Source organism: Cavia porcellus, unplaced genomic scaffold (assembly GCF_034190915.1).
Source record: "Cavia porcellus strain 051 isolate PalLab524CR breed Dunkin Hartley unplaced genomic scaffold, mCavPor4.1 scaffold_14, whole genome shotgun sequence".
Lineage (NCBI taxonomy): Eukaryota > Metazoa > Chordata > Mammalia > Rodentia > Caviidae > Cavia > Cavia porcellus.
This window is the reverse complement of record NW_026947497.1, coordinates 64,779,543-65,063,317: the sequence shown is the minus strand read 5'-3', so window position 1 is coordinate 65,063,317 and position 283,775 is coordinate 64,779,543. Positions and strand designations below refer to the sequence as shown.

Below are 283,775 nucleotides of genomic sequence, written 5' to 3'. Positions count from 1 at the left end.
GGAGCCTCTGTCCCAGTCTGTGTCCCCAGAGGGACCTGTAACTCTCCTCAGGTAGTGCAGAAAGTAAAGGCCACTGAGGTGACCGTACCACACAGGCCAGGACACAGTCAAGCAAAGGGCACTCAGGAAGCAAGAGCAGCAGTGTTCAGAGTACTCCACCATACCAAGTCCCCTCGGGCCCTACAGGACGGGGGGGCAGAAGCTAGATGAGAAGCAGGAGGACGAGGCTGGGCTTGGAATGGACATCAGTCTCCACAACACACTTGGCCAGGTGTGCTGGCACGCATCTGTAATGCCAACATTCAGGAGGCTGAGGCAGGAGGATCTCTGTGAATTCAAGGCCAGCCTAGATTACACACCAAGGCCTTGTCTCACAAAACAAAAAGAATTTATCTTTTACTTTTTTTTTTTTCTTTGTCATTTTGAGACAGGGTCTTTCTGTGCAGTTCAGGCTGGCCTTGAACTTACTTTGTAGCCCAGGCTGGCCTCAGACTTACAGCAATCTTCCTGCTTCAGCCTCCCAAGTGCTGGGATTGCAGGTGTTCACCACCACACTCAGCTACCACATTTTAAAAGGGAAATACAGTAAATTTAATTTGGTATAAATTTATACCAACTTAATTTGGGTTAATAACAACTTAATTGCAAATGTATCCCAAGCTGTTGTATATTCTACATTGTATATGTGAGATAAGTGTGTGTGTCTGTATCTGCTCTCCACCCCTGAGTTGTTATTGCTGGGTAAGTTAAACCTGTACACTTCATATGCTACTCACCACACATTTATAATTACTACCTATGTGTTTGTCCTTAAAATCAAGAGAAGTATAAACAGAAAAGGCTTTCATACTGTTTTTTTTTTTAATTTTATTTTCTTACATAGTTATATCTAGTGGCTCTTTATCCCTTTATGTGAATTCAAGTTTCTGGTTCTTGTCCTTTTTTTTTCTTTTTCCTGAGACAGGGTCTCATTATGTAATTCAGGCTGGCCTTGAACTGGTACCAGTCCTTCCGATTCAGCCTAAAAGATGCCCATGAAGACGTTGTAGCTCTGCTACCAGTAAATTCGGTCCATTTTGATCTGATAATGTCTCAGTTTCACCTTTACTTTTGAAGAATGGTTTTGCTGGATAAGATACAGAATTCTTGAGTGACAGTCATTTTCTTTTAGCATTTTCTATCATTCTCTTGCTTTTCCCCTGTTTTTCTGTTCTTTCTTTCCTTTGGTGGTTACTGGACATTGAACCAGGGTCTCTCACGTGCTCGGCAAGCACTTTGCCACTGAGCTACATCTCAGTCCTCTATTTGATTTTGGTTGTTGTCTCGGCTGGCCTTCAACTTGTGATTCTCCTGTCTCAGCCTCCCTTCTCAGTCTAGAATTAGAAGATGCACCACTTAGGGCAGGCGTATTGTCATTCTAACAATACGAATTATTCCAGACCATGAGCAGAGCAGAGCTTTTTTTTTTTTTTTTTCAGAGCAGAGCTTTTATTCAGGTCTTTAATTTCCTTCAACAGTGTTTTAGTTTTCAACATACAAACCTACTGGTTAAATTTATTAAAGAAAAAAATTAAAGATTTCTTTTTGGATGCTACTCTAAGTAGGATTATGGTCTCCACTGTATTTTCATATCATTTGTTGTTTATATATAGAAACAAAACTGATTTGGGGCTATTATGGGGGTTTGGGGTTTTTTTGTTGTTGTTGTACTGGGGACTAAACCCAAGATCTTTACATTGAGGCCTTTTATTAATTATTTCAAGAGATGGTCTCCCAAGCTGGGCATGATGGCATATGCATGTAGTCCCAGCACTTGGGAGGCTGAGGCAGGAGGATCATTGCAAGTTCAAGACCCGCCTGGGCTACAAAGTGAACTAAAGGCCAGCCTGAATTGCATAGTGAGACCCTGTCTCAAAAAGACAGAGAGAGAAAGAGACAGAGACTGAGACAGAGACAGAGAGACAGAGAGAAGAGAGTTCCTGAGTTACCCAGGCTGGGTTTGAATTTAAAATTGACCTGCCTCAGCCTCCCAGAAGTCATAGTTTCGATATTAATTCTTTAGCATTCTCTATGCAGGGTTATGTCCTCTTTGAATATAATTTACTTCCTGCTGGTGTAGATGTCTTGTTTCTTTTTCTTGCCTAATTGCTATGTCTAGAATCTCCTGTACAACCGAATATCCGCAATGACAGCAGATGTCTTTGCCTTGCTCCTGATCTTAGAAGTCTTTCTGTCTTTCACCACCAAGTATGCAATTAGCTGTGGAGGTTTTTTCATTTCATTTTTTCATTTTCATTTTTATCGGTACCGGGGATCGAACTCACGACCGCCTGCTTGCAAGGCAGGTACTTATGCTGCTGAGCTAAATCCCCAGCCCCAGCTATGGAGGTTTTTTAAGTTTTCTTTATCACATTGAGGGCGGTCCCTCAAAATTTTGTTTTTCTGGCAGTTTTTGTTACGAAAGGTGTTGGATTTGACTACAGTGTCTGCATTTTTGCATCGGTGGAGATCCTCCTCCTCCTCCTTCTCCTCCTCCTCCGCTCCTTCTTCTTGAAGAGTAGGAAAATTTATTGAGGAATAGGGATGGGGGAACGGCACTAGGAATAGCTTCTGAGAGACAGGAGGGACTCCAATGGGTTGCTAATGAGCCTATCTCCTGAAGTTTTACAAAGCAAAATCATGAAGCAAGTACAATGTGGGTCAAATTTATGATCAATAAGATTACAAATACAGTTGCTTAGGTAATACTGATCTGCTGGTAGCAGAGGTGCATGGGTGACATCTCTAACCTTGGTGGATAATCTGTAGTCTTGGTCTTGGGGGTTTTAGTTGTGGTCTCCGTAGATGGGGAGGATGGCCCGCCCTGAATGTGAGAGATAATGGGGAATCTCAAAAGGGAACTGAGATTTTCTTGTTTCTTCTTCTTCTTTTTTGCAATGGAGATTTTCATGTGAGTTTCTCCTTCATTCTATTAATATGATGCTATTACACTGTTCTGTTTTAGATTAAACCACTCTGAATTCCTGGGACATATCCCATGATCATGGTGTGTGATCCTCTTAATATGACCTTGTTTTTGGTTTGCTAGTATTTTGTTCAAATTTTGCATCTATATTCATAAGGGATATATTGGTACATAATTTTCCTTCTCCCTCTGTCTCTGTCTCTCCCCACGATGTCTTGCTATCATAGGTAAAGTTTTGCTAGATTTGCAGAAATCTAACAAAACTTGTTCCTCCTTTCCCATCATTTGGAAGAGTCTGAGAAAGCCAAGAATGGAATCCTTTAAAATATTTGATAGAATTCACTAGTGAAGCCATCTGGTCAACTTTCCTTTGGTGGGAGGTTTTTTGGCGTGTTGCTGCTGTTGTTTTGAGACAGGATCTTGCTACGTGTTGAACTCATCTTTTAGCCCAACATGGCCTCCAACTCATGGTGATCCTCCTGCCTCAGCTTCCTGAGTGCTGGGATGATGCGTATACAACCACCATGTCCAGCAGATCACATTCTCCATTTCTACTTGAATCTTCATAGGTTATTTTGAGTTTGTGTTTTATTTCATCTGACTATATTTTATTTATTTAATCGTTCACAAATAATCACATAGTAGATTTTCAAATATTTGTTAAGTAGGAATTGACTAGTAGATTTCCTTCTCAAACCTAGCCAAAGATTATCAAGTAAAATTTAGTCATAATTTATGATAAATTGTAAACCAAAAGTAATCATGGGATGTAGCTCAGAGGCACAGTGCCTGCTGGCAAACGCAAGGTCCTGAGTTCAATTTCCATACCAAAAAAAAAAAAACCTCATTTCAAAATATCATTTCTTTCATCAAAATAAAAAAAATATCATTTCTTTCAGATACGAAGGGCTGAACATAACTAAACTATATGATGGACCATGTGTAAGTAGAGTCATTTATTTTTATTTTTATATTTTTAGGAGTAAACCAGACATACTTAAGAGCCCATTGCTATTGATGACTTTAAATGTTTTATTATGAAAATTTTCAAGCACAAGTGAAAGTCAAGATAATAGCAGAATGAATCCTACATATCTATGGTATAGTCAGTATTTGTGAAGTTTTTCCCATTTTGGTTTTCAGTTTTGTGTTTGTTTAAGCAGGGTCTCACTATGTAGATCAGGGCTAGTCTCAAACTCATGGTGATCCTCCTGCCTCAGCCTCCCAAATGTTGGGATCACAGGCCTGTGCCGCCACGCCCCACCTTGCCATTAGGCCTGACAGCTCTTTGTCATCCTGTCCAGAGTTTCCCACCTCCAAAGTAGCATCTTCCAGGGAGACAGCATCCTTAGCCTTACCCTCGGCTGCTATCCCTGAAGCCCACGAGTGACAGGAGACCCCAGTGCACATGGAGGGCCAGGTGTAGTGGTCCTGTTCTTGAATTTAGGGTCCCTGGACCAACACGAGAACACAACTGACGCCCTGGAGCCTGCTGGATGGGGCGCAGCAGCCGGACTGGGACGAATCATCAGCCAAGAGCAAACAGGTAAAATACAGCAGTTACATAATTTATAATAATCTTATGACAGTATTTCTGACACAGTCTCCAGACAAGTCACAAGGCCCGTGTGAGTTTTGGGGTTGTTTGTTTGTTTGTTTATGAGACCGGATCTGGCTGTGCAGCCAAACTGTCAAACTCATGGTGATCCTCCTGCCTCAGCCTCCCGAATGCTGGGATGACAAGCGGACACTGCCGCACCCAGCTTCACAGGGAGTGGGTGTGCGGTCCTAACACACCTTCATTCTTCTCACTTTCCCTGCTCCTCCACAACAGCTTCTGTTTATCATTTTTTTCATTCAGTTTGCTTTAAAAGAGAGAGAGAATGTTAGTTCTAGCTCTCCTAGGGGAGCCTCCTTCCCAGTACTGTGTTGGGACCTCGACAGTCTAGGTAAGACAAGGTACATTTTGCGCATTTATTTCAAATGCAAACATGAGCTCCACCCATGGGTGGAAAACTAAGTATAGGGGATCACCCCAAAATTGTATTGCAGAGTACATTTCTACCTTTCTACCAAGGCACCAATGAAACTTGGGGGAAGAAAAAAATTTTTTGAGTCAGGGTCTCACTATGTAAGTCAGGCTGGCCCAAAACACACGGCAGTCTTCCTGCCTCAGCCTCCCCAGTACTGGGATTACTAGCGGGCACCATCATGTCCAGCAACTATTGGTAAATTTATGTTGCTTTTATAAAGTGATGCAGGAAATTCTAATGCCAAGGATTTATAGAGGTTAATAATGTAGACCAACCTCAATGTGGCGACAATGGCCTGTGAGCCAACATTCTAGGAGGCTGAGGCAGGAGAATTGCAAGTTCTAAACTCTGCCTGGGCAACTTAGCAATTTGGCAAGCTCCTATCTCAAAATTTTTTGAAAGAATAATTTTTTAAGGGATTGGGGTTGTATCTCAGAGCAGAGACCCTGGATACAATTCTCACACTCACACACACACACACACACACACACACACACATACAAACAAGCTTGTTATCAGGCTTTTTGGGGTGCTCACTTCTTGCAAGGTTCCTAATGTTTCATCTCAGAGGATGAGACAAGCAAATATAGTGACAAAGTTTATCTGAAAAAGTACAAGTGAAGGGTAAGGGAAGAACTGGCTTTAGAGAGCAAACTTGGGCCAAATAAAAGAAGGAAAAGAACACCCTGGGGACCACAGGTTGGGCTGCTGCGAAGGAAGCCCCGTAGGGAGCTTTTCACGGAGTCTCTGTCCTTCTATGTCATCCACACCTCCAAGGACAGCCTCTACATATGGGGCCTGAGAGGCGTTAGTGAGTAGATTCTAGGACCCCACTGTGCCTCCTTTCCTAGCCCAGCTAAGCTATACCCCATATCCTGTCTCCAGCCTGGGCTGGTGCCACGTGCCTGACATCCCAGCACCAGAGAGGCTGAAGCAGGAGGATTGCTGGAAGTTATCGGGCAGACTGGCCTACAAAATGAGTTCAAGGGCAACCTGAACTAAGCAGTGAGACGCTGTCTCAAACAAACAAGCAAAAAACAAAAAACCCTAAAGCTAAGTGTATTGGCTCACACCTGTGCTCCCAGCATTCCAGGAGGCCGAGGCTGAGGCAGGAGGATTACAGTGAGCCCAGTGTTGGCAAATTGGTGATGTAGCAAGACCTTGTCTCAAAATGAAATTAAAACAGTACCACAAAACAAAACAAGACAACAAAAACCAATGATGCACACCACCAACTCATGAAAATGCTTGGCTATGCCGGGCGTGGTGGCTCACACCTGTAATACCAACAACACTCGGCAGGCTGAGGTGGGAGGACCTTTGCAAGTTCGAGACCAGCCTGGGCTACAAAGTGAGCTCAAGGCCAGCCCGAACTGCATAGTGAGACCCTGTCTCAAAAAAGACAAAAAAGAAAAGAAAATGCTTGGCTGTGGTGTGCAGAGAAAGCGAATGAATGAGTGAGTGGGCAGGGGCTTCTCCCCAAGGCCTGGTACCAAAGCAGCACAGAAAATGCTTTTTATAAGATCAGAAAGCAAAGAGCAGGCTGGGTTGCAGGAATAACCAGGACTGCCGCTGGCTGCCTCAGTGCCCTGCCTGTGTCACCTCCCCAGGTCCCTCTGGCCCCACATGGGGCCGAGCCAGGACCTTGACAAGGACCACAGATTCTCACCTTGGCCTGGGCAGCCGCTCTGTGTCTCCGCCTCCCACCTGGCCCCCCAGCCTCATCTAACCCAGGGTCCCCTCAGCACCCATCCCTGCCCCATTCTTTACCCCTCTCAAAGCCTTCATGCAGAGAACAGCTGCCTGGCACCCACACACACACAGCCGGGCCCCTCAACCGTCCCCAGCTGGTCTTCTCTGGATGCTTTTCTAGGAGGAAACTACCTGAACCTGGCATGAAGAACCCAAGAACTCAGATCCCCAGCGGCTGCAGGAAAATTAGGCTTCCTGCTCCAGCACCAGGATTTCTCCCTCAATAAACAGATCTTAGCAAAAAGCCTGGCTGGGAACTTGTCACTTGTGTTGCAGCTCATTGGGACCTTAAACAAGCCCCCAGAGGGAACTAAGGGGATGGAGTTGCGCTTTGGAGCCTAAGGCAGGAGGATCCTTGAAAGTTCGACACCAGCCTGGGCTACAAAGTGACTCAAGAACCAGCCCTGTCTCAAAAAGACAAAAAATAAAGGGACTGAGCGCCAGGAATTTAGCTCAGTGGCATAAGCGCCTGCGTGGCAAGCGCAAGGTCGTGAGTTCAATCCCCAGTACCAAAAAAATAAAGGGACTGAGTTGAAGGGCAGGCAGACACTTTATTTGAAAGGAGACGCTAGCTGCTCCCACCCCTGGGGAAAGGGGCCCCCGGAAAGATAGGGCTCCGTGGCCCTGGCTGCTTCCATGGGGGTCAGGGCCCTTCCTCCACCCGGACCTCGCCCTGCATGATGGACTTCCGGGCACCGCAGAGTGAGCGCCATCACCACCACCGCCTCCTGCTGGAGGCGAAGCGCTGTGGCGCATGCGCATGGCCTTTCTGCTGCATCCTGCCTCTGCTCTCTGCTCTCCTGGTGCGAGGTCAAGGCCACCGGGTCCCTTCTCTGATTTCTCTCCGTTTCTTTACTCGATCCTTGACCTGCATCCTAGTGGAAATTTCTAGTGAAGTTTGTTTCTAACTCCTTCCAATCAAGGTTAGCTCCAAGACATAACGAGGTCCCTATTCTGTATTTTCCCGTCTGCAGAGCGCAGGCCCTACTAGGAACTTCCCCTGGCCCAACTGCTCCCCTGGACTGTCCTTGGCTAGGCTGGGTCTCTTATCCACCAGCGCACTTATTTTGGTGGCTTTGTGAAACTATTTTGTACTCATTTGTCCTTGATAGGGCCTGATCTCTGGGATGAGGTGGCCGGCTCCGAGGAGCCTCATAGAAGGTCAGCTTCTTATAAGCAAAAGGCTGCGCGGATAAAATGTGACCCTGGAGTGATAGAGTGCTATAGGTCTACAGCACAGATAGATGTGTGTATGTTTGTGCGCAGGAGTGAGCATACACTGGGTAAGAGTCACCCTTACCCCTCGGCTTCCTGTCTTCTGCAGCTGGGGTGGGACAGCTGCTGTGGTGTTGGAGCCTTGAAGCTGAGTACACGTGCAGAGCTGCAGCGTGGTCTGGGCAGGATTGAATTGAGAAGAGACGCCCCGGGGTGAGATAGGCCACAGCTGACACCACCTGGGGACTTTCTGGGTAGTTTCCCTTACTTAGCATCTCTTGCTCTGAGGGGTCCTTGAACCCCTCCTAAGATCCTACTCAGGTTTCCTGCACTCAACTCCTTGTTTTGATTCAATACAGGCTGCCTATTGTCAGTCAGCCAGCCGGCTAGCAGAGTTACAAACTCTGCAGAAGATATCACTCCTCCCTAAAGACCATGCAGCCTGTCTCATTCTTCTGGGCCGTTGCCATGCACCCATTTGGGGGGTTGGGGTCTAGGCACAGGGCCCAACACTGTGGCTTCCAGCTTCATTGCCTTGGGCTGTCTCTGCATTGTGTATTAGCTCTGTCTCTATCGCTCGTAAGTCCCAATGCCATCTTTTCTCTATCCTTGTCCTTGAGACCATTCCCAAGGGTATTTCTCTAGCAGAGTTTTGACTTCTAGTCAAGAAACCCCAGAAACCCCAGCGAGGCCCTTTTCCTGTTTTCTCCTTGCCTCCGGACCCTCTTTCCCTGCCCTTTTCTACTTAAATAGTAGGAAATCTTGTCTGGGTCATTTGCCATTTTAGGGGTCCGATGTTTACTTCTATCTCTGGGCTTCACGGTGTGTTAGCTCCATTGTTTGACAGATTCAAACCAAGCCTTTTGGCTTTGAACTCACCACAGAGCCTATGACTGGCCTTGAACCTGTGGAACCTGAGAGCCTCCTGCCTCAGCCTCTTGAGTGCTGGGATAACAGATGTGCACCTTCATACTCCCCAAACACTTTTAAACAAGAATCTTTTTTTTAAAAATACCAGATAGTTTATGTGTTCATCCCCAAATTACATGAATCACACTTTAGGTTGAGTTCTTAGATTATGACCAAATGACCACAGAAATCTCAAACAACAAGCCTGAGAGCTTTGGTCTTAATGTGCTCACTTAAACGTTCCCAAGGTGGCAGAGCTTTCAGTATGTCAGGACCTAGTTTTGAAACTTCCAGCCACACCATAAAAGGGATTCAGTTTCACTCAAAGAAAACTTAACTGAGCATAATACTTGGGTAGTGCCAGCCATGGCAAGGTTTCTAAAAATACTTCCCTGGCAGCAACTCAAATATCAAAACAAGCTTAAGTAGTACAGTATATACAAACAGGTCACAAAACAGCATATATGGCATCACCAATCTTTTATTTTCAAAAGATGTGTTAATGTACACAACTATCCAAAAATTCATCTAGAATGGTGTTCATTAAATGTTGTAATCTGTTCTGAGAACTAAGCTTATTTTTCTTTCTGTTCAAGAGTATTTTGTTATTGCTGTTTCTTGACACAGGGTCTCGTTACATAGTTCAGGCTGATCTTGAATCACTATGGAGACCAGGCTGGCCTCCAACTCAAGGGGAACCGTTTCAGCCTCTGGAGGGCTGGAATGACAGGCGTGCGCCACCAAGCCCAACAGTTCACTTCCTCTATTTCTGCTTGGATCTTCAAAGGTTATTTTGAATTTTTAGAATGCCATCACGCTTTGCTTTGCTAAGCTTCGCTTTAAGACGGTCTCACTATGCAGTTTAGGCTGGCCTTTAACTATGTAGCTCAAACTGGCTTCGAAATTGTGGCGATCCTCCTGACTCAGCCTCCCAAGTGCTAGCATTTCAGGCGTGCGCCACCACGGCCGGCAAGAAAACTTTTTCATCACACCTAACCTGTCACCAGTTTTCTGACCACACCTGCTACAACCGGCTCCCCTCTTCCTAGAGACACCATCGTCTCCATGCACCACACTAAGCACCAGAGACCCCCGACTTCTCAGCTCCTCACCCAGGACTGCCTCAGGGAACCAATCCACACCCTACAGACCTCGGCCCTGACCACAGCCACAGGCAGCCCAGAACACACCCACTCCTTTTCCGCTTTCTTCTGCGGCCCCACGCTTGCTAGGCAACCGCGCGAGGCCCCTTAGCAGGGCTGCCCGACAGAACGCCTGAAGGACCCCTAGAGGCCACGCAGGCTGACAGCGCGGTGCCTGCTGGCTGGAGTGGTGGTCCTACCAGCGAGCGTCCAACCGGCTTTGACCCCGAATATAGGAGCGGAGAGTCGCAAGGCTGAAGCTTCAGAAGAAGGCGGGGCGGGGCAGGAGCCTGGGCGTGCAGGCGTGGCCGCAGGTGGAGCGGGAAGGCCCGGGTACTTGCGGCGCGCGGGGGTGGGGGTGGGGGTGGGGGTGGGGGGCCCGGGTGGTGGCCTCCCTGGGGACGCGGGGTCGGGAGCTGAGGCAGTGCAATCCAGGCTGGCCTTGCACTCACTATGTAGCTCAGACTGCCTTCGAACTCATAGCTATCCTCCTGTCTCAGCCTCCCAAGTGCTGGGATTGCAGACGTGCGCCACCTCTCCCAGCCTCCGCGAATTTTTAAATGTGTAATTTTATGATGAGAGATCTTTACATTGAGCATCTTTCTCGACTTGATAACATTTGTTTTAAACCAAGAACTAGGACAAACAACGCTTAGGCAGGGGAACGGAACTAAGTCCCTGCCCCAGGAAAGCAAAGGCCCAGGAGGCGGAGCGGAAAAAAAGTTGAGGATCGAGGGGTCGGGTCGGGGTCGGGACCCCGGCGCAGCCTGCTGGGCTGTGAAGCAAGGCTCTGGGATTTTGTCGTTAGATCAGGGAGAGCTTCCAAGGCTTGAACCAGGGACTGAAGCGATGGGCTTCGCATTAACGATCCTTCTCTCCGGCCGAGGGACAGCAGATTCTGAGGATGCCAAGAGCGAAAGCCAAGGAGCAGATCCTGAGGACGGCCAGAGAGAAAGCCAGGGAAGAGGCTGGCGGGGAGGCCGCCGCTGAGGGCGTGGCGTGAGGCTCTGAGCCCTTGGAGGGGCCAGGATCCGAGCTCCGCTACAGGCAGGGGCCGAAGTGGGAGGGCCTGGGCTGACCCCTGCGGCATAGGTGGGGCCTGGGGTCGAGGTTTCACCCAGACATCCACAAGAGCGAAAGAGGCCTTAGCAGTTTCTTCCTTTGGGTCGAACCCTAGCACCGACACAGAGATGACCGTCAGGCCGTCTTCAGGCAAAGAAGACAGGATGTTGGTCAGGCTTTGTGCCTGGTGCAATGGTGGAAGCCTCCTTGGCAGTTTTTGGCAAATTGGAGATTTATTGAGATAATATTTTGAGACCAAGTCTTTTTTTTTGAGATAGGGTTTTGCTATGCAGGTCAGGCTGATCTTGTAGCCCAGGCTGGTCTTGAGCTCACAGCTATCCTCCTGTCTCAGCCTTCCAAGTGCTGGGGTTACAGGTGTGTTCTACTTTGGCTAGTCAAGAGACCTAGTTTTTTTGTTTTTTGTTTTTTTTTTTTCCCCTTGGTACCGGGAATCGAACTCACAACCTGGCACTTACTAGGCACGGACTGTGCCGCTGAGCTGTATCTCTGGCCTGATACCTAGTCTTTACCCCTACAGAGATGATCAGTTTATTCACATGTGGATAGAGCTTCACAGTTGGAACAGACCTCAAATTCTTTTTTTTTTTTTTTTTTGTCTTTTTCCTTTTTATTGGTACCGTGGATTGAACTCATGACTGCCTGCTTGCAAGGCAGGTGCTTATGCCGCTGAGCTAAATCCCCAGCCCCAGACCTCAAATTATTAGTTCAGTCATGATTGCATGGTGGCAGGCAGAATCCTAACAGGCTAGGAGGATGAGGCAGGAAGATACAAAGTCTGAGCTCAGCGTGGGCAGTTTAAACAATTTAGGAAGACACTGCCTCAAAATAAAAAAAAAATTTTTTTTTTTTTTTTAATTTTTAAGGGCTGGAGATGCAGCTCCATGCAAAAACCCTGGGGTTCAATCCCCAGTTACATTTTTTAAAATGTTAGTCAAGTTTATAGGGTTGCTAATCTAGTTTTTATGCTTGCTAATCTGTCCACAAGTATTTAGTGAGCTGTTACACGATGTCAGATGCCAGGACAGGCTAGAAGACTACGTGGTACCTAGGTTTACTGCTCAGTGAAACTGGTTGTGCTCCGGAGTACCAGGCACTGTTTTAGTTGCTACACATGGAAAAGATCCAAACCAGGCCCTGACCAGGGGTCGTGGTGCTGGCCCCAAAGGGCAGCTGAATATATTAATTTTTTTTAAATTTTATTTAAGGATAAAAGAAAAAAGAAAAAGCAGAGAAAGGGTACAAGTTATACAGATTTACAGAAAAAAAAGATAAACAGTAGGAAATCACTAGTTAATGGATTACATATTGTCATCTTAGAAATAAATCTTAGAAATTGTTCAAGTCACAAAATTAAAGCTTGTAAAGTGGACATTCCAACAATGATACTGCAAACAGTTCTGTTCAATGATCCAATAAAACTCTGTGATATCATTTTCTATCTTATACACTTAAATATACATGCAGTTATATAGTTTAGAGCACTTTCTTTTCCTCTCTTTTGTACAATGACTATTACACATTTTGGGTTTCATTGCTCCCACGGTTCTTATTACTTTTTTGGAAGAGAGTAAAACCAAATGTGACATAACAGAACAGAATCGGTCAAGTCAAAAGGGTGGACATAATAGATAATGTAAAAACATAATACAAGGTGATCAACAATGGTTACCGTAATGCCTCCCGCTATCTCTAATAGAATTGCCTATATCATTAGTTATAATAAAATTGAACAAAACAGTAAAGAATAAAATCGACAAAACCAAAACATTGGAGACATTGTAGGTCTTCAAAAGTAGATAAAAGTCAACGAGAATGGGCGTTATAATGAATCTCATTATCTTCACAGCTGATGCCTACACTTTCGAGCCTGATACTATCCAGCAAAACAGAATAGGGGAACATCAGTCAAAAACAAGATGGTGAGAGTAATACAGGGCTTTAAATCAAGATAATGGAAAGTCTAAGTGGGTTACTATAATATATCCTATTTTTTTTCCTTTAATTAAAAGGATAAAAATAAAAAAGTAAATAATGGAATGGAGATTGAGATAAAAGAGGGCATAACAGCGAAACAGCGCAGATCAAAACATAACCTTTTAAGCAGAATAGTGTTTCACCACCAGATAATCCTGACCTAAAAGTAGTTACCATATTGTCTCTTTCCTTGAAATCCTTGAGTACAACTTCGTATACTGTAGCAGTAAGTATATCAAAACAATGTAAAACTATTTAAGAGAATGACAGCATTACAGAGTATTTAGAATCGACTAACAGAAAATGAACAATGGTTTCTGTATAATCTCCTTGTCTTTAAAAGGTTTTTGCTTATACTATCGTACATAATAAAATCCAGTAAGATACAACCTATTAAGGCCATTGGAGACAGAAGAACAAAAGCTTGATGAGACTTCAAAACAAGATGATACTAAATCAGTATCACCTATTAAGATGTCATTTTCTCCAAAATAGCTGTTCCTATCATCCAATCTTCTCTGCCTCATTTCTGTTGAGCTCTTTTTCTGTCAGTAGCTGTCAGTTTGTCTTCTTCATTTTGTTCTCTGCTCCATTCGTTGTGGCCTCCCTGCCACTATTTCTGGATTCTTTGTATTTTTCTTTTTTTAGAATATCCTGCAATACTCTCTGTAGAGTTGAATTGGTGGTTGCAAATTCCCCCAGTTCCTCTTTATCCTGGAAGCACCTTGTTTTTCCATCAATTTCCAGGGACAGTTGTGCAGGATATCTCAATCTTGGCTGGAGATTATTATCTTTCAAAGCTTGAATTATTTCCCCCCACGCTCTTCATGATTTGATGGTTTGTGCAGAGAAATCTGCTGTAATTCTGATGGGTGTTCCCTTGTAAGTGGTCTGTTTCTTGTCTCTGACAGCTTTTAATATTCTGTTCTTGTATTGAATTTCTGGAATTTTTATTATTATATGCCTGGGTGTTGCTCTGTTTGGGTTGTAGGTAGCTGGGGTCCTGTATGCCTCATACATCTGAGTATCTTTACCTTTTGCTAAATTAGGAAAATTCTCCTGGATTATTTCTGTGAGTAGCTTTTGTAGTTCACTTGTTTGTGTCCCTACTTCTTCTTTTATGTTCTTAATCCTTAAGTTATGGATCCTCTTATCATCTTCTTGTCTTTGTATTATTGCTGTTTGTTTCTTTGTTATTTTTAAGAAGTTTTTCATTTCATTCTCCCATATTACAAGTCTGCCCTCCAGTTCAGATAGTCTGTCCTTAGTTTCTTTCAAGCTGTTATGCCAGTCTTCGATAGACTTCTTAGTTTCTTGGTAGTCCCTTTGAACCTGCTTCACATATTCTATGCTTTCTCTGTTTTCTCCATCAAACAATTCTCCCCTCTTTTTCTGTTCTTCCATTCCACCATCTGTTTTTTCTTGGGTGGTGCTTAGCATTTCTCTAACTATTCTGCATACTTCTAGCTTCAGGTCATTGATAACTTCATTCCTGAATTGATCTATGAGGCTCTCTATATGGCGCTTTACGTCTATTGGTGCGGTGTCCGCTATTGCCTGTTTCTCAGAATTGGGGGCCAAGGAGCCTTTCTTGTTGCTGCCTCTTCCCATATGCTCTGTTCCTTATATATGCAAGCTTATATAGGAGACCCAGCTTCTCTCCCTGTCAGCCACAGCCTGATTGAATTGCGCCGGTTAGGTGTTCCCGCCCAGCGCAGCTCACCAGGGAGTTACAGACCAGGCAGCCTACGCGGGGCCCGCCCCTCCCGGCCACCATCAGGCTCTGGGATCTGGGTTGGGCCAGCCTACCGGGTCCAACAGCAGCGTCACGCAGGCCAGGCACTTTTCACCAATCCTGCCCGAGAGGGGGATGTGTGGCTGGAGTCGCCACCGTGCCCTGCTCCCGCAGGACTGCCCAGGCCCAGAAAGTCCTCCGCTGGAGTCAAACTGTGGTAGAGTGTCAGTTTCTATCACTCACCTCACCACAAGTCAGTGCACGCCTCCCTGCCTGTCCTGTTTTCGACTCCGTTCGCAGATTCCCGCTCTCAGAGCTTCCCCGTGTCTCTCTCCTTGCCGAGCCACTGTAGAGGCAGTCGCCGCGCGGCGGGAAGCCCAAATCGCGGCTTCCAATGGCGTGGGGTCCAGCCTCCACACTGAGGCTTTTCTGTTCTGTTTTAGCACCAGGACTGCATTCCAAGTTGGTTTCTCTCAGCCCAGTTCGTTCCTGAGTCAGGAGAGCATATCTCCACCTGCTTATGTCTCCTTATTCCACACCCTTCCTGACTTCTGAACCAAGCCTTTCAGAGAGCCTCTGTAGTATCTGTTATCTGTCCGCCATGTTCTCCCGGAAGTGTCGAATATATTAATTGATAGAACTGTGGGGGACTGGCGTCAGCTGAAAAGATAAGAAGTATGAAATATAAATGACCTTTATTTTGAGAATGCGGGGAGAGACACCCCCAATCCCCTGGGACGCGACATCTCCCCCCAGGGTCGGCGATCTCTCCGTGGAACACGTGGAGTGGAGGCATATAAGTAGCCAAGGTTTGGGGTGGAACCTAAGGGGGCATTAGGGATGCACAGGTAGCCCATTGGTCTTTGGCGCCATAGGTAAATTCCTAGGGGTGGGGGAGATGGAGCTCCTTGGTTCCACCTGAGGCTTTACCAGCTACAGTGTCTTGTCTGGGCCAAAACTCTTTCATATCCCGTCTTATGATTATTATTATTAAAAGGGGCAAAGATTTCTCTCTTTAACTGCTTCCTGCTAGAAGAGGGTGTTGTACTGGGGTCTAGGAGAGTCCACCGGATGACAGTTGATGCCAGGTGTTTTAGCCAGGACTTCACTGGTGAATGCACATATGTTAGACTGAAAAAACAAAGAGACAAGATGTTATGAGGAGGCATGGCACTATCATATTTAAGGACCCAGGTGAGGTAGAAGGAAAGGTGCCTTTGATTTAGACATGTCATTCTATCAGGATGATGTTGAGGTAGGATCATTGCCACAGTAAGGTAGAATTCTGAAAAATAAATGTGGGGTTAGGAGGAATGAAGTTATGAGAGGTGATTACTCCCCCATCTGAAAGGATAAAAGTTAAAAGGATAGGTGGGTAAAACTTGTCTCTGGTCCAGGAATTGAACTGGAAAAAATAGGGGGAGCAGGGAAGGCGGTGGCTGTACCCATATAGGGAAGGTAAGGGCCTAGGCTTTCAGGGATGTCACGTTTAACCAGACAGCTGAGGGTAGAAAGAACTAAGATAGTTGTCACATAGAATATTATGAAGATGATCTTACGCATGATATGGGAGTTTTTAGGAAAGACTGTCAGGAGTCATGCTGTAAGAATGATCATTAATAGAACGTAAGAAATTAGGAACCAAAGTGGATAACAAAACATGACTTAGCCTGAGAGTCATGGCTGTGAGGCCTTGGTAAGGCAGAGATGAGTAGGAAAAGGATGGTTAGATCTAAGGCCTGAGTAATACGAAACCAGAATGGCAGTCTAGCAACTTTGATCACTGTTGAGATTGCCAAGAATATCAGGTATGGGTCGCTGTAACCTGGTTGTAGTCCTTGGAATGATTTGCTGTAACAGAACTTTAGTAAGTATATCAGCAGTCTCCCTGGTTGTGTGAAAGTATAAACAAAGGAGGTCCTGAAAAAGTATAAACAAAGTGAGAAGACAAAATTTATCTGCCAGTATTGACCAGGGTTGCCTGAGAAATTGGTGAATAAGAAAGGAAGGAGGTGGTCTTATATCACTGAGGAGAAGCCCTGGCATAGGTTGACCCTCAATGTCTCCTAGAGATTGAGGACTTAATATAGCAGCCTGAAAACTCAGGAAGAACTCCATATATATGGCCTCTATGTCCACAAATATAGAGAATGTCTTACCTGAGACTTTTAGTGGGACTTGGACTCTGAGACAGACACCCATAAAGTGGGCTATTGTTGGCCCTGAGCCCTGTCAATCTTCAGCAGCAAGTTTAAGCAGATCTGTCAGCAGTGAATCTGGCAGTGTTGGCATTTCCTGTGAGGGCTAGAAGTTAGGATGGCTTACCCATTCTCTGGTGGCTAGGACAGTCCAGTAGCCCTGGGGTAAGGTCTCAAAGAACGCCAGGATGGGGCACTGTCTTGCCCAGTGTCTTCTGCTGCATTTAAGGCATGGTCCATGGGTGGCCTGGGCAGCTCCACCTTGTGTCGGTTTACCTGTCTCAGAACTTCAAGTGTCACAAGTGTTATTGTTATCTCTGTTGTTAAAAACATGAAAAACCATATTAAGGTCATATTAAGGTTTAAAGGTCAAGTTTTGCCTTTTTGTTGTGGGATCTAGACTATAGTAGAAGGTATCTGTAGAATTAAGTAAGTATGCAGGAGTTGAATATAATCAACAGGGTATTTATAACTTTAGTAATGGCTTCCCATAAGGAGGACAGGTTCAGAGAATTTTAGGAACTGACATGTTATTTATATCATATATATAAGTATCTCTTTATGTTATTAAAATGTCTAATGCCATCTGATTTTTAGAGGATGGCCTGTTCAATTAATTTTTACCATTTTATTTAGGAGAGAAATCAGCTACAGTGTTTTTAATATCAGTTGAATATAGTTAATTATGGCTCAGTGGAGGGCTGAGCCAGGGCAGGCAGATAGGCTGGGAAAAGGTTTAAGTTTGGCTTCTGGGGCTGGGGATTTAGCTCAGCAGCATAAGCGCCTGCCTTGCAAGCAGGCAGTCGTGAGTTTGATCCCTGGTACCGATAAAAACGAAAAAGACAAAAAAAAAAGTTTGGCTTCTGCCACAGTGATATCACTAATGATATATGCTATTTTGCATATATCATTAGTGACTTCAATTTGGGTAAGGGAGAGCCTGCCCCTTCCAGAATATTAGCTCAGAGATGGAATCCTGGTATCCTGCTTGTTTGGATTGTTTTGGTTTGTTTTTTGGTTTGATCTGGATTTTTTTTTTTTTTTTGAGGCAATGTCTATGTAGCCCAAGCTGGCCTCATATTCACAGTGATCTACCTGCCTCAGCCTCCCAGAATCACGGATGTGTGCTTCCACACCTGGCCGTTCACACCTAGATTTCTCTTGAGCAGATAACTTTCATGGCCTTACAGTGGCACCAGCCCATACCCTAGGGCTCCCTGCGATCCCAGGAAACACCTGTGTGGGCCACCCTGTGCTGTAACCCCGGTGTGCCATATGCTGCGTGGCTGGCCGGCAGGGGGCGCTGTGTGGCTCACGCAGCTGCAGAGCTTCCAGGGGCCTTACCTCCGCTGTCCTCCTCCCAGGTCACAGGGGTGACATGGCCTCTGCATTGCGAAGTCCCCAGGTCCTCCAGCTCACCCTTGCCCTGATCAAGCCTGATGCGGTCGCCCACCCTCTGATTATGGAGGTAAGAGGAGTTCCAGCCTGTGATGCGTGGCCACTGTCAAAGAGGCTCCAGGGCCACTGGTGATTACGGCCCTGCTTGTACCCTCCGTAGCAGCACGGGGCCTGGACTGTGACTAAGGGACTGGAAGTCCCTCGGAGACCTGAGCAGATCTCAGATCTAAGGCCCTGGTATAGTCAAAGCCAGTGTCTGTGCATTCACGGTCCCCAACTTCAGGCGGCCTGGCGACCTCCTCAGGCTTGCAACTGCGGTGTCCAGGAAGATTCCGCTTCCGGCTTGGGGCCAATCTTCTAAGGTTTGGGCCGCTTCCTGTAATGACAGGGCCCGTCCCTGTTTGCTCAGCCAGCCTCCCACGTGCATCCTGGAGACCTCACATGTTCCTCATTACTCTGTCCTTACCATGGTGACAGCATACCGAGTCCTTCCCTTGCTTTGTCCCCAGCCACAGATGCATTCAGGGGAAGGCCCCCAATTCATGAACCTCACCTTGCTACGCTCCTATTTGATCCTGATCAACCGATGAGGAGCCTTGTTTACACCTGCCCAGTTCCCTTTGTTATATGTGTAACTTCACGTAATCGAATCTACTGCGTTTGCACACCTGGGCTTCAGGGCCAAAAATCAGGGCTGGCTGGTGAAGGCTTGGAAATCTCTAGTGGCATAAGAAAGAAAAATGAGTGACCCTGAGGTAGACTAGACACTGACATTGAATTAGACAAGAGGAGAAAGACTGACAGAACCTCAGTGAACATTTAATGTTTAGGAAATAAAGCCAGGCATAGTGACAGTAAGGAGGCTGAGGCAGGAGAATCACCAAGATTTTTGAGGCAACCTGGGCTACATAGTAAGTTCAAGGCCAGCTTGGATGTCAGTGAGACCCTGACTTAAAAAGGGGGGGGGGCAGAAAGAAAGAAGAGAGAGAGACAGAAGAAAAAAGAAAAGAAGGATTCTAACAGAAATTAAGAAAGGGAAGGATGGTGTTAGGGCCCAGCCTGCTGTAGGTTGATAAGTACAGCTGAGCACCAGTCTGCTCTGTAATGGTGGCCTGGATGGGGCAAAACTCCGGCCATAGAAGGCAGACTGAGGCAGGTGGGTTTCACAGACAGGAGTCCAGGCTTGCTGGATCTGGGGAAGTAGAAGGAAGGGCAGCCTTGATGCTGCATTAAAGTGTGATACATACCTACTTTTGTTTTGTTTTGCTTTGCTTTGCTTTGTTTTGTTTTTTGAGAAAAGTCTTGCTATTAGTTCAGCCAAGCCTTGGACTCATTGTGTATCCCAAGCTGGCCTCGAACTCACAGCAATCTTCCTGCCTCAGCCTGCCAAGTGCTGGGATTTACAGGGGTGCACAAGCACACTCAGCTTGTACAGCGTTTCTAATTGATCAGATGTGACAGTTGAGAAAGAGCGAGGAGTTCTAGGCAGGGCCACCCCTAAGTCCCCTGTAGTGGCCCACATGCCCGAGGGGCTGCAGGATGGAGGGATGCAAACAGCCATAGCCTATTCCTGAGGTTCCTGCACTGTTGTGAGGACTGGGACCCCTGCATCCCCCTGACGTGCAGGAGACCTTCCCATGGTTGTGCCCCAGGGCTCCGGGCTGACCCGACCCCCACCACTGTGTGTGTCCCCCCCCCCAGGCCATCCACCAGCAGATCCTGAGCCACAGGTTCCTGATCGTGCGCACTCGGGAGCTGTGGTGGCGGAAGGAGGATTGTTGCCGCTTCTACCAGGAGCACGAGGGTAGGACGGGCTGATGCCAGGCGCTGGGTCTGGGTTTATACTGGGCTCCACGTGGTGACTTGGTTCATGGATTCATGAGTCGGGGTGCACAGAGATCAGGGTGTCAGACCCCAGCCCTGACCAGTTCCTCTGACACGGGGCTCCCTGCTCCCCTTTCTTTACAGGGCGCTTTTTCTACCAGCGTCTGGTGGAGTTCATGGCCAGGTACATGTCATTCTGGGTCACCGCTCTGCCCCATGTACAAAGCTGTTCCTCTTTCCCCGGGTATGGTCCCCCTCGGTGTCCATTCTAAAGAAACAGGGCCCAGGCTCTGACTGAGCTGGCAGGGACCTGTGAGGCCCCTGTTATGCTCACCATGCCAGTGACTGAAGAAGAAGGTGCCACAGTGTTGCCTGGCAACCCTGCTGATCTCCGGCCCTTGTTTTTGTCAGTGGCCCTCTGTCACCTACTCTGGAATGCAGGCAGGCAGGGCCCGCTGTCCCAGGCCAGCGGCCAGCCCCTAACAAGCCCCTCTTCCTCACAGCGGGCCCATCCGAGCCTATATCCTGGCCCACGAGGACGCTGTCCAGCTCTGGCGGACGCTGATGGGACCCACTAGAGTGTTCCGAGCTCGCCACGTGGCCCCTGACTCCATCCGTGGGCGCTTTGGGCTCACTGACACCCGCAACACCACCCACGGCTCAGGTGAGTCTCCCTCCCTCCACACCAGGAACGGGGCCAGGCGGTGGAGCAGTCTTTCCATCCCAGCCCTCTGGGAGGATGAGGCAGGAGGATTTGAACGCTACCTAGATGACTTACTGACTTAATGAAACTCTGTTTCAGAATTAAAAAATAAAATAAGAATTGGGGATGTAGTTTAGTGCAGAGGCCCTGGGTTCAGTCCCCACGGCTGCAAAACAAAAAGAAAAAGCCTTGGGTTTGGGGCTGGGCTGCCCAGTAAGGTGAACAGCCAGGTCCCTTCATCAGGCATTTCTGGCCCTCGAGCGCCACCCCGGCCGGTAGGGACCTGGGCTCTGTCTGCCCGGCCCAGGCAGGAAGGAGGCCATTCCCTGACCCTACACCCCATCCAACCTCCCCAGACTCCGCAGCGTCAGCCAGCAGGGAGATCGCAGCCTTCTTTCCCGAGTTCAGCCAGCAGCGCTGGTACGAGGAGGAGGAGCCCCGGCTGCGCCTCGGCCCTGTGCTCTACAGTCCCGAGGGCGGCGTCCACTGTGCGGCCGGACTGGACCTGGGTCAGCCCGGGAGCCCCGACTGTGCGCAGTGACAGCTGCGACACCGGCCTTCACTCCTCAGCCTCAGGCCTGGTGATTTCTCACAGGAGTAGGAAGCCCGGGCTGTGGCGCCATCTCTGCCTCATGCCACCACCCCTGGGGACTCAGCTCTTCGTCTACCTCTTCTCTGGAACATTCCTGGTGCCTAAAATGGAGGGTTTCTCTTGTGCAGAGAGCCACTCCTCCCTCAAGGACTTGGAGACACAGTGAGTCTAGAAGCACCACCTGGCCTGTCTTCCTTAGTAGCATTGGCCAGGCATTGGGGTGCACCCCTGTTATCCCAGCATTCAGGTGGCTGAGGCAGGAGGATCATTGAGAGTTCGAGGCCAGCCTGGGCTACATAGCGAGACCTCTCCAAAAGCAAAAAAAAAAAAAAAAAAATGCCGTTGCTTAAAACAACAGCGATTTTTTTTTTCTCCTCATCTGTGAGCAGCACATCCACCAGAGTCTCATGCAGCCTTTTGTCCTGAGCTAGGCGACAGCTCGTGGATTCAGGGCTACAGGTGGGCAGCCCCTGTCAGTGCATGATGCCTGTGTTGTGTCCAAAAGCATCTTGTGGCCAAGCCCAGGTCCCTGTGCAGCGGACACAGGGCAACGTGGATGCTGGGAGGTGTCACTGCGCTCCTGGGTCAGGGAGGTGACCTGTGCAAGGCCTCCCCAAATGTCACAGGCTGCAGTGCACATCTGTGCTCCCTGCAAGGACTCAGGCGCCATCTGCTGGACTCCGGAGGCCTCTGCTGGACCCTCAGCACCCACTTCGTCCCACAGTTCCCCCTCGGTGGCCTCCTGCCTCTCCTAGTCGCTGTAGCCCTCAGTCTCTGCCCAGCCCATCCTCCTCCAAATCCTCCTCCTCAGAACTTAGATCTGTGTGGCACCTGGTATCTTTGGAAATGTTCATCACACCCTCTTCTCCCCGTGTCTCACATCCTCGTCTCTGCACAGCCAGACCCACATGGGCGCCTGCCCAGTGGGCTCACCCCATATTCAGAGCCAGGTCACCCCACTTCCTTGGGATCTCGTGCAGATGCCCAAGTGCAGATGCCCAAGACCCAAGCTGAGGCCCAATCCTCAGTCCGGATGTTAAATTATCCCAAGGTCCAGATTAAATCCATGTCTTGAGTCCAGGTTCAGTACCTAGCACTAAGCAAGGAATGGTGGGGCTCAGCTATAATCCCAGCACTGAGGAGGCTGAGACAGGAGGATCGCCACAAGTTCAAGGCCAGCCTGGATGATGCCAAGACCCTGTCTCAAAAATATCCACAACTAAACATCTAGTACTAAACTGAATTCCAACACTAAGATCCCAGAGCCAGTTCCAAGCCTGTGAGCTGAAACCTTCTTTTCACACTGACTCTCTCAGTTGTATGTTACAGTACTGGGAAACTGACTGACACACATTGTGTTGTCAGTACCTACTTTGTGGTACTTAGTTACAGTAACTTGCAAACTAATACTGTGTATTAAACATAAGCTCTAGTTTGAGGACCAAGGTTTGTATCCAAGTTCCAGAAGTGAGGTCAGGTCCATGATCCTGGAAAATACAAGTGAGGACTGACTTTCTAAGATTGGATTCAAATCCTCAGATAAATACCCAAGGCCAAAGCTTCTCACATCCCCTTCCACCCGGATCCACACCATTATCTAGTCGGGGCTGAGGGAACTCAGCGAATCCACATCTGAGCTGCAGGTGTCACCTCCAGGAGCAAACACCAGGGTCCCCAACAGTGACCCAGATCAGGCCTAGGTACGTGTATGTGGTGTTAGATGAAGGGCAGTGCCACGGTACCCTTCAGTAAGCAGATGCCAGTCTGTATGCGAGGCCAAGGCTCAAAGGCTGCGTTCCTGTGTTTTCATTTTGTTTTTCAGAAAGGGAAGAACCAAGCTCTTTTCCTTGCTTTGGTGGTACTGGGATTGAACCCAAAGACATTCTACCACCAAGCCTCAACTCCAGCCATATATACGTGGTGGGGAGACTGGGGTTTGTTTTTTTTTTTGTTTGTTTTTTTGTTTTTTGTTTTTTGTTTGTTTGTTTTTTGTCTTTTTCCTTTTTATCAGTACTGGGGATCAAACTCAGGACTGCCTGCTTGCAAGGCAGGCGCTTATGCCGCTGAGCTAAATCCCCAGCTCCAGGTTTTTTGTTTTTGAGACAGTGTCTCAATATGGTTTAGGCTGCCCTTGAACTCACTATGTGGTCTAGGCTAGTCTTCAGCTCATGACAACCCTCCTGCCTTAGCCTCTTAAATGCTGAGATTACAGGCATGCACTACACCTCCAGTTTTATATTTTATTTTGAGGCCAGTTTTCACGAAGTTACCCACACTGGCCTCCTGCTTTAGCCTGCCAAGTAGCCAGGAGTCCTGGTGTGCAGCGAGCCACTGGCTGAAAAGCCACTCTTTTAATTTGTGTGGAACTGCAGAGGGTCCCAAAGAGCCAGAACAATGTTGAAAAAGGAGAAAGTTGGAGCACTCACACTTGCCCATTTGGAAGCCTGCTACAGAGCCACAGTGATCAAAACAGGTGGTACCGGCCTAAAGACAGACGTGTGAGCCCATGAGATAAAGCTAAGAGTTCAGAAACAGACGACTGCCATAATCCCAGCAGGCTGGGGGGCAGGTGGGAGACTGCAAGTTTGGGTCCTGCCTGCTGAAAGAAAAGAAAAAGAGGAAGCACAAAATAAACATGCATGGCCAAGTGATTTTTTTAAAGAGGTTTTCTAGACCATTCGATAGGGCAAAAAACCATTACTTTAATAAATGGCAGTGGGACACCCGGATAACCACTCACAAAAGAAAAGCTGAACCCCGGCCTCACACCATATAAATAACTAACTGAAAATAGAGTTGGGTGAGGTAGCACGTATCTGTAACCCCAGCACCCCAGAGTTTGAGGCAAGAAAATGTCATACATGTTCAGGGCCAGCCTGGGCTACACAGTGAGAGCCTCTCTTACAAATAAATAAATTTTTAAAACAATTACTGAAAGTGGAAACCGAGTGTAAGAGCTGACACGGTAAAGCCACTGGAAGAAACTTGGGGTAAAGCTTCATGGCCTTGATTTGGCAACAGATTTTTAGATTTGACCCGTAAACCAAGAGGCACAAAGGAAAGAAAACAGATAAACTGATTTTCAAAATTAAAAGTTTTCACTCATTGAGATAAATTATCCAGAGGGTGAGACTACAGCCAGAAAATGGAATAAATGTTTGTAAGTCGTGTGTCTGACTGAATCTGATTTAAAGTTCAGACTAAGGATCAGCACCAGCTCAAGGCCAGCCTGGGCTACGGGGTGAGACCACATCTCAGAAAACCAAATTGAGCTGAGGATTTAGCTCAGCTGCAAAGAGCCTACCTGGCAAGCACAAGTCCCTGAGTTCAATCCCTGGTACCAAAAAAAGAGAAAACGAAAACCAAACCAAACCAACTACCTGAAGTCACCTGAGTCACCTCAAGGTCTCATCCCCATTAAGGAGCATTCCTGTTCCTCATGGGCCTGTGGCTCCCAGGACTACACTGTGGCCAGGACAAGCCACCACCCTCCTTTGAAAGTGGCTGTTATATTAGACTAGCAGAAAGGGAAACTGATTCATTAAACCCACAAATAAAAGAGGAGTTTATTTGTTTTTTGTTTTCTCTTGTTGTAGATAGGGTCTTATTATATAGTTCAAACTGGCCTTGAACTCACAGTGATTCTCCTGCCTCAGCCTCCCGAGAGCTGGGATTTACAGGCGTGCGCCACTGAAGTTGTACTTTGGCAAAAGAGAGCAGTTTTTTCTTTGCCAGACAAAGTCAGCCTTGTACACCCACCCACACTGTTTCAAGACATTTGAAACTTTGTTGGGGTTTGCCAGTCACTGCCGCTAACACAGAAAGCAGTCTTAAACACATTAAGATTCCCCAATCTTTAGCTCAGCAGTGTAAGTGCCTCCCTGGCAAGCGCAAAGTCACAAGTTCAATCCCCAGTACCAAAAAGCAAAACAAAAAGACTGAAACTTGAGCTGGACAGAGCAGCACATACCTGCAGTCCTAGTGCTGTGGGAGGCTGAGGCAAGAGGATCACAAGTTCCAGGGCCAGGGTCATAGCTAGGGGGGAAGGTCCTGGGTGCAATCCCCAGTACAGAAAGAAAGAAAGAAAGAAAGAAAGAAAGAAAGAAAGAAAGAAAGAAAGAAAGAACTCTCAGTATCATTATGCAAATAAGGTGACCCATGGCCCACTGGAAGCACCTCAGGGTGTCTTTAGGGTTTCCCTAGACCACATCTGGAGAACAGCTGCTCTATGCGGTAGACCAACAGGCAGAATGGCTTGTTTACAAGTGTGCAAATTGCCAGATGTGGTGGTACTGACCTGTGATCCCAGCACTCAGGAGGGATGTGAGTTCAAGGCCAGCTTGGGCTACATAGCCAGACCCTGTCTCAAAAAAAAAAAGTACAAGTTAAAAACATAGACCTATGAAAAGAAGTGAGCCCTGCAAATAGCATAAATGAAGAAGATAATGTTCCCTTTTTCCTCTCTTTGCAAGGCAAGGAGGGAACCCAGGGCCTCAAGCATGCAAGGCAAGCACTGTGCCATGGAGCTACACCCTGTCCCATAAACTGACTGAAGAAAAATAGTAGCAGCCAGGCATGGTGGTGCACACCCAGCAAGTGGGAGGCTGAGGCAGGAGGATTGCTGCGAGTTCAAAGTTAGAGCAGGCTACACAGTGAGTTCGAGGCCATTTTAGACTGCATAGTTGAGAATTTAAGAAAAGAAACAAAAATCATAGCAATTGAGCATGTGGTTATAGAACGTACAAGAGAAAATGTTTGAAATATTAGGAAAAATGCACGAGCACCAAAAGATGGCAAAGCAAGAGGAAGACACTTTCGGGGTACACTGCGGTCAGTACCCACTGAAGTGATGGATGCAATTAATGATACTGGAAACCCCATGGTAGCCACTTAAACATGTTTTAAACGGAAGTATAAACAATAAGCCAAAAGCAGACACAAAAAACACAATCACAAATGCATTTAGTCCAGCTGGGCGTGGCAGCCTAGCACACTAAGAGGCTGAAGCAGGCAGATCCCTAGCTCAAGCCCAGCAGTGATTTAGGGAGTTGCTGTCCAAAGCATAAAGGAGCGGGCTGGGGATGTGGTTCAGTGTGAAGACCCTGGGTTCCATCTGCAGCACTGGGTGGGGGGGGGGGATCCAATGGAAGCCAGGAAAGGAAGAGAAAGTTCACACTGAATTGATAGGAGATAGCTACAAGGTTACAAGGTGCCAGGGAACAATTCACTCATGCTGGTCATGCTGTTAAATGCAAATGATCTCCGGTAAACCACATCTTCTAGTTTCTGCAGCTGGTATTTTCACACTGGGGCCTATTTCCAGGGAGGGACACCTCATGACTCCTAGAAACAGCCAGGACTCCCCTAAACCTGGCTTTCCCAGGCAAAGAAACCAATTCAGAGCCAGCCTCTCCAGCCCCAGTTCACCCCAAGCTGATATTTGAAAGCCAGTAACTCCTCCCCTAACCCCTAGGGCCAGGCCTCAGAAGACTCCCAGCCTATAAGCCCAGCGCTGGGAGGCTGAGGCAGGAAGACTGCTGCGAGCTTGAGACCAACCTAAACTACACTGTGAGAAAGCCTATCTTAGAAAGAAAAACACTGGCCCTGAATCAAGGCCGGCAGCTTCCTGACACTGTTGGTTTCAAGCAGGAACCTAAAGAGATGTCTTTCTGCAGTCTGCTGGCCATTGCAGAACTTGGGCAGTAAGTGGTCAATTCATTAGAAAGAAATAGCTTGAAGCAAGCCCTTGCCCCACTGTGAGCGGCTGTGAGCATGGCAGGCTCTGGGGGGCCCAGGATGGGAGCCACTGGCTTTTACTGGGACCCATGCCATGCTGGGACATGGAGGGCCAGGACACCAAGCAACCCCTCCCGCCCTGCCTGTTTTATTGTTGAACTTCAATATACATGAAAGTATGGACAGCTATTTTGAAGAGAATGAAAGCCTCTACAACAGCCATTAGTGACTTTCCTGTTGTCTGGTTTTGAAGACCTAAAACGCCTTCCTCATTCTGTTTAGACCAGTTTTATACTATGTTGTTTTGTATAATTCTCTGCATGCGAAGACATGAACAACTATTTGGAAGAAAACAAGAGACAATATGATAGACAATGAATATCTCAGGTCGTCTAGCTTTGAAATTTACATCTCTTACATTGCTTTCTTATGTCCTGTTTTGTTGTGTCTAATTTTGCTCCCTTTAAAATAAATTAAAAAAGAAAGAAAGAAAAACAGGGCTAGGAGTTTAGCTCAGTGGCACAACTACCTGCCTGGCAAGCATGATGGTAGGAGTTCAATCCCCAGTACCAAAGAAAAAAGAAAGGAAAAGAAAAACAGCTGGACATGATGGTGCACACCTGTAATCCCAGCACTGAGGCAGGAGGGTCATGGTGAGTTTGAGACCAGCCTGGGCTACAAAGTGAGCTCAAGTCCAACCTGAACTGCAAAAGCGAGACCCTATCTCAAAAAGACCAAAAAAAACAGAAAGAGAAAGAAGAAAGAATGAAAGGAAGGAAGGAAGGAAGGAAGGAAGGAAGGAAGGAAGGAAGGAAGAAAAAAAGAAAGAAGGAACAACAGCAACACACACAAACTCAGATCACCTATATGCTGGGCCATCTGAAATTACTCGAACTGGCCAGCCCTTTACCCAGCCTCAACCACTGCTCAGGAAAACCACCATCAAGGGTTTCCAAAGTCCCACACGTGCCCTCTGCCCGTGACTGAGCTCTGGGTGGCCAAGTGGCGTGGCAGGAAACTGGGAGGAAAAAAGTCTGGGGTTTTCTGTGTTTGTTTGTTTATTATTTTTCCTTTTTGGTTTTTTGAGACTGGGTCTCACTACATAGTTGAAGAAGGCCTTAAATTCACTGTGTAGCCCAAACTGGCCTTGAACACGCAGTGATCCTCCTGCCTCAGCCTCCAGAGTGCTGGGATTACAGATGTGCGCCACCATGCACTGCTTGGTCAGTTCTTTGTTCAGGACAAGAACCTAGAGACAATCTCTGGAAAGGTCCCACAGCTCCCCAGAGCTCAGTGACAGAGAAACAGAGGCTAAAGCTAATGGAACAGAAAACTCATGGAAGTGACTGTGGATAGAAAGAATACAGGAAAAGCCCAGGCATAGGGGCACGGGCTCATGCCTAGCACTTGGGAGGCTGAGGCAGAAGGATCACTCTAAATTCAAGGCCAGCCTGGGCTACAAAGTGAGTTCAAGGCCAGCCTGAACTGCATAGCAAAACTTTGTCTTAAAAAAGACATTATATATATATATATATATATATATGATCAGAATTGGACAAAAGAAGAAAGAATGTGGCCATTGTGAATACTTTTCTTGCTATTTTTGGTGTGTTTGAAATTATTGCCAAATACAAAAACATTTTCTTCCCAGCATGGTAAGGCCCAACTGTAACCCTCAGAAGGCTGAGATAAAGGGGTCAACCTGAGTTCCTAGCCCGCTGCGCTACATAGCGAGCCCCTGTCCCAAAATACAAATGCAAAAACACTTTTTTTTTTGTCTTTTTCATTTTTCTCAGTACTGGGGATCGATCTCATGACCGCCTGCTTGCAAGGCAGGTGCTTATACCGCTGAGCTAAACCCCCAGCCCCGCAAAAACATTTTTAAAGATATGTTAGGCATCAGGTTGGTCCATAACCACAATTCTAGCTACTCGAGAGGCTGAGGCAGAAGAATAACAAGTCCAGGCCAGCCTGGGCAATTTAGCAAGATCATGTCACAAAACAAACGTTTTATTGTTTTATGTTTCTTACAGACATTTTCCTATGCGTTTTTCTGACTAATGTCCTGGTTTTTTTTTTTTCAATTCATTTGACTCATAGATAAAAAGAAAGAAAAAACTACAACAAAAGTTTGAAGCACGTCAATTGGGGGCAACAATGGTACCCATACTGCCCACTGGCCCCCAGATCACTCACCCAGAGCACAGGACGCCTGCACTCAGCTGTCCAAGCACAGGTCTTTCTCTGCAGTGAACTCAGAGAAGTCAGCAGTATAACGGTATTAATTATTTTTATACACATATACATACACATGCAAATTTTTTTTCTTTCAGCTTCTCACACTAATGAAACAGTATGACGCAAAACAAAAATCTTACAAAGGCTATGGGTGTAGCTCAGTGCCAAGACCCCTGATCTGGTCCCCAGTAGTCAAAAGGAAAATTACATAAATACATGAATAGCTGGGCAGCGTGATGTGCAGGTCCTAATGGACCAAGAGCCCTGGCAACACCTGGGCTGTGAAAGTGGCTTGTACACCCCACTTCCCCAACCGGGGCCCAAACGTGCAATCAGCAGCTTCATCCAGGGCTCAACCACACAGGTGTCCTGTGAGGCCCAGGCCTGTCCCCCGCCACAGGCTGCCAGTCCTGCAGCTGCTCACACACAAGCAGGACCAGAATGGCCTTGCTCAGGAAGCCAGAAACCCACCATTCCTTTCTGTTGTTGTTTGGAGACAGGGTCTCCAACTCACTGGGATCCTCCTGCCTCAGCTTCCCAAGGGTATGGGCGCATGCACCACCACACCCAGATGAGAGCCCCTGGTTCCTCAGGCCTATTCATCTCCCACTGTGCCCTTCCCCTGTCCCCAGCACAGCCACCTCAACTTGGGTCTCAGTGAGGGCCAGCAGGGGACACTTTCTGCAGCCTGAGGAAGCATAGGCACCACACAGGCATAAGAAATCTCACAGGAGGCAGCAGCAGCCAGGCAGCACCCCAGGAGGTACAGGGAGCCACCTGAGCCCAGGGTGACAATGACATCTAGCAAGGCCACAGGCCAAGGCCACGCCCCAGGGACATCTGGGGGCTAAGGTTGGGCTGGGTCCCCTGGAGAGAAGGAATAGGGACCGAAAAGCTGGGGATCCTGAGGTGAGGTCCTCAGGACCTACGGGGCCTGGGATCCAGGCCCATGCAGGGGACCCCAACACAGGGTGGGGACAGCCACACCCTCACAGGATCAAGATGTCAGACACAGAGGAGGTGCTGTCCAGGGAGGGGTGGCCGGCCCTTGGCCTTTATTAACCCTGCATTTTGTTGCCAGCCTGTGTTTGTAGGATACAAGGACTGCATTCATCATGGGAGAGCACACGTGCCCGATGCTGGTCTCCATTATCCCTCCCCCAGAGGGTCTCTCTGTGTGGTACAGGCTGCATTTGAACCCCCTTAGGTGGCCAGGCTGGCCTCCAACTCCTCCTGACTCAGCCTCCCCAGTGCCACCAACCCCTCCAGACAGAGGACACAGGAGAGGGGACAGATGGATCCCACAGTCCACTGGCTGCGACCCTAAATCTGCGCCTGAGTCCTGGTGGATGAGGCAGGAAGGCCCCTTGAGCAACCCTGGCCAAAACCTTCCCCTGCAGGGCCTTTGGGGTCCCAGGGAGCTGGTGAAATCCTCTTCCTGTTGCAGCACAGCCGCCTGAGGCAATGCTGGCTGAGAACAGGGGGTGGTGGGTTGGGCCGGGCATAAAGGAGGCGCCCACAGCCCTGGACCCACTGAGGACCAGGGGTACCCCAAGGGACACTGCCTCATGGGGGCGACTGTCACTGCCCCTGCTGCTGCTGCTGCTGCTGCTGCTGCTGTTGACCCCAGCCATGGCCCGGGTCCTCAGCCACCAGCAGGCATCGCAGCGGGCCTTGGGTCATGTCAACCAGTGCTCAGCCAACGCCAATCTCTTCTGCCTCCTCAGCCTGGACTTGCAGCCCCCGGGGGTGAGCACTGGGCCTCCCTGAGCTGCTCCCCAGCCCTCAGGTTGCAAGACAGGCTCTCCCTAAGTCACCAGTCCGCCCAGGCTGGGCTCAGGCTTGCAGTCTTACTGCCTCAGCCTCCCCAGGGCTGGGATACAGGCGGGCTCACATGGGAGCCTGGGCGAGGGGACACCTGTATGCCCTCAGGAAGCTGAGGCAGGAGGATTCCAAGTTCTATTTAGGCCAGCCTGGGCTACATAGGGAGACCCTACAGAAGGAGTAGGGGCGACAAGCATGGGCCTGAGCCAGCTCTCCCCCTTCATCCTGACCAGGATGTATGTGGACCCACATGGCCCAAAGCCTGTGAGCTTCACCGTGAAGTCCCAAGGAAACCGTGTGTCCCAAGGAGACACCACTGCCACTGGAGCAGTGTGACTTCAAGGAGGATGGGGTGAGGCTGGGCTCTGGGTGCTGGGGGATCTCTCCCGGAGGTGGGCATGAGACCCAGAGGTGAGGCTGGGCCAATGGAAAGGGGTTCCCACCTGACCTGGAGCTTCCCCTCCCCAGCTGGTGAAGCAGTGCATGGGGACGGTCACCCTGGATACAGCCAGCAGCGCCTCTGATATCAGCTGTCACAGGGTGAGCAGGGTGTCCCCAGCTGCAGGGTGTCAGGCAGGCTGAGGGGCTCCCCTGTGGGTCAGTTAGAAAAGCCCTCTACTCTGGGGCTCTCCTTGAGCAGTGTCCTCACGGTCTGCTCCTCCCTGGTCTGGTTTCACTCCCCTGTGATCCCAGCACTTATGAGGCTGAGGCAGGAGGATCCCAGGTTTCAGGCCAGCCTGGTCTACATATCTAGACCCTGACTTGCTGTCCACAGGCCTGGTTTTTTCTTCTGCTTAGGGGTGCAGGGATTGAGTCCCCAGGGTAGCCCCAGATGGTGAGCTGTTACAACCCTGCATGCAGCCTCCAAAACCCCACTTCTCCTGCCACACAGGTGGACCACACCCCACATGTGGCAACTCTGGGGGAGCACCTCCATGAAGGGGCAAAGAAACTGGGTGAAAAGGTGGAGAAAATCGGACAGTGAATCAAATAGGGAATTAAGGACTTTTTTCACAAGTTCAGAGAGGCCTCTGAACTAGACGGGGGGGGGATAAAGCATGAACCGAGTTCCCAGGGCCTCCGAGCTGCCTTGCTTTCTCCCACTGTCTGCGGTGGAGTCCTCTCCTTCAGAGCTGTGTGTGTGTGTGCCCGAGATTGGAAGGCTGTGCGTGTCTGTGTGTGCACGCATGTTGCATGTGACATAAGGGCGGGCGGGCGCAGCCCATGCTTCTGATCTTTGTTTTATTGGGGCGGGGGGCAGGAACCGAACTCACCACCTCCCACTGGCCAGGCAGGTGGTGCACACTGAGCTCCCTCCCCGGACAGCTCTAGCCCACACCTCTAAAGAGAGCCCTGAGGACTGGCACAGACCTGTCCTGGCGGGTGACATATCTGACAAAGCAAGACTAAGAGGCCCCAAACCTAATACCTGAGGACACTGAATCGACCCTGAGACATCACAAAGGATGATCCACCGCACTCTACTTGAACTTGGCCATAAACTCGCAGCAGCAAAAGGGCACAGCCAGAGAGACATAAATAATAACCACGCGGGGTAAAGGGAAGAGAGGCTCCCAATCACTGCCAGCTGTGCTGTGGCCTGGTCCAGCAGCCACTGGCTCCGGTTGCTGTTCCAGTCCCTGGAGGACCTGGTATAGGGCAGCTCTGGCCCATCCACCTTCCCAGACTGCTGCTCAGGCTTCAGGGATGCAGGCTTTCATCTCCCCGTCCTGCTGCTCCTGGCTTGGAGGCTGCAGATGGGGCTCAGGGAGGGCAGAGGGGCCAGACCCCCTGCTGAAGCCCTTATCCACTGCCCACAACAGCGACCGCCCCCAGCTACAGAGAAGCTAGAGGGATGGTCACCTCCTTTCCCCAACAGAGCTCAGATGGGGGGGGGGGGTCCCAGAGCTAGAGCTAGGGAAAGGAGAAAAATCCATTAGGGGCCTCCACAGGGCTTCGAGCTAATCCTGCTAGAAAGAGTTAAAAACCAATTTACTAAAGAGATACCTCTAGAAAATAAGCCAAAAAATGGTAAAAACAACAGAAAACAAAAAGATTTAAAGAAGAAAAGTTCCAAATGGTCTTGGGATTTACACCAAGAAAATAAAAAGAGCTGACCACCAAGACATGGAAAAAGCCAGGCCCGCAAACGCAATTAAAGGCCAGGGAGGGAGCACAGGGCCCTAAGCCCCTACCTGGCAAGCACAAGGGCCCAAGTTCCATCCCTGCCCTAGAACAAAACAAACAAACAGAAAACGTGCAAACAGGTGAACACAAAGCTACACAAAGACCATCGAAAAGACCACCTTAGGTGGAGGGACCGGAAGCCGATCCACTCATGGCCAGCTCCGGGTGTGGGAGAGCACTCAGTACAAACACAGAGAGACCAAGGGACAGAGGAGGGACAGCCCCCGCTGGCTGCAGCGCCCTGGGAGCTGAGCTGCCCTTCCTGGCCTCGCTCTTCCGGTTTGAGTACTGGGGACGCAACCCGCTAAGAGGGCGCAAAGGGGGCTGGGGATTTAGCTCAGCGGCATAAGCCACCTGGCTTGCAAGCAGGCGGTCGTGAGTTCGATCCCCGGTCCCGATAAAAAAAGAAAAAGACAAAAAAAAAAAAAAAGGGCGCAAAAGGAAGCCTAGGGCCACGCAGGATGATTCACAGCGTTCGATCCTCGAGCGCTTCTGACCGCGGGTCTGAGAAAGTGCGCCCCGCGCGTCCTCCCCAAGGGCCGCTCTGTCCCCTGCCTAGAAGGCCCGGCCCAGACCTGCCCGGCCGCGCGGGGCACAGCGCCCTCTGCCGCCAGCAATGCGAACCGCATCTCGCGCTCCCAGCCAGCCCCAGCCGGGCGCCCAGACCTCAGAACACCCGTCAGTGCTGGGGTGGCTCTCGCCCCCGCGCTTCCTCGGCAGCTCCACACTTCACAGAAACGTGGCTTCCGCCGATCCAGTCTGCACGCACCTTGTGTCCCAAGAGCCCCACTTCTCCGTTCTCTGCAGTAAGGGCCAGGAACCCCTCTGCTCATTGGAGAGCCCCCCAAGTCAGCCGGTCCCAGCAGGAGGGGTCACTCTAGGATTGATCCGATGTTTTGGTGAGATGGGGAAGGTCAGGGACCCTCAAAGAGGCTGCAACAAGCCACGTGAGTGGGTGCACACCTGTGATACAGTACCCTGGGAAGCTGAGGCAGGAAGATTGCAAGCCTTGGCCATTTAGCAAGAGCCTGCCTGAAAATGTTTCAGATGCCAAGACCTGGGTACGTGCGAAGTCCCTGAGTTCAAACCCTAGCACCACAAGAGAAAGAAAGGAAGCAAAACTAAAGGCAGGAGGCTGGGCCAGGCAGTCTTTCAGGTTGAGGGGTCACCTGCCCCATATGGATGCACACAGGTTATGGGGAGCTGTAGACCACGGGAGGGGTGAGTCACTCTGCAGGATCCTGAGGTGCAAGAGTGAGACAGTCACTTAACCCATGTAGACACAATCTCTCCTCTGTCCCAGGCAATATGTGCATTGATTGACACAGGGTTTGGCTGTGTAGTCCAGGCTGGGTTTAAATTCTCAGCAACCCTCCTGCCTCAGCCTCCCAAGCACTAGGGTCACATGTGTGCACCACCACGCCCGCCAGGGGACACATTTAGACTGAGGAAGGCAGTGGCAGAGGACACTGGAGAGGGGACAGATGCAGCCCACAGCCTGGTGGCTGTGGCCCTAAATCTTCGCCTGGAGTCCGAGTTGGAAGAGGCAGGATGGTCTCTTAAGCAATGCTGGCTGCAACCTTCCCCTGGGGGACTCTTGGGGTCCTGGGGAAGCCGGGCCCAAGGGAGCTGGTGAAATCCCCTTCCTCTTGCAACATGGCCACCTGAGGCAATGAGGGCTGAAGACAGTGGGTGATGGGCTGGACCAGGCATAAAGGAGGTGCCCGCAGCCCAGGACCCAGTGAGGACCATGGGCACCCCGAGGGACGCCGCCTCAGGGGGACCCCGACTGCTGCTGCCCCTGCTTCTGCTGCTGCTGCTGACCCCGGCCACCGCCTGGGTCCTCAGCTACCAGCAGGCAGTGCAGCGGGCCGTGGATGGCATCAACAAGAACTTGGCTGACAACGAAAACCTCTTCCGCCTCCTCAGCCTGGACACGCAGCCCCCAGGGGTGAGCACTGGGCCTCCCTGAGCTGCGCCCCAGCCCTCAGACTGCAAGACAGGCTCTCCCTAAGTCACCAGTCCGCCCAGGCTGGGCTGCAGTCTTCCTGCCTCAGCCTCCCCAGGGCTGGGATACAGGCGAGGTCACATGGGAGCCTGGGTGGGGGGAATACCTGTATACCCTCAGGAAGCTGAGGCAGGAGAATCCCAAGTTCTAGGCCAGCCTGGGCTACATAGGGAGACCCTACAGGAGGATGGGGGCGGTAAGTATGGGCCTGAGCCAGCTCTCCGTTTCCCCCCAACCAGGACAACGACCCGTATAGTCCGAAGCCAGTGAGCTTCACTATAAAGGAGACCGTGTGTACCAAGATGTTGCAAAGGCCTTTGGAGCAGTGTGACTTCAAGGAGAATGGGGTAGGCCGGGCTTGGGGTGCTCGGGGACGCCTCCTAGGGGTGAGCACGGGGCCCAGAGGCGGGGCGGGGCCAAGGGGAAAAGGGTTCCTGGCCGACCTTGAGCCTCCTCTCCTCAGCTGGTGCAGCGGTGCACAGGGACGGTTACCCTGGACTCGGCATTCAACGTCTCCTCCCTCAGCTGTCTTGGGGTGAGCAGCGAGAGCCCGGCTACAGGGTGTCGGGAGAGACCCGAATGGTGGGGCCGCTTCTCATCTTAAGGGTGCAGGGAGTTAGTCCCTCATTCCTGAGATCACCCCAGAGGGTCACCTGGAGCTCCGGGCGCCTGGTGGTGGGGCTGAGCCCTGGAGGGACCTGGGACACAGCCTGAGGCCTTAGCCTGTCCCTCCCCACAGGGGCGGCGTTTCCGGCGCATGGTGGGGCTGCGCAAGAAGTTTAGAAAAACACGGAAAAGGATCCAGAAATTAGGCCGGAAAATCGGGAAAACTGGCCGGAAAGTCTGGAAAGCTTGGCGCGAGTACGGGCAGATCCCGTATCCGTGCAGGATTTAGCATCCAAAATAAAGCAGGAAGGCAGCCATGGTAGTGACGCCTGTGATCTCAGCACTCAGGAGGCTGATGCAGGAGCATCCCTACGAGTTCAAGGGTAACCTGGACTACCTAGTGTGTTCTTGCCCCAAAAAGATTTAAAAGTAGAGAAATTAAAAAGAAATAAAGCATGAGTGAAGCTCCCAAAGCCTCTGCTCTCTCCTTGCTTTCTCCCACTGGCCACAGTGAAGTCCTCACCCTCAGAGCTGTGTGTGTGCGTACGTGTGCACGTGTGTGTCCATGTGACACAGAGCAGGGTGGGCACAGTTGTTCCATCCAGGATGTGCAGGCCATGGTGACACAGACAGCCTCCAAGGGCTGGAGGATCGGGCCCAGCAGGTTCAGTCGGTCAGGACAGCTCTGGGAAAAGCACAGCTCTCTAAACTGGCAGCAGACACATGGCTGCTGCAATGTGGGTTGCTGACTTAAAATGGGGCTTTATGGCAAGGGTTCTGAGGATACGATCACTTTATACTATTAAAAAAAAAAAAAAAAAAAGAGGGGCTGGGGATTTAGCTCAGCGGCATAAGCGCCTGCCTTGCAAGCAGGCAGTCGTGAGTTCGATCCCTGGTACCGATAAAAACGAAAAAGACAAAAAAAAGAAAGAAACAGCAGGCCACAGTGTTTCGTGCCCATGATCCCAACACTCAGGAGGCTGAGGCAGGAAGATTGCAAGTTCGTTGGAGGCCAGCCTGGGCTACATGGAGAGAGCATCTCAAAAAAAAATGTGGAGAGGGTTGGGGATTTAGCTCAGTGCATAAGCACCTGCCTGGAAAGCGTGAGGTTGTGAGTTCAATCCCTAGTACCACCAAAAACAAAAAAAAGGGGGGAAGTCTTCGCCCAAGGAAGTGTGCAAATCCCCCATGCTGCTTCTTGGTGTCTTACAATGCACAATCTTTCTTCTCTTTTTCTTCTAGTATTGATTGAATTAAGGGCATTCACAGAGAACTACACCCTCTTTTTTTTTTTTTTTTTTTTTTGTCTTTTTCATTTTATCGGTTCCAGGGATCGAACTCACGACTGCCTGCTTGCAAGGCAGCTGCTTATGCTGCTGAGCTAAACCCCCAGCCCCAGAACTACAGAAATTTCCTTTTTAAATTTTCCTTATGGAACTGGGTATCGCTAAACTGCCATGGTTGGGCTTGAATTTGTGATCCTCCTACCTCAGCCTCCCATACCAGTGGTATGGTCACAGGCATGCACCACCTGGCCTGGTGAGACACACCTTATTACAGCCTCTGACAACTGAACAGAAAAGCAGCCCTTCACTCCTCTGAGCCCTCCGTCTGCCCGCCATGAAGGCCAAAGCCCCTTGAGTGTGGACCTTGGGCTCTAAGCCTGTACCAGGTTGAGCCCCAACAGCCTCAAGCAGGCTGTACTGAGGCCCAACCCCTCCTCAGCTGCTTCCTCCCGCCACTCCTAGCCATGCCTTGCCTCATGGGGCTGTTTGTCAACAGTTCCAGATGGCACAAGAGGCTTTGCCTCACTGGGGCAGGAGGGAGTCCCGGGAACAAGGATTGAGAAAGCCAGAGACAGCAACACCACCGGGGGCCCTCCCTGCCCAGCTCCAGCTGCTCCCTGCCCAGCCTTTTCCGCCCTGCCCAGTTCATGGGGTGTCGAGAGTTGTAGCACGGAAGCATGAGCTGTGAGGAGACCTCAGCTGCTGCCCATATCCCCCAGTCCCAGGGGAGACCCCAGGAACTCACAAGAAACCTCCTCCCTGTATGAGGAAGTGCTGTCCCCACTCCAGAACCCGCTGTGGCTCCCTTCTGCCCTCCACCAAGCCACACTGTCTCTCTTTGCCAGAGCCAGCTCCTCAGGCCGCCTGCACAGGATGGTCACTTATAGCAGGGTACACAGTGCCATGTCTGTGTCACATCTTCCAGATTGCTACGTTTCAGGGTGAACATAGCCACGGCAGCAGCCCTCACCTCTGGGAGTTGTGCCACTTTAGCTTTTGAAAATCAACTACAGGGAGCTGGGGATTTAGCTCAGTGGCATAAGCACCTGCCTTGCAAGCAGGTGGTCGTAAGTTGGATCCCCGGTACCGATAAAAATGAAAAAGACAAAAAAGAAAGAAAGAAAGAAAGAAAATCAACTACAGCGCACTCTCTGTCTCCCCTCTAAAATGCCCTGGGTCAGACTGACCTGCAGTCAGTCCTTCCATTTCCTTGAGGGAAATAACAGAGACCAACAACAGCACTCTGGGAAGCTGAGGCAGGAAGATGGCTAAGTGTGAGCCCAGCCTGGGCTACACAGCAAGACCCTGTCTCAAAAGAAAAAGTGAAAATGGCCAGGGTGTAGCTCAGTACTAAGGTCTTGGGTTCAATCCTTCAATCCCTGGGAGAGGGACAGACAGCGGCAGAGACAAAGAGACAGATGGGGAGGGGGAAGCACGTGGTCATCAGGGAAGCCGCAGACTTGGGGCTTTTGGTTCCAATCTGCCAAAGGCAGACAAGGTCTCCAGAACCTGGAGTGCGTTTTCAGCTTTCAACCCCACCCCCCACCCCCATCGCAGGAATCTCTCAGTTCTGGCTCAGAGAATATTCCCACGGGAGGAGCGCCCACAGCACACTGAGGTCTGCCCAGGCAGTGGGAGGGAGGTGACCCTGAGCCAAGAGCTCAGTTTCCAGCATCCACCACCCCACACGGTTCGCATCCCCACCTGAACTCCACCTGGGGTCAAGTCGGTGGCAGGAGGTCCCAGAGGAGCACGGACCCTGCTTTTGAAGCAACTCCAACCATCCTCCACCCCGCACCCCATGGAGAAATTGTGTCAAAAAGGTCGTTCCCGTGCGTGGTGGCACATGCTATAATCCCAGCTCTTGAGAGGCTGAGGCAGGAGGATCACAGCATGTTTGAGGCCAACCCGGGCTATGTAGTGGGTTCAAGGTCAATCTGAACTACCTAGCAAAATCGTCTCAAAACAAAAAAGCCTAAAACAAAGCAATGAAACCAGGGGTGCTTTGCTGAGCTACACCTGCAGGCCTCGTTTTTTCTTTTTAAAACGTGATCTCTCTCAAAAAAACAAAAACAAAACAAAAAACATGATCTCTCGGGGCTGAGCACCTACTTGGCAAGCACAAGGTTCTGAGTTCAATCCCTGGTACCAACCCCCCCTCCAAAAAAAAAAAAAAAAAAAAACTAAAACATATCTTCTAAATTGCTCAAATCAGCCTAGAATTTGCAGTCCTCCTGCCTCAGCCTCGGACCTGGAGCAGCAAGATCACTGGCATGTACCCACACCCCGTGCTAAGAGACCTTTTTTAAACCCATCACCCTGGAGATAACATTCAAATGCTTGGATTTCTTTCACTGCACAGACCCAGATTTTCGGTAAGCCAGGCTGCAGGCCACAGCCTGGCCAAGACTGCTCTGTTCCCCACTTGCCAGGTCAGTGGGGAAGCTGAGGTAGCTCTGCCCTGCCTGGCTTTCATCCCGCCCCAACAAGCGCTGCAGTAGCTCCAGCCCACACTTGGAAGAACCTGAGAATGAAGTCCTGAAGGCCAAGACACGCACCTCCTATCCTCCTCCTTTCTCCAGTACTAAGGGCCCGCCCCCACTGATTTATGTCCCAGGCCCTTTTGTTGTTTGTTTGGTTTGGTTTTTGGAGATAGGGCCTCTCTGTGTAGCCCAGGCTGGCCTTAACTCATGGCTGTCCCCTGCCTCAGCCTGGGGTCACAGGTGTGCAAGCTGCCATCAGCCCTGTGGTGCAGCTGTGAAGCATGCTGTCCCGTTCTGTAGCTGCCCCCTCCCCCAGTGTGACTTCCCTGGTGGCCAGTGCCCTCTCCACCACTGCCCCTCTGGTTTCTTCCCCAGCTGCAGCTTTTTGGGGGCCTTCTCAGTGCTGGTATCCCCCCGGACCCAGGTTCCTGCACCCCTCTGCATAGCCTTGGTCTGCTCACTCACTAACTCTTCTACTCAGACATTGCCCATCTGGTCCCTCCTGAGCGGGGCCACTTCTGGGGGAGGCTGAGGCAGGAGGATTGCGGTTTCAAGGCCAGCCTGGGTACACAGTGAGTCTGAGGTCAGCTTGTTTCAAAACAAAACATCAAAAAAAAAAAAAAAACTGTCCAAGGAAGAGACAAGAGAGTCTGTGGTTTTTTTGTTTTTGTTTTTGTTTTTTGTACTGGGAATCAAACTCACGACCTCACACTTGCCAGGCAGGCACTTGTGCCCCTGAACTAAATCCCCAGCCCTACTAGTTCTTTATTTTCAAAAAACACCCCCTGATTCAGAGGCCTCACTTGGTGGCAGAATGTATATATAGCATGCATGAAGGACTGAGTTCAGGCCCGGTGCACATACACACACAGAACTACCTGGGAGACAGACTGACAGACAGACAGACAGACTTATCTGCTGATATGAACCATTCCAAAACATGCGATATAAAAACAATTAAAGTTCACCATACTGACTCTGGTGGTAGAAAATAAATAAATAAATAAGTTTAAAACTGGGTGTGGTGGTCCACACCTGTAATCTCAGCACTCTGGAAATTGAGGTAGGAGAATAGTTTCCAGTTCAAGACCAGCCTGGGCTACAAAGTTCATAGTCGAGGCTGGGGATTTAGCTCAGCGGCATAAGCACCTGCCTTGCAAGCAGGCAGTCGTGAGTCGCGAGTTCGATCCCTGGTACCAATAAAAACAAAAAAGACGAAAAAAAAAAAAACAAAGTTCATAGTCATCCTGGACTACATAGTGAGACCCTCTCTCAAAAAAAAAAAAAAAAAAAAAGCAGGACTCAGCAGCGCCTTAAGCATCTGCCTGGCAAGCCCAAGGTGCTGAGTTCAATTTCCAGTACTAAAAAAAAAAAACTAAGGGGCTGGAGATTTAGCTCAGCGGCATAAGCACCTGCCTTGCAAGCAGGCGGTTGTGAGTTCGATCTCTGGTACCAGAAAAAAGAAAAAAAATAAATAAAAACTAAATACAAGCAGGCATGGTAGCACCCTTGAAATCACTGATCCCAGCACTCGGGGAGGCTGAAACAGAAAGAAGTTTGAAGTCAGCCTGGACTACATAGTAAGTTCACAGCCAGTCTGAACTACACAGTGAGCTCCTGTCTCAAAAGGACAGTATCTAAGATGAACTATTTTGTGAAAAAAAAAGTGTGCATAGGAGAATCTGTACATGGGTCCTAGCATCCTATAGTTAGTGCCTCTAGGAGAAACCAAAAGACCAGCCATCACTTTCAGAGAGGAAAGCAAGGTATCTGGGGGTGAGGAGGAAAAAGAGAGCTTTTTTTGTGTGTTCCTAACACAAACCTTCTGACTTTTTTTTTTTTTTTGCTGGTACCGTAAATTGAACTCACAACCTCAAACTTGCCATGCAGATGCTTGTGCTGCTGAGCTCAATCCCCAGTCTTTTTGATCTTTTATTACTCAGAAAGGTTCATTTTTATTTAGCTTTTTTTTTTTTTTTTGATAGGTTCTCACTATGCAGTTCAGGCTGGTCTTCAGCTCATGGTGATCCTCCTGCCTCAGCCTCCAGAGTGCTGGGATTACAGCACACCAGGACTTTTAGCTTTCTCACTCTGTGCTTGTGCTTTCAACACTTTCACAATGCTTTTTTAGTGCTTTCCCAGGCTTCTCAGTACAAAGGGTAACAGTTCTGTCTCCTTTGGCTCCTACAGCCTAGTTAGGTTAAAGGTTGTGAGGGACTAGAAGAGCAAAAAAGAAGTTGTTTGTTTTGTTTTTTCCTATTTTAGGCCATTTTTAGTTTCACTTAATTTTTTTTTTTTTTTTTTGTACTGGGGATTGCTTATGACCTTGTACTTGCCAGGCAGACGCTTACACCACTGAGCTAGATCCCCGGCCCAGTTTCACTTGAATTTGTACAGAAGAAGAAAGGAGGAGGAGGAGGAGGCAGGAGGAGGAGAAGAAGAAGAAGAAGAAGAAGAAGAAGAAGAAGAAGAAGAAGAAGAAGAAGAAAGAAGAAGAAGAAGAAGAACAAGAAGAACAAGAAGAAGAAGAACAAGAAGCAGCAGCAGCAGCAGCAGCAGCAGCAACGTGACCAAGCTTGGTGGTGCACGCCTGTAATCCCAGCACTCGGGAGGCTGAGACAAGAGGATTGTCGCTGAGTTAGATGCCAGCTGAGTCCACAAAATAAGTTTGAAGGCCAGCATGAACTGCATAGTGAAACTATGTCTCAGAGAAGGGGAAAAAGAGGAGGAGGAGGAGGAGGAGGAAGAAGAGGAAGAAGAAGAAGAAGAAGAAGAAGAAGAAGAAGAAGAAGAAGAAGAAGAAGAAGCAACAAAGATCCTCACAAAAGTCCAGGCTCCAGGATGAGCATGGGGTAGAGTAGAGTCTGGGCCCCTTCTAATCTAGAACAGTGGCCACACAGCCCCAGGGCAGCTCCTGCCCTGTGCAAAAGCTCTGCTCTTCTGGCTTCCCGCGTGGGTCACATTGAGCCCCTGCAGCTGCCTCCCCAACCACGCAGAATAAACCCAACCCGCTGCATGCGGCTGAGGGGAGAAGCACAAACTTTGGATCAGAAGAGGAACATTTCTTTCCTTAGAGAAAACAAGACTTACACCTTGAGAGGATCCAGGGACAGAAAGGGCTTTTTTTTTTTGTCTTTTTCATTTTTATCAGTACTGGGGATCGAACTCACGACTGCCTGCTAGCAAGGCAGGTGCTTATGCCGCTGAGCTAAATCCCCAGCCCCCAGAAAGGGGGTTTTGACCTTTTTATTTAAGCAGACGGTATTTCTTGCCAGGAATGGTGGCCCTCACCTGTGATCCTGGCATTTGATGATCCTGAATTCTAGCGGACATAAATCAATTTAGTGAGCCACTAAATAAAACAAAACAGGGTTGGGGGTGTAGCTCAGGCAAAGGCTCTGGGTTCAGTCTCTACTTCTGCAGAGAGAAAGGAACACAGAGACAGAGAGAACATGAGAATCAGTCTGAGCTGGTATGTTAGGAAATCTCCCAGGAAGTGGCCAGGAGGATGCTTTGGGAGGCAGTAAAGATGGGCAGAGCCTGGAGGTGGGGCCTTTCTCCCTAAACCAAAGGCCAAGACACAGTTGCATCTCCAAGTCCCTTATTTTATTATTTTTTCAAATTTTTTTTTTCTTTTGTCTTTTTGCCTTTTTATCAGTACCCGGGATTGAACTCACGACTGCCTTCTTGCAAGGCAGGTGCTTATGCCGCTGAGCTAAATCCCCAGCCCCCATTTTTTTTTTTTTTAAAGACAGGGCCTTACTGTGCAATTCAGGCTGGACATGAACTCACTTTGTAGCCCAGGCTGGCCTGAAGCTCCAAGTAATCCTCCTGCCTCAGCCTCCTGAGTGCTGGGACTATAGGTGTATGCCACAATGCCTGATTCTTTGAGACAAAGTCTTTCTAAATTGCCCAGGTAGGATTCAGATTTGTGCTGGAAAGAGGAAAAGGCACGATGCCTACCCTTCTGAGGTAGGTAGGGACTTGCCCTGACTTGTCCATAGCTTCATAAGTCACAAAGACAGCTCTAAACCTGTGGCAACCAGAGGGCAAATGAGAACAGGGATTCCTATATCAGCCAGGGTGAGAGAGCAATGCTTCCCTGGGAAGGGGAAGAAGGGAGCAGGGGTGAAGTTGGCTGGATGGGGTGAGCTGGGCTCCTCACGAACCCTCTGGCAAGTCGTTAGGCTTAGTAGAAACAGAATGAACTTGCCCTAAAGCAGATCATGACCACATCTCACAGTCCAGGGCTCTTTCCTCTCCTATGTGGCTGCAGCTTGCAGGGCTCTGAAGAGGCCTAATTAGGGGGACAAGCACTTGGTTAAAGTACTACATTTCTTTTACTTCCTCTTGGCAGCTAAAGACAGTCCTGGAACCAAAGGTCACCACCCTTGACCCTTCAGTAGACAGCGGCGCAAATGCAGCTGGGGGCTGAGCTTGTTGGGGTCTACCTGATCCCCAGCACTAAAACAAGAACAGGTCAAAACCCACTTTTCTGCTCAGGGGTTCAAACCCTTGGGGGTCTCGCACACTAAGGGACACTCTTAACGCTAGCCTCTGCTCCCAGCTCCAGCCAAGCCTTAAAACAAAACAAAACTGATTGTCTGACCCTGATTTTTATTCTAATCCTTGGATTTGGGAAACAGTTCTGTTTGGTAATCATGTGGGTGAAGGTGAGGGCCTTCAGGGTTTGGGTTGGTCAGCCTTATTGTTTGCGTTTCCTCATGGCTACTCTGTTTTCCCCAGGAATGGGAATTGAACCCAGGGCTTCCCCACTGACCTACAGCCCGCCCCAGGCCTGTTTTGAGACAGGGGCTAGCCAAATTAACTGCCCACACTGGTCTCAGACATTCCATAGCTACACTGCTATCTGTTTCCCAGAGTGTTGAGATTACAAGTAAGCACCACACCCAGCTTTTGTGGTGTTTTTTGTTTTTGCTCTTGAAAAAGAGAAAAAGCAGGATTTTGCTATGCAGTAGAAACTGATTCTGAATTACAGATATTAAGCTTCCTGACTTTGGAGATAGCAGGTGTTATTCCACATGGCTAGCATCAATGTGGTATTTTCATAAATGTACATGACATACTTTGATCATATCCATCCCCCTATTCCCCTCCCTTACACCCTCTTCTATCCTAATTCCCTTCCTCTTTTCTTTCTTTCTGAGACTGTGTAGTTCAGGCTAGCCTCAAAAGCACTATCTAGTCCAGACTGCCCTTGATTTCTGGATCTGCTCACTTCAGCCTCCTGAGTGCTGGGATTACATGTGTGTGCCTAGACTGATTATATTTCCTAAAGCTGCATTTATTTTATATTACTTATATAATACAAAGTTTAAAAGCAAAGTTCTTGAAAGAAACATTTCATGGTAACCCTTAGGAGAGATAATGATCTTAACTCTACAGATATATATATATATTTTTTAACTCTACAGATACTTGAAACTTCCTAAAATAAATATCTATTCTTTCAGTACTCTGGGAGGCTGACAGGGGAGGATCAGAAGTTCCAGCTCAGTCTGCACAATTTATGGACTTAGTGAGACCCTGTCTCAAATAAAAAATAAAAGGATGAGTATGTAGCTCAGTGCAAAGGCCCTGGTTTCAGCCCGCAGTACTGGGGTAGACTACACTCTGAGAAGTGTATGTTTGCTCTAAAAATGCTGCCCATAGTCAAGTCCTTACACAGGCTGGTTACTGAACCTGCACTTTTCTTCCACAATTATTCTAAGAGCCACTGCTAGTCTGCTAGTGCAGGAGCTATAGAAAATAACCTCTAAAACAGGGATGAGACCCTTTTTTGAATTGTAAGGATGAAATGAATTAACACCGATAACTAACTTACTTGGAACACTAGATCCTAAGAGCCCTAGGAGTGTCCGGGGGTGAAAAGGAACAGAAAAGATGGAAAAGAAGGAAAAGAGCCTGCTATTTATTTATTTATTTTTGAGACAGGGTAACACTCAAGGTTCAGGCTGGCCTTGAGCTATGTAGTGAACTAATGAAAATCCTCCTATCTCAGGCTCTGGAGTGCTAGGGCTACAGGTATGCACCACCAAACCTGGCTTCTGGGAGCATACAGTAAACAGCAAAGAACGCTGAGACTCCTGGCACAGGCCACATTGTAGGACTCAAGGCTACCTCTGGCAGATGGCAGAGCCTGCAGGGCAGGGTGTAGTAAAAACTCCAGAATTAGCAGAATGCAGGGGTGCATGCCGTATTCCCAGCATTTCCGGAGGCCGAAATAGGAGAATCGTTAAATTCAAGTCCTGCCTGGGCAATTTCGTAAGACTCTGACTCAAAATTACAAAAATTAAAATTAAAAAAAGGGACTGGTAATGTAACTCAGTGGTGGGACTGCGCCCATGGGTTTGATCCCCCGCACTATCAAAAACCTAAAAAAAAAACCTTCAGAAATGGGCCGGGGAGGTCATGATTCACAGTACTGCAACGGCTAGCGTCAGAGCCCAGGCTATATCCCACTATCTCCTCTAAGATCCATGTCGCGAGAAAGTTGCAGCGGACTAACGGCGGTGGAAACTACATTTCCCAGACTGCAACTGGGCACGCCACATTCCGCCTTGCCCTGCGCCGCGCCAAGTCCTGCTGGAAGTCTCATTGACTTCGGGGCCCCTCTCAAATCCGCCCCTTCCCCTCTTTCTTGTAGGTCCTGCCCCTTTGCTGGGCGGATGACCTAGCTGAGGCCCAGGAGCTGCTTCCTTCTTCTCTCTCATTGGCCTAGTCTAGCTGTCATTCGACAGAGAGGCAGAGAAGTTGCTTTCTGATTGGTGAATGCCGTTTGGCGCCAACTAGGATAGGGGGGCGGGCAGCGGCGGACCCTTGGAAGCAGCTAATACCGCGAAAAGCCACTTGGGCTGCAGAGTAGGAAGGTGAAGGTCGGCAAGTTTCCCTCCGATTCGGCACAGGAGCAAAAGAGTGAGAAACGTGGAGAGAGTGAGGGGGTCGCTTCGGGGGTCTCTCCCGCTCCCCTTCTGCACCAGCCACACTTGTTTAGATTTAGTCTTCGGGTTCCTGCCGCCCGCCCACCTGGCCTCGCGGGGTGAGAGCCGCGCCCTGAGCTTGCGGCTGGATCCCCGCCCGCGCCGCCTGCCCGCGGCCGCTGCGTCCCGGAACCGCGGGGTCGCGTTGAACTTTGAGCCACAGACGCGGAGGACGGAGCGGGAACCTGGGAGGCCGGCGCCGCCATGGAGCTGGGCCCAGAGCCCCCGCACCGCCGCCGCCTGCTTTTCGCTGGCAGCCCCTCTCCTGTGTCGCCCGGGGCCGCCCGGCCGCTGTTGAGCGCGCCAGCGGCCGGGGGGCTGTCGCCTGTCACCACCCTGGCGGTCACCATCGACAGGCTGCAGGCCCTGGGCAGGTAATGGGTCCGGGGAGCCGCGGCGGGATGGCGAGGTCGCCCTGGGCACCGTGCTGACCGAGGTGGGGGCTTCCGCTTGAGTCAGGCCCAGGGAGGACTCCGTGTGTCGCCTTGTCCCCTCTCCGCTCGTTTGTGCCCTCGTCCCTGTCCAGGCAGCTCCTGGCCATTGCCGCACTTTCCCCCGCTGAGCCACGCAGGACCGTGGTTTCCCGGAGTTTTGTTCCTGCCCAACAGAGGGGCCGGCGTTTTCTCTCCCGGATCTTTGTGGCTCCTCGTGTTTCCGATGTCCACTTCTCCATGACCCGAAGTCTAGAGCCCACCCCCGCCCCATGCTGGAAATCTCCCTGGACTGCTTGCAGCCTAAAAGGGCACCCCACAGTGTGTCCAAGGGCGTTATCAGCATAAGCGCCTGCCTTGCAAGGGCGCTGCTTTCTTGCGATCTTGGGCATCTTATTTTCTGACACCAAGTGTGGTCTGTTTCCCAACCTCTGAAAAGTGAGGCATCCCATCTTGTATGCCTTCTGCTCCTTCCAGCTCTGCACCTCGAGTGTGGGCTCTCAAAGAGCACCCCAACAATGGACATCTTCACTGCGTCCCTGTGGCCACCCACACCTTTCTTGACTTGAGGGCCAGCTAGGTGTTGGGGTGGCAAATTGGGGTCAGTGGCCTGGCAGGAAGGTTAGGGTGGTTCTGACTGCCTGGCTGTTCTACGGCTCACCTCCTGCGTATGATCTTTACTTGTGTCCTGGTGATCACTCACATGGCGATATTCCTCTTGGTTTCAGTGAGTGTGAGCAGCCGCTGGAGGTGAAAAACAGCAGCAGTCTGCAGAGAATGGGCTCCTCTGAATCAACTGACTCAGGTATTTTTGGTTTTTAGAGATAGGGTCTTGCTGTGTAGTCACTAGCCCAGGCTGGCCTCCATCCTCCTGCCTTTGCTTCCTGAGTGCTTGGATTACTGGATTGTGACATTACCTGGTTTCAGGTATCCTTTTAGTCTAAACCCACGTGTCTGCCATGCGGACAGCAGTACCAGGAACTTTTCTTGTAACGTTCCTTCACCCAAGAACTATAAGTGGTGCTCAGAATCTTAATGGGGTAAAATGAGGATCAGATCATCAGAAGTGTAATAAAATCATTTCAGTGATCCTGGCATGCAGGAAATGTGCTCACTCTGCTTTATGAGTTCATGTGCACGGGTGCAGCGTTTAGAACACAAGTTGGGGAACTGCCAAAAACAGAAGTCCTAAAATGTAGTTAGTATGTACAGGGCTTTCTCTAGGGGTATAATAGGGATGGACTGAACCCAGGGATGCTATCACTGAGCTACATTCTCAACCCTTTCTGTGTTTTTATTTTTTCCCTTTGTCTTTTTGAGACAGGGTTTTACACTCTGCACTTCAGGCTGACCTTGAAGTCACTTTGTAGGCCATACTGATCTTCCTGCCTCGGCCTCCTGGGTAGCTAGGATTACAGACATGTGCCATCACCCTAGTTAATGATTGCTTTTTTGTTGTTGATACCAGGAATTGAACTTGGGCCCTTTATACTGAGCTATATCCCATCCCTTCAGAGTGACTGAATCTCACTAAGTTGGCCCACTAGGCTCAAATTTGAGATCTTCCTGCCTCAGCTTCCCAGAGTGCTGGGGTCACAGCCATGAGCCACCACACCCAGCTAATTTGTATTTGTTAACAAAGAAATAGCACTGAGCCATGGTTTTTCTTTTCCCATACAGGTTTCTGTCTGGACTCTCCTGGGCCCTTGGACAGTAAAGAAAAGTATGTGTTCACTGCTTTGGGACGTTTGTACTTCCAAGCCTTCCTTAATGTTTAAGTGAATTGTTGATGTTGTGGAGCAGAGCCCTAGTTAGCTGTTCTTAGATCCTAGAAATGTCTTGTGAATGAGTAGTTTATATTAGCAGTTTTGAGAACTTTTTCTCCTTCATGTAAGCTTTAGTTCTGGTGTTTTGGGGTCTGACCTGAACTCTACCTTCTGACATTAAAACCCTTAAGAGAATGTGTGTTTTGGATTTTTCTAAATAGGGTCTCACTATGTAGTTCAGGCCAGTGGCAATTGCCTTGCTTCAGCCTCCCAGGTGCTTTGATTACACTAAACCTGGTAAGAGAATGTATATATTTTAAGAGAACACTGGGGGGCTGGGGATTTAGCTCAGCGGCATAAGTGCCTGCCTTGCAAGCAGGCAGTCGTGAGTTCGATCCCTGTTGCCGATAAAAAAGGAAAAAGACCAAAAAAAAAAAAGAGAGAGAACACTGGGCTGGGATTGTAGCTCAGCCTCATGAGCACCTGCCTGGAAAGTGGTGAGGTCATGAGTTCTATTCCTGGTACCAAAAAAAAAAAAAGAGAGACAGAGAAAAGACTCCAAGTTTGCTTGGGTTTTTTTTGGAGACAGAATCTCATTAAATTGCCATGTTGCCTATGTTGGGCTCAAGAAATGATGTTTAGTGTTGTTAGATCTCAAAGTTTTTTGTTTTTCTTGGTTCTGGGGATTGAAGCCAATATCTTTACAATGAGCTATATACTCAGCATTTTTGGAAAAAAAAATTTTTAAGATGGGGGTCTCGGGCTGGGGATTTAGCTCAGCGGCATAAGCTCCTGCCTTGCAAGCAGGCAGTCGTGAGTTTGAGCCCTGGTACCGATGAAAAGGAAAAAGACAAAAATAAAAAAATAAGAAAAAAAAAAAAGATGGAGGTCTCACTATTTAGTTCAGGCTGGCCTTGAATTAGCAGTGATCTCCGCACTGGGATTACAGGCCTATGCCACAATCTCTCCCACCTAGGCTCCCCTTCTTTTAATTTTAAGACAGACGCTAAATTGCTCTGGCTGAGCTGAACCTCGATCGCCCCTTCAGTCTCAAGAGTGCTGGGATTCCAGGTGTGTGCCACCATGCCCCGCTCCAAGTTGGCTGTTTTACTTAGAGCCTCCCAGTTGGGTGCTTCAGGAAATCTTTTTTTCCATCCCTTGTTAAAAGGGATTTGAATCTGTTTGACTGGTCCCCAGCTTCTGAATAAACCATGTGTCTGCTAATATGAATACCTCTTGGGATGCTTTATTCTAATTATTTACCTTCTGATCTTATTCCAGCCTTGGGAATCCCCTGAGGAGAATACACTCCCTGCCTGTAAGTTAGTTCTTGGTTATTTTGAGCTAATGCCTGTTGTTTCCTGCCGAAGTTAGGAAGAGAAAGCTACTCTTATGCAGTCTTCAAAGCGCTCAGGATACTGCCTAGAGCGCTGAATAATGGCCACCTCTCTGAAGGACTTTGTCCTCTGTCAGTTTTAGCAACCAGGAAGCTTTGTACAAATGTCACTGGGGGTGGAGGCAGCAGTAACTGGCCCCTGGCTGGGAAGGGCTTGGGCCTTGTGAGATTGGGTGTCTTCCTGCCCTGCCCCGTCATGTAGGAACCTGGTGTTCGGTCCCTGTTCCCTTATGTGCTCTTCCCTTCTTTCACATCAGCAGAAGCTCCTGGGATGCAGCCCAGCTCTGAAGAGAAGCCATTCTGACTCGCTTGACCATGACATCTTTCAGCTCATTGACCAGGACGAAAACAAGGAGAATGTGAGTGGTGGCTGTGTGCTGCCCTGGGGCAGAAGAAGCCTGTGGAGAGCTTTCTGGAAGAGGTGGCCTCACAGCTTCCTTTCCTATTTAATTTTATTTTGGTTTTTGGTACCAGGGAGCAGCTCCAGGACCTTTGTGCTCAGTTACATTCTCAGCCTTTTGTTTAATGTTTTATTTTGAGACAGAGTCTCACCAAGTTGCCCAGGCTAGGTGTACATTTATAAATCCTTCTGCCCCAGGCTCCCAGAGCATTGGAACTATAGGCATGTGCCACTATGGCTGGTTTCCTTTTTATTTTTTGCAGTCCTGAGGAGTGAACCAAGGGCTTTCGCACTGAGCTACCCCTCTAGCCCTTTATTTTTCATGAGATAGGGTCTTGTTAAGTTGCTACATTATGCAGGCAGGGCTCAAACTCCAGGTCTTCTCTGAAGACCTAATATGGATGACTTTGCACCCGATAGGCGTCCAAAAAAACCAGGAAGTAAAGTGAAGTTTTCCTGTATTCCATGTTTTGTTTTGCTTTTGGAAGATATATTGTGGTACTGTGAATCTTTTTCAGGATATTTGCAATGAGTCACATCCCTGTCTGGCCCTTTTTAAAATTTTAAAACAGTCTTCCTAACTTGCCAAGGCTGGGCTCAAACCTATAAACCCTCCTGCTTCAGCCTTCCAGAGTGCTAAGATTACAGGTGTTTGCTACCGTGTCCAGTGCATATGTTTATTTTTTCCCTTCCCTATTAAAATGCTACAGTTCTCTATCCTCACAATCTTCTAATTGAGCATAAAGCCATCCTCCTCCACGGACTCTGCTGGCTGTTTAGCACCCTGGCAGAGTGAGAGTATGGTGTCTAGCCTCTGTGTACCCTCTGTGTGGAGCTAGACCGAGCCAAGGCTGATCTCTCTTTCCCAGCCTTGCCTGTCTGAGTCTGTTCTGGAGGGAGAACCAGCCACAGGTGGCCAAGAAGGAGCCTCTGCTGTCGTCCTGTCTTCTTGGGGACCTTGGGCACACTAGCCCGAAGGCCCCTTTCTTCTGTAAAGTGGGGTAGTCAGGGTGTGTTTGGTGGCTAAATACAGGCATGGTGTTTGTGGTACAGGTAACTGATATAGCTGTAGCTTCATTGAGGAACAGATTCTGAGTTGGGCATGATGGTACACACCTGTAATCCCAGCTCTTGGGAGGCCGAGGCAGGAGGATCACTGTGAGTTCAAGGCCAGCCTGGGCTCCATATTGAGTCCCTGTCTCAAAAAAAGGGAACAAATTCTTAAGCGCATAAGCGCTTCTGAACTTGAAGCAGAGTCATATCCTGTGTGTTTTGTCACACATGGTTTTGATTCAACATTGTGAGAGAATCAGCCATACTGAGTAAATCTGTAGGCTCATTGTTTGGGGGAGCACAGTCTCACCCAGTTGTTAGTTGCCTACTCAGGATTCAACCTTCCAGAGCACTGGGATTGCAGGTGTGCACTAACACTGCCACAGTGACATTTCGAGTAGGAAAACTTGTTCCCCGTGGTAGGAAACATGGAGATGTTGCCCTCAAGCAGCTGTAAATGAAGGTTGAAAGTTTTGGCAGCTCAGACACCACTGGGGAGTTCAGGGAGCCTGTGATTTATTTTATCATTCACAGTGTTTTACATTCGTGGCAGATATATGCCATGGAGAAGATGCTGCTTAGTTATTGTCACTGTCACCTCCGTGCTGGGGGGTGAAGCTGGCTCCTCAGGGGAGCTGGGCGTGCACGATGAGCTCTGACCCCAGCCCTGAGGTTGCCTTAGTGCTTCCGCGTGGACAGTGCCACAGGAGTTCTGGTGACACAGGCCCAGTGCTGAGGGCCATCAGAAACCAGCCAGTGCCTGGGGCAGCAGTGACAGGTGATCAGCACCTGTCCCCTCACTTGCCTCCCCAAGTCAGAGCTGAGACCCTCGAGTTGGTGTCGTGAACTGTGGGTGTCTCAACCGCGCTGTCTTGCAGGAAGCCTTTGAGTTTAAGAAGCCAGTGAGACCCTTGGCCCGAGGCTGCCTGCACGCCCATGGATGTGAAGAGGGCAGAGAGTTCTTCACACAGAGGCAGAACTCTGCCCCGGCTCGGATGGTACGTGCGCTGGCTTTCGCAGGGGCGCTTTCTGGTAGAGGACCAAAAAGCTTTTTTGTATTTGGTTTTTGTTTTGTTTTTTTTGTTTTTTAATTTTTTTGCTTTTGTTTGTTGGGGTTTTTTGTTTTGTTTTTGTCTTTTAGATAAGAGTCTCACTGTGTAGTTCAGTCTGGCCTCTTATAGGAATCTTCCTGCCTCAGCATCTTTAGTACAGTCATGGGCCACCACACCCAGCAAAAAAGCAGGCTTTTAACCCCAGGCTGAAGACAAGATAGTAATTCTACTCACCTTATCTAGGTTCTATATGTTTGGAAAGGAGACTCAAAACATTCTTGGCATTTTCGCAGAGAGAATCTGGAGATTCTCATCCATGGGCGTGCAGAATCTGGAGAGCACAGAGGCCAGAAGCAAGAGTGGGACCGGTTGTTAGACCTGGTCCCTATGGGAGGATGACCCACAGTGGCCCTGGGTGACACTCCCGGGGTATGTGATAGGACCCTGTCTCCTGATGAAAGTGTGCTCTTCGCAGTGCTTCTGTGTGCTGAGGTGCTTCTCAAAGCTTGATTCTACTTGGAGAGAAAACTTAGCTTTTTTAAAGGTGGTTTATTATGAACTGGTATCTCACACCTGGAATCTAAGCCCTCTGGGAGACTCAGGCAAGAGAACTGCATGCAGATTTGAGCCTCCCTGGGCCACTTAGCAATTTTAGGAGATTTTTTTATTTTTTGTTTTTGGTACCAGGAATCAAACTAGGAACCCTGGGATTGGCAGGCAGGTGCTTGTGCTGCTGAGCTACATCTCTAGCCCCACTTACCAATTTAGTACAATCCTGTCTCAAATGTTTGATTAGAAAGTATTGAAGAGTTGGGTGCTAATTCCAGCACTCTGGAGGCTGAGGCAGGAGGATTGCTGTGAGTTCAAGACCATCCTGAACTGCATAGTAAGACCCTGTCTCAAGAAGACCAAAAAAAAAAAAAAAGTATTGAAGACATGGCTTAGTCTGAAGATCCTGGACTTAACAGCCAGTACTGCAAAAAAAAGTTGTAGGCTGTTTGGCAGTTTTAAGAGTCACTTGTTTCAGCTATTTTTTTTTATTTTGTTTTTTTGTTCTCTTTTTTTTGGTACCGGAGATCAAGCTCACAACCTCGAGCTTGCCAGGTAGGCGCTTATGCCACTGAGTTAAATCCCTGGCCCTGTTTCAGCTATCTACATCCCATATTGTTCTTCTAGTTTCCTACTGCTGGTCTGCACTGGGTCAGCTGACTGTGTCTGTTTACACTGGGGAGGCCCAGCTCCAGCAAAATGACCACATTTGGTTTCTAGGTTTCACTGAGTGCTTGCATATGAAAATACACACTTCCAGGGCTGGGGATTTAACTCAGCTGCATAAGCACCTGCCTTGTGAGCAGGCGGTTGTGAGTTCGATCCCTGATACCGTAAAAAAAATATATACACTTCCAGGCCGGCTCTTGGATGGAGAACCAGGTTTATCCAGTGTTGCCATCGTGACCAGCTGTTCAGCCTCGCTGGTCTGACTTTCAGTCGAGTTAGAGGGCGTTTCTGTGTCCTTGCTTTTAGACCCCAGATTCTATCTTCTTGTAAGGGCTGCTGGCTATAGGAAGGGATGAGGTCCCACAAGACCTGGCTGTCTCCTGCTGGCCTGCAGTGAAGTCACCCACCCCTTTGCTTAGGAAGTCCCCTGGAAGGAGCAGGTGCGGCCCAGGGTGTGTTCCAGAGTCTGAAGCCAAGCTGATGGCTCCCAGGGTGGCCAGGCTCTGGGCAGGGGTTCGTGAGTAATCTGTCCAGACAGCTGGAGACATAAAGGACTGGCCTTTGTGCCACAAAGTGACAAGGACTTAAGGGTTAGTTTTAGGACTTAGAACAAAGATCACCTTGTCACTGTTTTTAGAAAAGTGTGTATTTTTAAATTTATTCTGACTTTAAAAATCTGAAATTTTTAGTGGTGTTTAGATATATATTTATGAGCGGGTTTGCGGGGAGGATTCTTCTCCCCTAAATTTTATAGACTTAAGCCAGCTGTGGTGGTGCACATCTGTAATCTCAGCACTCCGGAGGCTGAGACAAGAGGATCACCTTGAGTTTGAGGCCAGCCTGAACTGTAAAGTGAGACCCTGTCACTCCCTGCCACAAAGTTTTTTTTAGACTTTATATTACATTAGTCTTATTGAGGATTTCCCCCCAAAAAAACATAGTTTGGCATTTGTATTTCGGGAACGAGTCTCCGTCCTAGCAGATGGTATAGGGTGGAGAAGGGCTTCAGACAAGTTAGACAAGTTAGGTGTCAGACAAGTTAGGTTTGTGATTTTGGTAACTTTAAGTGTCAGTTTTCCAGAAGAAAAGGACTTGCTAGGCACAATGATGCTTTTGTGTGGTCCTGGCTACCAAGATAACCTGGAGCAGAAGGATAGGTTAAGTCCAGGAGTTCGAGGCCAGCCTGGGCAATGTGAGACCTTACCTGGAGAAAAACAAAACTGGGCATGATGGTATGCACCTCTAATCCAGTATTGTACTCTGAAGGCTGAGGCAGAGGATCACAGTGAATCCAGGTCATCTAGAATTAGAGTTGAGACCCTGTCTCAAAAAAGGGGGGGGGGGGGATATGGCCAGGGATTTATCTTAGTAGCACAAGCCACCTGCCTGGCAAGTGTGAGATCATGAATTCAATCCGCAGTACCAAAAAAAAAGTAAAGGATTAACTAAACCAGACTAAGTGGTGCATGCCAGAAACCCTACCTCTTGGGAGACTGAGGCAGAAGGATTGTTGCAACTTCAAGACCAGCCTAGGCTACAAAGTGAGTTCGAGGCAAGGAAAGAAGGTTTGGTGGCACAGCCCTGTAATTCCAGCACTGTGGGAGGCTGAGGCATTGCCCAAGTTCAAGCCCAGCCTGAGCAAGACTGCTTCAAAATAAAGGATTGGATATAACTCAGTGCAGAGGCCCTAGGTTCAGTCCTCAGGACCACAAAGAAAGATAAACTACCCTCAGCATGTTGAGGCTGAAACACAGTTAAAAGCTGAGCAGCTGTCTGTTTTGTTGTCTTTTAGCTTTCCTCAAATGAAAGAGACAGCAGTGAGCCAGGAAGTTTGGTTCCTCTTTATCTGCCCCAGTCACCCGTGACGGCCACTCTGTCTGATGAGGATGATGGCTTCATGGACCTTCTTGATGGAGAGAATCTGAAGGTACCGTGACTGTGTGTGTGTGTGTTGTGTGTTGTGTGTTGTGTGTTGTGTGTGTCTGGCCACCCCACACTGAGAGGCAGCTCCAACCCCATGGGCCTGGAGGAGTCAGGAGATCCCCATGTGCTACTTCTTACCTCGAAGCAGTGGCAGCAGATGGAAGGGCCTATGGAGACCTCGTCAGTCTTCATGGGGGACTGTCAGCTATGTCCCCTCTGGCTGTCATCTGCCTTGAGCTTTGGGAAGTGGAGGCGGGGGAGACTTTGGCCCAGTGTGTGATGCTGGGTCTCAAAGCCATTTTCCCCCCGCTCTGCAGAATGATGAGGAAACCCCATCGTGCATGGCCAGTCTCTGGACTGCTCCCCTGGTCACAAGAAGAGCCACGAATCTTGTAAGTTCCCTGCCGAGCTGAGGCTGAAGCAGCAGCAGGGCCTGGGCACCTGGGTCTGAGATCCGCCTCAGCTTCCTGCTAACTCCAGAGCCTGCATCTGCTGAGTGCCTTTCGGGTCTGTGAGCCTGGGGCTGCGGATTAGGGGTGACAGTGTATTCCTAGCTTGTGAAATCTAGGGGATTGAGAAAAAAAAACAATCTGAAGCCTTAAGCCTGAAGACCTCTTGCTTTTCTTAGATCTTTGTCGTTGTGTTCCACAGCTTAATACCTGACAGGTTCCAATAACTCACAGAATATTTACATTTTCAACTGCAAACCGTTTCCAGTCAGTATGTCCATCCCTGGGAACAAATGCTATGTACAGACACCTAGAGCTGGAGTGCTGGGATCATATTACAAATTCAGAGTACGTACTTGAGTGTACATGCAAATACAAATTGGCAGCCTTTGGGGGGTGGGTTGAGACAGGGATTCCCTGTGGTTCAAATGGACCTTACACTAACTCACTGTGTGGCCCAGATGGGCCTTGAGCTCACATCAGTCCTCCCACCTCAGTTTCCCAAGCACTGGGATTATAGAGCTACACCCAGCTGTTGGTACCTGTTAAATTGTAAACACAGAATAAATGAACTATAGTTTTAAGGGTCCTTATGGGTTTTAGTCTCGTGCATAGTTCTTAAGGAAATGAGTTGAGCCAGTACAGGTACTATTGGAGGGACTGGAGGTTTATGCTCAGTGGCACAGCACCTGCCTGGTAAGTTTGATTCCCAGTACCCCCCAACAAAAAATATTCAACCCTCTCCCTTGGGAGGCTGAGGCAGGATTGCAAATTTGAGTCCAGCCCTGCAGCTTAGGAAGTTGGTGAGACCATGTCTCTTGGTGAAGAGACTGGAGATATAATTCAACGCAAAGGTCCTGTGCTCGGTGCCCAGGACCACAAAGACTAAACAGCACTACGGGAAAGGGGGTGGCCCCTCACTTAGCATGGCATCTCTTTGCCCATGCTGCCTGCCACCATGGGTGGGTTGAGGTGGGAATTAAAGCTGCCGAGCTGCTCCAGCAGGTGCAGGGGGCACCAGAAAGCTGTGTCTTTGCCCTGCCCTCTGGCAGCCCCTCACGGCTCAGGGCTCTCGGCAGGCAGCTGAGGGGAGTAGGGAATGTGCTCCTGGGCTCAGTGCCTGTGCTGTGGCCACCAGAAGGCTGAGGTTTGCAGGCTGGGTGACATGAGAAGCAGGTACCCAGTGACCATGGACCCCTCTCTGGAGCTCTCTGCTGGCCATTCCTCCTGCATATTTTCCTGACCGCTGGTACTGTCTTTCTCTCCCAAAGGGCACTCGAGGCCAGCACTGTGATGCCTCCTCCCCATGTAGCCCCAGCATACGGCCTGTGCTGAAGAGACCAGAGCGGTGGCAGGAGGACTCGCCTCGGGGAAACATGAAGCGGAGAAGGAGTGCAGCAGGGGCCAGCCCACAGGAGACCCCAGAGGTGAGGAGAGGGCCACTTGTGATTGCCTGTGTGTGTGTATACACACATGTGTGTATTTGTTTGCTTTTGAGACAAGGTCATTATGTAGTTCAGGCTGCCTTTGAGCTCATTATGTAGCCCAGGCTGGCCTCAAGCTCAAGGCAACCCTCCTAGTCTCAGCCTCCCAAGTGCTGCGATTATATAGGCATGCACCATCACATCCAGCTAGGATGATTGTATTTCAGTGGTGGAGCACTTGCTGGTATTCTGAGCCTGAGAGTTCAGTGCCCAGCACCATAAATGTATGTATGTATGTATGTATGTATTTAAATGAGAAAAGAGGGCTGAGGCTATAGCTCAATTCAGCCTGAGACAAGGCCCTCAATTTGATTCATGATACTAAAAAAAAAATTTCACCTGTACTCAGTTGTCAAGTTCAGCATATCTAATTCTAATTTTTCCAGTTACTTAACTGCATTTGTTTTTACATACGAGCCTAGGTATTTTCTATCATGAACATCCCTGCAGAACCACAAATCTAAATCTAAACCTGGTTTCCAGATTTGTGTTTTGTTTTGTTTTTAAGACAGGGTTTTGGGGGCTGGGGATTTAGCTCAGCGGCATAAGCACCTGCCTTGCAAGCAGGTGGTCGTGAGTTCGATCCCCAGTACCGATAAAAATGAAAAAGACAAAAAAAAAAAAAAAAAAAAAAAGACAGGGTCTTACTATATACTCCAGACTGGCCTTGAACTTGCGGTGATCCTCCTGCTTCAGCTTCCCTGGTACTGGATTTACAAGCGTGGGTTACCACACCGGCCTGGTTTCTAGTTCTTATTTTTGGGGAAGTACAAGGTGTTTCAGGGCATATGTCCTGAACCCATGTTCATGGCTTGGGACTCCAGGACAAGTTGTTGGAAAGGAAGATTTGTGAGGGGCTAGAAACATGGCGTTCTACCATGGTTGTAGAGAAGTGTCAGATAAGTGTCAGTTGTACCAGGGTTGTAGGGAAGTGTCAGATAGGTGGGCACCAGGGTGACTGTACATTTTAGGTGGTTGATAGGCATTGCCATGTTAGTCCATAATCCCAGCACATGGGAGGCTGAAGCAGGAGGGTCGCTGTGAGTTGACGCCAGTATGAACTGCAAAGTAAAACCCTGTCTCAAAAAGACCAACCTGACCTATGTAATCAGATCCTGGCTCAAAAAAAATGTTAGGTACTTTGTTTTTCGCACTTCCCGGCCCCTGGAGGTTGTGAGTTCTACAAAGCCAAAGGAAAGCTGCTGATTGAAAACCTCTCCTGTCTTTTTAGTTCCTTTCCCCAGGAGCAGTCCTGTCGCTGTTAGGCATCTTTTATCCAGGGACCTGAGGATACCAAAAGACTACTTTTCCTCTTTTCCCGGGGAGAGTGAGGGCCCCAAACCCCAGGACAGGAGAGAGAACCTTTGCTAATGGCTTCACTTAGTCTTGTTGGCTACAGCAAAGCTTCTGAGGCACTAATGCATTACTGAGCTCTGCAACTTTCAAAGTTAGTGATTTGGGGCCTGGCTTGGTGTCACACTCTTGGAATCCCAGCACTCGGGAGGCTGAGGCAGGAGGATTGCCGTGAGTTCAAGGTCACCCTGGGCTATATAGTGAGAGCCTTTCTTTTTTTAAAAAAAAAAACAAAAACAAAAACTTAGATTTCTTCCTTTTCTTTTTGTCGTAAGGATTGAACCCATGGCCTTTTTCCCTGAACTACATCCCCAGCTCTTTTTATTTTGAGGGAGGGTCTTGCTCCGTTGCTTGACCCTGCAGTCTACCTTCCTTTGTCTCCCAGATTGCTAGGCTTATGGGCTGGCACCCCTGCACCTGGCTGGCATGTGCAAAAGAGGGTTCTGGGGATCGAGCCCAAGCTCTCACGCATCCTAGGCAAGCCTTGTCTACATGGCCCACATCCCCAGCCTCATGTCACTCTTTGGAAACCCTCATTAAATGAAGTGATGAATCTGGGCACCAGACAGCAGCTGCCCAACTCTGTTCCCTGATCAAAGTGGACACTGTCCCCAGGAGACAGCTGGATCTAACCGAGCCCCTCTAGAGTACAGGCTCACAGGTCCTGGGGGGCGAGAGACAGCAGTAGATGCCACCAGCACCTGCAGAGGACAGAGGCTCAGTTCTTCCATGTCCCACCTACCCTACCCAGCAACCTGCTGCAGGGTACCGGCCTTCCTAAGAAGGGACATCAGACATGCAGGCCTGCACCCAGTGTGTGGGCTGCCGCGGGAGGAGGATCGTGCATTTGAGCCCAGCCTGGGCAGCCTAGGGTTGACCCCAGGTCCTTTGCACTGAGCTGCTGCTTTTCCACACTGATTCCTCTCCCTGCCCCCGCCCCTGTCCACCCCCTTCAGCCAGATAAGGAAAACTGACCTGCTGGGTTCAGCCACAGTCTGGCGTCTTAGGAAGTTCTACCCAGAACCCTGGCCTCACTGTCTCTACCTTTGATTTATTCCAGATTCTGCGGCATTCTTTAGCCCTGGTGCCCTCCCCCAAAGGAACCATTGAGAACATCCTGGACAGTGACCCCCGGGACCTCATAGGTGACTTCTCCAAGGTACCTGCATGCCAGTACTCACTTTGGCTGAGTGACAGGCAGCCAAAGGCCCGTCGGGGCCTGCAGGCCACCTGGCCTCCAGGATCCTGCTGGCCTGGCGCACTCGGCTTCATTTTATTCTGTTTTGGTTTCTTAGGGTTATCTCTTTCATACAGTGGCAGGGAAGCATCAGGACCTGAAGTACATTTCTCCGGAGATCGTAAGTGAGCCTTTGGGGAACCTGCCCCACACAGGCTCCCAGTGTCCTTCTGCCGGCAGCACTGTCACTTCCTTCTGTCCCCCACAGATGGCATCTGTCCTGAATGGCAAGTTCGCCAGCCTCATCAAGGAGTTTGTCATCATCGACTGCCGATACCCATATGAGTATGAGGGAGGCCACATCAAGGTGGGCTTCCGGGCGCATTAGGCGGGGCACGGGTGGCAGCTATGGTCCAGGGAGACCCTGTCTCAAAACAAAGACCGCATGGTAGGGGTGACAGCCTCAGCTGCAGGACCCAAGAGGAGTGAGCATTCCTCTGCGGCGCCCGGGCTGTAGACCTCCCAGCCCGGTCTCCAAGGTCTCAATGCCACCAGGCCACCAACTTGGGGGTGGGGCCATGCGTTTCTGGGAGGAGGAGCTGGCTGTGCCGTGAATCTGCACCCAGTGAGTGTGTGAGCTTGCTAAGCGCTGTGTGTGTTTGCTGCTTGTGAAAGCCCTGGGAGTGACAGGCTCTGCCCTTGAGGGAACAGATTCAGAGGCCGGTCCTGGCTCAAGCGTGTCACATAGGGCCGCAGCACTATGAATCAGGGCCCCCAGTCACAGTGCCCTGCGTGCAGCCTGCCGGCCACGGGGCACTCAGAGACTCGGCCTTCCTGCAGGGTGCTGTGAACCTGCACATGGAGGAGGAGGTGGAGGACTTCCTGCTGAAGAAGCCCATCGTGCCCACTGACGGCCGGCGTGTCATCGTCGTGTTCCACTGCGAGTTTTCTTCTGAGAGGGGCCCTCGTATGTGAGTCCACAGCCACCTCTGATGCCCCACCACTCGGAGGCTGAGGCAGGAAGGTCATGAGCTCCCACCCACCCTGGGCAATGTAGTTGTGAGACTCCATCTCAAATAAATGAAAACAAGGCTGAGGAATGGGTGATTCCCCAACTCTTACGCACTCACCAACCAGCTCCCTTGGTGGCTGCCAACTCCCATGTAGTTTGTGGGCTGCACTTGGCCCAGTCTGGTCCTGTGGTGACAGTGGTGCCAGGCAGCTATAGGTCTGGCCTCTGCTGTGAGTCCTGCAGGTCGCACTTTAGTCCCTGCCATTGCTGCCGGCCGGGGAAGTTGGAGGGAGTGCGGGGACAGTGACAGGTTGGAGGGCCCCAGAGGACTTGGTGTCACGCAAGGCTGGGCAGCAAGGAGCCACGCACAGGGGCCAGGGCTGGTCCCTTGGAGGAGGGGCGGCCCTGCACTACCTGCTGCAGCCCTGTAGATGGGTGACCGCTGCCTCTCCCCTAGGTGCCGCTATGTGAGGGAGCGAGATCGACTAGGCAACGAGTACCCCAAGCTGCACTACCCCGAGCTGTACGTCCTCAAGGGTGGCTACAAGGAGTTCTTCCTCAAGTGCCAGGTGAGTGCACGGCCTGCCCTGCAGTGGCCTTGGCCCCAGGCCACCGCGGGGCCTGACCATGTCCCCTTCCCAGGCATACTGTGAGCCGCCCAGCTACCGGCCCATGCACCACGAGGACTTCAAGGAGGACCTGAAGAAGTTCCGCACCAAGAGTCGCACCTGGGCAGGCGAGCGCAGCAAGCGGGAGATGTACAGCCGGCTGAAGAAGCTCTGAGCCCCTTCGGTGGCCTGATGTCCCTGTGCCACCGACACCCCAGCACGTGGCCTGGAAGAGACAGCCTGGCCCATCTCAGACCCACTCTCCCGAGGGCCCAGGGCATCTGACCGGCGGTGCCCCAGCCGTTCCCCCTGAGCCATCTGCCAGGGCCTTGAAGGGCTGTGCCTGCCTGAGCAGCAGGAACCTGGCCCGGACCACTGCCTCCAGCTGACACCAAAGACACCTGAGGAGCATGCAGGGGTTTAATTTATTCAACTTCATCAATTATTTTATTTTATTTTAATTTTTTAACTCCTGGGGACTTTTACTTTATTGCTCGTTAAGTCACAGTACTGCCATTCCGGGAAGGGGTTCGGTATTAGGGGGGCCTCTGCTTTTCATTAAAGAGGAAGGGTTAGTGTGGAGCCCTGTCGGGAGGCGCTGGCCTGGGGCACCAGGGCACAAGCTAATGGCCAGGATCTCCTGGACACTTGGCCTGGGCTGTGTCTGAGTAGTGACCCTCTGAGCAGACAATGCCTCAGGTTTCAGGGCCCCAAGGGAAGGAGTGTCTTGTGTGGATCGTGTTGGGTGGGTCCCCTGTGGGTAGGATGGCTCTCCCAGACTGTGTCTCAAAGTGACACTTGGGTTTATCATGTTTCAATTGGAGGGGGAGGGATGGATTGGCACCAGTTCCCCCTCGTCTAGCCCTGTGGAAGCGAGGTGTCCACTGCTGCCCGCCTCGACAGGTCCCCACAGCATCGCACCCCAGCCTCCTATCACTGTCCTGAAGTGGTGACACTGGAGGTGGTGGCAGCGGCGACGGGTTTCCTTCAGATCTGGCTGTAAAAGAATCTTGTTGAGAAATAGGTGGGGGGTGGGAGGGAAAGGGCCTGTCCCTGTCCCCGCCATAGCCTGGGGGGCTCTAGTCTCCCTGGCAGGGACTCCGTTGGTTGCACTCAGCCTCTCTTAGCTGTTGTGACCAACTGTCAGGCTCTGAAAATAAATGTGACCTTGAACCCATGCCCTCTGCCTGCTTCTTGGTGAGCTCAGGGATTGTTTCCCTTAAACTTCTGGGACTCCACTAAGAGCGTGTGCATGCCTGGCATCTCCACACCTAGCTCAGGGCCCATTTTAATCATAACAAAATGCTTAGCAAGACTTTCCAAAAAAAAAGGAAAGCCAGGGATTTTTCTCAGCAGCATAATGCCTGCTTGGCAAGTGCAATCCCTGGTGAGTTCAATCCCTGGTACAAAAGTAAAGTGGTGTTCTGCTGTTACCAAAGCACTTGGGAGTCTGAGGCAGAAAGCTTGTTGATAGCTAGCCTGGGCTACACCATGAGACCCTAAGTAGGTGTACCGACCGTTTCTGCTGATGCACAGCATTCTGGCTGATATCCCTGCTTCCCAGGGTGGCTGGGCAGGTGTGGGCCCTGTGCTGTCCTGGGGGCCTCAGTAGGATTGTTCCCTAGGACAGCTGCTGCCTCCACCTCAGAAGCGGTGCCTTGCATGTAGTCAGTTGGCCTCCCCAGAAAGGCACCCTCCTGGTTCTGGGGCCTTTGCTGCCCACAGCCTGGCTTGTCACAGCCGGAGGCCTTCAGTGCGGCTGCCTCACTGTAGAGAAACACTTGAACGCCCAGGGAGGTGTCTACCATGTTACTGTGGTCATGCAAAGTGGGGTCCTCTGGCTCTGGGAAAACAAATTACAAGCATGAGAACAACAGCTCTCTGTAGCCCAAGTAAGAACAGGTGCCATAGGGCTGGGTATTTAGCTTGGCATAAGCACCTCCCTAGTGAGCACAAGGTTGTGAGCTCTATCCCTGGTGCCAAAAAAAAAAAGTGCCAGGCTCTCCCTGACTCATTTTTTTCTTTTCCAACTCATTCTAAGCTCGTCTTCCCTGTTCCCATCAACTAGTCCTTCCTAGGCACTCTGGTTGTTTGGGTTGTTGGATTGGGTTTTTCTTTTTTAACTTTTTGAGGCAAGTATAAGGCCTCTCTTGTTTTCAGACTACATAAATCCCAGTATAGGGGGCTGAGGCAGGAGGAATGTGGTGAGTTTGAGGGCAGCCTGGGTTCCACAGTGAGAAGGTATCAAAAAACATCTCTGCGAGCACGCCTGTTATCCCAGCACTCAGGAGGCTGAGGTGGGAGGATTCCTGTTTGTTCGAGGCCAGCCTGGGTTACAAAGTGAGTTCTGGCCAGTGGAAGGTCCTGAGTTCAACTCCTGATACCAAATGAAAAAAAAAAAAAATCCTGAACTGCATAGTGAGACCCTGTTTCAAAAAGACAAAAACAAGTCCATTTGTGTCTGCGCACCTGCAACGCTGATGCTGATCCTAACCTTTTCTCGGGAGGGCAGAGGGGAAGCAGAGACGGCAGTGCAGGGCGCCCCAGCAGAGATGCCTGCAGGTGTCCCCCCGCCCTCCGGGTGACAGGCAGACAACTGAACTCTGCAGCTGGCCCTGCCCAGCTTGCTTCCGGTGCCGGGCTGAACCCAGATCCCTCACGGGGGCGGGGGGTTACATCCCCACGCCCTGAGCAGTGAGAATAAGATGCACGGAAGATGCAGGCTTCCCCTGGAGGAGTTTACCAAGTAGGGAGAGCTCAAAAATGAGGCGTCCTTAGCTCCTACAGTAAAAAAAAAAGTGCAAGGAGGTTTTAGGAACAATTCACAAATTTGAACTATGAAGCCAGGTGTGGTAGCACACACCTGGAATCACAGCAGTCAGGAGGCTGAAGCAGGAGGATCACAAATTCTAGCCCAGCCTGGGCAACTTGGCTTGACCCTGCCTCAGGAGTTGAGGGTGTAGCTCGATGGAAAACCCCGGCTTCAATCCCCGGGACTACGGAAAACAAAAAAGACCTTGTTCATTCCGATTCCCAATGTCTCCCCGGCCGACAGGAGGACAAAGGGTCCAGCTGTGCTGGGAGCCAAGGCCCCCAACCGCCCGCAGGCGTCCTGCGGCCCCCTGATTTTCTCCACGGTGCACGGCTGTCTCCCGCCACCAGATGGCAGTAGTGCCCAGGGTGTGTCTGGCATCGGTCTTCCCGGATCCCGCGCCTGGTGAGGTGGGCTCATAGCACGTCCCGGCTCCCGGCAGTGAGTCGTGGGCTGGATTTGGGTGCTGGGGATGGCGCTCGGGCCCCCTGCACGAACGCAGCCAAGCGTGCTGCCCCTAAGCTACACCTGGGCCCCTCGGGCTTCATCCGGAGCGGCATGGTCCTGACTCTGGTGAGTCACAAAATAAGGCTGGTGCCCTTGCATGCCCCTGACCAAATGCCCAGGAGGCCGAAGCAGGATTGTTGTGAATTCACGGCCAACGTGGGCTACGTAGCAGGACGCTGTCAAATTAAAAAAAAAAAAAAATGGATTCTAGGGACACCTGAATCAAACGTTTGTGCCTTGGCTTGGTTTGATCTTGGTTTCCTTGTGGATTTGCAGCACTCGGTCCTCTGTGTGACTAATGTCCTTTGATTCTCACCAGTTGAAATGTACCCCATTTTAGGATTGGGATACCCATGCTCAGGCACATGGCATCTTGGCTGACTAGTCCAGTGTCCTACGAAGGCCTGTTATGGTCTGTTTCCTTTTGTTTTTTGAGACACGCTCTTGCTGTGTACTTGGCTGGCCTAGAACTTGCCTCAGCCTCCCAAATGTTGGTAATACAAGCGTGCCCACCTCCCAACAGGCAGTTTTGAATAAAGAGAGGTGTAATGCCACTTGGTCCAACTTTGAGAAGGGAAAGAAACTGTCCTGCACCTGGGAGGAGCCACCTGCTGGTGACTCATGCTCTCTGGCAGCTGGGGCTCCTTTCCTGGAGCGTTTTTGGTCTGGAGCAGATCTAGACCAGTTCCTGCCCTGACTCAGCTGCAGGGTTTGGGAGACACCTTGCTCCCTGCCCCACACCTGCCCTGCACCTGGAGAGCAGGAGGAGCGGGCGGGTGGAAACTCAGGCCTCACCAGCCTGGCATTTGCCGGTCCCCAAACAGCTGGGTGTGCAGGGTGAGGAAGGTGAGTCCTAGCAGCTGCCTTGCCACCCAGCTTGGTAGGGGAGCCAGCAGGACAGGGCTAGGACAGGGTGTGGCCACTGCTCTCCAAGCTCTGAGGCTTGTGCAGACATCTGGCTGACTCAGGACAGCCAGATGCACTGACAGATGTGGACTGACCCACAGCACAGGTGGCTGAGCCTCTCGGACCAGAGGATTTCAGGAGCAATTGAGCAGATGAGAGAGTGGGTGGCTGGAAACTTGGGATTCATTACCCCTAACATGCAGGTAAGTAGGGAGCTGGTTGCGGAATTACAGTGTGACCAAAAACCATAGGGAATACTTAAAAAGTTATACAGTAAGAGACACAGTGCCTTGAACTCCTTTCAGATCTCACACACTCATCCCACCTCCCCACCTGCCACTCTGCAGCCACTCTGGAGGCCTCTTTCCTCCGGGTCTGGAGTTGCACACTGGCCTGGCTGCCTCAGTGACCTGAATCAGAGCATTGACCTTTCAGGGTCACACTGACTGGGAAGAGGGAGAGATCACATGGTGCCCATGCAGTCAGTAAGGAGGACAAGGACCCAGCATCACAGTTTTCTGAGCTGTCTTCCCATGGATGACACTGGGCGGCGGCAGTCACTGTATTTTTGGTCACACTTTATGAGGACCCTCAGGAAACAGCACTCTAGAGCTGCTGGGGAAGGCAGCGGGGATGATGGGGTGAGGGTGCTCTCAAAGTGAGGGGCAAGATTTTGAGGTGTCTTTTTACTGTAATATACTTGCTGTAGGTGAGCAAAAAGCATTTTTATAGACACATTCCATGTCTGTATTTTAGTCATCCATATAAGTGACCTAATACATAGAAGTACTTGACCCAATTCACTAAGTACTGAAAGGTAAGTGTGATTATTAGGAGTCCAGACCGGGGTGGGGCAGGGCAGGTTCAGTTTCTGATTCACCTGTTACCCCATTCCTGAGCCCATTTTGGGGGCAGACTTGCAAGCCGGAGGTGCCGGCTGCCCAGCCAGGGTCTGGTCCACTCGGGGCTTCCCCAGGGCCAGGAACTGACATCTGTCCCTGCAAGCGACCTTCCCAGTGGCTGCCCCCAGACCCTGTTCTTGTCCTGCAGCCAGCCATCCCTCCCTGATTCAAGCACCCAGGCCTCTGTCTGCTCAGCCAGCATCCCCAAGCGCTCTCTGAGCTGGGGGTGGTATCACTGTGGAAGGGGACAGGGACTTTCATGAACCAGGGACAGGTGCTGGCTGAAGTGAAAGCCAGCCTGGAGAACCCCGAGGGAACACCGCCTCCCGGCCAGCTGTTTACCAGGCACCACCCCAGCCTCCAGCACCAGCAGAGACCACCCTGGAGGGGTGGCTTCCTCTGTGGGGATTTCCTTGAGGCACTAGGTGTTCTGACTGTTCTGACCCTCTGACCCGGGGCGGGAAGCCTGTGGCCACATTGCAGATCCAGGTGTTGGATTAAGATCTGAAGAGAGGCTGGATGTAGTGGTGCACACACTACTATAAACCCAATGCCCTGGAGGCTGAAGCAGGAAGATCCCATTGCCACCAGCTGTAGGCTACCTAGTAGTCAGCTCAAGGCCAGCCTGAACTGCATCAAGGGACCCTGTCTGGGAAACAAAAACAAAAACAAAATCAGCAGAGAGAACTCCTTAATTCCATTCCCTGTTCCCCAGCTCTGAGTCCCTCCTCCCTAGGGGAAGGGCTAGCTTTCTGTCTGAAGGTCATAGCAAGGGCTCAGTTCCTCTCAGTGGCCTGCTGCTGGCCTTTCCTGCTCACTTCCGGCCTCAGGTCATCCTCCCATCCTGCCACATTCCTCAGCAAGCTGCCTGGAGACAGTGACAGAGTCCTGGACATGCCTTCTAGAAGCACCTTTTCCTCCCTGTCACAGTTGAATTCCACCTGTCTCCAGTGTCAAGCTGGCTCCTCTCCAAAACTCTTCAGGCTCTGCAAAGGGCAAGAAGCCCTCCCTCTGTTCTCTCCAGCTTTTCTGTGCAGGGTGCTACTGTGAGAAACTGAGGCTGGTAGAGGAGTTATGCACATTTTAGGGGGGACAGGACTATCCCTAGCCCCTGCAGCTCAGCTTAAATTGTCTGTGGTTATGTCCACAACCTGCCCAAGGCTGATGGTTCTGCAGGAGCCACTTCCTAACTCCAAACCCACAGTGCCTCCAAACCCACAGGTGGAGGATCTAGGGCTGCCTGGGGGTCCTAGTCAGGGTGGGGAGAGGCATCCTAAACACCTCCAGCCACCTTCAGGCTGAGGTCCCCACAGGGACACTGAGCCATGCTCAAAGGACTTCTCACTAGTGCCTTTAATTTTTTTTTTTTTTTTTGCTACTAGGAATTGAACTAGTGCCTCTAATTACAAATGGCTGTGTCACCATGCACTGGGGTTAGGCCAGGACCAGCACATCTGGCACCATGGAACACACACTTACGTTGGGCACCCTCCTGCCCTGAGTCCTGCCTCTTCAAACAGAAGCCAGATCTCACTCCTCTGGAGGCCAAGGCAGAAGGATTATCAGGAATTCTAGACCAGTCTGAGCTATAAACAGTGAGTTCAGGGCCAGCTTGCACTACATGGTAAGACCCTCCCAATGTGTAGCTATTGAGTCCCCAAAATGAATATAATTATTAGATTTAAATTTTTTTAATTTTTATTTTAATCGGTACCAGAGATCAAACTCACGACCATGTGCTTGCAAAGCAGGCGCTTATGCCACTGAGCTAAATCCCCAGCCCCTAATTATTAGATTGTATTTTGTTTTGTTTCATTTTGTTTGAGACAGGGTCTTGCCATCCAGGCTGGTCTCAGACTCACCCAAATCCACCTGCCTCAGCCTCCCAAGTGTGTGGATTACAGGTGTACACCACCAAGCGCAGCTCAGTTTGCAAACCTAGTAATAAAAAGAATAAAACATGCGCTTCTCTAGCAACACTGGTCTGTGAGTTGAGCCCAGAAACTGCCTGGAAGTAGAGAGCTGTCTGCACCAAGCTGGGGAGAGGAATCCCCCTACGGGGAGCTTGACGAGTTGCCCAGCACTGTCTGTTCCCTCAGGCCTTTCCCAGGGATGAAGTGTGCACAGCATACAGCTTTGGTGGCCTTGGGATGTGGCCTTCTTGAGCCATCATGGATGTTCTCAGAAATGGTGCTGGATGTGGTGGCGCACCCTGTAATCTTGGAAGGCTGAGGTAGGAGGATCAAAGTGAGTTTCATGACAGTCTGGGGTACACAGTGGAGACCTAATCTCAAAAACCAAATGAATGCCGGGTGTGGTGGCTCATCCCAGCACTTGGGAGGCTGAGGCAGGAGGATCCTTGCAAGTTCGAGACCAGCCTGGGCTACAAAGTGAGCTCAAGGCCAGCCTGAACTGCACAGCGAGACCCTGTCTCAAAAAGACAAAAAAAAAAAAAGAACATGAACAACGAGTAGGAGACTGAGGCAGGAGGATCATTGCGAGTTCCAGACAGCAGCTCACTGCTATCCTGAACTGCATAGCTACACACTGTTCCAAACAGACAAAAACCAAAAACAAACAAACAACCAAATGTACAAACAAAAAAAGGAAGTTCTGAAAAATAGAAGAGAAGAAATCCTCTCCCAAATCACCCCTGAGCTCTGTGAACAGCTCCAGGTATTTCAGAAGTGAAGTCAGCCAACAAGTCGGCATCCAGGTCCGGGCTGGCCTGCAGCCCCAGTGCCAGGTCAGAGCCTGACTGAGAAGGGCCATGGAGGCCTGGTGATGTTGCAGGCTGAGAAGCCCCAGGATTTTCAAAAGATCTGGGTCAATCCTGCTTTTATTCTCTTTGCTGCTTTGAGAAATAATTTAACTGAAAAGCAAAATCCTCTAATCACCAGCTCCAATTCAAAATGTAACATTTGGGGTAACAATGGGGTGGGGAAAGTGGGGAGTCCCCGCTGGGCCCTGGGAGGGCTCTAGGTTTGATCTCAACTGATTAGCAGCTGATGGGAGAGGTAGGGGCCTACCAGTTGCTCTGGGGGATTGAACTTTTTTTTTGAGAGAGGATCTCACTCCAGGCTACTCTTTTTTTTTTTTTTGGTCTTTTTTGTTTTTATCGGTACCAGAGATTGAACTCACCACTGCCTGCTTGCAAGACAGGCACTTATGCCGCTGAGCTAAATCCCCAGCCCCCTCCAGGCTACTCTTAAACTCACTGTATAGCCCAGGGTGGCCTCTACCTCACAGGAATCCTCCTGCCTCAGCCTCCTGAGCCTGGGATTCCTCCTGAGCCTGGGATTCCTGGGCCACCGCACCCAGCCACAGACTGACTTGGCCTCACTACAATTCTCCCAATAGCAGGAAAATGTAACTCCCAACCTGCTAGGTGCCAGATACACTGAGTTTGTGCTCCCTGAAATCAAAGAATTAATTCTAAGGAACAGCAGAGTTTACGAGTTGGAAACATTTATTGAGAGAGACAGCGCCTGAGAGACAGGGAGCGACCCAAAAGTGTGTTGCCAAAAGGAGCCTGCTCAGAGGAAGTGTCACAGAACAAAGGCGGGTACAAAAATCATGAGTGGGTACAATGTGGGATAAAACAATGATCAGCCAATGTGAGAGCACACAGGGAGCACTGAGCCTTGGGAAGCAGGTCACCAGCAAGTGTGCGTGGCAATAACAGGGAGCTTTTTAGAAAGGGCTGGAGTGAGAGGTCCTGGTCACCACCAGGTGACTTTATCTAGACTTTACTGGGCCCAGTGAGTATAACCTTCACTTCATGGCTTACCTCTGGGGAAGGTCTAGTCATTCCATCCGTATCTTAAAGCCTAGCCTCCGGCCACAGTGTCCCCACCCCCAAGGGTCTCCTAGACTGCCTAGAATATTTCTACCTAACTTAGCTGCCTATAATTCTCCTGCCTTAGCCTCCTGAGTGCTGAGATTACAGGAGCATGCCACCACACTCCACTCTGGGGCATTCATTTTATTGACTCCATTTTGTAGAGGAGGAAATTGAGGTTCAGAGAGGCTCAGAGACTCACTGGATAACAAAGCAGCAGAGCTAGAATCAAACCCCAAATATCTGAGGAGGAGCACGCTGATTTTGTTGCCTATCTGCAAATCCTACCAGGCATGGTGGTGCACCTTTGTAACCCTGGCACTCGGGAGGCTGAGGCAGGTGAGTCCCTGTGTTGGAGGCCAGCCTGGGCCACATATGGAGATCTTGTCTCAAAAATAACAAAAAAAAAAAAAAAAAAAAAAAAAAAAAAATGAGCACCTCTCTCGGGACCTTGGTGCTCAAGAGAGGGACAGAAGACTGACAACAAACACAAACTGTCTCAAGTTCTTGCTTGTTTTGTTTTTTGACACAATATAGCCCGGGCTGGCCTTGCACTCACAAGAGATCCTCCTGCCTCAGCCTCTGGCCTGCTGAGATTACAGGCTTGCGCCTCCAGGCACAACACCTCAGGTTCTTGCTTGGAACAGTGGTGGGATAAAGAAATAAACAATAGGGGCTGGGGATTTAGCTCAGCGGCATAAGCACCTGCCTTGCAAGCAGGCAGTCGTCGTGAGTTTGATCCCTGGTACTGATAAAAAGGAAAAAGACCAAAAAAAAAAAAAAAAAAAGAAAGAAAGAAAGAAACAAACAAACAATAAGCACCGCCTTGCACTCGGTCGGATTTTGGGGTTTCGCCTGAGCTGAGGCGGCGCGGCTTTCCGGTGAGCGTGGACTGTTTACTCCCGAGGGACTGGACCGATCTGAATCGCCTTGGCTAGAAGCCCACAGGGCACAGCTCCTTCCTCGGCCGGAAGGGAGGGCGGCACCCAGGGCACCGGGGGCGGTGCTGCGGCTCGCGACGGATGACGTAATGTCTGCCGGGCTCCCGGCTCCTGCAGTCCTGCGCGGTGGCCCTCCGTGCTGCCCCAGCCTTGCCGGCTGCTCAGGAGACTGAGTGAGGCTGGAAGCGAGGGCTTCCTGCTTGAGACCAGCACCGCCTGGAGTGAGGTCACTGCCTGTCATCACGAGAGCCCCTGTAACTGTCTCTCTGTCTTGCCTGCCCTGCGCCCCAGAAGCTCACATCACTGCTGTTCTATCATGGTCACGATTTTTTTTTCCCTTCTTTTGGTTGAGACGGGGGTCTCACTAGGTAGTTCGGGCTGGCCTGGAACTCAAGGAGATCCTCCTGGCTCCGCCTCCTGTGTGCACCATCCACCTGCCTTCCATGATCACTGTTGACTGCCAACTTGGTCCAAGAGGGGAAGCTCTGCTAGCAGAGCACGCAGGGTGAGGCTCTTCCCAGGGGAAGGCCAGATCAAGGACCTCCTGGGGCCATGACACCCTTTCCTAATAATAGTCTCTCCCATCTCTGTACACTGTTCAGTGTGTTGTTTCTCCTATTCCTGTGAGGTGGGCAGAGCCAGCAATTTGTGGATTCCAGTTATAACTGACAGCTCATTTTTCCTTCTGTCTTAGAGATGGAGTTTTGCTGTATTGTCCAGGCTGGCTTTGAACTCAGTGTGTACCCCAAGCTGGCCTCAAACTCACAGCAGTTTTCCTGCCTCAGCCTCTGGGTACTGAAATTACAGGCATGCTCTACCATGGCCAGCCTGACAGCTTTTTTATTTTTAGGATCTCTTAAATTGATCAGGTTGGGCTGGAATTTGAGATCCTCCTGCCTCGGAGCTCCCGAGTGCTAGGATTGCAGACATGTGCCTCCACACTGGACTTCACTTGCTTTTTGCTTTTGTTTTTGTGTTATTTTGTTCCACAGTTCTGGGGATCCAAGCTAGGGCCTTGCTCAGCCTAGGAGGATATCCCCAGCCCTGTCCTGCTTTTTAGCATGCAAAGCCTTGGGCCTGGGCTGAAGAGAGGCAGGTCCAAACTTGGCTGCAGGTGGGTGGGACCCCACCCAGGTTCTCTGGGGCAGGGGTTTGGGCTCAGGAAACTGGCACCATGACCCTGGGAAGTTTTTCTCACCTGCATGCCCTGAAGAGCCCAGCCTGTCACATTCTCTCCCATATGGATCCTGGGTATAAGTGCCAGGGATCCCCTAATATCAGTGCTGGCTTCGAGGGGAAGAGGGCATGAGTCCCTTCCTGGAGGGGCCACCTAGCCGGTGTGGGTAGGCAGGGATGCCACTTTGCTGACACAGGGGTCAGGTGTGTGCTCCTGACCACTGGCCTTGCTTCCTGAGCTCCCCACTGCATCCTGCATCGCCCTCAGTTTGGGTTTCTTGGGCAGAGCAGGGGTGAGGCCCTGAGGAGATAACCCTTGTTTGTGCAGAGAGCAGGGTGCCCCTTCAGGGAAGTCACAGCTCTTGGACCCCTTTGACCTTTCACTATAATGAGAAACTGAGGCACTGAAGGAAGGTGGATTTCGAATGTCAAGGGTGAGACAGAAAAGTCAAATTATAGCTGGGCTTAGTGGTTTATGCCTACAATCCCAGCTCTCAGATGCTGAAGCAGGAGGATCACTGTTGAGCTCAAAGTCAGTCTGGACTACATAATGAGACTCTGTTTCAAAAAAGGAAAATGTCAAATTTTGTTCTTTACTGTTCAATTTTATTATAACTGATGATATAGGCAATTCTTTTTAAGATAGCAAGAGGCATTATGGTAACCATTGTTGATCACCTTGTATTTTATTTTTACATTATGTGTTATGTCCATCCTTTTGATTTGACTGACTCTTTCCTGCTATGTCACATTTGGTTTTACTCTCTTCAAAAAAAATAATAAGAACTGTGGGAGTAATAAAACCCAAAATGTGTAATTGTCATTGTACAAAAGAGAGGAAAAGAAAGTGCTCTAAAGGACATAACTGCATGTATATTTAAGTGTATAAGATAGATAACCATATTACTGAGTTTTGTTGGATCATTGAACAGAACTGTTTACAGTCTCACTGTTTGAATGTCCACTCTATATGCTTTAATTTTTTTTTTTTTGGTCTTTTTCGTTTTTATTGGTACCAGGGATCGAACTCACGACTGCCTGCTTGCAAGGCAGGCGCATATGCCGCTGAGCTAAATCCCCAGCCCCTATATGCTTTAATTTTGTAACTTGAACAACTATTTCTAAGATAACAATATGTAATCTATTAACTAGTGATCTCCTACTGTTTATTTTTTCTGAAATTCTGTATAACTTGTACCCTTTTTCTGCTTTTTTTCTTTTTTCTCCTTAAGTAAAATTTAAAAAAAAAATTATGCCCAATGCAGAGGTGCACATAACACAAGGTTACTAAATTAGTTTCTACAATTAAACAAGAATGCCAGTACAACACACTGGAACTTACGGGACACAATGAAAGCAGCCCAACAAGAGAAATTTATAGCGGTGAATTCTCATATCAGAAAAACTGTGAGCGTAGTGGTGAACCACAAGCTTCTAGAAAAGAAGCAAGTCTAGCCCAAAGCTCTCATGAGGGAGGAAATTATAAAGATCAGAGAGGAAGTTAAAGTGCAACAGAAACTAAGAAAACAGTGCCAAAAAAATCAATGAATGGAAGAGTTGATCCTTTGGAAGATTAAATAAATTTGACAAACCCTTAGGCAACATTATCCAAAAAAGGAGTCAAATCCCTGCAGTTAGGAATGAAAAAGATAAATCGCTGCAGATCCTGCAGAGATCCAGATCATCAATACCTACTTTGAGAACCTGTATTCTCTCTCTCTCTCTCTCTCTCTCTACCTGTGTGTGTGTGTGTGTGTGTGTGTGTGTGTGTGTGTGTGTCTCATTATGTAGTTCAGCTGGCCTTGAACTCACTTTGTAGCCCAGGCTGGTCTTGAACTCCCAATGATCCTCATGCCTCAGCCTTCTGAGTACTGAGATTACAGGTGTTGGCTGCCATAACTGATTATTTGTTTTTTGTTTGTTTGTTTGTTTGTTTGTTTTAGAGACAGGGGCTCACTATAGTGCATGGCAATCCTCCCTTCTCAGCCTCCCTAGTGCGGGGATTACTGGCATGGAATACCACACCTGGTTAGAGACCCTGTATTCTAAAAAGATGGAAAATGCAGAACAAATGGACAGATTCCTAGATACACATGAATTACCAATGCTGAATCAAGAAGATACAAAAATCCAGGGCTGGGGGTTTAGCTCAGCGGCATAAGCACCTGCCTTGCAAGCAGGCAGTCGTGAGTTCGATCCCTGGTACCCATAAAAAGACAAAAAAAAAAAAAAAAAAAAAAAAAAAAGAAGATACAAAAATCCTAAATAAACCAATATCAGTCAATGAAATTGAAGATGTAATTAAAAACCTACCAACAAAGAAAAGCCAAGGCTGATGGATTCACTGCTGAATTCTACAAAAACTTGACAGAAGGCTGGTCCGATGGCAGTGGGTTATCAGAACTTATTAACATTAGTGTCACCAAAGTTGGTATATCACCCCTCCCCACTGCTAAATTTGACTGGCTTTAAAAAAAAATTAAAAAAAAAAAAACTTGACAGAAGACCTAATGCTGGTATTACTCAAACTGTAATGAAATTGAAAAAGAAGCAGTACTCTCGAATTAAATTCTGGAAGCAAGCATTACCCTGAAACCAAAACCAACCAAAAAAGAAAACTATAGGCCAATCTCCCTAAGAGACACAGACACGAAAAGTCTCAATAAGATGCTGGCACACTGTAGCAAACAAAGAAGGTAATAGACCATCACAAAGTAGGATTCATCCCAGGGATGCAAGGAGGTTCAACATATGCAAATCAATAAATGCCACACACCGTACTAACAGAGCCAAGGATAAAAACTATATGATTATCTCAGATGCAGAAAAAGTGTTTGACAAAGCCCAACACCCATTCATGATAAAAACCATACAGAAAATTGAAATAAATGGTCTTTATCTCAGTCTGATAAAAGCCACCTATGACAAACCAACACTTAACATTATTTTTTTTATTTTTTTTCCAACACTTAACATTATATGAGATGGAAAAAAACTGAAAGCTTTCACTCTAAAATCAGGAACAAGCCAGGGGTGTGGTGGCACATGCACCCTGTAATCTCAGCACTGGAGGATCCATGCTAGTTTGAGGCCAGCCTAGGTTACAAAGTGAGTTTAAGGCCAGCCTGAACTGCACAGTGAAACCCTGTCTGAAAAAGATTGCTCCAAACAAACAAACAAACATCAGGAACAAGACAAAGATGTCCACTCTCATCACTCCTATTCAATATAGTTCTAGAAACATTAGCCAGAGCAATTAAACAAGAGAAAGAAATACAAGGAATAAGGATAGAAAAGGAAGAAGTTAAATTATCATTGTTTTCAGATGACATGTTACTCCAAAGAAGATCCCAAAAACTCCACAAAGTCTTCTAGATTTAATAACCGAATTCCGTAATGTAGCTGGATACAAAGTCAACACTCAATCAATACCCTTTCTATACAAAACTCACTGAGAGAGAAATCAGGCTAATAACACCTTTCACAATAGCATCCAAAAAAATGAAATACCTAGGAATCAATCTAAAGAAGGAAGTAAAAGGCCTCTATATTGAAAACTGCAGCACTCTGGAAAAGGAGCTCAAAGAGGGGATCAGAAAATGGAAAGATAGCCCTTGTTCTTGGGTAGAAGAACCAATGTAGTGAAAATGGCCATACTTCCAAAACTGTTATATAGAGTTAATCCAATCCTGATCACAATACCAGTAGCAGGGTTGGGGATGTGGCTCAGTGGTAGGGCTCTTGCCTTGCATGCACAAGGCCTTGGATTTGATCCCCAGCTCCACACACACACAAAATACCAGTAGTGTATCTCACAGAGTTAGAGAAAAATTCGTAAAATTCACTTGGGACTAGAAGAGACCTAGAATAGCAAAAGTAGTTTTGGGCAACAAAGGCAAGGAAAGGGGCATCCCAATCCCTGATTTGAAATTATACCATAAAGCTACTGTGATAAAAACGGCATAGAACTGGCAAAAACCAAACCAAACCAACCAACCAACCAACCAACCAAACAAACAAAAAAGACCTGTAGATCAATAGAACAGATTAGAAGATACAGAAACAACTCCAAACACTCTGCCACCTTATCTTTGACAAAAGAACCAAACACCTTCACTGGGAGAAAGGAAGCCTCCTTAATAAGTGGTGCTAGAAAAACAGGCTTTCCACATAACAGAGATTAACACTAGACCCATATCTTTCTCCATGCACTAGACTAAAATAGAAATGGATTAAAGATCTAAATATTAAAACAGGAACACTAAATCTGCAGGAAGATAGAGTAAGCACAACTGTTGAAGACACTGGTGTTGGCAAAGACTTTATGAATACAATTCTGATCACATGGGAACTATCGCAAAGAATCAGCCATCTTTATTATTAGTGTTATTATTTTAAAGAAAACAAACAGTAAAACCATGATACAGAATTTGGGATCTCATATTTTTAAAAAGCTTTTGCACAGCAAAAGAAACCACCAACAGAGTAAAGAGACAACTCAGTGTGGAAAAGAATTTTTTCTAGTTGTTTCTCAGACAAAGGACTATTATTTAGAATATATAAAGAACTTAAAAGAGAAAAATAAGACCCCCCTCAAATGTAAAGACCCAAGCAAAAAATGGGCATCTGAAATGAATAGATACTTCTCAGATGATGAAGTAGAAATAAATATATGAAAAAATGTTCCCCTGATCCGAAGGTAGTGAGTTATCTCAATTGATTGTTCACAGTAAGTACAGATTGAACTGCTTGTTCTACTCTTTCCCCCCTTCTCACTACTGCACTTGACTAGTCTTAAAAAAAAATAAGAAAAAATGTTCAACATCGCTGGTCATTTGAGAGATGCAAATTTAAGAAATGCTGAATTCCCTCTCACTATAAAGAATGGCATCAAAAAAATCAACCACTCACAAATGCTGGAGGGGGAAGGAAAATGGAACCCTGCTCCACTGTTGGTGGGAGTGTAGACTGGTGCAGCCACTGTGGAGATCAGTGTGGTTATTTCTCAAAACCTAGGATGAGAGGGTTGCTTCCTCCCAGATATTCCTCTTCTGGGTAGCTCCTCACAAGAAGTAAAAGCATTGGGCTGGGGATTTAGCTCAGCGGCATAAGCACCTGCCTTGCAAGCAGGGGGTTGTGAGTTTGATCCTCGGTATTGATTAAAAAAAAAAGAATTAAAAGCATTGTGCTGCAGCAATACATGCATATCCATGTTCATAGTGGCACAGTTTGTAATAGCTGAACTTTGGAAACAGCTCAAATACCAGTCAGCCGAATGGAGGAAGAACTTGTGTATTTCCCCACACACAAGGTGTGCTCCTCCACCATAAAGGGGAAGTTGGAGAGATTTCCACCTAAATGCCTGCCCCTTGAGACTGTGCTCCTAAATGAAATAAATTGGACACACATGTAAATATTGCATTGCTTTTCTGGTATGAGAAACTGAAAGTGTAAATAAAGACCAAAATGTATAATGGATATTGGGAAATGGGAAGAAAATGTTCAAAAGACACAAAGAACAGGGAGGCAGGAGGTGGGAAGGGAAAAGAAAAGAAAGGGGAAAAAACCAAAAAATAGAAAGAAAAAATGGAAACAAAGCTTTTGCAAATAAGGAGGGGAGTTTGATCTCTGGTACAAAAAAAAAAAAAAAAAAAAAAAAAAAAAAAAAAAAAAGGAAGGGGAACGGGGTTAAAGAAAGGGGATTAAAGCAGCAGGATCAGCATGCACAGGTACAGACTCCTCCGGATGTTAAATGTTATCACCAGGTGTACCTAAAATATACTAATTCCAAAAAATAAAAAGGTCAAATTATGTCCAAGGCAAGGGTGTTTATAATACAGGGTCACTAAAACTGTGTAGTTACATCTAATTTACATACAGTAAAGGACTATAGGTATACAACCTAACTACACCTTCCTGTACATTAACTGCTAGCAGATCAAGAAAGTCCAGCAGAGGGGCTGGGGATTTAGCTCAGCGGCATAAACGCCTGCCTTGCAAGCAGGCAGTCATGAGTTCGGTCCCTGGTACCGATAAAAACAAAAAAGACCAAAAAAAAAAGTCCAGCAGGCCACACAAGTCCCTCTGATTCCTGCCCCCAGGCAATGTCCAGCCTCAGCAGTTCTATTATCAGAGATTATTTCTGCTTGTTTTGAATGCTGTAGAAATGGAATGACTCATTTTTTCTTTTTAACCAGGGATCAAACACAAATTTGCATTTGCCAGGTAGGTACTGTGCTGTTTGAGCTAAATCACTGGTCCTCATTTTTTTTTCTTTCTCTTTTTCCTCCTCCTCCTCCTTTTTCTTTTTTAATACAGGATCTTGCTACATAGTTCAGGCTGCCATCTAACTTATGTACCCAAGGCTGACCTTGAATTCATGGCAATTCTCCTGCCTCAGCCTCAGTGCTGGCATTACAGGAATGCACCATTATGCCTGGCTTTACTAGTGCTTCTGAGATTTTGCAGTGGTACTGTATATACTTATAGCATGCTTTTAATTGGTGTATAGTATTTCACTCATGAGCACACCATAGTTTATTCATTCCATTGTGGGTTTTGTATGTTTCTTTGTTTTTGTGATGAGGATCAAACAGCAAGACTTTGTTTTTTTTTTGTTTGTTTGTTTTGTTTTTTTTTGAGGTAGGTCTTGCTATGTAGTTCAGGTTGGCCTTGAACTCAATATGTACCCCAGGCTGGATTTGAACTCATGGTGATCCACCTGCTTCAGCCTCCCCTGGGCTGGGATCACAGGCATGTGCTGCCTGACCTGGGTAAACAGCAGGTCTTATGAGTGCTGAGTGAAAGGATTTTGCCCTAAAGGGGACGCTGCAGCAGTGGGTGTGAGGCTGGGAGGCCGAAGATCACCTTCTCGGCCCCTAACCAGTTCACCTGTGGTGCAAAATAAATTCCAATGAGCTACCTGTGCATCAGTAATACCCCTTAGGCTCCACCCCAAATCTAAGCTATATGTATGCTCCACACCACGTGGCCGGCAGAGAGAAAGCCAGACCTCAGTGGTCCGGGGTTCTCTCTCTCTGCATTCTTAAAATAAAGGCCACTTTATAGTCGGTCTTCTAACCGCGCCAAAAACTCTTTCACTGAGCAGGTTCTTTACTGCTAAACTCTAGTCACATCCCTGGAGATTGCTTTGGTGCAAAACATTGGCTCCACAGCCCTGCACAGACTAAGGACATACTAAAAGACCTCATGGCTAAATCCCCAGCCGTCTTTTTTTTTTTTTTTTTTTTTTTTTTACTGAGCATGTATTTTTAGGTTAATGCATTTTGCCTGTTATGAATGAAGATGCTTGAACTGTCCTCATAAAAGTTTTTAGTTTTCCTTTGGCACCAGGTATCAAACTTACCACCTCGCACTTGCCAGGCGGGCACTTGTGCTGCTGATCTGTATCCCCAGCCCCATGAAGTGTGTTTTGAAGAGATGTGTCTGTTTCTCTTAAGTACACAGCAGGGGAAGGGCAAAGGTTTATTGTACAGTGAATATGATTAGAATTCAAGCTCATCCATGTTTCATGTTTTCTCCCACACGTGCTCCCTCCCACCAGCCTCTACCTTGAAGTGGAGGCAGGTTAGGGTGTGGCAAGTGGGCATGACCCATCAATCAAGGAGACCCATGTCCTGAGCCTGGGACCAATCAGAGCACTATCTTCTCCTGGTGTGAAATCAAAGGAGGGTTTTGATAGGACAGCGTGGGTCAGGATATAAACCTCGGCCTCCAGTAACCTCATGGGTACTGTGAGTACTTTGTAGCCACTTATTTTGCAGAGCATGTTTCTTTTTTTTTTCTTTTTGTCTTTTTTGAGATGGAGTCTCATTATGCAGTTCAGGCTGGCCTTGAGCTCACTTTGTAGCCCAGGCTGGTCTCGAACTCACAAGGATCCTCCCGCCTCAGCCTCCTGAGTGCTGGGATTACAGGGGTGAGCCACCACGCCGGGCTTTTTTTTTTTTTTTAACTTCAGTATGATGTACCTTTATCCTTTTGTTTTTGAAACAGAATCTTATTATATAGTTCAGGCTGGCCACCACACCTGGCTTCCTCTATCTCTTGATCCTCCTCCCCTTGGAGAAAGATCTACTTCCCTACTTTCCATTTTCTATCTTTTATTTTGCTTTTTAATGTATTCATGCTTTGCGTATCTCATGTAAGAGAAACTGTATGATAACTTGTGTGTCTAATTTATTTCATTTAGTATTTTGGTCTCAAGGTGCACCTGTTTCCCTACAGATGACTCAGGCTCATCCTTCTTTGCAGCAGAGTAGTCCTCCACTGTGGGTGAACACACACACTGTCCTTGTCCATCCATCTGTGGATGGACAGACGGGCTGTTTCCACTTTCAGGGTTTAGCTGTTTAATTGTGCTGCTATAAACATGGGTGTGAATGGGTCACTGTAATGTGATGTTTTTCATTCTTCTGGGAAGATGCCCAGGAGGGGGACAGCTAAGCAGATTGTGTTTTATTTTCATTTTTCTGTCTCTGTGGTCAAGCTCCTTAATCAGCACTGGGAACCCTCTTCCTGCCTGCTCCTCCTTCTATGAGGGGTCTGTCCTGCATGCACTGTGCCAATTGTAGGTATCTTATTTACTTATTTGCAGTACTGTGGATTGAACCCACAGTGAGTTACATCCCTAGCCCTTTTGTTTATTTTTTAATGTTTGTTAGTTTATTTATTTAGAGACAGGGTTTTGCTATGTAGCCCAGGCTGGCCTCAAACTCACGGCAATTCTCCTGACTCAGCCTCCTGAGAGCTGAGATTACAGGTGTGCGCCACCATGCCTGGCTTACTTTTTACTTTTGGGATAGGGTTTTGTTAAATCATTAAGTTGCCCAAGCTGGCTTTAAACTTTTATGATCCTCCTGCCTCAGTCTCCCAAGTACTGGGATCAAAGGCATATGCCAGAATGCTTGGCCTGACTGGCATGATATAGTTTTAAAATTGGGGCTAGAAATTAGGGGTTAGCTCAGTGGTCAGCACCTGCCAGCAAGTTGCAAGGTCCTGAGTTCAATTCCTAGTTAAAAAAAAAAAATCCCTGTGTGGTAGTGCATACCTGTAATCTCAGCACTCAGGAGGCTGAGGCAGGAAGACTGTTGCAAGAGACCAGCCTGAGCTACAAAGTCAGCTCCAGAGAAGCTTGAACTGCATACTGAGTCCCCATCTCAAAAAAAATCAGGCCTGGGAGGACATCAGTTAACTTTTCCTTTTGACACCCTGGTTGTGTATTTTTGGATTTGCCTGTGTGACCTTAGGAAAGTTGGACAGCCTCTCTGAACCTTCAGTTCCTCATCTGTCAAAAGGGGAACAGGTACAGGTGAGAATGAAAGGCGACAATGAGGGTCAACCTGAGCTCTTCCTGGAACTCAGGAAGCGCCCTCCTGCAGGCTGACATGCAAACAGGTCACAGCTGCAGTGGCCCTACATTCTGCAGGCTGGGACTCTTCAGGGTCTCTGTGAGTGAAATGGAGGGGAGGTGTAAGAGAAGCTGTGGCCCGCGGTGTGGATGCCCCCTGCCTAGGTGCTTCAGCAGGACAGTTTCTTGCTTTCTGCCCCAACCGGGAGATGGGAAGTGATGCCCCTTTCACAGGCTCAGGCCCTGCTCAGGGACCTGGCCTGCTCTGCTGAGCCCTGGGCAGGAGCAGGAGCAGGAGCAGGAGCAGAACATTATAGCTGCACCGTTGATGTGGCTGGAAAGAGGCAAGACAGGTGGCTAGACAGGCCAGAGTGGGGTTCTGTGTGGGAACAACTACTGCAGGTCAAGGAGATAATAAACATTATTTTGGCTTATCTTGCTACATGATCCACACTGGCCTCAAACACATAGTGATCATCCTCCTGCCTCAGTCTCCTGCATGCTGGGATCACAGGTGTGTGCTAATGTGCTGCCTGGAAAGCAGTCTCGGAGTTGGAAGGAAGCCTGGAGACCCATCAGGGTAGTTCTCTAGATAAGGAGCCTGGGATGCAGCCAGGGATCGGTGAGAGCAGCCTGGCAACTGGGGTCCTGGCTTCCCTGTGTGCCCTTTCTGGTCCTCTGTCTGGGGTGCTCGCTGAGGCACAGCATTGGGCTCTCAGTGACCACACCAGCAAAGGTGTGTTCAAGGACAGTGCTCAGTTAGCGGCAGATCCACCTTTGGGGAGGTTGTGTCCTGCCCATGTGTCTGCCACAAACTTCCTTCATGGCAGCCTTGCCAGTAAGGACAGCAGCACTGGGATGGTGCAGCTCTCCAGAGCCTGAAGTTGGAGGAGCACTTGGTTCTTTCGGGCTGGGATCTGAGGCCACCGAAAAATACAGGGAGCTTGGCTCTACACAAAAATGACAGTCTGAAACACCTCTATCCTAGCTATCAGGTGAGTCTTCCCTTGGCAGCCCCCACCTGCTCCCCTATCTTGCTCTTTTGAGACAGGATCCTCATTACGTTCTTCAGACTGGTCTCCAACTCATGGTGATTCTCCTGCCTCAGCCTCCCCAGTGCTGGGAATATAAACCTGCACCACCACACTTGACTCCCACCCCACATTTGAGTGGGACTGAATTACACCCAAATCCCTGTCTTTCTCCATCAGCCTCCTCTTCCATCGCTCTTCTCCAAGTCTCTCTGCTCACTACTGCTGCTTCCCACATGGGTTTAGTGAGCTAGGCTTGGTGAACCCCTGTAATCCCAGCACTGGAGAGGCTGAGGCAGGAAGATCACTCGGAGTTTGAGCTACATAGGAAACTCAAGGCCAGTCTGAACTATTATGAGCCGGGTGTGGTGGCTCATGCCTGTAATCCCAGCACTCGGGAGGCTGAGGCAGGAGGATCCTTGCAAGTTCGAGACCAGCCTGGGCTACAAAGTGAGCTCAAGGGCAGCCTGAACTGCATAGCGAGACCCTATTTCAAAAAAGATGAAAAAAAAAAAAAAAAAAAAAGACCTTAGCCAAAACAACACAAAAACAAAGCACACAGGCCCTGTGGCCTGCTCTGCTCTGACAAGGGCTGTCTCCTACTCCCTCTTGCATTGCCTTCCAGATCTCTTTCAGCCCCAGTCCCTAGAGTTCCTCCCCTGACCGCTCCTTGACCTCTGCCCTCTGCCATCCATCCAGCTGAAATCATCACTTTCCCTTTCTCATCCCCATGGCAACCGGGTATTTCCCTACCACACTGCCTCCAGCATTGTGTAGAGCTGGCTTTTTCTCTCCACAGCTCCCTAGAAACTTCTCCCACATGCAACAGCCCAAGAATGCTACAGTTCATAACCACAGCCCCAGCACCTTTTCACAGTTAGCACGCTTGCTTCATTTGCTCCTTTTATGATGTCACTACCTGTCCCTGTCCCCGCCATCTATTAACCCATATTCCCTTGTTTTTTTTTTTTTATTCCCTTGTTTTTGAGACAGGGTTTCACCATGTAGCTCAGGCTGGCCTAGAACTTGTGGCAGTCATCAGCCTCCCGGGTGCTGGGATTACACATGTGGGTCAGTAGGGCTGGCCCAGATCATCCTTTCCTGTCAAAGTCATCTTTGAGCTTTAGTTCCCATTGCCTTTGGACAAAAAGTGTGGTGTCCTGGTGGACTTTGGTTGTTGATGACCTCACTAAAGGTTAACACAGCTGCCTGTGACGAGGGAGGGATTTAGTGTGTGTTACAGCAGGGAAATGCAGGGAGAAGTGGAAGGGAAAATTCTCACCGTGCAATGGTCAACAAGTTCGGTTTAGGAAAGAATCATCAGTGAGCACCAACTATCTCCAGGGTAGAGTCTCATGAAGTGCAGGATAAAAGCATTTTCTTGTATTTTTGAGACAGGGTCTTGCTATGCAGTTCAGGCTGGTTTTGAGCTCACTTTGTAGCCTAGGCTGGTCTCAAACTTGCAAGGATCCTCCTGCCTCAGCCTCCTGAGTGCTGGGTTTATGCTTGGTATGAAGCATGTTTTAAAAGTTCTGTCAGGGGTTGGGGATTTAGCTCAGCAGCATAAGCGCCTGCCTTGCAAGCCTGTAGTTGTGAGTTCGATCCCTGGTACCGGTAAAAATACAAAAAAAAAAAAGTTCTGTCAGCTGAGTGCTGTGGCAGGAGGACTTCCACAAGTTTGAGGCCAGGTTGGACTACACAGTAAGACCCTGTCTCAAAACACGAAAATCAAAGACAAAAACCATGGAGATTTTGATGATCAATAATCAAGTAGAAGCAAATGACTCCACTAGAAAAAGCTAAAGCACTGACCTGCAGGAAATCAGGGGAGAAGATGGCCACAAAGAAGCCCTGGGGGTGTCAGAACAAACTTCCAAGGCTGGTCTCAGAAAGCACTAGGCAAACTGTCTCACCAAAACAAAACAAAACAAAACAAAATGAGACAAAACATGTCTGTCACAAACTGTGGATTAACTGGAGGAAAAAACAAAAATACCACAGAAATCAGAAAACGCTTTGTCTTGATGACCAAAATTAATGCCACTAGTGAAGGGCACCCCAGTATGATGCTTGAGGGGACCCTGTGTCCCATCTGGAGCATTCTGGGCTGGGTAGGGTAGAACCAGGAGGAAATGTGAACTATCCCAAAATAGAGGAAGTCTGATAAAAATGGGGGAAGCTATGTTTTCCAAAAATGTCAGTGTCACAGAAGAGACACACATACATGCACACATACATACGCACATGTACGTACACATGTATGCAGGCACACAAGCTATGGAAATGTTCCACATAACCGAAACTAGAAAGATGCTGGAAACCTGAGTGTGTTGGTGCACCCCTGTCATCCCAGCACTTTTCGAGACTGAGGCAGGAGCCTAGCAACTATGAGCCCTGACAGGGCAATTTAGTGACTCAGAGAGAGACCTGGGCCTGAAATAAAAAATAAAAAGGGCTGAGGATGTAGCTTAATGCAAAAGCCCTGGGTTCAAACCCCACCACCACACACTCACACACAAAAAGACACAGCAGAGGGGCTGGGGATTTAGCTCAGCGGCATAAGCATCTGCCTTGCAAGCAGGCAGTCGCGAGTTCGATCCCCGGTACCGATAAAAAAAGAAAAAGACAAAAAAAAGACACAGCAGCTCAATACAATATTCAATCCTGAACAGGCTGGGCTTTTGGAGGAGAAAAATGTGCTATAAGGGGAATCATTAGGATAATTGACAAAATTAGAATCTGGCTGATAAGATAAATGAGTGAAATTTCCCAAGTTTGCTATCTGTAATGTGGTTATTAAGGGAGGACACTGGAATACTTAGAAGTAGAAAGTGTGATATATGTGAGTTATGTGCAAATGGATCCCAAGACATTATTTTTGTGTGGGGTGTGTGCAATGTATAATGAAGTAAATGTGCAAATGCTAAAAATAGGTGTTTCTTAGTGAAGGTTATGTGAGCTGCTCATGCAGTTTTATTCCTGCAGCTTTGCAGTAAGTGTGAGATTATGTCTAAGCAGAGTGTTTTTAGAGCCCCCCTGCAGTGCTCCCCAGCCCTGAGTCATCCGGATAGCACCCACATTGCCCAGCTCTGTCTGAAATAGAAGTTGCTGCCTGGCCTGCCAAGTGCCTGACTCCTGGCTGAGTGAAGAGAGCCAAGGACTAAGGCAAATGTCCTGTAAAAGAATCTCCCTTCTTTCTTCTAGTTACTGAGGATTGAACCCAGGGGTTTTGCACTGAGCCATATTCTTAGTACTTGTAACCCCCCACCCCCGCTGCTTTTTATTTTGAGGCAGTGTCTCACTCAGTTGCCCAGGAATGGCTCAGAGTTTCAATCCTCTTGGCTCGGCCTCCCAGTGCGCTGTGATTACAGGTTGGTCCACCATGCCTATCCTAAGTGCATCTTTGAATTTTATTTATTTATTTATTTATTTATTACTTTTTTCCTAAGTGCATCTTTATGTTCAGCTCTTCTTGGAAAAATCTCAGCTCTGGCTCTCCCTGGGGGCTTCCTGAATTGGAAAGAGTTGCTATGGCCTTCTGACATGGCGAGTGTGGCACAAGGACTCTGAGGGCTGGCTACACCTCCATCTCCTCCTGTCTGCTCTGCTGGATGACACCGGCCTGCTCCTCTATGGGGTAAAGCAACAATCAGAGCAGAATTTTCTTTTTTTTTGTTTCTCTTTTGAGACAGGGTCTGGCTGTAGAGTCTAGGTTGGCCTTGAATTCAGCATATAGCCCAGGCTGCCCTCAAACTAGCAGTGAGCCCTCTGCCTCAGCCTCCCAAGCGCTGGGATTATGGACATATGTTAAATTGGCAAGACAAGACCTGCCAGTTTATAGATGTGTTTGGTCTATGCCATGTTCTTAAAAATGCTCAACTAGAATCCAACACTCAAAAGTTAATATATTTGTCTAAAAATATAGCTGTCTTCTCTGACCATATTGGGCTACATTTGAAGCAACTGGCAACAACTGGGCACAGTTGGGGTTGATGCTTGCCTGTTCCTCCCAGCACTAGTATGACAAATGTGGCACATGCCTGTTTTCCTAGCCCTTGGAAGGCTGAGGCAGGAAGACTGTTGCAAGTTCAAGGCCAGCCTGGGCTACAAAGTGAGCTCAAGGCCAGCCTGAATTACATAGTGAGATCCTGTCTCAAAAAAAAAAAAAAAAAAAAAAAAAGAAATTATGACAAATGAGTTCGATAACATGTGGAAATCAAACTCATGACCTTGTGCTTGCCAGGCAGGTGCTGTGCTGCTGAACCATATCCCTGACCCCATTTGTTTGGTTTTAAGATAGGGTCTTACTATGTAGTTCCAGCTAGCCTTGAACTTACTATGTAGCATAGACTGGGATCAAATTCATGGCTGCTTCTCACATGCAATTTTTGCTTGGCCTCTGGATGGGAAGCTCTCAAAGGATCTTGCAGTTCACATCTTCTCTGACCATGACTTATCTCTTTAGTGACCTCAGTTGCTGAACCAGAAGTTGGATGTGAGGTGCAGAAACAATAACAACCAAGATAAAAGCCAGGCATGGTGGCCACATGCTTGAAAGCCCAGCACTCAGGAGGCTGAGGCAGGAGGATCACAATGAGTTTGAGGTCAGCCTGGACTACATTATGAGTTCAAGGCCAACCTGGACTACATAAGACCCCTATCTTAAAACACCAAAACCAAAACCAAAAACCAAGATGAGAGCTGTCTCCATTACATTAATGTCTGCTTGGCAAGCACAAGGTCCTGAGTTCAGTTTCTAATACCCAAAAGAAAAAAATTACATTAATGTTAACAGGGCTGGATTCTGCTTAAAACCCTGATGTAAAGGTTGGGATCAGAATCAGAAAGAAGTTAGAGGCTTTTACTGGCAAGTGGGGATTTGGGGCAGAGAACAGAAGAACTAGGAGAGCAACAGGTGTCGGTTGAGTGCACCTTCACATGTAGCCTCAGAGTCACAGCAGAGAGCAGTTACGGCACGTAGCCAGGAAGTGGGTCCTGAAAAGACATGGGAAAACTAAACTAAAAACTCAGGAAAAATAGGAACAAAGGGAGGTGTAGAAAGGACATTGAACAGGGAGTCACAGGGCATGACCTTGGGCACCTCGCCCCATGTCTCAGTCCCATCCTCAGGGCTCAGACAATACCTGACACAATCCACAGGAGACTATACTGGCTTGTGTTTCAGGACGAGTGCCATGGTGTAGGTGTGGCAGGGAAGAGGCGGTCATGGCATGGCACACAGGAGGCAGAAGATGAGGAAGGGGAGAGCCTGAAAGAGGCAAACCCTTCCAGGCTGCAAGCCAGGGATCCCTCCTAATAGCCCATGTAGCTGTAAACTCAGCAGGGGATAAACCCGCCAAGCAGTACAGTGCCCAGTGGTCACCTGAGGCTCTTGGCCAATCTAGATATAAACTGTCATACTCTACGGTCCTGAACCTCTTTCCTCAACTTTGGTTGGGGATTTAGCTCAGTGGCTTAAGCGTCTGCCTGGCAAGCATGAGGTCGTGAATTTGATCCCTGGTACCAAAACAAAACAAAACAAAATAAAACTCAAAATGGATGGTTAAGCTAGAAAACTTATTATTTAGCCTATGTTATACTGCTATAGGATGGAGTTGGTAGAGAGGAGCAATGATTTCTAACCACTAGTGAGCACTTACTGTGGTCCACATCTTTACTGGCCTTTGGCATACTGAACTGTCCTTTTGGGGATTGGGTTCTAGGTTCTGTCTGTCTTGAACAAAGAATTGGCCAAGACATGCACAAATGGTAGCAACTTTTTATTAAAAGAAGGAAAAAACTTAGGCTCTGTAGAACCAGTTTGGACCAAATTTTTTATAAACTACACTAAAAAAATGTTCCTTTTTTTGCTTTTCTATACTGAGAATTCAACTCAGGACCAGTTGCCCTTGCTAGGCAAGGCAGGCACTGGTGTCCCTGAGCTCTATTCCTGGCCTCAGGATGTTTTTTTTTTTTGTTACAGGGTCTCAATGTGTAACCCAGGCTGACCTTGAATTCTCTGTGATCCTCTTACCTCAGCTACACCTAGCAGTTTTGTTTTGCTCTGATGGTTCTGAGTATCAAACCCAGAGCTTCACACAGGCTAAGCAGATGCTGTGCCACCAACCTGCATTCCCTGCGTATACATCCCCCATGGATGCAAGCACATTCTTCTCCACCATTTGTGGCTAAGTGTAATTCCAACCGATCTATAATCAGGAAAAGCCCTGGAGTGCAAGTTGAGAAACTTCAGAGTCTCACTGTGCTGGGAACCAGCAGTGTGGCCTTGGGCAAGCATTTCCCATCTGGGGCTTCAGGTTCTTTCTCGCTGCCAACGGCAGGCAGGGGCAGGCACCATCCGGCACTGTCTTCCCACCTTTTGCTCTCTGAGGGCTCACTGTGCAGCGTGGGATGTGAGGCTTCCTTCCCCTGAAATAAGACTGCTTCTTGCAAGGTTCACTGTTTCCTCATTCCTGTGACTTTAGGACTTGATGAAAAGAACCTGTGTGTACTCTCTGAGTGGCTGTAATGAAACACAGTTTTGAGGGTTCCCTGAACGCTGACTCCCTTACTTCCTTGATCTCTTTTCCTTTGGTTCTATAAGGTGCATGGAGGGGGAGCTATTTTTAGAATGGGGCACCATGCCCACCTCTGTCCCTGAACTTGTTGATTATTGCTCCTCTTGAGGCCTTAAATGAGAGGCTGGCAGAGCAAGGGCCCTGTAGTCCCAGGCAGGCACTGTAAGACTTAGTCCTGAATCTCACCTCCCCAGTTGCTTTGTTCTCTGGAATTCCAATTTAGGCTTCCTGTCACTCAGAGACCAGCTGGACCAGCATAAGCATCCCATTTTGAAGTTGAGGAAAGAGGTTCATGGCTGTAGAACGTGAGTTTATATCAAGATGCCCTAAGAGTCTCTTGTTCCCCCAGGCAGTGACTGGGGTCATGAGGACGCTGTACTTAACATACCTTAATTCTTTTTAAATTCCATTTACTTCCTCCTCCAATTATTATATTGTCTTTTTGAGACAAGGTTTTGCTATGCAGTCCAGGCTGGCCTTGAACTCACTTTATAACTCAGGTAAGCCTCAAAATCAGCAATCCTCCTGCCTCAGCCACCCCAGTGCTGGGACTACAGGTGCATGCCACCACATCCTCTCCAAATTATTATTTTTTTTTTCCAAATTATTTTAAATACATCGGTCTTAACTAAATATTATACCCCAAACTGGAATCAGTTTTGCCTCTCATCCAAGTACTAACAAGGCCTGTGCTTTAGCTTGCAAGATCAGAGGAGAATTGGTGTGTTCAGGGTGGTATGTCTGTAGGTTGGAATCACTTTTGTGATCAATTATTTCAATTACGACTAATAAAAAATAAATATTTTGTATTCCTTTTTCTGTATTGTCTCGGAAACCTAGTGTTTATATTTACAGCCATTCTTAATTTGGATCAGCCACGTTTCCATCACAGACAGAGGAGGCCAAACTGGAAAGCTCTCAGCTGCCCCTCCCGGACCCTCCCAGTCCCTTCCCGGGAGCAGCCGGCCGCGCCCGAGGACCCGCCCCTGCCTCGCCCAGTTACGTCACAGAGCCCACAGCAGGGCCTGAGGGACCCGTGCCCAGCACCGGGTATCCGACCCTTCGTCTTCCTCGGCTCTCGGTACCCGATCTCTACAAGCAAGCGGCCGCTATCACAGTACAGCGGGTGCGGGCGAGCGGCCCGTTTGGGCACTCGCGAGCCCCAGAGCAGCGGTGTAGACCCCACGCGCACCTCACCATCAACGGCCTCCGCGCGCGCCGCTTCCACGGGGAGGGCACGGTGCCAACGCCGGCGCCCATTGGCTCGCGGCAGTCCTCAGCCCGCCCCCGTTTCGCACCTATTGGTCGGGGCGGCGGTGTCAGGCGGTGGCGACGCCCCGTCCCCGCCCCGGTCTTCAAGAGAGCGACGAGGAAGCGGCCACCTCCCTGCGCCCCGCCCCCCGGCTCGCTTGCAGACTCCTGCGGCTCCCGCCTCTCCCAGCTCCTCCCGGCCCTCTCCCGGCTCTCTCCTCTCCAGCTCCAGCTCCGGCTCGGTGGCGGCGGCGGGTAGGTGCAGACGCCAGCGGGTGTCTTCGGAAGGGCGAACCTGAGAGTCTTTCAGGGCTGCGAGCGGCGCCCCCAGGCAGCCCGGGACCCCTCAGGGCCCGCCTGAAGCGGGGAAGGGCGGCGGCCGCGCGCCTGAGGGCCGCAGGGGCGTCGCGCACGGGGCGGGCGGCGGCCTGCGATCGACCTTCGGTCCTTCGGCGTGGGAGGGAACGAGGCAGGGTGGAGGGCCGGGGGCCCGGCGTGGGCTTGGGATGTCGGAGACTCGGAGGGTCGCCAACCGAGGAGTTGGGGGGGGTCTGCTGGTGTGGGACCAGGGCGCGCCCTGGGGACTGTCCCCTGAGGGTGACAGAGATCTGCGCGGCGGCCCCCTTCGGGCGTGGCCCTGGCGCTTAGGGAGCAGCGCTCGGCCTTGTGCGCGACCGTGGCATGCCAGTGAGTCCCCGACGTTGAAGGTGGGGACAGCGGAGTGGAGATGGGGACCGGGAGGGGCAATTGGAGACGTTGCCCAGAGCGGAGATTGCGCCGAAGGACATTTTTTGCCGGTGTGTTCCCTGAGTTCATTTTCAGTTGAAATTGCCTCGTGGAATGGTCTTAGGGGTTTGGGTCGTCTCCCGGAATGTGTAAATTTAAATGCATTTACTGCTTTGCGGAGGAAACGGGGCTTTTGTTTTAGGACTCAGATCCGGGGTGAAACGTGCAGACCTAGGGAAGGCTAGGGTTACCCCAGCTTTAATCTGGAAACCCCCTGTTCTTGTTTCCCTCCTCTGGTCCTGTTACGCTCTTGCTCCCCAGGGCCTCTCGATTCTCTTTCCCTGACTGCATAGCACTGCGGTCTTGCTTTGCGTGCGCGCGCCTATGCGCGCGCCTACGTGTGTGCGCGTGCGCGCGTGCGCGTGCCCCGCGCGCGTATGTATGTGTATCTCCCGCCCATTTCCCTGCACTTTTGGCAACTGCCTCTGCTCTTTCCCAGGGATGGTTGTGGCATTGCATCAGGGGATATTTGTGCTTGTAATTTGCTCACTCAGCCGGGGAGGAGGGAGAACTGTCTGCTGCAGAGATGGGGGTGGGGTGGGGGTGTTTGCCATCGGGTTGGCCGGGTAGAGAGATGGGTGTGGTGAGGGAAACTCAGCTGCTCTAGGCCTATGGGGTAGCACTGCCCAGTCATCAGTCAGGGATTCAAAGACCAACAGCAGCTATTTTTATAAATCAATCTTAAATCCAAGCTGAGCACATGGATTTAGAGTGAACAGTTGTCATGCTCTAACCATTACAGGCTGGGTGTTTGGTAGACAACATTAGAGTTGCTAAGCAGGAGACTGGTACACGAGTACCTGCAAAACTTTAGAACTTCGCTTTTCTCAGCTCCCTAGAATGAGACTCCAGGGATTATCTTTTACCTATCTATCTATCTATTTATTTATTTTGGCTTTCTGGTTTTTGGAGACAGTTTTGCTGTGTAGTTCACGCTGGACTTGAACTTACTGTGTAGCCCTGGATGGTCTTGAACTGGTGCCATCCTCCTACCTCAGCCTTCCACAGTGCTGAGGTTACAGGCATGTGCCACTAACCCCAGGATTTAATTTTATTTACTTATTTTGAGACTAGTTCTCCTTAAATCACAGAATTGCTCAGACAGGATCTTCCTGACATGGTCTCCTGGTGTTGGGATTACAGGTGTGCACCACCCCTGGGGATGTTCTTTAAATCAGATGATGGAGTTTGATGGTCCCCTGTAGTACTTCCTTTCAGATGAAATAGTTTTACCTCAGTTAGTCCTCGTTTCAAATTTAGCTTTAAAATAAAGAAATCACTAAACTATTTACTAGTTCTATTTGCTGCTGAAGGAATTGAGACTAATAGGAATAAGAACTCACAGATAGTTAAGGGATCCAAGTGGTGTGACTCACTAGTCACTAGTGGTAGTTTAGAAACTTAAGAATTTTGGTTCACATAGCATGATGACTCAGGTGCTTGGGAATCTATTAATGCATTGTAAATTCACCAGAGACTGATAAATGAGAAACCAGTTTATTTACATTGAAAGTTCTGGGTGCCATGTAAACGACTGGATTGAATTTTCCATTGCCAGCACATCTCTGTTTTTCCTGGGAGCATAGTCAATAATACACAGGCAGTTGATTATAGAATAGGAAAGGCAGTAAATGTTCTTAGGGAATGTTCATTTTTATTATTATTATTGTTATTTTTTCTTTTTGAGACAGGGATTCACTATGCAGTTCAGGCTGGCCTTGAATTCACTTTGTAGCCCAGGCTGACCTTGAACTCACAGGAATCCTTCCGCCTCAGCCTCCTGAGTGCTGGAATTATAGGCATATGCTACCATATTCTTTTTTTTTTTCTTTTGTCTTTTTTGTTTTTATCGGTACCAGGGATCGAACTCACGACTGCCTGCTTGCAAAGGCAGGCGCTTATGCTGCTGAGCTAAATCCCCAGCCCCTATGCTACCATATTCTGCCTAATTTTTTTTTGCAGTTTTTGATTTATTAGTACATTTCAGACATACACATCATTTTATTAACTTACTTATTTTTGGTACCGGGGATCGAACTCATGACCTTGCACTTGCCAGGCAGGTACTTATGCCACTGACCTAAATCCCTGACCCTATACACATCATTTATCATAGGGAATTTGTACCTGTATATGATACATCTTGCTGTTTTTCTCATTTCCTGGCCCTCCTTTTAATTCTTTCCCTCCTTATTTTTACTTAATTTTTGGTCTTGCGGTATAGTTCAGGCTGCCCCTGAAGTCACTATGGAGCCCAGGCTGGCCTTGAATTCCTCATGATAGTCCTCTGCCTCAGCCTTCTGAGTGTTGGGATTACAGGGGTGCATCTTCATGCCCAGCTTCTCCTCCTTATTTACAAAAGCTTTGTTTCCATTTTTTCCTTACATTCTCTTTTTGTTGTCCTTAAGGGATTTTTTTTTTTTTTTTAAGAGAAGGGTTTTTGGGCTGGGAATTTAGCTCAGCGCCATAAGCACTTGCCTTGCAAGCAGGCGGTTGTGAGTTCGATCCCCAGTACCGATTAAAAAAAAAAAAAAAAAAGAGAAGGGTTTTTTGTTTTTGTTTTTGTACCAGGGTGGGGCTTGAATTCACAACTTTGCACTTGCCAGACAGGTGCTTGTGCCAATGAGCTAAATCCTCCGCCCCAATGAGGCAGGGTTTTGCTATGCAGTTCAGGCTGACACTTTTTAGACCAGGCTGGCCTAAGTGATACTCCTACTTCAGCCTCCCAAGTGCTACTTGGGGGAATTTTAATCAAGTTATGAGGTTTCCCCTCATGTTCCTTTCATGTTCCCTTCATGTTCTTTTGTAATACAATGCATACATATTAAAGGTATGTAGGATTTTTTTTTTTTGGGGGGGTCTTTTCGATACAGGGTCTTTCTATGCAGTTCAGGCTGGCCTTGAGCTCACTTTGTACTCCAGGCTGGTCTCAAACTGGCACCAATACTCCTGCCTCAGCCTTCCAAGTGCTGGGATTACAGGTGTGAGCCACGTTGCCTGGTTCAGTATGTAGGATCTTATGAAGGCATGTTTTAACACATTTCTGTACACTATTTTAATTTTTATGTCATCTTGAAATGTATTTGTTACCAACATCCTTGTGTTAAATTCTCAAATATACAAACAAGGTTGAATTGCACTTAAAATTTTTTTCTGTTTACTGATGCTGGGAAAAAACTCCTGCCCCTGCCTCCCTTTTATCCTTCCTTCCTTCCTTTCTTCCTTCTGTCCATTCATCCATCTATCTTGAGCTTCTGGGTCAAGCTGTCTTCCCCATTCAGCCTCCTGAATAGTTGGGATTACAGGTCTACTCTGCTGTACCTGACTTTAGAGGTTTTATTGTTTAGGTGGCATACATTTATTTATTCATTTATTTATTTTTGGTACCAGTGATCAAACTTAGACCTCACAATTGCCAGGTAGGCACTTACCTCTGAGCTAAACCCCTGGCCCTAGGTGGTAATAAATTTACATTAGTTTTTCCTCATCTCAGTGCCTTGGTCTTTTTCTTTGTTTAAGTAGACGCTGGGGGTTGAACCCAGGTCCTTAGCAAAGAGCTATATCCCAGCCCGTTTTAAAAACATTTTTTTAAAAAAATCGTTTTGAGACAGGGTCTCTCAAAATTTCTTTTTTTTTTTTTTTTAATACTGGGGACTGAACTCATGACCACCTGCTTGGAAGGTGGGTGCTTATGCCACTGAGCTAGATCCCCAGCTCCTAGACAGGGACTCTCTAAGCAGGTCAGGCTGGCCTCGAACTCACTTTGTAGCCCAGGCTGGTCTCGAACTCGCAGTGATTCTCCTCCTGCCTCAGCCTCCCAAGTGCTGGAATTACAGGCATGAGCCACCACACCTGGTTCTTAAAAACATTTTTTTTTTTGTCTTTTTCTTTTTTATCGGGTACTGGGGATCGAACTCACAACCACACACTTGCAAGGCAGGCGCTTATGTCGGCTAAGCTAAATCCCCAGCCCTTAAAAACATTTTTTGAGTCTACTGCCATACCACCCTGAACACGCCCAATCTTGTCTGATCTTGGAAGCTAAGCAGGGTCGGGCCTGGTTAGTACTTGGATGGGAGACCACCTGTTAATACCGGGTGCTGTAGGCTTTATAAAAAAAAAAAATTTTTTTTTTGAGGCAGATTTGCTGAGTTGCTGAATTGTCCAGCAAGGACTTGAATTTGTGATCCTCCTGCCTCAGCCTTGTTAGTGTGCTGGGATTACAGTTGTTTAGTACCAGACCTGTGCGTGCGTGATTTTTGAGACAGGGTCTCTGTAGTCCTAGCTTAGCCTGAACTTATTATATAGCTTGGCCTTTTTTCTTACCTTGTTTCTGAATTTGGTGACCCAGTTTTTAAAATTTTAATTAATTAATTATCTTTCCCACAGGATCTCTTTATGCTGTTCTGGCCTTGAACTCACTATGCATTTTAGGGTGGTCTCAAATTTATAAGGCTCCTCCTGCCTCGCCCTTCCAAGTGCTAGGATTATAGGTGTGCACCACCATGCTCAACAGGTGATCCATCTTTTGACACTAAATTTTTGTAGTTGACAGTACAAATTTTTCTAAATTTAAGCATAATAAATTTGCAGGTTTTAGTTTTCCTTAAAAAGTAAGAAAATCTGAGAACATTTTGACCCTGTAGTAGACAGCCTGTTGTTTCATTTGATTTAGTCAACTTGAAAAGGAAAGCAAGTAAATGTCAGTGTTTTCACTTTGTCTTTTTGTGTGTTCTGAGGATTGAAGGGGTGTCTGAGGTGCTGAGCTATACCTCCAGGTCTGATATGCTGTCTTATCACATCAGATCAGAGAATGCCTGATACTAACCTGACAACATGTAACTCAGATGAGCTGTAAAGTGACTTTTTCTCTACTTGCTATTAGCTAGAAATGAATTACCAAAGCAAAGCCATGCTTCAGGGGAAGGGAATTAAGCTCGCCCTCCAGGGAGAGGTATACAAGAATTTGTGGTCATGTGTTAAAGTCACCACAGTGTGTAATAAATACTCCTGAGCCTAACAGAGATCTGAGTTCTCTAGAGGCTTCAGTTTTTTTTTTAGCATTTATCAGTGACTCTTGCCTAAAGTTGCAGTTATTGTGGTCTTTTCTTTTTCTTCCTTTCTTTCCTCTGCTTCTGGGTATTGAATCCAAGGCCTTCCCTGCTAGGGGAACATTGTGCCACTAATTTAAACCCCAGGCCTTTTTATTTTATCTTTGACCAAGGGTATTCCTGAATGCCCTCTGGCTTTGAACTTGGAGTCTTCCTGCCTCAGGCCCCTGAGTGCTAAGGTCACAGGTGTGTGTACCACACCTCCACTTATCATGGTGTTCTAATGGTGTCACCCCTTCTCCATACTGTGGGTAAGCGCTCTGCTCCTGGAATGTGCCATAATAGCTCTGTGATCCTCTCTTTGCTTATTTCCGTCAGTATGTATTTATTTATTTATTGAGACATGGTCTCACAACGTTCAGGCTGGTCTTGAACTGGGACAGTCCTCCTGCTTCAGCCTCCTGAGGGCTGGGTTTACAGGCATGCACCATGATGCCCAGCTTCTGTCGACTTTTATTATTTGGAATTCTGCAAGGGAGATCCTTTGTGTCTTTGCCATGTATGTATTAAATCTTTTATGTCAGTATGGACTTGTGATTGCTTTTTTGGTTTGGTTGGAATCCAATACTATATTTTGTTGCTGAAATTGTTGCAGTGTTGGCCTTTTTTAACATTGGCACCTTTGTTCTTTGGAACGTCCCTCCCCCATACCAAGGATTGAACCCAGGGCGTTCGCAAAGATACACCCACGGCAATTTTTTTTTTTTTTTTTTTTTTTTAGACAGGGTGTCATTAAGTAGCTGAATTGCCCAGGCTGGGTTAGAATTTGTAATCCTCCTGTTCTACCCAGTGCTGCAACTATAGTTGTGCCACGTCTGTCTCTTGGCTTCCCCTTTTTGTCCTTTGGAAGTATTTTTTTCCTATCACTGATAAGATGCTACAGTCTTATGTATTTTCTGTTCCCTATCTGTAAACTCAGCCATTTTTCCAAGGAGCCCTAGAAGGCTCCTGGAACTTCAAAGGAGTTCCTTTCATCAGAGAAAAATAGTTAGAAACCAAGATCTGATGTCTGAACACGGTCAGTTCACTCCTTGTTTCTGGGCATTAATGCTTTTAGACCTCTCAGGACAGAGCAAGGAAATAGTATATGTGCGTGCACATATGTATGTATGTTTGTATTTGTATCCTTATAGAAATCTAACCATAAACATAAATTTATAACTCTCATCTCTAACTCTAATCTGGCACTGCAGAATTCATTTTTGCTTTCCTTCTAGTCTCCTGGCCTCAAGTCTGTGGCAGTCCTCCTGCCCCAAACTCTTTTTTTGCTGTTGTTTTTTTATTACAGGGGATTGAATTTGTGACCTGGCACTTGCCAGGCAGGTGCTTATGCTGCTGAGCTAAAGCCCTGGCCTGAGCTTTCCTCTTCTTATTTGTAAATTTTTTTCTGACAAAGAGAAATTTGAGTGTGTTAGCAAATAACACATCTATTTGTTCAACTCTACTATGTGAATAAAGTAAAAAATTCATTTTCACATAAATTTTCAAAGCATTTTTCAGTTAATTAAATTAGTCTCCTAATAATACTGGTATTTAATTATTTTTAAAATTCTGGGTCCATACATGTTAGGAACATGCTCTATCATAGAGAGACATTCCCAGCTCTTTTTGGGTATTGTAAATTACTGTTTTTGACTCAGGTAGAGAGGTGAAGTCACTTGCCTCTAGCCAAATAAGGAAGTGAGTGACCTGGCTGTAGTTGATCATCTAGTCTCACTCATCCCAGGCAAAATATTCTCTTCATAAGTATTTTCATTCAGAAAATAACTTTGGTCCTTCTTTGGCAGAATGTTCCTTTTAATTAAAAGAAACTGCTGGTTTTGGCCCTTTTTTTTTGTACCCAGGATCAAATTCATGGCCCTACGCTTAATGCTGCTGAACTAAATCCCTGAATTTATTTTTTTTGAAAATCCATAGGCATTTGGATTTCATGCAGCTCGGAAAAAAAAAAAAAAAAAAGAAAATCCATAGACATTATAAGCACCTGCCTTGCAAGCAGGCAGTCATGAGTTCAATCCCTGGTACCGATTAAAAAAAGAAAAAGAAAATCCATAGGCATGACTGAAAGGAAAATAGTTAATTTTCTGGACTTTTTTAAAAAAGTTTTTTGAGACAAGACCTTGCTATATAGTTCAGCCTGGTGTTAGACTCACTATGTAGCCCAGGCTGGCCTCAAATCTGTGGCAGTCCTCCTGCCCCAGCCTCCCAAGGGCTAGGATTACAAGTGTGTGCCACCACCACACCCTGGCTATCTGGACTTGTTTCTAGTTGGAGAATCATAAGGATTGGAGATAATCTGGACATATTTTTCTTTTTTTTTTGTCTTTTTCATTTTTATTGGTACCAGGGATCTAACTCACGACCGCCTTGCTTGCAAGGCAGGTGCTTATGCCGCTGAGCTAAATCCCCAGCCCCTATTTCTTTGTGATACTTTGCAAAATATTTCTAAGTGATCTTGGAAGTGGTATTCTGCCATAGGTTGTGTGTAAAATTGTGAATATTTTATTGGTGGTGGAGATAGAACACAGGGAGAAGCTTGTACATGCTACTTATGTATTCTACCCAGTCCTTTTTATTTTGAGATAGGGACTCACTAAATTGCCTCGGCTGGCCTGGAATTGCAGACCTCCTGCCTCAGCCTTCTCTGAGTAGTGGAGATTACAGGTGTCCATCGCTACACCTGGCAGATTAAAGTATTTCACATTTAAACATTTTAAAGTCACAGCTAAATCTAATAGTGGTTACCGATTATTGATCAAGGTTAGGTTATGTGATTCTTTTCTATTGTGACAAGTTCTGATGTAATTTCATTTATATGTAGATAGAGCTTCTGCTTTGTTAGAGACTTACCATGGAAAACTTAAAAGCTCAAAAGTTATGCATTTTTTTTTTTTTTTGTCTTTTTGAGACAGGGTCTCTATGCAGTTCAGGCTGGCCTTGAGCTCACTCTGTAGCCCAGGCTGGTCTTGAACTCACAACTGTCCTCCTGCCTCAGCCTCCCAAGTGCTGAAGATATGCATATTCTAAAGAATGAAATAGGGGAAACTGGGGGCAGGTGGGCAGGGGATGGAGGCAGTAGACCCTTAAGAAAAAGGCTGCTTCCTTTTGTGACTCCCCTCTGAGCCCTGTGTTTGTTGAACTCTGAAATTCTCAGGTAATTCTTTTAGATCAATTAACCTACTGTCTTCTTTTTTTTTTTTTTTTTTTTTGTCTTTTTATTGGTACCAGGGATCGAACTCACGACTGCCTGCTTGCAAGGCAGGCGCTTATGCCACTGAGCTAAATCCCTAGCCCCCCTACTGTCTTTTTTATATGAACAGAAATCCACTGAGATGATTTAGGTGAGCTCTGAATTATTTTCCTTCTTTTCTTTTTTTTTGAGACAAGGTCTTTCACCATGCGGTTCAGGCTGGCCTTTGAGCTGTCTCACTTTGTAGTCCAAGCCCAGTCTGGAATTTGTGACAGTCCTCCTGCCTCAGTCTCCCAAGTGCTGGGATTAGAGGTATGAGCTGCCATGCACATCTGAATTCTTTTTTTTTTTTTTTGGTACTCAGGATTGAACTCATGACCTTGTGTTTACCAGGCAGGCACTTATGCTGCTGATATAATCTCCTCCAGCCCCTGAATTATTTTCTTATAGGAAGAATTTTTTTTTTCCTTTTTGGTACCAGGGATCAAGCTCATAACCTCGAACTTACCAGGCAAATGCTTGAGCCACTGAGCTAAATCCTTGGCCCAAGAAGAGTATTTTTATTGAAATAATGTGGGAGAATGAGTATTGCTTTGGGTGGCAGGTAAGTGATTTGTGAATTTTGTGAGAATTGGGAGGAAAGGAGATGGGGAATAAGGTCATTTACAGGATTATTTCCCTTAGTATGAGTATTGGGTGTCACCTTTAGAAGCCTTTCTTCATCACATTCTGTCCGTATTCTCCATTAGTGTTTTCATTAGTATATATCTTTGGGCTTTTTTTTTTTTTTTTTTTTTTTTTTTGAGACAAGGTCTCACTCTCATTGTGTAATTCAGGCCGGCCTCGAACTCACTTTGTTGTCTAGGCTGACCTCAAACTTGGAGCAGTCCTCCTGCCTCAGTCTCTGGAGTGCTGTGATTTCAGGTGTGCACACTGTACCTGGCTATAGATGTATCTAGATAGATAAATATCTTTGGGTTATGTCATTCCCTATGTAAAAAAATCAAAATATACAGGAATTCACATACCATAAAACTCAGCATTTAAAAACGTACAATTTGATGGTTTTTGATTTATTCACAATGTTCGAAGCTATCACCATTAATTCCAGAACATTTTTTTTTATTTAAAGAAAGATTAAACAAAACAGAAAATAGGTAGAAATAGTACATACATTCAGAGAAAATAAAAAACAGTAAGAAATCACTAGTTGATGTTATCGTTTTACAAATAGTTGTTCAAGGTACAAAAATGGAACATGTAAAGTGGGAATTCAAACAGAGACTACAAAAAGTTCTAATCAACTGTCCAACAAAAACTTAGTAACATGGTTGTCAATCCTATATATTTAAACATACATGCAGTTATCCATATCTTCATTTATGTTTAGATTAAACAAACTAAAGCAGGTTAAAATCATTTTGAACAAAGAATAATAGTATTGCTGGATTTCACTTCATGACACTCCATGATCAGTACTCGGTACTGTAGTGTCTTCTTTTTAAAACTGAATTTAAAGAAAGACTAAAAAAACCAAAACGGGTAGAAAAAATACATGTTAAGACCCATGCATGTGTAGAATCTATAAACAGTTTATGAGAACTGATCTTATGACAATTGATGAAATGAACAGATACTTTGAAGAAAAGGAGACACTAAAATACCCATTGCTGATCCTAGAGTGTCATAATGTGAAACCCAGCAATAGTGTTATTCTTTGTTCAGAGTGATATTAGCCTGCTTGGGTTTATTGAAAGTCAACATAATTGAGGATATGGGTAACTGCATATATGTTTAAGTGTAGAGGATTGATAACCATATTTCTAAGTTTTTGTTGGATAGTTGAACAGTACTGGTTGCAATCTCACTGTTTGAATCCCCACTTTATATGCTCCAATTTAGTATCTTGAATAACTATTTGTAAGAAGACAATCTGTAGTCATCAACTAGTGATTTCTTACTGTTCATTTTTCTTTGAAATTATGTATTATTTCTACCAGAACATTTTCATAATCCACAAAAAAACCCCCCCTCCATATCCATTAGCAGTCTGTTCCTGTTCCCCCTATTCCTGAATCTCCTGGTGATGACTGATCTTCCTGTCTCCATTTTGGGCATTTCTTATGTATGCAATCATACAATAAATGACCTTCTGTGCCTGGCTTCTTTCACTTAGCATATTGTTTTTAGGTTTATCCACATTGTACCATGTATTTTTATTTTATTCATTTTATGCTAAGTATTTCACTATTCATTATGTGGCTATATTTCATATTATTTATGCATTCCTCTGTTGAAGATTTGGTGTGGTTATACTCTTCTAGTTAACAATATTTTGGGGCTGGGGATTTAGCTCAGTGGCTTAAGCGCCTGTCTTCCAAGCAGGCAGTCGTGAGTTCGATCCCTGGTACCGATAAAAACAAAAAAAGATAAAAAACAAAAACAATTTTTTTTAGTATTTTGGTTTTTTGGAGACAGGATCTTGCTGTGTAGTTCAGGCTGGGCTTGAGCTCTGTGCATTCCAGGCTGGCCTGGGACTCAACATGCTGTGATCCTCTTGCCTCAGCCTCCCCAGAGCTAGTATTAGAGGCATGTGCCACCACACCCAGCTTAACCTACTTTTTAAAAAGCAGCATGTACATTTTAGTTTCAAAATAACCTAAGTTACCATTCATTTGTATTGCTTTGTGGCCTTACTTTCACCACAATCATTTAATCTTAATGGTTAAGCATCCAGACTGGGAGTAGCAGCTCGGTGGCAGTATGCAATGATTGTTGTGTTGTATTATGTTTTGTTTGTTTCATTTCATTTTGTTTTTTTCTTTGATACTGGAGATTGAACTCAGAGCACTAGCGCTGAGCAGCTGAACTGTATTTCCGTCCTTTATTTGTTACAGTACTAGAGATTGAATCCAGGGCTTTTACCCTGAGCTCTTTTTTTTTTTTTTTTTGGTACTGGAGATTGAACTCATGACCTTGTACTTGCTGGGCAGGCTTTTGCCGCTGAGCTATATCTGCGGCCCCGACTGAGCTTTTTGTTTTTATTTTTTTAAATTTCAAGACAAAGTCTCCCTGAGTTGCTAAATTGCCCAGAGTGGGCTCAGACTTGCCAGAGTGCTGGGATTACAGGTGGGCCCCTCACCTCTGCAGCTGAGCACACAGTTCCCCAAGGTTAGAAGCCTTTTTCCCTTGTGGGAAGCTCATTTCGAGTCCCTGAGGCTCTCAGAGCTGCCTACAACATAAAAATTTAAATTTGTTGAGGTTTATTTTTTCTTGGTTTACTTGTGTATATATGGATTAGGTGCTTAATCCATGAAGGAAAAGTTTATACCTTGGTTTCTTTTAAAAATTTTATAGTTTTAGCACTTATATTTATGTTTTAGAGATCCATTTCATTTCAAGTTAATTTTTATGCTGTGAAGTAGGCATCTATAAGTTTTCATTTGTGGATGCCCAGTTCCTTTGTTTGTTTGTTTGTTGTTTGAGACAGGGTCTTGCTAAATAGCCTAGCCGGCCTCAAACTCTTGGGAATCTTCCTGCCTCAGCCTTCCAAGAACTGGGATTACTGGCATATGCAGCCATGCCTGGCTATGATAGATTCTTTTTTTTTTTTTTTTTTTTTTTTTTGGTCTTTTTCATTTTTATTGGTACCGGGGATCGAACTCATGACCGCCTGCTTGCAAGGCAGGTGCTTATGCCGCTGAGCTAAATCCCCAGCCCCCGATAGATTCTTTTAATATAAAACTTTATTGTAAAAAATTTTTTTATTGTAATATAATGATATATCAGTTCTGTATCAATTTTACTGCATTGTCTCGATTGACTTCATTCTGTCTTGTTCTGTTGTATTTTACTACTTTCAAAATAATAATAATAAAAAAGATAATGTCTTTTTTTTTGAGATAGGGTCTTGCTATGCAGTTCAGGCTGGCATTGAATTCACTAGGTAGCCCAGGTTGGCCTTAAAATTGTGTCCTCTGGTCTTCCGAGTGCTGGAACCATAGGTGTGTACTACCATGTCCAGCCTAACATACATTTATGTATGTATGTATGTATTGGTACTGGGGATCAAACTCATGATCTCCAGGCAGGTGCTTATACTCCTGTGCTAAATCCCCAGTGTCTTAGCCTAACATTTAAAAATTTACCCTTTCAGTGTTTTTTTTCCCCCTCTGTGAATTCACAAAATTGTTTCACTGTCACCACTAATCTAATTTACCACTACAAAGGCAACTCTGCCCTTTACTAATTGTACTTTCCCTGCTTCTCCTAGCTCCTGGCAACCACTAACTGGATTTCATGTAAATTTCATGTAAATGCAGTCAGATGCTTGGTGGCCTTTGTGTCTAGCTTATTTCACTTAGCATGTTCCAATGTTATCCTCTAGTACTTCATTTTTTTTTTTTTTAGTACTTCATTTTTATGTCTGTATAGCAGTCCCTTGTACATGTTGTTTGCCCATTCATCAGTTGAATGTTTGGGGCTTTCTTTTTCATTTTCATTTTTATCGGTACCAGGGATCGAACTCACGACCGCCTGCTTGCAAGGCAGGTGCTTATGCCACTGAGCTAAATCTCCAGCCCCTGGGGCTTTCTGTTTTTGCTTTTTTTTTTTGAGATGGAGTCTCACTAAATTACCATCTCATCCAGCTTGTTTATATTTTGTTTTATTTAATTATTATGAATAATGATTCCAGGGCTGGGATTTAGCTCAGCTCTGTAGGTGCCTGCCTGGTAAGTGCAAGGTCATGAGTTCACTCACGGTACCACACACACACACACAAAAGAGTCTATAAATACTTGTGCACAAGTTTTTGCATGATGCATCTGTTTGTTTCTCTTGAGTATATGCCAACTAGTGGAATTGCTGGATCGTATGGTAATTATGTTAACCTAGAACTGCCAAATTGTTTTCTGATGCTGTTATTTACTTATTTTTTTTTGTACTGGGGATTGAACTCGGGACCTTGAGCTTACCAAGCAGGCCCGTAAGCCACTGAGCTCAATCCCAGGCCCTCCAAATTTTATGAAGTGACTTGCATCATTTTATACTCCCCTCTCAGGGTTTTGGAAGTCTCCTTCTCAAGGTTTTTTTTTTAGTTTTTTCCTATAGCAAAGTGGAAAACTAAGCAGAAAGCAAAGCAGAAAATATAGTAGCAAAGTTTTATTAAAAGTAGGAAAAGGAACAGGTTCTGCAAAACAAATGTGGGCCAAGTACAAGCAGGAAAAGAACCCTACAGCATTAGGGGTGGCCACCCTGCAAGAGAGAACATGGTGGCAGCCTCATTGTGGATGTCCTTTTTGTGTCACCCAAGACTCAGGATGAGGTCAGGTCTAGGATGTCAGACGGCAAACCTGCTTGAGGTCTCTTGAGAAGTGGATGTGCAGGGCTTTGGGAACTGTTGTGTGCCTGTGCCCTGGGATCTTCTCTCCTCCCCTTTCCTTCTCCTTTCTCCTCCCTTCTCCTTCTCTGTTTTCTTTTTTTTTGGAGACAGTGTCTTCCTATGTAACCCAGACTGTTTTTGAACTCACTGTGTAACACAGGCTGGCCTGGAACTTGTGGCAGTCCTTCTGCCTCAGCCTCCCACGTGCCGGGATTACAGGTGTGCCCACCCCTCTGGTTGTCCTGGAATTTTCTTTTCTTTTTTTTTGTTTGTCTTTTTCGTTTTTATCGGTACCAGGGATCGAACTCATGACTGCCTGCTTGCAAGGTGTCCTGGAATTTTCTAATTAACAAGTTATACCTACTTCTCCAGCATGTTTTGCTACCCCTAATATCCTGTCCCACTCCTACTAGTGACATGAGTGTCCTAACTTCTCTATTATGATAGATTCATAAACTGCCAGAAGATGTGTAAATTTAAGACATTTGATGCATTGTAAGATTACTTTCCAGGGGCTGGGGATTTAGCTCAGCGGCATAAGCGCCTGCCTTGCAAGCAGGTAGTCGTGAGTTCGATCCCCGGTACCGATAAAAAGGAAAAAGGCCAAAAAAAAAAAAAAAAAAAAGATTGCTTTCCATAAAGGAGCATGTTCTCCCTAAAGCTTATTTCTTTATATTCTTGTTAGAAGTGAGAATTATTATTAAAACTTCATATTGGGCTGCTGGACCTTTGCTTCACATGTTGAAGGTACTGAGTTCAATCCCCAGCACAGAAGAAAAACAATCATTAAAATTTCCATTAACATTATTAATTTACCAGATTAAAAACAGGATAATCCAAATGTTTTGTTGACACATTCCCATTGGCCTTATTGGTGCTGACTATTTCATAGAATTTACAACCTCATGCTTGCCAGGCAGGTGCTTGTGCTTGTGCTGGTGACATTCCAAATATTTTAATCTCATCTGATTTTTCTTTTGTACTCATCTGATTTTTTTAAACAGTGACAGTGGTATTGCATAGTCATGTAACTAAAACGAGGTTCTTTGATATATAGCCTTTGCCAACTACTCAGCCAATTTAGTAGGTTCCCTTTCAGTAGATTGTCTTGGGCTGGGTATATTTTAAAAAAAAAAATTTTTTTTTTAAAATTTGTCAGTACCAGGGATCGAACTCACGACTGCCTGCTTGCAAGGCAGGTGCTTATGCCACTGAGCTAAATCTCCAGCCCCTGGGCTGTGTATATTTTAAGAACATCAGCAAGCTATCCAGGCAGCTGTTCTTTAGCATGCTATAATGAGATAACATTTATAAATGGGACAAAAATGTTTAAAGAGTGTTCTGAACAACTTCATATGCTCAGTATGGAGTGAGGCTTTCTGAGATGCCTCAGAGGCAAACCAACCAGCTTAATTCAGGGACATCAATCTAGGGACAAGTGTTGTGTTTCAGCGATGAGCTGGCTTAAGAGTCTGAGGCAGATGTGCTAAAATTAATAAACTTTGCAATGATCAGTGGCAGACAGCTCTAGGACTGCATTAATAGCAGTATCCTAGGTGTTAGAATACTTAGGTTTATGTCCGCTTTAACCTCATAATAGTGGTGAAATCTGGGTAAGTTCAAGGCCAGCCTGAATTACATAGTGAAACCCTGTCTCAAAAAACAAAACAAGGGCCAAGGATTTAGCTCAGTGTCTCAAGCGCTTGCCTGGTAAGCATGAGGTCATGAGTTCGATCCCTAATACCAAAAAACTCCCCAAACAAAAATAAAAAAAATCAGGGTGCTGATAATAACAGGGTTGTTGTGAGGATAAAGGATATATGCTGGAATAACCTTTAAAATTTACTAAGGTATTGCCTAATGATTCAAATCAAAGATTAATTTCCTTTGTACAATTGGTGTAGCGGTGTTTTCAGTGGAAATGCATTACCAGTAAGTAGTATTAAATTAAACATAATAGAGAGAACCCCTAGCCTCCTTTTTTTTTGAGATTGGGTCTCACTGTGTAGTTCAGGCTGACCTTCCGTTTGGTATGTAGCCCAGGCTGGCTTTGAACTCACAGTGATCCTCCTGCCTCAGCCTTCTAAGTATTAGAATTATAGGTATGAGCCACCATGCCCACCTCCCCAGCCCTCACTTTTAAAATGTTTAATTTTGAGACAGGGACTCACTAAGTCACTGAGTTGTTCAGGCTGAGCCAAACTTTCCAGTCCACCTGCCTCAGGCTTTCAGAGTGCTGAAATTCAGACCTGTGCCACTGTGATGTCTTTTTTATTTTGGGACAGGTTCTTCCTAAGTGGGCATGGTTTAGATCTGAGATGTGTGGTAGTGCCTCCTTAGGATTTATCCTTGATAAACCTTGATTTTGTCCCACTGACCCTTTATGGCCCTTGAATTAAAGCTGTATATTAAGGGCTGGGGATTTAGCTCAGCGGCATAAGCCCCTGCCTTGCAAGCGCGCAGTCGTGAGTTTGATCTCTGGTACAAAAAAAAAAAAAAAAAAAAAAAAAGCTATATATTAGAGGGTCTTACATTTTAGTGTGTATGCAAATCACATGATCTTATAATTCAAATTTAACTCTGAAGGGTTAAGATGGAGCCCAAGATTTTGCCTTTTTTGGGGACAGTACTGGAGATTGAACTCAGGTCCTTTGTATTGAGCTAAGTTCTTGTCTGCCTTTTGTTTTGTTTTTTTGAGCATGGGGTGTGGTTATGCACTCCTGTAATTCTAGTACTAGAAAGCTGAGGCAGGAGCATCACCAGCCTATGCTACATAGTGAGTTCAAGATCAACCTTAACTGCAAAGGGAGTCCCCATCTCAAAAAAATAAAAGATAAACAAATTTTGAGATATAGCCTTGCTAAGTCACTAAATTACCCAGGCTAGGCTTGAGTTTGTGATCTTGCCTCAGCCTCCCACAATGCTACCTTTCTGTCTAGATTTTACATTTTAGTATTTGAGATTATTCTCATCCTGTTGGCTTACCAATCATACTTCACGTAGTAAAGAGTAAGACTCCTTACTAATATGTTTGAGATGTTGATAATATTAATGATGCTAGTAATGGTATGAAGCATGTGATACTATATGAAGAGAGAAAGCCACGTGTTGGCAAGTCCCCAGGACCCCAGCACTGCTGAGGCAGAAGCATCACAAGGTGAAGCCCAGCCTGAGCACTTTAGCTAGACTCTGTCTCAAAATTAAAAAAAAAAGGACTAAAAGTGTAACTCTGTGTGAAGTTTTTTTTTTCTTCTTCTGCTGCTGGGAATTGAACTCAGGACCTTGTGCTTGCCAGGCAGGCATTGTGCTGCTGAGCTGTTTCCCTGGCCTGCTTGAAGGTTTTGGAGTTCATCCCCAGTATCTGAAAAACAGTTCATCGTGCAGAGGTTCTTTTTTTTTTCTTTTTCCCAGCAGTTTTGGGTTGTTACATAAAAATTACAGGAAACCATTGTTTGGGACTCAGCTCTTGCTTTAGGCCCTGACAAACCAGGCTGAAAATCATAATGGAGTCGCTCACATTAAAGTTTTATGTCACCATCTTGAAACTAAACTGAATTATCTGCCCTGCTGAGAAAGCGGGATTAGATTCCAGTACGGGACAATTTTCTTCCAAGACAAGGAAGTTCCTTCCGCTTTCTTATCCAAAAAAGGAAACTTTATCTGATGCTAACTGATCAGTCATTTTTCTATTCTTTTGTTTCCATGTCCCCTTCTTAAAGAAAAGCAACTTTGAAGTGGTTATTCTACATTGTTGTTATTTCTGCTTTCTTTAACCCTTTTCTAAACTTTGAGGCAGGGTCTCACTGTGCAGTTCAGTTGTCACTGAACTCAGTTTATGTAGTATAGGCTGTTTTGAACTCATTATCATTCTCTCCTGCCTTGGCCTTCTCCCTAAGTCTTGGCCTACTTGTGTGTGCCACCACACCTTGATCTTTAGCTCTTTTTTGTCTGAAAGGCAACCTCCTCTGCTAGGCTCATTGGAACACTTGTTTTATTTAATAGAATGATGTGTCGGCTTTATAATAAAAAATAAAAACAAGGTGGGTATGGTGGTGAAAGCCTTAATCCCAGCATTTGGGAAGTTGAGGCAAGAAGGTCTCTGCAAATTTGAGTCAGCCTAGGCTATATAGTGAGTTCAAAGCCAGCCTGAACTGCATAGTGAGACCCAGTGTCAGAAAAACAAAAGCAAAATAAAACAAGCCAATTAAGAGTTTGAACCAGGTCAGGGATTTAGCTGGGCAGCATTAAGTACCTGCCTGGCAAGCATGAGGCTGTCAGTTCCATCCCTGGTACAAGAAAAAAAAAAGTTTGGAACATAGCTCAGTGGTAGAGTACAGTACTTGCTCAGGAAGTGCAAAGCCTTGGGTGTGATTCCCCCCCACACTGTAAAGACAAGACAACCATCTAAAGGCGGGTAAAAATAAGACAACCATCTAAAGGCGGGTGTGGTGGTGCTCTCACTTGCAATCCTAGCACTGGAAGCTGAGACAGGAAGATCACCGTGTTTTTCAAGCCAGCCTGGGTTACAGAGTGGACTCAAGCTAGCCTGAATTACATAGCTACATTCTGTCTCAAAAAACAAAAACAACAAGGGCTGGGGATTTAGCTCAGTGGCATAAGCACCTGCTTTGCAAGTGCATGGTGATAGGATTATTTCCAAAAGATGAAAAGTATTTCCAAAAGATGAGAAGTATAAAACAAAAAGAGGCCTTTATTCTGAGAACAGGGAGAGAGATGACCGGCACCCCCCAGTGCTGGAGTCCGGCGATCTCTCCAGCGGACATGTGGCATGGGGCGTATGTAAGTTGCCTCGGTTTGGGGTGGAACCTAAGGGGGCATCAGGGATGCACGGGTAGCCCATTGCTCCTAGGTTTGGCGCCATAGGCAAATTCCCGGGGCGGGGGAGATAGGGGCTTCCTGCCTGGGCCTGGGCCAGAAGCCTTTCACATGGTCGTGATTTCGATCCCTGGTACCGATAAAAACAAACAAAAAGACAACAACAAAAATGTACCTTTCCTTTTTATAAAAATCTATAATATAGAAAAAAACTAAAAAGTAACCTTTTGATATGTATTCTTTTAGACACTTTCTGTACGTACATATTTTTATTGCTAAAACAAGAAGTATATATACTGCTTATGAAATTTCAATATATTATTCCTTGACAAATACCTAAAACTCCATTTTTGGTGGTTTCAATTAAGTTGTAATGTACATGTTCAGGAGATTATTAGACTGTTTCTCACATACAGATGACGATTGCACTCTTGCACACGAATATCTGAGCTTAGGCATGAGTTTTTTTTTTTGAACTGGTACCAGGGATCGAACTCTCGACCATGCGCTTGCAAGGCAGGTCCTTATGCCACTGAGCTAAATCCCCAGCCCCCAAGGCATCAGTCTTTAAGGGAGTGGAAGGAAACCCACTTTAGCTACTAGCTTCAGAAATACTTAGTGTTGGGTAGGTCTTTAAATTTTGAAGTTTAAAAATTAAAAATAAAAGTGCTCCTAATACTTTATTTATTTTTTATCGATACCAGGGCTGGAACTCATGACTTTCTGCTTGCAAGGTAGATGCTTATGCTGCTGAGCTAAATCCCCAGCCCCTTCCTATTACTTTATAAAATGCTATTGTGATTAAATCCACATTCCTGTTTTCTATAATATTGTAAGAGGAATCATACTTTTCAAAAGAAAATCTGAGCTAATAATGACTTTCATGTTTGCTCTTGGAGGAAATAGGAGATACTAGCAGTTTGTTTTAGTGAACCCTAACATTAGTTTTCTGCTGGAGTTTGCAAAACATAAACCAGAATGATTTAAAAATTTTCCAAAGTGCAGCCTTTTCTAATTGTTGTACCTATAGTAAGAGATGTTTAGCTTACTGGGAAATTTAAATTTCATACTTTGAATTTTCAGCATTGGCTATCTAGATTCATTATTGGCCTAATTAAATATTAGTTAATATTTTAATATTTGGAACAATTTTTTCTTTTTTTTTTTAATTTAAGAGGAAAAAGAAAAACACAAAACAAAGCAAAGCAGTGTAAGGTTACACATAATACAGAACTACAAAAAAAAAACATAACAGTAAGAAATCACCTGTTAATAGATTACATATTATCATCTTGGAAATAGTTGCTCAAATCACAGAATCAAAGAATACAAAGTAAACATTCAAACAGAGAGACTGCAAACAGCTGTGTTCAGTGATCCAAAAACATTAATATAGTCAGCTATTTAACACCCCTAAACACACTTGCTGTTATATCCGTTAGAGCTCTTTTTTTTTTCCTTCCTCTCTTTTTTACAACAAAATTTACACATTTTGGATTTTATTACTCTTTAGTTCTTATTACTTTTTTTGGGGGGGGGAGAGAATAAAGTCAAACATGGCAAAACAAAGCTGTCAGTCAAAACCAAGGATAGACATAGCACATGATGTAGAACAGAGTACAAGGTTATTAACAATGGTATCAACGTTGTCTCTTGTTTCCTTAAAAAGATTTGTCTATCTCATTAGATATTATAAAGTTGGACAAAACAGTAGAGAACAAGACCAATAAAACTTAGGCATTGTAAACATTACAGGACTTCCAAAGGAGACAATAGTCAAACCAGAATGGGCTTCTTAGTGAATCTTAATTTTTTCTTTTCATATACAGTAGATGTCTATGTGTGATGCAGAGGACTGATCCCAGAGCCATTATACTGAGTGACCTCTCCAGCTTTTTTAAAATCTTAGGACAGGATCTCACTAAGTTGTCCACACCAGCTTCAAATGTGCAGTCCTCCTGCCTCAGCCTCCAGAATACCCTGTGCCTGACATTTTTGTACTCCCTTACTGTATTGTAGAAAGTTGCATTACCACTCAAATAGAAACTAGAACAATTATAAAAGCACTTGGTGAATGAGTGTAGATATATAAGTATATACCACTTAGAGATGTTTGTGTTTCTGAAATGGAGATACATATACAGTATCATACTTTGTATTGTTTCAATGTGACATGAAGTTGACATTGAAATAAATATAAATTATTAGATGTGAATTTGAGATGTTAGTGATTATGCTTTTAAGCTTAATGGTAATTACATTTATTAAGTTTCCTTTCAAAGGCAGTGAACCAATCCATGAAAATATTTAAAAGTTACAGGAAAAATGATCTCTTTCCCTCTTCTGTTGCAAGCAGTCACCATTGAGAAGTGCTCAGCTCCCTTGGTCTCCCAGCCTGACTGCAGTTTGTGGTACGCAATGTTCATTGCTGGCAGTGGACTCTAAATGTCCAAGAACAGCTTCACTGGGATCAGCTAGAGAGTTTAGAAAAGCCTGGATTTCTACCTTTGATTCTGATCTATTAGATCTGGGGTGGAGCATGAGTTTGAGTATTCTTTTTTTAGTGGTTCTGGGGCCTGAACCCAGGGTCCTGTGGCTATCAGGTTAAGTGTTGTGCCATTGAGCTATACCTCCATCTTCCTGAATCTTTTTAAAAACAGGTTCACTGGCACATTCACATACCATGTAGCTAAACCATTTAAAGTGTACAGTTCAGTTGGGCGTGGTGGTACATGCCTATAATCTTGGGAGGCTGAAGGATTACTACCAGTTCAAGCCCAGCCTGGACTACATTGCGAGACCTTGCCTCAAAAAATAACTCCTCCCTAAATAAGAAGTATACAGTTCGGTGGCGTTAGCATTTTCAGAATTGTGTATCTATTACCGAATTAGTTTTAAAACATTTTTATTATTTTCTGCCCCATGAGTTCTTGTCTCACTGAATCCTTCCATTGCTTGTTATTCCCAAACTTAGGTTTTTATGGTGTACAGTGGGTTTAGAGGTGGAGTTCTGTGTTTGCTCTTTAGAGGACATTTGACAGTGTTTGAGAGTTTTCATTGTTAAAACTTGGATGTGCTTATGACATTTACAGAATACAAAACCAAGGATGCTGGCAAACATCCTAATATTGTTAAACATTTCTTTTGTGGTACTCGAGATTAAACCTAGGACCTTCACATTGAGCTACATCCCCAGCCCTTTAAATAACAATAATTATTGTGATTATTGTTGTTGTTGTATTAGAGACAAGATCTTAATAAACTACTAAATTGGGGCTGGGGATTTAGCTCAGCGGCATAAGCGCCTGCCTTGCAAGCAGGCAGTCGTGAGTTTGATCCCCAGTACCGATAAAAACGAAAAAGACCAAAAAAAACCAAAAAAACCCCAAAAAAACAAACTACTAAATTACTAGATTGCCCACGCTGGTCTTGAACTTGCAGTCCTCCTGCCTTAGCCTCTCAGAGTGTGGGAATTACAAGTGTGTGCCATCATGCCCAGTTTAGGAAGTAATTATTTCCGAAACACCACTTACCTTTTCTTAGTGACTTGCTGTCATTTTTGAAGCAGATCATTTTGGAAAACAGACATGACAGAGTGTAATATAATATGGAACCATGTCACTCGAGGTTTCATTTCTCAGCCAGTGATGGGGGGACCCTTTGAGAGCTTTCAGTGACAACAGAGCCCTGGCTGTGGCAGAGGTGTCACGAGTTCACCACCACTGCTCCAGGCTCCGTAGATAGCTATGATTCTGAGTGTTTGCTTTGGCCAGGCTTTGTGGGTTATTTTGTATGTATATTAGAATAACTTGTTCAGAGCTTTTGTGATCTGTTTCTAGCTGATACGAGGCAGGCTTTTACTGGATATTTTACACACCGTTTCATTCAGTCTTTACAGTAATCTCTCTTTGTAGATATTTTCTATATTTGTAACGGGGGGGGGCATGTTGGAGGTCAGAGAAGATGAGGACTAAGCTTGCACAGACAGGTGGGGTTCAGATCTACATTTGTCTGATGAGAATGTTGGTGTGCTTTGTGCACTGCTATAACTCCTTGCCTGGTAATATCCTTTTAGGCTTTGGCTTAGTTTTTACATTTTTTAAAAACTTTTGCTAATTTATATTTTTGTCTTTTTAAGACAGGGTTTTGAAGTACAGTTCAGGCTGGCCTTGAACTTGCAGCAATTTTCCTGCCTCTGTCTCCTGAGTGCTGGGATTACAGGCACCATGCCTGGCTTTTGCTTGTTTTTTAAATACTAGATGTCCCCAAATATGTAATGTTACTTTTACAAGTACTTTTGTTCAGCAGGCTCAGCATCCTAAGCAGTACGTGAGATTGTAATAAAAGAAGGTGGCAGCTTGCCCCATTATCTGTGGCTTTCTTCTGTTAGTGTAATGGGAGATTATCGGTATACATCATGATCAAGTTACAGCATCTCAGCTCTACACCTATTTTAGCTTCTGAGTTAATATTGCCTGGTTGTTTTCTTTGTTCTTGTCTTTCTTTTTCATTTATCTGTTTTTTGAGGGAATCGGTACTAGGGCTTGAACCCAAGCTCTGTATACTAGGCAAGTACTCCACCACAGAGTTGCATCTCCAGCTCTTTTTATTTATATTTTTTGGGACGGGGTCTTTCAAAGTTGCCCAGGTTGGCCTAAAGTTTGTGATCTTCCTACCTCAGTCTCCAGAGTAGCTGAGATTATGGGCATATATCACAATATCCATTTTATTTCATCCTTTTGTACTTTTTTTCATCTTTTTTGGGGGGTGGGTTGGTAAAAGTCGAGGTTTTATTGTATACTTAAGGCTGGCCATGAACTCACTGTGTGGTCCAGGTTGGCATCAAATTTCAGGGGTGATCTTCTCACCCAGCCTCCCAATGGCTGGGATTATAGGTGTACGCCATCATGCCTGGCACTCTCTTTATTTTTTAAAATTTAATTTAATTTAATTTTTGTCGTTTTGAGACTATGCATTTTAGGCTGGCCTTGAACTCACTTTGTATCCCAGGCTGGCCTTGAACTGCAGTGATCCTCCTACCTTAGCCTCCTAATTTTTATTTATTTTTTTTGTCTTTTTCCTTTTTTTAGCGGTACCGGGGATCAAACTCACGACTGCCTGCTTGCGAGGCAGGTGCTTATGCCACTGAACTAAATCCCCAGCCCCTAGCCTCCTAATTTTTAAGAGACAGATCAAGACCAGTTTAAACCATTTGGAGAAACTATGTCTGAAAAAAGAAAATAAAAATTATGATACGGAGGCATTTTTCTGTGCCTTATAAGCTATCATAATTCTGTTTGCAATACCTTCCACACTTTATCTTCTGTGCTTTCAAGAGAGTTTCTAATGTTGAGTTTCTTGCCAGCATTATCTCCTCTGGGACATCTTCATGTTCACTAAGCTCTTTGCTTGCGTTTGTTCAGAGCTCACCTTTGCTGAGTTCCTGAGTTCTTTTTGTAGCTAGTGTGAGCCGTCAGGCCTGAGTCTGGGCCTCAGTGGTCCAGATTCCTTTGCCCATCACAGAGTAAACAGTACAAATGGAAAAGTGGGTTTACTCACAATTTGGCCAAATGAGTAGGGCAGTGAGTTCAACCCTGCAGGGAAGGCAAGAGGTGTTCTGATTTATAGACAAAAAGGATAGAAAAGACTGCTACATATGCATATGTAAATTAGGGGGGGGTCTATTCTCAGCATGAGGAAGCTGGAGAAAGTTAACCTTTTTTTGATATTTTAAAAATTTATCTTCTAAAAGTTGTTACTTTTATTTTTTGGTACCAGGGATTGAACTCACGACCTGATGCTTGCCAGACAGGCGCATATGCTGCTGAGCTAAATCCCTGGCCCTGTTACTTTTATTAGTACATTTTCACAGTACATAATTACAAAATTCATTGTGGGGAGTTGATACATGTACATAAAACATCTTAAATCTTTTTATATACCTGCTCTCCTCTCCATCCCCTCAAAAGCTCATCTTTTAAAAGGAAATCTGACCTAAAGGTCCATTTTAACCTCTCAGGTACATTTTGGCTGCATATCCAGTTTGTCCATTGCTGACATTCCCTCCCCAGTCAGCTGTTTCTTCAGCAGCTCTATGCAGGCACCAGAGGAATTTCACTTTGGTTCTTTGCTGCACTTTTATGTCTGTTGGTGAAGTCCCTCTTTCTGTTATGCATTTCTGTAACTGTGATGTGGACTTAATTACTGGCAGACAAAGAGGTAACACATCTGCAGGCTTTGCTGCCGGTTCATGAGCTAAATCATAACAGATACACAGTGACATCTGAGGAAACATTACAGTTTAGGAGGTGGAGTAAAGCTTGACTGTAAAAGGAAACTGAACTTACTGCAAGTAGACACAATGACAAGGCACAAGTAGAGTCTCATTTTAACTCACTGAAAAATCCTGATTCTTTATAAATAGGTTAGTGTTTCCATGTTCACTCATCTTATTTTCAAAATAAAGTTACATTTGGAATGATGATCTCTCTTGAATTTGTCAACAAACAAAAATTCCTGATGGAATCTGATTATTAGCTTCATAAATATTTGGTATTTAGGATTTGATTCATGTTCTTAGAAACCCTATAAATTTTACGCTTCTTAAATTCTCCTACCTCTGCCTCCCAAGTAGTTGTAGTTACAGGTATGTAGTTTTTATTTTACTTTTTTTGAGATAGGGTCTCACTATGTTTCTCAAGCTGGCCTCAAATGCCTTCAGCTTCTCAAGTGTCTACATTACAGGCACGTGCCACCTGCCCAGCCTTGAAATTAATTTCATTTTTGAATTTTTCATTACAAGTGTTTGGTTCTCATTTAATACTGATTTTGTTGAATTTAAAACCTTAAAGAACCAAGAATTTTATTGCTGCCTTATAATAGCAAATAATAGAGGCTTACATTGTAGGGTGCTTTTTTGAAAGCTTTTTTTGCCCCCCTTCAACATTGACTTTCATGTACTTTGGAGCCAAATTTTGAGCTGTTAATGATAGTTTTTGATCTGTAATCCACTTGTAATTTGGGGTTCCAAGTTGATGACTGCATATGTCACTTGTGTGGTAAATATGACTAGTTTGAAAAGCTCTTTCAGTGATAAAGCAAATGACTTGGTAACAAAAATGCCTTTCATTCATATTATTGTCCTTATTTCTTGGTGCTAAGCACAACAGTTAGGAGGGAGAATTAAATTTTAGTGTTTTACCAAGTTGCTTTAGAGGAGTTGTATAAAAGGATTTGTTTTTTTTCCTAGTTCCCAATATCTGTTATACATTTTGGTCCTTATTTACACTTTCAGGTTCTCACACCAAAGAAATAGTCTGCATGTCTGATTTGTTCCTTCCTTGATATCTTTAAGTATGTTTTCTTGCCATATTCAGGAAGTTTTTTTTTGTACTGGGGATTGAACTCATGACCTTGAGCTTGCCAGGTAGGTGCCTATGCCACTGAGCAAAATCCCTGACCTTGTTTGGTATCTTTAAATTAGCAAGACTTCTGTAGATATTTTGATTAATTTTTAGTCTAAGAAAGGTTCATTATGACTTCTGAAAATAAATTACAAAGAACTGTATTAATACAGATTGTTTTATTAATAGAGGGCTCCTTTTGACATAATCATGATATAGAGACAACCATAGGAATAAAGGACAAACTTCTGGGCCCTTAACCTGTTAACTCTCAGAAGCTTGATTTTGTTGCTGGCTAGCATGACTTCTTGCATTTAGTACTAGAAATTAAAACTGTAGCACAGATACACAGAGAAAAGCTTTAACTAAAAACACTGAAGGGGCTTTAGCTGGAGGAGCTGACGTAGCTCAGGCTTCCCCTAACAGACGCTGGGGGAGGGAATTAGACTGGCAATTTTTTTTTTTTTTCCTGGTGCTTGGGATTGAACTCATGACCTCACAATTGCCAGGCAGGTACTTAGGCCACTGAGCTAAGTCCCAGGCCCCTGCCCCAAGAAATGATGGTGAGCTGAGGTCTGGTTTCCTAGCTCTGGGCTCCTCAGGGCTGGAGGGTGGTTCTGGTCACCGGAAATGATTCTCCCTGCCTCTGCTTCTCCCAGACCCCAGTGGATCACAGGTTCAGGACAATGGCTGGAGGCTTCTGGCTGTCCTTGAATGTCCCTGTGGATTCCTTATCTTGGTGTCCTCAGTCTTCACAGGGAGTGAGGTCATGGAAATTCAGTGCTATTCTACCTTGGTTTGCTAAGGTTTAGATGACACTCCTTCATGATTACCATACCCTTGTGCAGAGCTGAGAAGGAATGTGACCTAAAGATTTACAGTAATGAGGGTTACAAAGCGAGAGGCAAGCTTTGGTCTACTTTTATTTATCTTTTGACTTGTTTTTTTGACCTTTTGAGACAGGGTCTTACTGTGCAGTTCAGGCTGGCCTTGGGCTCACTTTGGTCAAGGTTGGTCTTGAACTTGCAAGGATTCTCCTGTTGCAGCCTCCTGAGTGCTGGGATTAACACACCCTGCTTCTATTGGGCATTTCTAGGCCCAAAGGAGAGCTATGATTTTTAGCTAAAACTGCATGCGTGCATATATGCGTTTTCATTCATTTGATTGGTTGATTTATTCTCTCCCCTCTTTGTCCCTCCTCCCTCCTCCTCTCTCCCCCTTTATCTTTCCTGCCTTGGGAGAAAACACAAAGTGGTTTTTGTTAAAAACTCTGGACCTACAGATGTCTCATAGGTAACTAAAAGTAGAACAAAACTTTAATTTTGCGGATCACATCATTTAGAGAGTGTCTGTTTAAAAGTTTGGCAAAGTAAGGTTTGTTAAATAGTGCCTGACATGACTGAGATTGATCACTATTCCAGTTGCAAAGACTTCTCCCACAAGAACCAAACAGGAATGTGACCCTAAGAAATTAGAAACGGAATAGTCATTGATGGGACCCTGGCCTATGAGAACTGATCCCTAAAAACTGGCCTCCTGCTTTTGGGGGTGCATTATTCTGAACTCCTCTACCAAAGTGTGCCCCTCCACCTACTCAGGTGGGCTCCTTTTTTGTCTGCTCTCTTAGTTTCCAGTTAATTCATTGTTTAAATTTGTACTTTAGATTTCATTCTTACTATCACTAAAGCAAGAATCCATGCTAGCCAGTGAGGCTTTGAAATTCAGATTCCTATGCCCCTCCTTAGCTCTAGATCTTAGTTCTAGGAAGCACTTGAGGTTGTTTTAGCATTGAGAAGGAGCTGTCCTGGTAGTTTCAGAGCTGTCCACGCTCATTCTGATGCAGCTTCTGAGAATGTGGGGATCGGCCAGTATCTGAGGAGATGGAAGGAGGCTCGTGTGCTCCTCCTCTCCTGGACAGAGCCTTCTGCTCTCCCTAGAGTGGTTCTGGAGTTTGTTTCCTTTTTAGATGTCGTTTCCTGTGGACACTGGCTTAGTGTCGTTGTGGACAGGATAGGGCGGAAAGGTCCAGCTGACAAGGGGAAGGCCTGTGCATTCCAGAGGCCTAAACTCAATCTGCCTTTGTCTTCAGAGTAGTTTTTAGGCTCTAGGTCATTAATCTAATTTTGCTATTTTTTTTATTTATCTCTCATTGGGCCTTGTAATCTTTTTGTTTTATCTAAGTAACCAACACTCACCTTTATAAAGAATGTCAGACAGCTGGTCTGTCTGCTGAAGATCAGTGTTATGTTAGCTTATATTGCGCCTCCCTGTCTGCCCCAGGGCCTTTTGTTTACATTAGCCACTTTTAGTCATTTGTATGCCACATGCCTACAGATGTAGAAGATACACTCAGAATGTGCTCTTGATCTCTTTTATGTTGGAGTGTTTCAGAGCAGAGACTATGTACTACTTCAGCAAAAAGAAACGGTAGGCAAGGGTCACCAGTTACACAGCCTTTGTTCAGACATTTGGTTAAGCACCATAGATAATAGTGCTCAGGATGCAGTGTTGAAAGTCTAGCAAATGGAAGGCATGTCCTTGTGCTTTGGGTACTCAGAAATACGGAAAATGGTTGGATATGGTGGCTCATATCTGTAATCCCATAATTTGGGAGGCTGAGACAGGATTGCTACAAGTCTGAGGCCAGCCTCAACCACATAATGAGAGCCTATTTCAAAACAAACAACAGTGAATAGCAATTTTTAGCTTTTTTTTTTTTTTTGTCTTTTTCCTTTTTATTGGTACCGCAGATCGAACTCACGACTGCCTGCTTGCAAGGCAGGTGATTATGCCGCTGAGCTAAATCCCCAACCCCGTGAATAGCAATTTTAGAATTAGAAAATAAGGTGGGCATGCTGGCACATGCCTGTAATCCCAGCATCCAGGAGGCCAAGGCAGGAGATTCACCAGCCAGGGCTATATAGTGAGTTCAAGACCAGTCTGAACTGCATGGCAAGACTGTCTCATTAAAAAATAGAAAAGGCACAGTTATTAGGGTTTCGAATTCTAATGCTTTTTACCTGTCACTAGACAATGAAAGAAGCAACCACTGGCTCAAGCAGCCTGCCTGGGAATGTGAGTAGAGGTGGTGGGTGGGTTTGTGTAGCCTCTGGCTTTTGAGTGAAACTTCATGATGTTTTAGTTCTGCCTAGAGCTTTCTATAAAAATGTTTGTGAGAAGCAGTATTTGGTAGTATTTAAGAGTTGAGATCCATCTGTTTACCACTTGAGTAACCTCAAGCTGGTTAAACATCCTCCCACACCCCCACCCCCGCTTTTTCTTTCTGTTTTTTGAGGCAGGATCTTGTTAGACAGTTCAGGTAGCCTTTAGTCCACTACAGAGCCCAGGCTAGCCTCCTACTTCTGGTGATCCTTTTGCCTCAGCCCCCTGAGTGCTGGGATTAGAGGCCTGCATCATCATGCCTGGCTGTTTTCTTTTTAATTATCACAGAAATGATTTTTTTGGGGCTGGGGATTTAGCTCAGCGCCATAAGCACCTGCCTTGCAAGCAGGTAGTCGTGAGTTCGATCCCTGGTACCGATGAAAAGGAAAAAGACAAAAAAAAAAATTTTTTTTTTGTAGTATTAAACAATTCTGAAACTTGTGTGTGTGTGTGGTACCAGGAATTGAACTCACAACCTTGAGTTTGCCAAGCGGGCACTTATGCTGCTGAGCTAAATCCCTGGCCCTTCTGAAATTCTTGTAGCCTAAGACCAGAGCAAGGGAGCAACTCTGTAAAATAAACAATTTTTAAAGATATGTTTAATGTGTTCTTTCCCTATGATTTTTTCTTTTCCAAAATTTTCCTTGCTGAAAAGATCTGGTTTCCTGGGTTATTACATTTTATAACAGAAAACTTTTTGATAAAATTGGCTATTGGATTAGTTGGATGAGATCATTCCTTGCTAATGGGTGTGCAATGTCCTAGGAATTTGTTGAGACAAAAGCCTACTAGAGAGGCTGACCACACAATGAGCCTGACTCTGTGTTCAGGGCCGCAGTGTGGTTTTTCTGTGAGATAGATTACTACTGATAGGTAGGAGAAGGTGAAAGGTGTTTGGCACAATTCATTGTGTTCTGGCTGGCCACATGGAGAGTCGAGTGGTAAAAGGCCTCCAGGGACACATACACTTGGAACCTGGGTTGGGCCTTGCTGTCTTAATCTAGGGTATGATGAATGAATGGCAAACAGTAGCTCTTACACACTTTGATCCATTCCTGATTAGAAGTTATACAAGTTTAAAACTAGAGAGAAATGCTGATGCCACAGAATTGTAACTTTAAAATTGTCAGTTATGAAAATTTAACCTCACAAAACAGACTAAGGATGAATGCAGAAAATAAGTGAGCATATTTTTTGTTTACATAGAATTGAATGGTGGCACTTAATAGTTGTAGCCACACGTTCATATTTTACATGATGTGTGCTGACTACAGTGGCCCCATGTGATAACGGAACTTGTGGGAGACAAATCTGTATGGGGTGGGCCTGTCTTTTGAAAAAGGGTAGCTCCTTGGTGCTGCTTCCATGAGATAGAACTGCATTTGTCTTAGGGACCTTGAGAAAACTAAAGCATTCTAGTTTAGTTTAGGAGTCAATCAGAATTGTAGTATCTCCTTCCAGCTCTCTGATTTGGAATATAGGACAGAGAGGAAATCTTGGTTCTAGTTGAGAATCAAAGATAACCTTGAACAAATACCTTTGTTAATCTTGTGACTGTTAGGTCTGAGAAGGGGAGGATGGGAGAAGGAAGGAAGGGAAAGAGAGCCGTGGAAGGAGTGGGCGGTGGTGGCTGCAAAGATAAGAAGTATAAAATATAAGTAACCTTTATTTTGGGAATGCAGGGAGAGACCCCCCCGGCCCCCGGGGCGCAGCATCTCCACCCCGGGGCCGGCAGTCTCTCTCTGGAACACACATTCTTCTTCTTCTCTCGAACACGTGGAGTGAGGCCCATAAGTAGCCTCTGTCTGGGGTGGACCCCAAGGGGCATTAGGGATGCACAGGTATTTTTATTGGCACACGTTTGGCGCCAGGGACAGGTTCTTAGGGATGGGGGTATAGGGTTACAGGTAAATCTATAGAGGCAGGAGCCCCCTAACTTGGCTGAGGCTTTTCCTGGTTAAAGTGTGTGATCTGGGCCAGCAAATCTTTCAGTGACTCCTTTTCTCATTTAGAAAATAAGGAGTGAGAGGGCTGGCAATTTAGCTCAGTGGTGTAAGCAAGTACCTACATTGCAAGCGCGAGGTTGTGAGTTTGGTGTCCGTATGTATAAATGAATGAATGAATGGAGTGAGCCCGACATGGTGGCACAAACCTATAATCACAGTACTCAGGAGGTTGAGGCAGGGTAGTTGTCTGGAGTTGGAGACCAGTCTGGGATACGTGAGTTCAAGGTCAGCCTGAAAATTTAACACTAAATGCTCAAACAGTGAAACTAATCTGAAAAACTGTGTTCTCCAGAGATGGGACTGTTACTTTGTCCTCTGACTTTAGATACTTCTTACCAACTGGTGGTTTTATAGGGAGATTAAAATTCTTCTAGAAAAATTCCGAAGGGAAATAAATTTCTCATATATGCTAACAACATAACTTAATGATTACCTGACATGCACAGATTAGCTATAGCATTTCTGTAGATGTATGTTAAATTGCTTCTTGTGGTGCTGTCTTTGGAACAGAGTATCTTGACCTAGTGTAGGAAGCATACCTCTGAGCAATCTGAGTTCCTGTTTTATAAAGATTGTGTTTTTGTTTTTGTTTTCCTTTTCTTTCTGTACTGGGAATAGAACTGAGGGATGCATTGAGCTACAACTCCAGCTGTTTTTATTTTTCATTTGAGACAGGCTCTGGCTAAATTGTCTGGGCTGGCTGGAAAATTTTGATTCTCTTGTCTGAGTAGCTAGGATTCTCCTGAGTAGCTAGGATTACGGGTGCACTCTACCATACTCAGCTAGATTTCTTTACACACACACACACACACACACACACACACACACACTTTTGTTGTTGTTGTTGAGAAACTGTTATATTTGAGAGGAATGTAATATGAATATTCATGATGTTATGGGAATGTATAATTACTTAAAGGTAATTTTCAGCTTCTGAGAACCTGACAGTGTTAATCCTGAATCTTTAATTAAAATAAATCTAAGTGATTTATGTTTACACAGTAATTGCAACAATTTTGGCCAGGATATTTGTCCTAGTAAACATTATTTATTTATTTATTTATTTATTTATTTATTTTTGGTGCCAGGGATTGTACTCCTGACCTTGTGCTTGCCATGTAGGCGTGTATTCTGCTGAGATATAGCCCTAGCTCTATGATTATATTTATTAATAAGAATTGTCTTTTTTTTTTCTATTGCCTTTTTTGGGGCAGGGTTTCACCATGTAGTTCAGGCTGACCTTGAACTCACTGTGTAGCCTAGACGGGCCTCAAACTCACGGTCCTCCTCCTGCCTCAGCTTCCTAAATGCTGGGATTTACAGGCATGTGCGCCATCATGCCCAGCTTGAAATTAAGTCTTCAGATTTATGTACTTTGCTTTTTTGTTCTAATGATAACAGTTTAGAAAAAATCACTTCACAAACCTGTAAGTCAGCATACTATTTTTCTCTTTTAAGAAGCTGTATATGAGGTCTGGGGATTTAGCTCAGTGGCACGACCTCGATTGAGAGGTCGTGAGTTTGAGCCCCGGTACCCCCCCCAAAAGATGTATATGTTCATACCTGATAAAAATTAGTGTTTTTTTTTGTCTTTTTCCTTTTTATTGGTACCGGGGATTGAATTCACGACTGCCTGCTGCAAGGCAGGCGCTTATGCTGCTGAGCTAAATTCCTAGCCCCCAATTAGTGTTTTTTTTAAACACACTGCTTGACACATATTATCAGTTTAAGCCACATGGAGTTACAGTTTTTATAGGTAAAAAGTAGACAGATGTCAATAATGTTTTATGGATTTGTCTACTAGTTATTTAATGTTTTAATTTTTTTTTTGAAATGGGATCTTGCTATGTAATCCAGGTTGGCCTTGAATTTATAAGCAATTATCCTGCTGCAGCCTCGTAAGTACTAGGATTAAAGGTGTGTACCATACCATCTTGTTCTAGATGCTTAAATTTTATTGACCCAGACAGTCAAATCATAAAATGGTACACTGAACTAGTTGTAGTGGCATACGTATGCCTGTAATGCCTGTAAATCCCATGCCTGTAAATCCCAGCACTTGGGAAGCTAAGGCAGGATAATCACCGTGAGTTCGAGGGCACTTTGGACTACGTATTAAGTTCAAGTCCAGCTTGAAGTATATAGAGATCTTGCCTCTGCTCTGGTGACTGAGAGGGATGTGGAGTAACTAACAGAGGGCAGCATATGCTCATCAAAGGGATGGATGATTTGCGGTCCTGGCAGGATGGATCAGGATGCTGAGATTTCATCATGCTACTTAAAATGGTACACAATTTAAAAATGAATTATTTCTGGAGTTTTTCATTTAATATTTTCCGACTAGGTGAGTGAAACAGAAAGTAAAACCATGGATCAGAGAGGAGAGCTGTATCATTCTTTTTTTCTTGGTACCAGAGATCGAACTCACGACTGCCTGCTTGCAAGGCAGGCGCTTGTGCCGCTGAGCTAAATCCCCAGCCCCGCTGTATCGTTCTTTTAAAGATACCTTTTTTTGGGTATCGAACTCATGACTTTGAGCTTGCCAGGCAGGCACTTATGCCTCGGAGCTAAATCCAGGGCAGGAATGCTGTAGTGTTAAAAGCTCGTTTTTCTTCTTTTGTATGAAAAGAGTCATAATTAGACTTTTTTGTTTTTGACCTCATGGGCTGGTGCTCTTCACAGAAATGACTGCAGATAGTACCTACCCACAATATACTTGCATAGTATATTTTTACATACTCATTAGAAAATAGAGGTAATAGAGAAATAATTTATACGAAATTCTATGTAATTTATTAGTCTGTCATGGTATGCAAAATTTTTAATAGTTTTAATCTTACTGATACAAAACAGTGCGAGGGCCAGTATCAATCACAATATTTAGGAGGGATCTCTCAGGCTTTCAAACTATTTTTGTAGAAATTTCGGGTAGAGTTTTATGTTATAAACTATCTTAAACTAGGTGTGGTGATACATGCCTGTAATCCCAGCATTTTGGCTGCCTGGGGCAGGAGGATTATAAATTTAAACCAACCTAGGCAAATTAATTAATTAGAATAGAGAGATAGAATTTACAACCTCACACTTGCCAGGCAGGTGCTTACACCAAAACCTAGGCAATTTAATGAGTCACTACCTCAAAGTAAAAATAGGGGCTGGGTATGGTGGTGCATGCCTATAATCCCAGCCTTGGGAACTCTGAGGCAGGAAGACCACTGGAAGTTTGAGGCCAGCCTAGGCTACAAAGTGAGTTTAGGGCCATCCTGAACTACGTACAAAACTGTCTCAAAAAGTCTCCCCCGAAAGAAAAAAAAAAAAAGGTACAGCTGGAATTGTAGCTCAGTACAAAGGTCCTGGGTTCAGTCCCCAATACTATGAAACCACAGAACAGCCATTATCACCCTGCCTTTTTTATGGTCTTTCTTGGAACAAGTATTGAGAAAATTTTACTTGTAACTGTAGAATGGAAGTCCATGTAAAAGTCCCTGAATAGGTCAGGACACCTGGTTCTTCTGCCAAATAGTATGATTTTTTGGAATGTTCTTTTTCAGTTTCCTTATCTGTAAAATGAGAATGTCAGATATGTAAGATCTCTGTATTAGGGTTAGTAATGCTACCCTTTAAAACATATTTAGCATTCACTGGCTTAACACAGTAATAGTCTGTTTGGCCTGTGCCCTTCAAACGAGTTAGGAATTTTTGCTCCTTTATCTGGTGCTTGGAGTTTTCTGGATCTTAAGTGTTTAGTTGGTTGATAGCAAAGCTTACCAGGAAGGAAGGTTTCGTGAGATACTTTGATGTGAACCATTTTAGTTTAGCTCACTCCATTAACTAGAAAACAATCACACAGTTTAAATTTCTAATTCCAGGGCAGGTAAGGAAATGTCTTTTTAGCATCAGGAAGAAGAAACAGGATTGCCCTGTCCACTGCAGTTCTTTAACTGTGCACTGCCTGCCTGTCTGCTTCCCTGTCGCCCTCTCCCTTCTTCTCTTTCTTTTTAAAAGTACTGGAAATTGAACCCAGGACCTTGGCACTGAGCTGCATTCCTAACCTTCTTTTTTTTGTTTCTCTTGAGACAGGACCTCTCTAAATTGCCCAGGCTGGCTTTGAATTTGGAATCTTGCCTCAATCTCCCATAGTTCTGGGGTTATAGGTATGGACCACTATGACTGGATTATACTTTTTCTTTTGAGATGGTCTCACCTATGTATCCTGGGTCTGGTTTGAACTCCCTATGTAGAGCAGGCTGGCCTCAAAGTCCCAGTGGTTGTCCTGCCTCAGGCTCCTAAATAACTAGAATTAGAGATGTGTGCCGCTGGGCCATCACACATTTTGATTCTAAATTCACCACCAAAATTTTTTACCATATTGGATGTTGATTTCGTACTGTTTGGCTCAGAATTTCTTTCCAAATTTCTTGGCAGCGATATGGTTTGTAAGTCAAATCTCTGGTGCTTGCTATATGTAGGAGAGTTTCCCTCCCCAAGTGATTGTCATGTTATTTGTGAATTCATTGATGTTTAAACGTCTCTTATCCATTAGTCTTGCTTTTTTTTTTTTTTTTAGACAGGGTCTCACTATGCATCTCACTGTGTAATCCAGGCTGGCCTCAAATTCACAGTAATCCTCCTGCCTCCAGAGTGCAGGGATTACAAGTATGCATCATTGTGCCTGTCAGTCTTGCTTACTTTTGAATGAGTAAAAATACATCTGTTGTGAACATTTTCCAGGGTTTGTGCAAGAAATACAGTAGCATATTGAACAGAGCCACACAGAGTCAGTGTCCACCCATGTCCAGTCTGTCAGCCCACGGGCAAAAGGGGGAACAGACAAGCCAGATACTGTCTCCTAAAGGTCAGCGCATATAGACTTTGGGACAGCCAGAGAAGCGCATTCCAGTGGGGAGCAAAACTCTGTTTGCCTCCTGCCCACTTAAGATGAAACTTGGAGAGTCAGCACAAGTCTTTCAGTCAGTTTCAGCTGTAGCTTTGGGGTCATCACTATCCTTTTCTTTTTCCCCTGGAATGTATTACACCAGCCTTTTTTTTTTGGTCTAGGCAGGATCTTGCTATGTAGTGTAGACTAGCTTTTATTTATTTATTTATTTATTGATTGATTGGTTGGTCTTTTTTCCTTTTTATTGGTACTGGGGATTGAACTCACGACTGCCTGCTTGCAAGGCAGGTGCTTATGCCGCTGAGCTAAACCTCCAGCCCCAGTGTAGACTAGCTTTAAACTCAGGTGAGCCTCCTGCCTCAGCCCCCGCAGTGCTGGGATTATAGGCATGTGCTACCATACCTGGCATATTGTAATAAATTAAACAAATTCAAACACCATGTTTTTCAGTCACATTTTTTATGAAGTTGGCTCCTTTCTTGTTTTCCTCTTCTTCATGTTCCTCTAATTCTCTCTAGAAAAAAAACTTTAAGCTGGATGGAGAGATTTTTCTTAAAATAGTTCTCAAGCTAGGGACATAGCTCATATGAGGCCCCGAGTTTGGTTCCTGATGCACCATCCCAAAAAAACAGTTCTCAAAAGCTAAGAGCCCATCAACTATGAAATACTGCCTAATATACCAGTACTGAGTAATCTTGATTTCTTTTTTTTTTTTGCAGTACTCGGGATTGAATTCACGACGTCATGCTTGCCAGGCAGGCACTTATGCCACTGAGCTAAATCCCTGGCCAAATACTGAGTAATCTTAAAATTATACAATGCATTATTCTTGATAGATATGAGTATCATAGATATTTAATAGATATGTTTGGATATTTATATGTTAATATGATGGCAAATAAGACATCTCTTAAACATTTGTTTTTGCCGTGTTGCATCATGTTGTCCTTTCTCAAAACGAGATTATTTTTATTTCTCTGTCTAATAACAGTAAATTGACAGCACAGAGAGTTGATTGGTCATTGTCTTGGATAAAAGCAAAAACCATAAGACTGCAAGGTTTTGCTTGTTTCTAATGCTTTTTTGTTCCTCTTAACCTGTTCCTTAGACCTAGTTTCAGATTCATAGTGTTCCTCCTATCTCAGCCTCCAGAGCCCTGGGATTATAAGTATGAACTACCATGTCCAGTTCTTTTGTTATTTCTAATCATTCAAAAATATCTAAGGACTTTTAAAACTCCAGTCCAAAAACCAGGTATGGTGTAGATTATACCTGTAATCCCAGCACTCTGGGAGGCTGAGGCAGGAGGATCCCCTCCTTACCAGGTGTGAGTTTTCTGTAGGTCTCATTTTTGTCACCTATTAAAGTGAGAGGATGAACTGGAGGTTTTGTTTTGTTTTAGTCAGAGTCTTGCTGTATATTTCAGGCTGTCCTTAAACTCGCTTTGTAGCCCAGGCTGGCCTTGAATTGGAGGGAGTCTGCCTATCTTTCTCTCTTTTGCTTGTTTGCTTGCTATTTCTCTTTTTCTTTCTTAGACAGCTTCATACTATGTAGTGCAAATAGGCCTCAAACTCATAGCAGTCTTCCAGCTTCACTCTCCTGAGCCCCGGGATTCAGGTATGTGCCACCACACCTGGCTCGGGAGGCTCAGGCAAGAGGATTGCTGTGAGTGTGAAGACAGTCTACACTACACAGTGAGACCCTGCCTCTTAAAAAAAGAAAGAGAAATAAAGAGGAAGAATACATGAAATAAATAATACAATTAAAAACAAAAATTCTTTTTTATTTTCAAATGTTTGAGAGGTCAAGTATTGCATGTTCTTATTTTATTTTTATTGAGGTTAAATTTAAGATGCAGTCTTAAGATTGTTAAGCAGCAGTGTATGTGCTGTGTCATTGTTGTCTCTTGTTTTGGCTCCTGTAGCCAACTTTAGCAAGACACGCTATCTGTATTACACTGCTAGCGGTGGGAGGCCGTGTTGAGTGTAGATGATTCTTCCTGGAGAAATAGATTGAACTGAACTCACTTGGTCAGAAATGTGGCCAGCCAGTGCTTGATAGAGATGCAGAATGCAGCCAGCCAGGCCTGAACACAGGCTTCAGGGAGAGCTCTGCAGGAGCAAGTTGGGCTCAGCCTTGGGATACATGGTTGTATGTATTTGAGTGAGTGTGCGTGCGTGCTGTTTTTATATTGAGAGCTCAGGACTTTAAAACAACAGTGGGTAAAGCAGCTTTGTCTTGGTATCTACACAGAGTAAATAGGACTTCTTGTATCAGTATATGCTTTCATGTGGAAATTTAGCTGGGTGAAGGGCTAGGCTATTCTAGTAATCAAGGGCTCACTCTGCTAATCCCCTGATGAACAGGACAAATGGTGGTTATGAACAGAGCCCTGCCAAGTTTGGAAATTCCATCAGTTCATAATACAGCTGTTGTCCTTGCAGTGATTAGGGAGGCACCTGGGGGTAGAAATGTAATCTGTTCTTCCTGATTTGGTGTTTGTTGCTTTGGGCAGTGCAGCTCTGCTGTCATTTTCTAGTCTCCTGCGGAGAAGTACAGGTTTGCCTCAGGGAGCCTATGTGCCTGTGAACAGTGTAAGTGTCCCTGGGAGCTGATTGCTGTAGAGATCCTTGCTGAGGAATTGGCTTACTTCAAATGAAATACCATGTAGGTTAAAATAAAGGTTTAAGAACAATAGCCACAAGACCAGTTCAGCTTGATATGTAATAGGTTTTTGACAGAAATCCATTAGAAACAAATCTGGCAGATAAAGTTGCCATTTAGAAATTGAAGCCTGCTAGGCTTTCTGATGTTGACTGTGGAATCATGCTACAGGGATTACCTGAAAAGAGTCAAATTAAAAATGCCTCTGGGCTCAACAGGGAGATTGGGTGGGTTCCTCTAAACCTCTAAGAAACAAGCACTACAATTTGGCCACAGCGTTCTCACTAATATCCGAATTCTGTGTTGTTCAAATTAGTCACGAGAAAAAAAAAAAACTCTATAGAGAAAATAGCAACCTAGATCTGTGCAATTTTGTCTTAGCTACAGCTCTCTGTTCTTTAAAAAAAGACAGGTTGTCCGGCGTTGAGAAAGCTTACGCGAGCCCATGAGCAGTAGCCTATCTCCCATAATAATTATTAAAGGTTTATTAGAGTTGGTTTTTTAGAGCTCAGTGCATTTTTTTTTCTCCCAGGGAAACAATGTTATAAATGATAATTTTGTTTTTAAACTAATCCAGATAGCAGAAGACAGTTTCCTCCTTCTAAAAGTGACAAGGAGACAAATTTTTGAAATATATCAAGCTTGCTTTTGGCAACAAATAAGCTTTGTTCCCTGAAGCATTCTGTGCTTCTAAAAAAAATTTTTTTCCCCTGTCACACTAAAGCCCAAAACTCAGATACTTTCAGTGGAACCTATTTTTAGGATTAAGGGGAAAGCTATTTGATAAAAATTTAATTTGCACTCAGGTTTGAAGAGCGGGCCTTTTGAGAGGAGTATGTGTCTTTTACTCACGTGGTAGGTTTTTTCTTGGTGGTGTCATGCTGCTTTGTTTTGTTTTTTTGAATTGGGGTCTCCGTAGTCCTGGTTGGCCTTTAAATTCCTGGGTTCAAATTGTACCCGGTTATGCCTAGTTATAATTCAGTACCTTAAGAGAGTGATGGTTCTGCAGAGATACCATGTTAAAAATGCAGCTAATAGAAACTTGGTGTATTGGTGTATGTCTGTAATCCCTGCGTTTCGGAGGCTGAGGCAGGAGCATCTTCACCTGGCCTACATAATAATTTCAAGGCTAGCCTGAATGAACTACATAGGAGACCCTGTCTCAAACTAACAGATAAATAAACAGCCATTCTAAAACAAAGAAAGGTGGCTAATATGATAGAGTGAAATGAATATATTTCTCTAGTGAGGAAAAGTGTTTGTGACAGTGGGAATTCAGCTTCTGTGTTTTTCTTGAGGTTTTTTTCCTCCTCTTTACCTCCATAGCAGCACCTTCTGGGGACAGTTGGGAAGGACAGAGACAGCCACAGATCATTGTAAAGCCAGATCGCCAATGTCTTAGCAGACAGCGCGAGCACAGACTCAGAAAGCGAGTGGCCACAGATGCAACCAGCTACAGTTTTCAGAAGCACTTTTGGAGCCTCAAACTTTGCCTTATGCTGCTATGTTTAAATGAAATATAGATGCTATTTAATGTGGCTACACCTTGAAGGTAGTTTTACAGTAATTTCAGGTCTGTGAACTTTGTAAGTCAACCACATACAAAGAAGGTGCTTGTGACTGCATATGTCTTTTCATTCACTAGTGTGGACACAGCTGTCAGCAGCAAGGCAGGAGTCAGGAGCCCAAGATTGTGTTGTGTGACTCATCATCTCATGTAGTTTTCTTCTTGTCTTAGTTTACCTATTTTTCAAAACTGCTCACTAGAAAAGTCACTTCCACAGGTTTGTGTCAGAATGGGAGCTCAGATATCGGCGGCACTGTGCTGGAGAGTGCGTGTTCTCTTGGTGCCTATGATGATGTGAGACTTGTTTTCTGGCACTATGGTGCCGGTTCTCCTGTAATGCTAGCCAGAAGTGGGTGGAGTTTCTTAATCCCCAGTTGAATTGGCTAAAGCAGGGCATGGTGCACTGCCCAGTTTATAGATGGTCCTTTCCTGTGAGCTGTAACAACAGAAGCCTTGTAATAAATTTAGTTATAATAGAGTGTACTTGATACATAAAATAGTAGTCATACATAAAAAAATGGAAGGTCTGGTCAGCATGAGGCTTGCTTGTTTTCTCCCCGCTAGCTGAGGCAATAGACTGAATTGTAAGTAGCTTGTAGAATAAACAGCCTGAGGAATCATTTAACATAGCACTCATTTTACACAAGAGAGAGCTCAGCCCCAGAAGGTGACTCACTCAAGGCCACAGTCAGTGACAGATTCAACCAGTGCTTCAGTGAAACATAGAGACTCCCAGACTCAGCTTTCAGATCTCTTGTGTCCTGCTGACAAATTTATTTAAGGTTAACTTCTTTATACAGATACAAGAGTAGTGTAAGACATGATTTTTTTTTAAAAAGCAGATAGTTTTCTTTCACAAGGGTGTGGTTTTTGATCTTCTTGAGTGTCTTTTTTTTTGCGGGGGGGGGTGGTGGTGGTGGTGGTGGTGGGTACTGGGGATTGAACTCATGACTTCATGCTTGCCAGGCAGGTACTGAGCTGTTGAGCTATATTCCTATTTCCCCTTATTTTTTGGTGATATCAGCTTTTTTGGGGGTATTGCAAATCAAACTCAGGACCATGTGCTTGCCAAGCAGGTGTTTATGCCACTGGACTATATCTCCGGCCCCATTTTTATGTCTTTTTGAGACAAGGTTTCACTATGCAGTTCAGGCTGGTCTTGAGCTTACTTTGAAGCCCAGGTTGGTTTTGAACTTGCAATGATCCTCCTGCCTTAGCCTCTGAAATGCTGAGATTACAGGCATATGCCACCATTGGTGATGTAGACTTTTCAAATTTGTACTTCCACTCTTCTGTCTGTGGAAAGGTGTTGGAAATGGCCCTGAAATTCTTGAAGAAGACTAGGGACAGGTTCTTGGATGGAGGTGTGATTAGAATTGATTATATTTAAGGAATCTTCCCTCCCCATCCAAAAAGCAGAAGAGGCTCCTGAAATCTTGAGTCTAAAGCATCCTCCTTAGATACTGTGCTGCCACCTGGGCTTGAGCTGGATTTGGGGTATGCATTCCCTTGGATCTATTGATCCCAGACCTGCCTGAAGCCAGATTTAGTGGTTTTAGGAACTCAGGGATTATACAGGCCTTGGCAAGGAGCACAATTGCCCTAGCTTTTTGCAGGCCACTGACCCGCAGAAATAGACCCCAGATCCACTGCAGTCCAGCTGGAGGAGGAGGCATCCTTGATCCTAAACGCAGAGCCAGCCACCAGGAAAAAAAGTTGTATGGGTTGTAGAGTGTTCAGCAGTTCCAGCTGAAAGCCCCTCCTCTTCTCCAACTCTGACCAACTAGAATCACATTGTACACATGGAACTCCAGGGAGGCTCATGGCTGGGAGCTCACAGTCCAGGTGCAGCTCCCTCAGGAAATCCTGGGGTAGTCCTTCAAAAAGCCCCTCGAAGGCAGTCATGGAAGGTGAATTCACTGCAGATCTGTTGCCACAGATAGTGCAAGAAAGTACAGAGCAGGGGAAGCTGAAGAATTTCAAAAAGGTGTCCTTCAAGGGTTTACTCCTGGGATGTCCAGCATGGAGCTGCAGCTCCTGCTATGGTGTGTGACTGACTGCCTCATCCGCCGCATGGGCAGGGCAATCTGGGACCTGAGGGCAAGCACACTGTGCACAGTGGATGGTGCCATCTGGTCACTGAAGTTGCTGTGAGTGGGTAGTCCAGGTTCCCAAGGTGGGGGAAGGGTGGCAGGGGAAGGGTGGCAGTGGCTCCCAAGCCAGTTTCACATGGCCAGGGCGTGTGGGCAGAGAGCATAAGCCACATCCACCCCACCTCCTGGACGCCGGGATTCCTGGGCTGCAGCCCTCACCTCTACACTGGTGGCGGGTCGCGGGTACAGCCTCTGCAGACTTTCCTGGATGTCTTGACTTGAAAACAGTATTTGTCATATCCTAATATCTGTAAAATACATAACTGAACATTGAAGATACAACTAAATATTAAAAGTAACTTCAGGCGATTGGGTACATTGAAGTTCATAAATGAACTTATTGTTGGATGGAATACTTGCAGAACTAACACCTAAGGAGCATTAAAAAATATATTGCCCTTGTACGTGTTTTAAAATGTAGTAACTAGATGGGGGTCAGGGGTTTAGCTCAGTGCCTGCTTGGCAAATGCGAGGTCAGGAGTTCAATCCCTGGTACCAAAACAAAAACAAAAACACACAAAAACCAAACAAACAAACAAAAAAACTAGAGAATTAGGTAATCCTTAATTTATTGGGAACTCAGGGTTTCTGCCTAAATGCCAGTACGTTCATTTTTAGTACACTACTAGTGTTGCATTTATAGCATCATTTTTCATTGTGTGTTTAACACTGCTGTTTATGAATGCTGACAAGGGAGAACTCAAATTTACGTTTTGGATATGGTGGCCGATGCCTGTAATTTCAGTACTTGGGAGGCTGAAGCTGGAGGATTGCTGCAGGTTTATAGTGAGTTTAAGGCCAGCCTGAACTAAACAGTGAGACATACCAAACTGAACCCTCAAGCGTGTGATCCTCCTGCCTCAACCTCCTAGAATGGAGGGATTACAAGTGTCACTTCCACGGCTAATAATGCCAGAGGATTTTAGATAGCACCTAGACCCTTCTTCAGCAACAGAACTGTCAGTTCTGGTCACTCTCCACACTGGTAAAATGTAATTGCTGCTGGCCAAGCTGAGCATGGACCGGAAGCAGCTGTGCATAGGAGCACATAGATTCTCATGGCTCTGTCCGGAGCAGGGGGGAAGAGAGGGAGGGAAGAGCTGCTCAGGAGGGAAGAGCTGCTCAGCTGTGTCTACAGTTTTTTGATTTGCAGTGTGCCTGATCTTGACAGTTTTGTCCAATTTCATACCAGTTTTTTTAATGGAAAGGATTTACAGCTTTATCATGACCTAACTGAAATTCCTCAATGTATGTTTTCCTTGGACTTAATTTGATCTTGTGACTTTTTTTTTTTAAATTATAGACTAAAGTAGTTTAATAGTTAGAGATACTGCTATATTGGGTTCACTAATGTTATTCATTATTCACTTAATGTTATTCATTATTTACATACTTATATTTTGTCTTAGTGATAACATATAAACATGAAGTGTGGTTTTTGTTAAGATTTTTTCCCATTTTATTTATTTTTTGTCCTTTTGAGACAGGGTTTTGCTGTGCAGTTCAGGCTGGCCTTAGCCTTCCAAGTGCTGGGATTACAGCCATGCACCTTGTATTAAAAGTGTAAAAAATTCTTAGATTGTAGTTGTAACAAAATACTGTACTGTGGACTGGAAATTTATTTTTCAGGACTTCTTTTGTATAAGGAGGTCTCTGTGTTTCCCAGGTTGGGTGGGATTGTAGGTTCCTGTTACCATGCCCAGTTTTTTCTTCAGAATCTTAGAGGCTGGAAAGGTCAGGATTAAGTTGCTGGCAGATATTATAGTATCCAGTGAGAGCTGCTTAGCACTGTATTCCATTTCCTTTTAACCCTATGGGTGAGACAGGAATCGGTTTACCACTTGGCCATTTGAAACTGAAGTGTGTTGGCTGTCCAGAAGGACATTTTAATAGGCTATAGATTTAAATAGGGGTGATGCTTTGTATATTCCTTGAAAAATAATTACTGACCTAAAACAATGGTTTTATTAAGATGATCTAAAAACATGTATATATTCAACGTGTGCATTCACTTAATGAAATGGTTATTAGAGTCAAGCAAAGTTGACATACTCATCTTCTCACATAGGGAACTTGTTTATTTTATTGGATTTTTGAGATGGGGTCTTGCTATGTAGTCCAGGCAGGTCTTGAACTCATTGTGTAGCCTACACTGGCTTCAAACTCATGGTGATCCTCCTGCTTCTGCCTCCAGAGGGCTGCCATGACAGGCATGCACCAGTACATCCAATCCAGAAACTTATTTGTGGTGTGATAGTGAAACCCTGAAATATGTTTACATAGCAAATGTTCAGTACACAAGAGGCTGCTTTTAACAGTCATCATGCTGTCCACCAGGCTGCTATAATTAGGCATTACTATAGATTTCCACCTTCTGGGAAGTATCTTCTGTTTTACCTCACTGTTCCACCCCCAGCAAACATTGTTCTCTGTGTACATTCAGCTTTATTAGATTACACATATAAGTGAATCTAGTATCTTAATATGACCGGGGTGGTGTTGCGTGCCTGTCACCTCAGCACCCAGGAGGCTCAGGCAGGAGGATCACTGTGAGATAGAGTGCAATCTGCACTACTGTGCTTTAGAGAAAGCCTGTCCCCAAAAACAAAAAAAAAACAAAAACAAAAAAAAAATTTTTTTTTTTCCCTGAATCTGATAAGTATTTCTTTTTTTTGCCTTTTTCCTTTTTATCAGTACCGGGGATCGAACTCACGACTGCCTGCTTGCAAGGCAGGCGCTTATGCTGCTGAGCTAAATCTCCAGTCCCTCTGATAAATATATTATAGTATCCAGAAATAAGCCAATCATGCAATATTTTCTTTCCTATGTCTGGCTTTTTTTTTTTTTTTTTTTTTTGGCTTGTTTGTTTATGTTTTGGTTTGTTTCTGTCTTTTTGAAATAGGGTTTTGCTATACAGTTCACATTGGCCATGAGCTCACTTTGTAGCCCAGGCTGGTCTCAAACTCAAAACCATCCTTCTGCCTCAGGCTCCCAAGCGCTGGGACTACAGACTTGTGCTACCATGCCCAGCTCTATCTGGCATTTTTTATACATAACATAATGTTCTCCATGTTGTTGCAAGTGGCAAGTTCTCCTTTTCAAAGACTGAATAATGCCCCACTGCATCCATATCCACACCCATGACCATATCTGCGTCTGCTATCTGGCTTCCAGTGTTAGAGAGGTGTTAGGTCTGAGAAGGGGAGGATGGGAGAAGGAAGGAAGGGAAAGAGGGCCGTGGAAGGAGTGGGTGGCGGTGGCTGCAAAGATAAGAAGTATAAAATATAAGTAACCTTTATTTTGGGAATGCAGGGAGAGACCCCCCCGGCCCCCGGGGCGCAGCATCTCCACCCCGGGGCCGGCAGTCTCTCTCTGGAACACACATTCTTCTTCTTCTCTCGAACACGTGGAGTGAGGCCCATAAGTAGCCTCTGTCTGGGGTGGACCCCAAGGGGCATTAGGGATGCACAGGTATTTCATTGGCACACGTTTGGTGACAGGGACAGGTTCTTAGGGATGGGGGTATAGGGTTACAGGTAAATCTATAGGGGCGGGGGAGGCAGGAGCCCCCTAACTTGGCTGAGGCTTTTCCTGGTTAAAGTGTCCAGTCTGGGCCAGCAACTCTTTCAAGAGGTTCCTGTCTGTTGCTTTGGGTCCATGGCAGCACAACCAGGAAGTGGGTGTGTGGCAGAGCAGAACTGCTCATGGCAAGGCCAGGAAGTGAGAAAAACGGAGTGAGTCTGGGTTTCCACCATCCTCTTCATCGGTGGACCCCTGTGACCTGAAGACCTTCCCTCCCACTAGTCTGCTGCTACAGGCTGTGTCCCTTCCCAGCACACTGCGCTGGGGACCAGGCTCAGGACACACGGGCTCCAGGGGAAAGATCCAAGCTATCAAGTACAACACGGGGTCTAAGGTCATTTTCTTAGCTTGCCCGTTCTGGATAATGCTGCATGAGCATGGGACAAAACAGGTACCATTACTTGACATTTTTGAGACATCAATTAAATTTTTTTTCTTTTTCTTTTTGGTCTTTTTCCTTTTTATCAGTACCAGGGATCGAACTCACAACTGCCTGCTTGCAAGGCAGGCGCTTATGCCGCTGAGCTAAGTCCCCAGCCCCCCTTTTTTTTCATTTTTATCAGTACCAGGGATCGAACTCATGACCGCACACTTGCTAGGCAGGCGCTTATGCCGCTGAGCTAAATCCCCAACCCCAATTTTTTTTTTTCTTTTTAAGAGAGGATGTTGTTTTGTAGTCCAGGCTGGCCTTGAACTTACAGCAACCCTCCTGCGTCATCCTCCTGAGTGCTGGGATTACAGGCATTTGCCAACATGCCCAGCTAGATTCCAGTGAATTTAATCAAACTACAAGCATGGTGCTACAGTTACATGAGAGCACAGATAACTCTAAATGTATGTTTTTGGGACCTGAATGATTTTAATCATACAAGTATAAGCTGGTGTTATAGCACATGCCTATAATCTTAGCTACTCCAGAGGGTGAGGCAGGAGGCTTACAAATCCAGGACAGGCTGGGCAAATTGATGAAACCCTGTCTCAAAATAAAAATAAAAAGGGCTGTGGTGCAACTCAGTGTTAGTGCATTGGCTAGCATATTAGGTTTAACTCCTAGTATAAAAAAAGCAAGTATGGTATGACAGTGCCAGAATTTAGGGGTTTAAAAAAACAAAAACTCCTCAGCTTTAAAAAGTGAAGTTATAGATGAATCACCATGCATTGAAGAGTGATGTGTGACCCTTTTTATGAGTTGAATTTTATTAAAAGTAGTAGTATGTATCAACCCTCGGTATGTATGAAGCAAATTTTACTGCTTTGAAATATTAGTCTTGCAAAAAGATGTGATTTAGGAAATCAAAATTACATGAAATTTTTAACAACATGTTTTTAGAAAATCAAAGAATTCTTTTTACCCTTTTTTTTGTATGATGGAACTATGTAAAATTTGAAAAGACATTTTTTTTTTTTTACTATGCCTTTATTCATGGAAAAAAGTCAACATTAATTAATTAATTTGAGGGGCTGGAACTTAGGGTCTTCAGCTCAGTGGGTTTAGGGTTTCAGCATTAGTTTTACCCTGCCCATCATGGAAGATTCTTGGTCAGGAATCAAAGTAGCCATTTCAGATAGGAAACCTGATATTTAAATGTTAGACACATGGAGGAAGGCTCAAATTTATTATTAAGATTTTTGAAAGGATTCTGTTTGGAAGTTGCTTACTTTCCTTATCATTGAGACATTCAGCACCCACAGTTTAAGGGGGAAAAGAGTTTTTTGTCTCACAGTTTGTAGAAGTTTCATTTTGTAGTCAGCTGACTCAGAGGCGGGGTGGCATGGCAGAGGGGCCAGGCGGAGGAGAAACAGCTCACCACACTGGCAGACAGGAAGCAGGGAGGGCTCAAGGGAGGAGGAGGGAGATGGACCACTTACCCACTGCTGAGTGTCTTACTCCAAGCTCTGCATGGGAGCGCATGAGGCTCTGGGAGGGCATCTAGGTATAAAATGTAACCCAAGTCTATATAAACTAAGTATTTAATATCTTTTCAAATCTTGTTATTTTTTCCTCATATGCAATATAAAGAATATGTGAATACTTTCACCAAGCCACGTACAGATAGGGACAAACCTTATCAACATTCCCTGTTCTGCAAGAATTGTTCTTTTTTCATTTTAGGGCATAAAAAGCAAGTCTCACTTTCAGGCTTACTTATCCTCTCTGTACTTTTGTTTTGTGGAAAAGAATTTGGCATTGGTACAGTCGGATTTATGTATTGGCATTTAATCCTTTATGCTACGTCTTACACTTCCTACACTGAAACACACAGCAAGGATTGCATTTGGGTATGGGGTGGGAGGATTGCTTCTGAAGTTTTAAGAGTACTGAAAACATTTGTTTTTTGGATGTTTGGTGATTGTTACCTCACAGCTTGGTCCTATCGCAGAACATAAAATGATTGAAAAAGATTTGTAGTGGTCAGTCACAAAATGGTCCTTTGTTACTTATTTTCTTGTGATTTATTCAACTTTAGTCCTAACCTGTCAGGATAGGGATTTTTTATTAAGTGGAGATAAGGAAGAATAAATCTCTCATCAACTATGAATAGTAGCTCTAAGGATGGGTGTTTGGCTTAGGTCTGCAGTAGAGGTAATATGTTCACGGTCTTCTTTTTGGAGGTCCCCCCCCTTCATTTTAGACTTTAAAGGCATATTTAATCTTCATTTAAGAAAGATGATTTCACCAGACAGGTTAGTGCATACTTATAATCCCCTCAATCTGAAAAGCTGAGGGAGGAAGATCACAAATTCAAGCTTAGCCTGGGCAACTTAGCAATTTAATATCTTAAAATAAAAAGGGCTAGAGATACAGCTCACTGTGAAGTTGCTGGCTTCAGTCTGCACCACTCCAAGTAATTTAATTTAGTAAAAATCTGTTCTTTTATTTTATTGACTAACTTGTTTTGTGTATTTTTTTAAGTTTATTTTTATTTTTTTACTTTAAAAATTTTTTTGGTGCCAGCAATTGAACTTAAGACCTTACACTTGTCAGGCAGGAGCTTATCATGCACTTACACCACTGAGTTATTTCCCTGGTCCTCTGTGTGTAATACATATATATTTATTTAAAGACAGTATCTTGCAATGCAGTTGAGGCTGGCCTTGAACTCACTTTGTAGTCCACGCTGGTCTTAAGTGTGACGATCTTAAATTGCAATGCTGGTCTTAACACGCTTAAACACGCTGGTCTTAAACTGCAACGATCCTCCTGCCTCAGCCTCCCAAGTGCTAAGATTATAGGTGTGTGCCACTACGCCTGGCTGACCCTGTATATTATTTTAAAAGCAATCTGGGTTATGGCTTAGCAAAGAAGACACATAGTTGAAAGAGTATGAGGCTTGAAGTCAAAAGACTCGATTTAAATCTTAGTTGTTCTTTAAGTTGATTTTTTGTACTTTATTAATAAAGAAGACAAAGTGACCCTTGTTTTGTCTTCCTTCTAGAAATGTGAGAAAAAAAGTGAATTAGCAATGATTTATTTTTGGATAAACTTGTTTATTTCTGAGCTTTAATATTCTTATCTTTCAAGTAAAACTTTGTCTAGTTCTCAAATGTTAGTGTTGTTCTTTCTTTGTTTAAAGCAGTTGCTGAGAGTTTCTAGAAGTGTTTTCTCCTTGGAGTGCTCACCATGTGAAACCCCTGTCCCCACAGGTAGTGGTAGTGCTGCAGAATGGCTGACCTCAGTCTTGCAGATGCACTAACGGAGCCACCTCCAGAAATCGAGGAGGAGATCAAGCGGGACTTCATGGCCACCCTGGAGGCGGAGGCCTACGACGATGTTGTGGGGGAAACTGTTGGAAAAACAGACTATATTCCTCTTATGGATGGTGACGAGAAGGCCGGGAACTCAGAGGCAAAGAAGAAGCTGAGTACAGATTCCAGCCAGGTTGAAGGTAAGTGCTTAAACCAAACTGAACACGTGCCTTCAGAAAGGAGATTGGAGTGTATGCTTCATGCCATACAAACCCTGAGGAAAATCAGTGGAGTTTTTTAAGTTTGGGTTAAAACTTAAAAGTAGATACTCTCACCCGAAGCCTGGTGAGTCTGTGCTGAGGCTGTCTTTTTTGTAATGTGTCAGTCACCATGTATCCTTAACTCCCTAACTTCTTTTCTTATGTCCCTAAGTTGAGATGCCTGCGGAGCCTTTTCTTGAGTGTAGTTTTGGGCTGGGCATAGTGGTGCAGGCCTGTATCCTTGTACTCAGGGCTGAGGCTGGAGAATCCCTGTGTGTTCAAGGCCAACCTGAACTACATAGGGATACTGTGTCTCAAAAAATTTTCTTTTGTAAAGTTAGATACATAACTTTTTTTTTTTTTTTGGGTAAAGTTAGGTTCCATACTTACATTAGAATTTAAAACTGGAATCAGATGTCATTTATTGTCTTTGGGGTCATTTTAGAGCAGGATTAAACATGAATTAAAAACTTTCAAAGAGATTTTCTGTCTTCATGTATCCTGAATTGATATGTTAATATTTGGTCAAGAATTTTTACATCTATACTCTTGAGGAATGTTGGTCTTTAATTGTAATATAATGTCTTTGGTTTTAGAGTTGAGGTCATGCTGACTTTGTAAAATGGGTTGGGAAAGCATTCCCTCTTCTGTTTTCTATAATACTTGGTATAGAATTAATTTTTTCTTTGCAATTGATAGAATTCACCAATAAAACCATCAATGATCTGTGTCTAGTTTTGTTTATCAAGCTTTAAACAAAATTTATTTTGTTTCTTGGTTTGACGTTTTTTGACTTTGTAGCTTAGGCCAGCTGTTACTGAGTGGGCTCTAGTTGTTTGGTAGTGTATGAGAGAGAAATGTTGGTCTGTATGTCATTTTGTGGATTTGTTTTAATTCTCCCTTTAGTCCTACTGGTGTTTTGATGTATTTTGATCTGTTGTCCCATGTGTGTACATTTTTTGGAGGGGGGACAGTTGTTCACCCTTTAAGGCCTCACTGTGTAGTTCAGCCTGATCTTGAACTCTGCTGCCTCAAACTTGTGATCCTCCTGCTGCAGCTTCCCAAGTGCTGGAATTACAGGTGTGCACCGCCACGTCTGGCTCAAAGTCCCATAGAATTCTAATTAGAATTTTCGTTAGATTGTTTATATTGTCAGAAGCCCTGAGATGTTCTAGCCTTCTCCCCTCTTATTTGTGTTTTGTTTGGTTGGAGTTTTTGCTTTTTGGTACTAGAAGTGGAATCTGAGATACTGTAACAATGAGCTAGTCCCCAGTCCATTTCCTTGTTTCTTTCTTTTTTGGTGCCGGTGATCGAACTCATGACCTCACACTTGCCAGGCAGGCTCATATGCCATTGAGCTAAATCCCCAGCCCTCCACTCCTTTTTAGTTTTCATTTTGAGACAGGGTCTCCTTGAGTTGCCTGGTCTGGCCTCAAAGTTGTAGTCTTTCTGCCTCAGTCCCCTAAGTACTGGGAGTACAGGCATTCGCCACTGTGCCTGACCACGGCATTTGAAAAAATCTTTATTATCTGTGCTTTAAAAATTTTCTGGCATTTCTATTTGAATCTTGCCTATGTTTTTTCATCTTTTATGGATTTCTTTATTGTTTTTACCTTTACTACTATAGAATGTATTAGGCCTAGTAAAGGGGTGGGAAGCTGGGAAAAAGAGCATAGAACTGGAGCATTTGGCTAGCATGGGAAATGTCCTGGATGTTTGATCTCTAGCAGAAGACACATACACACGCACCAGAGGTACTTTAAATAGCTGTCTAGTAATTTGAGTATCTTGCATGTCTCTCACTCTGGCTGTTTTGTTCCTTTTTTTTTTTTTTTTTGTCTTTGTCCTTTTTATCAGTACCGGGGATCGAACTCACAACTGCCTGCTTTCAAGGCAGGCACTTATGCTGCTGAGCTAAACCCCCAGCCCCTGTTTTGTTTTTTTGAGACTTGAGTCTTGCATGTAGTTGAGGCTGACCTGGAACTTACCCAGGCTGGCCTCAAATTCAAATCCAAGTGAGTCTCTTGCCTCAGCCTCCCAAATGGAGGGATTACAGGTATGTACCAACATGCCTGGCTGTTTTTTTTTTTTTTTTTTTTCTTTTTTCTTTTCTTTTTTGTGTTACTGGGGATTGAACTCATAGCCTTGCACTTGCCAGGCAGGCTCTTACACCACTAAGCTAAGTCTCCAGACCTGTTTTGTTTCTTTTCTTTTTTCTTTTTGTTGTTTTAAGACAGGGTCCTGCTATACAGTTCAGGCTGGCTTTGAGCTCACTTTGAAGCCCAGGTTGGTCTTGAACTTGCAAGGATCCTCCTGCCAAAGTTGCTGTTTCGTTTCTTACTAGCACTTTTTCTCTAGTGCCTGTGTGTGTATATATATATATATATATATATATATATATATATATATACATACATATACATATGCATGTATACATATATATATATCTATATATCTGTATATCTATATATAGATATAAGGCATATCTGTTGGGTTGAGTCAGCTTGTCACAGATGCTGAGCTGGTTTTAGGATGTTTCTGTGATTGCCCATGGATTTTACTTTTTGGCTTACTATGGGGAGTGAGGTACTGGGAGGTTTTTCCCGCACGCTGCTGTAGCTCCTCACCTTTAAGTAAGTCACTAGAAGGTTTTTTTTTTTTCCCCCTTCGGTACTGGGGATTGAATTCACGACCTTGGCTTGCCAGGCAGGCACTTATGCCGCTGAGCTAAATCCCCAGCCCGTTTTTTTTTTTTTTTTTTTGAAACTGGGAATCAAACTCAGGACTTTGTGCTTACAGTCTTTAGAAGTTTTAGTTGAATTTTTATCACCCACTTGCATGGTACTAGCTTATCTTTTGTAACATGCTGTAACGCAGGAGCACCAGTGCCTACCTCTGTCTCCTGGGCATTAGTTACTAGGATTGCATACTTCTTGGTGGCTCTGATACCTGAGCTCTCTGGTGAATTCAAGTTGTGAATTAAGCTATAGTGTTCTTTTTTACCTTTTGCTGTTAGGATGGGAGTGAGGTTGCTTCTTGCTTTCTGCCTAAGGCGAAAAGGAAAACCTGCCAACTTTGCATAAGGTTTGTTTGGGGAAGGTGGTATCCACTTGTGTCCATCCAAAATGTAATTGTAATCAATTGAATTTCTTAATGGGAAAATGGAATTAGCTACAGGCATTTTCATTTGTGCATAATAATGTGTAGTTTTTTTCTTTGCTTAAAAGAAAAAAGAAAAGAAAAGAAAAGAAAGAAATGATAAGATTGAAACATTGTAGATGAGCTCCCCTGCTCATTCTGTTCCTTTCCTGCTTTCCTTTAGCATGTGTTGCTTCTGCCATCTGGGCTAGTGCCCTTGTGAGTAAGCACAAAGAAGTAGTAGCAGTAGATTTTTTTCTTGTTCTTTATCTTGAGTGACTCGATGAAAGTAAATTTATTTTGACTCAAGAGGAAAGTCTTTCTGTATTTTTTTTTTTTTTTTGTACCTGAAATTGATAGCAGGGCCTTGTGCATGGTAGGTGTCTACTGCTGAACTATACCCCTATTCTTTGAGAGGAAGTTTTTTTTTTTTCTTTTGTAATGGGGATTGAACTCACAACCTAGCACTTGCCAGGCTGGCACTTATGCCACTGAGCTAAATCCCTGGCCCAGGAGGAAAGTTTTTAGAATGATTTTGCTTATAAAAATTATTGTCCTGTAATTCCAGCACTCAGGAGGCTGAGACGGGAGGATCACTGAGTTCAAGACCAACCTGGGCTGCAACATGGACAGCCTGAACTGCATAGTGAGACCCTGTTTCAAAAGACACACACGCGGGGGCTGGAGGTTTAGCTCAGCGGCATAAGCACCTGCCTTGCAAGCAGGCAGTCGTGAGTTCGATCCCTGGTACCGATAAAAAACTAAAAGACAAACAAAACAAAACAAAACAAAACAAAACAAAACAAAAAAAAAAAGACACACACGCTCTCTCTCTCTCTTTCGTTTTTGGTAGTCTTCATTGTTGTTTTAACATGTAAATAATTTGCAAGTAAAAGTTTGGTAATTTAGGGCTGGGGATATCATTTAGTAGCACAAGCACCTGCCTGGCAAGTACAAGGTCCTGAGTTCGATATCTGGTACCACAAAAAAAAAGTTTGATAATTTAGGAAGCTTACTCCAGAAATTGGTAACAGTTACTCTGGAAAGGAGAACTGGAGACTGGGAAGTGAAGGCTGAGTGAGGAGATGTACTTTTACTGTGTATCCCTTTGGATCAGTGTATTTTGTACATGAGCATTTCTTAGCCTGTTCAAAATATAATATTGAAGCTTATAAGAATTAGGTTATAAGTTGCTCATTTTTTTCCATGTCCACCTTCCTAAAGGTTGTTTGTAGAAGGTGAAGGAGAGGGAGCTGTTTGGAGATATACAGGAAGAAAAAGAAGGAGTTTCCTTACTTTAGTCCATGTAGCATTCTGATGCAGCCAGTGAATTCTCAGCGAATGGCAACTTTTGTTGCAAATCTGATTTTTGTAAATTGTCACGCTGTTGAATTTTTGCCAGAATGATAAATTGTGTATTTTTTGTACAGTATTGTTAAGATGTTCTTTTGAGCATTTCTTCAGGAATGATGGAAGGGCTCTAGACTTATTTTTGTTACATATCCCAGCTTTTTTTTTTTTTTTTGTCTTTTTCCTTTTTATTGGTACCAGGGATCGAACTCACAACTGCCTGCTTGCAAGGCAGGCGCTTATGCTGCTGAGCTAAATCCCCAGCCCACATAGCCCAGCTTTAATTTGATTTTTGTTCTGAGAGCAAGTTCAGTAAGCAATTGCAAATGCTTGTGATACTGTAATTTTGTAGCAGTCTCAAACCAACCGGAGGGAGTTTTATTAACCATTTTCCTGCATCTAATATTAGAAGGCACAATTGAATAGGTTTACATAATGAGATTTCTTCAGACAATGGCGCTTTTAAAAAATATTTATTTATTTATTTATTGACAATGGTGTTTTTATTTTCTTCAATTCTTGTGCACCCACCCTAGTGGCTTTCAGTTTAAAAAATGACTGAAAGGAAACTGGGCTCTCTTATGTTGTTTAGCACAGAGTAGAACAGCTGCTTTTGACTTCCAAATATAGTTCCTGCTCTTAACCTGGAAACAACAGTTTCTGCAAAAGGTGCTGTATTTTTAAAGGTGTCAAATGATACTTCAGATTCTCAATGCGAGTGAGTGCTTTTGATGCTTGTTTCTACTGGTTTGGTCCTAGTTTTTAGGCCTTTCTTTGGACATATTATTTGATTTCGTGGCTGTGTGTGTGTATGTGTGTATGTGTGTGTGTGTATACCAGGGATTGAACTCAAGACCTTGCGCCTGCCAGGCAGGCACTTGTGCCACTGAGCTATAACCTAGCCCCTATTATTACGTTTTATGTCTTTTACTTTTGGGGCTTGCTAAATTGCCCAGGCTGGATTCTACTTTGGCATCACAAAAGTTCTGGGATTACAGGTGTGTGCTATCATTATGTAGCTCAGGGTGCTCTTGCCTCAGCCTCCTAAGTACCAAGATTACAGGCATGCACCACCAAACCTGGCTTCTTTTTTTTTTTTGTTTTGTTTTGGTCTTTTTTGTTTTTATCGTTACCAGGATCGAACTCACGACTGCCTGCTAAGGCAGGTGCTTATGCCGCTGAGCTAAATCCCCAGCCCCCAAACCTGGCTTATTACCACACCTGGCTTCTTATTACTTGGTTTTGTTTTGTTTTTGCTTCAGAAACAGTATCTTCCTAATAATTGTTCATTTTCAGTACTGTGTGACTATTTTCTAGGCAAAGCAGACAAAATACAGAAGCTTTCACTCAGATGGAAATAACAAAATAATAATCCTGTTACTCTTTCTCATTCAAATGAATGGCTAGCACATTGTTGAATTGCAGTCATAAATAATGGGCAAATTTGTGGACTCATTACTTAAATTTTTCTGTACCCTTTGTGCTTGAGTAATTCTGTTCGTGAGGTTGAGAGAGTCTTTTTTCTTTAGCATTCCAGAAAGTCTCTGAGGCAAATGTTATATATGTAGAATAACAAATTAACCCAGTGGTGTCGAGTCTGTGGTATATGATCTGCAGTAGGCTGTTTATATCATTGGAAGCTCGAAAGGTTTGTGGTTTTCAAAGTATGGTCTCCTGAACAGCTTTCTGAGATCCTTGGAGGGCTTGTTCAAAGTGTCATTGCGAGGCCCAAACAGAATGAGAAACTCTGGGGATGCAGCCTAGCACTATGTTGAATGGGCTCTCATAGATGACTTGGATACTCACACTGAGAGAAACAGCCCAGGTGACGCTGTCTGTCCTAAGAAGGGTGATAAATAGACGCTGGCAGAGTTCCTTTGTTTGCTGACCCTGTCCCTGTTTATGAAATATTGCAGCCAATCTACGTGGACACCAGAGGGCAGTGTTGGCACAAGTCTGACAGTGCAGAAGCAGAAATCCTTGCCCAAGGCATCCAAAACTGGCTCACAGTGGCGCTGTTCTCACAGTATACCAGCTTCTCAGCGGTTTCAACTTTCCTAACCTGTCAGATTGATCTGCAAATTGTGGGAATCTGAAATGGCTTGAGGAGAGGGGATTAAGCAAAACAAAGTAAATTTGAATACCCTTATGTCCCAGAGAATGTGATGGGTTTCAAAAATGTGTATGCTGTTTTCAGTACAGTTATGTGTTTAGTTGAGGTAGTTTATTTCATGAAATCTTGACCCTAAGAGGAAAGATCAGTTGTACCCTTTGCATAAGCGACTGCCTAGTAAGTGTGAGGCCATGAGGTCAATACCCGTTTAAAAAAAAAAAAAAAAAAAAAGACAAGGAAAACAAGCAAGTAAACAAGCCAGGCATGGCAGTACATACTTGTAATTTCAGCACTAGGGAGGCTGGGGCAGGAGGATTGCTTCTGGTTTGAAGCCAGCCTGGGCTGCATGGTGAGTTCAAGACCAATCTGAACTTCATAGTGAGACACTGTCTCAAAAAAAGAAGCTAGGATTGAAGCTTGGTGGTATAAGCATCCCTGGATTCAATCCCCAGTAACAACACACACAGATTAGGTTTGAATGTAATCTTTCAAGAATATCCTCTGACTTTTATTCCCCTCTCTTTAATGACTACTTCTCCATACCCTCTTTTAATCTTGATAAGTGCTTTTTCTCTCTGAACTTTGCTCTGCTGTGGAACTTGTAAGGTGGTAATGAAGCCGTTAGTTGTCTCTTAGTGAAGCTGCTTTCCTTTTCTTCTTATACTTTCCTTCTTTAATTTTTCACCCTTCTTTTATATTCCACACAGAATGGCATCTCTAACAAAAGCAAAGAGGGGCAGGGATGTTGGTCAGTGGTATAGCACTTGCCTAGCTTCCCACCACCCCATCAGTGACATTCAGCAAAAGCAGAAGGGCACAGACTAATGAAAAGTTTATCAAGAACCTCAAGAAAGAAACCACAGGTTAGAAGCAGTGAAGCAGGCGAGAGGAGAGAGCCCATGGTGAAGGAAGCACATGGAGTCCTATGCAGAGTCTGCTGAGAAACAGGGCCAGGTACATGTAACCAAGAGATCATTGGTCTCGACATAAGCAGTCATTGCTTGTTACATGTATTTGAAAGAAAAAGAAATAGAATAATTTTGGTATGATGTTGTTCAACTGAGCTGAAATCATTTTGTTTACACTTAGCTTATGTTAACGTGTAGACTAAAAGCAGTTATGTCAAGAAACCAAAGATACGGGTATTTATTTAGGTAGACATAAGTATCTAATCCTAAATCCTTTTATTTATCTCAGTAACCAGATTTAAGGACGTTTATGAATTTAAAAAAATCAGTGTGGCAAGTTTTCAAAAATAGTTGTTTTCTGACTTCAATTTTAGGTTGGCTGTCCATATCCACAGGGTATCCTAGAACCAATTGTACTTGCATACCAAGGGATAACTATATATTTGTTGCTGTTATTGTTTTGGGATTAAACTCACAACCACACACTTGCCAAGCAGATGCTTACGCTTCTGAGCTAAATCCCCAGCCTGAATAGTTTCTTTTTGGAAACGGAAAGAAAAATAGTAGTAACAATTATAATAATATACTGGCATAAGAGAAAAACAGGAACCTCTTAAGAAGCACTTAAGTTTCAGGTCTCCCCCACTGTCTTGTTAGGTAATTTAGACTGGCTTTGAACTCACTGTGTAGCCCAGGCTGGCCTCAAATTCACAGTGATCCTCCTGCTTCAGCTTCCTGAGTGCTGGAATTATATGTGTGCACCCCTACACCTGGCTTTCAGGTTCTTTTGAAAAACAATTTTTTTGGGGGCTGGCAGTATAGCTCAGTAGCACAGTACCTGTCCGAGAGGTGCAGGGTTGTGCATTTGATCCCTGGCATCTAAATAAATAAATACTATATACAAACAGTTTATTTTTACATGTGCATGTTTGCAGCAAATAATGATTCCATTCATTGTGGAGAGTTGGTCCACGTACACACAGTGCATCTCAATTCTTCGTTTCTTTTCTATTTTTTATTTTTTGAGACAGGATCTTATTATCTAGTTCAGGCTGGCTTTGAACTCACTGTATAGCCCATGCTGGCTTTGAACTTGCAGTGATCTTCCTGCTTCAGTCTCCTGAGTTCTGGGATTACAGGAGTGTGCCAGCATGCTCAGCTCAGTGCATCTCAGTTCTTTTTACATCACTTTTCATTCTTTGGCCTCCCTCTCTCCGTCTCTCAGTCCAAAAGATCTATCTCTCAGTTTCCTGTTAATATTTTATTTTTATTTTATACTGTTTTGGTTTTTTTTTTTTATACAGAGTCTTGCTGTGTAGCCCAGGCTGGCCTTTAACTCCTAGTGATCCTCCTGCCTTAGCCTCCCCAATGCTGAGATCACCACCATGCCTGGTTCCTATTATCTTTCATTTTGCTCTTTATTTATGCTTTGGACTTGCACCTTGCACTATTTAAACTTAATTTTCAGGTCCTTTCTGAGAGCAACCTAGGGACAAGATGTCAAAGAAATAACATATAATTTTTGATAAGTTGTTGGTAACCTTTAAAAGTTGACTTGGTTGAAAATGCTTTTCTTCAACAGCAAGTGTGTTTAGGGGTGTTAAATAGCTGACCATATTAATGTTTTTGGTTGGATCATTGAACACAACTGTTTGCAGTCTCACTGTTTGAATGTCTACTTTGTATGCTTTGATACTGTGATTTGAGCAGCTATCTCTAAGATGATAATATGTAATCTATTAACTGGTGATTTCTTACTTTTTTTTTTGTAGTTCTGTATTACTTGTCCCCTTATACTGCTTTGTTTTGTTTTGTTTTTTCTCTTTTTCTTTTTAAATAAAATAAAAAAAAAAAAAAAGAAAATGCTTTTCTTGATGAGATGGTAGGACCCTATAATTTTTCTAAATTAGGCCATGCATCTGAATCAGTATTTCATGCTAGAATAAGATGGAATTTAGCAATTTTATTTCTATTTATTTTGAAAACATCTTAGGCAAGAAACATTCAAATTCATAAATTCAGTATGTGGCAATAGAAGCTTTACTATGGCATTTTAATATTTTGAGGTTTTGTTTGCTTGATTTTATTTGTTTGTTTGTTTGTTTTATTGGGGGGAGTCTTTTTGAGACAGGGTCTTATTATGCAGGTCAAGCTGGCCTTGAGCTCACTTTGTAGCCCAGGCTTGTCTGGAACTCATACCTATTTTCCTGCCTCAGCCTCCCGAGTGCTGGGATTACAGGCATGAGCCACCACGCTTGTTAATATTTTGTGAGTGTGTACAGTAGTATTTTTTTTTTTTTTTTTGTCTTTATCCTTTTTATCGGTACCGGGGATCGAACTCACGACTGCCTGCTTTCAAGGCAGGCGCTTATGCCGCTGAGCTAAACCCCCAGCCCCGAGTAGTATTTTTTTTTTAAGAGTAGTATTTTTAATATTTATTGTTTTATTGGATGACAGCTCTATTATGAACTCCTTCAATCTTGATGAAAACCAAGAATTAGAAACCATTTGACTTGAAACGAATTTGTTAGTCATTACATAATTTCTTTCTTTAGTCTAGGCTTTTGTTTCATAGATGTTTCTGAGGGATACACACACACACACACACACACACACACACACACATATTTTTTTTCCCCCTGGTACCAGGGATCAAACTCACAACCGCACACTTGCAAGGCAGGTGCTTATGCCACGGAGCTAAATCCCCAACCCCGGAAGGGTGTCTTTTTAAGAAGTCTTCTGCTTGCTGTCTTCTTGAGTGGCATTTAGTCTCTTTGAATGTAAAGTCCTTTCTGCTGCGCTACCCTTTAATGCAAGTGTTTTCTGCACTCACCTCTGGCAGATATGCAACAGTGCTTCCGTCCGGGACAAGTCTGCAGAGGACCCTCTCCGTGTCTTTAGAGCCTTGGCGAAGTGGCTTGCTCCTGTGCCAAAGCATGTAGTTTCCACTGCCGTCTGGGAGTTGGCACAGGCTGGCTGAGTGGGGTGCAAGGAGGTGAGCCTAAGGGAACAGGACCAGCCAGGCCAAAGCTTCTGCTGGGAACTCAGTGCTCCTGCTGCCTTTGGGGGCTGTGGTTTCTCTTCCTGTGGTCTCTGTGGCTCTGATTTTCCAAGATAGTTCTCATAATTTCTGGTCCACTAAAGGCTACCTTTGATTTCAAGATCTTTTATTTCTCTTACTTTTTCTTTTTTAGTAGGGATATAGTGATGTGCTCTACCCCAAGCTACAGCCTTACTAGTATATTAATTTTATTTAAAATTTTTTTATTAAAAAAATTTTTTTTTGAAACAAGGTCTCAGTCTGTAGACCAGACTAGGCTCAAACTCCTAGGGATTCTCCTACCTTGCTGTCCTAGGTGCTGGGATTACAGGTGTGTGCCTGGCTGTCTCATTTCATCTTTAAAACAAACAAACAAACAAACAAACAAAACCGAGCAATACACAGTCTGCTGTTTTTAAGTACTTGTGGTAATATGTTACAGCTGACACATGTGGGTTACCTTTATTCAATGTAAGTTCTTATGCTTCAGTGTGCTCAGTTAGAAGAGGACGTTGTGAAACCTTTTCTTCCTGCATGCCCTCACCCTAGCACCCTTTCTTAGCAAATCCCAGTGTTTTTTTTTTTTTTTTTTTTTGGTACTGGGGATCAAACTCACAACTGTGTGCTTGCAAGACAGGCACTTATGCCACTAAGCTAAATCCCCAGCCCAATTCCCAATGTGTTTAACATACATTTTTTCATGCTTTTTTTTTCTGATTATTTTAAACAGCGCCATAAAATTAGCAATGTATTTACATTCACTTTTGTAATACTTGTAATCTTATTATGAATTGTAAAGCAAAGCCAGATCGTTGAGTTAAATGGACATTTCACAGTTTAGTAGGTTGCCAGACTATCACAGAAAATGGTAGTTCTAATTTCTAATTCTCCTAATGGCATATGAGGTTATCTATTTGCCAATACTGGCTATTATTGAATTACAAGATGGTTTTATAACTCTTATGGCCAGAAGATGGTATCAATTTTTATAATTTCCATTTTCTTATATTTTAAATTTTATAATGAGGCAGATTTTTAAAAAATGTGCATTGTGCTGGGCATGGTGGCTCACGCCTATAATCTCAGCACTTGGGAGGCTGAGGCAGGAGGGTCGTTGTGAGTTCGAGACCAGCCTGAGCTACAAATTGAGCTCAAGGCCAGCCTGAACGGTATAGTGAGATCCTGTCTCAAAAAGAGAAAAAAAAAAATGTGCATTGTTTCTTGAGTTAAGAAGACCAATTCCTAAAAGGTTATGGTAACAGTGAAAAGGAGTTTGTTTATTTCAGATGTGGGATGAAGCATGTTTGGCATCTGTCTGGGTAACTACAGTGTGTGAAGACTTAGTGGCGTGTAAAGTTTGTCATCTTTCACTCCTTTTTTTTTTCTTAGTTCCTTTAAAATTTTTTTATTGGTACATTTTCAATATACATAATAACATAACATTAGCCATAGGGCATATCCTCTTCCCTTTCTTTAACCCCCTGCTTCCCTTCCTTACTTCAAAAAGTTTTATCTAGTCCAGGCTGGCCTTGAACTCTCTATGTTACCTTGAACTCTTTATATAGCCTGGGCAGGTCTTGAATTCACAGCAATCCTCCTGCCTCAGCTTCCTGAATGCTAGGCTTACAGATGTGCCCTTCCACGCCCACTGTTCTATTCTCATCCTTCTCTCCTTCATGTCCTTCTCCTCTTCTTGCACTGAACTGATACCTTGGGTGTGTTCCACATGTTCTTTTAAATGATTCTCTTCCTTTGCTTTTCTGAGATAACCTAGGAGTCTTTTCAATAATATTATGTGAAGAGTTTCTTCCTTGGATTTGTGGGGTCCAGGAATTAGACAACATTTGTCTGTTATCTTCCAAAGTAAAATCTTGCATCTTATGTTTAGGAAAATATTCTAGATTTTCACTTTTCTTATGAGAGAGATTTTTAGGAAATTCTTGGGTCAGCAGGTTCACTGTAGAGCTCAGCAGATTTCTAAAATGTTAGCTAACAGAGCCTTTCACACAGGGTTGTGTTCCCCAGATTCATCTGTGCATTCAATGCAGTTACACATATGATCGTGTTAAGATTTTTTTGTATAAATCAGTAACTTGTTCTAAAGTTCTTGTGTGGAAAAGCAGAGGAACGGCACTTATTTTAGACTGACTATATAAATACACATAGTATTGGTAAAATGAATAGATTTCTAAGTCAATGGAAAAGAATAAAAGTTAGAAAACCCAGGAATTGACTTGCACATAATATGGTCAATTGATTTTCCACAGAGTTGCACATTTGCCCAGCAAGTCAGTAGAATGATACCTTGTTCAATATGTGATGTGAGCAATTGGGGATCTGCATGAACCTAGACCCACTTCTTAGCCTACATACAAAATTAAACCTCAGATGTCTCATAGGCCTTAGTGTGAAACCTAAATATGGAAACTATAAAACTTTTAAAGGAAGACATGGAAAAATCCTTTGACCTTGGGTTAAGCAAAAATTTCTTTGCTACTCTATCAAAAGATCCCTGAAAAAATGAAAGGTCAGACTTCATCAAACTTTAAAATTTCTGCTATTTGAAAGACACTGTTAAAGTCACTGTGGTGGCACATGCCTGTAAGCCCAGTACTTAGGAGGCTCAGGTAGGAGGATCACTATGAGTTTGAGGCCAGCCTACACTACATAGTGAAACTCCCCCACCCAAAAAAATCAAAATACAACACATTAGAGGACAGTGGTTTGCAAAGTGTGAACCATGGGTTTAGATCTGTGGCTCAGCATCTGCCTAGCTCGTGTAAGGCCCTGAGTTCAGTGTCATATAGCTCAAAAGAAACCACCTATAGTGGATTGGTGGTCAACTTAAATACCAGCTGAACTGAATCAGTGTGGTGCTGATTATGGATGGCCCATCTGAAGACTGCTGTCAGCATAGAAAGGAGATCTAGAGAGAAAGAGTAGCATTGTGAGTTCTCCTAAGTGTAGTTGTTTGGAGCTGTTGGTCCTCCTGGAGGAGCTTGTCATGCTGGGTGCCCCCCCCCCCATCCCCATGTGAACTCTGCTGTTATCATTGGAGGAGCTCAGGACCTTGTCACTGAGAATGGCCGAGGTTCATTTTGGGGGGAGCTCTGGTCCTTACTTTGAGCATCGCTTCTTGGCTCTGGAGGGGAAGATGTGTGCTGTTGAGTCTCCCTTGGAAGCTTGTCCTGCTGGCTTCTTTTTATGAACTTGGCTGTTTTTATTATCAGAGGAGCTCAAGACCTCATTGTCACTCAGGATGGCATGTGCCACCACAGTGACTTTAACAGTGTCTTTCAAATAGCAGAAATTTTAAAGTTTGATGAAGTCTGACCTTTCATTTTTTCAGGAATCTTTTGATAGAGTAGCAAAGAATTTTTCAGGAGAGCCGTAGTCTTTATCCTGAACATTGCTTCTTGGCTGAAGTACAGAACCCTCTGCCTACTGGCACAGACTTTCTAGCTTCTAGTGCTGACCTTTGGGCCTTCACAGTGCAGATTTATAAAATAGACTTGCATGAGTCATTGTGGTGGGCTTCAGATTTTCAGCCGAACTCAGGCAGGTTATTGCCAGAGGATCCAGGCCTTTGGCTGGATTTTCTAGGTCTTTAGTGTTATGGACAAATTTTTTGTACTTTCTTTGTATTTGACTCCTTGTGTGATCATTATAGATAATATTGTAAATTAGGTGTCCTATATGTAATTGTTTTCCTTGTAACATCTGACTATAACAGCACTTAAAAAAAGGGACAATATTTATAAAACTCATGTGATAAAAGATTCATATTTCAAGTATATAAAGTCCCAGAATTCACTAGTCAGAAACTCCAATTTAAAAATAGTTTTATAAAGTCCTAGAGTTCAATAGTCAAACAATCCAATTTAAAAATAAGTTTTTAAAAAAAGAGATCATTCAGTTCTCTAAAGATAGAGGAGGAACAAACATACATGCGATGTTTGACATCCCTAGTTCATTAAGAATGAGATCTGCGCCTTTAAAGCAGGCAGTCGTGAGTTCGATTCCTGGTACCGATAAAAAGGAAAAAGACAAAAAAAAAAAAAAAAAAAAAGAATGAGACCTGTATGTGGTGGGTCAGCACCCTTACTGAACACAAGTGCAGCCCTCCGCTTCCACAAGTTTTGCTGGTGTCCTCATCCAGCCTCCTCTCCAGGAGCAGTGACTGTGCTTGCATCCTGTGGGAACTGTTTAAATGACTTGATAGCTTTGGAGCATTTGATTTTCATCATGGATCCTAAGCCTGTGGTGCGTCATGATGGTTTTGTTTAGTTTAATGATAATGTTTGATAATTTGTAGAATGAAAAGGACTTATCTTTGCTTATTGGAAAGGCTTTTCTTATACTGGTAGTACTTACAGTGCTTGAATCAAGTAGGAATGAATGACTCAGTTCTGTTCTATTCCCATTTATTAAAACTTTAAATTGTGGACAGTTTTTGTATATTTCAAGCTAACTATGAAGAGTAACAGGAACTCCACTGGTAAAACAGTATTAAGAGTGGCTAGGAGTTTCACATGCCCATTATCCCAGCACTGTGGCAGACTGAGATGGGAGGATTACAAGTTCCAGCCCAGCCTGGACAGTTAAGCAGTTTAGCTAGACTGTGTCCCAAAATGAAAAAGAGGGCCTGGGGATTTAGCTCAGTAGCACAGTGCCTGCCTATTAAGCATGAGGTCCTGAGTTAGATTCACAGCACCAAAACAATAGCAGCAACAACAAAAAACCTGAACAAACAAACAAACAAAAAGAGCTGGGACGTAGCTCACTGTGAAGGCCCTGGGTTCAGTCCTGAGTACCAAAGTGAAACAAAACAGTAGTTGGATCTGTTTTTTTTGTTTTGTTTTGTTTTTCTACTTGTTTTACTGGCAATTATTCTTTGTGATTGTTGCAGGTACTCCATCTTCTAAACCAACAGTGCTAGCCAATGGTGACCATGCAATAGAAGGGAATGATACTACAGGTAAGTGGTCCCCAGGATTCCCCAGGCGTGTGAGTGAAATGTGCAGAGGAAACACCTTGGCACACGCCTTTGAAGAGGTTTGCTAGTGGAAGCACGTGAATTATTCCAAGGGTATTGTTATTACTGGATATAAGGACATCTGCTATATAAAATCTGTAATGCTGGTAAGAGAATAAGTTTCTTGTACTACTCCTTAAATATTTGCTGGAGCTGTACCAGTCAACGATTGGATCTATCTTAAAAATACTCTTACAGATGCTGAAACTCATCATCATATTATGTTGTGTGGAAGCATTTGGCTTCTCCAGCTCTTTGAGGCAGGTCTCATCCCTGAATGCAAGCCATGCTTAGTTTGCTTTCTGAACCCCAATATTAGGAAATCTGTGAGGAATAAAATACAAGTGCTTTCCTTTGTCTTTTGTCCTCAGTCTCTTTTTTTTCTGTATTTTTCCCATAATTGCTGCTATTGAGATTTGGCTCTAACTCTAGCCCACTAGTAAGACTTTGACGTTCTCAGCTTGCACTGAGCTCCCATAGGTACGAGACCCTCTAGCCAGCACAAAGCCCTGCCCTGGTGTCTTTGTGGTGAGCAGAGTTCTGAGTGTTCTAGCAGGAATCTGTCCACAGGGGTACATTATTTAAATCTTAGGTAGCCTATGTGAGAGTCATGTATTGTATTTTTATAAATAACTGCACTTAATTTGCAGTTGTGACCAAGCCAGCACAGCTGATTCAAATGATTTGGCTTCTGATGCTCAGGCACCCTGTTGTCTGCAGTGGACAGCTTTTAACCCTGGGCATGGCCCTGCAGGCACACTCACACAGTAGAGGCCAGCCCTGGAGGCACATGGTGGAGGCCGGCACTCAACACTACTGTTGCTGTGTTTTTCTTGTCTGAGTGTGTTGACCATGAGAAGCCTTTTCTGGAGCCATCATACATAGGGATGCTCAGCTTCTGAGGCTCCCCAAAAGTCGTAGGCTAGTAGTGGTAGCTATTCCAGGAGTTAGTCTTTATTCTGAGACTTAAGGACTGTTCTATATCTCTGTACCTCAGTTATTAATTTCTTTTTGTTCTGAATATTAATTTTACCCAGTGACATTAACACTAGCAATGATAACTTCAGTATTCTTTACTTGAAAATCTGGAAGCAACCAGGAGTGTCACATTATTTATTTTCCAGCTTTGTAAGGTGACATTTTTATGTTTCTGTGATTATTATAGTCATATACAGTACTGACTTCCTGAGCCTGATTTGAAAGCAAAGTCCTCTATATGAATTGCAAATATGTTTGTGATTAATGAAGAAACTGGAACATGAGCTCTTGAAAAATGAGTAAAATCAGCTTTCTTTAACTAGTAGACAGTATTAGGGGGAAGCAATGGCTAGAGACATTGATTCAGTGAGCCAGTTGGAACCAGCAACCAGAGCTGGGCTCAGTTTCTTTGCAGCAGGTCCTTGAGTCTGCCCAGGAGAAACTGTCTCAGCAGTCTCTGCACTGCCAGATCTTACTTTCAGGACCTTCAGCTGGTGGCAAAAGCAGCTCATGTCTCTGTTGAACTGCCCAGTGACATTGTGAGAGCGAGTCCTTTCACATGTAGGCATCTTTCCACCTTTAGGCGGGATATAACTTGTACACCTGGGTTGTTTGAATTCTGACTTTGATCTCTCATTACTTTAAAGCAGGTATTTTACTGAGAATATGCATGTTCCACCAAAGAAGGGAGGAAATAGGGAGGGGGCAGTGTGCATGTTTGGGAGCATGTTGTGACTTAATTCTAATGTGTCCATCACTAACTAAAGCATCTAGCTCAATGCCCGTTTGAAAATCCCTGCTTTGGATTTCCCTCAGAGCACTGTCTGTGGTCCTGAGAGCAGGTCCACTCCATGAATAACAAAATATAAGGGGTGGATAAGCATCTTGCTCTGTTGAACTTGCTGTTTACTAATGACCTGTGCTTTTCCGCCCTTTCCTTCCCCTTCCCCTCCTTCTCCTGCCCTTTCTGTTTTTCTCCTCCCAGAAACCTAGCGTGTCTCAACACTGGGGCTGCGGCAACACCAGACCAGTGATTTTTCTAAGCACCGTTACACTCCCAAAACCTGCAGCATTTTGCAGCTTTGCTTTTCCTTCCGGGACACGATGTAGAAGAAGCTGAGGGTAGTTCTTCGGGGCCTCTTTCTGCTGATGCCTGGGCAAACCACCTCCTCCTCCTTGTGCTCTGCAGGGCTTGATGGAACCTCCTTTCCCTTTGTGAGCACAATGTGCAAGAGGAATTCTCTTTAATTTTAGTATTTTATAAAGATCATCTAATGTCTTATTTCTTGTTCTTTTTAAATTTTGTCATTTCATTCAGTCTCACGTTTTTTCTTTAAATGTTTTTAGTTGAACTTTTTCATTTGGTTTTGCATATTCAACATGAATCAGGATATTGCTTCATAAAGGAGCTGAGGTCACCAGTACTGTAGTGAAGTTCCTTTTCCTGTCCCTCCTTTTTCCCTCTGTGAGCTTGCTTTTTAGTGACATTTAATCTTTTAACCTACCTGCTTCACTTTATGAAAATCTGGATAATGATACCTATTTTAATTTCAAGCTTTCTAGTTTAGAGAGCTCTGATTAACCTTTGAAAAGTATTTCTCCAAATTTAGTTCTTTTTTGTTATCTGCAAGTTGGGCCAAAGTTATCTTTATCATGAAATTTTATCTAGAACTACATTGTTCTGAAAATTTGACTGCCCTATTGTTGTATATTGAATTTTTATGATCAGAGTTAACCTTGGAGCATGATCATTGACTATCAGAATAAAATCTGAGAAGTTAAAGAAAAGAAAATGGATCTAAGTCATATTGTTCTTGAATCCTATATTGTTAGAACAGTGGAATGTTCATAAGATAAAAAGTAACTTCAGTAACAGCTCAGAGTGAATATAAATTGCAACACATTTAAAAATAGGGTTGAGCAGGTTTCTAATGGAATTACTTTTCCCTGCCATGGGGACCAAACCCAAGGTCTTGTATAAGCTAACAAGTACTCTGCCACTGCGCTATATCCTTAGCACCCCTTGTGTTGGTTTGGCTGAGGTAGGCTCTTGCTGAGTTGCTCAGGTTGGCTTGAGCTCAAGTGGTCCTCCTGCCTCAGCAGTCCTAAACAGTTGAAATATAGGCACACACACCACACCTAGCTTCTGATTTGACTCTAGGTCTAATCAGGATTAGTATCTCTTTGGACTCTGGAGATCACTTTTTATGCTATATTCCAGTGGCCTGGCGAATTACACCCAAGACCTGGGTGAAAAATCATGTATTGTGAGCATAACATTTACATCCACACATTTTGACGACTGTCTCAGTGGTACTTTCTTACTATCTTTTTTTTATTTTTCTAAAACAGTAGGCTAACCAAATAAAGATCTAGACTCTTAGAATAAGTGCTGTGCATCTTTATAGTAGTAAGCTTTGAATGGAGCTTTAGAAATAGAATATAAATGATGGAGTATGTTTTGAAATCTTACAGGACAGTTCTAGTTTCAGTTTGGGAATATAGCTCAGTGGCACAGTGCCTGTCTGGCAAGTGTGAGGTTGGGAGTTCGATTGCCAGTGCCAGTAAATAAGAGTAAATTTTTTAAACTTCTAAGGTACTGATTGTTTCAGATTAAGGGAAATAATTAGTACCATATCCAGAGGAAAGCACAGTATATGTAGTTTGAGATCTGCTAATATAAAACTACTTTGGAGAGGCGAAACTGGGGTCATGACAGTATGCGCAATCCTTGCAGGGACGGACTTCTAGCATTCGGAAAACCTCTTCAGCAGGGATCTAGTTGCAAGGGTTGGTGACTCTCCCACGTATTCCTGCCAGAAACACTTGTGGGACCACATCTGAGTGGGAAGAATTTGGGTTTATCAGCTGATGAAATGGAAAACTCTTACAGGAAAGTATACGATCAAATCAGACACATGTTGGCTGTGCAGCTGTTTAATAGGCTGTACAGTTGTTTAATAGGTGCAGAAGACTTCAGAACTGGCAGCACTGCCTTTTAAAAATTGTGTGTGACATCTTTCTGCAGCTTCTCACCATCTCTGTAGCTTGTCCAGGGCCTGGGTGAGTAAAGAAGGTGGAGTGCAGATCTTCATTTATATACACTCATACTTCATGACTGACCTTGATTTATTCCGCTTTTATTTCCATTTGTTTGTTTTTGTTTGAGAATTTTAAAAAATTTATTTTCTTTTTTGAATTTATGGAATTGTAGAGCTTTTCTACTCACAGCTAGTTAAAAATTGGTTTATTTTATTACTCTCTGTGTTTCGCTTGGATGTTTAACTTTGAAAGAAATAATGTAATGTTTCACATACACTCCTGTGAAATTTCATGTGCTCATATGAAGTAGCCGGTCTCGTAAAGTGTGCTGCTTACTGTAATGCTCAGGCACCAGTGTCCTGGTACTCACTGGTGAGGGAGCTGGACTGCTGAGGGTTACTCTGTGGAAATGTTGATGTTTTTCATTTTCTATCTCTCTCTCTTCCTTTTTTGGCCCAATGTTGAAGATACAGAAGTTGTTTTCAAATAATGTTTTTCTAACTTCATTCACACACCTAAGTTTGTATTTTTTATGACTTTAGACTTTTAACAGTTTGTATATGGGGACATTTTAATGTGATCATTGTGCTAAATAAATTAACTAATAAATATCTTACATTAACACCTCACAGACTGGATTTTGGTTGGGGTATTAATTATTGAAGTGTAATTTATCTAAGACACAGTTTCCATAAGTAAATATTCTTTGAGACCCAAGTAGTGGTCTAGCAAAACTTCTAATCTCACCTATCATAATTTCATCATGTATTGGCTTTTTACCAAACACTTTCACTTATAGTGTCATTTTTTTCATCAGTAGGGTAAAAATTTTTATCTAAAATCTTTAAAAAGAAGCTGGATGTGGAGGCACATGCCTGTAAGCCCAGTACTCAGGAGTCTGAGGCAGGAGAATCACTGCAAATTTGAGCCCAGTCTGAGCTACAAAATGAGCTCTGGGCCATCCTGAACTGCATAGTGACACCCTATCTCAAAAAGACCACCCCCCTCACAAGGGGAGAAAAGAAAAAAAAGAAAAGATGCTCAGATGACTTTTGATACTTCAAAGCATGTAGTGAGAAAGACAGTAGACAGAATGGTAAGAAAGGGTCTTCCGTGAGGCAGTTTCTATGCCATATCAATTATTGTTAGATACTTTCTAATACTACATTTATTTTGTTCATTTAAAACTCAATTCACATAAGTGTGAGGTCATGAGTTTGATCCCTAGTACAAAAAAGAAAAGTGCCACATATATATTTAACTTCGTGATTTTATTATTTGATAGTCTAGAATATTGTCTAGAAAGAATTGAGAAGCCAGGCATGGTAGCGCATGTCTGTATTCTCAGCACTCAGGAGGCCGAGGCAGGAGAATTGGTGCGAGTTTGAGACCAGCCTGGGCTACAAAGTTCAAGGCCAGCTCAAACTGCATAGTGAGACCCTGGCTTTAAAAAAAAAAAAAAAAAAGAGAGAGAGAGAGAGAGAGAGAGACAGAATATCTAGTTCCCTAGTTTTATTTTGAGGTTAGTGTGTGTATGTGTTTGTTTCTGAGACAGGGTCTCACTGTGTCATTTAGTCTTGGAGTCACAGTAGTCATGGACTCACTGTGTAGCCCAGGTTGGCCTTGGACACATGGTGACCCTCCTGTATGCTGAATCCTGATTACAGGTGCCTGCCAACATGCCCAGCCTAAATTAATGTTTCTCGGTTGTCTTTTTTTTTTGAGACAAGGTCTCACATGTAGTTCAGACTGGCCTTGAACTTACTATATGTTTTAGGCTTACCTGGAACTTGCCAAGATCCTCCTTCCTCTGGCTTCTGAGTGCTGGGGTTACAGGGTGGTTACACCACCATGCTTGGCTAAGTTAGTGTTGCTTTACTATAGACAGGTTGTAAGATGTTGACTGAATTAGACATTGAAAAGATTAAGGATATTTACATGGTCTATGAGCTTTTTAATTTGGCAGACTATTCTCTCTCTCTCTCTCTCTTAAATTAAGAAAGCTCAGTGTAGCCTGGCATGGTGGCATATGACTCCAATCCCTGCATTCAGGGAGGCTGAACAGGAGGGCTCCAAGTTTGACCCCAGCCTGGGCAATTAGTGAGACCCTGTCTCAGAAAATAGAGAAGAGATGGAAGAGCCCAGATTTATTCCTCAGTATTAAAACAGAAAGAAGTGTAATTTACAATTCTGATTTTCTTATTGGAACACTGGCTTAATGCTTCCCACTGTCGAAGCAGGTCTTACATTTTAGCATCTGTTCTGTTGAGAGATGAGAGCTGGCTCCATGTGGATTCTTCTTCCTTTCTCATTTCATTTGATGGGGCTGGGAGGTGGGGCAGTGGTAGCGACACACCTCTGAATGGGGATGTAGTGTTACCACGCGTAAAACCGGATGGTCCTTGATCATATATTGATGCTGTTCCATTGTAGTGAATGCTGAATGAAATTTAACCTTCTGTGCTACTGTAGAGACAGATTATTTTTGTTTACCAGATGGGACACACTGAGTTCCCCACCAGTGGCAGTGTTATTTGCTGTTTCCAGCATAGTAGATGGGTTTTATCTGAAAGGTCTGTGATACCAGTCCCCAAGGCCTTCCCAGCTGTGAAATAGTATAAGCACATGGTTGGACTGTCAGGACATAGAGCACCCTTCCTTGTGTGTTTCATCACTTCCTTGATCATCAGAGAGAATACAAAGGATTTAATCTTAGAAACATTTAAAAGCACCAAAACTCTGAAATACTATCAGGTAAAAGAATCTGTGGTGTGTTAAGAGTTTCAGGATAGCTGTTACAACCAACCCATATTGTTGATACTGTGTTTCCTAACCAAAATCCAAGGTAAAATAGCATGTGGTATTCCTGGGAATAGACTTTCCAAGAAGTTCTTTCCCCATCCACCTCCTGGAATCTGGCAAACAAAGCTTTTGCTTTTTTCTTTGATTTTCAGATACAAGTTGAATATTGGAGACAGGACAACAACATACAACTCAGTGTTTCTTGAAGTCTTTTGGCAGTGGTTTTCTGTTAAGAATATTCAGTTCTTTTCAGAAAAATCCACATACACATTAGCTTTGTTTTTTATTTTTTGGTGCAGGGAATTGAACTCAGGGCCTTGCAAGTTATCAGGCAGGTGCTGTGCTGCTGAGCTATATCCCTGGCCCCATCATACATTTTTTTGGGTACAAGGGATCAAATTCAGAACCTTGAGCTTGCCAGTCAGGTGCTTGTGCCACTGGGTTATATCTCTGGCCCCCTACAAGTTAACTGTAGAAAGCTAACTTCCTAAATTTTACTTTCAGGGCAACTTTCTTTTTGACGTGAACTACATCTCTAGCCCCCTTTAAAAATTTTTTTATTTTGAAACAGGTCTAGGCTCAAACTGGTGATCCTCTTGCCTCAGCCTCCCACAGTGCCGGGGATTACAAGATTGTACCCCACACCTGTCTAACTTTAGGGTCTTCAGGATTCTCATAAAACTAACTCATGAACTGAGCCTAAAAAACGTCATCTAAACAAAAGGTATTTTGTTTTTGAGAATATCATAAATAACATGAATACATGAGTATGTTCTCACATAGATACTTAAAAGTATTATAGTGAAACACATCATCTGAGAACAGAAATCCCCCCTCCCCACAGAACTATTGACATTTACACACAGGTAGTGTAAACTGATCATGTATTTTTACATGATTTTAGTCTTAGATTTTTTGTTTGATACATATCAATAAGAATTATTGTCATTTGTATGCATATTTGAGTTTGTAAATTCTTTGACTATATAATAATATATCCAGATGAAGTTAATAATTGAGCTTGAATTGAAGTTATTCTGAAAAGAAGCGCTTTCTACTACAGCGTGTTACATCACAATGGAGTTCAGACCCCCACCCCTACCCCCATCCATTCCACCTCTACTGGGGACAAATCCCCTCCCCTTCAGCCATTTTCAGTTTGAGACATGGTCCTGCTGTGTTGGCCAGGCTAACTTAGTACTTGCTACCCTCTTGCCTCAACATCTTTAGTGCTGGACTCACTCCTTTGGTCCCCTTGTCCTGTTTCCCTGTCCCCCCACCATGGGTCTTCTTTCTTAACTTTATTTTGAGATAAAATGTCACTAATACAGTTACAGCTGCCCTCAAACTCCTGGTGACCCTTCTGCCTCAGCCTTCTGAGCGCTGAGATTATAGGTGTGTATCATGCCCAGCACAGTGGGTCTTCTTAAGTGCAAAAAGCCCTTGGAGGCCTATTTTAAAGATTGTCTTAGAGTCAAGTTCACACTGAAAGAAGGAATTTGCATGTAGGTAATTATTTTAGGAAGCCATTCAGGGAACAAGAGTAGGAGGCTTAGGCCTGGGGTTGTCAATTGTCTGCCATGTGCGAGAGGCTGAGAAATGGGAGCTGGAAAGAGGGAAAGGCAGAACAGTGAAGTGTTTGTAACTCAGTCACTGCTCTGTGAAAAGGAGGCTCAGTCCTGCTCTGAGCCAAGGAAGTGGTATTCATCATTTACCAACTCTCAGTGGGTAGGTCTCTGCTTCTGGAGGGGGGCTTGTGCAGTACCAGGTCCACATCTGTGGTGCCAGAGAGGGTGGGAAGCAGAAATCAGTCACTGTTACATCACGGCTGTGCACAGCTGGGTGCTTCACTTTAGCTGTAGTAAAAGGCAAAACAAAAGGCTGAGGTGAGGGCATAAGAAGTGTCAAGTGAAGGGATGAGGATTTAGCTCAGTGGCATAGGCATACGTGGCATAAGTGCCTGCTTTGCTTGAGTTTGATCCCCGGTATCATAAAACAAAAGAAGTGCCAAGACTTTGAACATGAGGTTTGTCTCCATGCCGTGGCAGAGTAGATGGGCTGAACATCCTGGCATGCTATCCAGGAAAACCTGAAGGAGCTCCACCTCGCATGGCATTAATTACCTGGCATAATTTTGAGAAAATACAGAGCTAGTCACACAAGATAGTTTTAGGATTTCCTGTCCTAATATTTGCTTCTTAAATCAGTTTCAGTAATTTCTTCATGGGAATTTATCTGCTTTGTGTAGGTTCTATAATTTGTCCTCATAAGTTTTTTTAGTTCCATAAGATTGGTAATGATAGATTTTTTTTTTTTTTTTTTTTGTATGAGGAATAAAACTCACAACTTTGCGCTTGCCAGGAAGGCACTGTGCTGCTGAGCTAAATCCCCAGCCCCTTTTTTCCGTCTTTTTGAGATAAGACTTTGCTATGGAGTTCAGGTGGACTTCGAACTCTGCTTTGTAGCCCAGGCTGGCCTCAAACTTGAGCATGTGCCACCACAGCTGACTCTCTTCATTCCTGATTTTAATAATATATATATTTTTGGGGTACAGAGAATTGAACTGAAGACCCTACACCTGTCAGGCAGGGACTGTGCTGCGGAACTGTACCTCTGGCCTGGTTTTAATAATTTGTATCTCCTTTTTTCTTGCTAACTCAACCTCAAGTTTTGTTAATCTTTTAAAGAACCAACTTTTGGAACTGGATATGTTGGACACACCTGCAGTCCCAGCACTCTGGAGGCTAAGGCAAGAGGATTTCAAATTGGAGGCCAGTCTGAGACCTTGTCTCCAAAGAAACAAGCAGCCAACCAGCCAATCAAAAACCAACTTTCACTTTTATTGAATTTTCTCTTTTCCATTTCCTTTATTTCCATTTTAGTCTATATTATTTCCTTTCCTCTGCTTGCTTTTTTTAGTCTGCTCTTTTTTTAATTTCTTGAAAGATTATTATACTAGAGATGGAGTCTTGCTAAATTGCCCAAGGACTGAATTTGTGGTTCTTCTGCCTCAGCCTCTTGGAAGTGCTGGGATTATAAACATGCACCACCATTCCTGGCTAATTTGGGATCGTCTAAATTTGTATTCTTTTTTTTTTTTTTTTTGTGCCAGGGATCGAACTCACGCTTATACTGTGTGCTTATACTGCTGAGGTAAATCCCCAGCCCCTAAATTTTTATTCTTTAATATAAGGATTTATGAGCTATCCATTTACTCATAAGTATAGTTTTAACTGCATTCTGTAAGTTTCATAGTATCTTATTTTACTTATTTCAAAATATTTTGTAAAATTTCCTTTCTTTGACCTATTTAGGATTCTTGTGTCAGTTTGTACATATTTTGCAAATTTCCCAAACTTGTGTCTCCTGCTGTGCTCTAATTTCATCCCACTGCAACTGAGGAATGTGCTTTGTGTGACTTCTACCTTGTATTTATTCATTTCTTTTGAGATGGACCTCCCTGTGTTGCCAGGCTGTCCTCCGATTTGCAGCTCTCTCACCTCAGCCTCCCAGCTAGCTGGGGTTATGACATGTGCCCCCACTCCTGGCCTCACCTTGTATGATTTGGTACTTTTAAATGTACGGAGACTTGCTCTGTGTCCTGACTTACAGTCCACTTTGGTAAATAGTGTTGTGTCCTGTTGTTAGTTCTGTTTGGTTTATAGTGTTGGCTAGGTCTTCTGTATCCTTTTAACTTTTTTTTTCTATTGTAACTGTTCTACCCATTATTAAATATGGGATGAAGACTAATAATTATAGAATTATTTCTTTCTCTTCAGTTCTGTACATATTTGAGGATTTTATACTGCTCTGTGTGAATGTGTATGTGTCTGTGTGCAGCACTAGGGATTAGACCCAGGGTCTGCTGAGCTAAACATCTCCTCATCCTTTAAATACACTTTGAGACGAGGTCTTGCCATATTGCCCAGGTTAGGTTGTTTTTTTTTTTTTTTTTTTTTTTAAATAAATTCAGGGCCTCACATTTGCTAGACAGGCACTGTGCCACTGAACTATATCCCTGGCCCACCCAGGTTAGCTTTGAATTGGTAAGGTTTCTTGTGTAGCTGGGACTTCAGGCTTTTGCTACATTGCCTGGCTTAGCCTAATATTTTAAAGGAGTAATTGATAAAATGGATTTGAAAATAAAGTGAAGGACTAATTTAAAAAATACAATTAATTTCTGGTGCCTTTTGCACTGTGTATGGATTGGTTTCTTACAACAAATGTGGGCACATGGACAAGAAGGATGTACACGAGTGACCACAACTGTGAGCTGGTGGAACCTCCAAATGGCATTGAAATGCCTAAGAAGATTTAATGTGCTTTACTGGAAGGGGAGTCTTCCTTAGAATACTAATGACCTTTTTGCAAAATAGAAAAATCCATATGAAAATTCCTTCAGAGCCTTCAAGGGTCCTGAATAGCCAAAATAGTCTTGAAAAAGAACAAAATTGGATTTCTAAATTGCTGTGTTGTAGTAAGCAAAACGAAGTGGCACTGGCATAAAGGCAGACATGCAGATGAAGGGATCTAGTGTAGGGTGCCAGGGAGAAGCCCTCACCTGCATGGGCAGGTGGTTTTGAACTAAATAAGGGTGACAGTGGTAGTGAAGTCTAGTGTTCACTTATGGAAGAATGAAGTCAGACTCTTACCCTATATAATGTTTACAGGAACTAACTTAACATGCACCAGGGACCTAAAGAGAGAAGTAAAACCGTAAGTTTCTTAGAAAAAAAAAAATGGGAGAAAGCCTTCAGACATTGGATTTAGCCACATTTCCAGGATATGACACCAAAAACATAACAAAAATAGGTAAATTGGGCCATATCTCTCAGTGGATGTAAAAGGCAGCCTATGGAATAGGACAAGAGGTTTGAAAATCATATATCTGATAATGATTTTGCATTTTTCAAAACAGGATCTTTTTTTGTGTGTATTTTTGTGTTTTTGATATAGGGTCTTGCGGTACAGCCCATGCTGGCTTCAAACTTGCAGCGATCCATTTGCCTCAGCCTTCCGAGTACAGGGATTATAGGTCTGTGCTACCATGCCTGGCCTGAGACAAGTTCTTGCTGTATAGTTCAGCAAGAAATTTAATTCTGTGTATAGCCCATGCTGGCACTGGATTTGTGACGATGTTCCTGCCTCAGCCTCCTGGATGCTGGAATGATAGGTACACCACCGTTCCCCAGTGCCTGATAATGGTTTAATACTCAGAATGTATACACAACTTTTATAGCTCCATCCAAAAAGTTTTAAAAATAATAAAGGAGCCAGATATGGTGCCGAATGGACCAGCATTTGGAAGGCTGAGGCAGGAGGATTGTGAGTTGAGTGCCACATAGGCTACTTTCAAAACCCTATCTCAAAAGAGTTTTTTGGCTGGAAATATAGCTCAGTGGTACAGTGCCTGCCTGGCAAGCGTAAGGTCCTGAGTTCAATTCCCAGTACCAAAAAAAAAAAAAAAAAAGGCGGGGGGGTTTAAGGGTTGGGCATGTAGCTCAGTGTGAAGGTCCTATGAAAAAAGGGTTAAGGGACTTAACATTTCTTCTAAGAAGACATCCAAATGGCTAACATGCTCATGAAAAACTACTCGACAACACTAATCATTAGGGATAATGTAAATCCAAAACCATAGTGAGATACTGCATCACACTCGTTAGGAGGGCCAGTAGTAAAAAACAAACCAACAAAAATGAGCTGGGTGTGGTGGCAGGATCCCTAGGTTCAAAGCTCGCCTAGGCTGCCTAGTAAGTTCAAGGCCAGCCTAGACTAAATAATGAGACTGTCTCCAAAACAAAACAAGTTTTGGCAAGGATGTGGGAAGATTACAACTTTGTGTATGCTAGTAAGAATACAGAGTGCTGCAGCTGTTGTGGGGAACAACAGTTTCTGAAAACCCTGAGAGGGGAATTATTAGGCAAGGTGCCTCCTACCTACAGGCCTACCACTTGGGAGGCTGAGGAGTGGAGATCAGCTAGATTTCAAAGCAAGACCTGTCTCGAGTGAATGAATGAGTGAACAAACAAATTACTGTTGGAAGCAGCACTCAAGTGGGTACTTGTTCACATATTTCTCTCAAGAGTGGAAACACTGGACCACAAGTGGAAGCAGCCTGAGTTTTCCCGTCAGCACATTCATACCATGTAACATTACTGGACATGCTGCAAATGGATAAGCCAGGAAGATGCTGGTTTCTTTCTCTGTGTGTGTATGTGTGTGTGTGGTGATGGAGACTGAACCCAGGGTGTTCACACCGAGGTACATCTCAAGTCTCCAAATTTTTTTCTTTTTTTCAATTTTTGAGACAGGGTCTAAGTTCCCCAGGCTGGTCTTGAACCTGTGGTCCTCCTACCTAAGTCTCTCAGAGTGCTAGGATTACAGGAGTAGACTGCCATACTTGGCTGGAAGATGTTATTCTATGCAAAAAGGCCCGTCACAGAACAGATATTTTATGATTCCACTTATAGAAGATACCTAGAAGAGTCAAATTCATAGAAACCGAATGGTGGGGTTTCTTTAGGACTGCCAGAAAAAGGGAATGGAAAGTGACTTTTTTGTTTGTTTTGGTTTTTTGTTATTTTTGAGACAGTGTCTCACTGTGTAGCCCAGGCTGGCCTTGAATTCACATTGTAGATCAGGCTGGCCTTGAATTCCTAGTGATCTTCATGCCTCACCCTCAGGAATACTGGGATTACATGCCCTGCCAGAGTTACTATTTAGTGGATACAGAAGTTCAGTTTTATAAATGGAAAAATTTTGGCAGTGCACAGTGGTGATAGTTGCACAACAGTGTGAATATACTTAATACTACTAAACTGTATACTTACAAAAGTTAAACTGGGCATGGTGGCACCCGCCTGTAAGGTTGAGGCAGGAGGATCACTCAGAGACTAAGGCCAGCTGCACAGTAAGTTCAAGGCTATACAGAGTAAGTTCAAGGCAGCCTGCAGTCTAGATAGTGAGACCCAGGCTTAAAAAAGTTAAGTTGGTAGAATGAAAAAGAGAATAAGGAGTAGAGAAAGAAAAAAAGAATTAAAAAATTAAGAAATGCTAGATTACATTTAAGGAAAAAAAGTGACTTTCAAATTAGCTACAGAGTGCTTCAGAATTGAAGTGATGCTTTGTATGTCAGCTGCCTCACAGATTTGTTCTCGGTTGTCTGATTACAGAGGAAACGCATAAATGTGTAAGCTGCTTAAATGTTAAACAGTTGTGAGGAACATTTTGTAAGAACAGATATAACTTCACAAGGAGGTTGGGGGAGAACTGAGGAAACTGAAACTGAGCTGGCGGCTCCACTGTGATGCAAGATTGAAGCGTACCTTTGTGATGTCCTTGGCTGAATTCATGCTCTCCTCCTCCAGCAGCCACTCACACACAGCCTCTGCCCTGGTTCCCCGCCTCATTAAATGGAAATTCTGCCCGTCATGATTTGGCATTGGGATTCTCCTGTCTCCTGCTGCTCCTCTCGAGCTGCTCTTCTCGCGCTACCTGGACCTGACCACTCCTCACCACCTGCAGGCTCTCCCTCATGGAGCCCCTGCCTCTTGGCTTCACTGTTCTCCTGACAGGTCTCCCAGCTCCTGTGTGTCAGCTCCCTGCAGAGTACTCGCAAACGCCATAGTGATCTTCGTGTCACTAACCCCCAGTGGCTTTCCAACATAAAGGAAGAGCCACAGTCTTTACCACATGCCTACCACAACCCTGTCCTCCTCTGTCCTCTTTGCTTCACTCCTGTTCTCTGTGGGCCTGGCCTTCAGTTGTAAGCACTAGCTGTTTTCTCTGCCTGGAATGTTTTACAATAATACTTACAGATTTTCTCTTTGCGAGGCCCCCCCCCCCCCCATTTGCTTTTCACAGTAATTTTTCTTTAAGACAAGATCTTCCTATGTAGTTCTGGCTAGCCTTGAATTCACTGTGTAATTCAGCCTGGCCTCAAACTCAGTGATACTCGTGCCACAGCCTCCTAGGTGCTGGGATTACAAACATGCACCACTGCGCCTGCTATTCTCTATCTTACCTTAAATTTTACCCTTTCCATTTTTCTGAACTACTTCTCTGCTTTAATTTTTGGCATTGCAGTTGTCACTTGCTAATTTCTAATTATTTGTACAGTTTTAATTATCTATGTTTTTTATTGTCTTTTCCCACTAGAAGACGGTAGATACCATAAAGATAAATATTAAGAGTGGGGCAGAGTTGTTTTGTTCCTTGCGTAAGCCCAGCACATAGAACAGTGTCTGGCTTATAGTAGATACTCAGTAGCTACTGAATGAGTCATTTTGTTAAATATCTTTGTTTCTCATTGGTGAACTTACATAATTTGAGGAATCTGTGGAAAGAGCAGGCCTAGCCTGCTTTGATTCCTCCTTTACAAAAAAAAAAAGAGCTAATAATAAAAAAATTGTTGAGGCTGGGCATGTAGCTCAGTGGTAGTGTCCTAGCCTTGCATGCACAAGGCCTTGGGTTCATCCTTCAGCACTACAAAAATAATTGTTCAGATTAAGGTACAAAGTTTTGTAACCTAACTGAAGATGTTAATAAATGTATGATGAACAGATGCAGAAAATTGAATCCTACCCATATTTCTATGTACTCAACTAAAGCAAAATGTATCAAAGATCTAAATATTAAAATAGAGCTGGATGGGGATGCATTACAATCTTTGACTTGAAATTATACTAGAAAGCTACTGTGATTAAAAAAAACAGTGTGGTACTAGCAAAATCAGACTTGGAGATCAGTGGAACAGATCAGAGGATGCGGAACAGCTGCTGACACTCTAAGCTACCTTATCTTTGACAAAGGTGCCAACACATTCACTGGAAGACAGCCACTTCAGTAAATGGCGCTGAAAAAAACTGGCCATACACATGCTGAAGTTTAAAATTGGACCCATATCTTTCACTATGCACTAAGCTAAAATCGGAAAAGATCTTAATATTAAAACAAATATTAAATCTGCTAGAAGGTAGAGTAGGTAAAACACTTGAAGATCCCAGTGTAGGCTAAGACTTTATGAACAAAAACTTAATCAACCACTGGGACTCATCCTACTGAAAAACTTTTGCACAGCAAAAGAAACTATTAACAGTGAAGTACAACCCATGAGTGGGAGAAAATGTTTGCCAGCTGTTCCTCAGACAAAGGATTACTACCGAGAACATATAAAGAACTAAAAAGTATCAGCCCTCTTAGATTTAAAATCCCAATCCAAAAATGGGTATCTGAGATAAATACACATTTCTCAGATGAAGAAATACAAACAACAAATAAATATGTGAAAAATGGTCAACATCATTGGTCATTTGAGAGATGCAAATTAAAACAACACAGATTTCACCACACCTCAGAAAGAATGTCTATTACTAAGAAATCAACCAATAATAAATGCTGGAGGCGTTGTGGGGAAAAAGGAACCCTCCCCCATTGTTGGTGGGAGTGCAGACTAGTGTAACCCCTGTGGAAATCAGTGTGGATAGTACTCAAAAACCTAGGACTAGAGCTACCATTTGATCCAGCTATTCCCCTTCCGGGCATCTTCCTAAAAGAATCAAAAACATCATACCACAGTGATATATGTGCACACATGTTTATAGCAGCACAATTTATTATTGTTAGATCTTGGAAACAACATAAGTGCCCACTGACTGAGGAATGGATAAAAAAATGTATTTTTCTACAATGGAGTACTAAGTCATAAAAAAGGATATACTGGATACTTTTATAGGTAAAGTGGATGCAACTTGAGACCATACTCATAAGTGAAATAAATCAGACACGTGTAAATATCCTATTGTCTCACTAATGTGAGAAGCTGAAAGAAACAACATGTATTTGTATATTTATATAAAAAAGACAGTTAAGATAGTTATAGAAAATAAATTAAAAATAAAACAGAGCCAGGCCTATCTGAACTCCAGTACTTGAAAGGCTGAGGCAGGAAGATTGCCTTGATTTTGACTTCAGCCTGGAGTACAAAGTTCAAGGCCAGCCTGAATTACAAAGTGAAACCTTGTCTCAAAAAGCAACCACTCACCCAAAACAAAACAAAACCCAGAAAATTTATTTTAAAAAATAAAATACTAAACCAGAAAAAGTTTAAATAGGTAAAATTCTAGAAGACTTAGAACTAGGCAAGAACTTTGTAGAGAAACCCAATTGTATAAGAAATGACATAAAGCATCAACAAATGAGATTACATTAAAAAGCATTTGCACAGCAAAGGAAACAACCAACCAAGAGTGAAGGGACAACCCACAGAATGAGAAAAAAATTAGCTGGTTCTGGTGGTACAAACGCCTATAACCCCAGCACGCCAGAGGCTGAGGCAGGAGGATCATAGCAGGATTGAGACCAGCCTGGATTATATAGTGAGACACCCCCCTCCATGCCCAGCTATTCCTTGGACAAAGCACTAACATCTAGACTATGTAAAGAACTTCAAAAAAACTAGACCTCACCAAGTAGGGAGCTATTTTGGTTCTTTGTTGAGATAAAATACATGACACCCAAAATTAGGGCCGGGAAAGTTTATTTCTTACAATTCTGGAGGTTTCAGTCTATGCTCAGCTGACTCCAAGGCAGGGTGGCATGGTACAGCTACTCTTCATGGCTCACTGCAAAACAGCAAGAGCAAACTGTACCAGGAAGAAAATCTGCCTTCTTCCTGCCCTTACACTGTATGTTGGCCCCACCCCTGGACCGGTGTAGCACTCACACCACCAATCCCACGCTAGACAATTAACCAATCACAAGCACTGGATTCAACCACCTCCCGTGATTGCATGAGGCCATCCAAAGACAAACCATAATAGTAGCTAATGAATAGACACTTCAAATGGCCAATAAATACAAGAAAAAAAATGTTCTAAATATCTGGCCATTAGAGAAAAGCAAATTCAGACAACACTGAGATTCTTATCTTAGCCCAGAAAGGCTACCATTGAGGAATCAAATAATAAATGGTGATGAGACTGGAGAAGAAAGAGTCCTCTTATCTTGTTGGTAGGAATGTAAACTATGGAAGTCAGTGTGGAGATTCCTTTAAAAACTAAAAATAGAAATTCCATTTGACCCAGCTATTCATCCCTTCTAGATATCTTCCTAAGTCAAAAGCATTGTACTGTAATGATGCATGCATACCCATGTATGTAACAGCCCAGCTAAAAATTGTTGAATCTTAGAAGAGGTCTGTCATCAGATGAACAAATAAAGAAATTGTGGTTATTATGCACAATAGAGGATTACTCAGCTATATAGAAGGATAAATTTGTCATTTGTAGGAAAATGGCCACTCCTTGAAATTATAATAATGTTAAGTGAAATAAATCAGACAATTAAGTTTAAATACTGCATGGTTTCTCTTGTATGAAAAACTCAAAGCATAAATAAAGAACAAAATAAAAGATAACAGAAACAGGGACATAGATTTTTTTGTAAATGGCAAGGGGACTAGGAAATGGAAAGACAATGAGAAGGAGCTATAAAATGAGATGTGTCATGTATGTGCACCAGCTCCTCATGATGAAAGTGATATGTACTGTAAATACGCACTAATAAAAATGAAAGTCACAAAAACAGACGTAAGATTTGGATGGTGACCAGTGTCCACATAGAAAGTCCTTACAGGTTCGATTGCATATTTACTTTTGCTGCTAAATCATCTTCTGTTTGGCTGTCAGCCCCTTTTGCTGCCTACATGGTTGTACAACATTATTTTAATTGAATGTGATTGGGCCATGCCTGGTCTGTTGTGAAAGAGAAATGCTCCAATTGTAGCAAATGAAACTTCAGGTGAGGATTCAACAATGAACTTCATACAAACTGAAGGAGGAGGGTTGTTTTTGTTTTTGTTTTGAGAAAATTAGGGCTCTGTCACTGCACAGACCTGGCAAGGCTGGGCCTCCAGTGAATTTTGAGCCATTTAAGGGGAATGAGAAGATGCATACATTATAAATGTAAGTATTAGACTCTTAAGAGTCTTCATTGAAGATGTTTGATTTCTGGTTATTGAGTTAATATTTCTGGACTTCAGTTTGCTGTAAAAATAAAAGGTCATTATATTACTGCTGCTGTTGCTGCTTTTAATGCTGAGCAACAAAGACACAGTATGTTCTGTTACACTTAGTAGCATTTTAAAATTTGAGAGAAAAATATGTACTTTCTGATTTTCTTACTGTTGTTAATTTCCATTCAATCAGTGGCTAGTCAGAGAACGAAGCCAATGCAGCAATCTGAACAGAGAACTAACTACTAAGGGCTCAAGAAGAGTGTCAAGAATGTAGGTTTCCCAGAGATGGTGGGGCATGGCTGTACTCCCATCTACTTAGCAGGCTGGGGCAAGAGAATTGCAAGTTCAAGTCTAGCCAGGGCAATTTAATAGGACTGTGTCTCACAAAAACAAAAGTAAAAAGGTGTGTAGCACATTACTCCCTGGGTTCAGGAATGATTTAGAAAGGAAACAGAGCTAGATGTGGTGGCTTGCACCTGTAATCCCAGCATTTGGGAGGCTGAGGCAGGAGGAACTTGGCAAGTTTGAGACCACCTTGGGCTATATAGTGAGACCCTATGGTGGAAAAAAGACAGACAGACAGACACAGACAGGCAGACAGAAAGACTCCCTTAGAACTGGGAAGGCATTCCCAAAGAAAGAACTCCTTTGAAATGGTTAGCATATACAACTAAAACATAAAGAAAAATCTATAAGACAGTTATAGTTGTCATTTCTGTAATTAATCACAAGGCCATAGCAGATGTCAGTGGCTTCTTCAGTCACCCATGTCATGATTTCCTTGCCCTCAGGAAAAGTCGTCCAACTTTCATGTGGCCCCTGTGTTTTGGGTCTTACAGTTCTCTCTCTCTCTCTCTCTCTCTCTCTCTCTCTCTCTCTCTCTCTCTCGTCTTTTTTGAGATAAGGTCTCGCTATGCTGTTCAGGCTGGTCTTGGGCTCACTTTATACCCCAGGCTGGTCTAGAACTTTCAGCAGTCCTCTTGCCTCAGCCTCCTGAGAGCTGAGATTATAGGCACAGTCTTTATTTTAACATGGAAGTGATGAGAGGTATCTTGAGAATTTCCTTGGGTTCAAGACTGAGTCTTTGTTGCTTTTATTAAATAGCCACTCAGTCTTCCCTGATAGTTGTCTATAATCATTCCAGCCCATAAGCTCAAGCTGTAGGTTTAGGGGGATGCGCCCCCCCCCCCCCGCCCCATTGGCCATGTGGCAGTTTCATCCAGTTTAATTGAACCATGAGAGTAAAACCTCCAAATTAGGCGAACTGAGTTGTCAAAGTGGAAGCAAAGAGTCTGAGTGGAGTAATGGATGTCATAGTGGAGGGGCAGTGCTGTGGAAGCAAGTGTTGTGCGTGTGCGAAGCCCTGGGTTCAGTCCCTAGCGCCAAAAAAACAAAACCAGGAAAACAAAATGAGCCAGGCGTGGTGGCACACACCTGTAATCTCAGCACTGTGGAGGCTGAGGCAGTAGGGAAATCACAAGTTGGGGGCTAGCCTGTACTGTATCCCGAGAGCCTGCCACAAAAACTATCAAAACTGTGAAACAAAACAATAAACACACAAAGTGAGTGGAACTACTTTACCTTCTACCCTTAGATTCCCAATCCTGCATTTTCTGTGAGGAAGGTAGCACCATGTCTCTGATTCATAACATGGTCCCACCCTTTCAGTGTTGTCTTCCCCTAAAACAGTAACTGAGTGTTGGTAAATGATTCTTCCTCTTAGGTAAGCAGCCATTGTGTGTAGTGGAACAAGGTGATACCATTCCCACCAGTGCAAACCTGTTCCACTGGGCGGCTTGCACCACTGGCAATAGGAGTTGGATATAGTCATGCGTGGACAGTCGTACATGTTCCACCATGATTCAAGCTCCCTGGTAGTAAGACCTACAAATTATGGTCCTGTCATGAATCCCTTAGGCACAAGCCCATTTTATTTGAAACAGAAAAGTATTTCAAATAGAAAAAACAGTGAAATCAAAACAAAATTTCCAAATATATCAATCAGGGCACAAGCCCATTTTTGCACGTGTTAGGCCTGAAATAACACTGTTGGTTAGAAGCAAAACTGTCTGGAATGTCACGATGGAAGAGCAGCACGATTTCTATTGGTCCTCGGCAGTGGTGCAGGCAGAAGCATTATAAGGCAGAGAAGGCAAATCTATATCCAGAAGACATTTTATTCTGTCCAGTAAGGACAAACCTTTGTTCCTTGCCCACTCCCAGCCCCACCTCTATGATAGAAGACTTCATTATAATCAGCTCTCCCTGGAATGGCCTTATTGTTGGTCTGTGGTGTTGACAAATTAGTCACTTGGCAGAAGCTTTAGCCAGGTCAGCTTTGTTTAGGTGAAGACCATGCATTGCTTCTACGGCCACTTTTTCAGTCAATTTTTATTTTTTATTGGTATTTCTTGGGTCAATCTAGTGGGTGGGAGAGTTTGAGAGCTGCAGAGTATATCATTTTGGTGGGCTTTTTTTCCCCCTGATTTTTTAAAAGAAAACAATAAATAACAGCAAAACAATCAGGATAAAGGATTTCAAAACAAGATGATAGGAATTTAACAATAGTGGTTATATTGCATATTGTTTTTTTTTATTTAAAGAGAAAAAAGAAAGGACATTAAAAAAAAGCAGTAAAAGGGTACAAGTAATACAGAATATCAAGAAAAAATATATACAGTAAGAAATCACTAGTTAATAGGTTACGTATTATCTTCTTAGAAACAGTTGTCCAAATTATAAAATTAAAGCATATAAAGTAGACATTCATACAGTGATATTGGAGACAGTTCCGTTCAATGATCCAGCAAAAAGCTCAGTAATATGGTTTTCCATCCTACACACTCAAACATACCTGTGGTTATATCCCTTAGTCCACCTTCCTTTCCTCTCTTTTTTACAATAACAATTATACTTTTTGGGTTTTATTACTCCCACAGTTTTTTGTTTTGTTTTGTTTTTTTCTGTAATCTATTGAGTTATTTCCCACAGTTCTTATTACTTTTTTTTGAAGAGAATAAAACCAAATGTGACTAAGCAAAACAGAGTCAGAACAGAAGGATAGGCATAGTACATGATGCAAAAATAGAATACCAGGTGATCAAATTTTGTTATCTTCAGAATAGTTGTTCAGATTATGTCATTTGTCAACTGGATTATTGAGAACCTCACCTACAATATTCTTCAACAGTTGCTCACTTGGAACACAAATATCTTCACAGTCTGTGTCCATTGGAGAGCTTCATCAGCCCATCTTTCCCACAGATTTCCGTGTCACTCTTTATTCCAGTGTCCAACCAACCAGCCAAATAGTAATCCATAACTGCTAAGGAACCAGGGAGTCAGTGTTTCTGACCATGTCTCACTATAGACAGAAACGAAGCCAAATGTACTGCTCAGAGTTCAGTCCTCCAAGAGGAATTTTCTTTACCACTGTGCTAAGAGCTGCCGTTTTCACAGACCAAACTTGAGTCTTTCCCATGCATGGTCACTTAGTCACATGGTGTTGCTGGAAATCACTCGAAGGGTCGGTGGAGTGGAGGCAGCATAATAGGAGTGCATACTGAAGGTGCTTGAGCCTCGTGCTACTACTAGGCCCGCTGGACTTTGACCTCTTACATTCTTTGCACACTGGTGCTGCCCATGCCCACTTAGAGGAGCTGGGCTGAGTAACACCCAGGGTGTGTCAGAAGCTCTGAGCACAGTCACATGTGTGTTTCAGGCCTAACCATTTGCACTTCACCAAGACCAGCAGCAAGCCTGAAGCAGTTTTTCAAAAGGTGAGTAGTTTTCTTCAAAAGGCATTGATTTTCTCCAAAATTCTGTGGATCTGGGCTGATTCTTTTACTCTTCCTTGCTAGAGGCTCTATTCACTTGCCTTGAACATCTTGGGTGTCATTGGTTTGCTGGATTATAAGGGCTAAGTGGCAAAGCATGTTGAACTGCAACCTGTTTTGCCAGTGTTGTTTGAGGCCCCACTGTAAACTTTTTACAGGTAAGCTACCTGTAAATGGGCTAACTCTATGCAGATGTGTATATATAATCTCCAGAATCCAGAAAGGGCTGGGAATTGTGCCTATTTTTGTCTCCTGTAACAATGAGTTGCAGCAACTTGCTTTGGTTGGGAGATTTTCACATCCTTCAGACTTTGAATCCTTAGACACTGATTAATAGGAAGGACCCCTGGTTTTTTTTACTTGCTATTCTTTATCAAACCTAATGAACAGGATATTGACCTATTGGGTTAGTGTGACAGTTTTGAAATGTTACAGTTTTCAAGACCTCTGTATACATTGTGATGGAAGAATTGATGGCACTCTTAGGCAAGTCATAGGCATGTAAAAGGCAGGTAAAAACAAGAACTGGTGATACTTGGAAACTAATATGGGAACAAAAGCATTAGTCAAGTTAGCAGCAATGTAGCACGTGTGCTGGGGCATCAGGTGTACTTGGACATTGGCTGATTAAGTTTATGATAGCCCACAGTCATTCAGCAAGATGCATCTTATTTCTGCACAGGTGAAGGTGAAGTTGGGGCCTTCAGTGGGAGTGGGACAGGTGTCCCTACTGCTGTTCTTTTAGATCTTTGATGGTGGCATTAAGCACTTTAATTTTCCTACTGGTTTAGTGCAATATCTTAGTAGGGGCGGGAAGTTCAAGGGCTTTTACTTAGCCCTTCCTTTTATAATGACTCTTATTCTCTTGGTTACTTTTCTTGTTGAGACAAAAAACACCCAAAGTTAAAGGAGGCAATGTTTATTTGGCTTATAGCTTATAGAGGTTTCAGTTCATGTTTGGCTCCAAGGCTGGGTAGTGTGACAGAGGGACATCGCAGATGAGAAACAATTCATGGCAGGTAGCATGCGACAACCCTCTTTCTGTCCCTTATCTCTTATGCAGACTACTCATCCCTAGGGCAGGTAGCACTCACATCCAGGTTGGGGAAACCTTAATCCTAGCATCATTGAACCAAACTGTCAGCACCACATCCTTGATCCCAGCAGCATGTACCCAAGATCCAGCCACTTCCACAAAGCCCACCTGTGACCTTAGTAGGCTTTGGGGAGTCATCTAGAAACAAACCATAACATTTAGCAATTGGGTCAGACAAGCAACTTGAGAGTTCTGCCAGTAGCCAAATATGTCCATTCAAATTAGTTCAGGAACTAAAGAAACAACTACAAATTAGGTGGGTCCATTGCACACTGTATGCCCTGTGAGTTGGACTTGAGCTAAGCATTCCCTCTGGTCCCTAACCACTTAAGCCTTCATTTAACAAGAGGGTCATGGTGCATTTTGGAAATTGTCACCGCACTTCTAAGAGGTTAACCCTTTTTCTGTAATCCACAGTCACCTTAATAACTGAGCTGCAGGGAAGCTTGCATGCACCTGTGGAAACTTTGCAGTCGTATGCAATCAAGGGATGTAGGTTTTCTAGTTGACTTGGATCTGGAAACTGGAGAGGTCCTGATTTTCAAGTCAGATTTTAACTGTAAGAGTTGGAGGCTTTGTTGGCTTTTTGTTTTCCAATTACAGAGATCGATCTGATTTTTAGTAGTGTGCCTCCCATCATCCCTGTAGAAATCAGGAAGCTCACTTGAATGGTGGCATCCTCCATGGAATGCTGGAGGTCATGACATTTGCCAGTCGAGGTCCAGAGGAACAGATCCACACTGCGAAAGAGAACAACCGTACAACTTTTTTTTAGAACTGGGGATTGAACTCATGACCTTGCCCCTGCTAAGCAGGAGCTCTGCCACTGAGCTAAATCCCCAGTCCTGCCGTGTAACTTTTTAAGGAGGAAATTACTTCCTCATTAAAGCATTTCCCAGTGCCTGAAGGAGTATTTTCTGGACCTCTTGGTCAGCATGGTTCACACATGAAAAATCCATCCCAACGTTCTGTCTCCCTGAGCCCCTGGGCTCCTTTCTTAGGATCTTGCCAGGAGAGCCTTGGCATCTCTGCCTCATTAACTATCGTTCATCCCAAATTTTGTTAGCTGACTGCATTTTCTGTTAGATCCATCTCCAGCTACAGTAGGTATTCAATTCAAAATCTCTGGTAAGTGCACCTGTGTTGTGATACTATTCACCAGCATCCTTAGACTCTGCTACCATATGTGGCATCCAGGTTTTCATCGTTTTATTGTTTGTGTCTTTTATTTTCTTGGTGTGCAAGGATATGGGATCAGGTTGGTTGTCAACCTGACTGGATTAGAGACACCTGGATGAGTGATTGGATCATGTGATGTCCTCACCGTTGAGTTAATCCACCAGTGTCCTACCTGAATATGCTGGTAGGAGGTAGGGCTCAGATGGAGGCAGTCCCCGGGGGCTCCCTTTGGGGACTGATCTCTCCTTCGCCACAATGAAGTGAGTAGTTTTGCTTTAGCATGATCTTCTACCGTGATGTTTTTGCCTTGTAGTCAGCAAACCGTGGTTTGGAAATAAATTTTCTTCTCTTTGTTTAGGGTTTCAGTAACATCCACACACAAAATGAGAATATTAAATGTACTTAAATAATTTGCCCTTCTTGGAGAGTGGTTTTTCTTTCTTCGGAGCTGGAATGTAGTCAGCCATAATTGTCTGGAATGAATTGCTTGAATGAATAGAAGCCATTGAGTATGGAATATGGACAAGAATGCAGTTTAGCATTCACATAATTTCTACCATGGTTTAATTTTAATTATGGCTACTTACAGTTTTCCTGGCTTTAAACCAAAACTTTATTCCGCCATAATTTAAATACTTTTATATGTAGGTTAGGTAGTACATGCCTATAATCGAAGCCATATATTGAGTTCAGACTGGAGCACATAATAAGACCTTGTTTCAGAGACCAAAAACAGTGCATGTCTGTAATCTGGACAATGGGGAGGCTGAGGCAGGCAGATCACTGCAAGTTCAAGGCCAGCCTGAACTACATGTCAAGCATGGTAAGACCCTGTCTCGGAAAACCAAAACAGTCAAATATTTGTGTGTGTGTGTGGGGGGGGGGTGTATCTTGAGTTTTTGATAAAAAAGGAGATATTTTAATGCCTTTTGTTATTGAAGAAAGAGCCTAGTTCTGTATTTCTCTTAAGTAGAGTAGCTATACATCATGTTGTAGATATGACAGTCCTGATTTATTGTGTCTGTCATTTGGACTTAATTATTAATGGTTGCTCCCTTTATTCTCAAGTGTCTTAGTCTGCTTTGACTAGACAAATTTATATCTTTGAGTAAACAGTTCAGGTTATTGTAAATTTCTGTTGTGTAATAGTCCTATCTATATGTTTAGAAAATGTAAATTACACAGTGATTATAACTTTAAATTCAGCAAAAAATATATTTGTGGAGCAAAGGTGTTACAAAAATAGAATCTTAATTTTCAGGTCATAGCTATAAGGAAAGCCTACGAGCTAATACTGTCTCCAAGTGAGTTTTCCCTCTGAATTACAACAGTCAGCAGCTATTCCCTGGCACCAGCTGGGTGTCAGGTGAGATTGGTGGCTGGGCACACATAGGGTGACAGGCGCAGTCCTCCTTCTCAGTGTGTCTCTGGAGACTGCAGGCTCTGTGAGAGCAAGGCTGAGGGGGCTTGCTCTGAAGTATCTCCTACAGGGTGACCCCCGAAAGCTTAGCGGGCTGGAGCAGTGCAGTAGCACTGAGAGGAGCTGAGGACAGTCCTGGTCCTGAGGATGGCAGGAGATTGGCTGAAGTCCAACGCTGGCCTGGACTCCCCTCCTGATTCCATAATGTCAAGCACTATAATCTACCATTACTTTGCTCAGTTATTTTATTTTTTTAAAAAAATTCACTGATTTAGCCAGTCATTGTAGTTCACAACTTTATGCCTGTGTTCTGTAGAACATATACAGGCTTTTGTTTTGTTTTTGTCTTTTTCCTTTTTATCGGTACTGGGGATCGAACTCACGACTGCCTGCTTGCAAGGCAGGCGTTTATGCCGCTGAGCTAAATCACCCAGCCCACAGGCTTTTGTTTCCTTTAATACAATTTGGATTTGTGTGTGTGTGTGTGTTTATGTGTGTGTGTTCTGAGTCGGGGTCTCGCTCTGCAGTTCAGGCTGGCCTTGAGCTTACTTTGTAGCTCGAAAGGATCCTCCCACCTCAGCCTCCCGAGTGCTGGGATTACAGGCATGAGCCACCACGCCTGGCTGGATTTGTGTGTTTAAAGTTGCCAGAGATTCAGAAGAGTAGAGCATGAGGTGGGCAAGGAAGAAAGAGCCTCCAGCAACCTGGAGGGCTGCGTGGAAAGGAGAGTGACACGTATCACTTGGGTTGCTAGTGGGACACTTTTTTCGAGTTAAAGGGGTAGGGATATAGCTCAGCGGCACAGTGCTGGCCCAGTTAACATCTGGTGGTGAGTTTGATTCCCAGTATCTGGGGAAAAAAAAAAAGAAGGTGGAGATAATTGAACATTCCTTAAAGTAAGAAGGAAAGAAAGAACAAAGGGTTCGATGTAGTTAAATTTGCAACAGAGAAATGGCCCAGAGAAGCCCTTTCCCCATAGTGGGAGACTGTGGAGGGAGGGAGGGAAGAAGGAAAGGAGGAAGGGATGGTGCTGGAGGAGGGTGGAGCAGCATCTGTGGGTGCCCAGGAAGGCAGGCTTGAGGAGAGTGTTTCACACAGCAGTGGAAACCCAGCCGTCCCACTGAGGGGCCACCAGGGGACCACACAAGTGTCCACAGACAACGGCCATTCTGAGGACAGTGCAGCAGGTGTCACTGGAGGTCCAAGGAGTAAGTGGAAACAGCAGCGACAGCGAAACTGCCAGCAGCAAAACTGCCAGCGTGGGCCCTGGCCCTTGTCAGTCCCCGGGTGGCTTGGCTTGCTCATGTGCACACCAGCGGTATCCGTAAGGATTGCTGGTGGAGGCCCAGGATGCAGCTGAGGAGAAGGAGGAAGCGGTGTGGTAGCCACAGGGTGTCCTGCAGTCTATCAGAACACTTCACAGACAAGACGTGCTGGTCAGTTTGACAGGGACCCCAAAACAGTCAACACACCCTCTCCCTCCTATCAGAGATGGCATTAGTACGTCAGGGTTTGCAGAGCTTGGTGGAGCAAGGGATGTCAAATACTATTAATTTCAATCCAGGACAGGTGGGTGGGCTGGTTTGTCTGCTTAATGGAGAAAGAAAGATACCTAATGTGACTATTTAAATCTATTGTTTTGTTTTGGTTTTTTGGTGACAAGACCTTGCTATGTAGTTAGTGCTGCCCTTGAGCTCACAGCCTGTAGTCCAGGCTGGACTTGAACTCACAGCGGTCCCCCTGAGTACTGGGACTACAGGTGTGCAACAGCATGCCTGGCTTAAATGTATTCAATTATAAAAGTATAGTTGGCCAAAAGTCTGAGAAAAGGTTTCGCTTTCTCCTATCACTCGGTTTGGTTTTTAGAAAACTGAAATATTTCTATTGTTTTTTGAAATAATTTTAAATGGTCAGGAAAAAAAGAACAAACTTTTGTCTTTGCAGTATTCTTACATTTGCCACCGTTGCCTTATTCCCATAATATATAAAAATATATATAGAATATATGTATTTCTGTCATTTTTGTTTTATTTCTGTAATAATCACCCAAGAGTCTCACATGTGTTACTTAAGTGTTAGCAGTTATTGAAAATACTGTATTTAGCAGAGATATAACTCAGTGGCACAGTGCCTGCCTGGTAGTGTGAGGTCATGAGTTCAATTCCTGACACAAAGAAAACAAAAAGAAAATACTACATTCAGAGATATCTGGTGACATAGATGGCTGGCTTCTCACACTTGCCCCTGCATTCAGTCTGTTAGCGTGTTTGGGTAAAGCATAAAGAAAATCCATGCTGGGCTTGGTGGCACACACCGGCATTGGGGAGGCTGAGGAAGGAGGAGCACTATGAGTTCAAGGCCAGCCTGGGCTACATAGTGAATTCAAGGCCAGCCTTACCTACATAGCGAGACCTAAGTCTTCTCAAATAGGAAAAAAAAAAAAAAAAAAAAAAAAAAAAAAAAAGAAGATGAAGAGAATCCATTTCATACATATAAGTAATTAGGAGGAGTATTTTGATAATTTTTTTCTTGGTGGAAGGACTATGAGTATTATTTGAGTTGACATAAAACTTGACAAACGATAGTTTCTTTCTTTTTTTTCCCAAATGATAGTTTCTTACAAGTTATTTGCAACATGTACAATGTGAAACTGTATCACCAGCTTTTTGTATTGCCAGGATCCATTGGTTTCTTTTGCACTTGAAAGGGATGGTTTCTGGTAGAATTAGTTTGGCTTTGATACATAAACGTGCTGTTTGACTGGGACTTCATTTAGACACTTCTTTTCTTATTAATGCCTTCCGTTTCATGGCAAGAGGAACTGGCACCTGGCCCTGCTGTCCCCCATGCTGCTCTGACAGGAAAGCCAGGTGTTTAGGAAGGACTAATTGTTTCCATTGTGTTATTGTTTCTCATCCTTTCAGTCTAGAATTTCTTTTTTTCTTTTCTCATCTAGAATTTCTTTTTTTCCCCCTTGTCTAGAATTTCATTTCCCCCCACCTTTTTCTAGAATTTCTTTCCTTTTTTTGGTCTAGAATTTTGTTGTTTCTTTCCTTTCTTTTTTTTTTTTTTTGTCTAGAATTTTTTTTTCTAATATTTCTATGTCTTTTAAGATTTTTTAGAGTCCATTTAGGCCAGGGATTTAGCTCAGCGGCATAAGTGCCTGCCTGGAAAGTGCAAGATCATGAATTTGATCTCCAGTACCCAAAAAAGCCTATTTTATTCTGAGGCTCTTGTTTCTGCAGAGGAGTTTGCCTGCTCCAGCTGTGGAGTTTTGAGAAGGAAATGTAGGTTAGCAGCTTTGAGCAAAGGTGTGGGTGGAAGCCTGTGTCAGTTAAGGTGCTTGATGCAGTTTTGGAAAGCGGCCAGCTGGCTTCTGCATCATCAAAGCACACCCCCAGGTTCCTGCTCCAGAGTGTGAGGAAAATACCTTTGTTTCTCCAGTTAAAACCCTGGTTCCTTACCCAAGTGTTAGACACACAGAGGCTCAGCCCTTTCCAGTGGATTTTATAAGTGGCAGTTCGTTGTTGGAAGGCTTCTGACATTACTTATGCTTTGCATTCTAAATGCAGATCACTTTCCAAGAAGTTTGGTGCATGGGGTGAATTCACTAACAAACTCTTAGGTCCAGAATAATGGTCTTGTGGCAATTGTGATGGTAACTTATCTATTGAATACTGTTATGTGCAGTGAGGTCAGTATTATGAAGAAATAAAGTAGTAAAACACAGCTCTTCTTTTTTTTTTTTCCTCACAGGGAATCGAATTCAGGTCCTCATGCTCCCCTAGCACTCAGCTAAATTCCCAGCCCATTTTCACTTTTCAGAGAGGAACATGAATTGTCACATACAAATACATATGAAATAATGAAAATTTATGATGAACACAGATTACTTAAGGATATTAAACATGAAAAGAGGCTAATGATGAAATAAGTAGTTAAGGGCTAAATTATCGACATTTTGAAAGAGTAATTATCAACAAATGTTGAAAGTTCAGAGGAAAAAACCTGGGCTTGTTGGCCCATACCTGTAATCCCAGTACTTGGGAGGCTGAGGCAGGAGGATCACTGCAAGTTTGAGACCAGTTTGGGCTACATAATAAGACCCTTTACCAAAAAAAGCAAAAACAACAATGAACCAACCAAAAGACAGCTGAGGAAAATGAGCAGACATCAACAGAATGGTGCAAGAGAAAGTGAGTCTTAATTCTCATTCTAGGTTGGAAGTGGGCAGGAAGTCCTTGCCAGGTAAGGCATCCCTGATCGGTTGAGCAGGGGCCTGGATACTGGGAGCCTTGAGGACCACATATGTGCCCAGGGGACTGGGCTCCCCTTGGAGTAAGGGAAGAGGGCCAGCGTCTAAAGATCTGAGCAAGAGACAGGTTATCTTTATTAACTTTAGAAACAGAAGGCCCTACACAGGATTAGCTTTTTTGTTTTGCTTTTTGTTTTTTGTCTTTTTGAGACAAGGTCTCACTATGCAGTTGAGACTGGCCTTGAGCTCACTTTGTAGCCCAGGCTGGTCTGGAACTCATACCTATTCTCCTGTCTCAGCCTCCCGAGTGCTGGGATTACAGGCATGCGCCACCATCCCCAGCTTGATTAGGTTTATTGGCTGTTCCTTTATTAGAGTGCCCAGCTTGATTAGGTTTATTGGCTGTTCCTTTATTAGAGTGATTGTCGAACTGTACAGTTTTCCTTGGACCTGGGCTGAAACCAAGAGATAAAAGGTCTGCCTGTCCCAACTGCATGGTTAGTGGCTTGGTTACTTTTTTCCCATTGCAGAGACAAAACACCCAACCCCCAAAATGAAGGAAGGAAAGCTTTGTTTGGCTCACTGTTTGTGGAGGCTTTAGTCCATAATCATCTGGCTCCAAGGCAGGGTGGCATGGCACTGGGGCAGCGCTTCAAGGCAGCAGCCAGAGCAAAAGAAGAGAAAACAAGCCTCTTCTCTTCCCTTACATATAGAATGCAGGCCACCGCTGCCCCCTTCTAGGGCAGGTGTAGCACTCACAAAATCTCCTTGCCCTCCTTTGCACAGGATGAGAATATTTGCAAAGATCAACCCTGGCTCCCTGCTGAGTCTCTCAGTTAAACTTCTTAACTGCTCAGGTTGACACAGTGTATCAGCCGTAACAGTTAGTGTGCAGCAAAGCCAGGAACAAGGAACCTCATTACCTCTGCAAGTGTCCAACTCTGCTTGTCTGCACTGCCCTCCTCCTGTCCCTTCTCTCCCTCCAGCCCTCCTCTCACCTTTTCTCCTTTTTGTTGTTGTTTACCCTCTGCTGTAGATTTATTAGGATATTAATAATAACAAAATAGGAAGGAGAAAACCTGTTTGTAAAGGTAACCAAAGACTTCAAGACTGTCAGATTCAGTTGCAGGCTGACTCCTGGCTTCAACTTCAAGCAACACATGCCTCTCTTCTCTCCTGTAATTGTGTAGTTAATGTTAGTTCAAACTGGCCTTGAACTCACTGTGTAATCTAGGCTGGGCTTGAATTGGTGGCAGTCCTCCTGCCTCAACCTCCTAAGTGCCGGGATTACAGGAGTGTACCACCACTCCCAGCTTGCCTCAGTTCTTCAGTCATAAAATAATAATACACTTGTCTTCTAGATTATTACAGAAAAATTAGCAAGAAAGCTATAGGACAAAAGAAATGTTTCTGTTGCTCAGAGATGTAAGCCAGGAATCTGGCCCTAATGATAAGTGTCACATTGTTTCTGAATTGTTTGTTGAGAAAAACTTTTCTTTTTTTTTTTTTTTTTTTTTTTTTTCACTTTTTGGTTTTTATCAGTACCAGGGATTGAACTCACGACTGCCTGCTTACAAGGCAGGTGCTTATGCTGCTGAGCTAAATCCCCAGCCCCAAAAAACTTTCCTTTTTCTGTTGAATTTTATTGACTTCTTTGCTGAAAACCAACTGACTATTACTGTGTAGGGTTCTTTTTGAACTGTGTTCTATTTCTTTTATCCAAGTGTGTGGCCAGTACTACAATGAGTTGGTACACTTACAGTAACTTTTGAGATCAGGTGTGTAATTTCTTTTTTCAAAGTAAGTTTGTTTTTGTTTTATTTTTGGTGCTGGGAATTGAACTCAGGACCTTCTGCTTGCCAGGCAGGCACTGTGCCACTGAGCTACATTCCCCAGCCCAGGTGTGTAATTTCTTTACTTTTGTTTTTCTTAAAATGATTTTAGGCTTTTCTGGGTTTTTAAAATTTCCATATAAATTATGGAATGAACTTGTTATTATTATCTTTTTAAAATTCTGCTCAAATCTTATTTTTTTCCCAACCCATTTTATTTCAAGGAGAAAAAGAAGGGGGGAAAAAACCCCAAAAATTACAAAATGCATCCATCGTGGGCAACAATGGTACATACATTGCATGTTGTCATCCCAAAATCATTCACCCAGAGCACAAGACATCTGTATTCAGTCATCAGAACAGCACCAGCACAAATCTTTCTCTTCAGCAAACTCAGAGAAATCAGTAGCATAAGTGTCAGAACTCTTCTTTATGTACATATGCCATACATATACATATGCATAGGTTGTTTCAGCTTCTCGCCGTAATGAGTATTTACGCATGTGTCTTACTTATTTCACTAAGGACTGTGACCTCAAGTTTCATCCATTTACTTATGAAAATCTCCAGTTTTTCTTTATGGCTGAGTACTACTCTATTGTATAAAAATACCACATCTGGGGCTGGGGCATGCTCAGCGGCATAAGCACCTGCCTTGCAAGCAGGCGGTTGTGAGTTTGATCCCTGGTACTGATAAAAAAAAAATCACATCTTTTTTATCCATTCCTCAGTTGATGGGCACCTAGGTTGTTTCCAAGATCTAACTACTACAAGTTGTGGTGCTGTAAATGTGGGTGCACATATATCACTGTGGTATAATGTTTTTAATTCTTTTAGGAAGGTTCCCAGAAGGGGAATACCTGGGTTGAATGGGACCTCTCGTCCCAGGTTGTTGAGGACTCTCCATACTGATTTTCACAGAAGTTGCACCAGTCTGCACTCCCACCAACAGTGGAGAAGAGTTTGTTGTACTTCCCCAAAAAAGCCCCTGAGATGAAAAATGGGGCAAAACCCCTGAGATGGAAAAGATGAGGCAGAACGACGTCGTTTTTAGGAAGAAGCGCTTTTATTTTAGCTGGCCCAGTGACACAGTGCAGTTGGAATTTGCAAAGCTGTGCAACTGAGAGTTTTGACTGATTTTTATAGTTCATTTATGATTAGCTCATTGATCATTAAGTACATAGTGATGAGAAACAGAAATAAGGTGGGCCTTTGTTCCCCTTTGCTTGAGGTAAGAGGCATTTCACAATGGGTCTGCCAATTCCAGGAACATTTGTCTCTTAAAGGGAACAATGGTTGACACAGCATCATTTGTCTCTTACAAGGGGAACAAAAGTTGACATAGCATACAGATTACTAAGGTGGGGGGGATGGTGCATTACAGAACAGCATAAGGACGCAGTCACTTAATTTATAACTATATAATTGGTGTTTGGTTACTAGGGTAACGAGCTCAGTATTGAATGACAATATTGCTAATAACTATCCTTTTAAGTAACTATTTTTGCTAATTATCTTTTAATCAATTATTTTAATTTTTTAGCATCTTTATAACAAGTTCCTTTCCCCCCATAACCCCTCCAGCATTTGTTATTGATTTTTTGATAATAGCCATTCTTACGGGGGCGTGGTAAAATCTCAGTGTTTTAATTTGCATCTCTCAAATGACCAGTAGTATTGAACATTTTTTCACATATTTATTTCCTATTTGTGTTTCTTCATCTGAGAAATGTGTATTCTTCTCAGATGACCATTTTGGACTGGGTATTTAAATCTGGGAAGACTGACTTTTTGAGTTCTTTGTATGTTCTCAATAGTAATCCTCTATCTGAGGAATAGCTGGAAAACATTTTCTCCCATGTTGTGGGTTGTCTCTTCACTCTGTTGATGGCTTCTCATGCTATGCAAAAGCTTTTCAGTAGGATGAGATCCCAGTGGTTGATTCTTTGTGACAGTTTCTGTGCAATTGGGGTTTTGTTCATAAAGTCTTAGCCTACACTGGTGTCAAGAGTTTTACCTACTCTGTCTCCCAGCAGATTTAATGTTTATGTTTTTTAAATTTTTTAAAAGCAGAATATATTTATTGAGAAAAAGAAAAACTTCTGTCAGAGACAGAAGGAGTCCCAAGTGGATTGCCAAAGACTCTGTTTTGTTGTTGTTTTTTTTTCTTTTTTTGAGACAGGGTCTCACTATGTTGTTTAGGCTGGCCTTGAACTCACTTTGTAGCCCAGGCTGGTTTTGAATTTAGAACAATCCTCCTGCCTCAACCTCCTGAGTGCTGGGGTTATGTTGCTGGGCATGGTGGTACATACCTGTAATCCCAGCATGGGGCAGGCTAAAGCAGGAGGATTGCTGAGGGTTGGATGCCTGCCTAGGCCCCACTGAGTTCAAGACTAGCCTTGACCTATATAATGAGACTCTGTCTCAAACGAATAAATGAACAACAACAACAACAAGAAGATTGGATTATTTTATATTAAAGTAGTTGTGATACTTTATAGAATATAGTGCTGTGTTGTAATTTGTTTTTTTTTTGTGTGTGTGTGTGTAATTTGTTTTGAATCTGTATCTTAAGGGTCTCCAACCGAATTCCTGGATGAGGCGATGGTCTACCAAGAATATCAGAACAACCAGAACTGGCCTGAAGATGCAGACTTTTGTTTTCATCCTGGGCAAGTGATAAACCCTATCCAGACTGGTAAGCATGGGCTTGTTTGTGCCTGCTAAGTAACAATGTGCATGATATGTGTACCAAAAAGTGGCCTCAATGCAGTCCCCATATCACAATCATGCCAGGCCTGGTGGCACAGCTTGTAATCCTAACACTCAGGAGCCTGAGGCAGGAGGATCACTGTGTCTTTGAAGCCATCTGGGCTACATAAGCGAATTCAAGGCCAGCTTGCAACAGTACACTGCAAAGCCTGTCTCAAAAATGGAAGAATAAAAACCACGCAAAAGCATCATTATTCCCCCTGAGCTTCTAGTTGGCCTTTATCTCCTATTTACTCTCTCCTCTGAGATTTATATTCTACCATATAAATCCATTTCTTCTTTCCAAAATGTTTCTTTTTTTTTTTTGTCTTTTTCGTTTTTATTGGTACCAGGGATCAAATTCAAGACTGCCTGCTTGCAAGGCAGGCGCTTATGCCGCTGAGCTAAATCCCCAGCCCCTTAAAATGTTCCTAATAAATTATTTGAAATTCATGCATTAAAAACTAAAAGATCAATAATATCTTAGACTCTTAATTCTTTGAGACCAGGCTAGGCTACATGGTAAGTTCAAGGCCAGCCTGAATTACTGTTAGAAAAGAAGAGACAGAGACAGAAAGAGTGACAGCGACAGAGGCAGAGACAGAAAGAGAGGTATCAGTATTAGATTCATTCTTTTACATATGGATATCCCTTGTGTCAGCTTCACTTTTTTAAAAAAACCTGTTGGATACTCTTGATATCCTTGTTGCAAATCTGTAAAGCACAAACACATTGTTTTCTCAACTTTCAGTTCTATCCCATTGATTTTTTTTTTTTTTTTTAGGTCTTTTTTCCAGTATAGTTGCCCTTTATGCTCATGGGCGCCATATCCAAAGATTCAATATACCATGAATCTAAAATGTTCAAGAAATAGCCAGGCATGATATAATCCTAGTACTTGGGAGGCTGAGGCAGGAAAATTGCCATGAGTTCAAGGTTAACCTGGCTACATGGTTAGTTCAAGACCAGCCTGAATGCTTGGCAAGACCCTGTTTCAAAAACCAAACCAAACCAAACCAAAACCAAAACAAAAACAAAACAAAAAAAACCACAAAAATCCCAAAATATTCAAGGAAGAAAAATTGCATCTTTACTGATCCCATGCAGACATTTCTTTCTTGTAATTCCCTAAATGATGCATTATTAACAAATATTCCAGCTGCTACTTAATAACGAGTATTTCCACAGCAGTTACATAATAAGGTATTATAAGTCTAGAGGTAATTTAATGTGTACACAGAACACATGTAGGTTTTATACAGCAGACCTGTGGGTCCTAGGATTGTGTGTGTGTATGTGTGTGTGGTGGTTGTATAGGTTTGTCGCCAGTCTCCTGTGCATGACAAGAGACAACTGTGGCACACAGACATGCTTGCTGTTATCTCTTTGGTAAGTTTTGTGGTTGGGAAGTGTGAGTCTACTTTGTTTTTGTTTTCCTGATATTGTTTTGTTTTTGTTTTTTTATTTTCTTTTTTTAGGTCGAGGTCTGCTATATAGTTTAGGCTGGCCTTGAATTCACTGTGTAGCCCAGGCCAACCTGGAACTTACTGTGATCCTCCTGTCTCTGCTTCACAAATGCTGGGATTACAAGCATGCACCACTGTGGTTGGCCTGGAAGCATTCTGAGAGAGTAATGCCTTAGTCTTAGCAGAGGCACTCGTTATAAATGCAGATTTTCAGGTCCAGTTAAAAACTTCAGGATGATTAATGGAGAAGAAAAATTTGCCTTCTGCCTGCTCAGAAGGCAGCATTCTTTTCTGTCTTGACTAGCTTGGCTTTTTCTTTTTCTTTCCCTGTGTACAAAAATACAGACTTAGTTGCTCATGCCAGCCCTGAATCTAAAGCCTTTCATTTCTCTCAAGATGGCAGCTGCTCCCCTGGTCCCCTTTGGATGATACCTGCTTGAGGCAAAAATTTCCCTTCTTGAACTGTTTAGGACAACATTAGTTTTTAATAATTTAAAATGAAGCCTGGATGTGCTGGCAGATACCTGGAATCACATCATTCAAGAGACTGAGGCAGGAGGATTGCTGTGAGTTTGAGGCCAGCCTGAGCTACAAAGTAAATTCAAGGCCAGCCTGAACTGCATAGTGAGACCTGTCTCAAAAAATAAGTTAGTGTCTTATTTAGTAAATACATTTGAAAGTTTAGATTTTTCTATACCTTTACTTTCTAGGATGTAAGAGTTTTCCTTTTAGTTTTATGCATTTATTGACTAGTTTAGATAATTCAAGTGAACATTGGACTAAATACACCATAAAACATATGGTAAGCACCAATTCCTACAGGCACAGTCTCATATTATCTCAGCTTCCATATGATGGATGTGTAAGTTACTATGTTCATCCCATGGTGTTATGAGGTAGGGATCCTTCTGATTGCATGCGCTGGGGGTGAGGTTCAGATCCCTTTTGTCTTGCAGATCCCTTTAAGATGCACCATGATGAAAGTCTGGCAGATCTGCTCTTTTTCTCCAGTGGAACAACAAACGCTCCAACATTGATGGGACAAAGTGATCCCCAGGAGGACCCCTACGGTATGGCTTCTCCAACTGGATTTATTCTACAGACAAGGAAAAATAATGTTTCTGAGATTGATTGTTTGAGACCTAGAAAACAAAAGACACTTCAGGGCCAGGGATTTAGCTCAGCGGTGTAAACAACTGCCTGGCAAGTGCAAGGTCATGAGTTTGATCCCTGGTACCAAAAGAAAAAAAAAGACACTTCAAACAATGCTTATAACTTTGTATTTGTGAATAATCTGGGTAGTGTACTTCACTTTTCCTTTTTGAGGACTTAACAATCTCTTGGAAGAAGGGTGTTAAATGAGTTGACTGCTGATGTCACTCATCAGGCCTCCTTGTACTTCGATTTTTTAGCCCTGGCCCCTCAGTGGTTCTCAGAGCTCACTAGCTAGTGAGTCATCTTGGCTGCATCTTGCCTTCTTTCACAAAGCACTTTTTTCCTCTGTGCTGCCTCTGCTTTCACTCATGTGTTTCCTAATTAGCCTTCCTCTTCCCTTTTCTTCTCTGTGTGCTTTTTTTCTTTTCTTTTCTTTTTTTTTTTTTTTGTGCCAGGACTGAACTCACTACCTCATTCCTGCCATGCAGGCACTGTGCCTTTGAGTGTATCCCTGCCCCCTCCCCTTTCTTTTAGAATGAGTTTTTGGGATGGAGTCTCTAGTTCAGGCAGACCTCTAACTCACGATGTAGCCCAGGCTGGCCTCAAAGCTGCAGTGATTCTCCTGCCTCAGATTCCTGAATGCTGGAATTATGAGGATGTGCCATCATGCCTAGATCTCTAACACCCTTTTCTAATTCATTCTAAATATTCCTGCTGTACTGATCATTCTGAATTCCTCTTACATTGTCATCTGATTTTCATAATAAAGACTTTAGGCTGGGCGTGATAGTGCATGCCTGTAATCTCAGCACTCAGGAGGCTGAGGCAGGATTGCTTCTAGTTCCAGGTCAGCCTGGGTTGCAAAGTGAGTTCAAGGCCAGAACTGCATAAGGAGACCCTGTCTCAAAAAGACTTTTTTTCTTCATTTCTAAGTTCTCTGTTGGCTTTTAAGATCTTTGTTCCATTGTTCATTTTATTTCTGTCTTCCATCTCTGACATGCAATGCATTTTCATCAGATGGTCCTTGTCCTAGGGTCTGCTGGTATCTTATGCTTTCTTTGTCCAGTGTTCTCTGTCTTTGAAACTGACCACTTGCTATCTCCTCTGAAACTTAATGTACAAGCCTGGTCCACCTGGTTCTTCTTAACTCCTATAGCACTTGCTCCATACTGTACAATAGTATGGTATACTATGCAAAGTGCATTATTTGGTATACCCTTTTTTTTTTTGTTACGGAGAATCAAACTCATGACCTTGCGCTTGTAAGGCATGTGCTTATGCCACTGAGCTAAATCCTTGGCCCTATTTGATATTTATCTATCTAGCCTAAATTGTACCAATATAGCTGAAATGTAAAAATCTTGCCACCCATGGTGGCAGTGTGCTTGTAGTCACCACTACTTAGGAGACTGAGGCAAGAGAATTACCTGAGCCCAGGAATTCCAAGCCAGCCTGGGCAACACAGCATGAGTACTCCTAAAACAAAGCGTGATCTTAGTGTCTAGGACCGGCTGGTATTCTGATATAGAAGGGCATAATACTCCTTTTGTGGCTGTCTAGTTGTTAATAATGTGGAAAACATTTTCATAAAAGGAAGTGTTGTTTTCATTTCACAGATGAATTAAGGCTCATAGTTTGTTACTATATACTGTGTTATTGGTCATGGCATTGCTAGTATTTAGTCTTCAATATTTTGAGTCTTTTTTTTTCCTCACACACTGCAAATTGAACCTAGTACCTTAAATATGCTAGGAAGGGGCCCTGTCACAGAGCTGGATACCCCTTTCTGTCTATCTGTCTTTCTTTCTTTTTTTCTTTCTTTCTTTCAAGAGTGGTCTTGCGATCTAATTGAGGCTGACTTGAACTCACTCTGTGGCCTGGGCTTTCCTCAGATTCACAGTTATCCTCTTTCTTCAGCCTTCCAAATGCTGAGTTTAGAGGCATGTGCCACTATACCTGGTCCTTCTTATGTTTTTAAAGTTTTATTTTAATTGATTAATTGTAAAGCACATGTCTAAAATCTCAGTACTTAGGAAGCTGAGGTAGGAAGACTGATCCAAGTTTGAGACCAGCCTGGGCTACATAGTGAGTTCAAGGGCAGACTGAACTACATAGTGAGACCCTGTTTGGAAAAAAAAAAAAAAAAAAAATTTAATTATAATCCTGAGGATTGAAGCCAGGGCCTTTGTACTGAGCTATATCCCTGACCATTTTATTTTATTTTTTGTGGTACTGGGGATTAAACCTAGGGCCTTGTGCATGGAAGGCAAGAACTCTACCCCTGAGCCACATCCTGGCCCATCTACCCATTTTATTTTGAGACAGGGTCTCAGAGTCTCTTAAATTGCCATAGCTGGGCCCAAGTTTGTGTTCTTTCTGCCTCAGCCTCCCAAAGGGATTATAGACCTGCAGCACTGTGTCCAGCCTTTTCATTTGTTTTGTTTTCATTTTGAGATGAGTATGATGCAGATAGTGAGCCTCCTAAGTAACTAGGATTATAGCCATAAACCACCATACCCCGTTTATTTTGGATCTTTATCATATCTGTAGAAGACACGAGTAAATGTTGGTTAGTACTATGATGTAGAGATACTTTCCTCCCTGTTAACAGCTGACCCCAAACCTGAGGAATGTCAGTAGTGTTGCCTTTTAAAACTCTTGTGCTGCTGGGCATGGTGGCACATGCATCGAAACAGAGCAAAAGAGGATGATGCAGGAGATCACCTGACGTTTGAGGTAGCCTTGGCTACATAGCAAAATCTTGTCTCAAAACAAAACATCAAACTTTAGTGCTTTGTTTTTTATTGGTCCATAGAGGTATGTATTCTTGGTGATATATACTGCAGGTTTAATATGTCAGATTGCTTTTTTCCTGTTATTTGTGTCTCAATATTAGGTTTGTCTTCCTGTGACACATTCACTTCTGCCGCTGTTGCACCTCAGGAATGGTCTGTGCCAGCCCAAAACTCTGCACAGTCGGAATCCTTTGTTTCCCCAGAGGACATTAGGGAACCTTCACTTCCACCAGCAGGTAAATCTCTTAACGGTGGTGTCAATGTTAATGGTTGCAGAGTCCATAAATCCTCAGACACTCTTTAGCAAAAGGCAAAGGTAAAATTTTCAGAACTATTACAAATATTTTAAGGTTCACATTGGTGATACAGCTGAGGGAATTAAATTGTAGTAGAACTATAATAGTTGGAGTTAAGGAACTTGAAGAAAAAGAAAATATGGTCTGGTTTTCTAGATAAAATGGTTAAATTCTGAATGAAAGATTACTGGCAGTTTTCTAATTGCCTGACAGAGTTCATGCATGTGGAGACTCTGTGAGCAAACAGGACCTTGAATGAAAGAAAAACAATGAATAAGAGAGCCTTGGTAGCCCAGGTGTTGTGCCACACTCCTGTAATTCTAGCACTGGGGAGGTTGAGTCAGGATGATTGCCGCAAGTCGGATGCTAGCTTGTACTACATAGTAACTCAAGATCAGCATGGAGGACATAAGGAGACAGTGTATCAAAAAACCAAAACCAAAACGAACAAACAAAGAATAAAAAGAAAATAGCAGAGAGAGAGAGAACACGTGATATAGAAGGTAGGCACGAGTATAGTAATCACCATATTGTCCAAAGTCACCTAAGACATCTGCTTCTTGGGAAATCCCAAAGTAAAAAATAGACAATATCTGAAGAAACCCAGACTCAAACTGGGAGGGGGACAAGGGAACTCAGAGGTTTCTTTTGTGAAGATTTTGCCTTCCAGAGTTCTCAACTAATAAAAAACCTGGTGGACGGACCTTCGTGTTAGGATTATAAACTCTGTGTGATTGCTCTGTGTGTGTACCTTTCTGTCAGATACCCAGGCTTGCAAGATTGACTGCATTGAACCTGACTTTTAATGTTGTTTCTACTCTGGAGTCCTCTTTTTTTTGAGGGAGGGGTCTGGACAAATGAACCCATTACTCAAAAGAGCAATGACAGTCCCTTCTTAATTTAATGCAGATTTAGAGTTCTGGGATTGTTTTCATGGTAGGACAGGTACTGACAGGTTTCCGTCTCACTACTGATTATGTTATATGCATTTTGAAGTCAATCTTCTCCCTCGTTTGCCTTTTCTCATATAATACTTATCCTCTCAGATCATATGTTTTATTCTTTTTTCTTTTTTCTATTTTTTTTTTGGTACTGGGGATCAAATTCATGACTGCGTGCTTGCCAGGCACACTCATGCTGCTGAGCTAAATCTCCAGCATATATTTTATTTTTGTAAGTGTTGGGATTGTCAAAAAACAGGCGGCATAGCCAGGCGTGGTGGGTCATGCCTATAATCCCAGCACTCGGGAGGCTGAGGCAGGAGGATCATTGGGAGTTCAAGACCAGTCTGAAAGTGAGCTCAAGGCCAGCCAGAACTGCAGAACAATACCCTGTCTCAAAAAACAAACAAACAAAAAACCACAACCAGGCAGCATACATTAACTCAACTTAATTACATTTCATGACCATAAAAGCCAAAGAGTTTTGTGACCTAAGAATGTAAGTTTTGAAAGCAGAACTGCAAGTGGATAGCTAAATGTTTATTTAGAGTCTTGATGTTTATGTCCCTTAGACCTGACTGAGGAGATAGAACTGGCATCAGTAGAAGAACAACCATTGACAAAAGCATTAGATACAGTGACAGGACAGAAGACATCTGACTTGGCACCATCCAGAGAAACAGAGGGGGTCCTGACCCAGGTCCTGGCACCAGCCACAGAAACAAAAGTGGCATTGGCTGAAGATACAGAGCAACCTCCTAATTGCTCATTGGATGTGACACTAGTCAAGGATACAAAGCCATACACTGAATCAGACTCATCTCTGACCAAGGACGTGGCACTACCCATTGAAACAGAGGCTGCTACAGTGAAGGAGGTAATGCTGCCTACAGAAACAGATGTGTCTTCCACCAAGGCTGTGGTGCTACCCACAGAACTGGAAGTGGCCCCAGGCAAGGATATGACAGAGAGAGCACCATTTGTACCAATGGATTTGGTTCCTCAACAGACCATGGTTCCACCTATAGACACAGAGATCACCCTGGTCAAGGATGTGGTGTCAATCTCTGAAGCAGAGGCAGACCTGGCTAAGGATAATGTATCATCTATGGACATATCTCCAACCAAGGAGATGGCTTTGTCCTCAGAAACAGAGGTGGCCCTGGCAAGGGATGTGGCCCTGCCCCCAGAACCCTCCATGGTCTTGGCTGAGAATGTGGCTCTGCCCTTAGAGAGAGAGTATGCCCCAGTAAAGGATATGGCTGCACCCCTAGAAACAGAGATGGCCCTGGACAAGGATATGGCTCCTCTCCAAGAAACAGAAATGGCCCAGAGCAAAGATAGAGCCACACCCCAAGAAACAAAGATGACCTTGAGCAGGGATGTGGCTCTGCCACCAGACACAGAGGTGGCTCAGGTCAAGAATGTGATTCCATTCCTAGAAAAGGAGGTGGCTTCAATCAAGGATGCAACTCTGCCTCCACAAACAGAGGTGGCCCTGGGTAAGGATGCAGTGGTGCCCCCTGGCACTGATGTGACCCTGGCCAACAATGCGTTTTCAGCTCAGGATGTTGCACAACCTTTAGAAACAGAGGTGGCAGCAGTTCGAAAAGACATGGCGATGGCACAGAGCCGGGAAGGGCTAAGTGAAGATTCCCAGCTAGAGTCTCTCCCAAGTAAAGGAGGCTCGCCTGCACCTCCTGGCCTGATTTCAACAGGTACGGGTCTCTGTTTACTCTTACTGTTTCTAAGGTCTAGCGTCCATGACCAAGATGTTGTGCCAGATACGATGAAGGCAGACTCATGCTGTCTGTCTCTGTTCATGTTCTTCCTCTCCTTGGCAATGCTTCTCCAATCCTCCCCTCTTCCAACTTTAGCATCTTTTACATCCTTGTTCTCTGCTGATGTTCCTGATTTCCTTCCAGATAACTGAAGTAATAAAATAGAACATCCACAAACTTCCATTAACCCCATCTACACAAGGATTTGTAGCTGGGGTCATTAACCTTGCCCTCTTTCCTATTTTCATAAGCAAACCATTCCTATTGCTAATCAGAGCCAAACTTCTTTTTTCATGCTCAAGTGTGTTACCCTATTCCTACTCTCATCAGTTTAATATGCTTTCAGTTGTTTTATCCCGTCCAAATGACAAACATTTGTAATTTTTCTCATCTCAGAAGGCAAAAAATAAGTGTAGGAGCACCAGTCTATAAAAACCTAGCTATTTGGGAGATTCAAGGAGGAGGATTTCAAGTTCACAATGAGCCTGGGCAACAAGACCCTGTGTAAAGGGAAAATGGAAATGCATAAACAGAAATCCTGCCAACTACCTTCCAACTATCTTTGCACTTTTCTGCTGCCAGTTACTGGAAAATTCCTTGAAAACAATTTCCATCAGCAGATATAGTAGTGTATACCTATAATTCCAGGACTCAGAATTGGACCCAGCCAGAGTCTTCACCCTGAGCTACATATACAGTCCTTTTTAATTTTTTTCTTTTTTTTTAAAATTTTGAGGCACGGTCTTATTATGTTGTCCATGCTGGGCTTGAACTTGCAGTCCTTCTGCCTTAGTCGCCCAGAGTCCAAGGGTTACAGATGTTGGGGTTTTTTTTTTTTTAATTTTTTTTTTTTTCCTTTTTATCAGTACCGGGGATCGAACTCAACAACTGCATGCTTGCAAGGCAGGTGCTTATGCTGCTGAGCTAAATCCCCAGCCCCAAGGGTTACAGATATGAGTCCTACACTTGGGTTAAGCAGGGATATCTTGAGGTCTTGGCCAGGTTGGGCTACAAGACTTGTATATAAAACACACACACCCTATTCTCAGTGTCAAAATCTGCAAAGATAATTAAAATAATGCTTCTCTTAAACTTATGTAGGTTTTACTATTGCCTTTAGAACCAATCAAAACCACAGGCCAAAAGTACAACTTGTCAACTGATGAAGAATCTGGGATAGAGAAATTAGAACAGAAGAAACCACTCAACAGTCAGCTTTCTGAAGCTTCTTTGGAGACCCCAGGTAAATTAGGGAAACAAATGGACTCTTGGAAGCAGGCTAACCAAGGAGTGACGGGGTGATAAAGGCATACACCATGCCTGTTTCCCTGCTGATGCAGTGTTAAGTAAGCAGTATAGTTTCTCAAGTCATGTGGTTTTTTTAAAGTCACATTTTTTTCTTCTGTAGATTTCAATTTGTTGAGAGCAGAAAGTCAGTTTGTTACATACTTTTAAGTTACCACTGTATCAACTCAGAACACTGAATTGTGATCCAGCTCACCTCTTCACTATTCTTTCTGATCATCGGCTATATCTCAGTTTATTTAGCTGTTAGCAGCTGAATAAATTGATCAGCTGTTCTAGAAACCCTTACCTGTGTTCTATGGCTCAGTAGCACCTCACTGGCCAAGAATATGTTAGAAACACAGGCTCCTGGGCTCCATCTGGACCTTCCTAAGTATAAGTCTTCCTTTAACAAGATACCCAAATGGTCCCTATGTCAATTTTGAGAGGTACTAAGATACTTTGCAATTTACAGTTTGATTGTTCAGTGATCTTTAAGATATGTTTTTGATGATAAACCAGAAACTTACGAATATGGTTATTAACTTTTTCTGTGACTGTGATTGGAACATGAGCTTCTTGAGGACCAGGGTCATGATTTATTTCACTCTGAATTTGTAGTTGTTTGCCTTCTGTCTAGCACTTAGTAGAGGTCGAGTTCTTTAGTGTGTTGTCTTAGGGGCTGAACATACCAGTCTATCTTACTAAGTGCTTGCTAGTTACATACAAAGAGGCAATACTATGGCACATAGGTATTTAAGTCCTTTCCCTTGAGTTACTATTACATTAATAACTTGGATGAACAAGTTCCTAGGAGTCAACCTATTAAATCTGAAAACACAGATTTAATAATAACTGAAGAAAACAGAATAAGAGATGGCACCAAATAACTGGTGCTTAATTGCAAATTAAATGTTGTAGATTGTCTAGTACTATTGCTTCAGAATTTTTGAAGGAAGCTGCAATTAACGTTAGAGATTAAGTTTATTTAGAGTAGGATTTAGATGGTGTTGAAATGTTAAGAACAAGAATAAAGGGTACTACTTCTAAATATTTTAAAGTTGTTTGAAATCAGTCCATTGGGTCAGACCTAAGGAATAGCATAACCTACTCTCTCTCTCTTTTTTTTTTTTTCTTTTTCATTTTTATCAGTACCAAGGATTGAACTCACGACTGCCTGCTTGCAAGGCAGGTGCTTATGCTGCTGAGCTAAATCCCCAGTCCCAGCATAACCTACTCTTACTGAGATTTTCTGTGAACTTGGATCTATATCGTGATCCTCGAACTTTTCCAGGGATGCTAATGTTAATTGTTAAAATTGTTTTTAAAGTACTTAACATTATATTTCTCTGACTTTTGGGAAGTATATTTAGGAACAGAACATTGAGATTTAGCATATTTGTCTTCCAAAGTAAAACATTTTGCTTCTAAAATGAGCATTTTTCTCTAGCCAAAAAACAAATTCACTATCATTTTTTTCCCTTTCATTTAAGTAGCATAAATCTGGACCTTCTGGTCTACTTCTCAGAACCAAGCTGGTTTGTTTGACAGAGATTCATGTAATATTAATGACAGACTCTTAGATTTATAAATTCTGTCAAAAATCACGAGTAAGTAAATAAATGTCACAAGAATAGATAAGCACTAGAAACTTAACCGTCTTAGAGAATTGAGATTTATGTATGAATTAAAAATGACACATAAATAAATTAGATTTATAGGCTCTTTATGAGATTTATAGCACTTATTATGCTTATTATATGGGCTTAAAGATTTGAAATATTTGAAAGTTTAGTACGAATCTTTGACAAAAAGATCTGTACCTGAGATGATGACCTCTGGTAACCCTAGCTAAGGGTGAAAAGTGTTTGGAAAACTATGATGGTAAAAGTAGACTGCTTAACTGAGTCACTGAATGCACTTAAAAAAAAAAATAACAAGGAATTTATTGTTTGGAATTTTAGCTGACTTCATGTGTTGCAGGTGCCCCTCTCACACAAGGCAGACAAGTTTGCAGACCCAGTGACCGCAAGGCAGCCCAGCCCAGGCCTGCCAGGGTCCTTCCCGAGTTGCCAGGAGGCTCTTCTCCTTGGAAGACTCTTGAGCCCAGGCTGGGCCCTGGCCCTTGGGCAGAGTCGGATTGGGTCTCTGGCTCATCTTTGTGTGCTGAGCCCGGGAGCCAAAAGAAGAACATTCACACTGACTTCCTTGAACCCCAGAGGGATCTTGGCAGGGAAGCCTGGGATACAGAAAGTACCCCAATGATGATGAAAAAAAAGAAGAAGAAACCAAAGCAAAAGAGATATTCTCAACCCCGGACTGGGGGGCAGTGGGACAACAGCAATGCAGAGGAACCCAAGGGCCATCCCTCTGCAACTGGTTCCCACCAGCCTGCTGTCCTCTCCAGCCAGTGTGCCGTGCTGGGCCCAGAATGTGGATCTGTTGCCAGAGAGAACATGAAAAGGGAGCATGTGCTTGACTCCAGAGCAGCCAGGTGGGGAGGCGAGAACTTCATCTCAAAGAGTCTTAGAGCTCCTTCCCGCCCAGGAGCCCCTCCAGCCACTGCAGTCAGTGCTGAGCCCAGGCTAGGGACACAGGAAGCGAGAAAAGATAATGGTTCAGTGACACAGTGCCAAGAACCGTTGCCACAGCACAATGAGGACAAGCCAAAGCCTGCACCCCACCTGAAGACTCCTGTGGATAAAAGCCAGACAGAGGGCCCTCCTGGTCCAAAAGGACCCCTGACAGAGGTGCCTTCCCACGCATTGGCAGCTCTTTTGGAGATTGGATCCAAAGAGGGTATGACTTGCTCACCTGTTTTGGACCAGAAGGTTATGGGTATGGTTTTAAAACCCACAGCAGTAGAACTGCCTAATTTGACAGCCACTTTGACAACAAGTAATCCAACAGAAAATAGTCTTATAGAAGGGAATGATGAAAATAAAATGACTGAACTGTATGATGGCAAGCAGAAAGAGTTCTCAGAAGGAGCCAAAGAGGTTAAAGAACCAAATAAGGAAGTACTTTCCATGTCAAGGGAAGAAACCAGCATCTTTGCTTTTGAACAACCACAGGGGCAAGTGTTGGGTAAGGCCTTTGGGCAAGGGATTGAGCCAGTGAAGAGAGCAATAGGTGATGGCAAAAGCAAGAAAGGGCGAGGAAGTTCTGGGAGAGTGAGGGTGGGTGCTGGGAAGATGAGAACCAAGTCTGAGCTGCTGTTGCATCTGGATGATGAGAAAGATGGGAGGGCTGTTCTGGGGCCAGATGAGCCCATCCCTAAGGCCGAAAGGGTGACTGCTGAGGATAAAAGAGCAGGGCTGGGGCTGAGCTCTTCAGAGCTGCCGGGGACCATGTCTGGTCTCCCCGAGGCAGGGATGACTAGCCCGAGAGTAGGAAGTGCTGTGCAGGGCCTGAGTCCCTTAGACAATGGGTCAAACTTGACTCAGCCTTCTCATGCTAATAGGATAGAAAGAAGCAGCTCAGTCAGGAATATGGGTGTCGGTAATAAGAGCAAGCAAGAAGAAGGGCCGTGGGTGGACCAGGAGTCAACTCCCTGGATTTCTGAAAAGCCCAGAAAGAGGGATAATGAAGGCAAAACCAAAAAGCTTAAAAATAATTACCCCACACAGACTGCTAGAATGGAGGGCAGGGAGGAAGTCCTTAACTCACCTTTTGTAGGGAAGGACGGAGACAACACTAGTAGTGTTTCCCTGAAAAACAGGGAACTGGGCTTCACTTTCCCCCCAGCACCAGAGCCTGTGTTCTCACGTATGTCAGATGCACTGATGGTAGAAGCAGTTGACAGAAAGGGTAAGAGTGTTGAGGTTAATTCTGCTGAACTTAGAGCTGTTGAGGGGAGCAAAACACACACAATCAAGGAGCCAGCTACCAGAGTAACAGATGTGAGTGCTCCAAACCAAACGCAGGTGGCAGGATTTGTTTCCTCAGTAGTGTCTGAGGAGAACAAGACTGATGAAGTCAATGGACATCCCACAGTGGCTGACCAACCAAATAACAAGAGTAATGATGGAAAAAATAAAAAGGTTAAAAATAGTTTTCCTGAGAAGCACATTCTGGAGAGTAAGATAGATGCAGCAAAAATGCATGTTGCCATGGAAACCTCAGGGAACCACAGAATTGAAGGGATGGGCTATGTGGACGAAAATAGAAACATTACTTTTACCTGTCCCAGCACACTGTCAGAGCTGATAAATAAGTCAGCTACTCCAGAGACTCTGGAATTAGCAGCCCGTGAAAAATTGCCCCTTTCTGCTCCTCCAACAGTAAAGGAAAGGGATTCTTTACCAGACACCTTGGCAGAAAGTGGGCAGGAAATAAACTCAGCCCCAGTTTCTAAATTATTAGTAGAAGAGGCTAGCTGCAAAAAGGATGGAGTCCCAGAGCAAGAAAGACCCAAGGCCGCCTCTGCTGTTCTGACCACTCCAAGTGGAGCAGGAATTATTCTGACTTCCACAGCAGCCCTAGAAACAGTTAACAGTCATGCAGATCCCTGGTGTAAGAATAAAGGTGAGCTTGAGGATCCCACAAAAAATGACCCAGCAGCAGATGAAGAGCATGCTGTGGGAGAATCCAAGTCAGGCCATCACGATGCCTCTAGGTGCTCATTGCGGCACATTGCAGAGCCAGCACAAGGTCACCTCCTTACTGGAGTGCCCGCAGCAGACCAGAGCCTGCTGGGAGAGGCCCCAGGCCTTGGATTAATGGCAGACTGGAGTGGCTTCCCAGCACCTCCAGCAAAGCCAGTGCAGGCTACTGAGAGAGGCTCTGTTCCGGCCCAGATTCCTGACTTACTGGGAGACAAAGCACAAAAACTCAACTTCTGTGCGGACCAAAATGCTGAAGAGAGCGATTCCAGGGGCTTAAATAATTTGGAGAAGGAGGTAGCTTTGACTCTTACGTCTTCAAAAAGTGAAAAGGAAAAATCAATAGAAATTAGTCTGTCTTGTAAAGTTACAGAATTAGAATGTGTTTCCCGGCCAACCCCAGAACTCCATTCTAATTTCTCATGTGGCAAAGTTGAAGGTCCTCCTGCAGGGAAGGATGATAAATTAGTAGTGACTGCTTCCGAGGGCCTGCAGCTCCCAGAACTCAAAGATAACGTTGAAGAAGCATCTCAGAAAATGGCAGAGAAATCTGAACCAAAGATACTGGCCCAAGGGAGAAAAGAAGATAAAGGCAGAATGGCAGAACCAATGAAAGGCTACATGAGACCTACCAAGTCCCGAGGGCTTACTCCACCTTTGCCAAAGTCTGCAGTCCAAGAACGAGACAGACTCCGGCAACCAAAGTCCAGTGGTATGAGCCTGCCATGGAGAAATGCGTGTGCTTGTGGCTTTTGAATCAGCATCCAAAAGGCAAAAAGCTTATGCCTTGGTTTCATCCAGACTCTAATCACTCTCAGTAGTCACTAGTTTGTTGGCATGAAAACTTGTAACTGCTACTTACGTGCTTTTCGTAGCCAAGACGTGTCTTGTGTCCAGCTTGAGAAGGCTGGTGACTTGGATGCATGCCTTTTTACTGGACTGGGTTTCAGGCGAAGTCGAATAGAAACCCTATTACCATCCACCGTTCTTAATTTAAAAACAAATTGTGGTTTCTGAAAGGGGGATGTATCTCAGCGGTGGAGCACTTGCCTATCATGTGTGAGGCCCTGAGTTCAGTCTGTAGCACTCACTAGGGTGGAAAACATGCCTCCTGTGTGGAAAGTAGAGTTTTTATTTTTTAGTATGTATATAGCATGTGTTGATGGAACAAGACATCTAACCTGCTTTAGAGCAAATAAAAATATCTTCTTCTGTGTATATGGCAGCCCCAGACCAGCACTGCAGCATAAACTTCATTCTAGCAGTGGGAAATGATCTCTCAGTGATGCAGCTACTTTGTTTCACCAGGTGGATGCTTATAGCTGCTGGTCCACAGTTGCATGTGACTTAGTTTGGGGCAAACTCAGTGTCTGTGAAGCACAGTACAAAATTGCTTCTTGTTGGGTTCTTCCTAATTTTGCCCGTTTGAACTTGAACCAATCTGGTAATTAGAGTGAAATTGATGTGGGGCATGATACCATGTGCCTGTAGTTCAAACATTTAGGAGGCTGAGATAGAAAGATTGCTGGGAGTTAAAGGCCAGTCTGAGCTTTATAAGACTATGTCAAAGATACACAGACAGACAGACAGATAGATAGAGACGTGATTCATTTAGGATTCAGAAATAGCCTTTTTATTCCCCCGAAGGGCTTATACTTAACATAATGACTTCCCTGAGGCTAACCTTCAAAACTTGTTTCTTTCCTTTTGAGGTTTTTCACAGTCTGTAAATGATGCTCTCTTAATCACAGTTTCCCAGCATGCATGATACAGCTGCTAACTAGAAATTGAAAAATCAAAAACACTGGTGTATCTTGATAGTCAGTCCAGCTTCAACAGGCTTTGCTGTGAGTGTGTACTCTGCATGGTGTGGGCCTCTGCTGGGGACTTTGCTGGGCTATGCATGAGTCTGTGCCCATACAGAATACTTTTGTGAGTGAAGAGTGCTAAGCATGGTTATATATGTACGATGTTCTCATGTTTTCTGCTTTTTCCTTCCTCTAGCTACCCTATCACCAAGGCAGAAATATAACACAGTTGTGTGTAAAGGGCTTTCCACCATCCTACCCAGATGTTTAGTTTGGATTTCTAAACCAGCTCTTTAGTTTCTGCAGTGATCCAAAGAGTAACATTTTGTGAAAGCCTAGTCTGTATTTCCAAAGAAACACTTTTTATTCAATATTTTCTTTTGCTGTTTTGGTTGGTTTTTATTTGTTCCTTGGTTTGCAGCATTGGGGATTGAATTCAGGGTCTTTGCACTGAGCTATAGCCTCAGCCGTTTTTTAATTTTAAGATGGAGTCTTGCTAAATCTTCACACTGCCCAAGCTGGGCCTCAACTTGCAGTCCTCCTGCTTCAGGGTCTCTCCCCGCCGCCCCCCAAAGTGCTAGGATTATTGAGGAGCCTTTGCTGAAATAGGGTTTCTTCTTAGGAGGCAGCAGGTGCAGAGGTTCAGCCCTGTGGTGAGCAACCCACACATGCAGGCTGTGTGTGCTGGGAGTGGCCTTATAGAATAGCCGTGGAAGGAGAGTGGGAGGACATGAGACTTACACTGTATCCTCTAGGACCCAAACCCTGTAGACAGTGCATACTCTTCTATTTGAACAGTCTGCTGTGGCTCCTTCTGTACTCCCTATGTAGCCCAGGAGGCCTGGAACCCTCATCCTTTGAGAATTGGGACCTCATGCCCAGTACCATTCCATACCTTTAGGCAGGAGTGTTGCTGTGAGTTCCAGACCAGCCTGGGCTACATAGTGAGAAATTAAATAAAATTAAATAAATTCAAATTAAATAAACCCTCCAGGTTGAGTTTTTCTCTTCAGCAACATAATGCTCTTCAGACTTAAGTGTTAACCTGTTGCTGCATGGTGATGCTTCTGGCAGAAGCTGTGTGCGCTCGGTGTAGTTTATCGCAAGGTATCTGGGAGTGTGTAGAGGTGGAGGAGCCGAGCTCCAGGCAAGCTGTGGCTCCCACGCAGGCCCTGGTGTTTCATCCATGAATGCTGCTAGCCCAGCTTTAGTAGATGTCATTTTCCTCCTCTCTGAATCATCAGTGTTCACTGTCCTGCTTCTGTATGCTGCTGATGATTCTCCGTATTCTGACCTCCTTTGTCGCGTGGTCACCCAAGATTTTCAGTATTTCATCAGAGGTGTTAGTGGTATGAACAGTGGTAATAACACCATATACTGAGTGAAGATTGTGTCTTATCTGTAGATAGCTAGGAGATAAGATTAGCTTGTGTCTCTTCGAGATACACGCACACACACAACAGTACTACAAAAGATTCTCTCCATGTTACAGGTGAGAACATGAGTACTGTCAAGGTTAATGCCATACAGATAGTGAAGTAATTGAGTTAGAAATTGAGCCAAAATCTCTTAAGGCTAAGGCTTGTGCTTTCTTCATTCTCTCCTTAGAATAACTTTCCAGAAGTTTTATTTCTTTATTGGTACCAGGGATCCAAGTCATGACCTTGTGCTTGACAGGCAGGTGCTTATGCCACTGAGCTAAATCCTCAGCCTCCAGAAGTTTTAGATACTGTTAAAGAAAAAGATGAGTGTTGTCAATTAGTAACTATGTATTTTTATTTTAGTATCTAGGTAACAGGTAAACTCTTCCAGCTGGAAATGTAAAGCTACATCATGAGAACTTTTAAAACTGTGGAACAGGGATTAATTTGGTATTAGTGTCTATCTAGGTTGTTTGACTGGGTCTAGTATTTTACACAGAAGTTGTAGTGAATTTATTCCGTGTGACTCTTATACTCAGCATAAAGTTTTACATGTATGTGATACCTATAAAACAGGGTTTCATTATATATTTATTGTGTAATTATATCGGAATTATCTTTAGATTTTATCCTATTTTGAAGATAGCAAAATGAATACATTGTTCTAGTTGCTTCCAGCTACTGTTTTTTCTTCTGTTCCTTTCTAAGGCCATTGTGAAATTTAGGGAAACTTCAGCAGAAGGCTTTTTCACTTACTACATACATTGTTCTAGGCAGGGAAGATTAACAGAACACATGGAATCCTGAGCTCAGCCTGTCAGAAAAGGCCTTCTTGCCTGGTGTGCTGGCACATCACTGTGATCCCAGCACTTGGAAGCTGAGGCAGTGGGTTGAATGAGTTTGAAAACAGCCTGGCCTCCACAGTGAGACCCTGTCTAAAACAAACAAACAAAGGCCTTTTGTGGGCAGGGAGCACAGTTTGCAAGGATGTTTCATATTGGATTTCTAGTATCTGCTCCGTGTTAGCTGTATCTCTGAAAACCAAGGGGATGACAGTGCACATGGGCTCTCCTTACCAGGGACAAATGGTTAGGGAGGCCTTTTCTTTGTTACACTGAAGCCTGCTCTCCTTTCTATCTGGCTTCATTTCTGGTTCTTCAGTTTCCTTCATCTCATCAACTGTCTTGCAGCAGCTGAGAATGTCAGTTTATGGTGGGAAATTCTCTTGGTGTGAAACTTGAAGTAATTTATAAACCGAGAATCTTACAGTTTTAAGTTTCCTCATACATAAATAAAATATGCTCAGCAAATGACGAAAATCATTGGTAATCTTAGAACTTGCTACTATTTTACAACTGGAGAAGTACCCACTTAATAATATCTCTCCTTAACTGTAGTGCCCTTGGGAAGGGCGTTTTCTCATTGCTTTCCCCTCCTGCTCTCACCTTTGGTAGCTTTTTCCTTACTAGCATATCAATTAAATTTATCGGGAATCTGTATGTTACACAGCTAAAAAACAGGTGTTGTTTATTGAAACTTGTTATGTTTAACGCTACTATAAACTCCTGTGTATCCATGGGTGTGGTGCTGGGGATTGAACCCAGAGCCTGGACACCAAGCTACAAACCTCTACTTTTTGTCATTGTTGTTGTTGTTTTGTTGTTTTTTTGTCTTTTTTTGTTTGTTTGCTTTTGGTGTCAAGAATCTTAACTTATCTCAAGACCTTGCATTTGTCAGGCCATAAACAACTCAATGATACAGCAAGTGCTTAGCATGACTGAGGTTCAGCCCCCAGCACCCTCGATCAGTCAATGCAGGATAATCAGTAGTTTAAACCATATCCCCGCCCCCTCTGCCTGTCTTTTTGAGACAAGGTTTTACCATGCAGTTCAGGCTTGCTTTGAGCTCACTGTGTAGACCAAAATGGCCCTGAATCAACAGTGATCCTCTGGCCCAGCCTCAAGAGTGCTGGGATTTTTCTTTTTTTCTGGGATAGCATCTCACTATGTAGTTCAGACTGTCTTAAACTCAGAAAGGTCTTCCTGCCTCAGCCTCTCTAGTGCTAGGATTGCAGGAATGTGCCATTGGCTAAAGTTTTACATTTTGGTTTGAGACAGACCCTCACTGGATTACCAGACTGGGCTCAAACTTTTAGTCTTCCTGTTTCAGCCTCCCAGAGGGAGAGGATCAAAGGTGTGCACCACCATGCTTGGTTTAAACTCCTTTACCTTCAGACAGTCCTATGTGCTAAATGCTAGTATTTATCTTACTTTGCAAAAAAATACTAAAATGTTTTTGAATATTTGCTTAAACTATTGGTTATCCTGCATTGACTGCTTGAGGGTTCTGGAGTCTGAACCCAGAACTTCACTCATGGTAAGCACTTGCTGTATGGTTGAGTTGCTTGTCCTTCTGTTTGGTGTTTTGAGAATCAAACCTACAGTTTTGTGTAGGCAGAGGATCAAACCTAGTGGTAAAGTTGCATCCACAACTCCCTAATGCCCTGCTGTTAACAGAAGGTTCTTGCCTGGCATGGTGGCACAGACCTGTAATCCCAACGTGATGGGCAGCTTAATGATTTTGAGAGACCCTGTCTCAAAATATAGAAAGGCTGTGTAGGCATATCTCGGTGCAAAGGCTCAGTAGGTAGATTTCACCTGCCCCCAAATAATAAATATTCTTAAAAAAGAAGTTTTTTTTAATAGTCTCACCGATCTCTTTCTTTCACTCTTGTTTTTTCCACCTACCTAACAATATCTTTAGGGGATATAAGGGTAAAATAATAAACAGTTTAGCTTTTTTTTTTTTTAATTTAAGGAGAAAAAGAAAAACAGAAAAAGGGTACAAGTTATACAGAATTTCAGAAAAAATAAACAGTAGGAACTCACTAGTTAATAGATTACATATTGTTATCTTAGAAATAGTTGTTCACGTTACAAAATTAAAGCATATAAAGTAGACTTTCAAACAGTGAGACTCGAAACAGTTTCGTTCAATGATCCAACAAAACTCAGTAATATGGTTATCTGTCTTACACACTTAAATATATATGCAGTTATATTCTTTAGAGCACTTTTTTTTCCTTTCTTTTGTACAATGACAATTACACATTTTGGGTTTTATTACTCCCACAGTTCTTACTACTTTTTTTTGAAGAGAGTAAAACCAAATGTGATACAACAGAACAGAGTCAGTCAAATCAAAAGGATGGACATAATACATAATGTAAAAAACAAAATACTAGGTGATCAACAATGGTTACCATAGCCTCTTGCTATCTTAAAAAGAATTGCCTATATCATCAGTTATAATAAAATTGAACAAAACAGTAACGAATAAAACCAAAACATTGGAGACATTACAGGACTTCAAAAGAAGATAATAGTCAACCAGAATGGGCGTCATAATGAATCTTATTGTCTTCACAGTTTTGCCTATACTTTCAAACTTGGTACTATCAAGCAAAGCAGAAAAGAGGAAAATCAGTCAAAGCAAGATGGTGAGGGCTATACAGGCTTTCAAATCAAGTTAATAGGAAATCAAAGTAGGTTACTATAATGTATCCTGCTATTTTTTATTTTTCCCTTAATTAAAAAGATAAAAATAAAAAATAATTAAAAACAAAAAAGGAAATTTAGATCAAAGAGGGCATAACAACAAAACAGCGCAGATCAAAGCATAACAATTTAAGCAAAATAGTGTTTCACCACAAGATATCCTGACATAAAATTAGTTACCATAGTGTCTCTTTCCTTGAAATCTTTGAGTATAATTTCGTATACTGTAGCACCAAACATATCAAGACAATGTAAAACCATTCAAGAGAAAGACAGTATTATAGGGTATTTAGAACCAACTGTCAGAAAATGAACAATGGTTTCTGTATAATCTCGTTGTCTATAAAAGTTTTTGCTTATATTATCATATATAATAAAATCCAGTAAGATTCAACCTGTTAAGACCGATGTAGACAGAAGAATAAAAGCTTGATGGGACTTCAAAGCAAGATGATACTAAATCAGCACTAGCTATTATGATGTCTTGTTTTCTCCAAAATAGCTGTTCCTACCATCCAATCTTCTCTGCCTCATTTCTATTGAGCTCTTTTTCTGTCATTTGTTGTCAGTTTGTCGTCTTCATTTCGCTTTCTGCTCCATTCATTGCGGCCTCTCTGCCACTGTTTCTGAAGTCTTGGTATTTTCCTTTTTTAGAATATCCTGGGGGGCTGGAGATTTAGCTCAGCGGCATAAGTACCTGCCTTGCAAGCAGGCAGTCGTGAGTTCGATCCCTGGTACCGATAAAAAGGAAAAACACACACACATACACAAAAAGAATATACTGTAGTATTATCTGTAGAGTTGAACTGGAGGTTGCAAATTTCCCTAGTTCCTCTTTATCCTGGAAGCACCTTGTTTTTCCATCAATTTCTGGGGACAGTTGTGCAGGATATATCAGTCTTGGCTGGAGGTGGTTATCTTTCAAAGCTTGAATTATTTCCCCCCCACACTCTTTATGATTTGATGGTTTGTGCCAAGAAGTCTGCTGTAATTCTGATGGGTGTTCCCTTGTAAGTGATCTGTTTCTTGTCTCTGACAGCTTTTAGTATTGTGTTCTTATATTGGATTTCTGGAATTTTGATCTTTATATGCCTGGGTGTAGCTCTGTTTGGGTTGTAGGTGGCTGGGGTCCTGTATGCCTCATACATCTGAGTATCTTTACCTTTTGCTAAATTAGGGAAATTCTCTTGGATTATTTCTGTGAATAGGTTTTATAGTCCATTTGTTTGTGTCCCTACTTCTTTTATGTTCTTAATTCTTGTTATAGATGCTCTTATCGTCTTCTAGCCTTTGTATTATTGCTGTTTGTTTTCTTGTTATTTTTAAGAAGTTTTTCATTTTATGCTCCCAAATTACAAATCTGCCCTCCAATTCAGATAATCTGTCCTTAGTTTCTTTCAAGCTGTTATGCCAGCTTTCAATAGAGTTTTTAGTTTCCTGGTAATCTCTTTGAACCTGCTTCACGTATTCTGTTTTCTCCATCGAACAATTCTCCCCTTTTTTCTGTTCTTCCATTCCACCATCTGTTTTTCCTTGGGCGGTGTTTAGCATTTCTCTAACTATTCTACTTATATCTTGCTTTATTTCATTAAATACTTCATTTTTAAAGACATCTATGAGGCTCTGGAGATATCGATTGATGTCTATTGGTGCCGTGTCTGATACTGCATGTTTTCTGTCTTCCTTTGCGTTTCCCTTTCCTGGATCAGTGTTTTCAGATAGGGGATTGAGGACCCTTTTTTGTTGCTTCCTCTTCCCATACTTTTTGTTCCTTCCATACAAGCGAATGTAGGAGGCCCAGTTTTTTTTTCTCTTTTTCGGTTACAGTTTGTTTGAATTGCGCCGGCTAGATGTTCCCACCCACTGCAGTGTACTAGGGAGACACAGACCTGGGCAGCCTCTGCTGGGCCCGCCCTTCCAGTCAACCTACCGAAGGCTTCACCGATAGGTTGCACCTCCAGGCGCTGGGACCTGGTTTGGGCTAGCCTCCTGGGTCTTAGTCTTCCGTGTCACACAGGTCAGGCACGCCCCACCACTTCCACTTGAGAGGGGAATGTGTGACTAATGTCACTGCAGTGTCCTGTTCGGGCAAGTCTGCCCAGTCCCAGTATGTCCTTTGCTGGAGCCTCCTACTCTATGAAAGGGTCCCCATCCTCTCACTCACCACAAGTCGATGTAGGGCTCCCTGCTAGTCCCGCTCTCAACTCCGTTCGCAGATTCCCGCTCTCAGAGCTTTCGCGCGTCTTTCTCCCTGCCCAGTAGATTTGGAGGCAGCAGCCACAGCAGGAAATTCAAATCGCGGCTTCCAGTGGCGCGGGTTCTAGCTTCCACGCTGAGATTTTATCTGTTCCTGTTACAGCACTAGGATTGGATTTCCAGTTGGTTTCTCATAGCTTAGTTCATTCCTGGGTCGGCAGCGTGTATCCTAGGTCTAAGGACTTGCTTAGGACTCCTCGTACCGCACCATTCCTGGATTTTAAGCATTGTATCTCAGAGAGCCTCCGTAGCTGCTGCTATATATCCACCATGTTCTTCTGGAAGTCTCCACTTTAGCTTTTGAATTGTATTATAGATATGTTCACTCTTTTCTTTTCTTTTTTTTTTTTTTTTTTTTTTTTTGTGAGATAGGGTCAGTACTACATAGTTCAAAGTAGCCTTTGTAGCCCAGGCTAACTTTAAACTCTTGGTAAACCTCCTGCCTCAGACTCTCGAGTACTAGAATTACAGGTGTGCACTAGCACGCCTGCCCATATTCACTTCTTTAAAATATGAGGGTAACATTCAAGGAGCTTTCATTGTCGACACCCTTTCCCTGTGATACTTCCACTGAAATAAGTCATCTTATGTCTGAACAGATTGAAATTGCGTTTTTAAACGCAATTTGCAGTGGTGCTAATTTGTGTAAGTTTGGGCAAAATCTGCTTGTCATAGAAACTCTACATATTGCTCTACAAATAGGAGGCACACAACTTGATTTGAACTTTTTTTTTTTTTTTTTTTGGTCTTTTTCATTTTTACCGGTACCAGGGATCGAACTCACGACCGCCTGCTTACAAGGCAGGTGCTTATGCCACTGAGCTAAATCCCCAGCCCCTTGATTTGAACTTTTGATGTTTCACCCATTCGTTGATTTATTCAGCAGATACCAAGTAAGGCTATTCCCTTATTCTGAAATAGATAATAATAAAAAGGAAAAAAAAAGGTACGTAATGAAACACATTCTCTTCAGGGATTCTAGAGTGGGAAAACCAAATTTAAACAGGTGGTTTTACTTCAGTGAAAATTCTTTAATGAGAGAATATATAGAGGCATGAGCTAGACGCGATGGGCATACGGAACAAAATGGGACTGAGAGCCCTCTTGTGTCTGGGGCCTGGATCTGAACTGGATCTGGCGGTCAGGTCAGAGTTGCCAGCACAGTAGGGGAAGCTGTGCAGTGGCACAGCAATGTTGCAAATATATGCAATGTTTGTGGGATTGCACGCATTGGGCTGTGTCTGGCCTAAAAACTGTTTGGGAAACAGAGGTCTGAGAAACATTTTGAGATGAGATTAGAGAAAGGAAGATACATTCCTCAAGGCTCCTAATGTCCTCCACAGTAGAGGACCATAGAAATATGTGGAATAAGTGGTCTGAAGACTGGTGCTTTTACCTCATTTTATTTGAATAGTTTCCTTTTTTGTGCAGAGGCCTAGAGGATTAGTACCACATATAAAAGAACACACTGCTGGAATTTCTAAGTTGTACTTCTTAGGAGATTTTTCATATATAAGCATTTTAATGCTTTGGGTTCACATAAATTGGATTACTAGCTTCAGTTCCTCCACCCAAACACCCACCCATGGTAGTACCAGGGCTCTATCCTGGGCCTTGCACATGCTGAGCCAGAGCACAACCAGTAAGCTACACTCCCAGCGCAGCGTTTGGCATTCTGCTCGTTTGCTTTACAACTTTTGGAAATTAATCAGAGAGCATCATGATTTCTTAAGTTAAACGTGTACTAAGAAACCTTTCCACACTTCAGTAGAATATGGTTTTGAGATGGTTTTACATGTCTGTATTATACAACCATCATTTGTTTCTAGGTAAGAAAACAGATTTGTAACTTCACAATCTTCAGCTTACATCAGGAAAGAATGTCATCAGTCATTGTAATTGTAGAATTATTGACTTTCATTGTAATGATAATTTATTAGAATTGTTTCCTGGAGATAATAACAAGGAACAGTTGGTCAGTCTGGAAACTAGTGTTGCCTTGTGGTAACTGATAAGAAAAAATGTGAAAAACCAGTCATGGAACATAAAAAAAAACCAAAGGCCCTGAACTGTTTAACCCTACACTGAATTCTAGGCTCAAGGCAAAAACACAAACGAAAAAAACAAAAACAAAAACAAAAAAAGCAAGCAAAAGAGCAAAGGGACAAGCGTCTTTCTGTCCCTTATATTGTATGCAGGCTACCTGCCCTAGGTCCAGCATAGCACTTAACACCCTCCATCCCAGAGTAGGACCATGAATCAGTCTTGAACTCTAGATTCAGCTGCCTCTGAAAAGCTTGCCTGAGGCTTTGGGGGGACATCCAGACACCAAGGATAATAAATGTGACAGATGTTACACCCAGATAACCCTCACATCCTTCCTCTGGTATATTTGTTGTTTATTTGTTTGAGATAGGGTCTTACTGTGTAGTTCAGGCTGACCTTGAACTTGTTATGTACCCCAGACTGGCCTCAAACTTGCAGCAATCCTCTTGCTTTAGCCCACCCTTTAGTATATTTTATAATGATACCTTTCTCAACTCCAGACCTTACTTATTTTTGTTGGATACTGTGCATGCTTAATTATATTACTCAGGCTGGGGATATAGCTCAGTGGCATAAACACCTGCCTGGCAAGCTCAAGGTCCTGATTTCAATTCCTGGTACCAAAAAAATTAATTATATTACTCAGCTATAATATGTATATAGAAAAATAAGAAAGGTGAAATTTAGCTGTTTCATTGCCAGTGTGTCTGTACCCAAAACTCTTTATTTTTTCCTGTTAATAATTAGAATCCTCGTATCCACTCCATTCATTGTATCTCCTACTTCTTTTTGCTTAGCAAGAGCTTTGCTATAGATTACGGAGACCTTGTTCCCTGTCAGTGAATTCCTACTGCCAGTGAATTCTTACTGACATATACTGCAACAAAACATTGGCGTGCATGCCACAGTGGGCTGTCTATCACTGAAAACTCTGAAAGGTGCACCATCACTAGTATGGGCCAAAGATGGTCAATCTTAGTCTGCCCTTTCTTCTTGTTCCTAAAATCATTATTTAAGGGGCTGGGGATTTAGCTCAGCGGCATAAGCACCTGCCTTGCAAGCAGACAGTCGTGAGTTCGATCCCTGGTACCGATAAAAATGAAAAAGACAAAAAAAAATCATTATTTAACAACTATAATCAAATCATTTTAGTTTATGGATTTTAAAAAACTAAGCTAAATCTTTTGTTTTTTTTGTACCAGGAGTCGAACTCAGGGCCTTGTACTTGACAAGCAGGTACTGTGCTGCTGAACTACATCCCTGGCCCCATCCTTGGGTTCTCGATAGGATATTTTACAATACTCTGTAGTAGTACAAGGTAGCAACTTACAGGCTAGACAGTGAAAATCAGCTTTGTTCGAAGTTTGGCCTGTTCTTACAGTATAGCTTGTTTCATGGATTAGTCAGTTCTGTTTTTGTGTGTGTGTGTGTGTGTGTGTGTGTGTGTGTGTGTGTGTCTTTTTTTCTTTTTTTATCGGTACTGGGGATCGAACTCTTGACTGCCTGTTTGCAAGGCAGGCGCTTATGCCGCTAAATCCCCAGTCCCCGATTGGTCAGTTCTGAATGTACTTTTGTAAGCTCAAAGTTAGGAGAGCAAGAGACCATCTGTGCTATGTGGGAGTAGTGTGATGTGGTGGGTGTGAAAAACTAAGCCACAGGCTGTCAGAGTCCTTAAGGTTAAGAAGTCAGAGGAAAATGAACTGTCCTCTGTGTGCTCATGTGGTCCCTAAGCGTTTGAGAGGCTGGGGGGCCACGGGAGCGGGAGCATGGGTAGAGAAGCACAAAGGGGATGTTTGTGATTGGATCACTGTTTTGTAGTTGGAATGTGTGTGTCCAAAGCCCTGGGAGTGTCTTTAAAGAGTCAGCCCTTTAGTAAGCTCTCCTGCAGGCAGAGCTGTTAGCAGCACTCTGCAGACACAGCCTTTGCAGACCTCACTCAAGTCAGTTTCAAGGGAATTTGATAAGTTGCTGTGACAGCAAACCCTCTCTTGCTCTGAGAAATGATATGCCTGCAATTTGAATATTAGATTAAGCTTTTTTCTTTTTTAAATGATATTCTGAACAATTTCCTGGAGTCATTATTTTTCAGGGGTTATAGCTTAAGGTTGCCAAATGAATCCTGATTATTTTTAAAACAGTTTTTGAGTGGGTGAATGTGGAAGGTTAGGCATAGTATCATGTAAGGGAATATGTGGGCACACATGTATCTATATCAGTGAAAGCCAAAATAATTACTATCCTCAGTGCCCAGATTGACACTGTACTGTATTTTAAATTGCAGGTCTAAACAGAGAGCTAGTTAACAGGAAATCATAGTTTCAGATGAACCCTGGCGTGCGGTTGTGTGGGAAGCAGCACTTTCCTTTCTTTCTCTTCCATTCATTCTTCTGTCCTTTCTTCCTCACCTGGTAAATATATTTAGCACCCTGCTGCTTAAGGGGAAGAGGGCACTGGGGAAAGGCGAGTTTCATCCTGTATGCTGGGGACTTATGATGTCACCACAAGCTCTGCTATCGTAGGTGGTGTTACAGCATCGGGAGCCAGGGGGGAGCTCAGTGGAAGAGGCGATGTCGCTCTCCGACAAGCAGCCAGCCTCTCCAGCCTCTCTTGCTGAGGCGCTTGGCCAGCTCCTTCAGGGCACGCCTGCAGAGTGCCGGATAGACCCTCCAAAAGAAATTGGTCAAGAGGGATTCGAGTGGCAGAGGACAGAGGGTAAACTGAATGAAATCGGGCTGAATGTCAGCATGGATGGGCAGCTGAAAGACGGGCTTGTGAAGACCGCTAGCTTCCTGGAGCAGAATAAGCTCTGCTATTTTGAGGGGAAACGAGACAAAGCACTCAGCATTGAAGGGCAGAACAAGGAGTATCAAGCAACCTCAGGTCACCTTGAGAGCAAGTATGTGATTTCAGAAAGCTGCTGTCCCTTGGAGAGGAACTTGGAACATCAGAAGACAGCCGGGCTCCAGCCAAGACTCACAGAGGGGCCAGACAGAAACAAAGCCACTACAGACCAAGGGAACGTGGCAAGGAAGAATGGGCTGGAGCCCCAGAGCCAGCTGGATCTGGATTGTCCTGGGGCTGCCCAAATCCCCACCCAGTGTGGTAAGGAGCAGGAGACCAGCGTTTGGAACCCCAACTTTCATCCAGTGGCTGGGGGCTCTCAGGACTGTAGGGAAGCAAGTTCAGGGAAGGAGCGAAATGGCCTCACCCTTGGCTGCCCACTCATTGGGGTGATAAATGATAGTACTGGGCAGCCCAAGTGTGAGCCCCCACTCCTGGTGGCTGTCGCTCACCCCACCCCCACCAGTGAGTGCTCCTCCAGTGCTATTCCGCCCATTACTATGGTGGAATTCACCCTGGATTACGTGAGTGCTGCCTCTGCCAGTGGAGACCAGGAGAAGGAGCTGGGGAAACTGAGTTCTGAGGACGGGGCCATGCCTGACCAGACACCCCAGCAGAAAAAGGCCATGCGCCGGGCCCTGTCTGAGTGCTCGCACCTCTCAGTTCCCCCCACCATGAACCTGGCTGATAAGTACCCTGAGCGCCCTTCCCGAGGGGAAACACCTTCTGGACTGCTGCCATCCCCCAATAGCCTCGCCCCCAGCCCCATACCCAGGAAGCTGGGAGGCCCTGCAGTGAGACGCTCCATGACAGTGGCTGAGGAACAGATGGCCAGCTGCAAGCTGAGCCCCAGGGAGCTGCCCGCGCTTTCTACTAAGGAGGCATCTCCTCTCCTCTGTGAGGAAGTGCTAACTCGGGGGGCAGAGGAGCTGACCCACTTTGCGAAGAAGGAACTGAGTGCTGGGTTCCACCCCCACAGTACACTGGAGCAGATTCCTGAAGGAGGCAGCCAGGGAAAAGGACAGCAAGACATTCCTGGGGAAATCAGAGTTGATCCGCATTCTCTGGTCTGCCAGGGAGGCGAGAAGCAGCCAGGACCAGGCAAGAAAACAATTGAGGTCAGTGCACCCCAGAGCACTCCATTGCTGCTGCGAGAGGAGACCCCACGTGATGGTATGTTTCTAAATTTTGCTTCCTTTGGGAACAAGCGGACAGCAAGGAAGGAACCAAAGTGGTAGATCACCAGAGGTGCTAGGCAGCCAGCACGATGGAGTTCTGCCTGCATACCCTGGGAAAGCCAAATCCCTGAATCCTGCTTCTGGGACTGAGCAGCAGAGAGGAACAAAGTGCATCAGGCTGGGCAAGCTGGCGCCTGCCAAGTAACAGATAGGCAGGAGTGAGGGGCCCGCTGGCTGGCAGTGGATAGATGAGAGCAGGGGTGGAAGGATAAGATTTAGAGCCCCTTCCTTAACCTCGTGGTGTCCTGCCCTCCCCATCCCCCAACCCCCCACCCCTCAGCGCCAGTTGGTTTGAACCAGATGCATCCTTAGCTGTACAGAGGCCAATCGCAGCTGATTGATGATCCTGCCTGGAGAGCTGTCACTCTGCGAGGATGCACAATGAGTTTATCAGCACTGCCACCCCTCATTAAGTTGCAGTCCGGGTGGAAGCTCTGTTGTCTATTCAGCTTTGGAGAACATTTTACTTTTGTTTAGGCTGAAAAAGATCCTTTGAGAACTGGCTATTTAATATTCTTTTCCTGTTCTTCATGTTTGACCCAATCTTGCTGCTAGTTTTCTCTTTCTGTATGAGTTTTGGGAGGGTTTACAGGAGAGGGAGAAGAAAGGGAACCCAGAAATCTGATAAACTGCCTGGCTGTGGTCTTTGTGTCATAGCCCCCACCCCCACCCCTCGGAGCTCATTGTTGGTGGGCTCAGAAAGCCATTTCTCTGCATCCACTAGGCGCACAAAGGACTAAGATTCACAGCTTGTTCATGGTTAATTTAAAAGATGTTTTCTTAGTGAAAAATAGGCTCTTTCCTGGGGACTGTCCTTTCTCTATTCCTTTCCATACAGTTTGATGAAATTTCTTGTTCTTTCTGTCTCTGAAAATAAGAAATGTACTTTTCTAGGGTAGTGTTAAGTGGAACAGGGCGGTCTGTCTCTCTTTCATGAAAATAGGGCTCCAGATCTAAGAACTCAGGTTCCTGTGGTTTCATGGGCTTCCAGTCCTGTGAGAACTGTAAGCTCCTGTGAACTGATTCTGTCACCTTCATTTGATCCTCAGCTGCTCGCCTCAGTACTGTGTACCATCTGGATGGCAAAGACTGAGGCAGGCATGGTGGCAGAGGCAGGAGGATTGGGAATTGGAGCCCAGCTTGGGCTACACAGTAAGTTCAAAGCCACCCTAGGTTGTGTGGCCCTTTCTTCAAAAAACAAACAATGGTAATGAGTGATGACTTGTTTCAGAACTGGTTCTTTCTAGTTTACACCAAGAGCAGTTCATACTAATGAGAAAAATTTGCAGGTGACTGAAAAATCCACTGACCGACTCACCTGATGAGTATTTGAATTGGGATTCTGTGGAACACTATGTAGATACAACTGTAAAGACTCACTCACTCATTGTGCCCAGTTCACCACTGCTGTCTAGGTCCTGGAAATTATCCTTGTGCTTGAGCAATTTAGGACCTAGTCGAGGCTGCAACTGAGGGAGTTGTGAATCATAAAAGGTTTGGGTTTGGTTTGGTTTGGTTTGGTTTGGTTTGGTTTTGAGACAGTGTCTTGCTATGTAGCCCCAGCTGTCCTCAAACTCATGGCAGTCCTCCTGGTTCAGCCTTCCAGGTGCTGGGAATATGGGCAAGTGCCACCATGCCTGACATGAAAAGTTTTTAGAGGTGGTGGCAATTGAATTGGTCTTTAGAAAGGTAGGATACCCAATCAGGCAAGGCAGAGCTTTCTGGGCAAAGGAACTCACAAAAGCAAAGATAGTAGGAAAAGCAGTAGCGCATGGCTGAAATCCTAGTACCCTGGAGACTGGGGCAGAAGGAACACTACAAGTTCGAAGCCAGCCTGAACTACATAGTAAGACACTGGGCTCTGGTCCCGGCTACTCAGGAGGCTAAAGCAGAAGGATAACAAATGCAAGACTTGAGGGCAGCTCTGTCTCAAAATAAGAAAAGCTGCAATGTAGCTCAGTAGTAAAGCTACCCCTGTGTTCAGATCCCTTTTTCTAGGCAAAAAAATCAATGAACTTTAGGATAGATCAATAAAATTTATGAAGAATTAGGCCCCCAAAAAGATTCTCAGAGATCTATGAGACACTAACAAAATATCTAACATTCGTGTCATTAGAGGGGAATATGAGACTGAACAACTATGCAGAAGAAATAATAACAAGCTGGTGGCATATGCTCATAATCTCAGTACTCAGGAGTCTGAGGCAGGAGGAATTGCCATGAGTTTGAGGCCAGCCTGGGCTGCATGGTAAGATTCTGTCTCAAAAAACAAGAAAGAAAAAAATAATAACTGAAAATTGCCAAACGATATCAACAAACAGATTCAAGAAATTGAACCCATCCCAATAGGATAAATGCAAATAAATTCATGCTAAGGCATCTCACAAACTTTTAGTAAGAATATTTGTAATAGAAACAGAAAGATTTATATTTTTGGTACCGGGAATTGAACTCTCAGGACTCCGTGCTTGCCAGGCAGGTGCTGGGCCACTGAGCCATATCCTTGGCCCTGATAAAAATCTTAAAACACCAGAGGAAGTGGCACAGTGCTTTTTAAGTGCTAAAAGAAGTGTCAGCTTCTGTCTGGTAAAACTATCTGGGAATGAAAGGAAAATAAAGATTACTAGATAGAGGAAAACAAGAGTATTTGTTGCTAGTAGACCTGCCCTAGAGAAATGCTGCAGGATGCTCTTCAGAAAGACAAGATAACAGGAGGAAGCTGGGAATTTCAGAAGTGAAGGAATAGAAATGGAGTGGGAAAAAATAGGAGGAACTATAATAGACCTCTTTTATCAGCAATTTCTAAACTATTTGATGACTGACGTAAACATTACACTATATGCGTTGCAGCATTCAATGTATGGAGAAAAAATATTTAAGATACTTTCTTTTTAAAATGGAGAAGGTTAAGGACCCTAAATGGGATTTTTTAAAAATCGGTACCGGGGATGGAACTCATGGCCGCACACTTGTAAGAGGCGCTTATGCCGCTGAGCTAAATCCCCAGCCCAAAGGACCCTAAATGGAAGTGAGCTTTCAGCAGTTAGGTGTGTGTACATTGTATGTAATAACAGAGGAGCCACTGCAAAAGGTACCCAAAGCAGGGTACAGCATCAGTAGACGGGCACGGTGGTATACACCTGTGATCCCTGCACTGGAGAAGCTGAGGCGGGACTGATGGTAGTGTGAGGCCAGCTTGGGCTGCGTAGTAATTTCAAGGCCAGCCTGACCTGCATAGCAAGACCCTGTCTCAAAAAAAATAAAACAAAACCAGAAAAAAATGAAAGGATACATTAAACCAGACTCAGTAGTACATGATTGTAATTCCAGTTACTTGAGAGGCTGAGGCTGAAGAGTATAAGTTTGAGCCTCTCCTGAGCAATTTAAGGAGACCCTGTCTTAAAAAATAAAGCCTGGCATTTAGCTTGGGCGGCATAAGGACCTGCCTGGCAAGTGCGAGGTCATGAGTTCAGTTTAAAAAAAAAAAAAAAAAAGATAAAAGGCCAGAGTGTAGCTCAGTGTGAGAACTCTTGCAGAGCATTTCCGGAGCACTAGGTTTGATCCCCAGTGTTACAAAAAGATAAGTAAGTCTGGTGTGGTGGTGCTTGCCTATAATCCCAGCACTCAGGAGACTGAGGCAGGAGGATCTTGTGAGCTGATGCCAGCCTAGGCTACATAAGTTAGTTTAAGGCCAGGCTGAACTACATAGTGAGACCCCGACTCAAACAACAGCAACAACAAGAACCTAAAAAGATAAATAGGCATAGAAATTCTGTCTCCTTGAAGTAGTGCATGCTTGTAATCCCAGCACTTGGGAGCTGAGGCAGGAGAATTCTGTTTTGGTTTATTGAGACAAGATCTGGCTATGTAGTTCAGCTGACCTTGACTCAAGGTCAAGCCTTTCAAGTGCTGAGATTTTCAAATGCATGTCACCATGTCCAACTAAGAACTGTTTTAGCCAGACTGAGCAATTTAGCATGACTGTCTCAAAAATAAAAAGGAGGATGAGGATATAGTGATAAAGCATTTGTTTAGCATGAGGGCCTGTGGTCAATCCATCCCACCACTACCACAGAAAGAAAGAAGAAAAGAGGGAAGGCGGGAGGAAGGAAGAAAAAAAGGAAGAAAAGAAAGTAAAAGAATATCCTTAAAAAGAATCTTGGGGCTGGGATTTAGCTCAGTGGCATAAGCACCTGCCTTGCAAGCGGGCGGTCATGAGTTTGATCCCTGGTACCGATTAAAAAAAAAAAAAATCTTCAGTCCAGATTGCTTTACTTGAAAATTTACTACACACGTAACACCACCAATTCTTTCATAAAATATTAAAGAACACCTCCTAACTATAAGGCCAATATTTTTGCACCAGAAGCAGTCAAAGACAGTATTTTAAAAATGGAATATTTAAAACTGGTTAACTGTTATAAAGTTACATGGAAGAATTCTAACAAAAAATGTTACCAAATCATACCGAGCAAGCAATATATGAGAAAAATTATGCATAGCACAGCCAAGTGAGACTTATTCCAAATATACAAGATTGATTCAATGATCAAAATAACAAGAATAATCTACCATATGTGCAGTGTAAAAAAGGAAAATCATAAACGCAAAAAGCATTCAACAGAATGTAGCACTCATTCATGAGAAAATGCTCCTTAAACTACAAATAGAGCAACAGCTCACTCAACACCCACAAGAAACCCATGCCAGCCAGGCTGGGTGGGGAGGAGCATTGCACAGAGGTGGGGTCATCTGAGCCCATGGGGCAGTTAGGAGCAGAATAAGACCTCAGTTCGTCCAGGCCCAGAACTGAAATAAAGCGAGAAGGGCTTTCTCACCACTGTTACCCAGTGAGGTCCTGGGAGTTATTTCAGAAACACGGATGCCAAAGACTGAAGAATCGGGAAGGGATGGGTGACAGGAAATAATATGTAGAATTGAATAGAAGCACACACAAATGAAAGAGTGTAAGGTTGGAAAAACTGAATAAGTTCTAAAGATTGTGCCAATTTCAGTTGTCAGGTTCGATGTTTGCTCCAGTTTCACAGGTTGGAGGTGGGGGAGATGAGGTGATGGGTATACAAGACCTCCCTCTGACATGCCTTTGCAACTTCCTGAGAATTTCTTATATTTCTCTAAACAAAAAGTTTCAAGCCTCCTAACTTCTCGAATTTGGTATCGCGTTCTTCTCTCCACCTTAAAAAAAAATTAGGTTACCAGTTTGTCTATATAGTGTTATTTTCAATAATATATTTCTCCACCTCCTTTTTAGACAAATGGTCTCCCTGTTATGAGTACTGTCGTCTGCTCTTTTGGTCTATTTTTCACTTGATAAGGATCATTTTGTATCAGTCATAAAAAGAATCTTTTCATGCTTTATTTTTTCAGAACAAGACATTATACTGATACACTTGGGTTGTCTGTGGTGCTGGAATTGAACTCAGGCCCAAGGGGGTTTATTAACCTTTTTTTTTGGTACCTGGGATCAAACTCATGACCTTTTACTTGCCAGGCAGGTGCTTACACTGCTGAGCTAAATCCTGGCCCCCAGCCCTGTTTTTCATTATATTCTGAATCAGACTCTTTACTGAATTTCACAGCCTGGCCTCAAACTTGGAGTCTTCCTGCCCGAGGCTCCCAAATAGTGGGAACTGTGGGCACTTTGTGTCACTTTGCACAATTATATTGATATATCCGTTTTCTGTTAACAAACTTCGAAGAACTGTTCGGAACCAGTTTGGGTCCCAGAGTGCTAGGATTATAGGAATGTTTTAGTGCTTTGCCTTTCGAGATAAGTTTTTTGGTACTGGAAATGGGAACTCAGGACCTTGTGCTTGCTGGCAGGTGCTGTATACCACTAAGTTATATCCCTGGCCCCTACCTTTTGAGATAATTATGTGGTATACAACCTTCCATGTTTGCCATTGGGTGAAACATGTCTTTAAAATGAATTTCTGGAAGTTGGATTGCTGGATTGAAGTTTTTCTGTAATGCAGTTTTCAGAGCCACTATCTCACCAGACTGCGCTGTCATTGGGGCCAGTTCACCAGTGTTGCCAGTAAGTTTACAACCCTACCTCAGCTCCGCCCAGTACTTACTTTCAAGTTTTAGAACATTTGATAATATGTTTGATTACAAAGAGCTTTGTTTTATTTTATTTTGCAACAAAGTCCCAGAGTCCTGGGATTATAGGTATGTACCATCAGTGGCTAAAGATAGCATTTCAGGCCCTGCCCAGCACTGCAGTGTCGAGGACTACTTTACTTGCTCTTTGTTTTGGTGCTGTGTTTGAGGTGGGGCAAAAATTTTGTTTGGGCTGGGCTGGTTTGAGAGGAGTCGTGCAGCCATCTACAACTACTACATGATAGACATAAAGGACACAAACACGGGGTCCCATATCCAGAAGATAAACACAGAGCTGCTGAGACATTGTTTGTACCTGAGGAGCCCAGGGAAAGGGAAATTTCTACCCCCAGATCAGTTTTTGGGAGGGAAGGCTGTGCATACTCTAGACTGTGTCTTACTGAGCTTTTTTGGAATGTGTTACCCAAGTGAAAAAAGAAAAAAAAAAAAAAGGCAATTTAACATAATTTTAATTTTCTTTTCTGTGATACTCAAGATTAGGCATCTTTTTCATATTTTCCTATAAACTATCTCCATATTCTTTTGTTCATTTTTTTTCTTGTGAGAGTCACTGGTTTGTAGGAATAATTTATACTGTAAGCTCTTTATAATGAATCTAAAAATTTTTTCTGTTTAGCGTTCGCCTTTTTCTTTTTTTAGCTACATGTAACTTTTTTGCCTCTAGATTTTGAACCTTTTGTCCCTTCCTAGCTAATTCCAAATGCCATGGTGCTTTAGTCCTTTCAGGCATAGCCTTGTTGAAGTCCGCAGCAGCCCCTCTGCCGGGAGCATGTAGTGCTGCCTTGCTGCAAATCTGGGTCACTGCTAGAACTGGAGCAGACTAACCTCACATCCTCCATGAGATGGTGCTTTACAGGACAGGAAGTAAGGGGAGGACTGTGGATGCTATTCTGGCTACTACCCCATCTCTCCACAACCTTTATTCTAAGAGACAGACTCCAGTTAAAGAGGTTTTTGTCCCTGCGTGCGCTGGTTGGGTGACAGTACCTCTTCACTGGTCTCAGGGGAAGGGAATCCAAACTTTAAGTGCCATTTCCTTCCTCTGATCATTTGTACAAACCTGCTTAGATTTATTCTCCACAGGGACAGTTCCCTGAGTCTTTGGAATCTAAAAGGGGCCTCTGTTACAGTGAGCACTTAGGAGTCTTGTCCGTCCTGCAGCAGCTCAAACCTGTGCAGTTGTTTTCGGAATGAAGTGGGAGTTAGTGCTCCATGTGCTATGCCTAGCTTTTTCAAAACAGATGTAAAAAATATTTGCTCTGAATAATTCCCAGTTTCCACCTCCTCAGGAATAGCCAGGCCAGAAGAAGGAAAGGAGGCTGTGAGTGTGACCGGAAATGACATCTCTACCCCACCCAACAAGGAACTCCCACCGAGCCCAGAGAAGAGAACCAAGGTAGGTGCCACAATGCTGATTATCTCCTCCTCCTGTAATTTACTTTACCTCCTGCTACTATTGCTTGAATCATGAATGTGTTTTCTTTTTTCTGAGCCAGTCTAAGTCTTTCCACAAGTGTGGATGTGCTTAGAAAATATGTTGATGGGGGTGAGCAAGGTCTTGCTATATAGCTGAGGCAGACCTTGGGCTCACTGTGTGGCCCAGACTGGCCTCAGACTCATTGCAGTCCTCCTGCCTTAGCCTTCTGAGCGTTGAGATTACAGGTGCTTGTGCTGCCACACTCAGCAGAAAATATCTTGGCATTCTCATTTTACCATAGCAGCCTACCTCAAACTGTATTTGTTTATTTGTTTTTGATGCCAGGGATCGAACTCATGATCTAACACTTGCCAGGCAAGCACTTTTTGTTGCCATTGAGCTAAATCTCTGGCCCCTTAACCCAAACTTTAAATGTTCTGCTCTTGATCCTTTTATCTTATATATCTATTATAAAAAATCCTGTTGAGTTTGTTTTTGCTTCCATTACAAAAAGAACAGTTGGAATACTCTGAAGTAGATGTTTATGAAAAGGGAATACAGAGTTTTAAGGTGGCCTGTAGCTTTAGACGCTTCCTTTTTTTTTCCTTTCCTTTTCCAGGCACTTTCTTTCTTTTTTTTTTTTTTTTGTCTTTTTCCTTTTTATCGGTACCGGGGATCGAACTCACAACTGCCTGCTTGTAAGGCAGGCGCTTATGCAGCTGAGCTAAATCCCCAGCTCCTCCAGACACTTTCTTATACCTTATACGTTATACTTCTTTGGAGGGGTGGGATTGAACTAATGACCTCATTTTTGCCAGGCAGGCACTGTACTACTGAGCTATATCCCTGTTTTTTTTTTTTTTTTTTTTTTGAGGCAAGGTCTTGTTATGTAGTTGAGGCTGGCCTTAAACTGACTATGTAGCCCAGGCCTGCCTCGAATTATCCTCAAACAGTCCTCCTGCCGCAGCCTTTCAAGTGCTGGGATTACAGTTGTGCACCACTATAACGAGCTACTTTCTTGTACTTTTTTTGAAGTTCAAATGCTACATGTCACGGTATAGTGACGTTGCCACATCAGGATGCAGGTAGTAGAGTTCAGTGTGGTGGTGGTATATGCCTATAGTCCCAGTTTTCTGGGAGTCTGAGACAGAGGATCACAAATTCAAACCCAGCCTGGACAACTTAACAGCTCAGCAAGACTCTGTCTCAAAAAAATAAAAAGGGCTGGAGATATAGCCTTGGATTTATTCTCCAGTGTTACAAATGAGTGACTAATGAACAGACAACCTCAGTACCATGGCATGTGCCTGTGATCCCAGTTAGCAGGAAGCTGAGGTAGAAAGACTGTAAATGCAAGGCCCGCCTTAGCCACATAGCTTGACTTAGGCTAAAAACAACAACAACAATAAAAACATCAACAAAGAAAAGATACCAGTAATAATGGCTTAATCACCTGCTAATAATTTCTTTGTGAAAGTATTTTACAACTTCCAAAAGTTAACTAGTAATATAAAGCTATTACTGATGTTAAATATTCAAGTGCCAAACTGCTGGGATTTGTGACACTGTCATTAACAAATTTCAAAGGGCTGGTGATGTACCTCAGTGGTAGAGTGTGTGATTATTATGTGTGAAGCCCTAGATTCAACCCCCAGCACCAAAAAGAGAAAAAACCTCCTCACTCTCTTTCTCTCTGTTCTGGTACTGTTTTCCTGCTTTCTGAGCTCAGAAGAAAGAAATGCTAATTTTTAGTTGCATCATCCTCCTTGTTTATAATTTTACTTTGAATTGTGCAATTTATGCTTTTTTATTTGTTTTTATTCTTGTCTGTGTGTTTGCTGTTGGTCTTTAAAAAATAAAAATATAAAAATATAAAAAAAACAACAATCGACCTAAAGCCTTTGGCCACCACTCAACCTGCAAAGACTTCAGCATCGAAAGCCAAAACACAGCTCACTCCTGTCCCTAAGCAGCCAGCTCCTACCACCTCTGGTGGGTCGAATAAAAAACCCATGAGTCTTGCTTCAGGCTTAGTACCAGCTGCCCCACCCAAACGCCCTGCTGCTGCCACTGCCAGGACTTCCACCTTTCCTTCAAGAGACACCAAGCCAAAGGTAAGTGCTCCCCGAGTCCCATGCCAGGGAACAGTTTCCCCTCTGTGAACCAGATGAGCCCTTCTTGCTGCCAGAGAAGGCTCAAGCTTACAGAATTGAGGACAAGGTAGGGTGCTTGTAGAATCAGTTTGGGTGTCCGTGGAGATAGCCTGGCCCTTTGAAACCCTTGTATTCTCTCTACCTTTTCTTGCCCCAGTTATAAGCAGTATTTCTTCTACTGCTGCCTTTTTCTGCGTTGTTCCTGACTCTGCCTATTTATGGACCTGTTAATCTTTTTCCCTGGATCAATATACTAATCAGATACTCCTTGTATATGTAATTCCCACATCAGATTTGATTGTTTGCCATTGTCTAATCCTGAGGAGGGGGATTTTTTGCATTATGTTAGTGATATCCTGGCCCTTCCAGCTGATCTCCATGTGTTCAAGCATCATGTGACAAGTTCCTTTGTATTTGCCATTAGGCCACTTCTCACTGGGCTGCTTCTGATGTTCTACAGCTTCCCAGGTCATCCTCACTTTCTGTGTCTTCCAGAAACTGATGTTTTTTTTGGTTTTGTTTTATTTTGTTTTTTGTCTTTTTGAGATAGGATCTCGCTATGCAGTTCAGGCTGGCCTTGAGCTCACTTTGTAATCCAGGCTGGTCTTGAACTTGGCAATAATCCTCCTGCCCCGGCTTCCCCAGTGCTGGGATTACAGGCATGCACTACCACACCCAGCTGCAGAAACTGATCATATTGTGAGCCACATTCACCTTACAGAGTTGTCCAGGGGCAGAGGCTGGGTGGAGGCGGAGCTGCCTCACTGCCTGCTCCTTCTGCTGGAGCAGGGCTGCAGGCCACTGCAGTGGGCCACAGTGGGCAAGTCTCTCCCACGTGAATGGGCCCACCAGCTAATTCACTCTGCTAAAGGAAAGTGGCGCAACCTAGGGATCGTAGGCTAGGTTGAAACCGTGGGCAAGAAACTGAGAAATGTTTTCATAGAGAAGGAATGATAAAATCTTAGAATGCTTTTGTCTGATCCTCATTTACCAAGTGGACTACTTCTCTGGATTTTTAGAAGTAATTTGTTTGAATGGGAGGGCATAGGACAGGTCGTCCTGTGACCCATTCAGCATTGGCTCCTGGGGACAAGGGAGGAGAGGTATCCAGTGAGATTTCAGTAATGAGACATACTCTCAGTTTCTCTGTATACATTAACTCCTTTAATTCTGATACACACAGTAGTATCTCCTTTAATTTATGATACACACAGTAGTATCTTCACATTGCAGTTGAAGGACGTTAAGCTCAGTAATGTCTCCTTCCTAAAGTTTGTGAACAAGCGGCAAAGCCAGTGCTTAAAGCTTGGGGATCTACAACTTTGTTTTAGTATGGCTTTTTTAGGTAGCATTTCAACCTGGCCTTGTTTTTTACATTAAAGACAGGTAGAAACTTTTCTGAGAAACTGATGGTAACAAAAGTCTAATAAAGTAAATTTTGCCTGTTATTTTGGTAAGTAGATGTATAGAAAAAAACAGGGAGAAGAACCATTTCTGAAAAATAAGTAGATCTCTGGCAGAGGAGAAAAATATAAACTGAGAAATAGCAAAATAACTTCAGTTATACAGGGTAGGCTGGCCCTGCAGCTTGCTGAGGCCAAGAGCCTGATGTCTGAAGGATTTTATATCCTTAAGAAATATCTACCTCAGGTGACATTTTTGCTTTGCTGTTTTATTTTGTTTTGTGACAGGATCTCATTGTATAGTTCAGTTGGCCTTGAACTCACTATGTAGCCCAGTCTGGCCTCAAACGCACTGGGATCTTCCTACCTAAAGTCTCCTAAAGTAGCTTTTACTAACTTATTAATACTCTTACTAGTGAATTACTAAGATCACATTAGATTTTTTTGATTCATAGTCATATTAAATGTTTGAGGAATATCTTAGAGAGCATCTGGCTTTGTTCTCAGATTTTCAAGTGATCAGCAAAGGCACTGCTCTGCATAAAGTCCTGTGTGGTAGCACAGACAATTCTTGATTCCAGTCTTAAAGTTCTTCACCCTGTACTCAGGTCTCCATTTGTGGAAATGGGCATTACTCTGCTTTGGCAGTTAGGCTTGGTTTGATAAGATCCCAGCCTGTCATTCATTCTTCCATTCCTTCAATTCTTTCATTGAGACAGGGTCTTGCTGCGCAGTTCAGGTTGGGTTTGAACTCACTATGTAAAGCCCAGGCTGGCTGCAAACTCAAGGCGACCCTCCTGAGTGTTGGGATTACAGGCATGTACCACCACACTCGGCATTGCCTGTAACTTCTGAGCACCGCCCTAGCACGCTCCATTTAAACACGGTCCTTGTCTCCATCAGTGCCCTGCCCTCGAGTGGCACTTCTCTTGGAGTAAGAAACCTGGATGCCCTCTGTCTGTGATTTGGCTTCCTGTTTCAAGTGACGTGCATGTTTATCAAAATAGTATCTTCATCTGATAGCTGTAGCTGCTAGGCCAGATTGATGCTTTTCCTTCCTAATTCTAACCCTCACCCTACGTTGCGTATTATCACAGCTGGTCCTTAGTAAGGTTCTATTCTGATCTCCTTTATGCACATGAGGAAAGTAAGCCCAGAGGGGCTCAGTGCTTTCCCCAAGTGTGGACTGCAAATGGGAGGTCAGATGAGGGCTTCTGACAGACAGAATGTGGTAGGGTAGCCCTGCCACATGCAGCGTGGTGCCATCTTGTTACATGCCCTCCGGTGCATGTCAGCCATAAGAGTGGTGGCAGTGGCTGAGTGTCACTGTCGTTTGGGTTCTGCTGACACACGGCTTTCGTCTTGTCAGGTCACACTGCAGTCTTATGCTTACAGTAGCTTCCAAGGCAGATGTGTGATGTACCTTCCAGGGCTCTTCGTTCACCCATCGTTGAGCTAGTCTGGCTTCATTTCCTTCTCTCAGACCACAGTGCACCCTCTAAGGCTGGTTTCTTGATTCGTCTAGAGGATCTGATTTGAGAGCTGTATACACTGTCAGTAACTGCCACACCCCCAGGGCCTCAGTCTCCCATGTAGGTTCGATCTTCAGTGGTGTGTCTTAGAGCTGTTGCTCACCTGCCACACTGATCCCTCCCATTTTCCTGCATCCAGCACATTACAGAGGCGAAGGTTCCTGAGAAGCAGGCCCTACCATCCAAGCACGCCTCAGCCCTGGCTTTCCGCTCGGGGCCCAAGAGCATCTCAACTGCTCCGAAGGTTGCATCAGCTGCTGCTCCTGCTTCCACAGGGCCAAGCAGTAGAAGTCCTCCAGTGTCAGCGCCCAAAAGGCCTGCTGGTGAGTATTACCTGTCCCTCTGTCCTTTGAGGACCACCAGAGAGCAGGCTGTCTTGGGTATTTACCAGCCCTGATCTCCATGTGAGCTTAGAAGCCCATGCATATTCAGAAACAGTAAAGAGGAATCTTGTGAAATCCCAGGTAAAATTTATTGTTCATATCCCTAGTATTCCTACAGTTCCCAGTGTATTGTGACCATATGTTTAAGTGATACTAAGAAATAACCCAGGCTGGTGATGCATACTTATAAAACTCTGGGAAGCTGAGGCAGGAGGATCAAAAGTTCAAGCCCAGCCTGGGCCACTTAGACTCTTAGCAATTTAGACCCTATCTCAAAACAAAGAGTATGCCAGGCATGATAGCATATGCTTATAATACCTGTAAGCTGAGGCAGGGGGATTGCCACAAGTTTGAAGACAGCTTGAATTACACGCTAAGACCCTCTTTCAACAAAACAAACAAACCAAAACAAAAGACAAACGGTGTGTGTAGCTCAGTGTGAAGGCCCTGGCTTCAATCCCAGTACTACTAAAAAGGGAAATTCAGTAAAACACAGTGAGGCTGGGAATATATAGTGAGTTCAGGGCTAGCCTGAACTGCAAAGCAACACCCTGTTTAAAAAAATTCCCAGAAAAACAAAATAAAAGGGCAGTTCAGGATTCAGTGGAACTCAGTGGTACTTGCCTGGCGTGGATAAGATCATGGGTTCAATCCCCACCACTGCAAGAAAAGGAGAAGAGAAGAAAAGAAAAAGTAGGAAATTCCCCTTCATCAGTACATTTTGATCACCTGCGTTAAGGCTATGGGAAAGACACTGTCAGGACCACAGGGAATAGGGAGACTTCAGGGCTATGCCGCATAGTCCAGCTCAGAGCAGACATCCATTGATTGTTGAATGGACAATGAATCTTGGTATTGGATGCACCCTTTAGGTTTTTAATGCTGTCTCCTGTTTTTGTGTTACATTCTTTATTTTAGTCCTTGTTTTTCGGACATAATAAATATATTGATCACATCTCCATCCTTTGGTTTGTTTGTTGAATGTGGTATTATTATGTTTGTGCAGCTCTTAAGACGGAGGGCAGACCCGCAGACACTAAGAAGATGACGGTGAAGTCCGCACCAGGTAATGCCCAGCCTGCTGCAGAAGCCCAGCTTATATCCACTCTGCTTTCAGGCTCCTTTTCCTCTTCTGCTCTTAACCCCTGCTACCTGTCTTACTGTCTTACAGCTGACTTGAGTCGCACCAAGGGTACCCCTACCAGCTCTGGGAGGAAAGCCACCACTCCTACAGGAGCAGCTCCTCTGGCCACAGTGGCCCCCACTCGAGTCAAGCCCACCCCACTTTCCCGGCCCTCTGTGTCTCCTTCCGTGGACAAGAAGCCCACTGCAGCCAAGCCCAGCTCTTCTGTCCCCAAGCTGAGCCGCCCAGCCACTGCAGCCCCTGCCCCTGATCTGAAGAACATCCGCTCCAAAGTTGGCTCCACAGAGAATATCAAGCACCAGCCCGGAGGGGGCCGGGTGAGTCAAGGCTTCCATCCTGGGCACACCACCTTGCTTCTCTACTGCCTCCTCCACTGCAAAAGGCTGCCAGCTGCAGCACGTAGCCTTGGGGACCTCAGCTTGGCTCTCTAGTGGCAGAGAAGGGGTGGGATGGACTCCATGCTTGCTTTTCCCATCTTGGGGACTCCTTTCTGTACCTGGGGGTTTAGGTTGACATCTTTGTGTGGAGGCCTCAGACTTCAAGAATGCTGGATTCTTAGCTTACACAGTGAGTGTCAGGGTAGGTAGAGGTTGGAGCCCAGCACAGTTCTGCAGCTCTAGCTGGGAGGCACTATCTGGAAAGGGCTTCAGGCTTCCTCTGTGGCCAGGCCAAGCTGTGTTGCTGTTCGCCCCATTCCCCTTGTCTCTGTTCTTAGGCTTTCGTGATGTCAGAGTTAAAGTCTTGAGTAACTTGGTCTGGTGGTTGAATTCTGTTTTAATACATCGGAAATGTGTGACACTCATGCCACCTGCATGGCTCCCTGTGGCCATGGCAACTCATATGAGGCACATAGCAGCACTTTAGAGTGGGGCACTGCTGCCTGGAAATGCTAAGCTCATGCACACTGGTGAGGTCTCCCTGGCCTTGTTCACAGCCTTGCCGCAAATAATGTCCCAGCTGCTTGTATGTGGCTCGAGACTTGGTTGTGAGGCTCTTTTTCCCATACTCCTGTGCTCAGGGTCTCTGGCTTGGTCTGTCCTAGGAAAGGGGTGCTTTTTTCTACAGCCTAGGAAAACCTGCTTCTGCCTCGTGGCTTGGCCTGGATTTGAGTTCTTTACGGCCTTCTTTCATTCTTGGCATTTAGGCTCTTTCATCCCCTTGGTTTGAAATTTGCCCTCCCTTTATCTCCATCCAGGCCAAAATAGAGAAAAAAACAGAGGCGGCACCCACAGCTCGAAAGCCTGAACCTAATGCAGTCACTAAAACAGCTGGTCCTATTGCAAGCACACAGAAATCGCCTGCTGGGAAAGTGAGTTTTATTTAGACTCACTCTGGGAGGTAAAAAGATGGTAACATTTTTCTTCTAGCCCGATCCACTTTCTAAAGCACAACAGAATTTTACTTTTTCACTGTCTTTAACTAGCTTCCACTTAATCTTCGCTGTTTCCTACTCTGCCTGACACCTCACCCATCAGGAAAGTTTTGCATTAACCCTGAGAGCACAGAGTTGGAAACTTATTAGCTGTTTTTTATTTGGGTGTAGAGGAGTGCTAGGGATCAAACCAAAGGATGCTGTATCAAATCAGGTACACCCCAAACCCTTTTTTAAATTTTTATTTTGAAACTGAGTGTGGTATTGCACACCTGTAATCTCAGCACTTGGGGAGCTGAGGCAGAAAGATTGTAACAAGTTTGAGGCCAACCTGGACAACTTAGCAATTTAGTGAGACCCTATCTCAATAAAATAAATATAAAAAAAGAGCTGGGGGTGCAACTTGGAGCATGGGTTTAGTCATTCATACATAGAAGGAACCAAGAACTTTGTCCCCTCCTTTTCTGACAATGAGCTAAAATCCAGCTGGCACACAGGCGGACCTATGACAGCCCAGTTACTGCTCAGAAGATAGGGCCCACCTGAGTCTCTGAGGCCCCTCTTAAAACTGCTGCCTGCCACAAAGCTTTGTTTGTCCTGGTTGCCACGTCGTCTTTAGCTGCAGACTTGGGTGCTCAGCCTGAGAGGTCTCTCAGCCAGGAATTCGGCAGAGGCGAATGGAAGAAACCCTAGGCCCCTGTACCACAGGCACAGCCCGGCCCTAGGGTCCAGGTGGGGAAGTCGCAGCCAGTGGAACCCACATGGTAGCTTCTGGTCCCTTTGAGAGGCCTGTGGGTCATGGTTCAGACAGAACTCATTCCTCATCACTGAAGTCGGGAGGAAGGCAGGCAGCAAGGCATGTTGGAGTTTTTCAGGGCGGATTTCTGTATCCCATGAGGAGCTCTGCAGCCTAGAGGCTGCAGCATTTGTGAGGCATAAAGGAAGGAAGGAAGCTGGCAGCTGTTGCTTCCCAGGAACGACTCTGGTCCAGGCCTCAAGAGCCAGCGCCATGTGATTGTACTAAGAGTTGCAGATCTGCCTACAACTGTTCTCACTGCACATAAAACCCATAGGATGCTGGGGCTGGGGATTTAGCTCAGTGGCTTAAGCGCCTTCCTGGCAAGCACTGGGTCATGAGTTCAATTCCCGGCACCAAAGGAAAAAAAAAAAAAAAAAGAAAACTCATAGGATGCAACATTAGGCATCTAGAGGGTTCTAGAAGGAAGGGGTATTGGACCTTGAAATCAAAATTAAGTTCTACCTTGGCAGGTAACATGTGCCTATAATCCTGACTACTTAGGCGGCTGAGGCAGGAGGATAGATCACAAGTCTAAGCCCAGCCTGGCAGTTTATCAGGACTCTATTTAAAAGCCAAAAAAAACAGAGGGGGTGTTTGGTTGGGGTTTTGCTATGCATAAAGCTCAGTGCAGGTCACTGGGTTCAGTCCTCAGTCCCACAAAAATAAAATATGTAGGTTGGGTATGATGATAAAGCCTATAATCCCAGCACTCTGGAGGCTGAGGCAGAAGGACTGCTGTCAGTTTGAGGCCAGCCTTGGCTGTATAATGAGACTCTGTCCCATAAAGCAAAAAGAATTACAGCTCTATCTGTTGCTGTCTTCTTCCTTGAGCCTTGAGACAGATGGGCTAGGTATAGGGTTGGCCATGGGGCCTGTGTTCCCCCTGCTGACCAGCATCTGTATCCGTTTGTGGTTTCCTATGTGCATCACCTCTTCCTTTCCGCCAGCATAAGCTTCTCAGAGCAGTGTGGCTGCACCAGCTCCAGGCCCCTGACTGAGAGTGTTGGAGCAGGTACAAAGATCAGCTCTCCCTCACAAAGCCCAGGAGCCTGTGCCTGGCTTGTGCGTGGTCAGGCAAGGCAGTTGAGTGGGTCCAGGACAGCTGCCATCCGAACCTTGTGCGGCACAGCCCTCGAGGCCCCTGCTGTTATGTCGCTTGTTCATGTGTTTCTTCCCTTGCTTGCTCCTTCCAAGTCCTTTTCCTGTGCTTTCCCACACCTGTTCTGTCACAGGTAGGGATGGAGGGCACATCCCCTCCGGCTGTTACTTTGGTCCTGTGCAGACTCCTGGCCTGCCCCGTGTCACTTCTAACCAGCCATCTCCCTTTGTCTTGTTTTTTTCTGTTCTCTAACATTCCAGGTCCAGATAGTCTCCAAAAAAGTGAGCTACAGCCATATTCAGTCCAAGTGTGGTTCCAAGGACAATATTAAGCATGTCCCTGGAGGTGGGAATGTAAGTATACACGCTGGCATCTGAGACGCAGACTCCTGTGGGGGCCTGCCAGGCAGGGTGGTCTCGTGTGGGCAGGACCCTGGCGGCCAGGCTACAGCTATGGGCAGGAGGCAGAACAGCTAATGGAGGGGTGATTGGGATGCTGGGGGTGGAGGACTCGGTGTACTTGGAGCCCTGAGGCCACGCCAGTGACACTCACATGATTTCTCTGCCATGGGCAGTTGCCTGGCAGAGCACCACAGGCCTGCCATCCTCCTGGGCCAGCCCCTCCTCCCATGGCCGCTAGCTCTCCCCACCTCTATCCTTGAGTCCTGGCCTTTGTAAAGTCAGAATTAGTCAGATTTTCTTCCTCCCCGCTCCTAGGCTTTCCCCTTTATACTGATCACTGCTCCTCTTCTCTTCCCTTTTCTTTCTTTCCCTACTGTCTTTTCCCTTTGTACTCAATTTTCCCCTCATTTCTCCTGTTTCAGTCCTTTGATTGCACATACTGCAACCCCAGCATTCTGAGAGGCTGAGACCAGAGGATCTCAACTTTGAGCCCAGCCTCTGCAGCTTAGCCAGACCCTGTCTTAACACCCTGTGCATTCCTTGAGACAGTGCCCACCTGGGCTCTGCAGAGCTGCACCAGAGCTGTGTTGTGGGCCACAGCGAGCCTTAGCCCGTGCTGCTTCTCTTCAGCCTCAGCAAGAGAGAACATCCCGTGTGTGTTTCCCTGCCTTCCTGTCTCAACAGGTTGGCACCCCATCCCACCCTCATTTAGTTGTCTCACCCAGTGCCCGTGTTTCCAGGGCTCAGTGCTCTGCCCAGTCTCGCCGCATCCGTAGCCACACTGAGAGACTTTGGTCTCCGTGGGAGCCTGGCCCCCATGTGCCTGTGGGGACTCTCAATCTCCTCTTAGGTTCTTGGCCCTAAGGAGACAGAAAGCAGTTGGCTCCCTGGAGTGTGCAACACAGGCTGCTTTACGTGCAGCATGCTGGGTGCGCAGGAGCTCTGAAGATGGCCAGTCGCCCTATGCAATCTTTCCATGCTCCTTACACCTGGCTGCCTGCGGGATGCTCCTCAGTGCGCGTATACTGTTTAGGGCTCGTGCAAGACAGCACTGGGAAGCCCCTTTGAGCAGTGTTTGCAGGCAGCTGCTTGGGGTGAGGTGTGCCTCCATCCCCACAACCCTAGAACACCACTGCCACTGACAGCACTGCCGTGCACACCAAATGCTGCTGCGCACGCACGTACACGCACAATTCTGCCCGTGTGGGTTACAAGCTGGTGTCAACAGCACCCCAGTTGCACACAGACACAACCTGATGAGAGGCAGGGCTGCAGGGAGGGACAGATTCATTTGTCCAAAGTAGTAGCGTCAGGGACAGGGCCAGATTACAATGCTGCCAGTGCCCCTTTTCAGCAGAGGTTGGTCATGAGCATGCGCAGTAGCCGTGCAAGGATTTACAAAAGCAGAGTGCCTGGTGGTTGCTGCACACCAAGAAGGCGTCCCTTGAAGAACTCATGCAACTTTGCTGGCTGCAGGCAGCACTGGGGAATGGGTATTTGGGGCAGCTATAAAGGGCGTGCAGCACATGGCTCCCAGAAGATGGAGCGCAGGACTCACACCCAGGGCTTGAGATAACTGAAGAGGAGAAAGTGTTTTCATTGCCCCTCACAGGAGGGAGACCCGTGGCCCAGAGGAGGGGTCCTTGTTAGGGGAATGAGCTCAGGCTCTTGAGAAAATTTTATTATAGAAATTTAAAAGATGTGTAAAAGGAAAATCTACTCACATGAATTGGTCCGTGTCTCATACAGCCCCGTTTTCTGTCTGTAAGGCTAGTGTTTATCACTGCCTCCTCCTCCTTGATGTATGCGCCAAGGTATGTTAGTGACAGTCTCTTTAAATCCTAATGTTCTTCTCCACAAGTGCTCCTCTGTATTTTTCTCCCCTCAGCACTTGGGGTTGAACCCAGGACCTTTGTACTGCATACCCAGTTGTATGCTTTTGTGTTGAGACAGTTTTGCTATGCAGTTTGGGCTGGCCTTAAACTCAGCATCAATCCTTTGGCTCAGCCTCCCGAGTGCTGGCATTACAGGCATGTGCCACCACACCCGGTTCCTTTTCTATTTCTTTTTTTTTTTTTTTTTTTTTTTTTTTTTTTTTTTTTTTTGTCTTTCTCATTTTTATCGGTACGGGGGATCGAACTCACGACTGCCTGCTTGCAAGGTAGGCGCTTATGCCGCTGAGTTAAATCCCCAGCCCCTCCTTTTCTATTTCTTATTTTGCTGCAAAGTCTCATTAGTTTGGGGCTGGGGATTTAGCTCAGTGGCATAAGAGCCTGCCTTGCAAACGCGTGGTCGTGAGTTTGATCCCTGGTACCAGTGTAAAAAAAAAGTCTCATCATTTTTCCCAGGCTGGGCTCAAACTTGTGAACCTCTTGCCTCAGGCTCCCAGAGTGCAGGGAGGACAGACTGCGCTCACACCTGGTTTTTGGTGCATCAACCTGCCTTTTGATTAGCGGGCTGTCCTCGAATCTGGGTTCTGCTGGTTACATCGCATGCTGTTTATTTGTCTCATCACTCCTTAGACTCTGCGTCTTCATGTAGATATGTGTACCTGTGTGGATACGTGCATTCCCACTGCTGTGTGTTGCTGGGGCGGGAGCATGCTGAGCTGCACCCAGCCTTTATGTTTCATTTTGAGACAGTTTCATGTTCAATTGCTCAGAGAGGCCTCTAACCTGGAATCCTGCTCCTACTTGGCCTGAGTAGCTTCCACGCCTGTTAAAATTAGCTTTTTGCATTTCCCCCTCAATTTTGGCAAGGCCTCGTCCTGTGGTTGTTACACTCTTGTGATTTTGTCAGTACCTTGGTCTGTGGGCTCAGGTGCACCGAGATGTGAGTCTCCCAATATTGCTTCCACCATTGGCTGGATTACATCTGTTAAAACTTTCCTTTACCAGCTGTCCCAGCAAAACGGCGTCTTGCTGTGTAGTAAAGGCTGGGCTCAAACACCTAATGCTCCCACATCACATCCCAGGTAACTCTGGCATTACAAGCCACTACACACCTCAGCCAGGACCAGTGATTCATAGATGGGGTTACAGGCTTGTGTCGCTGCATCTGGGTCCTGGAGGGTGAGGCAGAAGATAAACAAATGGAGGCTCTGAGTGTAGACCACCATCTTGGGGTGTGTGGCCCTGTGGGCAGCCGGGAGACGCTGCTGCAGTAGCGGCTGTCAGGCCAGAAGCCGATGCTCTTCCCCAGTGCTTTAAGGTGTGCCATCAGGCCTGCTCACTAGAGGCCTGCTAGGGGCCCTGCAGGAAGGGCATTTTGGACAGACTGTTAGCTGCCTTAAAGGCAGGACTAAGCTTAGGGACACCCAGATCACTCTCTAACCCAGAGCCTAGCTGTGTGACTCACTGGGGAGTTTTATATTTTCTAGGGACAGGGACTCACTGTTCAGCCTGGCCTTAAACTTGTGATGGGTTTCATGCCTTGGACTCTGGAATGCTGAGATTACAAAGTTGTACATCACTGTGCCCGACGGGATTAAATAAGCTTGGAAGGCAGTCAGGGCAATCACCTTTAGTCTGGTTTTGTTCTTGCAATACCGAGGATTGAACATAGGGCTTTGTAGTGCTACATCCTCGGTCTTTTTTTCTTTTTTTTTTTTTTCCTTTAAGCAGTGGTAAAATTTATTTGAAAAAGAGAGAGAGAGAAACTGGCTCTGCAAAGCAAGCTTAGCTCAAGTAAAAGAGGAAAACACAAAATACGAGTGCAGCCTGGAAGAAGCAGGGTGGGCTATTGCGAGGCAAGCACACCCTGGGCTCACACAACACTGCCCTGGAGAGCAGGAGAGGGAGGCACAGGCAGGTCAGTCATCACTTACAGCTCTGATCCCAGCACTTGGGAGGCTGAGGCAGGAGGATCCCAAATTTAAGTCTCACCAGAACAGTTTAGTGAAAGTATCTGTCTTGGTTACTTTTTTCTTGTTGCTGAGCAAAAACCTGACACCAGAAATGAGGAAGGAGAGATTTAGTTAGCTCACTGTGGAGGTTTCAGTCCATAATCAGCTGGCTCCAAGGCAGGGTGGCGTGGCACTGTCACAGCGCTTCAAGGCAGCAGGCAGAGCAAGGGAACAAGCCTCTTCTCCCTTACATTGTACACAGGCCACCCCATGCAGGGCACATGTAACACTCACAAAATCTCTGTGGCCTCCTATTGCACAGGATGAGGACATATACACAGTAAAGATAGTGGTCCCTGCTGAGTCTCTCAGTTAAACTTCTAAAATGCTCAAGCTGACAGAGTGTAGTGTCTGAAAATGCAAAGGGCTGAGGGTGTCTCCATGGTATAGTGCCTCTAAGAGCACTCCTCCATAGATTGCCCTGCTTTTGGGTTTGAACCACAAAAAGAACAATAATAGTAATAGCCAAAGGCACTGAAGTATAGCACTTTTCTCTTAGAAGTTAGGAGGTTTGAGTTTTGGTAAGAATGTGCAGTGCTGGGAGGTTGTGAGACGGTCTGAGCCGCCCTGGTGATTATCATTGGCAGCACTGCAGGAAAGCAAGTTGGCATCAGGAACCTGAGAGCAGTGATGGCGCATGCCTATGACCCCAGCGTTTAGGGAGGCCGAGGCAGGAGAGTTACTGACTGGAGGCCCTCCTGAGCAGCGCACCCAAACCCTATCATGAATACAACTCAGAAGCCCTGGGAAAAACAGTCCCAGGCCTTGACCAGACATCTCGCCCAAGAAAGAATCAGTCATAAAGATCATTTTGCTGTGTTTGTAGAAATGGAAAATGGACCAGGGATTTAGCTCAGCAGTTCAAGTGCTTGCCTGATTAGTGTGAGGTTGTGAGTTCCAGGACACAAAACAAACAAACAAACATAAAGAAAAGAAAACCAAAAAACAACCTCCATGGTTAACATTGGGACCCGTTGATACGGAATATGATGGTTCTGCGTCCTTCCTTTGCGTTTCCATCCTTCATGGGAAACTGCTGACTGCCTGCGTCAGTGAGAGTGGGAAATTACATTCGCCCCTGCTGTCAGGAGGAGGGCTCATGCGTGTGCTGCGTGGTTGGCATGCTGGCTTCTGGGAAGTGGAGGCAGGAGAGTTACAACTGAAGCCTAGCCTGGACAACTTTGTGACTTAATGAGACTGTCTCAAAATTTAAAAATGAATGGGGTGGGGATGTAGCTACTGAGTTCAACCCCAGTACCACCTCCACCACTCTGTCATGCCTCCCAAAAAAATGAAAGGAAGGAGACAGGCGAAAATACTACTCCAAGTGATTTCTCTGGACAAGAGTCGATGAGGGGGATTTTGAGTTGGAGCAGCAGGGACATTTCAGGGAAACTGTGCTGTTGGGCTGGATGCAGGGCGGATGGGACCAGGATGCAGGACAAGAACTGTGCGAAGTCTCTGGCCCTGCCCACAACTGTGGGGAGGTGAGGAACAGCACCGGACAGACCTGGGTACATTTTACCCACTGGGTAACGACCCTGGCCTTGACCAGACCATGGTAGGAGCTTAAAAAGGATGAGAGGAAGCTGTGTGAGGAGAAGGTGGCACAGAGGAGGCTTGGATGTCTCCTCCCCTTCCCCTCTGTCCAAGCCACCTTGAGCTTTCTGTTCCTCTGCAGGTCCAGATCCAGAGCCAGAAGGTAGACATCTCCAAGGTCTCCTCCAAGTGTGGTTCCAAGGCAAACATCAAGCACAAGCCCGGTGAGTGGGACTTGCGCACAGGTGGCGCCCTCCCTGTGGGCGTAGTGTGTCCCCTGTGCCTCCACCCCTGCAGCCTGTTTGCTTTTCTTTGTAGTACTGGGATTGAGCCCAGGGCTTCCTGCTGAGCTGTATCCCCACTCCCTCATTTTAACACTGGAGACGGGGTCTTGCAAGTTGCCCAGCTATGCTTGAACGTGTAGTCCTGTTGCCTCAGCCTCCTAGAGGGCTGGGATCCCAGGCCGCCTCATTTGGGCCTCCCCCATTCCTGGCGTGGACCCACAGTGCCCGTGTGGGCTCCCTCTAGGCTTCTGGCATTGCATGCACAGGGCTCATTCCCCTGGTACCCTCTGTGACCAACTCCTCCCTGGTCTCCAGGTGGAGGAGATGTCAAGATTGAGAGCCAGAAGCTGAACTTCAAGGAGAAGGCCCAGGCCAAGGTGGGATCCCTGGATAATGTGGGTCACCTGCCTGCAGGAGGCACCGTGAAGGTAGTGAGCCAGTTGCGGGGGTGGGGGTTGTAAGGTAGGGAGGTGTGGGACAGGGCATTGGGATCAAGGACCTGGCAGGTCTCTCAGTAAGCATGCCTGCCAGAGAATTAGTGTGGGACAGAGAGAGTTTACTCCACAGCATTGGTTGGCACCGCCCCTCAGTCTCCAAGAACCATTCCTTCACCCCACTGTCACTGTCTCCCATTTTCGCCATCTGCAGCTGGCGGGTGAGGCAGGAGAGGGGGAGCCCTGGCAGCCGCCCTGCTAGGTGGGCTGTGCAGAGGCTCTTTGTCTTGGTGCCAACTGGGCTTCCTCTCTCCCTCTCCCCACTGGCCTCCAGCCTCCACCCTCCACAGTGCTATGAGACCCTCTCTGTGCCAAGGTGCTGTCTGTCCTTCATTCCGTGTCATGGCATCTGGGGACCATGGGCAGTGTCCTCATGGGCTGTCTAGTGTGAGGCTATTGCAGCTGCTCTGGTGGACTAGCAGGAGACAGGAACTGCCACTCACCCCATGTTGGCTGTCCCGGCCTCTCCAGGTGCCCATCTGCATGGCATCTGCCCGCCTCTATCACGCTGCCTTTGGCTCAGTTTCTGCCAGACCCGCTGGGCATCCAGACCAGGAGGCATCAGCCTCTGACCCCAGGCCTTGTGGGGCTGGTTAATTGGCCAGCCTGAGCTCACACTTGAATCCTCCTGCCTCAGCCTCCCAGACTGCTGGGATGATAGGCATGTACCACCATGTTCAAGTTGTGTCTTTTTTCTTTCTTTATTCTTTTTGGTATTATTTTTCTACCTGTTTATTCTCTCTGTGCTTAAAGCCCAAGGAGGAGCCTCCCCCTTGCACTCCCTCCCCTCTGCCCTCCCCACGTGGAGCCTGGTTTGTCCCTGCTCCTCCATGCTTGTTCGGAAGCTTCAGGTCCTCCCCGCTCTGCTTCCTGCACACCTTCTTCCAGCAGCCTTTCCCCTGGGCCCAGAGTAGGCAGTGTCAGTGGGGTGCGATCACCCAAGTGGACCAGGTTCCGAGGACCTTGCCGAGCATATGCTGCCCCGAGGTGGCTCCTGCCTGTCACTGCCTGGCACACTGTGGCTGGGACAGTCTGTCCCATGGGTGCCGAGGGAGGACCAGCACTGGGAGGCAGAAGGAAGGGTGGTGGGCGGGGACTGCGTGTGACACCACTGCCATCACCATCCCACTCCCTCCTCACTGACCCCCGCCGTCTCCATGTTTCATTGTAGACTGAGGGCGGTGGCAGCGAGGCCCCTCCGTGTCCAGGGCCCCCCATTGGGGAGGAGCCCGCCGCCTCTGAGGCTGCGCCTGATGCGGGCGCCCCCGCTCCAGCTGGTGGCCTCAGTGGCCTCATCACCCTGTCTGGGGGTGGTGACCAAAGGGAGGCCCAGACCTTGGACAGCCAGATCCAGGAGACAAGTAAGTGGCCGGGCTCGGCCTGAGGGCCAGCCAGGGGCCCCGCCACTGGCCAGAAATTGAACTCCTTTGTTTTTTACTAGAGTGTGGCCTGAATTTTAACAAAGTTACCTTTTATTTTCCAGGCATCTAATGATGACATTCTGGTCTCGTCTTCCGTCTCCCCTTTTTCCCTCCTCTTGTCTTCCCCATTTCCCCTCCCGCCCCTCCTCTCGTGTCCCTGCAGATTGAGACCTACAGGCTGACCTTCCGGGCAAACGCCAGGGCCCGCACCGACCATGGGGCCGACATTGTCTCCCGGGCCCCTCACTTCCCTGGCTCCCGAGCCCTTGGCCCCCTCTCCCGGGCTGCCCACTAGACCTGTGAGTGCCCACTCGGGTGCCAGGCAGCTCTGCTAGGCCCCACCCGTAGCACCAGGCAGCAGCTGGCCTGGCCCCTTCCTGCTTTGCTCCTGTCCTGATGCTGGCCACTGCCCTGCTGTGGGTTAGGCAGGGGAGTCGGGGGGACCTTGTGGGATTTAGGAGGGAGGAACTGGATTCCTACTCCGTTGTTTGGTTTTTTGGACCAAACCTGAAAGAAACTGACACACCCTCCCTCCTCCCTGGCCAACCTGGAGGGATGAGCGGGGCAAGTTCTGGGCAGTGACCCTGCGCCGGCTGCTTCCCTAGAGCCTCCTAAGCCTCCACTTTTCCCTATGTCCCCACGATGGTGCCCTCCTGCTCCCCCGCATTAGTTAGGGGCCATGCTGCACGCTGCTGCTCACCGAACCTGCCTAGCTGCCTTCTCACCCTCCTTTCTCGTTCCTTAACCTGTAGCCAGTGGAGCAGCTGTGGAGGTCCAAGCCATGTCTAAGTGAGGGTCTCAGTAGGTGCAAAGGGAGTGGAGAGGGAGAAGCCAGGCCTCCACCAGGAGGATGAGGGTGTTGGTGCTGCCCTGCTTGGGGTGGCATGGGACTCTGGACGCTGGGGGCAGAGACGTGAGGCGCAGCCTGGGGATGGGCCGATGGCATGGGCTGGTTGTCTTGGCGTTTCTTCATGTGTATGCTGCTTCCTTTTCTAACAAGAGGCTGGGTTTGGCATCCGTCTGTCAATTCCCTGGGATTTGGTGATCACCATTTGATGTGAGGGCAGTGCTGGAGAAGCAGGAGAGGACTGTGGGGTCAGTATCCTGCAGCCTGACCTGCTACCCAGGGACACCCAAGGTCTCCCCCAGGGGACCTTGAGATGTCCACTGTCATATGGACAGTGGGGAATCAGGTCTGGAAATTGGAAAACAAAGCATGAGACCAGGGCCACCCACTCCCTTCTGGCCTAGTGGAAAGGCCAGCTGCAAGGAGATCCCGGGGATCGTATGGACACAAAGAATCTTATTGCACTTGTATTTTTTGTATTAAAAGTTTGCATGGTTTCTAATAAAGGATTAAAACGTTAAGTTTGTACTGCAGTGGCCTGGGAGCTTGAGGGCTTCACAGGGGCATTTCCTGCTGTGCAGACTTGCCTCAGAGGTGGAGGTGGCGGCGGCCTGGACATCACTCTGTCCCTCCTCAGAACCTTCCCCGGGTCCCTGGTGTCCACGTCAAGGGTGGGTGGCCATGTGTCTGAAGTGCTTGTCCCCTGGGGAGGCACCTTCTGGACAGTGAGCTGGCCTGGCGTGTTCATCCTGTGTGCCCTGTCAGCAGCGACAGGGCACCGGGCCCCAGCAGGGAAAAGGAAGCAAGGAACGTGAGAAGGCGACACACTGGCCCTGAAGGCCCCAGCCCCTCCCTAGGGTTGATCCTCTGAAGGCCACTGCTGCAGGTGCTGACAGGCTCCGAGTCCTTGTCCACTGTTTGGGGAAAAACCAAGAGGTGATACAGCTTTCCAGGCCAGGCCACGAGTCTTCCACAAAAGGCTGTCCTGCAAGCCAGAGGACCTGCAAATGCCACTCTGACAGATGGCATCAGTCCCTGTGTGACGTGCTACTTTGCAGCCATCAGGGCTGGGACATCTCTGTACATCCCAGCTTGCCGTGTTTCAGCCACTCCTGTGTCTGTGATTCTGTTGTACTGATTTTAAGAGTAAATAAAGCTGCCTGATATTCCACACCAGGCCCTGTGTAGCCTCTGTCAACCCCCTGCTCCCCAGGGGCCCAACATGCATCTTGCACACTGGTCTGTGTATGGTCACCATGCCGGGTGGGCCTTAGTGGCCTGGCAGAAAGTTACTTGAGGGGGTTGGGGATGTGGCTCAGCGGCAAAAGCACCTGCCTAGCAAGTGCAAGATTGTGCATTTGATTCCCAGAACACATGCACACACATCCCAGTCCCCAGGAACCTGCTCCATACCATCTGACTGCAGGCTGGTGACCAGCAGGCTCCAAACCACAGGCCTGATGGATAGAGAGGTCCCACCACCCTGGGGCAGGGTGCTGTGGCCCCAAGAGCGGCGCCCGTACTAGAGAGCGATGCTCACAAGGGATAAATAGAACTTTATTTTAAATAAACATTTGCACTCTGTACACAGCCCCAGCGGAAGAGGGGCTCAGTCTTCAGCCGTCTTGCGCACGTCAAAGCTGCCACAGGGTCCCCGCAGCAGCTCCGCCACCAGCGCAAGCAGCTGCCCGTGCTCCTGCTGCACACTGGGCGGAAGTGCGGCCAGCTCGCTGCGCAGGCTGCGCTCCACCATGCAGCCCAGCGCCCTGCGCAGCTCCCGAAGCAGCCGCACAGTCCTTGAGTCGCCCTCCAGTCGCAGCAGGTCGCTGTCGCTCAGGGAGATGGTAGCACGCCGCCCATCGTCTGGGAGAAAGAAGATGGCAGGGAATGGGCGGGAAGCCAGGCCCAAGGGCTCAGGACAAGGATGGGGCAGAGGGTGGAGCACACACCCCGGACATGGATGTCCCCATCCGTCAGGAGCAGCACTGCCAGCGGGTGCACCTGGGAGGAGTCCCGCACAAAGACACTGCCATTGGACTTGACGGCCATGAAGTACGTCAGCCACCGGCTCCTCAAGCGCGTGGCCTCCCTAGGGAAGTGACAACAGGTGGGTGAAGCTGCCCCTTGCCCTCTGGACCCCTCTCTGGTCCTGCCTGTCCCCTACCTGTTAATGGTTGACTTGTGCAGCAGGATGTTGCCGGATTTGGTCCTGTAGGTGACGCTGTTGGGCTTGAACTTACCCTGCCGAGTCACCTTGCCCTGCCTCACCTGCAGGGACAGAGCACAGCGGGGTGAGCAGGGCACGCAGTGGTTAACAGCGGGGCTTGGCTGCGAGAGTGGGCTCAGGCCCGCACCTGGATGAGGTTGGGGTAAAGCCCGGCCATGAGCACGCCCTTCACCAGCTCCTCCTCCTCACTGTACTCATTGCACTGGGCCGAGGGCAGTGTGCAGTCCGAGGGCTTCCCCACCAGGAAGGCCTCATAGATGTTTTCCGAGAACTGCTTGATGAGCCCTGCGGGGCGAGGCAGGTGGAAGGGTGAGCGAGGAGCCGGGCAGGCGGAAGCGGGGTGGGGCGGGCCGGGGCTGACCATGGATGAAGCGCAGGCTGGGCGCGTACAGCAGGTTTTCCTCCAGGTAGTTCTCCCGGGACGTGCGGTCCTGCCAGCGTAGCACCTCCTCCCAGCCGGCCACGGCACGCACAAAGGCCAAGTGGTCGCTGCCGCTGTCGTGGCTCAAGATCGCCTTCACCTGGGGAGAGACAGCACGGGGATCTGGGGTGGGGCTGGACACTACGGCCTGCAGTGGGCGGGCAGGCAGGGACGGGCTCTAACCTTGTCCACCTCAGCCCGGTTCTGCAGACTGCTGCTGAACGGGTCCCGGGTGAGGCAGGAGACCACCACCAGCAGTGGGTGCAGGCAACGGAAGATGGCAGCCAACACGATGGCCTTGGCCAGCCGTGGGTCCGTGGAGATGTGGGCCAAGCGCTGGCCCAGGGTGGTCAGGTACTCACGCTGGTCCAGCACCCCTGCAAGAGTCAGGCCTTAAGCCCTGGCCAAGCCCTGCCCTGCCCTGCCGCCAAGCTCTGCTCCCCCCCGCCCCCGCCAGGCGCGCCCCCCCCCCCCGCACCGATCTCCTGGAGCAGGATCACCGCCTCGTCCACTGCCTTGATGTTGGGGCTATCCACGGCCTTGGAAAGGAACTCTACCGCCTGGCAAGGACAGCTGGTGTCATGAGCCCATCCACCAGGCCCCAGCCCCTGCACCCAGCCCTGTATCGCACCGTCTTTTCAGGCATATGGATCTTGGCCTGCAGCACCAGGTTCTCCAGGGGCGTGCGCAGGATCTCGGGCACTTGGAAGGGAGCCATCTTCTCCAGCCGGCTCCTCGGGAACAAGTGGTAGGCAAAGCCTGACTGGCAGCGGCCAGCTCGGCCTCGGCGCTGGATCACGTTCGCTCTCGACACCCACACTGTCTCCAGGCAGGACACCTGGGAAGGGCAGGTGGTCGCCAGCATGCCGGCGGCTGGTTGGTGCTTCCCCGAGGCATCCCCACAGGGACAGACCCCAGGCGTGGCCTCCACGAAGCGCAAGCCTAAGGCAGAGCTGGGCTGGGCCAACAGGGAACCCATCCCGCCCAGGAGAGAGGCGCCACCTTGGTCTTGAGGTCATAGCGCTCCTCCTTATGCAGACCGCTGTCCACGACGTGCACAATGTCGTTGACTGTGATAGAGGTCTCCGCGATGTTCGTGGCCAGGACAATCTTCCGCACCCCAACTGGAGGCTGCTGGAATATGGCCTTCTGGTCCATCATGGGGATGTTGGAGTGCACTGGCGGGCAGCAAGATGCATGCTGGTTATGGGCACTGCTCTTGCCAGAACCAGCCCCGGGTGGGGACTCCAACCCCACCCTGGTGAAACTGAGGTCCCCGTCAGTAAGATCTGGCCCAGGGAAAAGGGGTGAAGTTGGTCAAACCCTGTGTCCTCTAAGCCCCAGCTCAGCCAGTGCCCCAAGACATGGCCCACGCCCGCCCACCTGCTGGCCCTCACCTGGCAGGATGAGGTACTTGCTCTCATGTATGCCCAGGGCCTCCTGCAGGCGCTGCTGCACTCCCTTGATCTCCTGCCACCCAGGCAGAAAGCACAGGATCCCACCTGCAAAGGACCCGCACAGGTAAGCTGGCCGCCCTAGCCTGTGGGCACTGGGTGGAGCAAGGACAGCCAGGTGGGGGGAGAAGCACCCACCTGGCTCCCCGTGGGCATCGATGTGCAGAACCAGGTCCGTCACGAGGTCCAAATCGAGGGCACATTCATCTTCAGACTGGGGTCGGGGCAGAGAACGCAGTTACTCCCTGGGACGGTGAGCATGCATAGTTGCTGACCCCTGTTCCTGTCTCAATCAGTGACACTTGGGGGGGGGGGGGCGGAGATAACTCGCCCTTGGCCACCTGACCACAGGGACAGGAAAAGGGGCTCTGGAAGACAGGCTGCAAGCCCCAGGGAATACCCCTCACCTCATGGTGCCGGTGCCGGTGCGGGTACTGATGCTTGCCCAGCTTGGCCAGGATGTCTTCCAGGTAGTGCTCCTTGACGGGGTACATGAAGCCAGGCACCTTGATGACGGGGCAGCCACCGAAGTAGCGGGAGAAGCGCTCATTGTCACCCGTGGCACTCATGAGCACCAGCCGCAGGGCGGGGTTGAGCCGCTGTAGGCCCTTGAGCAGGATGAGCAGGAAGTCCGTGTTCACGTCTCGCTCGTGGACCTCGTCCACGATGACGTGGCTCACGCCCTCCAGGCTGGGGTTGCTCTGCAGCTTGCGCAGTAGGATGCCCACAGTGCAGAAGAGCAGCGCCCCGCCCCGCGCTGGCGGCTTGCTCTCCAGGCGCACCTGGAAGCCCACATTCCGGCGCAAGGAAGGGCCCAGTTCGTGGCTGACCCGCTGTGCCACGGACACAGCTGAAATGCGGCGGGGCTGCGTGATGATCACATTGCAGTGGGCCCCGCGACCCTCGGTCACATAGCGCTCCAGCAGCAGCTGGGGGATGCGCGTAGTCTTCCCGCAACCTGTGTCCCCAGAAATGACCACCACGGGGTGCTGCTCGATGGCGTTGAGGATGGTGTCCCGGTGTGGGTCCACAGGGAGCTGCGGTGCCTCCTGCCAGATGGGGCCCCGCCGCCGCCACAGCTCCAGCAGGCTCTGGCTCAGGCGTACCTCCTCGGCCTCGCTCAGGGGCACGAAGGGCTTGCCGGTGATGGGGTCGCTCAGCGGCCCCGAGTCCTTGCCCAGGGGCAAGATGTCCTCGCTCTGCAGCCGGAGCTCGGGTGAGAGCCACGAACTTTCCACAGGGTACTGGAGGACAAGGAGGCAGGCAAAGTGGTGACAGGGAAATACCTTGTTGCTCCACTACAGGACCCGCCGGGCTAGGTGCTGGGGCCCAATCCGCAGGCAGAGGACTTGTACCGTTACCCTACCCGGGCCCCCACAGGCCATGGGAAGACAAGGATGGGGTGCAGGGGGCTCTCACGTGGTTCAGGAAGGTCTCTATCTTGCGGAGGATGGGCTCTGGCACCTGGATGGTGCACGGCCGGCGCTGGGTCTCACCCAGCTCCCGCAAGGAGGCCAGGTTGTACATGGCATGGGTGAGTGGCTCGTTGTTCCTGTCCACCAGGCCCAGGCTCTGCAAAGGGAACATGTGGGCTTCAGGCTGTGTCTAGGCCTGCACAGCTGGGAGCTCCATGGGACACCACATAGAGCAACCTAAGAGACTTTGGCTTTAGGCTGAAAACCAGTGAGAATTTAGGAATCAGGAAAACACAAATCTCCACAAAATGGATTAATTTTAAGTAGGTGACTTGAGGGAAGCCAGTCATGGCACAACAGCCCTAGCCATGCTCTGGCAGGTGCTGAGGAACAGCCTCTCCTGCCTTGTAGGGAGCCCAAATGACACCTCACAGCCCCAAGTGGCACACTTGCTCACTGCATCCACAACCCTGCCCCAGACCGAACGAAGCACTGGAACGTCCTTCGAGGTTGTGACCTGCCAGCATAAGTCTGTGGAGGGCAGTGTACTTGTGTCCCTATGTGCCTGCAGACCCCGCTCTCCCATGGCTGGACCACATGTACCCTCCCCAAGGAACACAGTCCCTCTGGCTCCATGCCTGTCCCCTGGACAGGAAAACACCACCAGCCAGGCACAGGGAAAGGGCTTCCAGCCTGGGCCAGGGTGGGGGTGGCAATCGGCAGCCTCTGGTGAACAAAGCAACCTTTGGCTCGTCTGTCACCAGCTGCTGCCTGGAGCCACTCCACCGGCATGGCCTCTGCTGCTCTGTGCATGGCTGTGCACCACCCGGGGCCGGGGAACTCATGGGAACAGCAGCCTGGGCCTCTGAGTAAGGCTATGGTGCGGGATGTCTGTATACCAGGGGAAGGCCTGCTGAGGCAGGGTCGCTTTCTGGGGAAGAGGACGGGTGTGCACACATGGCCCCAGTACTCTCAGGCTCACCTTCAGTTTCTTACAGGCCAGAGCTGCCGCCTTATTCTCAGCCTCTGCTTTGCGGCGCCCTTTGGCCACAAATGTCATGGGACAAGGCCAGAGCAGCGTGAGCGTGGACAGCTTGGTTTTGGTCCCCACAGTGTGGAACTGCATGAGGTTCTACATGGGAGGGAGGCAAGGTTACAGAAACAGAATGCAAGGAGAGTTAGGACGTTCTTGGGACACTAAGGTCCCCACAGAGTTCACCAGGGTCTCCAGTGGGACCAGTCACTGGCTCCCTAGCCTAAAGCAGGCAGGGCCCCTCTCCCTGCACCTCTGCTGCCCCAACAGGAGGCCATGCCACACCATGCCAGCCTGTCCCCTGCCTGCTGTCCTCGACACCTGTGCGTCAACCCCTCTCCATAGCAACAATAGTCAGATTTGCACCTCACCAAGACTGCTGCCTGCCTGCACCTCACTCCCGGCCCAGCCTTGGGCACATCACGCTGCTCCCCCCACCAGCACCCAGACTGCTTGTCGTGCACACAGACAGTCAGGCTTTGTGCCCAGTGCCTCCACACTAAGCTGTATCCTGGCCATTTAAATGGTATCTAGAGCTGGGGCCCACTGAACTGCTAGGCTTCCCAGGCTGGCCTTGAACCTGTGACCCTCCTACCCTGGCTTCCGGGCACTGGAATTAGTGCGTGCCTCTTGCTACTTCACTCCCCCACTCCCAAAGCTCCTGTCTCTCCAGTGGGCTGAGACAGGCACCCTTAGCCCTGTGCCCCAAGGCACCTTCCTCTGGGGTTTCAAGGGCCACGGAGAGCGCACTGCTCGGGCACACACTTCCAGGAGGCTCTGCTCACCTTTGCTGTGGAGGACGATGTTGCGATCTGAATCACCTTGGCCAGAAGGTTCTTGGGAAGTGGAAACTGGGTCAGGGCCCTCACAGCACTGTCGTCATCTGTCATTTCAAAGGAACCCCCCCTGGGAAGACCCAACAGTTCTGGTGCAAACGTTTGCTTTTCCCCTAGGCCCCAAGACCTGGGAGCGGGGCCAGGCGAGGGTGCAAGGGACAACAGTGGATAGAAGGGGCACTGAGATTGTGGGACCCACAGAGAGGGATGCAGCCACAGCATGAGACCATGGCAACCATGGTGGGTGTTCCCTAAGTGGGCAAACACGGGCAAGGGCTGGAGAGTGTGACAGAGCCTTGTCTGGGGACCCACATTCAACCCCCAGCAGATGCAGCCGCTCTCTGCAGTACCTGGAGTCACGGAGTGGCGTGTGGGAGTCCTGTTGCGTCATGGATAGGAATTCTGTAACATCGATGGTCCCCTCCTCCAGCTCTTCCTCCTCGTCCTCTTCCTCCTCTCCCCGGCCTAAGGTACGGGACAGGCCCCCAGGTCCCCCTGGCCGTATGCTCTCGGGATTCAGTTGCCGCCATGATGTAGTGGGCATGGTGGGTTCTGGACGCCACCAGCTGTCCGCTGGGGAGCCGAAGCGGTCAGCAAGCACGCGGTATTTGGCTGCATCAAACAGTTCATTTCGGGGACCCAGCAGCCCCCAGCCCTGAGGGGAAAAGGACAGGACACATCTATGTGCTCAGTCAGCCTGGACCCTGGCATGCTACACCAGGTCCCCTTTGCGGCTATCTCCCCATGCACCTCAGTCTAGAAATGGGCACAAAAAGAGCATAAACAGGCCTGGCCTGATAGAAAAAGGCAAAATAAAGCCCTGCATCCCTCAGACCGAAAGGCAAAAGAAAGCCCTCAGGAATGCCAAAGATGGCAGACACTGCAGTGATCTCAAAGCTTTTGTGAGCACAGCCCACACCTTTGAGCAGAGGCAACTTCAGATACAGGGTTGAAGGTGGGCTGCAGTCAGCACTCACAGCACAAAATTATCCGATGCAAGGTGAAGGGTACAAAGTGGACATGTGAAAATAAGATGTGCTTCTCTTCACTCCAACTGCAGTCTAGTGACAAAGCAAGAGAGTGACCCCATTTCCAGTAACAGCAAAAATACTGACATGAGGCCAGGGATTTAGCTCAGTGGCATAAGCACCTGCCTGGCAAGCATAAGGTTTTGAGTTCAACCCCTTGTATCCCCCCAAAAAATATAGACAGATAGATATAGGCAGATAGGTGGATAGACAGATATAGATGAGGGAGACAAAGGGGAAGAGACATGAATACAGCAGACACATTATAGCATGTGCATGTATCAGGTCCCCACCAGGGATAAATCATGCTCCAAACGTGGGCTAATAACAAAAAAGAGTAAATATGCAAATTTTCCTAATCTTTAAATAAGTGAATGAATAAATAATTATGTATAAGTGCTTGTGCCACTGAAGTTCAAAATATTAATGAGTCCAACTCAAGGAGGTGAAGGATCTGTATGCTAAAAGTATAAAACAGTGATGAAAGAAACTGAAAAAGACACACAGAGGAAGCCATTTGTGACCTAGGTGAATTAGTATTGTAAAAATAGCCACACTTGGAGAAGCTATATGCAGGCTCACTGCAATCTCTATCATAATTCAAATGGTGTTTTCAAAGAAATTAAAAAATCACTGCTCATTAAGGGCTGGGAGTTTAGCTCAGCAGTACAGGTGCCTGCTTGGCAAATGCAAGGTCATGAGTTTGATCCCTGGAACCACAAAGAAACCAAAAATAACATTACTGCTCACGAAGTCGAGGCAGGTCACAAATCTGAGGCCAAGTTGAACAATTTAGCAAGATATGAGAAAAAAATAAAGGGCCAAAACACACCTGTAAAGGCAGGACCAAGTTCATGCCTGAGCTAAACACCCTGGCGGCTCAACAGGATCCGATCTCAAATAAAAGGCTGGGTGGGGATCCTGCCCAGTCCAGAGGCCCTGGGCTCAGTCCTGAGTGTAATCCCAGCACTCAGCCACTTTGGACGGTCCTGGCTACATAATGACACCCTGTTTCAAAAAGAAAAAGGAAAAACTCCCTGCAGGGTAAAATTCTCTTGGGTTGAGATCCATCACGAGACAGGTTTTGAAACACTGAACTGAAAAGGGCGGCCGGGTGACACTAAGATCCCAGCAACAAGGAATACAGGAGAGGGTTGAGGGTTTAGCTCAGCAGCTGAAGAGCTTGCTTGACAAGCGTGAGGTCATGAATTCAATCCCTGGTTACTGCCCCCCAAGAAAAGGGCTGGAGAGGAAGAGGAGCACAAGCATGACCTACAGAGAGGGGGAAGCAGGGTCATTAGGTAAGGCCAGAGCAAGAGTGCTGAAGCCAAGTGCAGCTGGGGAAAAGCTGTGAGTCTGCCAGCAACCTGGGCCATAGGCAGCCGCGAATAGTGACCATGGCTGATGCCACACACTGGGGGACATAAAGGTAACCGAGACCAGGGATAACACTGGAGTGGCGAAAACAAACTATAAGCACAGTGACCATTTGCCAAGGGAAACAGCTGGGACACCGTGCATCAAGGCCAGAGGAGTCACAGGAGGACAGATGAGGGAGTCCATCAAAGCAGAAGAGCTCGGACAGAGAAGACGGGTAGGTGCTGCAGGCCCCAGGACGGGAGAGGGAGCACCTCCTGAGATGCACAGGGAGGCTGCCACACAGGAGCAGAAGCGGAGGGAACACGCAGGCTAGGCTCTGCTCTTGCCAGGGTAGAGATGCAGACTTGTATCGAGGCTGGCACAGCCATACGGCTGGCCAATTAGGGCAGGAATGACACTGAGTGCCAGTCATGACCTCTAATGGCTGGCCGCTGGGAAACAAGCGACACCACACTTCCAAGACACCAGGAGATCATGGCCGGGGGTGAGATCCACAAGAGAGAATGGGGAAAGCAGAAATCAAAGTGGAAAGACAACTATCATGCTAGATACTGGGTTTTCATGAAACCAGACAGTAGAGAACCATTATGCGACAGCAAAGACAAAGAGGGAAAAAGAGAGAAAGAAACATTGAAAAAACAGTGTATTCCCTCAGAACTAAAAAAAAAGGAACCAGGAGTAGGAAGGACTTCAGGCAGATAAATGGTGGGACACTGCATCAGCCCCACCAGATGGACCTGGACCAGAAAAGCTACCAGTGCAAGGGGCAAGCACTCTGCACCACAGGAGCATCACCTTGAACAGCTGGCAGGCCGCAGCTGCAGCCTGCCGCTCGGCATCGATCTTCTTGCTACCATAGCCTTCTACCTCCACGCTTTTGGGCCACTTTATGTGCAAGGTGACCTTCTGTGAAGAGAAGAAGTAGTTAGACAAGTGGCCTCTCTGGATGAGACTTGCTGTAAATCACAAGAAGCAAACAGCAAAACTATGCCCCTCATGGAATGATGTGCCAGGACCACTCTGGTTGGGGGTACGGGGGTACAGCACTGACCCTAAGACTCTAATGCCCTCCCCTCAGTCCATTCATAGAAATGCAAGTTCTTGGGGGCTGGGGATTTAGCTCAGCGGCATAAACACCTGTCGTCAGTTCGATCCCTGGTACTGATAAAAAAGGAAAAAGACAAAAAAAAAAAAAAAAAAAAAGATATGAAATGCAAGTTCTCTGGCTTCCCGAAGATGACGTGTGCTTCACCAACAGGATGTTAGACCTGGCTTTCAAAACCTTCACACAGATCGGTCTGTCCACACGCTTGCTTCTGTGGGTCTCAGGACCCACGAGACTCTAGAAGCAGGAATCCTCACCATCACTGCAAGCCCTCTGTGATCCTAGTGGGCCAGTGGGGACCTAGAGCCAGAGGCTGGAGCAGGACTCTGGCAGGAGGACTCTTTGCCTTGTGTGCCTTGTATCCCCTTTCCCTGAACCACAAGCCTCTCCTCTCTGGCTCTTCTTCAACCCTAACTTCATTTTCAGACTCTGCTGACCATCCTTACCCAGAAAACCCACTCTGGCCTCCATGACAAAAACACCTGAGCCACAGGGGCGCGTGACCCCCTCCACAACAAGCAGGGTTCAGCCTCAAATGGTACACTTGCCTTTTTCTTCGGTCCATTCGTGTGCACATAGACTAGTTTGTCTTTGGCGTGTGAAATGCCGAGGGCTCTTCCAATCACACTGTTGAGAAGATTTTTGGGCTGTGGAAACTCTTTTAATAGGTCCCTAGAAGCTAAGAAAATAAGAACAAAGACATTATAGCTGTTCATTTCCTTTTAAAAACTCCATGGATTGTGTAACAAAATAACCCATAGCTTGGTTATGAGGGAACTGGCTGGTGACCCTAAATCATTCAGGAGCACAATGGAAACGAATGGAGGACCAAGCCGGGTGTAGTGACTCACGCCTGTAATCCCAGCACTCGGGAGGCTGAAGTGAGAGGATCGTTGCGAGTTCAAGACCAGCCTGGGCTACAAAGTGAGCTTAAGGCCAGCCTGAACTGCATAGTGAGAACCTGTCTCAAAAAAGACAAAAAAAAAAAAAAAGGGCTGGCTTTAGCTCAGTGGTTCCTTCGAGTTTGGCTTCCAAACCGCCAGGGCCGATTGGTCAGGTGGTTCGAGACCCACCGGTACTCTCCAGTCCTTTAAAAAAAAAAGAATGGAGGACCAGCTTCTGGGTTTCTGAGACAATGGAGCCACACCCATGTGTATGGCCACCTCTGAAAAGCCAATCACCAATACACCACAGAAGGGCCAGCCAGATGATCTCATTTATTTATTTTGGTTTTAAAAGAATAACGAAATCAACTTTGCATAGCCTTGACGGATGGACACACACACCCGTACACACACACACACACACACACACACACACACACACACACGTATGATGAAAGGCACTAAACCGAAGAACAAAAGCTCTCCATACACACAAACTGGAGACCAAGACTCTCCCCAAAGCAAGACACACAGACCAGCTGTGTATAATTCAGTGATCAGCTGCAAATTCTGAAAACCAGGTCTCAGGTTTCATTTGTTCCTCAATGAACTGCAGAAACCTCTCTAAAACTAGACCGTGTATAAGTTGATTGAAGACTGCCACAACATAGACACAGGTGTGAGCTATTTCCTGATTTCTCTGCCATGATGGGGAAGAATGCATCAGATACTAGGAGAGAGATCTCATTTCTTCCACTTGTTCCTTGCATCAACTCCAGGTGAGCTGTCCACCTAGAGGAAGCTTCTGACCCACACAAGGGTTAGGCAACAAAGATCTGAGAGGAGTGGTTAGATACAAAAGGATCAGTCCCAAAGCACCAGAGTGGCCCTTCAACAGTTGGGAGACTGAGATCTGCGGAGGAGACAGGGGCCTTTCATTTACCACCCTCAGCCTCCTGCTAAACCTGCTCCAGAATGGAACTCGGTGGCTGTGTACATGCACCGGTGTACTTGCTTGGTTATAATCTCTGGGAAGGTTTTTTTCATAGCACTGGGAACTCTGCTTCCTTTAAGCACACGAGAATGGCAGCGATGTTGCAGTTCACTCCATTTGCTCAGATGCTACCCCAGGAGTTCCTCGCTACCTGCTTTGGGTTTGTTCCGTCTCAAAGGCCATCTTATAAGTCAACTAGGAGTAAAGCAGTTAACAGCATCGAAGGAGACTCTAGGAGAGCCAATGTGACAGCAAAGCGCGCTCAGCCAAGGATGCACGAAGACCCCTCCACGTCCCCACCAGCTCCGCCCTCTGTACGGTTCCGTTCGCAGAAAGCTGTAGTCTGGCTGCCTCTGAGACGCCGAAGCGACGAAATCGCGCCGCCCACCAGGGCAAAGGCCCGGGAACCCGCAGGCACCGGACGTTACCTGCTTTCCCCAAGCCCTCGCGCCCGTTTAGCCTGCGCCGCCCGAGCTCTAAACCCGACAACGGGAGGCCCGGCCCGCGCCCAGCCCAACCCAGGGGCCGAGAGCGCCGCCGCCGGTCTCACCGTTCACCATGCTCCCGTCGCCCTCCCCGGGTTCCGCCCCTGGCTCGGCCGCCTCCTTGGCGCAGTTGGGGCGGGCGAAGCTGGAGGAGAGGCCGCGCGAGCGTCCCTGGCGCCGGACAGCGTGGGGATCCGGCGGCCGCAGGCGCGGAGAGACGCCGGCAGCTAGCGCCATGAGCCTCCTGGCGGCCGCCATCGCGCTCCCGGCGGTCCCCGCGGCGCTGCAAAGGGCTCGAGAGGACGCAGCGGCTCCACAGCGCGCGCCCCCTGCAGGCTGGGCGGGCCGGGATCCCTTCCTAAGCCCAAGGATGGCACCTGTGGCTGGAACGCAAAGGGGATTGCGAGGTTTTGGGAGGCAGTGTTAGGCGTTACATGGCCCAATGCCCACCAGAGGAAACGAAGCAACTTTCCTCCAGGTCCCTTTGCAAGACGCAGCCTTGGAGTGCATCTGCCAACCAGGGCACCGCCATTTCCAAATGGCTTACAGACTGTGTACCCGGATAGGGACGCTGTCTTGAGCTAATCCACCTAACTGGAGTAAGGATGAAAACACCTGACTCTGGACACCATACCAAGAACTATGCCAGTCGGTCTTACAGTGCTTGTCCGACTCCACGGCTTCTTCCTTTCTTGAAAGCTAGATGGGGTCTATTTCCCATGTGCCCTGCCCGGATGTCAGCCAGACTCGCTGTTCTGCCCCCAAGAAGGGCTCTGAAAGCCAGGCTTTGGCTGAGTAGGAATAAGAGGCTGAACCTACAGACTGGGAGCGGTGACCAAAGCGCTGCTCAGCAGCAGTGCAGAGGGCGCCATCTGTTCTGTGACTCTAGCTGGAAAAGGAGTTAAAATACAATCCTGACTGCTACATCCAGGTTCCTGTCCACAAGGTCAGCAGGGCGGCTCTGGAATCTGCCTTTTAGCAAGTTCCCATGTGGTGCTTGCTGCTGGCCTGGTGCACACTCTACAGTGTCCGTGGAGAGACACAGGGTCTGAGGCCTAACGAGTGAGTTTAGTCTCGCTCAGTGCCACCACCTGCGAAGGGAGCAACTTCTTGAACTGGAAATGGTTCGTACAAACTTGCTCCATTCATTTGGTGTCACTGTGGCTGGGATCAAATAGTAATACTTGGAATAAGGTTGTAAAAGAATCCTGTTTGTGAAGAGTTTGGCCTGAGAAGTCTGAGGACAAACTGTGGTGGCATAGGTTTGTAATCCCAGCACTCAGGAGGCTGAGGCAGGAGGATTTTGGAGAGTTCAAGGTCAGCCTCTCTTTGGACTATAAAGAGACAGCCTATCTTGGGGCTGGGGATTTAGCTCAGCGGCATAAGCGCCTGCCTTGCAAGCAGGTGGTCGTGAGTTCAATCCCTGGTACCGATAAAAAGAGAAAGGCAAAAAAAAAAAGAGAGAGCCTGTCTCAGACAAAATCTGCAATGACAAGGGACAGTCCCTTACAGACAGACCCACAAAGGCCGATACAGCTTCAATTCCAAGTCCTCCATTTAGTCCTCTGTGGGCCTTTATCAGGACAGGGACAAGGGAGGTGACTTTGGCAGCCATTATCTGGCAGCACTTGTGACCAGGAGACAATACCATCTGAATCAAACGCCCTATCCAGATCACCCCCAGTGGAGTGTAACACAGTTCTCTAAGGGTTCTGGGATTTCTGAATGGCTTATTTGTTTGCCAAAAGCCTGGGCAGCCACTGAGCTCTGGAACAGTTTCTGAGGATTGGTAGGAGCCCCATCTCCCTCAGAAGAATCCTGAAATTTACCAGTTAAGGCAACAGTAGCAAAGTGCAACTGCAGGCTGAAAGAGACAGAACCAAGACAGAAAGGTCCCATGTGGAGCCGGCTGGGCTTGCCCACCTTCAGGAAGTGCTCAGTCTGGTGTCTGCTGGCAGCCACTCACCTCGCTGCCCAGTACTACGACTTCCGGAATCTGCTTCTGGCTTCTGAGGGACAGAGTGAGGGATCACACACAAACCAGATGGGCTGTGAGTACTTAACTTTCAGGCGGGCAGCAGGCATGGCGTCCACTGTCCATTTTCTCTATTTTAGAACACGTATTATGTACCTATACATAACCCTAGTCGGCCATAGGCTGAGGCAGGAGAACTGCCATGAGTTTGATGGCAGCTTAGGGTCCACAGCTTTCTTAGAGGTCAGCTCTGGACTACACAGTATGACCCTGTCTCAAAATCATAAAAAAAGGGCCAGAGACTTAGCTCACTGGCACAAGCGCCTTTGTGGCAAGCAGAGGGTCATAAATTCAATCCCTGGTACAAAAAAAAAAAAAAAAAAATTCACAAAAAGGCCAGGTGTGGTGGTGCACATCTGTCATCCCAGCACCCAGGAGGATGAGGCAGGAGGATCGCTCAGCATTCAAGGCCAACCTGGGCTACAAAGTGATTCTAAGGCCAGCCTGGAATGGATAATGTGACCGTTGAAACTCTATTAACAATAAGTGATAATGATCAATGAGCTGCTTCCCATGGAGTGCTGTGTTCCCCACTCCTGTCTCTCTGGGATTCACCCCTTTTTTCTGGGCCCTAGACAAATGCCTCCCCCCCCCACTTACTCTTGTGAGATGAGTGGACCCTCTGGCTCTGTGGTCTTATCCCTACTGGACCAGGGCAGGGGCTGGCAAACTCCAGCTGCAGACCGGGCCGCCACTGCCGGCTGCTGGAAACCCTGAGTGGAATCCAGTGTGGGCTCGGGGACCAGCGCATCATCTTTGGCTGCTCTCGCGCTGGCATGGCAGCGGAAGTAACGGCCACAAAACCTGGCACTCAAAACCTGGACATTTACCATCTGTTCCTTCCGAAGACAGAGCCTGCTACCTCCTGCAGAGCTGGAGGACTGACGAGAAATGGGTGGGCTTGACCCTGGCTTCCCCCACCCCAAGACAAAGCCCCTCCCTTTGCCCTGAAAAAGGAAGGAGCTCAGGGAGCCCCATGTCTGCTCCACATCAGGTGCAGCACCTGTAGATCTAAACATCTGCGACACGCAAGTGAGGGGCACAAGGCCTGCTGAATACCCACAGTGAATGTTCTAGAACCCTAGGTTTGAAGACCTCGAAATAGGAACCAGGAAGTCCAGCATGCTGGTACCTTCTTGCAGTCCAGGGGAGAGAAAAGCCTCAAGTCCAAGGCAGTGAGACCCTACTGCAAAAGAAAAAGTAAACAGCGCTGGGATATGGCTCAGTGGACACCCTGGTCCCATCCCAGTAGGGCGGGGAGGCAGCACAGTTCAAACCTTGGGGCTGACCTGGTGGGCTTTGAAGGGAGGGGCAACCAACACCTCAGTGCATGCCGGGATCCCAGCACTCTGAGAGCCTGGGGCAGGATGACTACAAGTCTGGGCCCAGCCTGGACAATTTAAAGACTCAGCAAGACCTGGTCATAAAAAATTTGTAGAAAAGGGGAAGGAGGCCAAGCATGTAGCTCGGGGTGGGGGGGGGAGGGGCTGGGTTTAATCTCTAGCACCAAGAAAAAGAAAAGAAAGCTTTGGTCTTGGCCGACAAGTGGCAACTTATTTGAGCACAGGTAGGTATTTTATGGATGTGGATGGATAAAAGGGCACGAAATGGTCTAGGCTGGTGGCGAGGAGGGTAAGGAAGCCACAGGAGAAGGTGGGCACCCTGATAGCCCTCCCAGGTCACCTGTCCTCCAGGCCTTCCCTTCCACTCAGTAGAAGTCACCTGTCCCTTGGCATAAACCACATCAAGAATGGGATTCCTGCCAGCTGGGGTGTTGCACCCCTGTAATTCCAGCGCTAGGGGAGGCTGATGCTGGAGGATTCTAAATTTAAATTTAAGCTGTCTCGAAAGACCCCATCTCAAAATACAAAGAGCAGGGGCTGCAGCTGAGCGCAAAGGCCAACCCCTTACTGGGGAGCAGGCGCATGCACCCTGCCCTTGAGAGGAGTCCTGGACCGAAGCGGGCTGGCTGGGTGGGGGCGATGGTTTCTGTCAACTTCAACTCTGACCCACTAGACATGCGCTGGCTTCCTTGTGTGAGTGGGCACCGTCCTCCGGCACCACAGGGGCTGCTGCCGCCCCACACTTGCTTCTCATGGCGGAGGCAGCAGCAGCACAGCCAGGGCAGCCTTGGGGTTAGAAAGCTTGACGGGCCAGCTGCTAAGGAAGCTGGAGGAGGAGGAGGATCGCTGGAGCCTGGGACTCCAAGGCCAACCCGGGCCACTCGGAGGCCCCCGCTCAACAGAAAAGAAACAAAACGGGAAAGAAAAAGCACTGCACGAAGGCCACAGCCCCAAGGTAGCCCACACACAGCAGCCCTGTCCCCAGCCATGACTGCCTGGTGGTTGGCAGCTTGGCACTCAGACACCCAAGCCACTTACCTGCTGCTGAGGGAATGTTAACGCATGGCCTGTTCAAGTTACTGGGCATTTTAAGAGGCAAAAAAGCCAATGGACTCTGTTTTGGCGGTGGAGGGGGCAGCGTTAGAGGGGCCTAGTGCTGTCACCCTGTGTGCAAGGGCCTCCTGGCGTGGCAGGGACAGGGAGCTCCGCGGTGCCCACATCCTTCCCGAGCCCCAACCCCTCAATACCCCTCAGAGGCAGAACCAGAGATAGCAGAGATCCAGTTCCTGTGCAGGTGGGCAGGGGCGGGCATAGAAGACGGGGCCACCGGGGCTGTAGCCATGGCTATGGCCAGCCAGGAAGAAGCAGAGTCCCCTCCCCTCTCCTATCACTGGCTGGGCCCTGGGGTCACTGGGGATTGGAGGTGAACTGTCACTTCTCTGGGCGCTGCAACAGCCACCCCAACAGGAGGAAAGCCTGCAGCCAGGGTGGGGAGGTGCTCAGAGGTGCTGCAGGCACAGGGAGGCGACTTGAGGGGTCTCCCCAGAGGCTTCAAGTGGGCTCTGTCTTGTGCCTGCTAGGAGAGGCCGTCCAGGAGCCCACGCCACTCTCCCCACGTGCTCTGCGCCCAGATGCCGGATCATGGCTGCAGGCCCAGGAGACGTTGGGTACCCAGGCTACAGCTCTACCAGGGGCTCCTCCTCCCTGGCTTCCCCAAGTCGCAGCCTGGCATTGTTCCCAAGTCACCCACCACACACGGCCTGGGCCCCTCGCTTACCTCGAGAGATGGTCCCTCCGGGGGCGGGGGTGACGCACATCGGGGGGAGGCGGGGTGGTGGAAGCTTACACTGACGCTGCCTGTGTTGGGCCCGATCTGGGGAGAGAGAGGGCATCAGGGACAGGTTCTCTCCTTGCATGGTGCAACACCTGCAGTGTCCCCTGGCACCCTAGGAAGCTCTGCGCCACAGGTTCTGAGGCACAGGGGCGGCAACACCATACTGGGAAATGACAATCATCTTATGTAGAAGCAACATGTGACAGTGCTGTAGAGATCACCTCCCAGCTCCCCAAAAGCCATCAAACTCTGCCTGTATTCCCAGTGCTCAGGAGGCTGAGGCAGGAGGATTGCCTTGAATTTGACAGCAGCCTGGCCTACATGGTGGGTTTAAGGCCAGCCTGAGCTACACCACAAGACCCTCTCTGAAAACAGAAATAAGTCACCAGGCTCTTCCTGTCGCCCCAGTGACCCATAGGAATTAATGCTCCTACTGTGTGCTTGAAGTTACAGCCTGAAGTTACACAGACTGCATAGGACAGCGACTGAAGGCTGATGGCCAGGCACCAGGGACCCACATAATGACCTCTTGGTCTTGCGACAGCAGTCAGGTATTTGGTGTGGGCATCCCAGCTGCATGCCCTGGCTGCCAACCCCAAGGTTTCCTTGCCCTCTACAGGCAGAGTAAGACTGATTATCAGGGTCTAGCCCAAGAGCTGGAAGCAGATCCACACTTCACTGGAATTCTCCCTTTCGCTAACAGTGTACCTGAGCCAGGAGTTGTGCGCACACCTGGAACCTCAGCACTTGGGAGGCTGAGGCAGGAGGACTGCCAGTTCAAGGCCAGCCCAGGCCATACCAAGACCCTTTCTTTTAAAGAAAGAAAGAAAAGAAGAGGTAACTTGTTATCTTTAATATTTCCATTCATTTGAAGACTAAATGATATTTATCAGCGTTCTACAAAGAACATCTTTAAGAAGCTCCAAGCCAGGCATGTGGCGTATACCTGAAGTCCCAGTACTTGGGAGACCAGTAGGGGAATGCTCCGAATTTGAGGCCAGTATGACCCTGTCCCAGAAAAACAAAACAAAACGACAGCTCCAAAAAATCCTAGAGAGCTGAAGTAAAATTACAGCATGCGCTGAGCCTTCCATGGGGAGACAGAAACCCGTATGTGAGGACGCGCCTCTGACCCCATGTGAATGCTGGAAATCTCAGAGACTCGCTAGCCTGGGGCAAAGGCCCAGGCCCTCTGCTGCGCCCAGCTGGTTTGCACAGAACACGGGGATAGGGTAGAGTGCGCCCTGCCATCTGCCTCTTCTTTCCTGCAATCTTTTCTGTAACGCATGGTGGTTCGATGCCAGTGGTAGGTAGGGGAACGTATCAGTCAGACCTAAAAACTGCTACTGGGCCTGTAATCCCAGCTGCTTGGGAGGCTGAGGCAGGAGGATTACAAATCAAATTCAAGGCTGGTCTGAGTAAATTATTATGATTTTTCAGACAGGGTCTTGCTATGTATTCCAGGTAATCCTTGAACTCACTTGTAGCCCAATCTGGCCTCCAGCTCTCAGTTCTCCTGCCTCAGCCTCCTGAGTGCTTATGGTACGTATTACAGGGATCTTTATTTTTTATCTTATTGAAGTCTGGGCAATTCAGAGAGACCTCATCACAACACAAAAAATAAACAGGGCTGGGGCACTCAGAAGGCGAGGCCGAGGGTAAAGAGTTCAAGGCCAGCCTGGGCTACATGCTGCTATCTCAAAAAAATAAATAAATACATAAAAGTAAGCAGTCCTACACCCCGCTAGTGCTGAGGACATACATGCAGGCTGCCCACTTCGCATGGTGGTGTTTACCTTCTGCCTCGAGCAGGGACTGTGACTCAGGGACCGAAGGCTGGCATCTCCCTGAGTGGGGGTTTGCTCAGAGGTGGTCAAGTGTGCAGAGAGTGGGGACATGGGCCGCCTTGCACCCCGAAGCTACTTAGTAATCAGGGGACTGTGGACTCTTTGGGTTTATTAACTCATCACCCTGTGAACGACCCTGTGACATACACATTCAACTCGGGAGGAAAAAGGGTACAGGCAGGGTGGGGCCCCCACCCACCCTGTCCCCCTGCCCCTAACCAGAAAGGGACAGAGCCAGGATGAGACCTGGACACAGAAGTGCAGAGGTTTTGCTCAGGCAAAGCCACCCCACCCTAGAGGGTCACCTCATAGCCAAACCCAGGCATCCCCCTCTGGGCCACCATCTATCATGAACAGAAGCGAAAGGAAGACCTAGCTTTTACAAGGCTCTCGCTGTCCTCAGAAAGCAGCCCTGTTCTCTCCGGGGCTGTCACCTGCATTGCTGCCCCTCTTCCTCACACAGGACACAGAGCACAGCCCCTGGGGTCAATGGGCGCACAAAGCAACTGAAGAATACTTGATGCTTAGCTCAGAAAAGCTGTGCTAGCCTCACAAACCCCAACTTTGATCTTTCCCTTTCCTTAGCCAAGAACAAAACAAATAAACAAATGGGCTTTTTTTTGTTTTTTTTGGTTTTTTTGTCTTTTTCGTTTTTATTGGTACCAGGGATCGAACTCACGACTGCCTGCTTGCAAGGCAGGCGCTTATGCCGCTGAGCTAAATCCCCAGCCCCAACAAATAGTTAAAAAAAAACAAAAACAAAAACAAAAACAAAAAAAAACCAGCCAGGTGTGGTGATTCACATCTGTAATCCCAACCTTGTAGGAGGCTGAGGCAGGAGGATCACAACAAATTTGAGGCCAACCTGGGCTATGTAGTACACTCAATACATTCCTGAGTAGGACAGTAGGACAGTAGGACCCTGTCTTGAAAAACCAAAATAAATAAATAGAATAGCAGTAACAAAAACAAGAAATAATAGGATGATAAAATTAGGTTAAAAAAAGAAATTAGCTTTTCAAACACTGAGAAAAGACACAGAGCTTAGAACATGCCTGTAATCTCAGTACTCTGGAAGGCTGAGGCAGGAAAATTCCAAATTCAAGCCCAGCCAAGGCAATTTAACAAGTCCCTGTCTAAAAAAAAAAAAGTGTGAAGGCCCTGGGCTCAATCTCCAGTAAACAAAGAAAGAAAGAAAGACTAAAGACAAACACCCAGGCAGGAAGAGGCGGCTGGGAGCATGGTACAATGTGCTTATGGCGCTCCTTCTGGCCCCATTCAGTGGGTTCTACAGGCCACCACTGGCCTAGGAGTTCCCAGGAACCCAGGAACATGGTATGCAGGGGAGAAACTGCCAGGAGCCACTTAACCTGAAGTTAAGGAAGTTCTGTTTGGGTTCCTTTTGTTACACAGCTTCAGTACAGTGACAAGCTCTTTACCCTGTGGGCTGCTGTCTTAGAAAACAAACCCTCAGGACCCGGCCCCTGGAGCTCTCACCAGCCATCTCACTTCCTGTAAGTAATCTCACCCCAAGGGCCACAGCCTAGGGATCAACCGCAGCTCCACTGGCTCCTCTCCTAGAGGCTGCTAGTTTTTAACTTACCAGCTTTTTATGGCCACTGCTTGTTATGGTTTATATCCTAACATCCCCCCAGAGCTTCATGCGCTCCCCTGCAGAGCTTGGAGTAAGACACTCAGCAGTGGGTAAGTGGTCCATCTCCCTCCTCCTCCCTTGAGCCCTCCCTGCTTCCTGTCTGCCGTGTGGTGAGCTGTTTCTCCTCCGCCTGGCCCCTCTGCCATGCCACCCCGCCTCTGAGTCAGCTGACTACAAACGAAACTTCTACAAACTGTGAGCCAAAAAACTCTTTCCCGCTTTAAACTGTGGGAGTTGGACGTCTCAACCATGAGGAAATCACCTAAGCCACCAATGTAACAGTTTCTGACTATCATGCTTTCCTCCTGACAGCCCCAGGCTTCCTCCAGAGTCTCTGTTCACTGCTTTTTCTCCTGTGACCCAGCCCAAGCTCACTCTACAGGGCCACTTCCCCCCTAGTCTTCACTTCTACTTTCTCAAACTCTGTAGCTGTGAAAAGCAAAGAAACAAACAACTCTGTTCACTTCCGCCAGTGCTCACTGAGACTCACCTCAGTCTCTTAAGACACTGCCCTGGGTACGGTGAATGACAAACAATAAGAGCAACAATAAAAATGGGCAGCAGCCGCTGTTTGCATGAGCTTCTGGTTCATCAATGCAAAGATGAATTTGGCATGGACTACGCAGGAGAAAGCACAGCTATGATGCTAAGAGAAGCTAGGCAAGGACGGCATGTGGTCGATCAGGAAATCATGAAAGATTCATGGAGGAGAGGGTATAAAATGCTAGCTGGTGGCCCAGAGCCAGTGTAGTGAAACAGGCCAGTAGTCCCTGCCTTCTGGAGGCCAAGACAGGAAGATCACCAAGTTCGAGCCCAACCAGGGCAACTTAGTGAGAATTTGTTTCAAATAAATAAATTTTTTATTTTTGTACCAGGGATTGAACTCACAACCATGTGCTTACAAGGCAGGTGCTTATGCTGCTGAGCTAAATCCCTAGCCCTGAATTTTTTTTAAGAGTTGGGAATTTGCTTAGTGCAAAGGCCCTGGATTCAATCCCCACTACGAGGGCTTGGGAGGTTTAGTCTGAAAAGGGTAGGATTTTGATGAACAGTGAGCATGCATACGAGGGCAGTCAGGGACAGCACAGCAAATAGACGCACAAGTCAGGAGACCACATCAGGACGGCTAGGACAGGCCTCAGGAAGCCACTGCAAGGCGGTCCCAGGGCTCCACATTAGTGGGGAGCAGAGCAGGTCTTACCTTTTCTGAATGAGTCCAAGCTGAACATTTCTGGCCACACGGGAAAGCTGGAGTCCTACAGAGGCGGAGGTCAGAAGACAAGAGAGTGAGTGCCTGGTCCCAGGGGCACACGGAACCTCCAGGAACCCAGTGGACTGACCCAGCGGGGGGGGACGCTGGAGCCCAACACTGCTCTGTGGGCTTGGGGACCAGAGGGCAGCTCCTCACTAGGCGTCCTGTGTCCCTGCTCCTCACTGAGAGCTTTCTGCTTTCTGCACTCCTAAACCTCCAGGACTGCTCGGCAGAAAGGAATGCATCTCATTGCAAGGGAACGGAGCTCCACCTTGTACACCTGCAGATTTCCTAGAGATCCACGAGGAAACTAAACTTCATGCAGAGCCTGTTTCAGCTGGAGTCAGGAAACAGGACCGAGGTTTTTCAAAGCAGGGTCTCACTATGAAGTTCAGGCAGAGCTTGATTTCACTATGTATCCCAGACTGGCCTTAAATTCATGGGGCTCCTCCTGCCTCAGCCTCCAGAGTGCTGTGACGATGGGCAGTTGCCACCACAACTGGAAAATGGCCTTACTGGGATTCAATTAAGATCTGACTGATAATATCAAAGAAACCATGCAATGACTCAGAGTAAAAAGCTGTCTGTGGCAGAATTACTAAGTAACAAATATTAAAATCAAAGCATAGCTATTGGCAAAAAGTTTTGGTGCATTTTACACATTAGTGCTTTTAACTGAGTCATAAATGCAGAAATGAGAGCAAAAAAAAAAAAAAAAGTAACACCTCTGATTTAACACTTTTTTTTTTGGAAAATACTCAAATCCAAGACTGGTACATGTTTTTATAATGTAGTAAACACTACTAGAGTGGGTGCAATACACTTTAATAACAGTTGTTTAAAAACATCTATACCCCCCCAAAAATTATACAATGGCCTAGTTGATAGTCCACACCTATAATTCCAGCACTCAGGAGGCTGAGGCAGGAGGGTTTCTATAAGTTTGAGGCCAGCATGGCCTACATAGTAAGTTCAAGACCAGCCTGAAATGCATAACAAGACCTTGTCTAAAAAAAAAAGAGAAAAGAAAATGAAAATGAAAAATCCACATGTCTTAGTGCAGCAGATTAATACCCAGCCTTATCAGAAGTCTACACCTGGGGCTGGGGATTTAGCTCAGCAGCATAAGTGCCTGCCTTGTAAGCAGTTCGATCCCTGGTACCGATAAAAAGGAAAAAGACAAAGAAGTCTACACCTGCACCTGACTGCTGGTTCCTCTCACTCTGAGGTTGTAGGGCGGTGGACCGTGAAGGTTAACCTGGGGCTGAATCTTTGGGTCCACAGCAGGTCTGCCCTGGGAGTCTCCTCTCTCCCAGAGACACAGAAAGACACAGTAGCTCAGAGAGAAAGCTTCACCAGAACATCAACAATGATGTATTTTACACATTCTACAAACTCCTTCTATCCCAGTGAAAAAGAGTTTGAGATTTCACTTTTAAAGAAAACCTGAATACTCTCCAGGGACATAGTTCTGTGACATAAGTGCTTGCCTGGCAAGTGCAAGGTCCTGAGTTCGAATTCCAGTACCCAAAAAAACCCCCCAAAACGTAAAACGTCTTAAGTGACTATTAAATAATAGTGTTTTTTCAGGGCTGGCATGTAACTCATGGCAGACTATCATAAATAGAAAAAATAAAGAATACTTTTTTGGTAAGAAATTTTAATGTAGGCCGGGTGGGATGGCCAGTACCTGTACTCCTGAGGTACTCAAACAGCTGAGGCCGGAGGATCACCCAAGTCAGAGTTTGAGGCCAGCCTGGACACCCCAAAGAGATTCCCATGTCAATTAGCATGGCCCCTGTGCAAGGATGGCGTGTAAATTGGTACAGCAGTCTGCTTTTCTCAGTTATTTAAAAAGAGAGAAAAATGGGAGGAGAGACATGAAGTCTGAAGCAAGTCTGCTTGTATTAGACTTGATCTTAGCCAAAAGGCTGAGCATTGACGAGTGTGCTCATAAATAAACTCAGTTTTTCTAATCAAGGTTCATATACTACTAGCCTAAAAAATATGGTACGAAACTTAAGATAGAATCATTTAGATACATTTTACAGAGCTCTAGAAACTTCCTGGGAGCCTAAGAGAATGTAGTGTGGCAATGTTAAAACAAAAATCTGTGATTCAATCTGCTAAGTGACAGTGAGAAACACACTTCTATCAGCGCAGTGCCACTGTGGGGTGATTCCAGGAGATTCTGTAATGGCAGACAGCGATGCTCCTCTTGCAATGTGGTCACTAGGCGGGCCCAAGTGCAACCTACCTATGGCTCTTGGCTTTCCAGAGTGGCTGAGCACGACAGCCACCGAGGGTTGGTGAACATGGCTCAGTGAACTCACCTTACAGAAGCAGGAGTGGGCTCAGACTTTGCAGGTTTTTAAACTGGAACTGAAGTCTCTCCTTGCTATTCCTCATCACGAGGCTGGGCCTCCTCCTGGAAGGACAATGCTGGGTCACTGGAGTGGTGGCCGCCACAGGGAAACAAAAGTGCTCCAAACATGCACATTTCTTTACCCACCCCAACCACAATGAACAAGGTTCCTGAGGAGCATGAGACACACCGAAGACAGTGGCCTCCCTCCAGGCTCTGCTGTGGCCCACTCCAGACCCACCCTCCCTCACCAGCACCTGGAAGACACCAAGAAGGGAAGATACCACCAAGGTAATGGGCCTGGTGGCCTGCAAGGCATTTCTCCAAGCGCAGGACAACACCGGCTTTCGTCCTGCCTTCTGATGCTGTAATGACTATAAGGTAAATCTAAAGTAGATAAATGGCCCTAAATACTCTTCCGGACTGGGAAAATAAGGACAACTTAACACTGAATGCCATTTTTACAGGTTTAAAAATTACTACCATACACTGCAACTGCCCTGTGAGGTAGGAATTAGCTTTCCCAGAGAAGGAAAGTGAAGCCAGGGTTATACAATCTGCCTGAGATCCCTCGGCTGCCTTAAGAGCAGCATGGAAATGTGCACTCCGCTGGACTCCAAAGTGTCCCATGCTTACGCTACACTGTTTCTCTTATCTCTAGGCTATCACGCTATGGCCCAAATACACCAAGGTCCATTCCTTGAAGGAACATTTTCTACTGACATCTTCAAAGGTTGAGGGCACAAGGAGGGTCTAATGACTGGTAAAAATCTGGACCACAGGTATGTAAAACAACTGGAGAGTATCTTTCAGCAGGAAAGGAACAATCCACACTGTTAAAAGAGGCTGCAGTAGGGGCTCGGGATTTAGCTCAGTGGCATAAGCATCTGCCTTGCAAGCAGGCAGTCGTGAGTTCGATCCCTGGTACCGATAAAAAGTTTAAAAAAAAAAAAAGAGGCTGCAGTGCATATAAATGCACAAGCAAGAGGCATTACCATACATCCCAAATACTATGCATATATCAGGCAAAGATTCCTCCTTCCTGCAAGCATGAAGATAGACTGAAGTGTAAATTACAAGATGTAGTCAAGATCCACGACATCAGTGGGGTCACTGCCATCCAGCAAACTAAGGTCTCCTTCCATTCTAGCCAGTAAGCTGCAACCAATGAGAGCCTGCAACTGGTCCCCTGCAGTCTACCTGCCGCGGTCATTGCAAGCCCCAGGCCAGGGCTCGAGCGTGGGACTGCTTCTGCCTTGCAAAATGGCAATTAAACGACCAAAGTTGCTCCACGAGGCCTCGCTAGAAAGCACGCTAAGCCATTCTCCTGGCTTGGGGGTCCTAAGGACCCCCTGAACTCCAGTTCACTGCAAACAAAGGACCCAACATGCATGAAGTCTTTCCCTGCAAAATGGGGCAAGTCGCCACCAGCAAACAAAGAACACCTCACCCCTTGGCCTCCCCCAGTGACAACGTTGGTGCAAAACTGGGCAAAGCAGGGCGGCCAGAATGCACCGGGCCTCCCTCTGCACTAAAGGTCCAGGCCCCGCGGGGAAGGAGGAGCAAGACAAAGGTCTAGGGCACTGGGAGACTTCCTCCGGGGCCTGCCTCGGGAATCGCAGCATCCCCTGGGGCCAAGGCGTCGGTGCGCCAATGAAGCGGCCTCTCCTGCTGCCTCCGCCGAGCCCCAGGCGGCCAGGCCCGCCCCGGCTGACCGGCCTGGCCCCCGCCCCCGCCCCGGCTCCATGGCAACGGCAGGCCGAGGCCTGGCTGTCCCAGGCTCGGCCGGGCCGGCTTCCCGGGCAGGCCCAGGATGCCCGGCCTGCTTCTCGGCGCGCCGGCCCCCCCCCCCGCCCCACTCCGCGGGGCCGGAGGCAAGACTGGGATCCCCTCCTCACACCGACCACCCCTGGCCGCGGCATGCTCCTCCAGGGGGCACGAAACAAGAGAATAAAAAGCCCAATTCACCTGTTGTTACAGATGTGAAACAAGCCTCAGTGCACGGCGCATGAGCCGCCAGCCCCCCCAACCGCGGCCGGACTACAACTCCCACAAGTCCTTGGGAGAGCTCTTCCGCGCCCGGGGCGGAAATCCCGCCTCCAGAGGCCCAATCTTCAGCGTGGGACCCCACATTATCACGGTTGCCAGGCGGTCTTCTGCATGGCCTCGTGGTGGCTGCCTTGCTCTGGGGACACGCAGCGGCCAGCCAGCTTGTGGCTGGGCCTCTGCAGGGCCGAGACGCGGCAGACGGAACTTCCGGTGGGTTGGCTCCGCCCGGTCTCAGCTCCTGAAGCCTCGGCCTCCGAAGGTGGGAGAGCGTGGAGGTTCAGAGTGTCCTGCGGCCCAGCCGGGACAGGAGCTACATATGTCGGGCGCCAAGTTCTGCCCGCGTTCTGGGCCACGGATCCTCGCAGCCTTCGTCTTTCCTGCGTCTCGGGTGTGCATGTTTAGGGAGCTGAGCGTGTTGGTCTCACGAGGTGAACAAAGTTGCAGGACGCTTAGGAAAGACGAGGTGACACCAGCCGGTCGCTGGGCGAGTCTGGCAGTCCCCGCTCGGCCTTCTCTCAGCTCCAGAGTGCGAAATGATTGTCCCTCCGGCGTTCCGCAGACTTCCCGGGGAGGCTTGAGCGCGGCTCCATCCCGGCACTGGGGACCCAGGCTGGGCCGAGTGGTGCACGCCTGTCATCCCAGCACTGGAAAGACTGAGGCAGGATGATCACCCCAGTTCAAGGCCAGCCTGGACTACATAGTGAGACCTTGTCTCTAAAAGAAAAAAAAAAGAAAACTCAGTGGCATAGCTCTGAGGTTGGGCCAGGAGCTACACAGCTGGAAGATGGTGTTCTAAGGTGTGGCCTTTCAAGACATGTGAAGAACCAGTGCAATAGCCCGTCATTTTTGCATCCAGCCAATTAAATGTGTTTGCTGGACAGGCTTGATGATGGGCACCTGAGCTGTAGCTGTTGAAGGTTGAGGCGGGAAGATTGCAAATTCGAGTCCAGCCGAAGCACCATTGTGAGAGCCTCACCTTTTAAAAAAATTTTTTTTTCCTCTACCGACAGCTGAGGATAGGAGTAAAATACTAGTTGAAATAATTCTTAATAGGGCCTGGTATGGTTTTGTGTGGAGAAATGTACAGGCCCTTGCCCAGACATTCGCCATGTAAGGAGGCGGCTAAGCAGGTGCACAGATGGTTCTCCAGGCGGTTTAGCCACCCGCAAAAACGTGCACACCATTACTCCAGGCAGAAGGAAGTGCTGAGTGCTGAAGGGAGATCCAAAATGCTGCAGGGGCTACCTGGTGGGGCCTGTGATCCCAGCACTCAGGAAGCTGAGGCAGGAGGATCACTGTTTGAGGCCAGCCCGGCCTACAAAGCGAGAACCTTGAACGGTCAGCAACCCTGAGTGTTGCATCCTCAGCCCTTGTAAAAATGTTAATTCCTTAGATTCCTTTAATTCTTTATTTTGTTGTACTGGGGGTTGAACTCAGGTCCTTCACCACACTGAGCTGGATTGCCAGCTGGTTTTTTGTTCTGTTTTTTGGGACAGGCTCTTGCCATGTTGGCCAGGCTGAATTTGAACGTGTGATCCTCCTGCCTCAGCCTCCCAGAGTGCCATGGTCACAGGTGTGCACCACAACATCGAGCTTGAACCAGGGCCTAAGGAATGTACTGTGCCACTGAACTGCCCCTTACCACCTCTGCGTTACCCAGGCTGGAGTGTAACTGCTGTCTTTGTGCCCCTACCTCTCTGAGCTAGGATGGCAGGAGGATACCACACACATGGCTCATCTCATGGGGTCACCACCAAAAGACAGCGGGAAGGGATGTGGGAAGAATTAAGATGTGTTATGTGTGTGTGTACCAGCTGCCCATTGTAATGTAATTATTAATGCAAATGGCGACTAAATTTTTTTTAAAGGTAGAGTCACATGTAGCCCAGGCTGGCCTTGAACTCACAGTGATCCTCTTGCCTCAGCCTCCCAAGTGGCAAGATTACAGGCAAAAAAAATTTTTTAAAAGGGTACCAATCCTACCTGAGTAGGGCCCTGGTTTTGATGTCTTTGACCTTAATTATTTCCCTTGTGGCCCCATGCCAAACACAGTCTGGGCAGCCCTCTCCCATCTTGTTGCACATTTCTTTTTTTTTTTTTTTTTTTTTTTTGTCTTTTTCATTTTTATCGGTACTGGGGATCGAACTCATGACCACCTGCTTGCAAGGCAGGTGCTTATGCTGCTGAGCTAAACCTCCAGCCCCGCACATTTCTTTTTAAAATGTACTTTGTATTATGAATAATCTCAGATGTCCACAGAATGGATAGTATTTCTGTTGCCAACCTGAGCGTCCGTGTACATTTCTACTGATAGTGTCAAACATGCAAGAGCCAGGGCTTTTTACCTAGGCCGTTGGCCAGGCAATCTGGGGAGATAAATAATAGGTCATGCAGAATGAAAAAGCCAGCAGGGTATAATGGCAGAATTCTACCTAGTACTTGAGAGGCTGAGGCAGGGGGATCACCTCAAGATCAAGGCTAGCCTGAGCTGCATAGGGAGACCCTGTTTCAGAAAAACAAAAACAAACAAACATGGAAAGCGGAGAACCTGAGTTGCTGTGTCCTTGTTTGTTGCCCACTATGTAGCCCAGGCTGACTTTGAACTCAGTGATCCTCCTGCCTCAGCCTCCTGAATGCAAGGATTATAATCATGTACCACCACACCTGACTAGAACCTGTGTCTTTAAGGACAAAACTGAGCCCCTAAATCTGTCACCTCTGAGAAGTGCTCTATCCTGGAACTTGCTGCTATGTGAGACAGCGCATTTCCTTGACATCAAAGAGCCCGGGCTGGAGCCAGGCACCCTGCTTCTAGTTCTTCAGGGCTGGGAGCCAGCTGCACTGATGGCCTCGGCCACTCTTACCTCAGTTCAAAATCACTGTGGTCTCAACTCTGTCCCACTCACCTGAGATAACAGGGTCAACTTTGTACTACCAGCTGAGAGGGGCTGGGGGTTTAGCTCAGCGGCATAAGCACCTGCCTTGCAAGCAGGCAGTCGTGAGTTCGATCCCTGGTACCGATAAAAAGGAAAAAGACAAAAAAAAAAAAAAAAAAAAAAAAAAAAACAGCTGAGCTTACACCTGCTGTGGAGTCCAGGCTTACCTTGAACTCACAGTGATCTTCCTGCCTCAGCCTCCTGAACACTAGAGTTACAGACATGTGCCACTACTCTTCCGCTCCAAAGTTTTAAAACCTCTTTGCTTGCTGGTACACACCTGTAGTCCCAGCACCTGGGAGGCTGAGGCAGGAGTATGACAAGTTCAAGGCCAGCCTGGGATACAAAGAGAAACTCTGTCTCAAAAAGATAAAGTAAAACAAAGAACCAAATGTATTTATCCCCTCTAGGACGAATGACATTGTGATGAAGGGAAAAGAAGGCTGGGGCCAGTTACTGGTCAGACCCTTGACCATCTTTGTGGGTGCTCATCCGTTTTGCCCATGTGCCCCACTTTCTTATCCTAAGGACCACACCCAGTTGCTTACTTGGTGGGTGCCCTGATTCACTTTGCCCCTCTTCTGCCCAAAGTTGTAACTCCCTGCCTGTTGTCTCAGGCTGCCCCTGAGGGCCACCCTGCCATGGCCCAGGCTTAGCAGCGGTGTGGTGGAAAAGAGAGGCAGAGAAAGACAGGGTACTCGGAACCATCTGCTCTCAGGAGAACATATCCATCACATCCAGGATGCTGGGTGGGTGCTGTGCCCAGCCCAGTGCTTGGGAGGCTGAGGCGGGATGGCTAGAGCCTAGGAATTGGAAGCCAACCCCTGCGAGAGAGCCTGACTCAGAACGGTACCTTCTGTGACTGTAAGGCGCAGGAAGTCTAGATGCATATTGGTGCCTCCCGGCTAGCCTTTCCCCTGGGTCTTTTGAATGAAAAAAATCTTCTGCCACTAGGGGGAGACAGAGTTCTTTATAGAATTTTGTCAGTGTTAAAATTGGGGAGAAAAAAACCTTTGCTTGTGTCTCTAGCAGAGAAGAAACTGGCCAGCATTTCTAAGGGTGGACACACAACACTCCTCTGGGCAGGCATGGCGCAGGGCCTTTGCACGGCAGCCCCATCTCCACGGGCACCCTGACTCCCTTGACCCAGGTCGGTCAGCACTGCAGTCAGCCGGGGTGCCAAGACTGTGGTGGCCCCTACGTCTGTTGTCTGTGTGTCCATTCGGGTGCTGTCCATTGCAGACACTCTTTCTTTATTTCTATTGTTATTAGCTGTGTGTGCAGTTTGTAATGATTACATTCCCCACTGCTACATGGACCTAATAGGTCTTACTTTCAGACAGTCTTGGTCCACCCCCTTTCACGGGGTCTCAGTGAAACAGTTTTTTTTTTTTTTCTTTCTTGCCTTTTTTTGAGTCTGGCTGTCACCATGTAGCTCAGTCTGTCCTTGAACTCACAATGTAGCATAGGCTGTCTCTGAATTTGCAGCAATCATCCTGCGTCAGCCTACTGAGTGCTGGGATTTCAGGTGTGCAACACCACACCCAGCTGAACAGTTTGTTCTGCAGGGACTGTGCCCCAAGCCTGCCTGCTCTGGTACCTTCAGTAGGTCAGATCCTGGCCCAGGTTCTTGATTTTGTTTCCATGAACCACATGATAGTCCAGCCCCTGCCCCTTTTTAAATTCCATTGATTCCAGCGAATCAGTCTGTTTCTTTTAGAGCTGGCTGATATTTGATGTCCATCCCTCACTCCTGCCATGTTTTTGACCCAGTAATTACTAGAATGGCACCGAGTCTTTGTAATGAGGCAAAGCCCCAGTCCTTTTATTGGTTCTCCTAAAATTTGGGAAAGGATGCATGTTCTGTATCATAAATTTCACAAGGAATTATTTGGTAAGTTTTCTTTTCTTTGTTTTTTTGTTTTGCTTTTTATTGAGATAGGATCTCATTCTGCAGCTCAGGCTAGCCTTGAACTTGTGGCAATCCTGTCTCAGCCTCCCAAGTGCTGGGATTACATGGTGTACCACCATGCCCAGCTCAAATTTGGTAAATTTGCTACTAGAATTAACCCCTCTCACCTTTTTGTGGTACAAGATACTGAGTTCAAAGGCACTGGCACCATGATGTCCTAGACTTTACTTATTTAGTTTTTTGAATTAGGCTCTTTGTAAACTGTTCAGTTGGGATTTGAACCTAGGATCCTCCTCCCTCAGCCACATAGAGTGCTGGAATCACAAATGTTTACCACACAACTAGCTTTTTACTATTATTATTATTATTATTGTCTTTTTGAGACAGGGTCTCACTATGTAGCTCAGGCTGGCTTTAAGCTCACTTTATAGATCAAGCTGGCCTCAAATTTGCAACAATCAGGGAGTTGGGGGTTTAGCTCCACTGCTGTGTAAGTGCTTGTGGGGTCATGAGTTCAATATCCGCCCCCCCCCCTACCAAAAAAAAAAAAAATTGCAACAATCCTCTTTCCTGAGCCTCCTAAGTACTGGGATTACAGGGGTACATGACCACACCTGGCTGTTTTTTTTTTTTTTATGGTGCTCCCCAGCACCATAAAAACATGCAAAGAACTGCATTTATTTGTTGGTACACTGCCATTCTATGATACATGTATGAATGAGACACTCTCAAAATTTAAAAAGGGCTGAAAAAAAACTGTGGTGGGAAGGGCCTGGGACTATAGACCGATGGGAAAGCCTTGGTCAATAATCAGGAACTACTCCTGTCATATCTATATCCCTATCTTTATTAATTTTTTTTTGTCTTTTTCTCTTTTATCGGTACCAGGGATCAAACTCAGGACCATACACTTGGAAGGAAGGTGCTTATGCCGCTGAGCTAAATTCCCAGCCCACCTTTTTTTTTTTTTTCAGCACTTAGGGATTGAACCCATGGTCTTTTCTTTCTTTTTTTTTTTTTTTTTTTTGGTACTGGACATCGAATTTACAACCTTGTGCTTGTCCAGCAGGTGCTTATGCCATTGAGCTAAATCTCCAGCCCAGCCCCTCCCCCATCTTTTTTTTTTTGAACCCACATTCTTGAAAATGAATGAGCTATAGCCCTCTTCCTTTTGCTTTTTTTTTTTTTTTTTCCTGGACAGGGTTTGGCTAAGTTGTCCAGGTGGGCTCAAACTTGTGATCCTTTTGCTTCAGCCCCCCAGAGTGCTAGGCCTGGGTCCAAATTATTATTTTTTTTGTGTGATTCTGTGGATTGAACCAGGGCCTCTGCACTAAACTATCTCCTTTTTTTAAATTTTTGAGTCAGGGCCTCTCTGTTAATACATTGTCCAGGCTTGCCTTGAACTTTCAATCTTTCTGTCACAGATGCTTGACTAACTGGGATTACAGATGTGTGCCACTGTACCCCGTGAAGTAATTTTTTAATAAGTTTTGAGTCCATGATGATTACATTCATCTTAGGGAATTGGTACATGTATAGAATACATTTTAATTTTTTCTCTCCCACTCCCAGAAAATAATTTTGACTTTTGGGGGGCAGGAGTACTAGGAACTGAACCCAGGGACTTTGCACTGAGCTATATTTATTTTGCGACAGTGTCACTCTCCTTATGCAGCACAGGCTGGCCCTAAACTCAGGATCCCAGAGTGTCGGAATTACAGGGTGCACCACTGTGGTGGGCTACACTAAGCATTCTTTCAAAATTCAGTGTCTTTGTTCCAGTTGTTCTCTAGTATCTGGAATGTCTTCTCCTCCTTAACCGAACACCCACCACCCCCACCCCGCGTCTCCCAGACCCCTGCAGGGCCTAGTGAGTGCTCTACCACGGAAAAACACCTCTAGATCCTTTACTCAGTTTTAAAAGTCCTGAAAGACTAAGCCGACGTTTTCACAAACTGTAGTTAACTATAGATCGTGTGCATCCTTCCGCTACGGACAATCACGTTTTGTTAGTAATTGTAAACCTTTCTTCCTCTATATGAGCCATTCATTCACTCTTTAAATATTAACTAAGCATCTGGAGATGACAGGTTCTGTCCTCGGCGGGGAGGATGCGGTTGTGAACACGCCTTGGTGAAATCTACGCGCATTTAGAGTACTGAGTTGGTGTGACTGGTTGTTCACGATTGTAGGGTGGGGATCGGCGTTCGGAAGTACTTGTAAGTTATTCATTCGGCACTGCCCCGCAAGCGAGAATAGCAAGGGAGAAGTGCTGATATTCCGGACGCAGTTGTGCAAGGACCCCGGAGCAGGTATGAGCTGAGGTGTCTGCAAGTCCGAAGTCAGCAGAATGTCTAACGCAAGCGAGGGACCGACAGATTTCTTTGGTGCTCTACCAGGCTTTTTCTTTCCGGCGGTGGCTAACGATGACACAGAACCTCCTCAATGTTGTTA

The 283,775-nt window shown here is 45.7% G+C and overlaps 6 protein-coding genes, 2 long non-coding RNA genes, 1 other non-coding gene and 1 pseudogene across 32 annotated transcripts in view; 7 read left to right on the top strand and 3 right to left on the bottom strand.

Moving 5' to 3' along the window:
- Spink8 (serine peptidase inhibitor Kazal type 8 (putative)) overlaps positions 1-6,994 on the top strand; it is a 9,457-nt gene extending 2,463 nt beyond the window's left edge. Inside the window, exons 4-6 of the mRNA XM_013160114.3 lie at positions 3,865-3,907; positions 4,413-4,511; positions 6,872-6,994. Of these exons, the coding sequence (XP_013015568.1) occupies positions 3,865-3,907; positions 4,413-4,511; positions 6,872-6,886 (157 nt within the window). The 3' untranslated portion in view covers positions 6,887-6,994. The remainder of the gene's footprint in view (positions 1-3,864; positions 3,908-4,412; positions 4,512-6,871) is intronic.
- Positions 6,995-12,278: 5,284 nt separating this feature from the next.
- LOC134478747 (uncharacterized) lies at positions 12,279-25,603 on the bottom strand. Of its 2 annotated transcripts, none has more exons than XR_010051605.1 (4): positions 25,494-25,603; positions 18,351-19,123; positions 17,134-17,293; positions 12,279-15,939 (listed from the first exon to the last, which is right to left on the bottom strand). It is a non-coding gene; the product is annotated as an uncharacterized LOC134478747 (long non-coding RNA). The 2 variants fall into 2 exon arrangements; XR_010051604.1 differs by lacking the exon at positions 25,494-25,603 and having other exon boundaries at positions 18,351-18,780; positions 18,958-20,051.
- Nme6 (NME/NM23 nucleoside diphosphate kinase 6) lies at positions 18,372-25,098 on the top strand. The gene is made up of 5 exons (XM_005006856.4): positions 18,372-18,474; positions 20,106-20,208; positions 20,373-20,412; positions 20,732-20,892; positions 21,288-25,098. The coding sequence occupies exons 1-5, from the start codon at positions 18,385-18,387 to the stop codon at positions 21,470-21,472; spliced, it is 579 nt and encodes a 192-aa protein (XP_005006913.1). The 5' UTR covers positions 18,372-18,384; the 3' UTR covers positions 21,473-25,098.
- Positions 25,604-27,121: 1,518 nt separating the features above from the next.
- LOC111753674 (small nucleolar RNA SNORA2/SNORA34 family) lies at positions 27,122-27,257 on the top strand. The gene has a single exon (XR_002788459.1). It is a non-coding gene; the product is annotated as a small nucleolar RNA SNORA2/SNORA34 family (small nucleolar RNA).
- Positions 27,258-35,248: 7,991 nt separating this feature from the next.
- Positions 35,249-36,592, top strand: Camp (cathelicidin antimicrobial peptide). Its single transcript, NM_001173059.2, has 4 exons — positions 35,249-35,459; positions 35,756-35,863; positions 35,980-36,051; positions 36,256-36,592. The coding sequence occupies exons 1-4, from the start codon at positions 35,259-35,261 to the stop codon at positions 36,409-36,411; spliced, it is 537 nt and encodes a 178-aa protein (NP_001166530.1). The 5' UTR covers positions 35,249-35,258; the 3' UTR covers positions 36,412-36,592.
- Positions 36,593-46,593: 10,001 nt separating this feature from the next.
- Positions 46,594-63,391, top strand: Cdc25a (cell division cycle 25A). 4 transcript variants are annotated; one of them, XM_013140775.3, is made up of 15 exons: positions 46,596-47,266; positions 48,052-48,128; positions 49,004-49,046; positions 50,371-50,407; positions 50,746-50,844; positions 52,817-52,936; positions 56,001-56,135; positions 56,449-56,523; positions 57,852-58,007; positions 60,478-60,576; positions 60,713-60,775; positions 60,863-60,961; positions 61,435-61,565; positions 62,064-62,175; positions 62,249-63,391. In XM_013140775.3, exons 1-15 carry the CDS (start codon positions 47,097-47,099, stop codon positions 62,387-62,389), a joined length of 1,557 nt encoding a protein of 518 aa, XP_012996229.1. In that variant the 5' UTR covers positions 46,596-47,096; the 3' UTR covers positions 62,390-63,391. The 4 variants fall into 4 exon arrangements, with proteins under 4 accessions (XP_012996231.1, XP_012996230.1, XP_012996229.1 ...); XM_013140773.3 differs by having other exon boundaries at positions 46,597-47,266; positions 50,743-50,844; XM_013140777.3 differs by lacking the exon at positions 52,817-52,936 and having other exon boundaries at positions 46,594-47,266.
- A 28,240-nt stretch (positions 63,392-91,631) lies between these two features.
- Positions 91,632-250,003, top strand: Map4 (microtubule associated protein 4). 17 transcript variants are annotated; one of them, XM_063261090.1, is made up of 20 exons: positions 91,632-91,785; positions 141,916-142,153; positions 157,675-157,743; positions 192,832-192,954; positions 195,430-195,543; positions 198,525-198,659; positions 200,233-201,378; positions 202,562-202,684; positions 204,709-208,041; positions 229,930-230,036; positions 231,956-232,171; positions 235,285-235,468; positions 236,535-236,594; positions 236,700-236,989; positions 237,868-237,981; positions 240,203-240,295; positions 245,929-246,010; positions 246,386-246,498; positions 247,736-247,925; positions 248,149-250,003. In XM_063261090.1, the coding sequence occupies exons 2-20, from the start codon at positions 141,931-141,933 to the stop codon at positions 248,151-248,153; spliced, it is 6,720 nt and encodes a 2,239-aa protein (XP_063117160.1). In that variant the 5' UTR covers positions 91,632-91,785; positions 141,916-141,930; the 3' UTR covers positions 248,154-250,003. The 17 variants fall into 17 exon arrangements, with proteins under 17 accessions (XP_063117160.1, XP_063117159.1, XP_063117167.1 ...); XM_063261089.1 differs by having other exon boundaries at positions 248,048-250,003; XM_063261097.1 differs by lacking the exon at positions 204,709-208,041 and having other exon boundaries at positions 248,048-250,003.
- On the top strand, positions 96,303-96,421 carry LOC111753639 (5S ribosomal RNA; annotated as a pseudogene).
- Positions 166,121-175,266, bottom strand: LOC134478746 (uncharacterized). The gene is made up of 2 exons (XR_010051603.1): positions 175,170-175,266; positions 166,121-166,478 (listed from the first exon to the last, which is right to left on the bottom strand). It is a non-coding gene; the product is annotated as an uncharacterized LOC134478746 (long non-coding RNA).
- A 365-nt stretch (positions 250,004-250,368) lies between the features above and the next one.
- On the bottom strand, positions 250,369-276,583 carry Dhx30 (DExH-box helicase 30). Of its 4 annotated transcripts, none has more exons than XM_003476906.4 (22): positions 276,393-276,583; positions 274,393-274,487; positions 272,009-272,063; positions 267,250-267,345; positions 260,280-260,410; positions 259,422-259,532; positions 256,569-256,873; positions 256,168-256,288; positions 255,332-255,481; positions 254,354-254,506; positions 253,342-254,178; positions 253,073-253,148; positions 252,878-252,982; positions 252,483-252,658; positions 252,112-252,318; positions 251,959-252,040; positions 251,664-251,857; positions 251,421-251,580; positions 251,187-251,344; positions 250,997-251,100; positions 250,782-250,921; positions 250,369-250,695 (listed from the first exon to the last, which is right to left on the bottom strand). In XM_003476906.4, the coding sequence occupies exons 3-22, from the start codon at positions 272,034-272,036 to the stop codon at positions 250,442-250,444; spliced, it is 3,588 nt and encodes a 1,195-aa protein (XP_003476954.3). In that variant the 5' UTR covers positions 272,037-272,063; positions 274,393-274,487; positions 276,393-276,583; the 3' UTR covers positions 250,369-250,441. The 4 variants fall into 4 exon arrangements, 3 of the variants coding, with proteins under 3 accessions (XP_003476954.3, XP_023416014.2, XP_005006907.2); XM_023560246.2 differs by lacking the exon at positions 276,393-276,583 and adding an exon at positions 275,875-275,894; XM_005006850.4 differs by lacking the exons at positions 267,250-267,345; positions 272,009-272,063; positions 274,393-274,487; positions 276,393-276,583 and adding an exon at positions 262,160-264,395.
- Positions 276,584-283,775: the final 7,192 nt, after the last annotated feature.

What these genes read in the sequence shown, in the direction of transcription:
- Nme6 (XM_005006856.4), top strand. Translation starts at nt 18,385, where the DNA reads ATGGCCTCTGCATTGCGAAGTCCCCAGGTCCTCCAGCTCACCCTTGCC. An exon ending in CTTCTACCAGGAGCACGAGG is followed by an intron (nt 20,209 to 20,372) that starts GTAGGACGGGCT and finishes CTTTCTTTACAG; the next exon opens with GGCGCTTTTTCTACCAGCGT. An exon ending in CAACACCACCCACGGCTCAG is followed by an intron (nt 20,893 to 21,287) that starts GTGAGTCTCCCT and finishes CAACCTCCCCAG; the next exon opens with ACTCCGCAGCGTCAGCCAGC.
- Camp (NM_001173059.2), top strand. Translation starts at nt 35,259, where the DNA reads ATGGGCACCCCGAGGGACGCCGCCTCAGGGGGACCCCGACTGCTGCTG. An exon ending in TGGACACGCAGCCCCCAGGG is followed by an intron (nt 35,460 to 35,755) that starts GTGAGCACTGGG and finishes CCCCCCAACCAG; the next exon opens with GACAACGACCCGTATAGTCC. An exon ending in GTGACTTCAAGGAGAATGGG is followed by an intron (nt 35,864 to 35,979) that starts GTAGGCCGGGCT and finishes TCCTCTCCTCAG; the next exon opens with CTGGTGCAGCGGTGCACAGG.
- Cdc25a (XM_013140773.3), top strand. Translation starts at nt 47,097, where the DNA reads ATGGAGCTGGGCCCAGAGCCCCCGCACCGCCGCCGCCTGCTTTTCGCT. An exon ending in CAAGAAGAGCCACGAATCTT is followed by an intron (nt 56,524 to 57,851) that starts GTAAGTTCCCTG and finishes TCTCTCCCAAAG; the next exon opens with GGCACTCGAGGCCAGCACTG. An exon ending in GCCCACAGGAGACCCCAGAG is followed by an intron (nt 58,008 to 60,477) that starts GTGAGGAGAGGG and finishes GATTTATTCCAG; the next exon opens with ATTCTGCGGCATTCTTTAGC.
- Map4 (XM_063261089.1), top strand. Translation starts at nt 141,931, where the DNA reads ATGGCTGACCTCAGTCTTGCAGATGCACTAACGGAGCCACCTCCAGAA. An exon ending in TCCCCAGGAGGACCCCTACG is followed by an intron (nt 195,544 to 198,524) that starts GTATGGCTTCTC and finishes TCTCAATATTAG; the next exon opens with GTTTGTCTTCCTGTGACACA. An exon ending in AGAAATCGCCTGCTGGGAAA is followed by an intron (nt 237,982 to 240,202) that starts GTGAGTTTTATT and finishes CTAACATTCCAG; the next exon opens with GTCCAGATAGTCTCCAAAAA.
- Dhx30 (XM_005006850.4), bottom strand. Translation starts at nt 262,352, where the DNA reads ATGGCGGCCGCCAGGAGGCTCATGGCGCTAGCTGCCGGCGTCTCTCCG. An exon ending in GATCCTGCTCCAGGAGATCG is followed by an intron (nt 251,858 to 251,958) that starts GTGCGGGGGGGG and finishes TGACTCTTGCAG; the next exon opens with GGGTGCTGGACCAGCGTGAG. An exon ending in ACCGGGCTGAGGTGGACAAG is followed by an intron (nt 251,581 to 251,663) that starts GTTAGAGCCCGT and finishes GTCTCTCCCCAG; the next exon opens with GTGAAGGCGATCTTGAGCCA.